The sequence below is a fragment of the Saccopteryx leptura genome, chromosome 6, assembly GCF_036850995.1.
Source record: "Saccopteryx leptura isolate mSacLep1 chromosome 6, mSacLep1_pri_phased_curated, whole genome shotgun sequence".
In the NCBI taxonomy this organism is placed as follows: Eukaryota; Metazoa; Chordata; class Mammalia; order Chiroptera; family Emballonuridae; genus Saccopteryx; species Saccopteryx leptura.
The window spans coordinates 3481621-3735711 of NC_089508.1; the positions used below are offsets into that span (position 1 = coordinate 3481621).

Here is a 254091-nt window from a genome sequence, read left to right on the forward strand (position 1 = left end):
GTAAAAAAAAAAAATCCAGGGCTTACCTGGTGAAGGCACATATGGGAGTTGATGCTTCCTGCTCCCCCTTCTCTCTCTTTTCTCTCTAAAATAAATGAATAAAATCTTTTTTAAAAACCCAATCAACCAATGAATGCATAAATAAATGTAACAAATCAATCTCTCTCTCTCTCTCTCTCTCAAAATCAATCAATAAATAATAAAGCACTCCCCATAGTCATGTCCTAGTAGTGTGATCCCCCTTACGTGTGGGGGTTACACTTAAGTGTGGGTTGAAGGCGATTGCTTGTGAACAGAAAAGAGCAGAAGTGATGGGATTGTCACTTCTGGGTCAGGTGATAAAAAAGATTGACTTCTGCTTGGGCGCTAACTCTCCCTGTGGCTCCCAGCTGCCATGTCCCCATCGCTCCTCTGCGGCTCTGTGGGGAGTCTCATGCGGCCAGAACCTGAGGTCCCAGGGGCCAGATGGGTGAGCTTGGAAGCAGATCTGTGCTCAGGATCCTTCTGGGATTTTATATTTGCCTCCTAATCTTTACGACTGATTCATTTATATCTAATTCAATAGCAAATTTTAAAAATATTTTATTTATTGATTTTAGAGAGATGAGAGAGACAAGGGGAGGGAAGGAGCAGGAAGCATCATCTCATAGTTGCTTCTCATATGTGCCTTGACTGGGTCAGCCCGGGGATTTGAACCAGCGACCTCAGTAGTGTTCCAGGCTAATGCTCTGTCCACTGCGCCACCAAAGGCCAGGCTTAATTGCTTTCAACAAGTCTTTCCAGAATATCAGCTACACTGGTCTTTCAGCAGTCCGTGCCCTATTCCATCAATGAACCGATATTAATATGTTTGCCACGTGTAAAGAGGTTGGGGAACAGGGCACAGGGCTCTCAGTGGGCAGAAGCTTGGGGGAGAAGTCGAGCAGTCCCTGTCCAGGGGGCCCTAGCCTGGGGCGGTGTGGGAAGGCGGGCTTCACGGTTCCAGGAGTTCCTTCAAAGTGCACCACTGCCCACAACGCTGCGGTCAAGGGTTTGCAAACCCCGGGCTGGCCCGGGCACGGCACCTATGGGAAGCATTGACGAGTTGATGCTTCCTACTCCTCCCTCACCTTTCTCTCTCTCCTCCCTCTAAAATCAATAAATAAAATATTCAAAAGAAAAAAAGAAGGTGAAGAAGAAAGGAAGAAAGAAAGTGTACCACTTTATTGGCTTGGAAGGTGTGTATGGGCTTTGGGGGCAGTCAGTGGCCCCCTGGGCTACGTGCCTGTGTGCCTTATGGGGCGTGTGGATGGCTCAGTGCACTGAGCCGGTAAGCGCAGCTGGGATAGGAAACCTGCTGAGTCATTCTTTAACTATCTAGAGGCGCTGTGGTCTTTCCAGCTTAAGTGTAGGGAACATCTCTGTTTAACATCAAAAAGAAAAACAGAACTGTTAGGGTGAAGAGAATGTTTTAATATATATGACTGATATAGGCCCTGGCCAGTTGGCTCAGCGGTAGAGCATCGGCCCGGCGTGCGGGGGACCCGGGTTCGATTCCCGGCCAGGGCACACAGGAGAAGCGCCCATTTGCTTCTCCACCCCCCGGTGGGCAGAGCATCGCCCCTGGTGGGCGTGCCAGGTGGATCCCGTTCGGGCGCATGCGGGAGTCTGTCTGACTGTCTCTCCCCGTTTCCAGCTTCAGAAAAATACAAAAAAATAAAAATAAAATAAAATAGTTATATATGACTGATATATTCCTCTTTATTTGTTTATTAATCTAAGAGTGGGAGAAAGAGGCATCAATTCGCCATTCCACTTGAGTTGTGCACCAATTGATTGCTTCTTCCACACGCTCTGACTGGGGCTCGAACTGGCAACCCCAGGGTCGAGCCGGCGCTCTCAGGATTGGGCTGGCGACCCCGAGATCAAACCGCTGGACCTCAGTGCTCCTGGACAAGTTTCTAGCCACTGTGCCACCGGCCAGGGCAATATATTCTTCTTTAAACCAATGCAGTCATAAATGGAACTGTCGTCATTTTCATGGAGGAAGGAGCCAGGCAGGCAAGGAGCCTCTGGTGTATGAAGGTCAAATGGGCCCTGGGGAGGATTTCACACGGTGAGCCTCAGTTTCGTTGCCTTTGGAATGGGAGTACAGCCCACACCCACCCACCCCACACTCATAGGCCTCTATGCAGTCATCACTCAACACACTCAACCCACTCAACCACATGCACTGTATATTCAGTGTGCGGTCACACACACACACACACACACACACACACACACACACACACACGACCCCTGGGCAAGGCCATAGCACGTGGAAGAAAATGCCCAACCCTCTCATTTTTGGCCTCCTTCATTCTGCATTCAGACACCACAGCTGACACCCTGGGACAAGGTTCCGGGGCCAGTTCTCACCCTTCCTAAGAGGCCCAGCCCTGCGCCCTGCGACCCTCCTCTGTGCAGCCTGCAAGTGTGAGGCGGACAGATGTCCGTGGACCCCCAGGCCCTGCCGAGCCTGTGGGAGAACCACAGTACGGATTGGGGTGCTGAGGAGCAAGCAGCCCTGGTGGCTCCCAGCCCAGCCTCCTGCTGGGGCCCCTGCCAACTCCCTTCCACCTCCCGTGCTGACCCAGGCCTGGCAGCCTCCCTTCTCCACTCACAGCTGAAGTGAAGGTGGAGACTCCACGGCCGCACACCAACAAAGCGTGTCTGGGAACTCCTGTGAGCCCTTCGGGGCTGGGGGCCCTGAGTCTCCCTGAGCCTGTTTCCCCCAGGAGGGGCCTAACACCTTTAGGATGGGGGTGGGGTTGCATATGCACTCCCCCACCTAGCCTGGCAGGCCGTGGGCGTTCTGGGCAGGAGCCAGCCAGTCCTGGTTCTGCGGGAGGCAGGAGGTGGCCAGCTCCATGGAACAGCCTGTGCTTCGTAGGAATGGCCGCCACCCTCCCCCGGAGAGGACAACCCCTCAGGGCCACCAGGGGCTGCCCACCAAAGCCAGGCTCCTCCAGGCTTTCACTGATGGGGGGTGGTGGTCTTGGGTCTTGGGTGGACTCCGCAGGCTGCCCCCTCCACCCAGCTACTTTCACCTCCTTCCCAGGTCTCTAGAGGGGCTATGGACCCCAGGTACCAGGACTCAGGACCTCAAAACCAGTTCCTGGGATCCCAGACTCCAGATGCCCAGAACAGGGACCGTGGACCAAGAACGTCCCTTGAGCAGGGATGCTGGCAGTCCTGTGAAATTGCTCACTGTTCTTCCACGGCTTAGCCACTCTCCCTTCAATGTCCCAGGCCCTCGGCCCCATGCCAGGGCCACCCCAGGCGAGGGCAGGGACTGCACCCCAACCAACGTCTCTGGAGGCTTTGGGAGGAGCTTCCCTGATGAGCATCAGGTGATGTCCTGATTGGATCCTGGACCCCCGCAGAGCCCCAAATGGAGCAGAAGCCAGGCCCGGGGGAGGGGGCCTGTCTGTCTGTACTTCCAGGGCTCTGGGGAAAGCCAAGCCTTGGCATCACACTCCCTGTCCCAGGGCCTCAGTCTCCAGTCTGTGAAATGGGAACGGTCCCACCTGACTGTGGTGGGACCCACATGGCCCCGGGGAAGTGCCGGCCTGGTGTGTGTGGCCTGCCCAGGCCCAGTCCACCTGCCTCTCTCCCCTATGCGGCTGGTGGCCTCGGGAACGTGGCACCCAGAACTTCCAAGAGGCCAGGCCGGAGGCTGGCGTTCACTTATCTGGAACCTTCTACAAAACCCAGGTGCACTGCAGGGTGGGGTCTGGGACCCAGTCCTGGAAAGCTCAGCGCAGGCCCCTGGTGGGCAGTGGCCGGAGTCGGGTGCAGATTCAGTCGAGGCCTCTTACTCCCCGAGCCCCTCATCCCCAACCTCCAGTAAATCCGGGCACTCCTGGGCCCACAGAGGCCTGGAGAAACACAGGGACATCTGCTCGGATTGCAGGGGCGATCCCCAGAGGTGGGGGCCATGGGGACAGGAAGGGAGGAGGAGGGGACTCTCCAAGTGCCCGGCTTCCCGGGTTACGCTCCGCTCCGTGGTTACACACACGTTGCTGCTCACCAGCCCTGCAGGCCTGGGTCATGGCCAGCCGCCCCACAGTTCCCCAGGGCCCTCGCCCCTCCCTACTGCCCACCCCAGTCTGGCTCCCCAAGCGGAGTCCCCCAGAGCCCCCCAGAGCCGTAGCTGTGCTGGAGCCGCACTCCGTGGGACGGAAGGACGCCTGGCTCCCAAGTCCCGAGGCCGGATGACACTTCGTTGCTTGGGCTTCTTTGGAACTATCTGATATTTGTTCTCACAGTAACTGCACGGGAGGAGGTTAGGAAAAGAAAACTCCCCACACACACAAAAACTTAAACATATATAAATAAAGAACAAAACAAAAAACAAAAATCAAACAAGCAGCCGCCATCTATTTCCTCCCCGCCCTGTTCCTGAGAGCCGTCTCAGCTCCTGGCGGTGAACGCCCTCCTGCCCACTGTCCCCTTCCCCAGGGCCCATCCCAGTTTCGTCCCTCTCTCCCTGCCATTTCTGTGACCCTAATAGAGGTGTCTGTCCCTCAGCTCCCTCCTGGCTCAGAACCCAGGCCTTGCCCCGCCCCTCCCACCTCTCCTCCCTCACCACCCCCTGTCTGTCCTCAGGATTGCCCCTCTTCCGTGTGGGTTGCGGTCAAGGCACAGTCCCGGCTGGCCTTGTGGTTACACACCGGTCACTCACCAGTCCAGCAGGCCTGGGTCATGGCCAGTCTCCCTACAGTCTTCCAGACTGTGTTGATCAGTTTAAGGTGAAAAACCAAAGATCAATTTTGACCTCTTGTGGATCGGTAAACCAGAAACTTCTATTTTTCTTTTTAAAAAAGTTTTATCGGCCTTGGCAGGTTTGCTCAGTGGTAGAGAGTCAGCCCAGCGTGTGGAAGTCCCGGGTTCGATTCCTGGTCAGTGCACACAGGAGAAGCGACCATCTGCTTCTCCACCCTTCCCCCTTCTCACTTTCTCTATCTCCCCCTCCTGTAGCCATGGCTCGAATAAAGCGAGTTGGCCCCCAGCACTGAGGATGGCTCCATGGCCTTGCCTCGGGTGTTAGCTCAGTTGCCAAGCAACAGAGCAGCAGCCCCAGTTGGGCAGAGCATTGCCTTGTAGGGGGCTTATCGGGTGGATCCCGGTTATGGTGCATGCAGGAGTCTGTCTCTGCCTCCCTGCCTTGCACTTAAGAAAAAATAAAATTAAAAAAGTTTTGCCTGACCAGGCAGTGGCGCAGTGGATAGAGCGTCGGACTGGGCTGCAGAAGACCCAGGTTTGAGACCCCGAGGTCGTCAGCTTGAGCACAGGCTCATCTGGCTTGAGCAAAAAGCTCACCAGTTGGCCCTGGCCGGTTGGCTCAGCGGTAGAGCGTCGGCCTGGCGTGCGGGGGACTCAGGTTCGATTCCCGGCCAGGGCACATAGGAGAAGCGCCCATTTGCTTCTCCACCCCCACCCCTTCCTTCCTCTCTGTCTCTCTCTTCCCCTCCCGCAGCCGAGGCTCCATTGGAGCAAAGATGGCCTGGGCGCTGGGGATGGCTCCTTGGCCTCTGCCCCAGGCGCTAGAGTGGCTCTGGTCGCAGCAAAGCGACCCCCCCCCCCAGGGGCAGAGCATCGCCCCCTGGTGGGCAGAGCGTCGCCCCTGGTGGGCGTGCCGGGTGGATCCCGGTCGGGCGCATGCGGGAGTCTGTCTGACTGTCTCTCCCCGTTTCCAGCTTCAGAAAAAAAAAAAAAAAAAGAAAAAAAAAAAGCTCACCAGCTTGGACCCAAGGTTGCTGGCTCAAGCAAGGGGTTACTCAGTCTGCTGTAGCCCCACGGTCAGGGCACGTATGAGAAAGCAATGAATGAACAACTAAGATGTTGCAAGGAAAAACTGATGATTGATGCTTCTCGTCTCTCTCTGTTCCTGTCTGTCTCTGTCTATCTCTCTCTCTCTCTTTTTTTTTTTTGTATTTTTTTTATTCATTTTTAGAGAGGAGAGGGAGAGACAGAGAGGAGAGACAGAGAGAGAGAAATGGGGGAGGAGCTGGAAGCATCAACTCCCATATGTGCCTTGACCAGGCAAGCCCAGGGTTTCGAACCAGCGACCTCAGCATTTCCAGGTCTACGCTTTATCCACTGCACCACCACAGGTCAGGCCTATCTCTCTCTCTTACTCTCTCTCTGTCCCTGTAAATAAATAAATAAATAAATAAAGTTTTATTTACTGATTTCAGCGAGAGAGGAAGGGGGAGAGAGAGAGAGAGACAGGAGCATTAAGCTGTTTCTGTATGTGCCCTCACTGGGGGGCGGGGGATTGAACCGGCCACCTCTACACTTTGGGGCAATGCTCTAACCAACTGAGCTGTCCAGCCAGGGGTTATTTTATTTTATTTTTAAATTGATTTTAGAGAGACAGGGAGAGAGAGAAACATCAGTTTGTTGTTCCACGTATTTATGCATTCATTGGTTGATTCCTGTATGTTCCCTGACCTGGGATCGAACCTACAACTTTGGTGTATTGAGATGGGCCAATGCTTTAACCCAGTGGTCCCCAACCTTTTCTGGGCCACAGACCGGTTTAATGTCAGAAAAATATTTTCATGGACCGGCCTTTAGGGTGGGACGGATAAATATATCACATAACCGAGACAAGCATTAAGAGTGAGTCTTAGACGGATGTAACAGAGGTAATCTGGTAATTTTTAAAAAATAAAACATTGTTGCCCTGGCTGGTTGGCTCAGTGGTAGAGCGTCGGCCTGGCGTGTGGGAGTCCTGGGTTTGATTCCCGGCCAGGGCACACAGGAGAAGCGCCCATCTGCTTCTCCACCCCTCCCCCTCTCCTTCCTCTCTGTCTCTCTCTTCCCCTCCCGCAGCAGAGGTTCCAGTGGAGCAAAGTTGGCCCAGGCGCTGAGGATGGCTCCGTGGCCTCTGCCTCAGACACTAGAATGGCTCTGGTCGCAACAGAGCGGCACCCCAGATGGGCAGAGCATTGCCCCCTGGTGGGCATGCCGGGTGGATCCCAGTCGGGCGCATGCGGGAGTCTGTCTGACTGCCTCTCCATTTCCAACTTCAGAAAAATAAAAAAAATAAAAAAAATCAGTGCTCAGGTTGGCGACCTCAGGGTCTCGAACCTGGGTCCTCCGCATTCCAGTCCGACGCTCTATCCACTGTGCCACCACCCGGTCAGGCTGTAGCCTTGCTCTTGGCTTCCCTCGGCTCCCTTCTGCAGGGTCACAAGATGTCAGGGCAGGGGAGGGCCTTGGAGACACTCTTCCTCCACCTCCATTTCATAGAGACAGGCAGGAGCTCAGAGAAGAGCGGGCTTGTCCAGGGGGACACAGCTCCTCTGTGGTGGTAGCAGAGACCTCTCAGCATCCTCTAGGTTCCTGTCCCCTGCTGCCTACCCCCCACCCCGCCCCAGGGGTCCAAGGGAATAGAACGCCCTGTGTAATTAAGATACTTCCCAGCCTCCCTTACACTTAGGTGTGGCCACGTGACTAAGTTTTGACCTGAATGTAAACAGAGAGTTTGATATCAGCGATGGTCCTTAAAGAGCAAGACACACCCTACACCCCCTTCCTGTTCCTGCTGCCAGTAATGCAGATGCAATGGCAGGAGCTTCAGCATCCATCTTGAACCACAAGGTGATCTTGGAAATAAATCCATGCATGACAAGGCAGGCCACAGGACAGAAAGAAGGCTCCCTGACACCATGACACTTCCTGCCATACTTCCTGCCCGGGGCCACCTCCAAACATCCTGAGTACGAGAGAAAACTAAACTTCCATCTTGTCCAAGCCGTTATCATGTGGGGTTTTCTGAGGCGTCTGTCTGACTCAGTCCAGTGCGTCTCTCACTCTGCCCAGGGTGTCTTCCGTAAGGAGGCGAAAGAGGACAGGGCGGTCCTGGTGCAGAGCAGGCCCGGGGGTCAAAGCTCAACAACTGCGAGTCCTCTCTTCACAGGGCGGAGTTCCTGTGAAAGGAATGGGTGGGACCCCATCTGCTCTGCCTCCCTTCGTGGGTCCCAAAGCCCCTGGGCGCACAGAACGTCTGCCAGGGCAGCGTCTCTGTCACCCCAGGCATCCCAGGCTCCAGAGACGCAGGACCCAGCTGCATCCCTCCTCAAGCCCTCCTCACTCTGTGGGGACAGGTGAGAGAAGCCGCAGCTGCCCCTACTCGCCAAGAGGCTGCCTGGCAAGGGCTGGGCAGCTGGAATCAGGATCAAACCCAGAGGAGCCCGGGGTTGGGGCCACAGGCCCCGCCAGGCCCCTCCCCGCCTCTCCACCTTTCCTCCCATGCTGCCTGGGCCGGGCCTCTCTGGGCTCTGGGGCTGCTTCTGTCGAGTGGCCGCGGGCACCTGGCGCTGGGCCCGCCTCCCTCCCTCCCACGCTCCTCTGTGACTCAGAGTTAACAGACAGACGGCAGGGATTCCCGGGCGAGGGGCTGGCACTCACCCTGGCAACCTGGTGGGGTGAGGGGTGAGGGGCTGGGAAGCAGCCAAAAAAACACACACTCTCGCAGACCTGTTCCAGGGGACCCGACCCATCCTTCATTCTGCGGGACATCTGCAGGCATGTCACAAATTATGGCAGTGCTTTGTCCCCAAAGCGGCAGATGGAACACAACCTTCTTGAACTCTTCCACCACCATTTCCTCAATTGTGGAAGCCAGTGAGCTGGGATGAGGGAACCGCTGCTAGCACAAAGTCCCCTGGTGCGTAGAAACCCTGCCTGACCTGTGGTGGGACAGTGGATAGAGCCTCGCCCCGGAACGCCGAGGTAGCCGGTTCGAAACCCTGGGCTTGCCTGGTCAAGGCACATAAGGGAGTTGATGTTTCCTGCTCCCCCCACCCCCCAATGAATAAAATCTTTAAAATAAATTGACATGGGCCTGACCAGGCAGTGGCACAGTGGATAGAGTGTCGGACTGGGATGTGGAGGACCCAGGTTCAAGACCCCATGGTCACCAGCTTGAGTGCGCTTGAGCGTGGGCTCATCTGGTTTGAGCAAGGCTCACCAGCTTGAGCCCAAGGTCGCTGGCTCGAGCAAGGGGTCACTCGGTCTGCTGTAGCCCCAGTCAAGGCGCATATAAGAAATCAATCAATGAACAACTAAGGGGCCACAATGAAGAATTGATGTTTCTCATCTCCCTTCCTGTCTGTCTGTCCCTATCTGTCTCTTTCTCTGACTCTCTCTCTGTCTCTGCCACACACACACACACACACACACACACACACACACACACACAAATTAAGTAATTAACATGGGAATGCTTGAGCCCACCAGTTAGGTTTGTAGGTGTCAGAGCTAGCCTCTGGCAGCTGACCCATGTCTGCCCCAGTGGCCCCCTCCAGCCCTGCGCCCTCCCACCCACCGGCCCCACACCCTGCAGCCAAGGAGCCAGAAGCCGAGTTAGTGGCGCCCCTCCTCCACTCACAGCTTCTAGAAGAGGAGCCTCAGAGAGGCCACTGGGAGGGTTTCCTCTCTTGCTGGAAGGCTTGTCTGGGGCTGGGGGGGGGGGGCACGTGGAGCCCCTGTTGCCCTGACATCAGGCGCCTAAGGCCCTCCGCTGAGGACTGCTGGGCCCCGTTCCAAGATTGCCCGGCCGCTTGGGTCCTGAGTTCTTCCCACTGGCAACTGTGGTGTCCCCTTCCAGGTGAGTGGAGTGCCCAGATGTCACTCGTAAGCCTCAAGGCCTGGCTGGGTGAGGTCATTCTGGCGTGGTGCCTCGGCCCTGGCTGGGTCTGGTTGCATGGCGCAGAGAGGCCCTCCAGGTTGGCTCGGTGCCTGGATACTGGAGCAAAATGAACCCTTGGGAAGATGGAGGAATTTCATTTTTTAAAATGGTGGTAAAGCCTGACCTGTGGTGGCGCAGTGAATAAAGCGTTGACCTGGAACACTGAGGTCGCCGGTTTAAAACCCTGGGCTTCCCCGGTCAAGGCACATAAGGGAGTTGATACTTCTCGCTCCCGCCCCCACTTCTCTCTCTCCTCCCTCTGTAAAATCAATAAATAAAATCTTTTTTAAAATGGTGGTAAGCCATGTGGTGGCACAGTGGATAGAACACTGGACTGGGATGCCGAGGAGCCAGGTTCGAGAACCCGAGGTCACCAGCTTGAATGCGGGCTCATCTGGTTTGAGCAAGGCTCACCAGCTTGAACCCAAGGTCGCTGGCTCGAGCAAGGGGTCACTTGGTCTGCTGTAGCCCCCCAGTCAAGGCACATATGATGAAAGCAATCAATGAACAACTAAGGAACCACAACAAAAAAATTGACGTTTCTCATCTTTCTCCCTTCCTGTCTATCTGTTCCTCTCTTTGACTCTCCCTGTCTCTTCCAAAAAAAAAAAAAAAGTAAAAAATTAGCCTGACCAGGTGGTGGCGCAGTGGATAGAGTGTTGGACTGGGATGTGGAAGGACCCAGGTTCAAGACCCTGAGGTTGCCAGCTTAAGTGTGGGCTCATCTAGCTTGAGCAAAAGGCTCACCAGCTTGGACCCAACGTCGCTGGGTTGAGCAAGGGGTTACTCGGTCTGCTGAAGGCCCACGGTCAAGGCACATATGAGAAAGCAATCAGCCTGACCTGTGGTGGCGCAGTGGATAAAGCATCGACCTGGAACGCTGAGGTTGCTGATTCAAAACCCTGGGCTTGCCTGGTCAAGGCACATATGGGAGTTGATGCTTCCTGCTCCTCCCTTCTCTCTCTCTATTTCTCTCTCTCTCTCTCCTCTTTAAAATGAATAAATAAATAAAGTCTTTAAAAAAAATCAGAAAAAAAAGAGCAATCAATGAGCAACTAAGGTGTCGCAACTAAAAACTGATGATTGATGCTTCTCATCTCTCTCCATTCCTGTCTGTCTGTCCCTATCTATTCTTCTCTCTGACTATCTCTCTGTTTCTGTAAAAAAAAAAAAAGTGGTAAAATAGACATAACATAAAATCTACCACCTTAACCATCTTTTTTTTTTTCACAGAGACAGAGAGAGTCAGAGGGATAGACAGACAGGGATGGAGACAGATGAGAAGCATCAATCATTAGTTTTTCGTTGTGCGTTGCGACTTCTTAGTTGTTCATTGACTGCCCTCTCATATGTGCCTTGACCGCGGGCCTTCAGCAGACTAAGTAACCCCTTGCTGGAGCCAGGGGCCCTGGGTTAAGCTGGTCAGCTTTTGCTCAAGCCAGATGAGCCCACGCTCAAGCTGGCGACCTCGGGGTCTCGAACCTGGGTCCTTCCACATCCCAGTCCGACGCTCTATCCACTGTGCCACTGCCTGGTCAGGCTTAACCATCTTTAAGTGCAGAGTTCAGTGGTATTAAATACGTTCACATTTTTGTGCAACCATCACCACCATCCATCTCCAAAGCTCTTTTCATCTTGTAAAACTGAAACTCTGTCTCCCTTAAACAACTCCCTACCCCTCTCCTTCCTGCCTGATAGCCACCATTCCATTGTCTGTCTCTGAGTTTGACTACTGCATGTGCCTGTTCAGTGGAATCATACAGAATTTGTATTGTTGTAACTAGTTTTTTCACTTAGCACAATGTCCTCAAGGCCCACCCATGTTGTACCATGTGCCAAAATTCTCTTCCTTTTTCAAGGCTGAGTAATATTCCACTGTCTGAAGAACCCATCTGTGGATGGACATGGGTTTCCCCCCACCTTCTGGCTGTTGTGGATAATGCCGCTATGGAAGTGGGTGTGTCGATGAGGAACATTATTTTGATGGCAGCGAGTCACTTTACCACATTCATTTAGAGCAAACGAGTAACACACCACAGCTCACAGAGACAGATGGCTGAACTGACATGGAGCACTGAACCACAACATCGAGGCTGAAGGTGGAGGTGTGTGCCAATGGGGTGAAAGGCACCGCTTGCCGCTGGGAAGGCTGGGTCTGAGAAAGTCCAAGCTGGTTCCAGGGGACACGGCCCAGGCCTCTCGCCCACCCTCCCTCTCCAGGGCTCTCAGCCTCAGCTGACGGCGACCCAGGGCCCGGCCTCGTGCATCCCTCTGGGTCTGGTTTGGGTCCGGATCCCTGCTCTCACTGGCCACTCCTGATAAAGTCACCGGTCAGTTCTGGACGGGCTCTTCTCCTTCTTCTTCTTCTTTTTTTTTTTTTCCAGAGAGAGAGAGGGATAGACAGGGACAGACAGACAGGAACGGAGAGAGATGAGAAGCATCAATCATTAGTTTTTCATTGCGCGGTGCAACACCTTAGTAGTTCATTGATTGCTTTCTCATATGTGCCTTGACCGCGGGCCTTCAGCAGACCGAGTAACCCCTTGCTGGAGCCAGCAACTTTGGGTTCAAGCTGGTGGGCTTTTTGCTCAAACCAGATGAGCCCACGCTCAATCTGGCGACCTCGGGGTCTCGAACCTGGGTCCTCCGCATCCCAGTCCAATGCTCTATCCACTGTGCCACTGTCTGGTCAGGCTCCTCCTTCTTCTTAAATATTTTATTGTATTTACTTTTTATTTATTTATTTATTTTTGTATTTTTTCTGAAGCTGGAAATGGGGAGAGACAGTCAGACAGACTCCCGCATGCACCCGGACCGGGATCCACCTGGCACGCCCACCAGGGGCTGACGCTCTGCCCACCAGGGGGCAATGCTCTGCCCCTCCGGGGCGTCGCTCTGCTGCGACCAGAGCCACTCTAGCGCCTGGGGCAGAGGCCAAGGAGCCATCCCCAGCGCCTGGGCCATCTTTGCTCCAATGGAGCCTCCGCTGCGGGAGGGGAAGAGAGAGACAGAGAGGAAGGGGGGGTGGTGGAGAAGCAAATGGGCGCTTCTCCTATGTGCCCTGGCCGGGAATCGAACCCGGGTCACCCGCACGCCAGGCCGACGCTCTACCGCTGAGCCAACCGGCCAGGGCCTGTATTTACTTTTTATTGATAGACTTCTGAGAGAGAGAGACACACATCGATATGTTGTTTCACTTATTTATTATGCAGTCACCAGTTGATTCTTGGCTGTGCCTGACACAGGGAGGGAACCTGCAACCTTAGCGAATCCAGTCAACCCTCTAGTTGAGCTACCGGCCAGGGCTGCGTGGGCTGTCCTTGGTCACCTGTCCACGCCTGGTCCCATCAGTGGTGGGGAAAACTCACGCGGGGCCTCAGGAAGGGGGCACTGCTCTCCTGTGGCCTGTCCGGGGTGGGGCCTGGGCGTCTGCAGGTTTAACAATGGTCTGATTGGGCTGCTGGGAGGGGCCGGAGGATCCTAGGCAGGCCTGAGGGTGAAAGGTCATGGTCTGAGCTGACTGTCCTCTGAACCCCAGGCTTGACAATAACAGGGGTGAGAGGTGTGTTGGGGAAACAGTCCTTCAACCCAAACACCCTCCCCCACTGAGACGCACGGCACCCCTTCTCCTAACGAGGCGCCTGGGTCTTGGTGCTTGGGGAGTTGGTTGTTGTGGGGGAGTGGGTTGGGGGGGGACCCGGGAGTTCCCAGGAGGCTGCTCCTCTCTTCCGAGCAGCCTGTGCCCTCCTGCCCCCACCCCCTCATCGCGCAGGGACCCCAAAGAGGAGGACTTCAGCTCCTGGGCTTTTTCTGACCTTGCCCCCTGCTTGGAGTTAGGGACCCTCTGCACCAGCTCTGGAGTGCATCTCTGAGCACAGGGCTCTGTGGGTACCTCCGCCCTTAGGTTCCAGGCTCGTCAGTGCAGCCCTGTCCCCGTCGGGCATGGGAGGGGCTGGGTGAGCAGGGGTGTGGTGTGTGTGCTGCTCCAACCACCAGGCACCCGCTCCACTTCTCCCAGGGGACTGGAGGGGTGGGGCCGGCTCCCTGCCCCAACGGAGGCCCCTAATTGCCCTGTGCTAATTGCCTACTTCTCCCGGGCAGCTGGGCCGGGCCTCCGCTGGGCCAGGAGCTTGTTACTGGAAGGACTGATTTCCCCAGTTTGGGAGAATTCAGACTTGGGGACTGAACTTGTGTCGTTTGAGCATTTATCATTCAAAACCCACCTCCCTCCCTCACAGAAGAGTCCTGTAAACAAGTCACAAGGCACCCCACATCTCCGGGCCCCAACCCAACTGGGGCTCCTGGCCTGAGGGATACCCCAACATGACAGAGGCCCCAAGGGTTTGGGCCTGATTGCTGGAAGGCTCAGGGCTGCCCCAGCGCTGGCTGGCTTTTCTCCTGTCCCTTTTTAATTTTTTTTTTTTTTATTCATTTTGGAAAGGAGAGAGAGAGAGAAGGGGGGAGGAGCAGGAAGCATCACCTGTCCCTTTTTAAAGGGTTTTGTTGATGTAGAATTTATTATACTGTGAACTTCCCAATTGGAAGGACGCAACTCCATGCCTTTTAGTATCTTTGGAGTGTTGTCTGACCATTCTCGCCCTCACACTACTCATCTGTTCTTCGTGGATTTGTTTTTTTCTGTACACTTCCTGTACACGGAATCAGGCAGTATGTCGCCTTTTCTGTTTGGTTTCTTTCTCTTTTAAAACATTTTGTTGTGATAAGAATACATCATGAGCTCTACTCTCTTAGCATAATTTCAAGTGTACAATACATTCCTGAGACGACAGGCTTGTCTGGCTTCTCTGACTAACCATCATGCTTTTGAGGTTTACCCAACTGTTGGCATGTATCCGTAGTTCACTCCTGGGTTTTTTTTGTGTGTGTGACAGAGACAGAGAGACAGAGACAGAGACAGAGGGAGGGACAGATAGGTACAGGCAGGAAGGGAGAGAGATGAGAAGCATCAATTCTTAATTTATTATTTTTTTAATTTTATTTATTTATTTTTAGAGAGGAGAGAGAGACAGAGAGGGAGAGAGAGGAGAGACAGAGAGAGAGAAGGGGGGAGGAGCAGGAAGCATCAACTCCCATATGTGCCTTGACCAGGCAAGCCCAGGGTTTCGAACTGGCGACCTCAGCATTTCCAGGTCGAAGCTTTATCCACTGCGCCACCACAGGTCAGGCGAGAAGCATCAATTCTTCATTGTGACACCTTAGTTGTTCATTGACTGCTTTGTCATATGTGCCTTGATGGGGGGGGGGGGGGGCTACAGCTGAACCAGCAACCCTGGGCTTCAAGCCAGCGGCCTTTGAGCTCAAGCTGGTGAGCCCGTGCTCAAGCCGGCGACCTCAGAGTTTCGAACCTGGGTCCTCTGCGCCCCAGCCCTACACTCTATCCACTGCGCCACTCAATATATTTAATAAAAAGTAAATACAGTGAAAAAGGAAAAAGCCTTATCTGTGGTGGCGCAGTGGATGCAGCTTAACCAGTTTGTGATCCCAGGCTTGCCTGGTCAAGGAACATAAGAGAAGTGACTATGAATTGATGCTTCCTGCTCCCCCCCACCTCTTTCTCTTTTTTCTCTAAAATCAATAAATAAAAATCTAAAAAGTATAATGTAAAATATTTTTAAGAAAGAAAGAAGGAAAGCAGGAAGGAAGGGAGGGAGGGAAGAAGAAAGAAACTACAGCCATGGCTGGGCAGCTCAGTTGGTTAGATTGTCGTCTGATTTACCAAGGTTGTGGGTTCGATCCCAGGTCAGGGCACATACAAGAATCAACCACTGAATGCATAAATAAGTATAACAACAAGTTGATATTTCTCTCTTTAAAAATAATAATTTTTATTGATTGATTTGAGAGAGGAGAGAGAAGGGGGGAAGGAGGGAGAAACAGCAACTCATAGCAGTTGCTTCTCATATGTGCCTTCAGCGAGCCAGCCCTGGGTCAGGAACTGGCGACCTCAGAATTCCAGGGTGATGTTTCATCCACTTTGCCACCACGGGTCAAGGAAATAAATAAAAATAAACAAATAGCCTGACCAGGAGGTAGCACAGTGGATAGAGTGTCGGCTTGAGATGCTGAAGACCCAGGTTCGAAACCCCGAGGTTGCTGGCTTGAGTGTAGGGTCATAGATGTGATCTCATGGTCTCTAGCTTGAGCCCAAGGTTGCTGGCTTGAACAAGGGGTCATTGGCTCAGCTAGAGCCCCATGGTCAAGGCACATATGAGAAGCAATCAATGAACAACTAAGGTGCCGCAACTATGAGTTGATGTTTCTCATCTCTGTCCGTCTGTCCCTGTCTATCCCTCTCTCTCTCTCTCAATAAAAATAAATAAATAAATAAATACAGCAGCTGCCCCAACCTCACATCCTGTCACACTGTCATGTCACCCTGTTGTCATGGTCCACAGAGCACTCATCTCCAATAGGACATTTCCGCAGTTGATATCTTTGTCAGTGGTTGGTTACCCTGCAGGCTCCGTGGCCCCCACAATGTGAATCAGGAGGAGAACAGCGTTCCCAGCCCCTCTGTGGCCAAGTCCTTCCTCCTTCAGAAAACTTCCTTGGTTAGTACGGCCCCTGAGGTCTCCTGTCCCGTCTCCGTTCCTTTCCCACCGTGCTAAGCTGGAACTTCAGTGGTCCCCAAGGAACTGCGCTGCTTGGTGGTCATGAGCTTGTGAGGTCTCATTCCACATTGAGTCTGGGCCTGGCCATATCACTTGTTCTGGCCAATGAAAGTTTAGCAAGTGTGATCGGAGTCGATGGAGGCTGGATACCCTCGTGAATATCGGGCCTTGTTCTCCACGGAACCTGGCTGCCATGCTGGGAGGAAGCTCCTCAGCCACGTGGAGCGGCTGCCACCTGGGATGACAGCCCACACTGTGGAGGTCTCATTTGCCTCTCAGGGTTCATTGGTATAAAACTGCTACCCTACCCCCCCTCCCCCTTCCTGTCCATCACTTTGAAGGTGGGCAGTGTGCCCAGTTCTCCTCCTCCTCAGGGCCACCAAGCCCGTCCCAGGCCCGTCTGTCTCACTAGTCCAATGCTCCCTCCAGTGGGCATGAGGGGAGCTTAGGACTTGAGTGATGCCTGGCGGGGTCCTCCGGGCACTGCCGGGGCCTCAGCTCCCGGTTGGACAAGGGTGGCAGAGTAAGGGAAGGCTCCCCAGGTAGCCTTGGCCCCCCCTGCACCCCCACCATGGAGACAGCATTGAATCCTCAGTAGGATCCACAAGGCACGGCCCGGGGATGGAGGTATCCCCGTGAGGGAGCAGAGGACAGGCTTGGGATACAGTGACACTAGGGGGCGGTGCAGCAGCGGGTCACGACGCAAGGCTAGGTTCCTGTCTGGCCGGTTCCCAGACCAGCGTCTGTGGCCAGCTCCTCAGAAGCCTTTGGTCTCAGTGTCTGTATCTGTAAAATGGGCCAGTAGGTCACACCCTGGGCCTGGCCAGCACCCAGAAGCGTCATAAATGTGCACCTGGGGAGCGGGAGGGAAGAGGCAGGTGTCAGGGAAACCCCTGGGGAGGTGCACTTAGGCGGTTTGCAAAAGCAGGCTGGTCTGGGTGGATGGCATTCCAGGAGGAGAGAACAGCCAGTGCGGCAGGTCTGCCCCCTGGGGGGAGGTAGGGCCGTGCAGAGAACTGGGGTGGGTGGGGGGAGGCAGAGAAGTGTCAGTGGGGTTGGAGACCTTGCGGCTGTCTCCTGATGGGGGCAGGACGACAGTGACCGTCCCCCACCCGAACCCCGGGAAACAAGCTCCTCTCGGCCTCTTCCGCTGCAGAAGAGCCGCCCTCCCCACTCTGCGCCCTGCTCGGATCCAAGGACTTCCGGGAAGGGTCACCCAGGGAAGGGGAGGCCTGGGAAAGGGCAACCCTCAGGCTTCTCGCGCCTTCCTGTGGCCCGGGACTTCTGATTGGCCGATAGGGCCCTGGTCCCGCCCACGAGGAAAGGTAGTCAGCTGAGGGGCGGGGGGGAGGGGAGGGAGGAGGGGGAGGGGGAGGGGAGGCAGGAGGGGGAGGGGAGGCAGGAGGGGGAGGGGAGCGGGGCGGCGGGCGGGCAGCCCCGGGGGCGGCCGGGGAGCCGCAGGTCTGGGTGGGCCAGACTGTGGCTATTTCACTAGGAAGAGAGGTGAGAGGCGCCCAGAGTGGGAACGGGCCTGCGGAGGCGACCTGCGGGGTGGCGAGCGGGGTGGGGTGTTCCCGGGTGGAGACCCGAACCCGCGGCCCCCCGGCGCCGGGGTAAGGGTGCTCAGACGTCCTCTGACCCGGGCCAACCCGGGGCAACACACTCGCCCGGCCGCGTGATGGACGGCGGGCTGCGAGGACGCGCGCGGCCACCAGGGGGCGGTGTTGGCCCGCGCTGGGCTGCGGGACCCAGTTGGGACCGGGCTGGACCTCTGCGCCAATAGGGAAACTGAGGCCGGATTCACGCTGGCTCTGGCCAGGGCCTCTCTCCCTCCTCCCCGGGTCTCCAGGTGAGGTCCGGTAAAGGAAATCCGCCCCCTCCAAGCCCTGGCCCCGACGGGCCCCGTAAACCCAGTCGACGTCTCCACCCGTTCCCACATCTGCTCTGGCCCCTTGCCGAGAATTCCGCCCCCCTGAACCTGTTTCCTCTGGTTTCAGCCGAGAGAAAGTGGTTGGGAGGACGCAGGGATCCAGGCCCCGATGGCTCGTGGACCTGCGGGACTGCCAACTTCCTACCAGCAAGGCCCCCGGGCAGCCAGAGCTGGCTTCCACTGGAGCTGGCAGGTCTGAGTCCGGCAGGCTCCTGAGCTGGGGGGTCAGGTCCTGGGCTGGGCCCCCGTGGAGTTCTCCCTGCCGCCAACTTGTGTCCAGCACGCCCAGTGGCCGGATTGGATACAGTCGGATGAACCATGCGCTTCCTGCTTACCTGCCCTCCCAGCGCCGCTGGCTTCAGGACCTGCCCAGATTCCCCAGGCTGACCAGGGGCCTACCCCTGCCCGCTCTCCCTACACCCCCCCCCCCCCCGCGCAAGCCCTGACCCCCCCCCCCCAACCTGATTCAGTCCTCCACTTGGTCATCAGCTTTTACAGGGCACTTATTCCGGCTGCCTGGACTTGCGAGATGTGTAGGGGGTGGAGCAGTGAGGACGGGAAGGTCAGAGCATCTGGACGCAGACCTTTCGGGACTTGACTGAGGATTTGGCGGTGCGGGTGACTCCTCACCTCCGGAGGCCTCTCCTGTCCACCCACTCACCTCGGGCCCTCAGAAGAGGCTCCAGGGCCCTGTGTGTTGCACAGATTGACAAGAGCTGGCCCACCGCCTGACTCCTCTGCCCGGGGTGCAGGAACCCGCCATCCCAACCTGCAACTGAGCCCCCATCTTATGAGTGGCCAGAGACTTAGGGGAAGAAACACAGTTTTCTTTTTTTTTTTTTTTTTTTTTATTCATTTTTTTAGAGAGGAGAGAGAGACAGAGAGAGATAAGGGGGGAGGAGCTGGAAGCATCAACTCCCATATGTGCCTTGACCAGGCAAGCCCAGGGCTTTGAACCGGCAACCTCAGCGTTTCCAGGTTGACGCTTTACCCACTGCGCCACCACAGGTCAGGCAGAAACACAGTTTTCGTTGGCCTACACAAAGGGGTCTGAAACCTCCCAGGAGTTAGAGACTCACGAAACCAAAGCCTTCCCTTAGGATGGGGTGATGCTTAGAGGTTCTGCCTCTGTGGGCAAAACCATCTGTTCTCTGAGCCTCAGTTTCCCTACCTGTAAAGTGAGCTGACAACCCATCTACCACACTACGTCATTATGAGTCAGTGAAGTAACAGCTGTGAGACAGCATTTGCCAACGAGACCTGCCTCTTTAAAAACGTACCTTAATTAAACAAATAATATTTGAATATGTGTCCCTTGTGAAAGATTCAAACCATGAGAGGGTGAAGAATAAAAACTCAAAGGGTCTCTCCTCCTCTTGCTGACTCTCTCTCTCCAGGCGGTACTGCCATCAACCGGTAAGGGCACGGCTTCCCGTATTTTTTAAACAAGAGGTATGTTTTTTCATGTTGCAATATTTACAAAGTAACCCTAGCAGCTCAGGCATTGAGGCTAGCTAGCTTGGTACTCTCTGGGCAGGTGCCATTCGTACCTGCGATTGACAGATGAGGAAGCTCCGGCTCTCTGTCCTTGACCCTGGTTGCATAGTACCTGGTATGTGCATGTCACGCGGTAGCCACGGGATTTACCTTGTCAACCAGGACCTGTTGAGCGTGAAGAGGATACCATTATATTATAATTTGGCTGGAATGACAGGGACTGTCCTAGGTAGATACCCTCATGAGTCAGGACTTTTTCTTTCTTTCTTTTAAATATTTTATTGATTGATTTTAGAGAGAGAGGAGAGAGAGAAAGGCAGTGGGGAGGGAGTGAGTTTGTGCCTTGACCGGGCAAGCCCAGGGTTTCAAACCAGTGACCTCAGTGTTCCAGGTCCAGGCTTCATCCGCTGCGCCACCACAGGTTGGGCAGAATTTACCATCTTTTTTTTTTTTTTTTTTTTTGTATTTCTCTGAAGTTGGAAACGGGGAGGCAGTCAGACAGACTCCCATATGCGCCCGACCGGGATCCACCCGGCACACCCACCAGGGGGGCGATGCTCTGCCCATCTGGGGCGTTGCTCTGTTGCAACCAGAGCCATTCTAGCGCCTGAGGCAGAGGCCACAGAGCCATCCTCAGCGCCCGGGCCAACTTTGCTCCAATGGAGCCTCGGCTGCGGGAGGGGAAGAGAGACAGAGAGGAAGGAGAGGGGGAGGGGTGGAGAAGCAGATGGGCGCTTCTGTGTGCCGTGGCTGGGAATCGAACCCGGGACTTCCGCATGCCAGGCCGATGCTCTACCACTGAGCAAACCGGCCAGGGTCAGAATTTACCATCTTTAATAAGCTGGTTCGAGTCCGCAAGCACAGCTGGGTCCGTGGATCCCACGAGGACCCAGAGGTGCCTTGGAGACTGTCTCTGGTGGGGCGGGAGGGGGTGTGCAGTGTAGGACTGGCGAGGGAGGTCCCTGGGCTCCAGGCTCACACACAGTCTTCCCCGCAAGCCCAGCAGAAGAACAGAGGCCAGCTGCCGGGCGACAAGAACCCCAGCAGGCAAGGACGCGTCACGGTGATCTCTGGTGTTCTCCTTTGGATGGTCACCTAGGTGGTTTCCAGTTTTCATTAGTAAAAAACACAGCAAAGCCTTACCACCTTCTTGGTAGTCACCTGCATTCTCTTCTAAGGTTTAACTAGGAAGTCACCATCATATATAAAATTAAGGCTGAATTCTTTTTATAAAACTTAAAAATTACTGGCCCTGGCCAGTTGGCTCAGTGGTAGAGCGTCGGCCTGGTGTACAGAAGTCCCGGGTTCGATTCCCAGCCAGGGCACACAGGAGAAGCGCCCATCTGCTTCTCCACCCCTCCCCCTCTCCTTCCTCTCTGTCTCTCTCTTCCCCTCCTGCAGCCAAAGCTCCATTGGAGCGAAGATGGCCTGGGCGCTGGGGATAGCTCCTTGGCCTCTGCCCCAGGCGCTAGAGTGGAGTGGCTCTGGTTGCGACAGAGCAACGCCCCGAGGTGCAGAGCATCGCCCCCTGGTGGGCGTGCCGGGTGGATCCTGGTCGTGCGCATGCGGGAGTTTGTCTGACTGTCTCTTCCTGTTTCCAGCTTCAGAAAAATCCAAAAAAAAAAGAAAAAGAAAAAAAAAGAAAAAAAGGAAAAAAACCTTAAAAATTGGGCAAATGAATAACCACAGCCATGAATATCATGGGCCAATACTTATCTAGGACAAGATGCCCACAAAAGAAACCGCTGGACCCAAGAGCACAAGCAGTGTCCCTGCCTGGGGAGGGGGCTTCCAGGTGCCCCCCCCCTCCAGCAGGAGAGGGCCTGGCTCCTCCCTCACTGGCACAGGTGGTGCCCACACCTCTGCTCTGGCCAGTAAGAGGCAGAACAAAAGGTTATACACTTGCTGATTCCTTACAAAGCCGGGTGTCTTCCTGTGTTGACTGGCCAGCATGTCAATTGCCTGTTGGTACCCCCCCCCCCCATCCTCTATCCACTTAATCTTTCTAACTGGGTGGCAGGAACTATACATTCTGAATGTCACTCCTTCGCTGTGTATGTGAGGGCTCTTTGGCTCCCAGGAGCTCATGATGCTCCCCTAAGTTTATTTATTTTTAGCGACGGAGACAGACAGGGACAGGAAGGGAGAGAGATGAGAAGCATCAACTCATAGTTGTGGCACTTTAGTTGTTCACGGATTGCTTCTCATGTGTGCCTTGACCTGGTTGGGGGCTCCCAGCTGAGCCAGGACCCTGCGCTGAAGCTGTGAGCCTGCACTCAAGCTGGGGACCTCAGGGTTTTGTTCGAACCTGGGACCTCAGTGTCCCAGGTTGACTCTATTCACTGCTCCACCACTGTGTCAGGCAGTGTTCCCCTAGTTTTATTGTCTTTGGTCAGTGCTGGCATCTCCAGCTGAGCCTGAAAAGACCAGTTAGATGGGATGGGGACTGGTGAGAGTGGGGACTGGTGAGAGACCTGGGGCCCAAGGGCAGGTGAGGATAAGCCCTGCCCTCCAGCAGGGAAGCCGCAGGGGGAAGAAGCAGGCCCTCGGAGGTCAGGTGCGCTGTGGCCTGGTCTAACTAGGTGGTGGAAGGGCAGGCCCCTGGTGATGTGCTGGCAGGTGGTAGGCTGTTCCCACCCTCTCCTTTGGCCCCGCCTACTCCCCCATACAGGCCTGGCCCAGGCCTGTCCCCACCACTCAAATGCCCACATGTGTGTTAGTTCCAAACCTGCATTCTGTACCCCCTTGCCCTGAGCTCCTACTTTCCGCTGTGTCCCTCACAGCCTTCTCCAGCCCTACCCCCAGCCCTATCCAGAGAGGCTTCTGCTGCTCCCATAACTCTCTGTGAAGGGCCCCACAACCTACAAATAGCCAGATCCTCTTGACCCACTAGTGGCTCTTGTCCCAGCTGACCACTCCTTCCTCCGTAGCACACCTTCTGGGAACGCTGTGCCTTTTGACTTCCCGGCCCTCTCCCAGTACCTCGCTCCGTCCCCTCTTCCTGACCCCAGTGCTAGAGGGCCCAGCTTCGGCCTTCAAGCCTCTGCTTCTCTGTCTGCTGGTGTCCTGCTTCCAGTGCCCACTTCCTATGGGACATCCGGGTGTTTATCGCCAGCCGAGGCCTCGCCCTCACCGTGGCCCAGAGGCAGCTCCACCAACGCCCCGCCTCCCGCCCCTCCCCCTCCTCCAGGTGCTCAGCCTACCCTGTAAGGCAACCTGGGCTGTCTCTCCCTGTGACACCCGTGCCAGTGGTCAGAATCCACACAGAACTCACCCACTTCTCTCCAGAGACCTCCAGACCACGCCAGGGACAACCTAAGACAGCCTCGGTCGCTCCTCGGCTTCCCGGAACCTCACACCGCCCTGCAGGACCCTCCTGTGTTTGTCCGCCCACCGGCTCGCCCTCCATCTCTCTGACCTCCCTGACCACAGCTCCCCCCCTGGGCACACACAGATGCTGGAACTGGTGGGACAGGCTCTCTCAAGGGAGAGCGGAGTGTGTCTCGGTTGGGGTCCCAGAAGAAGCGTATCAGGGTTAATGGCCAAACCCATATCAAGAAGGCCACACTAGTAAGCACCCTCTGCCCGCGTGGGCTTCAGGGCCTGGGCAGGGCAGTCCTCCCATCCCCCCCCCCCCCAGTGCCTCCTTAGTCTCCGGGGAATTGAGGCCTCCTCCCCATGCTCTGCCCACACCGCCTACCCCAGCAGCTCTTCACCTCCCTGAGGGAACCCTCTCTTCCTGCCCTGAGGCAACCAATGAAGCTACTGTGGAGAGGCGTAAGCTAAGCTACCCTGCACCACCACCCTCTCACCCGGCACAGACCCCATCAAGGAGGTGTGGGCAGGGATGTTCACAGCAGCTTGAGGAGGCCACACACTTGCCAGGCACAGGGGGCAACTTCCACCAGTGGAAGACTCCAGCGGCAACGATGTGTGACCCAGAGCAGCATGTACCCCAGGAGGTGGGCTGAAAAGTAACCTTGGGAGAAAAAGGCAAGCAGCTGAGACTGAGAGCAGACTGGTGCAATGAGGGAGAGTGTGACAATGTCAGCCACCATCATGGGAAAGACCCAGGGCAGGACAGGCACAGGGACCTTCAGATTTCTCCATGTGTTATTTATTTATTTATTTGGTATTTTTCCGAAGTGAGAAGCGGGGAGGCAGAGAGACAGACTCCAGCATGTGCCTGACCGGGATCCACCCTGCACGCCCACTAGGGGGCGATGCTCTGCCCATCTGGGGCATTGTTCTACTGCAACGCAACTGGAGCCATTCTAGCACCTGAGGCGGAGGCTATGGAGCCATCCTCAGTGCCGGGACCAATTTTGCTCCAATGGAGCCTTGGCTGCAGGAGGGGAAGAGAGAGACAGAGAGGAAGGAGAGGATGGAGAAGCAGATGGGCCCTTCTCCTGTGTGCCCTGGCCGGGAATCAAACCCAGGACTTCCATACACCAGGCCAATGCTCTACTGCTGAGCTAGCTGGCCAGGGATCCATGTGTTATTATAATTTTTAAAATTTTTATTTATTTATTTATTTATTTATTTATTCATTTTAGAGAGGAGAGGGAGACAGAGGGAGAGAGAGAGAGGAGAGACAGAGAGAGAGAGAGAAGGGGGACAGGAGCTGGAAGCATCAACTCCCATATGTGCCTTGACTAGGCAAGCCCAGGGTTTCGAACCGGTGACCTCAGCATTTCCAGGTCGATGCTTTATCCACTGCGCCACCACAGGTCAGGCCCATGTGTTATTTTTTTTTAAACTGGATTATTTCTTTGTGCCTGAAATAATTCACTGACTGACTTCCGACTCCCTCTGCCTCCATGTTCTCAGGACAAGCCCAAGCTCCTTGTCCTATGTGATTTGCCCCAACTGACCTCTGCAGCCTCCCTCTGCCACTCCCAGACCTTTGCTCCAGTGGTGTCCTGGCCAAGAATGCCTTTCCTCTCCCCTCATCTTTCTGGCTAAGTCAATGTCCACAGCAAGTTCTTAAGCAGTAAAGAAATGGGGTCCGGTTTGACTTTTAGAAAGAGGCTTTTTGGGAATCCCAGCAAGGAGGGCAAGTGGAAGGGGGGTGGAGGAGGACATCAAGGGGCGGAGAGAGACTTGTCCCAAGGCCAGCACACATGGAACCTACAGCTGATACCCTTTCACCCTCACTGCATGGTAGCCATGGAGACATCTGAGTTCTCCACTCCAGCCTTTGAAGAGTAGCATGGGGCCAAAGGAGCAGGTTGGCTACGGCCTTGAGCCACAGGTCGTTCACCTGAGTCGCCCCCTCCCTTCAGATGTCTCCCAGGCCCTGGGGGTCTCCCAAAGGCCAAAGGTTAACCCCATGAACTCCATTCACTTGGACCCCATCATACTCAAAAGACATTCAGAACAGGAAAGTTGGGAGAAACTGTAGGGAAACTGAATCCTAGAGAGGGGAAGAGACTAAAGCCAGGCAAGGCAGAGGTGGCCCCAGATTGCCAGGAAAGTGCTCCCTGTAGTCCTCCCCCATGGCCTATGACTTGGTTCCTGTGAATCTGGCGGTGGTCAGGGACCCTGGAGGCATGTGGTCTGGACCTGCAAGGCCACACTACACAGAGGTGAGACAGAGCTTTGGGTGGGGGTCTCTGGTTGGGTCTCAGCATGAACTCTGGCGTGCAAAGCGCGGTGCCCCAAACCTTGGAACCCATGGAGCTGGGGCTCCGATGCTCCTACCCTATCAGGGCCAAACGCGGGTCAGGGCCCTTAGGGGTCACAGTTCCTGCCTTTTGATCCCTGTACAGACAGTCTCCCCCAAGGTCACAGAGAGTCAGTACAAAGGGGACCTGGAATATGACTCGTGAGCTGACAAGGCAAGGCCCGCTTGGCGGACCCGGCGCATCCACGCGCGCGCCCATACTCGCACCGAGCGGTGGCACCGCAGGCGGGGACCGGACGCGCCCCCCCACCTCGGCGCCGGGGCACCCGCCGCCCCGGGCCTTCCCTAGACGCCGCGGCTCCGGTTTCAGGAAGCCCCGCCCCCGCCCCGCGTCGTCCCCGCCCCCAGCGCGCCCTCAAGTTTCTCGGAACTTTTCCGCGGGTCCGGCTGGGCGCCCCGCCCTCCGGCCGGTGACGTAACAATGGTGCAGCGCGGCGGCCAATAGTCGGCGGCGGGGGCCAGCAGCGAGGGCCAATGGCGGCGGCGGACGGTCCCGCGGTCCTGCCCGGCCGGGGCCGCACTGCGCCGCCCGCCCGCCGCCGGCGCCCGCAACGCCGCCCTGGGCACGGCCCGCGGTGCCTCAGAGCGCGGCTGCGGCGGGCGCAGGCGGCGGTGGCTCCTTCGCATCCGTCCGTCGGGGGACCTTCGCCTCCGCACCTCTCCGCGGAGGGCCCGCGCGCGTCCCGGCCCGCAGCGGGGGCGGGGACGCCAGGCCTGCGGCCCCACCGCCCCCCACGGTGAGTCCCCCTCCTCCGGCTCGCAGCCCCTGCCCGGGCGCTCTCCCCTGGCCGCCGCCCCCCGCACGGCCCCCGGGCACACGCGCAGGTGCAGCCCTCGCTGCGCCGGCCACTGGCCCGCTGACACCCTGGCCTCGTCCCCCGCCATGCGAGGGTCCACCGTGTCGCCGAGAGGGGACCAGGAGGAGCTGGCGGGCGGCTGGGGAAGCGCCAGCCCAACCCCCCACTCACCGAGCCTTGGCCATGACTCAGTGTCCGGTGACGTGGGGCAGCCAAACTTTACATAACGCGCCCGGCGCCCCGCGGTGTCCACACAGGGTACACCTGGGGCGCAGAGGCCCAGGCGTGGGAGTGGGGGGTTGCTCCGGTCATAGTGCCCCCCAAAAGGGTGCTGTGGCTGCAGCCCACCCCCACCTTGTCCATCTCCATAACTTAGTTACCCGGACTCTGTGACCGAGGGCTTAGCCTTGAGGGAAAGCAGTGGGTACCTTGGGCCGGGGTCCGAGGCCAGGGCTCAGGTTAAGGCTGGGGACTCAGAGGGCAAGGTCACAGCTCAAGTTGGGCTCCCTGTGGGTTGGGACACCCCCACATGTTTAATGAGCCCAAAATGGGAGGCAGGAGATCTGGGTTGTAGGCCTGGCTCTACCATGACTTGCTGACAAGCTTGTCCCCTGCTGGAAAATGGGAGGACAGTACCTAGTAGCTGGGAAGATCGAGAGGTAGCTGACTTGGAGTTTGCAGACTGTAAATTGTGATGCACACCAATCTCTAGGTTGACTTTGCCCTCCGGCTTCCTTCCAGGAGCTTGGGGTGTGGAGATCTTGCAAACATCATGTTTGGGTGGCAGCCTGCATTCTCTCCTACTTCTTTTAACTTTTTATTTTTTTATTTTATTTATTTATTTATTTATTTCAGAGACAAGGAGAGTCAGAGAGAGGGATAGATAGGGACAGACAGACAGGAACGGAAAGAGATGAGAAGCATCAATCATTAGTTTTTCATTGCAACACCTTAGTTGTTCATTGATTGCTTTCTCATGTGCCTTGACCACCGGCCTTCAGCACACTGAGTAGCCCCTTGCTCGTGACCTTGGGTCCAAGCTGGTGAGCTTTTTGCTCACACCAGATGAGCCCGTGTTCAAGCTGGCGATCTCGGGGTCTCGAACCTGGGTCCTTCCGCATCCCAGTCCGACACTATCCACTGCGCCACCACCTGGTCAGGCTTAACTTTTAAAATGTATTGATTTATTTTAGAGAGAGAGAGAGAAAGAGACAGAGAAGCATTCATTTGTTGTTCCACTTGGTTGTGCATTCATTTATCTCTTCCCATGTGTGCCCTGACCGGGGATGGAACCGCAATCTTGGTGTTTTGGGAGGACACTACAACCGAGATAACCGGCCAGGGCCCCTCTCTTCTTACAGATGAAGAAGCTGAGGCAGACCCATGTCTGCAGAACTAGGTGATCTCAGTACAGGAACCAGGTAGGTCTGAGTCTAATCTCTGCCCCTATCCTGCCTTGCTGGGAGGTTCTGGGGAGTCCCCACACATGGTCAAGGGTCAGAGGTCAGGGTCAGGGTTGGGTAGGACTGGGACAGGGATTTGTCCTACAGAAAGGACTTGTCACAGCTTGAGATGAAGGTGCAACTTTCCTACCCCCTACCCGGCCTTTTCTCTGTTTGGGGTTGGATGTTCTGGGCCCAGGTGGGAGCAGAAACTCCCAGGGCCTCCGTTGGCTGGAGGGTGAGGGGTGGTGGTGGTGCCTTTTCAGTGTGGTCTTGACGGTGGGTGGAGCTGTGGGGGCACAGGCTGCAAAGGGCATATCTAGTAGAGATGCTAGAGAAGGAGTGGATTTCAGGAGGGAGGTCAGGTGCAGCTAGATCAAGGATGTGGGGAGTGTGTCAGGGTCTGGGAGAGAAGGGAGCTGCGAGGAATGACAGGACGGGCTGGTCCGAGGCTAGAGATAGGTACAGAGCCCCGTACCACCGGGCCCTCCCTGGGAGAGGTGATCAAGATTCCCCTCTCGGGCCTTCAGGTTTCCCAGGTTGAGCTGGGCAGTGGGGACAGGGGCCCAGATGCCTCACTGTATGGTCCCCTCCGCCCGTAGGTTGTTGGCCGCAGAGCCCATGCAGTGAGGCCAGGAATCGCCCCTTCGCCAGAATGCCTTGGGACGCTCAGCGGCCCGGGGGCGGTGCGGAAGGTAGGCCCGAGGGCGCCAGCGCGGCACGCTCGCAGGCGCAGAAGCAGTGCCGGAAGTCCGCGTTCGCCTTCTACCGAGCGGTGCGCGACCTGCTGCCGGTGTGGCTGCTGGAAGACATGCGCGCCAGCGAGGCCTTCCACTGGGACGAGCGCGGGCGCGCCGCCGCCTACTCACCATCGGAGGCGCTGCTCTACGCGCTCGTGCACGACCACCAGGCCTACGCGCACTACCTGCTGGCCACGTTCCCCAGGCGCGCGCTCGCGCCGCCCAGCGCCGCCTTCCGGTGCTGCGCTGCGCCCGGGCTGCACGTGGCGCTGGCCGTGCGGTACAACCGCGTGGGCGTTTTGCGCCGCATCCTGCGCACCGTAAGGGACTTCCCCTCCGAGGAGCGTGCGCGCTTGCTCGACCGGCGGGGCTGTGGCCGTGCGGAGGGCGGCGGAACGTCCCTTCATGTGGCCTGCGAGCTGTTGCGACCCGAGTGCCTCTTCCTGCTGCTCGGCCACGGCGCCTCCCCTGGCCTGCGTGACGGCAGTGGCTTCACTCCGCTTGAGCTGCTGCTGCGCCAGCTGGGCCTCGACGCCGAGGCCACTCCAGCTGCTGGGGCGCCTGTGGCCCCCGGGGAGCCGCGCCGGCGCTCCCTCCTGCTGCTGGACCTGCTGGTACTGTACACACCCGCGGGTGCTGCTAGTCCTATCCGCTGCCAGCTGCTGCGCGACCGGCCGCGCTGGCAGCGGCTGCTGGGCGAAGACAAGTTCCAGTGGCTGGCGGGCCTGGCCCCGCCCTCGCTCTTCCTGCGCTCCATGCAGGTGCTAGTCACCGCCATCTCGCCCTGCCGCTTCCCCGAAGCCCTGGACGAGCTGCCGCTGCCGCCCTTCCTGCAGCCACTGGACCTCACGGGCAAGGGGTAGCTCACGGGGCACTCTGGGCACTGGATTTTTGGAAAATTCTATTTTTCAGAGCGTTGTATCTGGCACTTTACATATATCGATCTCTGTATATTAGAATCTCTGCCTCATCTGTTGCGTGCATGGTGGGCATGGCCAGGGTGGGCAGGGAGGCTCCAAGCTGCAGGTTTTCTGGGTGTGGCTGGGCTCAGTGCGCCACCTCTCTGCGCAGAGCGGGACTGACGGATCATGGGGCTCCCAAGAGCCAGGCCTTGACCTCACCTCACTTCCCAGCCCGAGGAGGGTGAGGGCCAGCGTTCCATCTTGATCTAGAGCTTTCTGGAAGGTGTCCCAGGGGAAGTGATGATTGAGCTGAGTGGAAGGAGACGAGTATGCGCAGGGGATGCGGGCGGACATGTCCAAGCAGGACTGACAAGCACGTGCAAAGGCACAGAGGCCAGGAGCTCGCTCTGGGTAGGCGCTGGGGCAGTCAGCACACAGGGCCTTGTAACTCTCCTGTGGCTTGGGCACTGGATCCTGAGGGCTGGGACGGGGAGTAAGGCTTCTGTACTGCAGTGGGGAGCATGGTCCAGGCTGGTTCTCTCCCATCCCACCCTGGCACCTGCCTTTCCCTGGTGTCACTGTGCCACCACCAAAGTTGGTCTACCCAGGCCTGGCCTTGTCACCGCTTTCACTTTGCCCTCCCGGAGGATGTGCAGGCACCTAGCCCTGGGGCTTTGGGCCCTAGTTGTACCCCTCCCCGGGTGAGGTTAGATTGTGACTTAGGCCTGCCCTCTGTCCACCAGGGTGTGAGCTTCCCTTTGTCCCCTGGCCCGGCCCCTAGTGGGTTTTAGGTGGTGCCTATGGGTGGTTAGGTGGCTGCATCACCCGGTGGGAAGTCCTTGCTCAGCCTGTAGAGTTGGGTTTTGCAGGAAGGTTCTGAAGATGGAGGCTTGCTAGCAGATACATTACTACCCTTAAGGAAAAAGGTATGCTGGTTGAAAAGTGAGGTCCGTGCCCTGAGGAACCTTGGGACTAGGGAGAGGACACAGGCTGCGCTGCCCAGGAATTCTGCTGGGCTATGAAATTCAACCCGTGACTACATGGGCTGGGAGGCCACAGTGTCCTGCCAGGAGCAGCGGGCTAAAGGTCTGCCTGATGAGTGACCAGCCTGGCTGGGTTACCCACTGACAACCTGCTCCCAGCACCCCCTCCCCCGAGGGGAGCATGTCTGGGGGCCAAAAAGGCATTGGGTGGTGGGCCACAGGAGGGAGGGTATAGAGGGTACAGAAGGGCCCTGGGCACCAGGAAGGTCTTGCTTGGGGACCCTGGTTCTGCCAGGACCTGTCACCTACTCTCAGGGTGACCTGGGACAAACTCCCACCCTGGGCTTTGTGTCCCCATGTTATCAAAGGGCTTTGGACCATCTCCAAGCTGCCTACTTTCCCTGAGGGATGTGGCCCCAGGTCCACAGAAGTGAGGTGGGGGTGTGCACAACCCTGGTGGGAAGGAAGGGAGGAGGACGGGTGCATAGCCAGGTGGCTGATCCCCGATTCCGAGTGAGGACTCCCCTCTTGCTGTGTCCTGGCCAGTTAAATAGCTTCTCTGAACCTTGACATTTGGGGGCAGTGGATACATCTCTCAGCTCAAAACTTGGGCATCAGGAACCCCTGGGTCCTCTTGGAAACCCCAGGTCCTCATTGCAGGGGTGCCATTGTGGGGGTGGGCACATTTCCTTTTGGAGGAGATGGCATGTGGAGCTGAGGGCCCAGAGAAGTGGGTGGCATGGCTCTGAGGGTGGGGCCTGGGGAGGCGTTGGGAAACCCTTGTCCTGATGCCCAGGCACCTGGTGGGTGACCCAGGCCTGCAGACTTTCACATCCCCCAGCCCCAGCTGTTCGTGGGGCTGGCCCAAGGCTCAGGGCTGAGTCCCGTCTTTTCCCCTCTAGACTCCCAGCTGCCCTTTTGGTGACAGCCTCCTATGAGCCCCCTGGGCTGGGGATGGGGTGATGTAGGGGTCAGGAAGCTTTCCTGCCTCGGGGCTGCCCTAGCCCCTGGAAGTGGGCTGTTATAGCCATCATTAAGCAGCAGGAGGTGGTACCTGCGCTGGTCCTGACAGGAAGAACTGCAGGTGCCACAGAAGTGGGGAATTTCAGGGGCCACATGGGGTGATTTGGTTTGGGGTGAGCAGGGGACTGCACCGTTTGCTGGGTGGTGATGGGGCCCATCTGAGGAGCCCTTCGCAGAGTGGGAGGGCAGGAGACAGGCAGCCAGGGCACTGGCCCCTGATGTCCTCCCTCACCGCGGGTGGGTGGGATGGAGTGGGGGACGCTACGGAAGTTGCACTGCTTGGAGCTGCAGAGAAGGCCGAGGGAGCAGAGGCCAGGCTGGCATCACAGCCCTGTGACAGCCAAATGGGGCCAATTCCTGGCACAGCTCCCCTGAGCCCCATGGGCCTGGCACCTGCTCAGTGAGAGCGGAGGATCTAGAGGCATGGTGCAGGCAGATAAGGGGTATCTGGTGGCCACTGCTGGCCTGGGACAGGGGGCGGGCAGGCTCCGGGGTCGGGCTTATCAGTCTCCGGGCCCTCCAGCCCCAGGAAAGGCAGCAAGCTGAGTTCCAACGTCCTGACACCGGTATCACCCTGGCCATTATCACCCTGGCCTTGAGCATGGAGAGTGGGATGCTTGGCCAGACTCTGCCCAGGGGCTCCTTGGCAGGCAGCACAGCTGCTCTCAGCCACTGCCAGGGGACCGTGGTGTTTTCTTCAAGACAACTGCTCCGCCCACAACAGGCCTTTTCTTGGTGGTGAAGCGTGCTGGTTTGCTTATTTCATTCGTTCCTCCAATCTTTCAGAGAAAATACTGGCCACCCTCCATGCCCACCCAGGGGCCCAGGGCCCAGAATCTGTACCTTAGACACCTGTTGGTTTTGTGACCTCAGGCCCAGATCTCAAAAGGGACACCATGGGACATGGTGTGCTGTAGGGGCGGCCTGCGGTGGATGGCCAGGGCCGAGGAGCAAGGCCCCCCCTCGTTGGCCCTGTGCCCAGCCATGCTTCGCCTCCTTTGCCAGCTAACCTCACTACCAGGCTTTCTACCTCGCTTCTCCTACCTTGATTTCCTTCCCTCTCAATTTCTTCAACTTTCCAGGGCGGTGCTGAGAGCAGTTTCCTGTCACCCCAGACTGCTCAGAACAGGGAAGCTTCCCGGGAAGCCAGGTGCAGAAGCAGCACAGCCGGAGGGAGGCCGGAGGGAGGCCGCACAGCATGGGGCCTGTTTGAGGAGCGAGCTGCTGCTGACGGAGCCAGCCCCACCGGGACTGGTTGTGGCTGCATTCGACAACGGAGGCACAAGTGACGTGTAATAAATGCAGACTTTGTGTGTAGTTTAAGGGCTTATGACAAATGTCGACACATGTGACACCACCATCCCGAGACAGAGGTGAAGATAGAGATTTCTACCTTTGGTGGTTTTAAAAAGAATTTCAGCTTATGGCATTCATGCTCACGGTAGAACCCTTGGACTGTGCAGAGAAGTGTGGGTCTGGGTGCGGCCCTGACCCTGGAACCAGGTGGTCCTGCTTGTTGTGTCCGTCCGCCCCCCCGCCGTGCAGCTCCAAAGAAAGCAGCTGACGGCCTGTCATAACCCCACCCTACACACACTGCTAGATTCTGGTCTATTTTCTTCTCCTTGTCCCATATGCAGATATACATACTTTTTCTGTGCAATTTTTTTTACATATAGGATATTAAATCACTCACACAAGTTAGTCTTTTCAAACTTACTGTAGCAGAAGCATCTCCCTACATTGTAAAATGCTTTGTGAACATGGTCTGTAAGAAGTCTCTGGTGGTTATTTTGTGATATTTGACTCAGCTAGTGTTGATACTACGGAGTTAGAACTGAGTTTTTAAAATGTTTTATTTTTGGAATAAATAATACATTTACATGGCTCAAAATTCAAAAGATAGAAAAAGGTATGTAGTGCAGGCAACCACTGTGACCAGCTGTTAGTGTTCCTTTCTGCGCAGCTCGTGTCCCCTGGAGTTAAGAACGTTTCAGACCCGCCGGAGTAAGAGTACATCGGTGTCCCCCTCCTCTTTCCATTTCCATGACATTGCTACACCTGAGAAGTTCGACATCCGCTAGAGCTCGGAGGCAGACAGCCACGGCCTCTTGTCCAGGAGCAGCGTGCTTGTTTATGGCTGTGTTACTCCACAAGGGCTGTGCCATCGGTGTTAGTGTTTTCCAGTCAGGACCACGGCTGTGCTCAACGCTTCCCCGATTCAGGGTCTGTTCTTGAGCCCAGGTGTCTGGGGTGGGGGAGCTGTGGGTTTTCAGATCTCAAGGCTGCTGCTGGATGGCCAGGGGCTGGCCCAGGACATTTTGAATTTACGGCATTTTTACATTTTGAAGAAATCAAATCTATTTCTCTGTGGCTTTCCCCACCCCTTTGACTTTAAAAAGCCCTTGCCATCCAGAAATTAGATACCATTCCCCCACCCCTGGTTTTAAGGTTCCTTCGTCTAATGTTTATTTTGTGCAAATAACTGAGCAGTGGCACAGAGGGGCTGTGAAGTCGCACTCCTGTCCCTCATCTCTGATGCCACCTCCACAGGGGCCTTGCTGGGCTGCTTGATGCCACCGGCCCCTCAGCCCACACTGGCCTCTGTTGTTACTCCCCTTCCCAGGACAGTGAGGGCATCCATCAGCATGGGTCAAGCTCTGGAGCGGGGCTCCAGTCCCAGTGCTTCCTGTGTCACCTTGAGCAAGTTCCTTGACCTCTCGGAGTCTGGGACAAACAGTATTACCCTGTGGGGCCCTCAGAAGGACGAGGTGCTCTGCATGGGAGAGCCCAGGAACACCTCATCTGGCCTTGTCAAGGTGGCGTTTGTGGGAGGAACGTTATTTTGTAAACTCCTCCATGCCTCCCCAACACATACACAAAAAGTCCCCCGTGGGATTCTGACCAATTGAGTTAGACCCATACATTCCGTCAGAAAGGACTGGTGTCTTTCCACAGTGTGTTTACTCTCCCATCAGGAACATCAAACATCCTTTCTTGATTCACGTTTTCTTGGATGTCTTCTGGAAGGGTTAGCCACTTCTTGACATGAGCGTGAGGTCCTGGGTATGGGATTCCTGCTGCTATCATGTGATCTTTCTGCATGTTGGGTTCCACAGGGCACTTTGATGTTTGGTTTTGTTTCTTGGAGAGTTAGACCCGGGGATTTGAAACCCCCGAAGCCTGTCTGCAGTAGCCTGGCCTCTGTGAGCCTCCATGAGGAGATGGCCTTGGGCTCTACCTCGGGCAACAAAGGTGACATCTACCTCTGGGTGACCACTCCTGCAGGACCGCCACCCTGGGTAGCCCAGTGCATATGTAAACGGGGCAGGTCACAAAATCACGTCCACTGTGCTCTCCGGGCAGTGGGGCTGGTTGGCAAGCTCTTCCCAGCGCAGGTGGGGATGCCAGCCTCCTCCACGTGTGCCCACTGAGGCACCTTGTCACAGCCCGAACATCAGACTTGAGCTGGCTTGGAAAAAGTCTAGTTTATTGCGCTGTCTCAAAGCACAACTAAAAATGAGAACCAGCAGGGAAACTGTACAAGGCTGAAGTGTTTGAACCTCTCAGGCTGGCCTTGGGTGTTTGGGTTTCATTGCACTGAAGGCCTGCGGGTCCCGAGAGCACTGCCTGCCGTCCAAGGCACAACATCGCAGCAGAGGGGCCACCCCCCCCGGTCGGCTCTGCTGCCACCAAACTCTAGGAGAGGGTTCTGTAAAAATGTAGTGTGGAGCAGGAAGCGGGGTCAGCATCTTGCCCTCGTTCAGACCTGGAAGACCCGTTTCACCACTGGCTGGTCCCGGCAGAGGGCACATCTCATCACTCTTCAGCAGGGGCCCGAGGACTGGACACGCTTGCCTAGTGTGAGACGGGCCTGGAAGGCCCAGAGTCCCGCTGTGCCTCTGCGTCCAGGAGGAAGGAGGGTGTGCCCAGGGCGGATGCAGGCCAGGCCGCCGAGTCCCACAGCTCAGACGCCAGAGAGGTGACGGCACTGCGGGCTGACTTCAGGGACTGACGTCTGACGTGGTCACAGTAGGCCCCAGCGCCAGCCTTCTGGGGAGCAGCCCAAACGCCCGCCAACAGTGCCGGGCTGCCCCCTGGAGCCAGCGGCTGGCCCCAGGACTGTGCCATACGCCGAGGACGCACGGGTGCCCACCCTCTTGGAGGCTGCAGCCGAGGGCAGTGCAGGCTCGGGACCGTGGGAGGAACGAAAGCCCTTCCACTGGTTTCAGAAAGCACATTTCTAAATTTGTAACATTTGATTTCAAATGAGGTATCTTATCCAAGTTTGTAACACAACAAACAGAAAAGGCAATGGTTAGCAGACTCGCCCCGACGCGGGTGAGACGCCACTCTGAAGACATTTAAGTCATGCCCCCTGCCAGCAGGGACGCGTGTGCGGTCAGCTGTCTCACCCACCAGCCTTGAGTGTTGGGCTGCAGGGTGTTCTGAAGGCGGCGAGCGTGCCCTGGCCGGGATGTGCTGTGTTGTGTGCGGGCGTGTTCTCCATCCTGGCACAGCCAGCACCCGCCTCTCACACACGGCCCTGGGCTGCCGTCGGGGTGTGTGGCGCGGAATGTGTGCGGGCTCGTGCCTCTCAGAATAGGGGTGGGACCCTGGGATGGAGAAAAGCCACTGTGGGAACGCATTCAGTGGCTGGAGAACACTGACCTTTAGCTACTAACGTGGCAGCCTGTCGTGTCTCACAGGTGTGTCCCCTGACCTGCTCTGACTCTCCTGTCCATGGGGGGCTCCCCGCGTCACCCCCACAGTGGGACCTGGAGTAGTCAGTGATGAGGACATAACCACGGCACACGGGTGACTAGTGCGTGCAGTGTGGCAGCCTGTCCTCACTGGGAGACAACCATGGGGTTCAGAGCCACTGCTGTTGCAGCAACAGCTCCGACCACTTGGCTGGGGCTGTGGGTTCTGGAATGAGACAGAAACAAGCACGGATGAGAGCAAGGGCGGGGCATCCAACATGGCCAAGCGTGTCTGGACGGGAGCTGATGAGGCATGTCCAGGAGTAAGCCATCCAGAACCGACTGTCTCCTCACATCCTGGCTTCCTCCCTCCTGAGTGAAGGCCACAGAGCTCCTTCAGATGACCTCCCACTCGTCCTCCAGGTCCTCAGGATGGGCGCTGGTGGCCTGGCTGCTCTGGGCACCGTGCGAGTGGCTGAAAGTCCTTGTTAGCCGCTGGAGGAGGTAGCCGGGGGGCCCCACTGCCCACAGCTCATCCGATGAACTCACTGCAGGGACAAAAGCCAGCCACACATTTGTTAATCACCCAGCCTGGGGCGGGGGGCCCAGATGGAGTCAGGGGCTGGTCTACATCCAGACATGGCACTTTCTAGCTGTGGGACCCGGACACACCACCTTGGTCTGTGCCTCAGTTTCCTCAGCTTTAAACTGGACAGCCCAGTGCCCTGCTCCCTTCCTGGGAGCCTGACAGAGCCCGAGTGCCAGGTTCCCTCCATCGGGCGTGACCTGGGGATAGGCCCCTGCAGGACAGTGAGTCCTGTGGGAGAGGCCGCTGTGACGGCCCCGCTGACATGATCCTGGCAGCCTAAGAGCTCATGGGGACCCGTGCAGCCCGCAGAGCCCAGCACCTGCCTGTGAGACACGTCACGTGCCCAGGGATTTTCTTCCAGTAGTCTCCGGCAGGGTTTTTGTCGGTGATGCCGTAGCGTCGGGCGAGGTCGCCGTTGGGGCAGCGGGCCCACACGGTCCTGGTGCTGAGCGCCAGCTGGCAGGCCTGCAACCCTGTAGCAGACACGGCATCTGTCCTCAGGCCTGATGGACCACCCCTGCCCCAGAGCCTGCTCTCTCCCAACACTGTTCCTGTTAACCAGAGTGTCCCCATGGTGACAGTGCCCTGCACTGGCTGGGCTTGGAGGGCAGCTGAGGAAAGTCTGCCCTGTTGGCAGGGCTGGCAAAGCCACTGAGAGCTCCAGACCAGTGGACAGAGGGCCCAGGCAGTGCGCGGATGGCCACAACACGCTGCCTCTGAGCCCCACTGGGCCTGTGCGTGGTGCCGGGGTGCAGGCTACAGCACCAGGGCATGTGCTTGCCCAGAACTGGGGTCGACTGCAGCTAGCTGGCAGCCCTTTAACCACAGTGACACAGTGGTGCTGTGTGTGTGAGGGGGATGATCACGCCATAGAATTCCTGGATGTGGACTGCGTTCCTCACACAGGAATACTTGGTCCCGTGCCTGTCACCTGCCCCAGCAGAGTGCAGGACCAGACACTGAGTATGAAGGCTGTGGCTATGTGGTGTGGCAGACAAGCCCTGTGACTGTGCCTGCCCTCTGCCCATTTCCACAGTGTACAGGTCTGCCCCCTCCACCTGGCCTGCCCCCTGCTGTGTGGACAGTGCACAGATCCGCCCCTCTCCACCTGGCCTGCCCCCTGCCGTGTGGACAGTGCACAGATCCGCCCCTCTCCACCTGGCCCCGCCCCCTGCCTGTGTGGACAGTGCACAGGCCTGTCCCTCTCCACTTGGCCCCGCCCCCTGCCTGTGTGGACAGTGCACAGATCCGCCCCTCTCCACCTGCCCCCTACCGTGTAGACAGTGCACAGGCCCGCCCCTCTCCACCTGGCCCCGCCCCCTACCTGTGTGGACAGTGCACAGGCCCGCCCCTCTCCACCTGGCCCCGCCCCCTGCCTGTGTGGACAGTGCACAGGCCTGTCCCTCTCCACTTGGCCCCGCCCCCTGCCTGTGTGGACAGTGCACAGATCCACCCCTCTCCACCTGGCACATGCTCCCAGTCAGTTCCCACTGGCATCTCCTCGGTGACTCCAATGCGGACGTGCACATTGCACCTGCTGTCGAGGGCCCACAGCATCTGGTCGTTGGGGCTGGAATGGATGCTGACCAAGGTAATCCCGGCAGGCTGGAAGTGGGAAGGGAAGGAGCGGGGAGACATGTTATTTTTGGACAGAGCAAGGTTGAGAGGTATGGAGAATGGAGGTCAGCGATGTCAGACAGGAGGTTCCAGAATCAGGTTTCACTGATTGGTGCTTGCTAGCCTGCCAGCCACTCAGCCACCCATCATCTACCCACCCTGTGACCCAGCGCACCCCACCCCCGCCATCTAACAGATAGTTACTTGAGCATCTACCAGTTGCCAGGCACTGTGCCAGGAGCTACCAATCAATTTTCTTGGCTCCTGGACTTTAAAGTCTGGTTAGAGACAGGTCTTTCGTCCAGTAGTCACACAAGAAATATGAGACTGCCCCAGGCGAGAGCTACAGAGTGAACGAGGCGCGAGAGCACATAACTGGGGGATCAGACCCGGGGTCAGGTCAGGGAAGCTGCCTTAGGTCTGATGGCTACCCCGAGGCCGCGGATGAAGAGGAATGACCAGGAGAGGAAGCAGGGGAAGAGATCGGCACAGGAGGGAGCACGTGGCATGAGGGGCGCCTGGGTGGGCAGGACGGGTGGCACAGTACGAGAGCATTCCCTTGGGAAGCTGTGGAGGGCCTGCCAGGTGCTGGGACCCAGGCCGCTGACACTGTCCAGAGAGAGAGGCCTGCAGTGTGCTGGAGGGCCGATGTAGGAAACGACGCAGTATGCAACGGGCTTCCCAGCCAAAAGGAGGCCTCGGTGGAGGTCAGACGGGCACACAGCGCTGGGTCAGGCAGAAAAGGGGTTCAGCTGGAGGCAATGTGGAAAAGACCTAGGGTGACAAGGCAGCAGAGGGTTTCACAAATGTCACCCACCCTCAGAGCTCCCGAACATGGCCCAAGAAACGTAACTTCACAAATGCCACTGGAACAAGTCCCAGTGACCTTACTGCTGTGACCAAGCAGGGCCACACGGGGCTGAAGTTCAGTCTGTGAGGCTGCCTCCCACGAGCCACGAGCACAGACCATGTTTGCACCAGGAGACTCGGCGCTCCAGCGGTCGGGCCCAGGCCGTCTGGCTTCCTTTTGAGATCCTGTGCTCTACACCAGTGGTCCCCAACCTTTTTTGGGCCATGGACCGGTTTAATGTCAGAAAATATTTTCATGGACTGGCCTTTAGGGTGGGACGGATAAATGTATCACGTGACCGAGACAAGCGTCAAGAGTGAGTCTTAGACGGATGTAACAGAGGGAATCTGGTCATTTTTAAAAAATAAAACATCGTTCAGACTTAAATATAAATAAAACGGAAATAATGTAAGTTATTTATTCTTTCTCTGCAGACCGGTACCAAATGGCCCGGGGGCTGGGGACCACTGCTCTACACTGTCAGGCAGCTGGCAAGGCAGAACGACACAAAGCGGTCTACGGATGTCAGCGTGATCTCTGTAAAATCCCAGCTGCTGGTGTCTTTGCAGAAATGGAAAAGCCGATCCTAGAATTCACGGGGAATTGCGCAGAATCCTGAGTGCCAAAACAATTTTGAAAAAGAACAGATTTGGAATCCCATCCTGAGTTCAAAACTATTTTGAAGCTACAGTAATCAAATAGTGTGGCCCCGGCCGAAGGACAGACATGTAAGTCCATGGACTGAGAGTCCATAAATAAGCCCAGACAGCCAAGTGATTTTTGATAAGATTGCCAAGTTCGTTCAATGAGAAAAGAACAGTCTTTTCAACAATGGTGCTGGGACAACAGGATATCCACATACAGAACAAGGAGGCTGGATCTTTACCTCATGCCATATACAAAATTAACTCGAAATGAATAAAAAAAATGTGAGAGCTCAGCCTGGCAGTGGTTTTACAGACATGATACCAACAGCACAGGCAACAAAAAGATGAATTAGATCTCACAAAAATTCCTAACTTTTGTACCTTAAAGGACACCATACAGAAAGTGAAGAAACAACCCACAGAATGTGAGAAAATATTTCCAAATCATGTATCTAATAAGGGTCTAGTAGCCTAAATAAATAAATCACTTTAAAATCCAACAACAGCCCTGGACAGATAGCTCGGTTGGTTAGAGCATCGTCCCAAAGCGCAGAGGTTGCCGGTTTGATCCCTGGTCAGGGCACATACAAGAACAGATTGATGTTCCTCTCTCTCACTCTATCTCACTAAAATCAATAAATAAAAATTAAGAGTCCAACAACACAAAGGACAACCAAATTTTTAAAAGGACATGGGACTTGAAAAGGTAGTCAACATCACCAACTGGCCTTTGAGGAAAGACCAATCAGAACCACAGTGCAATACCTCTTCACACCCACGAGGATGGCTGGAAAAGAAAACGGAAAATAGGTCTGGCCTTTGGTGGGGCAGTGGATAAAGCGTCAGCCTGGACACTGAGGTCATCTGTCCAAGACCTCGGGCTTTCTCGGTCAAGGCACATATGAGGAGCAACTACTATGAGTCGATGCTTCCCATTCCACTCCCCACCTGTGGCCTTTCTCTCTCCCTCTCTCTAAAAAAATCAATAAATAAAATATTTTTTTATTTTATTTATTTATTTATTTATTTTTTTTTTTCCAGGTTCATAATTTATTGTACAAATTGAGTATCACATGATGAGTTGACATTAGCTTCTCCAGGCATGGGAAATTAACAGATGAAGTACAGTTAGAATCTTTTTTATGTCGCTTTCACAGCTGGGGTTTTTTTAGACCTTAACTTGAAGTATAAAACCAGCAAAGCAATGCCTCCATATGTGGCCAGTACACAATTCATTCTACCTGTGAGAGTGTAAGAGTTGAAATATTTTTTGATACCAGTGAATTGGAATTGAGCATCAGCTTCTGGACCTGCCATGGCTTCAATCTTGCAAAATGCACGAATTCCACCAGCTGTGCCCTTCAGCGCACGGAGATACCCTTCTGCCCGCCGGAAGAAGCCGCCACCCCCGCACGCGATCAATCGGTCAATAAATAAAATCTTAAATAAGCCTGACCAGGCGGTGGCGCAGTGGATAGAGCGTCGAACTGGGATGCAGAGGACCCAGGTTCGAGACCCCGAGGTCGCCAGCTTGAGTGTGGGCTCATCTGGCTTGAGTAAAAGCTCACCAGCTTGGACCCAGGGTTGCTGGCTTGAGCAAGGGGTTACTCGGTCTGCTGAAGGCCCACAGTCAAGGCACAAATGAGAAAGCAATCAATGAACAACTAAGGAGTCGCAATGAAAAACTAATGATTGATGCTTCTTATCTCTCTCTGTTCCTGTCTGTCTGTCCCTATCTATCCCTCTCTCTGACTCTCTGTTTCTGTAAAAAAAAAAGACAAAAACAAAAACAAAAAAACTTAAATAAAAAGAATGGAAAAGAGCCTGACCAGGTGGTGGCGCAGTGGATAGAGCGTCAGACTGGGATGCAGAGGACCCAGGTTCGAGACCCCGAGGTCGCCAGCTTGAGAGCGGGCTCATTTGGCTTGAGCAAAAAAAAGCTCACCAGCTTCGCTGGCTCAAGCAAGGGGTTACTCAGTCTGCTGGAGGCCCGCGGTCAAGGCACATATGAGAAATCAATCAATGAACAACTATGGTGTCACAATGAAAAACTGATGATTGATGCCTCTCATCTCTCTCCCTTCCTGTCAGTCTGTCCCTATCTGTCCCTCTCTCTGACTCTCTCTGCCACATAAAAGAATGGAAAAGAACAAGTTACTGAGAAGCTGTGGAGACACAGGGCCCCCATACACTGCTGATAGGAAGGTGAAATAGTACAGCCCCTGGAAAACAGTCTGCAGGTCCCCAAAAGGTTACCAGGGGACCTCACAACCCCACTCCCAGATATAGACCAAAAGAATTGGAACAGATGTTCAAACAAAAACTATACGAGTGTTCACGGCAGCAACATTCCTCACCACAGCCAAAAGGGTCCACAACCCAACGCCCGTCAGCTGACGCCCGGGTACACAAGATGTGGCGTATCAGCATACTGGCACACCTCGGAAACGGCAGGTCCGCGGTCCACACCACAGCCGCAAAGCCAATATGGCAGTAGAGAGCCACGTGAATTGTTTGGTTTCCCAGTGCATAGAAAAGCTATGTTTATACTTCACTGTGGTCTGTTTAGTGTGCAATAGCCTTGTGTCCAAAAAATGTTAATACCTTAATTAAAAAATACTTTATTGCTAAAACATGCTAACCATCATCTGAGCCTTCAGCGAGCCACCATCAATTTGCATTGGGCGGTCCTGCCTCCCTGTGCATGGACACGCAGCATCTGTGAGATGCAATTAAACAATTGTCCGCCTGCAGCGGACTCTCACTTGCTTGAGCGCAAGGTCACTGGCACCAGCTTGAGCGCAGGCTCATCTGGTTTGAGCAAAAGCTCACCAGCTTGAACCCAAGGTCACTGGCTCCAGCAAGGGGTTACTTGGTCTGCTGAAGGCCCGTGGTCAAGACACATATGAGAAAGCAATCTATGAACAACAAGGTGTTGCAACATGCAATGAAAACTAATGATTGATGCTTCTCATCTCTCTCCGTTCCTGTCTGTCTGTCCCTGTCTATCCCTCTCTCTGACTCACTCTCTCTGTAAAAAAAAAAAATTAAAAAGAATGAAGGATGCAACTTATAAAGTAAATAAGGAATTTAAGATTTAAAAATTATTTGGCAATGGTAAAAAAATTATGCTCTTGGTATGCTGCCAAAGATTGTGTGTGTATATATGTGCCTATAAGAGTGTCAGTGTGTGTGTGAGGCCCTGCCTGCGTAGCTCAGTGAAGCATTGTCCTGAGACATCAAGGTTGTGGATTCGATCCCTGGTCAGGGCATGTATAAGAATCAACCGCCTGGCCTATGGTGGTGGTGCAGTGGATAGTGCCAACTGGAACGCTAAGGTCACCAGTTCAAAACCCTGGGCTTGCTGGGTCAAGGCACTTATGACAAGCAAGCAATGAACAGCTAAAGTGAAGCAACTATGAGTTGATACTCCTTGCTCCCCTGGCCCTCTGTAAAATCAATACATAATAAAATCTTAAAAAAGGGTCAACCAATGAATGCATGATGATGCAAAGTGATGTTTCTCTCTCCTTTCCTCCCTCTCAAATCAATTTTTAAAAAGTGTGAGTGTAAGAGTGTGTGTGTAAGCGTGTGTGTAGCAGCTCTTGCTTATTAAATGCCCTTTAAAGATGAGTTACAGGCCCTGGCTGGTTGGCTCAGTGGTAGAGCGTCGGCCTGGCGTGCAGGAGTCCCGGGTTCGATTCCTGGCCAGGGCACACAGGAGAAGCGCCCATCTGCTTCTCTACCCCTCCCCCTCTCCTTCCTCTCTGTCTCTCTCTTCCCTTCCCGCAGCTAAGGCTCCATTGGAGCAAAGATGGCCCGGGAGCTAAGGATGGCTCTGTGGCCTCTGCCTCAGGCACTAGAATGGCTCTGGATGCAACAGAGCGACGCCCCAGAGGGGCAGAGCATCGCCCCCTGGTGGGTGTGCCGGTGGATCCTGGTTGGGCGCATGCGGGAGTCTGTCTGACTGCCTCCTCATTCCCAGCTTCGGAAAAATGCAAAAAAAAAAAAAAAAAAAAAAAAAAAGATGAGTTACAACCTGACCAGGTGGTGGTACAGTGTCAACCAGGGACAATGAGGACCCCGGTTCGAAACCCTGAGGTTGCCAGATTGAGCACAGGCTCATCCGGCTTGACAGTGTGGCATCACCAGCTTGAGTGTGGGTTCATAGACATGACCCCATGATTGCTGGCTTGAGCCAGGAGTCACCAGCTCAGCTGGAGCCCCCCAGTCAAGCTACGTACAAGAAGCAATCAATGAACAACTGAAGGACTACAACTGAGTTGATGCTTCTCATCTCTCTCCCTTCCTGTCTGTCCCTGTCTCTCTATTTTTTACGGAGACAGAGAGAGGGACAGATAGAGACAGACAGACAGGAACAGAGAGATGAGAAGCATCAATCATCAGTTTTTCGTTGCGACACCTTGGTTGTTCGTTGATTGCTTTCTCACGTGCCCTGACCGTAGGGCTACAGCAAACCGAGTGATCCCTTGCTCAAGCCAGCGACCTTAGGTCCAAGCTGGTGAGCTTTGCTCAAACCAGATGAGCCCGCACTTAAGCCGGCGACCTCGGGGTCTCAAACCTGGGCCCCCCACATCCCAGTCTGATGCTCTATCCACTGCGCCACCACTTGGTCAGTCCTCTCTCTCTCAAAAATAAAAGGATAAATTACAGAGCAGGTGCAGGTGATAGGGATGGAGCCACATCCAGTTCCTGGAAGTACCCATAGGTTTAATTATAGCCATCAACCTCCTTTGATATTTACAAACCAAAGGACTGCTCTCAGCTGTAAAGTTCCCCTCACGGAAGAGGGGAGGAAACCAAGCCACCATCTCATATTCTCAAAGACAAACGCTCATTACTAATTACTAGGAACAAGTAAGACCACATTTTATTTATTCCAGGCTACCAGTATTTTTTTTTTCAGAGAGACAGAGGGATAGACAGGGACAGACAGATAGGAACAGAGAGATGAGAAGCATCAATCACTAGTTTTTCATTGCGCGTTGCAACACCTTGATTCATTGATTGCTTTCTCATATGTGCCTTGACCATGGGACTTCAGCAGACCGAGTAACCCCTTGCTAGAGCCAGCAACCTTGGGTTCAAGCTGGTGGGCTTTTTGCTCAAACCAGATGAGCCTGCGCTCAAGCTGGTGACCTCGGGGTCTCGAACCTGGATCCTCTGCATCCCAGTCCAATGCTCTATCCACTGCGCCACTGCCTGGTCAGGCACAGGCCACCACTATTTCAGGATAAATCATTCCTCTCCCATTAATCAAGAGCCTCTCCAGGCAGAATTTATTTTATACACTGACACCTTGACTAGACATAAAGTTCGATTAAGGAACGCAGTTTTCACATGATGTGCCACGTCTACACTGCTGTTCCCAAGGCCCTGCTGCTGTGTACACTGGCTGCCGCCTGTCCCCAGGGCCCACAGCATTATCCTCGGGCTAAGGGACTCATCTTAGTTGTCAAGTGCAGTGAAAACACTGCTCAGCTTAGATAACGGGAGCTGGAAACATGACACGTCTGTGTTTCCTGGATAAGACAAGCTTGTTTTTGAGTTTCTGACCCCAATTTTATCATGTCGTGTACTCCCCCGAGGTTCTGACTCCGGCCTCACTCCTCCGAGCTGTGGTTCTGGTGACTGCAGCAGGTGTTTCTGGTGACGGGTTACTACTGCGCCTCTGCTGGTGGAAGCTGCAGACGGGGAAAAGCCTCCGCCCTTCACCAGGGATTTCAGCAGGGCTGTTTTGATCTGACTGGATGAGACAGCAAGTCCCACGAGGAGAGGACCGTGCTTTGGAGGGTGCACTGGCACATTGGCGTGTGAAGGCATGCATGTCTGGACTCAAGCCCCTTCCTGTGAGCTGCTGAGACCACTTCAGTGGCCTCCTAACTGGTGTCCCCACACCACACCATCCTGCCTGGGCTGCTGAACGATCTGCGCCCAGCAAGTGACTTTGGCCACAGCCCCCGTGGCTGCAGGGTAACCCTGGCCCTGTGGTACTCCACCCTCCACGGTGGGTGCCACCCTCTTTCTGGCCTCACGGTTTGCCAGGTCCCCCAACACTGGCTCTCAGCAAGCGGGGCTTCTCACTCCCCTTGCTGGGGTCCTGCTCGTGAGTCTGCTCTGCACAGCCCAGCTCCCACACTGCCCACTCCCTCGGCCTGCACACTCACACACACACACTCACACACACACACACACACTCACACACAGACCGACACACACACTCACACACACACACAGACCGACACACACACACTCACACACACTCACACACAGACCGACACACACACTCAGACCGACACACACACTCACACACACACACTCACACACTCACACATACACACTCACACACACACACAGACCGACACACACACTCACACACACACACAGACCGACACACACCCAGGCCAAAACAAAACAGAAAACAAAACAAAAGCAAACAGATGAAGATGTCACAGACAAAGGACATTTCTCTAGGCAGACGGTTTTGGTATGGACCTTATGGGAACGTGGATAGAATTCAGCAGGAACGTTTGAGGAACACCAGGTGGATTAGTTGACAGCCTGCAAGCAGCAGCACAAATCACACAGGTCAACTCCTTAGAAACAAAGGGTGACGGGCACGGAGGTATCACAGGGCCAGTTCTGCCTCCAGGCAGCCTCTCCTCCCTGTTTTCATTAACCTTTAGTCCACCTCATATTCGGGAAAGGTGGTGAACTTGACTTTCCCTCGAAGGTCTCGGGTCTACACTGTGCAGCCCGATGCTGAGGTGGGGGTTTGTTCAGTCCTTTGTTACTTGGCCCCCACAGCGGCTGTACTTTCTGACTTCTGTTTGGTCTTCTTAGTTCTTCTGGGTTTCCTCCTGGGGCAGATTCTCTTCCCACTTCTGGTCTATTCAAACTTCAGATAAGCTTGAAAACCGGATTCCATTGTTAACAGGCCTGTGCTTAGAGTGCCAGCAGATTCTCAGGGCGAGGGGCAGAGAAGTCAGGAGGCCTGGACACCGTCTCCCACTCAGCCGGGCCCTGAGGCAGCTCCCCTCCCCTGGGCCCGACCAGGCCTGTCCAGGCCACTTTGGCTGGGTCTCCCCCACTCTGACTCCGGGGTGTGGGCTCTGGCTGCCTGCCTCCGGCCAACCCCTCCCAGCCATGCAGGCCCTCTGGGGCAGTGAGCCCCGGCTGTGCGTGCTTCCCGGAGCCCTGCGGAAGGTACCGGGCCATCTCCTGGGAGCAGCTCTGCTGTCATTTGTGGAACAATCTGGCTCAGATACATTATTTGGAGAATGAGTTCTGCTAAAAATGTTTGAAAACGGCCGACCGAGCTGAGTGAGGCCCCAGCTGCCGGGCCCCGCACAGAAGAGAAGTTCTGTTTCTTTCCTCTCCTAGTTGGCCAACTAAAAAGCCAGAGGTCCCCTCCCCTGGTGACTCCGGTCCTGGCCCTGCATCTGATCTGAGCCGTGACTTAAGAGACTCAGCATCTGCTGACTGCTAAAGAAAAATGCTCAGAAACAGGTTTCCTGGGGAGTGGTCACATCCTGTTCCTCCTGCGCGGAGCCTGGTGACGCAGTGACCGCCATTTCTGTCCAGCACTGGGGACCCTGTCACTGATACCAGCACAGAGGACCGTGCCTGCAGTCGGGATCAGGGGATCAGGGCCCCAGCGCTGCTGTGAGTCTGCAGAAACCTTACCCCTGCTGCACTGGCCCCTGGCTGTCTCCGGCAGCTTCTCACGTGGTCGCTGCTCAAGCGAATGCCCTGGCGCTGAGCCTTGCTGGCCGCGGCTGTATATCAGGTCTGGGACTGCCCTCCAGGCTGGGGGGCTCCCTGGAGGCGACCTTTGGCTAGCTCCTCCGGGACCACCTGCAGCCCTTCCTGGGACTGGCAGTGTTGGGGGCACTGGGTCTTTGTTTTCAGCATGAGTCATCCAATGCCAACGAGCCAACACGGGGCCCAGGCGGCCACGTGCGTTGGGACGGTCTTTAGTGCAGCCCGCAGACCAGGGGGAAGGCAGGGGCACCCCCAGGGAAGGGTAACAGTTCTCAGACACCGTGTTGGAGGCCTCCTCTCTTCCCCTGCAGGCAGCAGCTCACATGCCCAGGAGCCCCGTCGACAACCGGCACACCCAGAGCCATCTGAAGACAAGAGGAAGGGGGACAGAGGAAGTGGATGCCCTCTGAGGGTCAATAACCAGAAGTGTGGGGGCGGGGAGACGACCTACACCACGGCTCTCAGCACCCGGTGTGCCCCGGCGTGCGGGCTGCGAGACACCCAGAGCTGCCTAGGAAACAGTCACAGAGGCCTCCCCCCCCCACTGCCCTCACTGCCTTCTGAAACACCTCTAGCCAGAGAGGAAGAGATGAAACAGAAAGAGGGTAAAATCTCACAAAGACAGAAGCAGAGGAAAGAGCCCCAGGACTTTGGAAGCTGGAGGGCGGTAGGTGAGGAAAGGCCGGAGCAATGACCACAGGCACCCATGCCCCAGCAGAGCAGCCCACAGTGGGTGAGCAGAGGCCGGAGCAGGGCCCGGGGCACGGAGCAATGACCACAGGCACCCATGCCCCAGCAGAGCAGCCCACAGTGGGTGAGCAGAGACCGGAGCAGGGCCCGGGGCCCGGAGCAATGACCACAGGCACCCATGCCCCAGCAGAGCAGCCCACAGTGGGTGAGCAGAGGCCGGAGCAATGACCACAGGCACCCATGCCCCAGCAAAGCAGCCCACAGCCAGCCCTGAACCGGAGAAGGGGTCCACGAGCCCCGCCAGGCCCTCCGCGGAGAAGGGGTCCACGAGCCCCGCCAGGCCCTCCGCGGAGAAGGGGTCCACGAGCTCTGCCAGGCCCTCCGCGGAGAAGGGGTCCACGAGCTCTGCCAGGCCCTCCGCGGAGAAGGGGTCCACGAGCTCTGCCAGGCCCTCCGCGGAGAAGGGGTCCACGAGCTCTGCCAGGCCCTCCGCGGAGAAGGGGTCCACGAGCTCTGCCAGGCCCTCCGCGGAGAAGGGGTCCACGAGCCCCGCCAGGCCCTCCGCGGAGAAGGGGTCCACGAGCTCTGCCAGGCCCTCCGCGGAGAAGGGGTCCACGAGCCCCGCCAGGCCCTCCGCGGAGAAGGGGTCCACGAGCTCTGCCAGGCCCTCCGGGCTTCCCACAGCTTCGTGCCGATGACCACTCTGATGCCCAAGACTGCCACCATCTAAGGAAAGCCTCTGCCACAAACACAAAAAAGAGAGAGAGGACAGGCGACGTGGAGGACAAGGGACCACACGGGAGAAGAAAGCTGAACAACTAAGAGCAGCACAGGAGCTCCCAGAAATTAAGCCGTGATCATGACATAACCCAGTAAAATTGAGAACATTTTCTAGAAAGTAGGATAAAAGCATAAAGAGATAAAAAAGACAGGACAGAAAAGGTAAGAAGAGTGGAAGCTACTTTGGGAAGTCCATGGGGCAGGAACATGACCTCCAGAAAGCAGAGACATAGGAGGGCAGAGGCAGGAAGGAGGTTGCCGCAGGGTAACGGACACATCGCAGAACAAAGGCCACAGGCAACGGCGCCCAGGAGGCGACGGGCCTTCCCCAGGCACATCCCTCTGTCCTCAGAACACTGGGGACAAAGAGGCTTTACAAACTTCCAGAGAAAAAGCAGGTCAAATAGCAGGATCAGCTATCTGAAGGGCTTCAGACTTCTCAAAGGCACGCGGGATGCCAGAAGGTGATAAAGAAGATCTTCACTTTCCAACCTAGACTGCTGCGCCCGCCAAGATCAAGGGAGAACAGGAGCGAAGACTTCAGACAGGCGGTATCTCCAGAAGTTACCTGCCTCACGGGAACCCTCCTCGGGGACGGACTGAAGGACAAACTCCACCAGCCCAGAGAAAGAGGGAGACACGGGCTCTGGGCGCAGGGAGGGGAAGGGCGACCCCGGTGGACAGGGCGACCACAGCCGCCAAAGCCCCAGCAGGGATCCCTCCAAGGTGACCTGATGTGTCCAAGGACAGAGAGGAAACGGAGATAACGGGCAGAGAGTTGGGGCTGACTGTGTGAAACCAAACAGACAACTAGATGGAAAGATGAGAGGTCAGTTCCAGGGGAAACAGTCTGGCCGGTTGGATCAGTGGTAGAGCGTCGGCCTGGCCCAGCGTATGGAAGTTGCGGGTTCGATTCCCAGCCAGGGCACACAGGAGAAGCGCCCATCTGCTTCTCCACCCCTCCCCCTCTCCTTCCCCTCTGTCTCTCTCTTCCCCTCCCGCAGCCAAAGCTCCACTGGAGCAAAGATGGCCCGGGCGCTGAGGATGGCTCCATGGCCTCTGCCTCAGGCGCTAGAATGGCTCTGGTTGCAGTGGAGCAACAGCCCAGATGGGCAGAGCATTGCCCCCTGGTGGGCGTGCCAGGTGGATCCCGTTCGGGCGCATGCCAGAGTCTGTCTGCCTCCCCACTTCTAACTATGGAAAAAAAATAAAAAAAATTAAAAAGTCCAGGGGAAATAGTCACCGAGACAAGCAAAGGTCGTGAGCTCACTCCCTGGATCAGCTGTGGAGGGAGCATGTGCCGTCATGGCCCTGCGAGTGCCTCTGGGAGGACAGAGGCAGGCAGGCCGGTGAGCGGCCACGCAGGAGCTCAGCACCCTCCTCTTCCAGGGGGGGTCACTGAACACACCTGGAGCTAGAACCCGGGTACGGCCCCGAGCTGACATTCAGGAACATGAAGCTAAAAAGGGAACATGGCGGGGAGGGGCTGGCAAACCTTGTAGAACTACCTGACGGTAACCTACCTACTCACAGGTGTGACTGATGAAAACAAAATGGATTCTTTTTGGGTCTCGCAACTTCACATAACATAATCATTTCCTCAAACCTGGAAAACTGGCAGCCATATTTCTTCAAACCTTTTCCACGTCCCCCTTCCTCTTGCTCTTCCTTCAGGACATGGGTTGTGTTCGTATTGGGCCACCCATCTGTCCACCTGACTTTCGGAGGCAGACATCAGTACAGAGTTCTGGGGGCGCTCAGAGGAGGTGCCCTGGAACAGAAGGGCTGCACCTGACCCACAAGGTTTGGATTCTTTGTAAAATGTACCTGTTCTTCTGATCATAAAAAACAATCTTGCCCATTATAGGCAAATAGGGAAGACAGAAATGAGGTTTTCTTTTTGTTTTTTCTGAGAGAGAGAGAGAGCAAGACAGACAGACAGGAAGGGAGTAAGATGAGAAGCATCAACTCATAGGTATGGCACTTTAGTTGTTCATTGGTTGCTTCTCATACATGTCTTGACCGGAGGGCTCTGGCCGAGCCATTGACCCTATGGCTCAAGTTGGTGAGCCAGCGCTCAAGGCGCAAGAGCCCGACTCAAGCCGGTGTCCCTAGGGTTTCAAACCTGGGACCTACCATCCCAGGTCAATGCTCTATCTACTGCGTCAAAGACGTTGTCTTTTTTTAAGATTTTTATTTATTGATTTTATGGGGGGGGGGGTTGGAGCGAGAATTATCAACTCATAGTTGCTTCACTTTAGCAGTTCATTGATTTGTTAGTCATGCGTGCCTTGACTGGGCAAGACCAGGGTTTCGAACCGGCAACCTCAGCATTTTAGGTCGAGACTATCCATGGCACCACCACGGGCCAGGCAGAAATGAATATTATAATCATTCAAAATCCTTTGACCAAAAATAGTAACTTTGTTGTAGATTCTTCTAGGTATTTAGTGGGATGTTCTCATTTTTGGTTTCTGTGTTTTACAAAACTGAAAGCAAACCCCACACGGTTCTTCCGAATACACGGTGAGCACAGTAAAAACAGACGCTTTACCAGGTGTGTGCGTGTCACCTCCCTCCTGGCGACGGAGCATGCTGGGTGTGGCCTGCACAGGAGGCCCGAAACGTTTCTAGTGAGTAGCAAAGGCCAGCTCCAAAGCCACTAAAGCTCCTGCACCACCCAGAACAATCCTCCTTATCAACACCTGTCCTAACATGATTTTAAATGGTGTTCTAAAGTACATCCTTAATTATTTATAATAACTTGTGAAAACTTGCTAAGTGGTCCCCTCACCACCAGTGTGGGGGCCACAGCTGCACTTAGCATACAGTCTCACTGGGCTCTTTTTCTAAAAAAATTCTTTAATTGATTTTACAGAGAGATGGGGGGGGGGGAGAGGAAAAGGGAGACAGGAACATTGATCTGTTCTTGTATGTGCCCTGATGGGAGACTCAACTACAACCTCTGCTCTTCGGGACAATGCTCTAACCAGCTGAGCTTGTAACTACTTTTTCCATACCAATATGTTAACTGCAAGATATTCAGAGAAGAGAGGTAAACTAAAGGAAGGAAAAACCAGCCACAATAGCACCGCCCTGATGGAGCTACTATTAGCACTTTGCTGTAGTAGAGACAGAGAGAGAGTCAGAGAGAGGGACAGACAGGCAGAACGGAGAGAGATGAGAAGCATCAATCACCAGTTTTTTGTTGCGACAGCATAGTTGTTCATTGATTGCGTTCGCATATGTGCCTTGACCATGGGCCTTCAGCAGACCGAGTAACCCCTTGCTTAAGCCAGCAACCTTGGGTCCCAGCTGGTGAGCTTTTTGCTCAAACCAGATGAGCCCGTGCTCAAACTGGCGACCTCGGGGTCTCGAACCTGGGTCCTCCGCATCCCAGTTCAACACTCTATCCACTGCGCCACTGCACGGTCAGGCTTTGCTGTGAATCTTTACAGACTTTTTCAGTGGATACTTTTTTTTTTACACAAAAATAGAACCATCAAACACATTTTGTAACTGATAATGTTATTCAACAACTACTGTGAGCATTTCCCCACGGGATACAAATACTTCCATGAAGCCACACGTCAGAGCCCTGTGACGTTGGGTTTCACTGTGGACACATCACTCCCTCAGCAAGGCTGTGAACACACCCACTTAAGGAGCAGAGGCCTCCAGGCACTAACCCTGTAACCAGCACAGTTTTTTCTCTTTCATAGTAAAAACCAGGGGCTCCCAGGGTGATACTGTCTACCGCTCTGGCCCCGAAGCTCTCTGGTCTCTGTCCAGAATGCGGTCACTCCCATGCTGCGGGGAGGCTGTGCGGTGTCGGGGAAGGTCCCGTCCAGGGAGCAGGCTGACTTGCTGCTCAGCGCTGTTCATGAGGACATGAGAGGGACTGAATCCACAGCATCCCAAAGAGGTCAGAGAGCTGGTCTCATCACCCCCAAGGCTAATGCTTTAATTCCAGGAGCGAATACCCCCAAACTCTTAGAAGCAGGGGCTCAGTTGTACCCACCGAGCTTGGCTTTGGGGTGTGGGTCCCCCTCCCCTTCCACTGTCTCTGTGCCCGGGTGTGGGGGCCTCTAACAGCTCAGCGGGTACCACCAGAGGATGGAAGGAGTAACAGTGACATTGAGGGTTATGTAGCACCGCCTTAGATCAGGAGCCAAGAGAAAAACTCCTTTAACTGCGCTCTGTCCTGCTGCCCTGAGATGAGGCTTTCCTCTGATGGATCAATGGAAGGTGCAGCTTGGGAAGGGGTTCCTCTCCAACACTGCTGCTTCTCTAATGAAAGCCCTCCTGTTGTCAGGATGAACTTCTCTAAAGATCTTGGTATGTGAAGTTACATCAAGTTCCAGCCCGTCTCCACTGCAGCATCTGTGAGCATGACATTCTCACCGGGGTTCCCTATATGATGTTTGTATCTTTATTTTATTTGTTGTTCATATAGCTAAGCATAACTAAATAAGCTGAATTTAAAATATTTTTTTTGGCCCTGGCCGGTTGGCTCAGCGGTAGAGTGTCGGCCTGGCGTGCGGGGGACCCGGGTTCGATTCCCGGCCAGGGCACATAGGAGAAGTGCCCATTTGCTTCTCCACCCCCCCCTCCTTCCTCTCTGTCTCTCTCTTCCCCTCCCGCAGCCAAGGCTCCATTGGAGCAAAGATGGCCCGGGCACTGGGGATGGCTCCTTGGCCTCTGCCCCAGGTGCTGGAGTGGCTCTGGTCGCAGCAGAGCGACGCCTCGGAGGGGCAGTGCATCGCCCCCTGGTGGGCAGAGCGTGGCCCCTGGTGGGCGTGCTGGGTGGATCCCAGTCGGGCGCATGCGGGAGTCTGTCTGTCTCTCCCCGTTTCCAGCTTCGGAAAAATACAAAAAAAAAATAAATAAATAAAATAAATATTTTTAAATATTTTTTTTTGCAGAGAGAGAGGAAAGGAGAGAGATGAGAAGCATCAAGTCGAAGTTGTGTCACTTTAGTTGTTCACTGATTGCTTCTCCTAAGTGCCTTGACTGGGCAGGGGGCGCTCAAGCCAGCAACCTAAGGCTTCAAGACAGCGACCTTTGGGCTCAAGCCAGTGACCTTGGGATCGTGTTGATCCCGCGCTCAAGCTAGCAAACTTGGGGTTTCGAATCTGGGATCTCAGTGTCCCAGGTTAACGCTCTATCCACTGTGCCACCACCAATCAGGCTAAAATAAATTTTAATATGTTAGCTTGGCCACCTGTAGTCATATTTGTCTTGGTTTTCCAAGTGTGTCTTTTCCAGGCAGAGTAAAGGGCCCTAGAGAAACCGATGGAGCCTCCCAGTGTGTGGAACATGGGCACCAGGGCTCAGCTCTGCTCAGGAGACAGAGGGGAGCACCAGGCACAAAGCAGATCTGTCTGAGAGAAGAGGCAGGGCCTGGCTGGGGCGCAGGAGCCAGACCACCACCAGGACCACCTTCCTTCATCTGCACACACAGTGCCAGCAGCACCGGAAATCACAGCAGCTGTGCTACTAGCTTCAGAGATCATTTTCATGGGAACAAAAATTCTCCAGCTGACGCAGTGAACTCCAAAAAAAGACGCTAAATACAACTATAAATATTTTCTCCAAATCCAGCTAAATGTTAGCAAGTCTGAAAACTGAGTCATTTGTTTTCAGTGCTTTGTTAAAACTTCACCCCAAAACTACTACACAAGGGAGGTTTTACCAGAGACGAGAACAGGAAACAGAAATAGAGAAATTGCAACTAATTGCAAAAGACTCCTGTGGCTCATGCTGTGCCCTTCAGCATCCATCACCTCGTCCATTTGTTCCAAATGCAAATGCGTCCTGCACGCAGACCAGGAAGCTCAGGTGAAGAATAAATAAAATGAAGTAGAAAGAAGTGGGTCATGATTAAAATACATAAAGCACTGCCCTGGCCAGTTGGCTCAGTGGTAGAGCGTCGGCCTGGCGTGCAGGAGTCCCAGGTTCGATTCCCGGCCAGGGCACACAGGAGAAGCACCCATCTGCTTCTCCACCCCTCCCCCTCTCCTTCCTCTCTGTCTCTCTCTTCCCCTCCTGAAGCTGGGGCTCCACTGGAGCAAAGATGGCCTGGGTGCTGAGGATGGCTCCACAGCCTCTGCCTCAGGCGCTAGAATGGCTCTGATTGCGGCAGAGTGACGCCCCAGATGGGCAGAGCATTGCCCCCTGGTGGGCATGCCGGGTGGATCCCAGTCAGGTGCATGCAGGAGTCTGTCTGACTGCCTCCCCGTTTCCAGCTTCAGAGAAATACAAACAAACAAACAACAACAACAAAAGCCCATAAAGCACTGACATTCAAACACCTGGATTTAACCTGGTGTCCTGACTTTCTAAACCCTTTCTGTGAAGCCCCCCCACCCCCATGCTGGACTCATCTTCCCAAGACTCTGCAATTCCTGGATTTGGGCAGCTTTGTCCTAAAACACCATGTGTGAGGGCACGCTGCAGGGATGCAGTCAATGCTCTGGCCCATGCTTGGTCCTCAGCACCCAGCTGGGGTGGCACACACATAGAGTCCAGCATGCCACCTTAGCCATGAAGCCTTGGGCAACTTTCTGATCCTCTCTGAGTGGGGTTTTCTCCAGAATAACCACTTACGGGGAGGCTGTGAGGACTATATGGGAAGGTGTGCTTAAAGCACTTAGCCTGACACAAGGTGAGTGTCCCCCAGCAGCAGTACCTGTGGTCACTTGGATCTCAGCAACTAAGTGGTCAGTTCCAGTGCAGACCCCACCCAGACCATGCCAGGATGGCGGGGCTGGGTCCCAGACTAGGCTGGTCACTCACTAGGGTTGTGATGCTGGACAGTTGCTCAGTGGTCCCAAGTAGCATGCTTCTCTGTCAAGTGGGGAGAACCACCCCTGACTTCTACCCTCTGGAGTGAAAACAGGGTTGGGGACAGAGCAGTGCTGGGCAAAGTGCTGTACAAAGACCTGTGCAAATGTGAGCCTGATTTCCCCCCCACAGGAACCCATGTGAAAAGCGTTTTGAACCTACAAATTCCAGGGCAGAGCGAGTTTCTTCTGCAGCACACTAAAAGCTCACTGAGTGAGGAAACGGGGCTCTATTCAGCAGGCTACTTGAAATGGTCACTGTTTAACAGTACATTAAGCAATCGCTGCTTTATTCAGAGCACAGCTCAGAGGCCCTTTCATGTGAATTTGTTCTACTTTGGCCACTTTACAGGGCAAAGCTGTTGATCACTGCAGTCAAGAGAGCACTCCAAGTAAGCCTTTCTTCTCCCAATTTTAGCTCTGCTTCCGAGAGGTTATTCTAGAATCTAAATGGAGCAAGAGTTTGTGGTTTCATGGTCTCTGGCACAGCCCTATGGCTGAGCCGTGGGCAGGAGGGGACGGAGCAGCTGCAGAGAGCAGCACAGTGGAGGCAGGCAGGCTGGGACCCCACTGCCTGCGCCCACTGGTCAGCCACTCCACTGCATCCTGGATGGTGACCCGACAGGCAAAGGCCTAGAGAGGGCACCTATGTGCTCACCCCATTCACCAGCATCCTGTACCGCCACCGCCCCGCAGCCCGCGCTCGCCCATCCAGCCGCCCTCCCTGACCCTGGCGTGGCTCCCTGCTGGGGCCCTGCACGCTCTGCAGTCCGAGCTCCTCCCAGTCTTCTACCGGGTGGAGTATATGGGACCGGTACTGCCAGGAGCTGTCAGAAACACTAGCAGGCAAAGCACTGTGCACAAAACAGTGTGGAAGAAAGACTGAAGTGGAAAGAGATGAACTAGAGAGTAGAGAGAGAAAAATCTACAAAACTCATACGTTTTTGAAAAGATAAAAAAATGACAAATTTTAGCTAGATTAAGAAAAAAAGAGACAAATTTCTATAGTAAGAAAGATAGAAGAGAAGGGACACAATTACCAACCTTACAGAAATAAAAAGGATTACAAGGGAATTAATGAACAACAGAATGCCAATAAATAAGGAAACAGATGAAATGAAAAAACTCCTAGGAAAACAAACTGTTCATATTAAATCAAGAAAAAACAAAATTTTGAATAGACCTACAACAACAGACTGAATCTGTAATAAAAAACCATCCCACAAAGAAAAACCCAGGCCTTGACCTGCGGTGGCACAATGGATAAAGTGCTGACCTGGACTACTGAGGACGCCGGTTTAAAACCCCGGGCTTCCCTGGTCAAGGCACATATGGAAGCTGATGCTTCCTGCTCCTCCCCCCTTCTCTCTCTCTTCTCTCTAAAATGAATAAATAAAGCCTTAAAAACAAAACAGGCTTACACTGATAAATTCTACAAATGCTTAAAGAATGATTAACACCAATCCTTAAGAAACTCTTCTACAAAACATGAAAAAAAAAATACTTCTCCAACTCATCTCAAAGGCTGGCACAGTCCTGATATCAAAACCAAACAAACACATGACAAAAAAAAGAAAACCAGACCAATTATTGTATCACAGATATGGATACAAAAATCTTCAACAAACGCTAGCAAACCAAATCCAGCAATATACACAAAGGACTGTATACCTCGACCAAGTAGAATTTATCCCAGAAATAAAAGGTGGTCCAACATGCAAAACCCATCAATTTCCTACATCACATTAATAAAGGAAAACCCCACGTAATCATAATAGAGGTAGAAAAAGCACTTAACAAAATCCAACCCTCCTGCCTGACCAGATGGTGACACAGCGGAGAGAGCACTGAAGTAGGACACTGCGGACCCGGGTTCGAAATCACAAGGTTGCCGGCTTGAGTGTGGGATCACAGACACGACCCCACGGTCACTGATTTGAGCCCAAAGGTCACTGGTTTGAGCCCAAGGTTGCTGGCTTGAGAAGGGATCATTGGCTCGGTTGGAGCCCTCGGGTCAAGGCACGTAAGAGAAGCAATCAATGAACAACTCAAGTGCCACAACTACGGGTTGATGCTTCTCTTCTCTCTCCCTTCCTGCCTTTCTCTTGCAAAACAAACAAACAAACAAACAAACAAACAAAGCCACATCCAGATAGGGAAAGAAAAAAATAAATTTATCTCTATTTGAAGATGACATGACTTTATATATAGGAAATATATAGAAATCCTAAAGAATCTACAAAAAGTTATTAGAACTAATAGATCTACCAAGGCTTCTAGATACAAGATCAATATACCAAAACTTATACTAGCAATAAACAATCTGAAAATGAAATTAAAATAATTCCATGTATAACACCATCGCCCCCCCAAAATTAAATAAAGTAAACAGGAATAAATTAACAACAGTAGTATAAAATGGATGCTCTGGAAACTACAAACCTTTTGAAAGAGATGAGAGAATATCTAACTAAATATTCACGGACTGGAAGATTTAATACTGTTAAGATGGCAGCACTTCCTCAGATGATCTACAGCAGGGGTCGTCAAACTTTTTATAAAAACCGCCCACTTTTGCAGTGCTGGTCAACCTGGTCCCTACCGCCCACTAGTGGGCGTTTCAGCTTTCAGATTCAACACAGTTCCTATCAAAGCCCAACTGGCCCTGGCAGGATAGCTCAGTGGGTCCTGAAGTACAGAGGTTGTGGGTTCAATCCCAAGTCAGGACACCTAGGAGAACAGATCGATGTTCCTGTCTCTCTCTCTCGTTCTCTCTCTTCTTCTCCCTAAAATCAACAAAATAAACAACAACAACAAAAAAGTCCAATTGACATTTTGCAGAAATCGACAAACTGATCCTAAAATTCACACAGATATAAGAAGGACACAGGTAGGCAAAATAATGTTTATAAAGAAAAATCACTTCCTGATTTCAAAATTTATGGCAAAGCTCATATTCAGAACAGTGTGCTACTGGCATAATGACAGACATACCTACCAATCACTGGAATAGAACGAAGAGTCCAGTAATAAATCCTCATATTTATGATCAGTTGATTTTGACAAGGTTGTTGAGACAACTGCATAGGAAAAATCAGTCATTTCCATAAATGGTGCTGGTGTAACTGTATAGCTACATGTAACGGAATGAATGTGGACACCTTCTTCACACCACATACAAAAATTAACTAAAAAAAAATTAACTCAAGACGAATCAAAGAGTTAAAACTACAAAACTTCTAAAAAAAAGTATAAATCTTCTTTGCCAATGGTTCTCAGTATACCAAAAGGATTACAACGAAACTAAAACAGATAAATTAGACTGCATCACAATAAAAATCTTCTGTGGGCCCTGGCCGGTTGGCTCAGCGGTGGAGCGTCGGTCTGGCGTGCAGGAGTCCCGGGTTCGATTCCCAGCCAGGGCACACAGGAGAGGGGCCCATTTGCCTCTCCACCCCTCCCCCTTTCCTCCTTCCTCTCTGTCTCTCTCTTCCCCACCTGCAGCGAGGCTCCATTGGAGCAAAGATGGCCCGGGCGCTGGGGATGGCTCTGTGGCCTCTGCCTCAGGTGCTAGAATGGCTCTGGACGCAACAGAGCGACGCCCCAGAGGGGCAAAGCATCGCCCCCTGGTGGGCATGCTGGGTGGATCCCGGTCGGGCGCATGCAGGAGTCTGTCTGACTGCCTCCCGGTTTCCAGCTTCGGAAAAATGAAAAAAACAAAACAAAACAAAACAAAACAAAACTTCTGTGCAGCCTGACCAGGCGGTGGTGCAGTGGATAGAGCATCAAACTGGGATGCAGAGGACCCAGGTTCGAGACCCCGAGGTCGCCAGCTTGAGCGTGGGCTCATCTGGTTTGAGCAAAGCTCACCAGCTTGGACCCAAGGTCGCTGGCTCGAGCAAGGGGTCATTCAGTCTGCTGTAGCCCCACGGTCAAGGCACATATGAGAAAGCAATCAATGAACATCTAAGGTGTCGCAACCAAAAACTGATGATTGATGCTTCTCATCTCATCTCCGTTCCTGTCTGTCTGTCCCTATCTATCCCTCTCTCTGACTCTGTCTCTGTAAAAAAAAAAGCGAAAAAAAAACAAACAAAAAAAACCCTCCCAAAAAACAAAAAAACCTTCCGTGCAAAGGACATCAGAAAGAAAGTGAAAAGACCTGACCTGTGGTGGCGCAATGGATAGAGCGTTGACCTGGAACGCTGAGGTTGCCGGTTCGATACCTTGGGCTTGCCCGGTCAGGGTGCATACAAGAAGCAACTACTATGAGTTGATACTTCCTGTTCCTGCCCCACTTTACACCTACTAGAACTACTACCAGAATAAAATAAATTGGCAAGAAACACTTTTTTTTTTTAAACTGGTATTTTTATTTATTCATTTTTTTTTTTTTTAGAGAGAGGAGACACAGAGAGAGAAAGAGACAGAGAGAGGAAAGAGATAGAACAGAGGGAGGAGCAGGAAGCATCAACTCTCATATGTGCCTTGACCAGGCAAGCCTGGGGTTTCGAACCAGCGACCTCAGTGTTCCAGGTCGACGCTTTTACCCACTGCGCCACCACAGGTCAGGCAAGAAACACTTTTTTTTTTATTTTATTGTTTTTATTTTATTTATTTATTTATTTATTTATTTTTCTGAAGCTGGAAACGGGGAGAGATGTCAGACAGACTCCCGCATGCGCCTGACCGGGATCCACCCAGCACGCCCACCAGGGGCGACGCCCCGCGGGGACCAGAGCCACTCCAGCGCCCGGGGCAGAGGCCAAGGAGCCATCCCCAGTTCCCGGGCCATCCCCGCTCCAATGGAGCCTCGGCTGCGGGAGGGGAAGAGAGAGACAGAGAGGAAGGAGGGGGTGGGGGCGGAGAAGCAAACGAGCGCCTCTCCTATGTGCCCCGGCCGGGAATTGAACCCGGGTCCCCCGCACGCCAGGCCGACGTTCCACCGCTGAGCCAACCGGCCAGGGCCAAGAAACACTTTTTGATGAAGAATTGGAACCCTCATCCATTGCTGGTAGAAGGTAAACAGTGCAGCTGCTGTGGCGACAGTCTGGTGTTCCGTAGAGAATTAAACAGATTATGACCACACGACCCCGAGATTCCACTTCAGGTTCTACCCAACAGAGCTAAAAACACGCGCCCGCACAAACGTTCACATATAAGTATTCACAGCAGCGTTATTCATAGCAAAAAGTAGGACCATCTCCATGTCGTGAGCTGACGAACGGATCAACATGTGACACACCATAGGACGGAGTGTCCTGCAGTCACGGAAGGAATGAGGTGCTGTCACACGCTAGCCCAGTAACTGCAAACTGAGAAGACGGTGCTCAGTGAAAGCGGGCAGACACAGAGGGCCACAGAGGGTACGGCTCTGTTCATAGGGAACAGACAAATGCAGAGATCTAGGAAGACTAGTAGCTGCCAGACGCTGAGGGCGTGGGGGTTCCTGGAGAAAAGGAAATGACTACTAATGGGTACAGGGTTTCTTTCTGGGGTGATAAAAGTTCTGGAATGGAATCGTAGTGATTGCTGCATGCCTCTGTCAATATACTGAAAACCACTGAGTTGTGTGCTATAAAAGGGTGAATTATAACTCTAAAGAATGTACAGCCTGGCCTATGGGGGCGCAGTGGATAGAGCGTCGACCTGGAAGGCTGAGGTCAACGGTTCAAATCCCTGGGTTTGCCCGGTCAAGGCAAAAATGAGAAGCAAGCAAACATTTAGTTGAGAATGAACAACTAAAGTGAAGCAGCTATGCATTGATACTTTTGGTCCTCCCCCACCTTCTCTCTCTGTAAAATCAGTAAATAAAATCTTAAAAAAAAAAAAGAAATAATATACAAGTGTCAGAAGGAACAAAAGGAAGGTGTTGACAGAGACATACTGAGGGGTGAGGAAACAAGACGGTGCCTTGTCTACAGAGAACTCAAAAGCCGTGAGGACGCTGGGCTCAGCCAGCTTGCCTTTCATGATCCCGCACACCTGCTGTCTCAAGGTGCCAGACAACAGCCCTGCGCCCGGCGCTGGGCACCCTGAGCACAGAGGAAGCGCACGCGCACGTCTGTGCCCTCTGTCAGCTCACGTCTGCACAGCGCTTTCTAAAGCACTCAGCGCCATCACACACAGCACTGCGCGCACTCTCCCGGGAACCCTGTGAGGGAGGCAGTCACATGGAGCCCTCCTGGGGCCGTGACCACTCACCAGTAGCCCAAGAGAACTCCAGACGCACTCGGTTCCGTTGTCAGGCTGCCCACCACACTGGGTCCGAGGGACAGGACTGCCGGTCCTCATGCCTGGTCCTACACCTGGCCCCCGACCTCTGCTGCCCCATCCCTGAGGGTTATGATGCCCAAGATGTACACAGTCGTGAACACAGGACTTTGCCAAACCCTTGGTTTCCTTCCTGTCCCACTCAAGTGGTTTTTGCTCAAAAACAAACCACTCCCGCCCTGCTGCCACCTCTGCAGAGGGCAACTTCATGTTTTCTCCAACAGTCACCCCGTGGGGACTAGCAGCCTCCTGTTACAAATTTCAACAGAAACAAACTTAGTGAAGCAACCAAGCCCATTCGGTTGCTAAGGGTAACTGTGCACTGAGTCAGACCTCTGCTTCTGACTCTCTGGTGGAACAGTCCAGGGCGACAGGAAAACACTTAGAGTACATGGGAAATGAAACACAGGGCACGGGCAGTGGGAAATAGAAGTTCTTGAATAAACCAGGAAAGGCACTCACAAAATGCTGATATTAACAGATGATCTCCACAAGATTTTAAGTGACTTTTACTTTCTTCTCTACATTTTTGGATACTGGTTAAAAAAATGCTCATTTTGTAAAAAGTTAGAAACAACGTATTTTAAATTTGGGGAAGAAAAAAATTTGGTGTTGGCTAAGATAATTTTAATAATCTAATCAGCTCTAAACTCTACAAACATCAGATTCCAAGTGTGGGAGGCCAGTGAATGGGGACCGCCTGGTCCCCAGACCCACGCCTCTGTCCCTTTTGCTGGGAGGCTTGCCCAGGCCGTCCCCAACAACAGCACCCTGGCATCTTCTGTCTCACGAAGGGGCAGCTGGCATCAGTTAACTCGAGCTTACCTGGACAGGTGGTTCAATCGTTATCCAGGCCGGAAGCATCAGACTGGGGTTCAGAGGCTGGGTTCCCACACGGAAGTACACACCTCCCCTGGAATCGCACGCCCATACATGCTGATTTCCACAAGCCAAGCTCGTCAGTTTTATAGCTCCTATAGTCAAATAAAGGAAACACGTGAACACAAACTACTTTTGCAAAATGACTCATCTTTCACTGAGTCCATCCGTTGTGACTGTATATCGCAAAGGAACAGAAGAGGAGAGCGACCAAGGCCTCTGGTTGCCCTCTGCCTGCCAGGTGCCACACAGCAGCCCTTCTGTGCCACAGTGGGGCAGTCCAGATGCCATCAGCACGGTGCCCTGAGCCACCAAGCACACGGGTCCATCATCAGCTCCATCAGATATGTGACCATTACCAGCAGATTCTGGATCGGGGAGAGGAAACTCATCTTTACAGGTAACCCTGACCCTAACTGGAATGAAGGTGAACTAGCAAAGCCGCCTGGAATCTTCCCTTTCCGTTCGTGTTTCTCCTGTTGATTAAGCTGATGGAAAGAGGACGGGGGCAGGAGCCTCTGAGAAGAGCCAGCTGCTGGAGGACTGGCTCACAGCCATCCTCACGGCCTCGCTGACCCTCGCCACTGCATTCCAGCCTCCCAGCCCCCACGAGGCCATCGGTACTCAGACATGAAGACGCTTGCCCAAGGTCCCACTGCAAGAACATGGCTGAGCCCGGAGGCCGAGGGTGAATGAGGGTTGAAGCCGGGCCAGCCTGACTTCAGCTCAGCTGCCTTGGGCTCTGGGACATCACATCCAGGGAGCGCAGACCTCACGGTTCAGTACAATCAAGCTTTGACAACAGACATATCTAAGTATCCTACATCCTATCAAGGTATGGAACATTCTGTCACCCCAGAGAGTTCCCTCAGGCATCTTCTGGCCACTCCCCTCTGCCCCAAGCAAACAGCTCCTCTGAATACTATCACCACAAGTGAGTCTTGTCTGGTGTGGACGGCCACAGAAACAGTCACTGGTGCGCTCTCTGGCTCAGTGAAATGCACGTGAGAGTCACCGTGGAGTCACTTCTGTCACGGCGGAGGGCTATTCCACTGCACTGAACACCGCGCTAGCTCGCCTGTTCACCTGCAGGTGCATACTTGGGCCAATCCTGTTTTCCACCATTAGGAGTAAAGCTGCTATAACCATTCTTGCAGAAGACTTTTTGGGACTGCTAGTTTTCTTAAACAACACCTAGGAGCAGAACTGCTGGGCCACAGGGCAGATGTTCTACTTTTAAAGAACTTGCTGTGTCCCCAGCTGACCATGACATGCCCACCAGCATCCCGCTGTGGTACCTTTTTCGTCAGCCCTTCTAGAATGTGTGAAGTGGCAGGTATCCCGTCAGTTTTAACTTGTATTTCCCTGAAAACTAATGATGTTGAGAACCTTTTAATGTGCATATGGGGCACTTGTATATCTTCTTATGAAGCATCCGTGCAAGTCTCTTGCCCATTTTTCAAGTTGAAGGATTTGTCTTCTGATGACCAAGTCAGAGGATGGGCCAGCTTGACTTGAACAGTAGGGAAAAGGTGGTGCGGGTGGCGGCATTTGCTGGTGGGTGCTGCTCTCGGCCACCTCCCATGGTTGTCCCTGGCACCAGATGACAGCCCGTGTTGGCACCAATAGGCATGGATCCAGCTATGTGGCAATCTTGTCACGTCTCTTTAGTATAAGACAAACTTAAAAGTATTAACCCATACTATGTAAAAAGTTAGTATTCCTTTGTGCACTTCCTAAAGATGATGATTTCTCTTACACTGAAATTACTGTATTTTTTCCTTCCTTAATCTTTTACAGAATGTCTTACCAGGGAGTTCAAACAGACTCCTTAGGGCTCTCACATTACATATTAACAGATGTGTACCAACCAGAATAAAGTAGCTTCAGCAATAAATAAACCCCAGAAGAGCTGAGAAACAAATGCTCATTGAAAAGCGATTCTGGCCTGACCAGGTGGTGGCGCAGTGGATAGAGCGTCGGACTGGGATGCAGAAGAACCCAGGTTCGAGACCCTGAGGTCGCCAGCTTGAGCGCGGGCTCATCTGGCTTGAGCAAAGAGCTCACCAGCTTGGACCCAAGGTCGGTGGCTCCAGCAGGGGGTTACTCGGTCTGCTGAAGGCCCGCGGTCAAGGCACATGTGAGAAAGCAATCAATGAACAACTAAGAAGTCGCAACGCGCAACGAGAAACTTATGATTGATGCTTCTCATCTCTTTCCGTTCCTGTCTGTCCCTGTCTATCTCTGCCTCTGTTAAAAAAAACAATAAATAACCCTTATTTAAAAAAAAAAAAAAGAAAAGAAAAAAAAGAAAAGAAAAGAAAAGCGATTCTGTGTTTGAGTCTTCAAGGCAGCAGCAGCTCCTGTGAAGAGTCCCACGGAATGAACACATGGCCGGCCAGCCCCTCAGAGTGAGCGGGGCGCAGCGCCAACAGGACATAAAGAGTGCGTGACTCAAGGAAAACATTCTTTGAGAATACAAAAGTCTGCTAGAAAATAAACTGCAGTGTACAGAACGGCTTACTCTGGGTTGGAGAGACAGGTCCGAGACGAAAAGGCCCAATGAGGGCTTCCCGGAGCTCCCCCTCACCGCAGGTCACCTGGGCTGGCTATCGCTCCACAGAAAAGGCAGCCAGGACAGGTGCTGACACTGCTGCCCCCTTCCCCACCACTCTGGGAGTTAAGTGGAGCCCCATCTGGCCCACAAGCTATAAGCAGAAGTGATCTGTCACTTCTGAACCGAAGCATAAGAGTGGGCACAGGGCTTTCAGCTGTCCCCTGCTGCAGTGACCAAGACATTGGTGCCACTGATCCCACAGTGGGACCAGTAAGCTGCCACCCAGGGGACAATGACCCTAAAAGACTGACAGGTTGAGAGCTGTCATGGGAGAGGAAGGCAGCATTCACTGTTCAGGCACTGGTGCTGGTGCTGGTAACTATGTAGCCCAACTAACAGACACATGGCAGTTTTCCTGTCTGCTTTGTTTTCCCCTCCCATTAAAAAGGAGTTTTAATTAATTAATTCAACAGGTCAGACATCTTCCCTTAACCAAAAGTGGCATCTATTTGGTGTTTCACTATTTACTTATTTCCTAGAGTTCAGTTTTTTAATGAATGTTACAAGAGGAGTTTCTTCCTTCTTTGTTTCCACAGTCTTCTCCTCAGCTAGGGCAGCAGCGGTGGGAGGGGCTGACCTCCTGCTGGGGGCAGGGCCACCAGCCCCTCTATGGCACATGAGGCTCCCCATGTTGACACTGGCCAGAGCCTTTGCAAACAAGCCTGCCGGAAAGGTCCAGCATTTACCCCCGCTGCTCTGATGAGGGCGCTGGTCTTATCCTCTGTCTCCACCGCCTGGTCCTGTCGTGCAGGGCGAGGGCCGAGAAGCCACAGGTGAGCACCAGGATGAAGGCCATGGGTGCTGGCCGAGTGCCGCCAGAGTGGGCTCTTCTCCAGGTGAAGTGAGGACCTCACCTTACGTGGCCTTAGTGTCTTCGGAGGGACCCAGCACCTTAGGGGCAGCTGGGGAAAGGGGGTGCTTTACTACTTATTAAACACTCTTCTGCATAAATTACTGCGTTAAGTATGGTCCTGCTGACCTGAAAGCTGACCCTACACCGAGTGCTCGCTTATCCAGTGCTGGGACCAGGTGAGTGATAACTACAAACTGCCTGGCTGTGCTAACCCTCCCGGAGCCTGACATGATGCACACAGGTGCACCAGGGCATCTTAAGTAGCCACTAAATCATGCAAATTTACTTCCAAAAACCAGAACTGTAATAAGTCAAAAATTCCGTATTGGCTTCAACAGCTACACATTTAAGAGTTCATTTCACCCCAAAGCAGCAACTGAACTGGTAGTTGGAATAGAAGCAGAGAAGAAGGATGCTGCGTTTTCAAGAAATTAAAGGCAGAAATTGTTCTCATGACTTGACACTTTGCTAAAGTCATACTTGAAATTGCAACTTGTTTTCAGTGAGAAGAGCAGTGAGTGACATTCTAGACTTTACAATGACCTGGCATTGCCCAGAGTCAATACCAGAACCAGGTGGTCCAGCACACTGTCAGCACCGGAAGGCAGGCTTCCATTTTAATGTTTTGTTTTGTGTGTGTGTTTTTTTAATTTATTCATTTTAGAGAGGAGAGGGAGAGACAGAAGGAGAGAGAGAGAGAGAGGAGAGACAGAGAGAGAGAAGGGGGGTAGGAGCTGGAAGCATCAACTCCCATATGTGCCTTGACCAGGCAAGCCCAGGGTTTCGAACCGGCGACCTCAGCATTTCCAGGTCGACGCTTTATCCACTGTGCCACCACAGGTCAGGCCTGTTTTGTGTCTTTTTTACAGGGACAGAGAGAAAGAGAGAGGGATAGGTAGGGACAGACAGGAACGAAGAGAGATGAGAAGCATCAATCATCAGTTTTTTGTTGCGACACCTTAGTAGTTCATTGATTGCTTTCTCATATGTGCCTTGACCGCGGGCCTTCAGCAGACCGAGTAATCCCTTGCTCGAGCCAGTGACATTGGGTTCAAGCTGGTGAACTTTTTGCTCAAGCCAGATGAGCCCGCGCTCAAGCTGGCGACCTCGAGGTCTCGAACCTGGGTCCTTCTGCATCCCAGTCCAATGTTTGATCCACTGCACCACCACCTGGTGAGGCCATTTTAATGTTTTCAAGGTCAGAACACTTGTACAGAGAGGACTGAGAGGTGAAGGGGGCTAAACACATCTCAGAATCCTCTGCTGAGCCCAGTGTTGCCTATCTCATGCCCTGGGCAGGCTGGTGGCAACTAGTGAATCGGTGTGACGGCACCTTGTACCTGCATGTTGTGCAGCAGTTTTATTTATGGTCATCAGTAAGAAGGAATAAAATTCACATCCCAGAATTACTTAGAAATGGAGTCACACATAAAGACAACTTTCCCTGTGTTTAGTTTCCTCATGGGCTGGATGTGGCCAAGGATGTGGTTCCTGCCTGCAGGGACCCCACCCTCCATGTGTAGAAACCTCATGACTCACGCTGAAATGATCAGAGACAGAGCAGGGCCACAATGCTCAGGGGACACACTGGGCAAGGTGTCCTGACAAAGATACTGTCTGCAGAGAGCTGAGGGGAGGGACAGTCTTGGCTGAGGTCTGCAGGAAGAAGAGCCGAAGACAGGAAAGGGCAGGGAGGACGTCGCAGGCCCCAGGAGGAAGGGGAAAGCAGTGCCCAGGAGAGGTGGGCTGGGCCAAGCTCTGAGGGCCCTGGGTACCACCTGGAGACTGGAATCTGCTTCGTGGGGAACATGGAGCCACTGAACGCTGAGGGTACACCACTGGAGCTGGGCTTTAGGGAGGCTGGCACAGCTGGTGCCCGGGGTTACTGTGGCAGGGCAGGTATGGAGTGAGGGCTCCGCTGCCGGAAGGGGGAAGGGAAGCCAGGAGGAGAGCCCCGGAGACCTCCCAGGGAGGTGGAAGAGAAGCCCTGACTGCATGGGGGGGGGGGGGGGAGAAGCCTGCCCCAGAGTGGAGTCAGCCTGCTCCCGCAGCGTTTAGTGGGAGCAGGGGAGTGAAGTCAGGAGAAGTACGACCGGGAAAGAGAAGTCTGATGCTGAACAAAATCCTCACTGCAGTCGGCCCCTGAACAGGCTGTGCTCTCTTCCACGGCTGTGACCACCTGCCACGGCCAACTTTCCAACGAGCAACGAAGCAGGCCAGTCAAGCCCAGCAATGTGACGCAGCCCTGTGAGCGTTACTGCACTCTGCTGGCTACTGCTGGTGCGTGCTGCCTGATGCCAGCCTGCCATGGCACGGACAGTGGGGTTCTGGGCAGGGAGTGCCACCTGAACTCAAAGTCTGCACCCTCCCCCAGTTTAAATAATAATTTAAAAATCTGGCTCACCTCTTGGTCCTACAGGCTATACAGACCGTACCTAGAAAGAAGCCACTAACAGAACACTAGTGGCCCTGCCTGCCTGTCACCGCCCCCACCGGGCACAGAGAAAGGCCAGCACCCCTCCCACTGCACCTTGCCCACCACCTCCCGGCCCTAACACAGAACCTGTAACTTTGGACTTGTTGCATTCCCCCAGAAAGTTCAGAAAACGGGGAAATGCATTTATCCACCATTTCAGCATCAGCTAGTCACCCAGATAGATCAACAGAACCTTGAGCTCAGGGCAGGATAAAGACGAAGACAGACTGCTTCCTGTAACTGCCACCCCATCCCGCACACCAGAGAACCCACAGGGCACCCCCCCAGCCAGAGGCATTGTGCAGCTAATGACAGTTTGTGAGTGACCCCACGAGGGCGTGTCACATCTGCACAAGACAGCTCACATTTACATAGGATGCTTACTCACACCATTTCTCTGGGGTGGGTACTGATGTTCCCACTGGAAAGGAGAGGAATTACGGCCCTGGCCAGATGGCTCAGTGGATAGAGCGTCTTCCTGGTACACTGAAGTCTCTGGTTTGATCCCCGGTCAGGAGAAGCAATCAATGAGAGCATAACTAAGTGGAATAATGAGTCGTGGTTCTATCTCCCTTCACTTGTCTATCTCTCTCAAATCAATGGGAAAAAAAAAAGGTGAGGAATCGAGGTTTGAAGGGAAGCCCGCAGCTAGCCCGGGCCGGGCTCTGGGCAAAGCCAGCACTGCCTCTGCATTAAGCCCTGCTCTTTGCCCTGGCCACCTGCTGCTACCTGTTGTCTGCGTGACCCATTTGAGGATTGGCCAGATCCTGGCCTGATTTGCTAATAATGATTTTGCAGGAACGGGGCCGGGTGGGCCTTGGTTCCTCCATTCCTGCAGCGTGCCCACAGCAGGTGCCTACGGCATGTGCTTTTAAACGGCTAAGCACATCCTGGACTCGGGGGCCTTGTTCCAGCTTCCTCCCACTCTCACACGGAGACTCCACCCCCTAAAGCTGAGTTTCTCCCCAGAAAAAATGGCCACCATGGCAGTGAAGCCCACAAGCACCTCTAAGACATGCCCTGCTCCAGCCTGCCAGCTGGAGCCAAGGATCAGGCTGAACGGGAAGGGAGGCAGGGCCGTGGGCCAGTGGTTCCAGCGGGTGGAGCCAGCACAGCACCCACACACTGGGCACCCACTGCAGACGGCCTCTGCTGAGAGCCCTGGAAGGGCAGGGGCGGGTGACAGCTCTGCTTCTGACCCAGACTGTGCCACCGCACGTGCACCCCCAAACTCTCGGGAGTGGGGAAGACACAAACCATGCCCTGGCTTCTGGATCTCCCAAGATGGTCTGGCTGGGGCTGCAGGAGACAGGTTGGGCCAGCAGGCCTGGAACCAGGGCAGGCAGCAGGCCCACGGCCAGCGCAGCCTCGTCTGCTCACCCGGTCAGTGACGACAGCTTGCAATGCTCTCAGAAGCTGAAAGGCGACCGGCCCTGGTACTGGGATTAGGTTCAAAAGAGTGTCTGAAGCCAAAAGCACAAACAATCAAAACGACCAGGAAAGCGCCCAGCTCTGCACAGAGCCTGCCTGTCTAGCTGGGAACCAACCTGGTTTTTCTAGTTAAGCTACATGATGTTCAGTTAAGCTAAGGGTCACGCGTGTCACTGACGAGAGCACCAGGCAGGGGCCGTGCTGACAACACAGTGAAGATTTCTCTGCACAGCTCCTGGTAGGAGCCACAGGGGCTGAGACCAACTTAATGGCAGCGGGAGGGAGGCAGACAGTACAGTCTCTTTGCTCCCTTCTTGTTTCTCTCCCCCCACCTTTTAGTGTGTATGAATACATGTGGTTGAATTCTCAGACATCAAACACTTGTACAAACAGAAGAAATACTCTTAGTTTACCAATACGAGAAACCATTTAACACAGTGCTTCTAAGGCTCACGTGGATGCTTTGGAGCCTTAGATGTGCCACACCTTCAGAGCACACCTTAGATGAGCCACACCTAAGCTGCCCTTCAAGCAAAACTTTGCCCAGAGAATAACCTAATGTTGTGGGCTTGTTCTATCATCTGATCTCTTGGACCATGAATGGACTGTTTATAGATGGCACCTTGCTCCTTGGCCTGCCCTGTGACCAAGGGGGAGATTTGGAGAAGAGCAGTTAGGAAATACACAGCACCTCCCCAGTCCAACTGACAATGGACCCTTGCTGGCTGAGCAGCTGTTCTGTGCTGAGCACTTAGCTGCAGAGAGCAGGGGAACGGGTCGCCGATCCTGGCGCAGGGCATGCCCCTTCTTCCAGAGGTAAAGGGCAGGAAGCAGCGGCCACATGCAGACAGACTGGCAGAGGCAGCAGCACATGGGATTACTCAAGTCTGTGCCCTAGACAGGTTCTGAGAACCCTGCAAACCAAGGTGGGGAAGTCAAGTTCCTACAAAATTAGGAAGCCCATTCAATTTGCAAGAGTGGCTCACTGGCCTCCTGAAAGCCAGCCACTTACAAGATGCCGTACAAGAACTTAGGCGAGCTAACCCGGGGCCCTGAGAACTTGTCAGTGGTCATATTTGAATGGGGCTTGACGGCAGCCACACGCACAGACGGCCTACCTAGCTGGGAGAGGTCCAGCCGTGTCCAGTGCATGCCAGTGGGGCAACTCTTGGACAGCGTCCTGATGAACACCTGGCCCAGGCTGTCCAGCGCCCACAGGGCATCTTGGCAGGCGGCGTAGGCCCTCATCTCGGCGTCGGGAGGCAACTGCACCGTGGACGGCCGGGACTGAGCATGCTGGGCGCTGACAGTGCACAGGTCCTTGCTGCCCTGGCACAGCCACAGGGAGCTTCCTGCAGAAAAGGGTCACACGTGTTACTGACGAAAGCACCAGGCAGCCTGTGCCTTTGTGCAGCTGACACTCCCACACTCACCACTGTGAGACAGAAGTTCTATAGAGTCAGAGGACGAGCCCGCCACTTAGTAAGAAACAAGCCCGAGATGGTTTAAAGAAGTGAAGGAAAGCAGGGCTGATGAGGTCTTATGAAGGCTCCCGTGTTGGCCTACGGCTTTGACCTGGGACGTGGACGACGGGCCGGGGGTCTCTCACTTGGTGTCTCACCAGCGCTCTGGGGGTGGGGTGGGGTCGGCAGGAGCTCAGAACCAGAGGCACGGCACTTGCCTGCTCTGTTGCAGTGGGCTGGGGACGGGCCTGTGCGGCGGGGCGGGGCGGCTGCTGGAGGAGGCTCAGAAGCCCGGAAAGCCTCTCTTCCCATCTCCCACCAGGTTTAGAGTACTCAGGTTTTATACATTCAGCTTAAAATGCCAATAACCCTCAGAGAAGTTAACACCTTGGTCACAATAAACTATCTAAAATATTATCTAAAACTTACATACAGGTATGCTTTGAGCTCAAGGTTTCTTTGGATTTTGAAAACTGGTGGCAATGGGTATGGCCCAGGTTCAAGTCCCAGCTGCAGGGAGCCAGGCAGACCCCATGACGCATGCACACACTGCCGCAGCCGAGCGTGTGCCGTCGCAGGCAGCGGCAGTCAGCAGCCCTCGGCAGCTCAGGTCAGGTTCTGCTGCCAGAGAGCCCGTGCCAAACTCAGGAACTCGCGGTGTTCACAGCTTACTGATCTCAGAACTGTGACCTGGTGAGACAGCAGCTTACTGCTCTGACCATGCTACCCACTTCCTGGTGGTACTAATGCGTGAACTGACCGTGTCCCGAGCCACAGACTGCATGGCATTCAGCTCCTTCCTGGTGGGGCGATCGGACTGCTCAGCCCGAGCCCACGGGGGCCGCCAGCCACTCCTGGCTCCAGGCCGCATGTTCTGGAAGGGCTGAGTTCTCCCCGGAGGGAGGAGGCCTGCCCTTGCAGGGAAGGTCCGCGCTGACAGGGCATGTCTATGGGACTGAGGTCAGCCAGCGAGTGTAAACCAGGCGCAAAGAGGCTGCTGGGAGGGGACAGGATTCACAAGAGGAAACAGGAAAACACCCAAGGAAGCTGGGTGCCCCTGGCGGCTGTGCGTTGGCACCGGGACACATTGCTGGAAGTCACCTGCTGCCGGACCTAGTGGCTACCCTGTCTGTCGCCCTCCTTCAGGACGCCCTGACTATAGACTCACCAGCTTCCCTGCTCTGTGTCCATCTCTCCTGGTTGGTCTGTCTAGCTTCAGGGGCCCTCAGCTCAGCCAACAAGGGCTACTTGCCTGTGACCCCCCACCTATGTCTCTGAGGTCCACAGTCCCACCCTCGCCCCAACTAGGCCACAGGCAGAGCACAGTTTTAACCGTGCCACTGCCGAGCCATGCACCGTGTTTCCCCACCAACCTTCTTTGGTGGGAGCAGCGGAGGCCAACACGAAGGCCCATTTTGTTGCAGAAGCTGTCCCCCGGGGAACAACGTTGTTCCAGTAAGTGCCTAGGAAGAAGAAATAGAAGGCGTGTTAAAGAAAGAAGAAACAAACCCCACACGTCAGAGCATTAGTTCTAGACTGCAACAGGTGCTGAGAACTTGGCAGCTAGCTCTAGAGTGTCCTGAAGTTGGGAGGCCCAAGTCAGCACTGTGATCTGGCCCCTTGTTGCTCTGTGGTCACCAACAAACAGAGCCAGTCTTGCCCATGACTGGGGAAGGCCACCAAGGGGAAGGAGGGATGGAGAATCCACAGAGCAGGGCTCATCACAGCAGGGAGGCCCAACTGGTGCATGTGGACTTGCCCTGCATTCACAAATCTGTCGGGGGCCTTGCATTGTCAACAGCATGGCAATCTTCCCTCTAGAAAATGGGCTATTACTCTCTCTTCCTGGGCTCTTCAGGTTTGGGTGGATTTCTTTCATTTCAATGTGAATTTATTAACATAAAACTGAGTTCCATTTGCTTTATATCATAATAGGTTCCCAGTGGAAACTGATCACACACCACCCAGGCACTGGCTCCAATTTGCAGCAACGGCAGACTAAGACAGAATGGACACAAAGCCCAGGGACTGCTCCATTACAAACACTCCTTCCACCGGCACTAAGCTGTCTTCTCAGGTGACAGCTTGCAGCTGTCCTTCAAATGCTGGCTGGAAAAGTGGAGCTGCCCATTAAGCCAGGGTGAAACTCAAAGTCATTCACCCACCGATGAGACTTCCTTTGGCGACGTGGAATTCATTCTTGCCTGAAGAGATCCAGACGCCGCTGCTGTTGACCCCTAGAAGGCTTGGCTGGCACTGAAGCTGCTGTGACCAAAACGCCATGCGCAGCCTATCCGCCACCTTTTCCACGGGCACTTGGGCCGCTGTAGCCACCGACTGCGTGGCGTGCATAATGGTCTGGAATAAGCTGCACTGGTCGAACACCACGTAGTCTGTGATGCTCACCTGGAGGGGACACGGGCAGACAGCAGCTGTCAGGTCGGTTACAGCGCCTCTGTGTGCCCCCTGCCTGAGAGCAAGGTTCTGGTCCATGTCCACCGAACACCCAAACACACGTGGATGTGCATGTTACTGTGAGGCCCGAGAAATGTCTAGCAGGATACCACCAAACTGCTAAGTGTAATCACCACTGAAGCCTGGATTTAAAGAGATGGAAGAAAATGTTCACCTTTTTTTGATACTTTTATATTACATGGATCTGTTATAAACAAGCATGTGATTGAACATCATCACCCCCTTATACCCCTGAGTTGTTGGTTCTAGGCAGAGAGAATTATTTTGTCTTTTTTTTTTTTTTATCTTTTTTTTTTTTTGTATATTTTTCTGAAGCTGGAAACGGGGAGAGACAGTCAGACAGACTCCCGCATGCGACCGACCGACCGGGATCCACCCGGCACGCCCACCAGGGGCACGCCCACCAGGGGCACACCCACCAGGGGCGATGCTCTGCTCACCAGGGGGCGATGCTCTGCCCCTCCGGGGCGTGGCTCTGCCACAACCAGAGCCACTCTAGCGCCCGGGGCAGAGGCCAAGGAGCCATCCCCAGCGCCGGGGCCATCTTTGCTCCAATGGAGCCTTGGCTGCGGGAGGGGAAGAGAGAGACAGAGAAGAAGGGGGGGGGTGGAGAAGCAAATGGGCGCTTCTCCTATGTGCCCTGGCCGGGAATCGAACCTGGGTCCTCCGCACGCTAGGCCGACGGTCTACCGCTGAGCCAACCGGCCAGGGCCGCCTTTTTTTTTTTTAACAGGAACAGAGAGAGAGTCAAAGAGAGGGATAGATAGGGACAGACAGGAACGAAGAGAGATGAGAAGCATCAATCATCAGTTTTTTGTTGCGACACCTTAGTTGTTCATTGATTGCTTTCTCATATATGCCTTGGCCGCAGGCCTTCAGCAGACCAAGTAACCCCTTGCTCGAGCCAGTGACCTTGGGTCCAAGCTGGTAAGCTTATTTTTGCTCAAACCAGATGAGCCTGCGCTCAAGCTGGCAACCTCAGAGACTCTAACCTGGGTCCTCCGCATCCCAGTCCAACGCTCTATCCATTGCGCCATCGCCTGGTCAGGTTTATTTTGCTTTTTTTATTTATTTTTTTAAAGTCCATGGGAAAGTCGTGTGTTTTTATTTATTTATTTATTTTTTACAGAGACAGAGAATGAGTCAGAGAGAGGGATAGACAGGGACATACAGACAGGAATGGAGAGAGATGAGAAGCATCAATCACCAGTTTTTCATTGCGCGTTGCAACACCTTAGTTGCTCACTGATTGCTTTCTCATATGTGCCTTGACTGCAGGCCTTCAGCAGACCGAGCAACCCCTTGCTGGAGCCAGCGACCTTGGGTTCAAGCTGGTGGGCTTTTGCTCAAACCAGATGAGCTCAAGCTGGTGACCTCGGGGTCTGAACCTGGGTCCTCTGCATCCCAGTCTGACGCTCTATCCACTGCGCCACCGCCTGGTCAGGCAGGCTTATTTTGCTTTTAAATTTAGGTATTTCCTGTCTGACCAGGCAGTGGTGCACTGGATAAGCATTGGACTGGGACGCAGAGGACTCAGGTCCGAAACCTCGAGGTCGCTGGCTTGAGCACAGGCTCACCAGCTTGAGCGTGGGGTCACTGGCTTGAGCTTGGGATCATAGACATGAACTCATGGTCACTGGCTTGAGCCCAAAGGTCACTGGTTTGAAGCCCAAGGTCGTTGCCTTGAGCAAGGGTCACTCACTCTGCTGTAGCCCCCCACGTCAAGGTACATATGAGAAATCAATCAATGAACAACTAAGATGCCACAATGAAGAATTGATGCTTCTCATCTCTCTCCATACCTGTCTGTCTGTCCCTTTTTCTCACTCTGTCACAAAAAAGAAATTTAAAAAATTTAAAAAAATAAAAATTAGGTATTTCCTACAGACAACAGTGTTCAATACTTAGAATCATAATATGGATTTAAAAGGCATTAGAAGCGCCTAACCGGTGGTGGCACAGTGGATAGAGCATTGACCTGAAATGCTGAGGTCCCAGGTTCGAAACCCCAAGGTCACCAGCTTGAGTGGGGGGGTTGCTGGCTCAGCTTGAGCCTTTACTCAAGGCACATATGAGAATCAATCAATGAACAACTTCCTGTCTCTCTCTCTGTCGGAAAAAAAAAGATAAAAAAGGTACTAGAAGTCATTTATGCTCTAACCCAGGAATGTTAATAGCTATGCCAGGCCACCACCTTAAATCAGGACCATCCTGGACCGTAGCGGGCACCCCGGCTCAGCTGCCGAGTTCCTCGCTTCTCTAACGGGCCTGGCTGATACTTCTCCAGGGCACCACCTCTGAGGAGACCCTTCCCAGTTCTTTCTAAAGGGCAGGCCAAACTCTGGTCCCTCTGACTTTCACACATACTTCTGCCCTGCTGGGTATGATCATAGCGGATGTCACTGCCTATTCCTAGGACAGCCTTGTGCTGGCCACATGCCCAGGTCATCATGCACAATGAAGTGTTAAGTAAAAGAGACGTCCTTTATTATAGGGACCTCAGTTTACAAAACACAAAAACAAAAGGGAAATTCACGGAAAATCAGTACTGTGTGCAAACACCGCTCTCTTCTTTGTGAGCTGCTGCTACAACTGAATTTTAAGCAGAGGTTTCACCATGTCGGGACCCCAAAGCCCCACTGCAGAGCCCGGAACCCGTTTGTCACTCTGGACCCCGCAGGATGCCGGGCTCAACACATGCCAGCTGCTCTCACTGCTCAGGGAGCTCGTCCTCTGCCGATGTGCGTGTATTGCCAAAGCCACACCGAAGTCTGTGACAGACTCAGTCTCAGTGTCCAAAATTTGCAGATAAGCAGGATGCAAATTTATATAAAGAAATGTTTAGCCTGACCAGGCGGTGGCACAGTGGTAGAGCGTCGGACTGGGATGCGGAGGACCCAGGTTCAAGACCCAGAGGTCGCTGGCTTGAGCAAGGGGTTACTTGGTCTGCTGTAGCCCCACGGTCAAGGCACATATGAGAAAGCAATCAATGAACAACTAAGGTCACAACGAAAAACTGATGATTGATGCTTCTCATCTCTCTCTGTTCCTGTCTGTCCCTATCTATCCCTCTCTCTGTCTTTGTAAAAAAAAAAAAAAAAGAAAAAAAGAAAAAAGAAACGTTTAATAGCCAAACATAAGGCTGGCTCTTGTGCTACAATGAATAAATCTTATAGTAATTAAAATAATTTCTTTTAAATACCTCAAAGATGATTCTGTCGATTACATTTCTCTAAAGATAATGTTCTGAATATTATGACAAATGCTATCCAGTTTTCTTTAGGCTAGTTAAAAACAGAACTGAGGACACATACACACAGCAGCAGGTGTGTGTATAAAACCATAGAGTACGGTAACAAGCACAGAGAAGATATTCTGAAGTCATTTGCATAAGTTTTTTGAGTAGTACCTGGCATATTAGAGACATATGTACAAATACACATATTCATCAAAAAGCTAACACACTGCTTGACCAGGCGGTGGCGCAGTGGATAGAGTGTTCGACTGGGATGCAGAGGCCCCAGGTTCAAGATCCTGAGGTCACCAGCTTGAGTGCTGGCTCATCTGGTTTGAGCAAAGCTCACCAGCTTGGACCCAAGGTTGCTGGCTCAAGCAAGGAGTTACCTAGCCTGCTGAAGGCCCAGGGTCAAGGCACATATGAGAAAGCAATCAATGAACAACTAAGGTGTCACAACAAAAAACTGATGATTGATGCTTCTCATCTCTCTCCGTTCCTGTCTGTCTGTCCTTATCTATCCCTCTCTCTCTGTAAAAAAACAAACAAAAAAACAACAACCCCCCTCCCCAAAACTAACACACTTTCTTTTTCCAGTCTCTCCTAAGAGACCTACAAGCAACAAGGCCAGTCTGAGGTGACAGTGAAACCTGAAGCAACAGAGAGATAACACTGAGGAGACACCGCAGAGTTCACAGCTGCCGAGTGCCATCTTCCCCGCCACCGTGGGGACTGGGGAGCTCCTGTGGCATGGGCACCACAGAGGGACAAGGGGGCACTCCTTTGACAACACGTTCTAGCCACTCTGGCTTATACCAAGTCATGAAAAGGTGGCTTGATTATACCCTTCTATTTCCCAAAGCCCTTCCTTTCCGGGGATCATACAGAAAAATTCTCCTTTCTTTGTTGAAATACCACTTACTTTGGAGGCCTTTTGAACAGCAGAGATAGATGAATTTTAATTCTGGGTTTTTTCCCCCAAACATATTGTCTAGTCCTTTTTCTTAGCACATTTGTTCAGAATTAGGTCTTTGAATGGAAGCCATGAGTTTATTTAACAAAAAATAGATTTCTAAAGAACATCTAAATAAGTAAACAAAGCTTGTATATTTAAGCAAAGAAAGCTTTATGAGTTAATTCCTAAGATGAGAAGTTCTTGAAGTTTCTAATATGCTGGAATACAGCAAAGTCTAACTCATCAAACACTAAAAGTGAATACTGTTGGCCCTGGCTGGTTGGCTCAGTGGTAGAGCATCAGCCAACGTGTGAATGCATAGGTTCAATTCCCAGTCAGGACACATAGGAGAAGTGACCATTGCTCTTCCACCCTTCCTCCTTCTAGCTCCGTCTCTCTTTTCCTCCCATAGCCATGGCTTGATTGGTTCAAGCACATCAGCCCCAGATGGGCAAAGCATCAGCCCCAGATGAGGGCTGCCAGATGTATCCCCAGCCGGGCACATGCGGGAGTCTGTCTCTCTAGCTCCCCTCCTCTCACTTGGAAAAGGAGAAAAAAGAAAAGAAAAATGAATACTGTTAGTTTAATCCCACCTCCCCCATCTCTCTAATTTTTCCATTGGTTTGAGCAAGAGAGACATAGAGAAACATCAACTCATTCCATTTAGTTGTGCACTCACTGGTTGTTTCTCATATGTGCCCTGACCAGGGATCGAACCCTTGACCTCGGTGCATCAGCAATGCTCTATCCCTTCAGCCACCCAGCCAGGGCCTCCCCATCTCTTTAAGGAAAAGAGAAGCAGTATAAAAGGGGAGAACTCCCAACCCCAGGAGACCCCTCGCACGCTGCCTGGAGCGGCACACCTACTTGCCACCAGTGGTCATCATCTCCTTGGGGCTTCTTGGAAACGATGCCAGTTCGGAACCACAGGTTTCCGTGGATGTCCAGGGCCCACAAGGTCTGCTGGTCCCCGAGAGTTATACAGACAGGTTCTAGAGCTTGCCTTTCACTGAAAACAGGAGGACACGAGTCAGCACCCAAGGTTGAGGCCCCCGTGGGTCTAGGACTGCTGGCAGCAGGAACGTGCTGGGGGTGGGGGAGCTCTGCATGGGGGAAGATACACCCCATCCACAAGGTCCAGGAAAGGAAGCCTGAGTTTTAAGTTAAATTACTACGAAACATAAATTGCTCAATGTATCGCAGCTTCTGAGAGACATAGTGAAGACCCAGAACGAGAGGGAAGCCTCTTAGGAGAAAGAGCCTAAGAAAAGGTGAGCAGGCACAGAAGGAGTACAGGCCCGGGGCGTCACCTCACCGCGCCCTTCTCCCAGTGTGCTAGGCTGTGCTGGGCAGCTGCACTGGGCAGACGCTGCTCTCTCGCTGGGCAATGCTCTCCCCCACTGGGGCCGCCCCCCCCAGCTGCCACGCTCAGTTGCGGGTCCACTCTGCAAAGCGCTTGCCCGCATTTGCAGTGGAGCCACGGCGCCCTCAGCGCTGCAAGCTCATGCCCGGGCCCGGACCGTCTACACTAAGCGCCCCGATCAGTTTACGTGGCTCCTCAGACTGGGGCTCCGTGAGGGCAGGCCGTGGCTCCGTCACCTCTGCACACCCAACCAGCAAATCTGGCTCACGAAAGGGTCTTGCCCAAGTTTCCTGGGTGACTAAACGCAAACTAACAGCCGAATGTAATTTTTCTAAAGACTATTAATAATTTCACATTAGCAAAATGATTTTACAGTAATCCTGCATTAAAGTTTTGAACGGTATAATGTGCCCAAACACAGTACAATTCAGAGATCAATGGCGACTGCTAGGATGACAATAAAGAGAACTCTTTGTCCCTAACCACCTGAGGAACTACCCGACACTGGGCAGTTAGTTCTGAGCAGACTGTCACAAGAGACCTGCGACTGCGTCATGCTCGAGGTTACAAAGGAGGTCAGCTGCATTTAGAAAAGCTAAGCTCTGGCCCAATGTCCAGCCTGCTGGTCAGAGGCAGACAGAGAGCATCCCCAAGGTCAGACTGCCCAAACTGGCTCCAGCAACTGCAGAGAACAGCATTACCACAAAAACCTTCAGGGAACCAGTTCTGCCACGGGAAGGTGCCCCCGGGTCCTTAAGGGGAGTCCAGCTGACGAAGAACAGGGTGGGACAAAGAAGAGGCTGAGGGTGTCCCCGCTCCACCCCATTACCTGACAATGTCACACTTCCACTGCTCCCCTTCGGGACAGAAGCTGCTCACGCCCTCCCGGTACAGGAGGGCTCTCTGCTCCGTCAGCACCCACACCACGCTGTGTCTGGTGGTCACCTGGGACAGGGGGTATGGACAGTCGACCCTGATGGCTCTGGCACAGGGGCGATCCACACTGAGACCTGCCAGGGAGGTGGACAGGAAGCCCCCAAAGACACAAAGTCAGGATTTCACATCTCATTTTTATTCTGTTTACTTATTTTTCTCTTTGGTATTTTACTATATTCTTCTGTAATAGTGCTTTTTAAAAAGGTCTAGTCGACTATCAGAAGGAAAGGTGGTGGGTGGACTGAAGAGGGAGGGGATGGGGGGATAAATGCTGATAAAAGGAGACGTGACCCACAGTACAAGATGATGTATTACAGAATTGTACACCTGAAACCTGTGTAATTTTATTAGCCAATGTCACCCCAATCACTTCAATAAAAAAGGAAAAATAAGCTAGCCAACATACACTAGTCAACCACTGCCCCGGTGATTCTTAAGGCACTGCCAGTTAGGAGGGCACCCGGCCCTTACCCTAAGCCAGAAGCACCCTGTTTTCCCACCAGAAACAAAACCCAAATCCCCCAGAGCTATTTCCACTTGAAGGGAGACATAAGAGTTGATCTGGAGAGACCAGGGCCAGCCTGCAGCCCCGGGGGTGGCGAGGCCTGAGCCCTGGGGGGTGGCGAGGCTGCCCCACCAGGGCTCAGGCCGGAGCTTCTGGGGTGCCCCAGCCCTCCCACAGCTGAGGGCGAGGCAGACGGGCGAGGGCCTTGAACCTCAGGGAATCAGCCCTGACATTCATAATAGAGATTAAAGCATTCCCTCAGCATCAGCAATATTAAATGGTTAGAAGATTGATCTCTACGTAAATCCAATGGGCCCACAATCCTTTGCAGACCCTGATGAATAGCATTGCTTTGGGAAGCTCATATCCCATTTTGCTGACAGCACAGAAACACTGACTCTCACTAGTTTATTTTTAATAAACAGTCCCACTGTGTCTGTTCCCGCAGTTAAAGGTTCCCTCAGGGAAGTTTCCTAGGACAAGTTGAACAGCAATTCAGAGCAAATGATTTCTCATTGGTTTTCTTCCTGACCCACATGTAAATACGTTAGAGAGGCAGGACTATGACCTGGCTGAGAAACTGAGAAATCCAGCCAGGACTGCAGGGGAAAGGGTTGTAGTGTCATCTATTACTCTTTCCTCTCAGCTCTGACACTGCAGGAAAAGTGATACAGTGGTTACCATATGGAGAGTAAGACTGTTTCTGTACTTCATTAAATACTCCTGTTCATTCTTGCCCTAAATCTGTCCTGGGTTGAATCTGAATCCGTAGTAGAAAACTGCTAATACATTCTAAAGGAAGATACTGTCTTTCTAGAAGTGTATTAATTTAAATTGTTTTTTAGCCTCTTAGTCATTGTGACTGTTCTAACAAAGCAAGGTGCAGTGAGAAGCAATCAGACCCGACCCACCGGCACCTGCGTGCCGCCCACTGTTACCTGTCTGCAGGTACAGGTCTCCGTTCGTCCTGATGACCCAGGCAGTGTCATCGCTCAGCGCCACAAAGACGGCCTGGGGCAGCGCCTCGTACCAGTGCCGCTTGCCCTTGATGGTCACTTTGCCACAAGCAAAAGCTCGGTTAGACTTCTGTTCAATCTTCCAGAGAAGGGCTCCTGTGCAAATAACTCTGGTCAGAATTATGTGGACAAAAACTCCATTCTGGGTGCTGCAGGGAGGGAGATTTCTAAAACACCCCGCTCTGCTCCAGTTCTCACGGGGAGAGAGCCCGCAGTACCCAGGTTTGAACCTTTGGCCACCACCTGCCAGCTGTGTGGCTTCTGGTATCATGTCCCTCAATGTCTCCAAGCCTCATTTCATCATCAGTGAAATGGTAAGAATGTATCAATGACACAGCACAGAGCTGGGCACCTCACCGGCACTCGTCACTCTAACAGAGACAGGGCCTGCCCTTAGATTTACTGAGATGAGTCCCAAGTTAAATGAATATCATGGGGCACAATTAGTGACCTGAGATGGGCGGACAGTTCTACAGGGATTCCAATGGAGGGGAAGCTTCCAGACCAAGGAAAAGGACAAGATGCTAAAAAGGAAGCCCTGGAGCTGCACTGTGCCTTCTCCACTCAGAACGGTTCCGATAAACAGCGCAGACAGGGAGGGAGGGAGGGGAGACAGGAGGGCACTCTGTAGATGGAGGGTGTGGCACAGGCAAGGCGCCAAAGGGTCAGAAGCTCCCGGGGAATGAGGCGAGCCAGGGCCGGAGCAGAGGGCCACAGTGAGGAGAGGCAGTGAGACAGACGACCACAGCCTCAGCACTCCCTGAATGCCGACGGTCCCGGGCTCGCGCGCTCACTGAAGACGTGGCCCTGAGCCGTCTCAGCCAAGAAGACTAACCTGGTGGAGACAGAGTTCTCAACAGACCACTGAGGGACTACACGGTCTGGAAACACAAGGTAGTTAATACAATCAGGCAAGAACCAAAGTTTCTAAACGACTGGGGAGATGAACCCAAAGGTAAATGACAGAGAAAGAATTAAAACACATAACTATACCATGCCAGCTAACAGAGTTGGTTATTTAAAAAAAATTTTTTTAAATACTTTATTGATTTTACAGACAGGAGAGAAACGGGAGCATACAATGGGAAGTAACAACTCATAGTTGCTTCATGTTAGTCGTTCATTGCTTGCTTGCTGTATGTGCCTCGACCAGGGAAGCCCAGGGTTTCAAACCAGCAACCTTGGCATTCCAGGCCAAAGGTTTATCCACTGCGTCACCACAGGCAAGGCTATTTTAATTTTTTGTTGTTGTTTTTTTTTTGTATTTTTTTTCCCCTGAAATTGGAAATGGGGAGGCAGTCAGACAGACTCCCGCATGTGCCCGACAAGGATCCACCCGGCACGCCCACCAAGGGGCGATGTCTGCCCATCTGGGGCATTGCTTCATTGCAACCAGAGCCATTCTAGCGCCTGAGGCAAAGGCCACAGAGCCATCCTCAGCGCCCGGGCCAACTTTGCTCTAATGGAGCCTTGGCTGCGGGAGGGGAAGAGAGAGACAGAGAGGAAGGAGAGGGGGAGGGGTGGAGAAGCAGATGGGCGCTTCTCCTGTGTGCCCTGGCCGGGAATTGAACCCGAACTCCCGCACGCCAGGCCGATGCTCTACCAATGAGCCAAATGACCAGGGCCCAGTGTTGGTTATTATCTCGGTCATTCTCTAAGGAAAAATATTTTTCAAACAACCAAAGAGATAAAACCAAGCAACCCTGACAAACTAGTATTTTTATTTATTTATTTATTTATTTTTTTGTATTTTTCTGAAGCTGGAAACGGGGAGAGACAGTCAGACAGACTCCCTCATGCGCCCGACCGGGATCCACCCGGCACGCCCACCCGGGGGCGATGCTCTGCCCCTCCGGGGCATCGTTCTGTCGAGACCAGAGCCACTCTAGCGCCTGGGGCAGAGGCCAAGGAGCCATCCCCAGAGCCCGGGCCATCTTTGCTCCAATGGAGCCTCGGCTGCGGGAGGGGAAGAGAGAGACAGAGAGGAAGGAGAGGGGGAGGGGTGGAGAAGCAGATGGGCGCTTCTCCTGTGTGCCCTGGCTGGGAATCAAACCCGGGACCTCTACACGCTAGACCGACGCTCTACCACTGAGCCAACTGGCCAGGGCCCAAACTAGTATTTTAAATAATGACAAAGATTAGGGAGAATTAAAGGAAGTCCATCGTAAAGTCACAGAAGACCAGTCTAAGGTCACAGGAGTAGTTCTGAGTTCCCTTCCAACGTCCTAATGACAAACCAGGCATCCAAGACAGGTATACACCTCTGCTCTACCTGCTCACCCCAGCAGATGCCCTGGGCAAACATCATGACAGGACAGATGGGCAGGTCTTCTGCCCAGCGGCGCTGCATTCGAGAAACGTCTCCCAGCTCAGTAAAAAGGCCTGATCATGGCATCAGAGAATGAAGGCTTTTTCTTTTTATAGTCAGGGAGTGGACCATTCACCAAAAGAGCACATATATAGCTTATTTAAAAACAATTTCTAAAAAGGAAATAAAATAATCTGAACATATCTAACATGCACAGGGCCATCTTCCTTAGTTCAGTTACTTTAAAGCAATACTAAGAAAAAGAACCACATTTTATTTTAAAACGGGTATGTTAATATCTCTCAAAAAATCCTCAATATTCAAGCTATCTGTACAGCCTACCAAAAATATTTTGACGTTACTATTGCAATTAATAAAAAAACCAAAAACACAAACTTAACATCCATTTCCACTATTAAACTGACATCAAATAAAGCAATTCACATGGTTTGGAGAAAAGCTCTCCACCCAGGAAAAGGCAAGTTTTTGAATGGGCTGCATGCAGAGACCCTGAGCTGCGGGGCTGTAACCCGGGGCAGGAAGCAGGGCGCAGGCGAACCTGAGGGTGAGACTGCCACCTGCTGGACGGCATCTTCAAATTTCTGCCAGCGCAGCCCCGCGCCTGGCAACGCACTGCAGAACAGGCCACCTTTGTAGTCCAAGCACCAAACATACTTCTCGGAGACCACCAGGCTGAGGATGCCATAGCCAGGGCCAGAGTAGCCCATCCAGCTTTCTGCAAACTAAGGACAGAGGGTGGTGAGTTCTGTGGCAAACAACACAGCTGCGTCTGCCGCACTGCTTCAACGAGAAAAGTGTGCTGGATTATCATTCCAGTCAGAGCTGCAGGGACCACTGAGCGCCGGGCAGAGGCCCGCCGCACTATCTCCAGAGCGTGGCTGCTGGACGCATTCTGACTCGTGAGCTGCTGTCCTCTTAAAGGCCCCACTGCATCCCTGGGTAACACAGTCATCTCATGGCGTCCTTCCTAACATAAAGCTTACATTAAAAGGACCTTTGCTCCACAAGTATCGCTCACCTTACACAAAGATGTCATCTGTACACCAAAGCATTACAGATGCATTAGAAACAGCTCTACCAGCTGCTTCTATACGTGTATGTATGTATATATTTTAATTTTAATTAATTTATTTTTTACAGAGACAGAGAGTGAGTCAGAGAGAGGGATAGACAGGGACAGACAGACAGGAATGGAGAGAGATGAGAACCATCAATCATTAGTTTTTCATTGCGCGTTGCAACACCTTAGTTGTTCATTGATTGCTTTCTCATATGTGCCTTGACCGCGGGCCTTCAGCAGACTGAGTAACCCCTTGCTTGAGCCAGCGACCTTGGGTCCAAGCTGGTGAGCTTTGCTCAAACCAGATGAGTCTGCACTCAAGCTGGTGACCTCGGGGTCTCGAACCTGGGTCCTTCCGCATCCCAGTCCGAAGCTCTATCCACTGCGCCACCTCCTGGTCAGGCTATGTATATATTTTAAACCACATTTTCAAATACTGTTCCAATTGTAGTGCGCAGGCCTAGCATGTGGCTCATAGAAATCTGGCGAGGACGCTGCCACGCTGAATTTTATAGATGAAGGTTTACTTGCTAGAATTCCTTTAAAAATCAAAGCTAAATAAAGTCTTTGTTCTCTGCAAAAGAAATCAACGTATTTGCACAATCACCCATATGTGAAGGTAATTGTTTCAAAGAGAATGCAGCCCCTACCCTTCTCAATCTGGCCCTGCTCACCATGGTGAGCCTTACCCACCGCCCAAAGACCCCACAAGATTTCTTTCTGGCTACCTAGAAGGGCACGGAGGGGAGGGGACGAAGGCAGGGTCGAGGTCCTCAAAGCACCGGACTCCCTCTTCCCCGGAAAAGGGCTTTTCTAAAGGTTTAGCCTGGAATCCCCAGAGACCACCCCACTGACCTTGTCTGCCTGGTAATGCTGTCACTGGTGGGTGCCCCGCTGTGGCTCCCACATCCTGTGCTGTGCTCACCACCATCACCCGAGTCCCACTCGACCACGCTGACCTGATGCTGACATCCACGCCCAGCCGTCACGTGCCCTGTGCGTCCCGGCACCACAAAGCCTGGCGGCCGAGGCACTCGGGAGAGGACAGCACACGGAAGACTGATGAAGGTCAGGCTCTTGGGACTTCGTCTCAAAACGAGTTAAGCTGCACGTTTCACTTTTGAGACCAGACAGCCCAGAGGCTGAGAGGAGACCTGGGCAGCCTGCTCCTCACTTGCTATACACAAGCCACTCGACGTCCTGCCTGTGTCCTTCTCTGTAGAGCAAGACAACAGCATCTGCTTCCTGGCTTGTTTTGTTTTTAGAGAATCAAATGAGTTACGCTTGTGAGGTGCTGGCCTGGTGCCTGGCACATGGTGAGAGCTGCCCAAATGCCACCCATTATCAGCACCGAGCGCTCAGTGAGACATCTGGGGAGAACACAGGTGACCAGAAGCTCATACTCCTCGCCAACCTCACATCTACTCAGAAGAAAAAGTTGCAACACATGGTTCATTTTGAAACCAAATACTTCTGATAGCAATCACCTGCTAAGGAATGTAAACAATGATTTAAAAATCATGTTTTTATATAAAATAACCAAAGATAGTTGATAATCGTCTCTTAGCTGCATGGGCTGGGAGGACCCGCAGGCTGAGAGGACCGGCGGGCTAGGAGGACTGGCAGGCTAGGAGGACCCGTGGGCTGGGAGGATGCACGGGCTAAGAGGACCCGCAGGCTGAGAGGACCCGTGGGCTGGGAGGATGCACGGGCTAAGAGGACCCGCAGGCTAAGAGGACCCGCAGGCTGGGAGGACCAGTGGGCTGGGAGGACCTGCGGGCTGGGAGGACCTGCGGGCTGGGAGGACCGGCGGGCTAGGAGGACCCGCAGGCTGAGAGGACCGGCGGGCTAGGAGGACCCGCAGGCTGAGAGGACCGGCGGGCTGGGAGGACTGGCGGGCTAGGAGGACCCGTGGGCTGGGAGGACTGGCGGGCTGGGAAGACGCACGGGCTGGGAGGATACAGGGGCTGAGAGGACCTGCGGGCTGGGAGGACCCGCAGGCTGAGAGGACCTGCGGGCTGGGAGGACCCGCAGGCTGAGAGGACCGGCGGGCTGGGAGGACCCGCAGGCTGAGAGGACCTGCGGGCTGGGAGGACCCGCGGGCTGGGAGGATGCACGGGCTGAGAGGACCTGCGGGCTGGGAGGACGCACGGGCTGCTGGACCCCAGGCTTGGTCTCTGCACCACCTATGGGGTCCTGGCACCAATGCTGCAGGCTGAGGAGATAGCTGTCGGGAAAGGGACTGGGTTCTTGCTGTGGGTTCCGGGAACACTGTCTGAAGAGGGGTGGGGACAGTCCCTACCTGCCACCTGCTCAGAGCCTTCTCTGCCACGAGTGCCCAGTCCTCTGCCCACTGGCTTTCTGGAATGGCCCCTAGGCAATTCCGCCCTTCCGGGGCAGCTAACACTGAGTGCCTGTGCTGGGCGGGGTGCTGCTTTTGCTGGAGAAGTGGATGACTAAGCAGGGGTGACAGGTCAGCCTAAGCCCAGGCCATTCAGTCCCTGCACCAAAATCCCCCCACCCAGATTTTGCCTGCATGTTTTGCAATAGAAATATTTCTCTCCTTAACAAGGAAAATAACCAGGTCACCAATGACGTCCCTAAAGAAAGCAGCCCACATACTTGATCTGACTTCAGCAGCCCAGGGTCGTCAGTGACCGGCTGGCTCAGGTCCTGCAGGGAGCGACTGCCTCCGAGCTCCCTCACACTTGTCTCTGAGGATGAAGAGGGCAGCCCGTGGGCGTAGATGTCCTCCTCATCGCTGGATGTCAGCGCCTGGTCCTGGGAAGGGGGCTCAAGGCAAGGCCGGTAGGCACTGGCCACCAAGGTGGAGGCTGGAGGAGTCCGTCGTCCACCCAGACTCCCCAAATCACATTCTGAAGTAACCCCTGCCGTCTGGCCTGTGTCATCATCAGTGACAGCGTGCCAGGGACCCGAGCTGCGGGGGCCAGGAGCCTCCAGGCGGGTTAGGGGGCCCTGCTCCCCACTGCTCTCCACAGCGCCACCTGCATCAGCTCTGGTTCCCAGCAGCCATCTCTCAGCACTGGGGGCCTGGCCGGGGCTGGAAGGCACGGGGGGCAAGGCCAGGAGCGGGACTTCAGACAGTGCGCTGTGCGAGTCCTCAGACTCCTCGTGCCCCGGGCCCTGGGCCCCAGCAGAGCTGTCCTGTTCTTGGCAAGGTGGCTGTCTGCTACTGGGTCCATCATCGGCAGAGCGAGTCTCCTCCTTGAGGTCTGGGCCCTCACCGCCTTCCTCGTCTTCCCACGGAGGCAACGGTGAACTCAACAGCCCGCTGCGCAGCTCTAGCTCGCCTGTCTGGTTCCATCGTGGGATTTCCGTTCTCATGTCATCTTCCCTGAGGTCAGGGGCGGGCTCAGGCACCTCCAGGACACTAAATGCGTCAGGGTCATTGTTTTCCTGCAGGACACCATTCACCTCACCACTGAGGCCGCTCTCCCAGTCGGGGGACTCCGTGCTCAACTGATCCACGATGCTGCCCAAACTGGAGGTCACGGACAGCAGGTCTGTGCTCAAGGACTGGGGACTGTCACCAGGAAACTCACAGCAGGGAGTCGACTCGAGGGAACTGTGCCAGGCGTTCCTGCTTCCGCCCTCTAATTTAAAATAAGAACACGCTTAAGAAAAAATAAATTTTAAATGAAGAAAAAAATATTTTAAATAAATAAATGCATTTTAAACTGGCGAAAAATAGATGTCTTAAGTACAAATTATGCCAATGCAGAGATGTTTCAAATGGATGCAAATAATCCTATACAAAATGGGCTCTAAGGCCTAAGTCACAAAATGGTTTTTTTTTCCTTCTTTTCCAAGTGAGAAGAGGGGAGATAGAGAGACAGATTCCCGCATGCATCCCAACCAGGATCCACCCGGCAACCTCTGCCTGGGGTGATGCTCTGTCCATCTGGAGCCATGCTCGTAACTGAGCTAAATATATACTGCTCACAAAATACACTGCTCACAAAACTCAGGGGATCAGGGAAGGTGCAGATACTCCAGTACTTTCAGCAGCTTTTGTATAGTACACTTTCACCAATGAAATAAGTTGGTTTTGCATCTCATTTGCATAATTGAACAACTTTCTTTGACTTGTCGTTTGCTTTTCTGATCTTATTTAATTAAAAAAAATCAAATGCTTCTTTTTTTATCACTTCATATTCATTTTGAAATATCCCCTAATTTTTGTGAGCAGTCTATTTTTAGTACTTGAGGTGGAGGCTCCATGGAGCCATCCTTAGCGTTTGGGGCCAATTTGCTTGAACCAATATAGCCATGGTTGTAGGAAGAGAAGAAAGAGAGAGAAGGGGGAGGGGTAGATAAGCAGATGGTCGCTTCTCCTGTGTGCCCTGACTGGTAATTGAACCCGGATATCCACATGCCGGACCAATGCTCTACCGCTGAGCCAACCAGCCCGGGCTAACTCACAAAATGTTAACTAAGAAAAATAAAAGAACAAATGAATCATAGACCAACTTTTAAAAAATTATTAAAATGCTTAGGAATCTAATAAAATGTTCCTTCAATACTGCAGTGATCTTTAGCTAAGAGACTCAACAGGCAGCATGGAGTAAGAAGTTAAAGACACTCAATGTTAAGTCCTATATCTGGCAACAAACACATCCAACAGCAAACATAAGATGGTCCATCCAGACCAGGGGTCCCCAAGCTTTTTACACAGGGGGCCAGTTCACTGTCCCTCAGACCGTTGGAGGGCCGGACTATAAAAAAAACTATGAACAGCCCTGGCCGGTTGGCTCAGCGGTAGAGCGTCGGCCTGGCGTGCGGGGGACCCGGGTTCGATTCCCGGCCAGGGCACACAGGAGAAGCGCCCATTTGCTTCTCCACCCCCCACCCCCCCTCCTTCCTCTCTGTCTCTCTCTTCCCCTCCCGCAGCCAAGACTCTATTGAGCAAAGTTGGCCTGGGCGCTGGGGATGGCTCCTTGGCTTCTGCCCCAGGCGCTGGAGTGGCTCTGGTCACGGCAGAGCGACGCCCCGGAGGGGCAGAGCATCGCCCCCTGGTGGGCAGAGCTTCGCCCCTGGTGGGCGTGCCGGGTGGATCCCGGTCGGGCGCATGCGGGAGTCTGTCTGACTGTCTCTCCCCGTTTCCAGCTTCAGAAAAATACAAAAAAAACCAACAAACAAACCTATGAACAAATTCCTATGCACACTGCACATATCTTATTTTAAAGTAAAAAAACAAAACGGGAACAAATACAATATTTAAAATAAAGAACAAGTAAATTTAAATCAACAAACTGACCAGTATTTCAATGGGAACTATGCTCCTCTCACTGACCACCAATGAAAGAGGTACCCTTCCAGAAGTGCGGCGGGGGCCGGATAAATGGCCTCAGGGGGCCGCATGTGACCCGCGGGCCGTAGTTTGGGGACCCCTGATCCAGACATTGGTATGAATCTTGTTTCAATGATCTGCATTTAGGTTCACAGTATCTCTGGTCTAACAAATGATATACATGAATAAATCAAAACTTTTACTTAAATATTGGAAAGTATAAAGTTCAGACCTGTTAGGCAGGTGCTAAGCACGCCAGTGTGTGTTACTGAAACCTTGCAGAGATGCTTTACCTGTGAATGCATGTACAGGGTATCTCACGGAACCACCCCGTGAGGAAGGAACACTCTTTCCTGAAGACCCTCTGCTGCTCCGTGAGGCACGCGCCCCTTCAGCGAGCAGCCGTGCTCCCAAGCCCCCAGAGCACACGTACCTGCCCTCTTCTTCCTCTTCTTCTTCTTCACTTTGAGAGGCTTTACAACGAGCTCCTGGTCAAAGTCTTCTGAGCTGATGACACTGAACCTCTGCAGGGTGGGCTGGCCACTCCTGCCCAACTCCGGGGCAGCCTGGGGCCCGGAGCTGCTGTCGGTGGAGTTGAGCGAGCTGCTCCTGCTCCGCGGCTCGCTGGCCACGGACGCGCCCCTGAGCCTCGTCTCAGAGGCCGTGGGCTCTGCCGGCCTCTCTGCGGGCTGCACATGGACCTGCTCCGTGCATCCTGGCGTCTCCAGACTGTCTCGCACTGGGAAAGGAGAGTTTGGTTTTACTACTGCTTATCCGAGAGAAAGCTGATGTGCTCTTACGTTGCCCTGCCCTATACACCAGCCTGCTGAATTACAGACACTAGCAAAACTCAAAGAATCGCACAGAAGATTTCAAGCAACGGCTTTTGTTCTCCATGGAGTTCACGTACCAAACTCACTGCACTACCTCCCCATAGCCATCCTGTAAATAACTCAGTGGGAAGGCAGCACCCGGAGCGGAGAGCATCTCTCACTCTGACTCACCCACAGCTTGTAAAGGAGGAGGCCTGTCTGAAAGAGGGCTTAGTGCAATCTCATACTCATCCTGTGCTTTGAATATACTTCAATATTACTTAAAAGACATTTTAAAAATACAGTGTGTCCGTAAAGTCATGGTGCACTTTTGACTGGTCACAGGAAAGCAAAAAAAGACAATAGAAATGTGAAATCTGCACCAAATAAAAGGAAAACTCTCCCAGTTTCATACCTATTCAGTGCAGTTTGATGTGGGCTCACGCGCAGATTTTTTAGGGCTCCTTAGGTAGCTATCCCGTATAGCCTCTACAGACTCGTCACTGACTGATGGCCTACCAGAACGGGGTTTCTCCACCAAACTGCCGGTTCCCTTCAACTGCTTATCCCACCGAGTAATGTTATTCCTATGTGGTGGCACTTCGTTATAAACGTGCCGATATTCACGTTGCACTTTGGTCACGGATTTGAATTTAGTGAGCCACAGAACACACTGAACTTTCCTCTGTACTGTCCACATCTCCACTGGCATGGCCATGGGCTGCTCCGCTGTATACATGGTGTTACGTCATCATCTGCGCATGTGCACATACTGCCACATCATCCTACAGAAACTGGGAGGGTTTTCCTTTTATTTGGTGCAGATTTCACATTTCTATCCTCTTTTGTTGCTTTCCTGTGACTGGTCAAAAGTGCACCATGACTTTACGGTAACACTGTACATGTATCCCTATAATTAAATTTCTCAAAATTCAAGGGGAAAAAGGTCATTTTCCACTAGAACGCACTCAAGACAGATACTGATTATAGCAGTCAGTCCCGATCCGAGAAGAACGCAGCGAGAGGAGCGGGCATGGACTGTCACGTGCCGAGCTCTGTCCCCGTGACTAAGAGCCAGCAGGGTTCCCACCTCCCCGGACTCATTCTTCTCTCAACAGGACACTAGAAGTTCACCAGGGTCAGAATAGCTCCAGACATAGTCCAACTCATCACAGGACTGTGGACCACTCTGATCTACTGGGTGCCAGACACCACTCTAGGTGCTGAGACAAGACACGCCACCAACCAGGCAGAGGACCGCTTGCTCTCCCGGGGTCCTCAGGAGCGCAGTGGGCCCAGAAGAGCAGGACTCTGCTGAGTGGAGCCCAGGACAGGGCACTGACCTGCAGGAGGTCACCAAGCTCATGGCAGATCTTGGTCTAGAGCTGTGTTGTCCAGTATAGAAGCCATTAGCTATGCCGCTATTTAAACTCAGATTAATTAAAATGAAACAAAATTCACAATTTAGTTCCTCAGTTGCACCTGCCAGATTTCAAGAAGCTAGCAGCCACGTGTGGGCAGTGGCCACCTACGGCCAGTGCAGATACAGAATAAGGAAGGGACAAGGCTACTCCCACCTCAGAGAGGGAGGAGGAGAGGCAGTGGGTGGCAGGGACATGGGTCTCGCGCTTCCCACTGGTCTGTTAGCAGAGTCAAACGGAATGAATACCTGTGGAAGTGCTCTGTGAACCTCAGAGGCCCCACGAATGTGGGGGCTCTGGGGCCAGACAGATGGCCCCGGTGTACTGCTCACACACTGCAGCGCTGGTGCCTTTGGGACCCTCACGGCACCTTGCTAAGCCTCAGCCTCCTCAGCTAGAGACTTGGAACCTTCTGTACAGGGCTGTTCGGAGGATTTTATAAAATCACAAATGTTCAGTACTTGGCAAAAGCTCTGGAACAGAGTGAGCACAAGTGAGTGAGAGTGAGGGGGCCGCGGGGGGCTGCGAGCTGCTCTGGTCCCTCTCACACACATTAATTACCACGATGTGTGCACGGGAGTACGTAGAGCGATTCTTTGCTCATTAGAATTTAGGTTTATTTGAATTACAAAAAAAGTCAAATGCACAGAGGATAATAATCAATCCTACAAGGAAGAACTGCATTAAGGGTGAAAGATACATCCCAGATGACAGATTTAAATGTAAAATCTTATGCAAATCTAAGTTTTTGGGGGGTATTCATCCCACATGCTGTCCAGAGCATCAGAGATCAGCCAAGTGGGCACTGGGTGCTGCTCCCACGTACCCAACCTCCCCACCTTCCAGACTCACGCAGGGAACTCTACCAAGTGTGAGACCCCGTCTGACGTAGGCCGTGACGTATGCACGTCATCTGCAAGGAAAGCTCTGTAAACAGTATTTTAGGAATCATGAGAAACCAAACAGATGCCTCTTTGTTTAGATAAAGCTGCAATCACTTAACTAGTAAAACAGTAGGTTTTATAAATGAAAACTACAACTGCACACACAGCACCTTTCTTACAAATACAAACCTATTGATGCTAGTCCTTCCGGCCGGCTCGAAATCCTTATAATGTTCCTATCTCCCTTTAAGAGAAAGATTTCATTTTCTGTGCAGGAAACAGACACAATATCACCCGATCCTTCCAAACCGGCAATGGTGGCCTGTCGAAAAACAAAAACGCAGAAATCACAGACTGCACAACAGTAATTCATCAGCGCCCACGAGCCTGGGAGAAACCCCAGTAACTCAGATGGCAAGCCTGTGCAACAGCAGCTTCCTGACCTTCTTAGGGCCACGCAGCACACAGTGCGGCCACACCTGACACAGGTGTCACCTGGGGTCGTGCCCCCGCCAGGGAAAGCACGTGGCTGAAGAAGTCTCTCCCCAGCCCTGGCCACTCGCTGCACCAGGGCCCCCCCTGCTCCTCACCCCCTAGGACAAGGAGCTCCGCCTCCCTGGGGGACCTGCCTTGCGGCCTCACACAGCTCTGTCCTGAAGACAAAGAGAAGCAAAGATGAAGGGTTTTCCTTTTTAAGTTCCTACAGCCGACTGTAATGGCAATAATCTACTATTACCCTGACTTAACCAGAAATTGCTTCCTACCATGATTTAATGACACTGGAAAGTTGCCCAGTGAGGCAAAATAACGTGTCCCCATTTGAGGAGAGGGAGCAAGGGTGAGACTAGGGTGGAAAGAAAGCTGGAGAGAGACCCCTGTGTGGCTCAGCGGCACTCTGGGGAGTGCGCCTTGGAAGCGATTCTGTTACTGTTTCCATCAAGGTTGTGTCTTCATTTAACACGCTCAGTCATTTGGTAGTCAGAAAAAATATGTGACCCAAATAGAGTATGAAGAACAAGTTTAATTTTGAGCCTAAATGTAAAAAACCCCCCCACAATTTCTTGGCAGGAGGCAAGGCTATGAATAGCAAACCAAATACTTTTGAAAGCTATAAAAATAACCAAACCTTCATCTATTTCCTTGAATGACCCAGAGGAAAAGCAAGGCGCGAGAACCCATACTGTTCTGTTCTGAGAGGAGCCCCAGATAAGCCCTTAGGTACCAAGAGGTGGTGTGATCACATCACTTACCTGGTTGATGGTGTCTAGAAGGTAGATACTGTACTCATTCCAAGTCAACACCCAGCCTTCTCGGAAGAAACACGAGACCAGCCCCAGGTGTTTCTCAGGTAAGCTGCCACTCCCCCTGTTGAAGGATGATTCCAGGCGCGGGTACAGTTCGAAAGGCCTGACTCCTCCAGCAAAGACATCTTTTAAGATAAATGTGGCTTGAACAGTCCCATGGACGTCAGCCTTCCACAGCCGGAGCCCTGGCCGCGACGCGTACAAGGTCAGATCACTCTGCTTACAAAGTCCTGGTATGAAACAAGCACCAAATTTCCCAGTGCTGGAATTAAAAAGAAAGAAAAGCAGATAGATAAGAGTGTAGTGGTTACAGGGGGTGGGGTGGGGGGGAGTGGGGGAGGGGTGTTACGGAGTGGGGGGAAGGGTATAAAGAGGGACAAATATAAGGTGACAGAGGATTTGACTTTGGGTGATGAGTATACAACATAACTGACTGTCCACATGATGTGGAGATGTTTACCTGAAATCTGTGTACTCTTGTTGATCAATGTCACCCTGTTAAATTTAATTTTCTAAATAAAAATAAACAGGCCCTGGCCGGTTGGCTCAGCGGTAGAGCGTCGGCCTGGCGTGCGGGGGACCCGGGTTCGATTCCCGGCCAGGGCACATAGGAGAAGCGCCCATCTGCTTCTCCACCCCTCCCCCTCTCCTTCCTCTCTGTCTCTCTCTTCCCCTCCCGCAGCCGAGGCTCCATTGGAGCAAAGATGGCCCGGGCTCTGGGGATGGCTCCTTGGCCTCTGCCCCAGGCGCTAGAGTGGCTCTGGTCGCGACAGAACAATGCCCCGGAGGGGCAGAGCATCGCCCCCTGGTGGGCGTGCCAGGTGGATCCCGGTCGGGCGCATGCGGGAGTCTGTCTGACTGTCTCTCCCCATTTCCAGCTTCAGATATTAGAAGAAAAAAAATAATAAAAATAAAAATAAATAAATAAATAAAAATAAACAAATAAGAAAGAAAAACAGATACAGACTGATTTAAAGTGATTGCTGTTAACTATAACAAGAATTTTTTGACTACGCCTAAACAAGACTGACTTTTTTTAGAAACCTTCTCTGGTTCTCTTGTTGATTGAACCACAGTGTCACCCCTGTGCGGAAAGGACGAGGTCTCTGTCCTATTTGCCTTACAACGCCCTGAGGAGGCTGTACCGACAAGCACACACCCTACCCTGGTTTCAGGTCACCACTCCCTGCGGGTTGCACCCACCCAGGGCTTCCTCTGCATCTCCTGGTTAATCCTCATGACCCTGTGCGGCAATACTACGATTCCCACTCTAGAGAAGGAACGACTGAAGCAGGAGGAGACAGAAGAAGGTCTTGCCTATCTCCCCTGCTCCGAAATTCTGCTCCTTCTGACCACCAGGCTCACTCCCACGTCTGCATGAAAGAGCTTGATGTCTGGGGTCTGGGCTGCCCTTTCAGAATTCCTCTATACCAGCAGAGAAACCAAATCTCCCTTCTGGTCCCCAGGCTTACTATTTTTAAAATTATGAAAAATATAACACAATCAAAAGAATATTCATAACACACACATACACCCACACATATAAATGAAGCCTGGTAATGAAATGCACACCCGGGAACCCCTCCTTCAACTTCAGAAGTAAGCCACCAGCGACATCGCTGATGCTCTCATGCCCCTGAAAGTTCCCTCCTGCTCCGTTCCCAGGTGTCAGCACTAGACTGAGTTCTGTACTTACTGTTCCCTTGCTTTCACTGACAGCTCAGCCACATATCCATGCCTCCCTAATTCTGAACTGTTTGTCTGCATTTGTATTAAAAAAAATATGGTGCTCTTTGTATACTTTTGAAACTTGCTTTTAACTTCACATTATATTTCTTTTTTTTTTTTTTTTTTTGTATTTTTCTGAAGCTGGAAACGGGGAGAGACAGTCAGACAGACTCCCGCATGCGCCCGACCGGGATCCACCCGGCACGCCCACCAGGGGCAACGCTCTGCCCACCAGGGGGCGATGCTCTGCCCCTCCAGGGTGTCGCTCTGCCGAGACCAGAGCCACTCTACTTTTTTTTTTTTTTTTTTTTATTTTTTCCATTTTTCTGAAGCTGGAAACGGGGAGAGACAGTCAGACAGACTCCCGCATGCGCCCGACCGGGATCCACCCGGCACGCCCACCATGGGGCGACGCTCTGCCCACCAGGGGGCGATGCTCTGCCCATCCTGGGCGTCGCCATATTGCGACCAGAGCCACTCTAGCGCCTGGGGCAGAGGCCACAGAGCCATCCCCAGCGCCCGGGCCATCTTTGCTCCAATGGAGCCTTGGCTGCGGGAGGGGAAGAGAGAGACAGAGAGGAAAGTGCGGCGGAGGGGTGGAGAAGCAAATGGGCGCTTCTCCTGTGTGCCCTGGCCGGGAATCGAACCCGGGTCCTCCGCACGCTAGGCCGACGCTCTACCGCTGAGCCAACCGGCCAGGGCCCAGAGCCACTCTAGAGCCTGGGGCAGAGGCCAAGGAGCCATCCCCAGCGCCCGGGCCATCTTTGCTCCAATGGAGCCTTGGCTGCGGGAGGGGAAGAGAGAGACAGAGAGGAAGGAGGGGGGGAGTGGAGAAGCAAATGGGCGCTTCTCCTATGTGCCCTGGCCGGGAATCGAGCCCGGGTCCCCTACACGCCAGGCCGACGCTCTACCGCTGAGCCAACCAGCCAGGGCCTAACTTCACATTATATTTCTAAGACCTGTCCTTGTTGATGACAAAGCTGTGGCTCACTCACTGTCATTGTACAGGACCTCACGGTCACCTCCTCGCTTTCTTGTCGATGGGTATTTGAACTCTTTCTCTTTTTTAAGATTTTATTTATTGATTTTTAGAAAGAGAAGAGGGGGGGCAGGAGGGAGAGAGAGAAGGGGGTGGGGAGGAGCAGTTGCTTCCTCTATGTGCCCTGACCAGGCAAGCCCAGGGTCTCAAACCTGTGACCTCAGCGTTCCAGGTTGAATCCTTTACCCACTGTGCCACCACAGGTCAGGCTTGGGTTATTTTTCATTTTGAACAATAGTGCTATGAGCCTTTTTACACATAACCTCCTAGTATACAGGTATAAGATCTTGTCAAGATCTTAGAAGTGTAATTGTTGGGTTGCTGAGTAAGATCAAGTTCCAGTGGGAGGCCATGTTAAACTCTTCTCAACGTGACCATCTAGCGATATTCCCGCCAGCGTCTCTGCATGCTCATGACTCCACATCTTTGCAGGTCTCAGACGACTTCCATTGAGCTCACATGCTAAGAAGTTCAGTTCAACCCCAAGTCCTGCTCATCTCTCTCCACAACATGTCTCTGACTTTGAACAGAAGACACCCGGGCTCAAGTTCCAGCTCTGACATTCAATAGCTACGTGGTGTGTATCCTTTTTAGACATAGTTTTCTAATCTGTAAACCAGAGATAATAATTCCCAAGGTTGAAGTGAGGATTAAATGACATAATCTATGAAGGCACAAAGAGCAATGTGTGTGACAGTGCAAGTCCCCACAATGAGTGTCTCGCTCCTTACGGTCACTGCACATGGCAGCACGCCCAGCCTTCTGAGAGTCAGTCCCCAGAGACCACCCACACAGTCACCCAAATCAAGTTACCCGGACGTTTCTCTGCACCTCAGTGTCTCACTAGAACCCTCTGGCACCTCAGTGACTAACCCCTGTGGACAGGGACCAAGGAGGATATCGAATATCAAATTCACTTTGAAAGGAAGACTGTCAGACTAACCAAAATGTTCACAGACAACTCTTCAGGGAGCGTCATGTTCCCTCACGGCCTCTGTCGGCCCTGCTTCGGGGAGGCTCTCTAACAGAGAGACCCAAAGGAATTCTAGCCGGGCAGCCACGACCTCTTCCTCTTGCCTCTCCTGTCAGACCAACTTCTATCTGGTGACCCAACATGTCCATCTGTTTCCTTCTATCTACAGATCCCCTTACAGATCTCCTGTCATTTCCATTTCATTTGTTCACCTTAGGTGACTAACGCAATCACTTTAACAAACATTTAGTGAGGTCCTGCATTATGTAAGACACTGTTCGGTACTGCGGGCCACACAAAAGATCAGTCAGACGAGATCCTGGCCCTCTCTCACCTCATACAGCAGCGGCCATGTGCGCGGACAATTACGACAACATCTTGGAGGGCCACCTCTGAGGTGAAAGAGCCGCCCAAAGAGTACAGCAAAGGGGACACGTGACCACAACATAACAAGGCTGGACCCTGGGACCCAAGGCTGGACTGAGTGGACAATCACCAGGCAGAGAAGAGGGAGACAGGCATGCTGGGGAAAGGGACACACTAAACAGGGTGCTGGCAGGCTGGCTGGTGGAAAGAAGGCAGAGAAGTTGAGGGTGGCTGGCTAGAGCCAGGTGCAAATACCCTAAAGCAGGGGTCTGGCCCGCAGACTAATCCACGAAGTTTGATTAGTCTGCGGGCCGCACAAAATTGGTGGGCGGGCCGCATGCGGCCTGTGGGCCGCGAGTTTGAGACCCCTGCAAAGCCTGACTCGCCACCATCCATCCACCTGCCGTTACCCTGCAGCACTTGCTGGTGTCATTCTGAACTGGACACAGGAATACTAGCTTTAAGGTCTGAGCACTGCAGGATTCTAACATCATAAATAAATTAACCTAGCTTCTTAATTTTGGTGGAGATGATTTTCAGAAAAATCATTGATGACTTGCAAAAAATACTTTAGTTCCCTTCATGAGACACATTAATACGAAAGGAGTGCTTTGTGGTTAACAAATTCTAGCCATGAAACAAACAGTGCTCTCTAATTTTATAAATAAATTACAGTGCCAAAGACCTGAAATGCCAAGCATGAACAGGGAGCCCAAGACGAGGATGCAAGTGTGCGACGGGTGCAGGGAGTGAGCCAAAGCCGATAACCCAGCCCCCACAGGCCACCTATCGGGCACGACAGGACGCCACCCCAGAGCCTGATGCTGGTTCTGACTGAGGCAGGCTCCACACCACATCAGCACCTACTGCTGCAGGCAGGCGCTGCTGCCGCAGGCTGTCCCTGGCATGTGGACTGCGGGAGACACAGCAGTGGGTACGGAGGCGTCCTGACATAATGCCACAGAAACAGAGGACAAAGAAACGACGTTTGGGGATGGCTGGGCCCGAGACTTTCTGGGAGGAACACATACTGTCTTGTCCAACCTGAGGTGGCCCGCCTCATCTGTCACCACCAGGTCCCCCACCAACCCCCGCCTGCCCCTACCCACTTCTCCACAGTCACGGGCTCCCTTCTGAATCCACGAACCCTGCAAGCCCTGACCTGATCCCAGGGCTTGGCCTTGGATGCTCCCTGGGACCAGAATGCTCTGCCCACACTCCAGGCTGCAGCTCCAAGATCATTTCCTGACTGTGCCAGGAGAAGGCCCCTGCCCACCCAACCCCCATGCTTCGCCCAATCGTCTCCTCCACAGCATTACTGCAGCCCACACGTTCATCCTGCTTGAGGGCAGAGACCTGTCTCCGCCCAAGCGTTCAGTGCAGCACCCCGTCCAGGGACGGTGGCCGATACCCTCCCTAAACACAACCCCAGGTAGCACGCAAGAGAAAGAGCCTTAAGACACGTATTCAGGGTCATCCTCCTGTCTCGAGGGCTCGGTAAAACCCATGTCCCTGTGAGGAAGGGGACACACTGGTTGGTTTCTGCTCCCGGAACGAAGCCTGGCACACAGCATGCCTTTAATCAACGTGCCGGACGTGACTACGGACACACCAAGCAAGGCTGAGTTGTTCAGGTTTCACAAAAGAGCCTAGAATGCAAGGTGTGAAGAGAAAGAGGGTACGTGGCGCAGGTAAAAGGTAACTGCTTGGTAAATCTTCACATTCCACCTTCCCTGCAAAACGTCACCATGCAGTAAGACACCGACAGACAGACCCAGACAGAACACCAGGCAGAGGTGTGGGACACTGGCCAAGGGAAATCAGGACCGATGCCGAGGACACTAAGCCCAAGCTACACATCTCACTGCATTTTCAGGGGCTGACAGGAGACTACTGCTGTAAGGAGGCTAAACTGCTGGTGGAATTAAGGAGTATTCAGCAGGGCAGACAGAAGCTGAAGGCAGGCACTGCAGTGCCTTTTCATAGCTAGGGGCTGCCACACAGAACAGAGAATAAACTTTCACTGTGCTGCCGGGAGGGACAGGACACAGAACAATGCTGGCTCCACCGGTCTGACCTCAGCTGTCTCTCTCCCGACGGCACTGCCAGCCGCAGGGTGCCAGCTTCAGCGGGCCCTCACCAGCACCTGCCAGTCCTGCCGCATTTCCCATTCAGCCTGCCGCCCACTCTCCCGGACCCTGACCCTCTCCTCCTTCCTCCAGCCCAGCCGGGGCACTCCTTCAGCCCCTGGCCACACTCTCCCACACCCCGCTATCCACCCCTCCACTCACTCTTCCTTACTGCCCCCACGCACACACTGCACAGAATCCTACCAGGGTGCTTCTGAGCAGAGCCATGAACTGGAGGCCACCACATGCAGCGGCCACCTTTTCCCACACGGCTGGCAGGCAGGCAGACGTGGCCTAACCCTACTTGTCACTTTTTCTTCCAGGCATCAGGTCAAAGGAGGGATAGCTCTCAGCCCAGAATCCTGTCACCCCTTGCCGACCCTCCCTGTCCTATAGACCCTGCACTCATGGCAGAGACGGCACCACAGAGGGACAAATTCCTCCTCTGACGCTGGGACGAGGCGTCCTGGGCAGGCTGGGGACGCACCAGGATCCCCGGGCTTACAGCTGCCGTCGGCTTGCATGTGGCAAACAACCAGAAACTTAAAAAGTTCCTTCCGTAACCACCAGCTGGATACTTGAGAACCTACCTTTTCCTTGGTTGTGTTCCAATTTGCTTGACGGCCTGCTCTTCGGTGTAAAAGAGCAGGCTCCTTTGTGAAGTGGACACGAGCAGCACTTTATGGCTGTAGTCCAGCTGCACAATCGACGATGGCTCCTCTAACACCAGGTGGGAGTCACAGATGCCCTGGGAGAGAGGCGGTCCTGTTAAACTGGAGCAAGGTGGAGTGACAGCAACCCGACCTCCTGTGACCAGGAAATACCCTCGCTCTTATTTTTACTTAGGTCAAGTTACACTTTAAAATGCATGCTTTCTGCCTGACCTGTGGTGGCGCAGTGGATAAAGCATCGACCTGGAAATGCTGAGGTCGCCGGTTCGAAACCCTGGGCTTGCCTGGTCAAGGCACATATGGGAGTTGATGCTTCCAGTTCCTCCCCCCCTTCTCTCTCTCTGTCTCTCCTCTCTCTCTCTCTCTCTGTCTCTCCCTCTCCTCTCTAAAATAAATAAATAAATAAATAAAACTTTAAAAAAAAAAGCATGCTTTAACTCTCATCAGATTCGGTGTCAACCCACTGCAATGAAATTATCTAGAAAAGTCCTTAATAATGAGAAAATAGTCAATGTTAACATCTACCTCAGGCTACCTCAAGTTTGACAAGAGACATTAAAAATTCTGTATAGCCCTGGCCGGTTGGCTCAGCGGTAGAGCGTTGGCCTAGCGTGTGGAGGACCCGGGTTTGATTCCCGGCCAGGGCACACAGGAGAAGCGCCCATTTGCTTCTCCACCCCTCCGCCGCGCTTTCCTCTCTGTCTCTCTCTTCCCGTCCCGCAGCTAAGGCTCCATTGGAGCAAAGATGGCCCGGGCGCTGGGGATGGCTCTGTGGCCTCTGCCTCAGGCGCTAGAGTGGCTCTGGTCGCAACAGAGTGACGCCCCGGAGGGGCAGAGCATCGCCCCCTGGTGGGCAGAGCGTCGCCCCATGGTGGGCGTGCCGGGTGGATCCCGGTCGGGCGCATGCGGGAGTCTGTCTGTCTCTCCCTGTTTCCAGCTTCAGAAAAATGAAAAAAAAAAAAAAAAAATTCTGTATAATTTCTTTTAAGATGTTCTCAATGGAGAGTTCAAGAAGAATTCATAAAGATCTAAGCAGAAACATGTTGTGCCATGCATATTACTTATTCTATTATAACAATGCCTGACCAGGCAGTGGCACAGTAGATACAGCGTCGGGCTGGGATGCAGAAGACCCAGGTTCAAAACCCCAAGGTCGCCGGCTTGAGCGTGGGCACATCTGGCGTGAATGCAGGCTCACCAGCTTAAGTATGGGGCTGCTGCCTTGAGCATAGGATAATGGACTTGACGCCATAGTCTCTGGCTTGAACAAGGGGTCACTCGCTCTGCTGTAGCCCCCGAGCCAAGGCACATATGAGAAATAATCAATGAACAATTAAGAAGCTGCAACGAAGAATTGGTCATTCTCATCTCTCTCCCTTCATGTCTGTCCTTATCTATCTATCCCTCTCTCTGACCCTGTCACAAAAATAAATAAATTATAATAAATAAATTATTTATATATTTTTCTATATACTTATTATGACACGGGACTTTCTATAAAATTATGACAATGACAAGCGGAGTTCATATTTCCCTTTCCCCCCACAAAGAATTCAAAGTAATTTGGGGGACATTTTATCCTTGCCAACTGAAAGGGCCAAGAGGTTAGAAATAAATTTAAATGGTATTAAATATATTAAAAAACAAAAGTAGAATCCTAGAAGGCATTTTATTGCTAACACAAACTCTATTTCTTGGTGTCAGAGATCTGCCTGTATAAGCCACTCTTCTCCTGAACCAGTTTCTTCAGTTAAAATATACCGATGTGGTCGGATCGTTACAACAACATGGATGGACCTTGATAACATTATACTGAACGAAATCAGTAAATTAGAAAAAACTAAGAACTATATAATTCCATACATAGGTGAGGCACAAAAATGAGACTCAGAGACATGGACAAGAGTGTGGGGGTTACGGGGTTGGGGGGAGGAGAGGGAGGGGGTTGGAGGAGGGGAGGGGCACAAAGAAAACCAGTTAAAAGGTGACAGAAGACAACTGGACTTTGGGTGATGGGAATGCAGCATAATCAAATGTGAAAATAACCTAGAGATGTTTTCTCTGAACATATGTACCCTGATTTATCAATGTCACCCCATTAAAAAAAAAACAAAAATCTGGTAGAGCATCGGCCTGGTGTGCGGGAGTCCCGGGTTCGATTCCTGGCCAGGGCACACAGGAAAAGCGTCCATCTGTTTCTCCACCCTTCCCCCTCTCCTTCCTCTCTGTCTCTCTCTTCCCCTCCTGCAGCCAAGGCTCCATTAGAGCAAAGTTGGCCTGGGCGCTGAGGATGGCTCTGTGGCCTCTGCCTCAGGCACTAGAATGGCTCTGGTTGCAACAGAGCAACGCCTCAGATGGGCAGAGCATCGCCCCCTGGTGGGCATGTCGGGTGGATCCCGGTTGGGCACATGCGGGAGTCTGTCTGACTGCCTCCCCGTTTCCAGCTTCAGAAAAACACACACACACACACACACACACACACACACACACACACACACACACACAAAAGGCCCTGGCTGGTTGGCTCAGCGGTAGAGCGTCGGCCTGGCGTGCGGGGGACCCGGGTTCGATTCCAGGCCAGGGCACATAGGAGAAGCGCCCATTTGCTTCTCCACTCCCCCCCACCTCCTTCCTCTCTGTCTCTCTCTTCCCCTCCCGCAGCCAAGGCTCCATTGGAGCAAAGATGGCCCGGGCGCTGGGGATGGCTCCTTGGCCTCTGCCCCAGGAGCTGGAGTGGCTCTGGTCGCGGTAGAGCGACGCCCCGGAGGGGCAGAGCATCGCCCCCTGGTGGGCGTGCCGGGTGGATCCCGGTCGGGCGCATGCGGGAGTCTGTCTGTCTCTCCCCGTTTCCAGCTTCAGAAAAATACAAAAACAAACAAACAAAAAAAAAAAACCGATGTGGGCTCTGGTCGGTTTGCTCAGTGGTAGAGCGTCCACCAGGCATGTGGAAGTCCCAGGTTCGATTCCCAGCCAGGGCACACAGGAGAAGCACCCATCTGCTTCTCCACCTTTTCCCCCTCCTTCCTCTCTATCTCTCTCTTCCCCTCCCGCAGCCAAGGCTCCACTGGAGCAAAGCCCCAGATGGGCAGAGCATCACCTCCTACTGGGCTTGCTGGGTGGATCCCGGTCAGGAACATGCGGGAGTCTAACTGCCTCCCCGCTTCCAACTTCAAAAAAATACAAAAAAAATATATATATACCAATGTGCTGTCATAAATCTATTTTAGGGAAAAGAGAAAAGCGGCAATCAGACTAACTGGTAAAATCTACATAGAGTACAATTCACGCTTTTAGATACATAGTTCTATGAATTTTGACAAGCACACACAGCTATGTAACCACCACCACATTTAAGATACAGAAATCCACATTCCTCTCAAACACCAACGATTTTTTTAAGGAGATTTCCTGCCCACATTTGCAATTATGCAAATGGTAGCTTTTTAGTTTTTTACTTACCTTGGAATGCTATGAAATTTACTGTATTGAATTTTGCAAAAAACATACACCCTCTCATGTCTTCTTTTTGCAAATCTCACAGAATGCTTGTGTCTTTAAAAAGAAATAATCAGACGCTCAATAAAGCGGAGGGAAAATATGACTGCTAAGTACAGTGCTTCCTGCAGAGCGGTGCTCTCCGAGAGCCGCCGCAGGCAGGTCAGGCTGGGGAGCGGCAGCGGGGAAGCACACACACAGGGCCCTCAGCACCATCGCGGACACCTTCCTGCCGAGTGGCGGCTCTCAAAGTGTGAAAGGGCGGCCTGCGGTCCCAGAGGGTCCCCAGGACCCTTTCCAAGGGGTCTGCGAAGTCAAGATAATTCTCTTTGCTTTCTTTCTTTTTCTGTATGTGCCATGACCAGGGATCAAACCAGCACTTTGGAATGATGCTCTAACCAACTGAGCTATCCGGCCAGGGCAAAACCATTTTCATAATAATGCTAGGTTGCAGCAACCTTGTGCAGAGGGACACGTGTACTGATGGCACAAGAGTCAAGCTGGGGGAGCTGGGGGAGTCTCAGGGTGGCCACACTGAGCAGGACACCTGGCCCCACCCGTCCATGTGCCCTCACTCACCACCATGTGCTCGCAATAAAACACGCATTGCACTTACAAACATTTTTGATGCAGAGAAATGACAATTTCACTAACCCTTGGGCCTTGGGCACACGTGTCTGCATTTTGTCCACTGCGTACTAGTCCTCTGTTCTCTCTGGGGCAACTGCTTCCTCTCTGACACCGGGTTTACTTGAAATACTATAATTGTTCCAACTGCAGTATCTACCCAGAAAGAACAAAGCGAGCTTGTTCTTCAAGCACAAGTGACAGTATTTGTTGCTAATGATAAAATTCAAGTTCTCAAATGAAGATTAGAATTTGAAACCGTGGATCCGCCTTTGTGAACCTGAGAGATTCCCAACAGCTAAGAATTTTCCCCATCAGAATGATGGCAAGTCTTACAAAGCTGCTTTCTTCAATCTTATATAAATGTGTTAGCATTTGGCACTAAATGTATCAATATATTTTAAGTAACCAACGCATACGGTTACAAAATCATGCATGGCTCACAGAGCCATTCTGAGCACAGGACGGACAGGTAGATCTTACTGTTAACAGAGCAGAAAAAATTCACCCATACGGTTTCAATTCCACACTGTAACTAACCTTTAAAGAAACTACCATTGCTCAATTTGGGGACAGGACTAAAGAAGAATATCCACAGATCTCTGAAAGGCTATTAAAATACTCCTCCCATTTCTAACTACATGTCCTCTCAAGGCCCGAGTTTCTTTATATCCTCCAACCAAAACACTGTATTTGCAACAGACTGAATGCAGAGTCAGCTGTCTTCCGCTCAGCCGGATATGAAAGAGATTTGCAAAAATGTAAAGCTCCTCTTTTCACTTGCTTTGAAAATACAGGCAGTCCCAGAGTTATGTACGGGATAGGGTCTGCAGTTTCATTCTTGAGTTGAATTTGTATGCAAGTTGCAACACGTACTTTAACTTATTAAATGCAACTTAGACAGATGTTAATCTTAATACAGTATTTATTTTTACCTTTCTGTGCATATAAATACTTAACCATTTCAAACCTACAGAACCTACCTGGTTTGTAACCTGGGGAACTGCCTATAGTTATTTTCACAAGAATCTTATTTATGTTAATATAATATATTTATATAATAGGTTTATTATTATTTCCAAATAAAACCAATATTTTTAAATTTCGTAGTTTTGATTTCTAACACGGTACACTCACTAGCTACAACTCATATAAAAAACAGTGCGTTAGGGCCCTCTTTTTTAGAAGTGTAAATGGGTCCAGATACTAAACAGTGTGAACTACATACTACATAGAGAGTATCTGTTAATAGGTCAGTCTTGGGTGAGAGGGACAAAAGCCACTCAGCTGGTAGCTGCTGCATTCCTACCATGTGCTAGGAATGAAGGCTACATGGAAAAAGGCAAGGCTCGCGCCACCAGGGAGCTCCGTCTAGCTGGGCACAGGCAGGCATGAGGCACATGTGCCGGGGGAAAGGCTCGTGCTCTGGAGCAGAAGCTCAGCCTGCAGCCGAGCTCTGCCAGGCACTATTAGCTTGTGATCCTGGCCCAGTGACTGCGTCTCTTGGAGCAGTTTCCTCCGTTGACCAGTGTGAGAACACACAGCGTAGGGCACTATGAGAGGGTTAAATAAAGCAACAGACATGAGGGTAGGGCTGGACCAGTGTGCTGCCACCAAACCTCCCCATCTGCCACCCTCTCCCATACGAGGTCATGTCAGACAGGCTGGGCTTGGCTAGGGGCGAGCTGTCCACCCACTGAAAGCACTGACCTCTGTCCACAGTTATGATTAGAAAGAGTGTCACCTTGCTCCTCTAAACCCTTCAAGAAATTGGGAATGACAGTGACTACTTTTCTAACGAGTAGAAGAGACAATAGGAGAACGAAAAAAAAAAAAAAAAAAGAACCATCCAGTAGAAACAAAGGCCAACTCTTTAATCATAGAAGTAGAGGCTTATGAAACATAACAGCCCTGGTCGTATAGCTTAGTTGGTTGGAGCATCATCTCAAAGTGCAGAGGTTGCTAGTTTGATCTCTGGTCAGGGCACTTACAGAAACAGACTTGATGTTCCTGTTTCTCTCTCTCTCTCTTTCCCTTCTATTCTCACTAAAATCAATAAATAAAATAAAAAAATTAGAAAAGTCCCTGAAAGAAAGTTACAAATAACAAGATTATCACGGGACAATGATGAAGAATAAAAGCTGACTGACTAAAAATGCAATTATGAATATCATTTCTCCAAATGTAAGGTCAACAATATCTCTGACAATAATTTTACCTGGTCTAGATCCAGAGAAGAATAGACGATTTTTCCTTTGTCATCTCCAGAGAATAATTTCATCCCATTGGGGCTCCAAGCCAGGGCTGTGATGCTATTTTTGTGAATACCAGTGACATCAAATCTCCGAAGCTATGAATGCACAGAGATAAAAGGACAAGCACTGTGAGATGGAGCTATGGGCGCATGGTGGAGTGGAACCCTCCTATTTTTGGAGGAGCTGGGTTCCATCTGCCTATTTACCTTCAAAACCCAGAGAACAGCCAGAGAATACGAAGAAAAATTTAAATTATCATATATGCTTTTTGCCAAGTGTCCTACCGGAAACAAAAATGTTACCTGATTATAAAGAACACAGTGTTAAGCTTTTCTGAACGTGTATTTTCTAAGCAGATGAGGATTTCTCATTTTAAACTGCACGAGGGGCCCTGGCGGTTGGCTCAGTGGTAGAGCGTTGGCCTGGCGTGCAGGAGTCTCGGGTTCAATTCCCGGCCAGGGCACACAGGAGAAGTGCCCATCTGCTTCTCCACCCCTCCCCCTCTCCTTCCTCTCTGTCTCTCTCTTCCCCTCCCGCAGCCAAGGCTCCATTGGAGCAAAGTTGGCCCAGGTGCTGAGGATGGCTCTGTGGCCTCTGCCTCAGGCACTAGAATGGCTCTGGTCACAACAAAGCAATGCCCCAGATGGGCAGAGCATCGCCCCCTGGTGGGCATGCCAGGTGGATCCCGGTCGGGCGCATGCGAGAGTCTGTCTGACTGCCTCTCCGTTTCCAACTTCAGAAAAATACAAAAAATAAAAATAAAAATAAATAAAACATACGAGGAATTTGCTAAGAAGTTCAGAAACACTAGAATGACCAGTGCTGACCTGCTTGTTCCTCCCGGGCAACGAAGACACAAGCTGGAAAACCGCGACCCTCCCGGAGGCTGTGCCAGCAGCCACCAGGTCATCAAAGCAGCTCAGCAACTTCACCGTGGTGATGGCTTCTGTCTTTCCCTAGCGAGAAAACATCTGGTAACAACTCCTGTAAGCAGACTGGCTCTCAAAATGAACCACATTACCAGTAGAGGGGAACCTTCATCGGCTGCTGTACATATGCATTCCTGAGAGAACAGGCGTACAATTTAGAAAGATAATTAAACTTGTTAAAACCCTTTTATCTTTTCAGGGTTTTAATCTTTGAAATGACATTAAACACTACATTTCTGACAAAGGAAACGCTGGCCAATTAGGTGTGCACAGGCTGAGCGCCTACCAAGAGGGACTACGGAGGCCGGACAGGAGGTCTGTCCCCCAGGCAGGAGTGTGGGGCGAGGAGGGCCACCCCAGACCCCGCACTGCTTTCTCCCCTCAGCGGGGACCAGTCCCTCAACCATGGCGGTCCATGGCCATGCACACAGGCCCATGCAGGGTCAGTGAGACAGGGTATCAGGAAGTGCTTTAAAAATGAATCCTGGTGTATTTTGGTCCTTAGATCAATAAGTAACATGAACTCAAGCTGAACAGACTGGTTTATTAAGCATGTGTACAGGCACTGCACCAGTGCAGGCTTCCAAGTCCATTTAAGTGACCATTTCTTTATTTTGAAACCATTCATTCAGAAAAGTGACATAACTGTTTGACCTTGCTGACATATGGCAAGACCTCCAATAAGCCACTGGGATCCCTGCTGTGGTCACTTAGGTGGTAGTCAGTCTGCCAGAGGCAAGCACACCCTCCACGCAGGGTACTGAGTCAGCTGCCATGGTAACATAAACTAAACTGGGCTGCAGTCACCCCTTAAAGCCTGGCTGTGGCAACAGGAGAAACCGCCCCAGGCAGTGGGGATGCTAATGACTAAGCTCACTGTCATCCGGTACTTCAGAGCTTGAGGGGTCCTCAGGGGCTATAAACACCTCTGGAGCCAGACTGTGACCCAGGGTGAGGACTGTACATGAAGCTGCAGGAAGGAACAGAGGAGCCCTCAAAGAGGCCCTATTTTGCTGCTGTGTCAATGAGAGGCGTCCGGGGAAGGTGCAGAGACGGGGAGGGGCCTGGCAGGAAGACCAGCCAGAACCTTCGCAGTCATCAGGCTGGAGGTACTATGTGCTCACCCTGAGAAGTAGCAAAGTGAACAGATGGAGGCAGCAGACTCTGACGAAGACAGGAGACCCTCAAGACCCGGTTAGTGGTGAGAAGCAAACAGCCCCTCATGTGTGCTGAGCATGTGCTGGTGCCGGCCAGCTAGTTAGCTACACACGGTACAGGTGTTGTCTCAGGAGTTCTCAGACAACCACATGCAGAGGCACCATGGTCGTCCTCACTGTACAAAGGGCAAGGTCTCAGGCCCCAGTGTGCCTCTCCAGAGGCCTTGCCCAGACTCACTGCCCTGTGCTCCCTGTGAGTGGATCCACAGGCCTGGAGGGGAGGACGGAAGGCTAGGGAGGCTTGCGGAGAGGAAGGACAGGGAAAGACTTCATCACCTGGGATGCAGGTAACATGAGTTGGTAGTGTTCCGTTAGTAGGACCTAACTGTTTGAGGGGTGAAGTGCTTTAGACATTATACAGATGTTTTAGACATTATAGTCTTTTTTTTTTTTAATGAGAGAGAGAGAGAGAGAGAGAGAGAGAGAGAGAGAGAGAGAGACAGGGAGACAGGAACAGATAGGAAGAGTTGAGAAGCATCAATTCTTTGTTGTGGCTCCTTAGTTGTTCATTGATTGCTTTCTCATATGTGTCTTGACCGGGGAGCTACAGCAGAAAGAATGACCCCTTGCTCAAGCCAGCGACCTTGGGCTTCAAGCCAGTGACTGTTGGGCTCAAGCCAGTGACCATGGGGTCACGTCCATGATCCCATGCTCATGTCAGCAACCCTGCGCTCAAGATGGTGAGCCCACGCTCAAGCCAGCGACCTCAGGATTTTGAACCTGGGTCCTCTGTATCCCAGTCCGACGCTCTATCTACTAACTCCAATGCTCTGTCCACTGACCCCTTGCTCAAGCCAGCGACCTTGGGCTCAAGCCATGGGGTCATGTCTATGATCCCTTGTTCAAGATGATGAGCCTGCACTCAAGCTGGATTGAACCCACAGTCAAGCCAGCGACCTCGGGGTTTTGAACCCAAGTCTTCAGTGTCCCAGGCTGACGCTCTATCCATTGCACCACCACCTGGTCAGGCTAGACATTATATCTTGATGTGGTAGCAGGATGCTGTGAAGAGAATATTTTCCCTGGGAATTTGTAATTATGAAAACCACCATCACATCATCAGTCATAATCATTTATTGGAAATTTTGTCCTGTCATAGTACAAATTTACAACAATTTGTAATTTTTCTCAATGAATGGTTTCAAAATAAAACTCATCCCACTCAGATGGGCTGGAAGCCCGAGTATCTGTGTGCAGTGCTTACACACGTCATGCTATTCAATAAACAAATGTTCTAAGCCTAAGTCAATGTTATTTAATATGATCTTTAATAAATGTTACCGTTCTGCACGTAAGAATCAAAGCATCCTGGCTCTGGCCGGGTGGCTCAGTGGAAAAAGCGTGCTTCCAGCATGCCAGAGGTTGTGGGTTTGACCCCTATCAGGGCATGTATGAGAAGCAAGCAATGACAATACAACTAAATGGAACAACTAAGTGAAATGAGTTGATGCTTCTCCTTCCTCTCTCCCTTCCTCTCTCTCTCTCCCCTCTTTCTCAAATCAATGGGAAACCCCCCCACAAAATATCCTAAAAATCACATTTAACTACACTTCATAGAAACAAAATATGAGGCTTCAACTTTGGACAGTATCAGTCTAGCTATTCGGAAAAACATTTCTCTCCAAACACCTAGAAATGCTAAGTAAGATACATAAAACATACTTCTAAACGCACAAGTGATCTCTAGAAAATAAAATACATCTACAGGAGCCAAAAACAAAGAGGACACTACCAAACCAGAACAGAAGCCACCCCTGAAGCTGCAGGCTTCCCTGGAACTGCCTGGCCAGCACCTGGGCCTCGGTGTTCCGAGCTGGGCAGAGAAGGAGGGCAAGGCTTCAGGCCAGATGAGGTGGAGAGCTGGAACCGATATCCCCTGCAAAAACCTGAACCCCTGGGGACCCAACCCTCAGAAGAACTAGGGGGAAGTGGATTTGCTGGCCGATGGAGCTGACAAGGAACTCTGTCTTATCTCAGGCACTGATAGGAGTAAATAAAAAAGAATCTTTCAGGCTCTGGCTGGTTGGCTCAGTGGTAGAGCGTCAGCCTGGCGTGCAGGAGTCCTGGGTTCGATTCCTGGCCAGGGCACACAGGAGAAGCGTCCATCTGCTTCTCCACCCCTACCCCTCTCCTTTCTCTCTGTCTCTCTCTTCCCCTCCCGCAGCCAAGGCTCCATTGGAGCAAAATTGGCCCCGGGCGCTGAGGATGGCTCCATGGCCTCTGCCTTAGGCGCTAGAATGACTCTGGTCGTAACAGAACAACGCCCCAGATGGGCAGAGCATCGTCCCCTGGTGGATATGCCAGGTGGATCCCGGTCGGGCACATGCGGGAGTCTGACTGCCTCCCCGTTTCCAACTTCAGAAAAATACAAAAAAAAAAAAAAGAATCTTTCCTAAGAATCTATAGTTCCAAGCCTGCCACACTAAGCATCAGTGTTTGAATTTTTCTTCTCCACTCAAAAGAAGCTTCGTGCCAGGCAATTTAACTGAAGAGCTTCTATGTGAGTAGCACCCCACAGGGCCCACCCAGCAGAGTGAACAGAAACCCCATCTGTGGGGCACAGTCTCGACCCAGGCCCTTTAGCATCTGCACATGTTAGGATCAGCCACATAGCTTATAGTTGGCAATGACCATATGGAAACAGGCCCTATGGAGAAGAGTCAACTAGAAAAGTCAATAATAGAATTGGATGATCCCTCACCCAAGTATTTCATTTAGATTGGAGAGATCCAGCTCATTAAAAAAAATGTTTAAAATTTTAAAAGAAATAGGCCCTGGCAGGTTGTCTCAGTGGATAGAGCGTCGGCCCGGCATGTGGACATCCTGGGTTCAATCCCCATTCAGGACACACAGGAAAAGTGATCCTCTGCTTCTGTCCTCCTTCTCTTTCTCTTCCCGCCTGCAGCTGGTGGCTCGACTAGCTCTAGAGTTGGCCCAGGGTGCTGAGAATAGCTCTTTGGGCCGAGCATCAGCCTTAGGAGTTAAGGATAGCTTGGTTGATTTGAGCATCAGCCCCTGATGGGGGTTGCCGGGTAGATCCTAGTCAGAGCGCATGCAGGAAGGAGTCTGTCTCTATCTCCTCTCCCTTCACTTAAAAAAAAATTTATCTTACCATACATGACAGTGCAAAATGGTACAAGCTGGTCTCCAAACTCCACATGTATGATGCATTGAATACTACTTAGGTTTACCGAAATTCTTTTTGTCTATTGCACATGACATGTAAATGCTTTGCACAGTGCAAAAGGTTGTCCAAATGAGCCTACAAGTTTCAAAGCTATCTAAGACAACCTCAATAGTATTTTCATCAGTGATACAGGTTGATAAGAGGCAATCACCCTGAAATTAAGCAAATCAACTAAGATCACTGAGTCTATAATCTTCATACAACACAAGAGTGGTTAACTCTTTCATGGACTGGCACAGAATTTCTGACACCTGGCAGCTGGAAAACACTGGGTTAGGGCATCATCCCAAAACACCAAGGTCATGTGTTCAATTGCCAATCAGGGCACATACAACAAAGTGGAATAACAAATACTTTTCTCTCTCTTTCTCCCCCCTTCCTTCCCTCTCTAAAATCAATCAATTAAAAAGATTCATGAGAAAAACACACACACATATACCCTACAATGAGACAGTAAAACCTCAAAGGCAATGACAAGAGAATATGTCAGAAAAAAGGCAAATAAGAAAATATAAATTATTTTAAAAAAACAGACTGGAACAATGTAGTCCAGAAGACAGTGGAATATCATCTTCTAACTACTAAGAGAAGAAACTGTTAGCCTATAGGTATACCCGTCTAAACAATTCAAAGACAATCACAGAGACATTCAGACAAACAAAAATATCACAAGTACTTAGCACCAAAAGACCAAAGCACGAGCACTACTAAAGGATGCATTCCAGAAAGAAGGAAAATGCTTGCAAAGGGAGAACTGAGATGTGACAAGGAATGATGAGTGAAGAAGTTGGCAAAAACACGAGGGAATCTAAATGACTATAACATGCAATAATAATGTCCAATTTGAGTAATTAAAAATAGAATAAAAACACTAGACAGTTGAATGTATGATGAGAAAGGCCAGACAGACACCATAAGAAAACACCATAAGAAAAACAGTTGACTCTTGTACAATATGGGGTGGGGGGGGGGGGGGGGACAGGGACATGCAGTTGAAAATCCACGTATAACTTTTTTTTTTTTTTACAGAGAGAGAGTCAGAGAGAGGGATAGAGAGATAGGGACAGACAGGAACAGAGAGAGATGAGAAGCATCAATCATCAGTTTTTCGTTGTGACACCTTAGTTGTTCATTGATTGCTTATTTCTTTTATTTTTTTTTATTTTTATTTTTCTGAAGCTGGAAACGAGGAGGCAGTCAGACAGACTCCCGCAGGCGCCCGACCGGGATCCAACCGGCACGCCCACCAGGGGGCGATGCTCTGCCCATCCGGGGCGTTGCTCTGTTGCGACCAGAGCCACTGTTGCGCCTGAGGCAGAGGCCACAGAGCCATCCCCAGCGCCCGGGCCATCTCTGCTCCAATGGAGCCTTGGCTGCGGGAGGGGAAGAGAGAGACAGAGAGGAAGGAGAGGGGGAGGGGTGGAGAAGCAGATGAGCGCTTCTCCTGTGTGTCCTGGCCGGGAATCGAACCCGGGACTTCCGTACGCCAGGCCGACGCTCTACCACTGAGCCAACCGGCCAGGGCCATGATTGCTTTCTTATATGTGCCTTGTCTGTGGGCCTTCAGCAGACGAGTAACCCCTGTTCAAGCCAGCTTGTTGGGCTCAAGCTGGTGAGCCTTGATCAAACCAGATGAGCCCACACTCAAGCTGGCGACCTCGGGGTTTCAAACTTGGGTCCTCCGCATCCCAGTCTGACGCTCTATCCACTGCGCCACTGCCTAGTCAGGCAGGATATAATGAAATATACAAAAATCAGTTGTCTATATAGGAGCAACAAAAAGCCTGGAGCTGAAATAAAGCTGTTATACAGTCCTTATATTATCTGTGAAGTGATGTAATACTTGACAGCAGACTGAAATAGAAAAAAAAACCTCCGCTTTCTGACTCTGAGTCTTTCTTCTTCCACAGTACACTTCATTTAAGACACTATGGTCACCAAATATGGGAGGGGTTTCCCCATGACAACAAGCAAGTCTCTGACACCAACTGGATGCCCTACATGTTAACTCAATTTTGATACATCTATCTGGAGATGGCATCTGATCCCACAGGCTGAGGGCTCAGCCCACAGGCCTGCACGCCCCTTGAGACCAGTGCTTTTAGACTGAGGGTGTAGATTAAGGGTTCCAATGACTCACTTCTCGGGTTCGATTAATTCGCCAGAGTGGCTCACAGACCTCAGGGGAACACTTCCAAGCTTTTAATCATGGCGTGGTGTTCCTGCTGACCAGCCCTCACCAGGAACCCAATCAGACTCACCTCCGTAGAACAGAAGACGGTCCCATTGCTCTTATCATTTAGGAACTTACAAGAGTTTGAGGAGCCCTGTGTCAGGAATGGGTCAAAGACCAGACACTAGAAAAAGAGATGCTCCTAGTGCTTTTATCACTTAGAAATGGATGAGGGTTTTAGGAGCTCTGTGCCAAAACCAGCAACAGAGACCAATATATATGGTTTTTTTCTTAGTATTTCACAACTGAGATAAACTAAAGGACACATATTGCAAGCCCTAGAAAAACTGCTATAAATATAAAACAGCTAGGGCCTGGCCTGTGGTGGCGCAGTGGACGGAGCATTGACCTGGGACGTTGAAGTCGCCAATTCAAACCCCAGGCTTGATTGGTCAAGACACAAAATGAGAAGCAGCTACTATGAGTTATGCTTTCCCTTCCCTTCCTTTCATTCTCTCCTATCTCTAAAATCAATTTAAAAAATAAAAACAAATAAAACAGGTAGAGCCTAATAAAACATAGTGAACATAAAATAGAAATATGAAAAAAAATGCAAAAGGCAGCAAGAGAAGAAAAAAAAATAATAAGTGGAACAAACAGAAAACAATCATCAAGATGGTAGACTTAACCAATTATTCTCAACTGGGGGCATTTTCACCTCCCCCCCCATGAGGACATTTGGCAACATCTGGACTTTGCTACAACTTGGGAGGTAGGTACTACTACTGTCACTAGCAGGTAGAAGCCAGGGATGTGCTAAACATTCTACAAAACAGGACAACACCCCCACCACCACCAAAATGTCAACAGTATCAAGGTCAAGAAACCCTGACTTAAACCCAACCACGTCGCCTGACCAGGCGGTGGCGCAGGGGATAGAGCGTTGGACTGGGATGTGGAAGACCAATGCGGAAGACCCAGGGTCGAGACCCTGAGGTCGCCAGCTTGAGCACAGGCTCATCTGGTTTGAGCAAGACTCACCAGCTTGAGCCCAAAGGTCGCTGGCTCAAGCAAGGAGTCACTCGCTCTGCTGTAGCCCCCGGTCAAGGCACATATGAGAAAGCAATCAATGAACAACTAAGGTGCTGCAATGAAGAATTGATGCTTCTCATCTCTCTCCCTTCCTGTCTGTCTGTCCCTATCTGTCCCTCTGTCTGACTCTGTCTGCCACAAAAATAAACAAACAAACAAATAAATAAATAAACCCAATCACGTCAATAAATATAAATGGTCTGAATATGCCATTGTCATAGTGGATAAAGTATGATCCAACTTCAGGCTATATACTTTAGATATAGAGTAATGCACTTTATCTATAAAGGCACAGATAAACTAATAAGAACGGAGACTATAGCCTGACTAGGCAGTGGTACAGTGGATAGAGTGTCAGACTGGGATGCAGAGGACCCAGGTTTGAAATCCTGAGGTGGCCGGCTTGAGCGTGGGCTCACCAGCTTGAACACAGGGTTGCTGGCTTGAGCCCAAAAGTCATTGGCTTGAAGCTTAAGGTTGCTGGCTTGAGCAGGGGTCACTCACTCTGATATAGCCCCCTGGTCAAGGCACATATGAGAAAGCAATCAATGAACAACTAAGGTGCCACCACAAAGAATTGATGCTTCTCATCTCTCTCCCTTCCTTCCTGTCTGTCCCCCTTTCTCTGTCAATAAATAAATAAATAAATAAATGAGACTATATACCATGTAAACTCTAATTATAAGAAAGCAGAGGCCCTGGCTGGTTGGCTCAGCGGTAGAGCGTCAGCCTGGCGTGCGGGGGACCTGGGTTCGATTCCCGGCCAGGGCACATAGGAGAAGCGCCCATTTGCTTCTCCACCCCCCCTTCCTTCCTCTCTGTCTCTCTCTTCCCCTCCCGCAGCCAAGGCTCCATTGGAGCATAGATGGCCCGGGCGCTGGGGATGGCTCCTTGGCCTCTGCCCCAGGCGCTAGAGTGGCTCTGGTCACGGCAGAGCGATGCCCCGGAGGGGCAGAGCATCGCCCCCTGGTGGGCAGAGCATAGCCCCTGGTGGGCGTGCCGGGTGGATCCCGGTCGGGCACATGCAGGAGTCTGTCTGACTGTCTCTCCCCGTTTCCAGCTTCAGAAAAATACAAAAAAAAAAAAAAAAAAAGAAAGCAGAAGTAGGTTCTGGCCGGTTGGCTCAGTGGTAGAGTGTCGGCCTGGCGTGCAGGAGTCCCGGGTTTGATTCCCAGCCAGGGCACACAGGAGAAGCGCCCATCTGCTTCTCCACCCCTCCCCTTCTCCTTCCTCTCTGTCTCTCTCTTCCCCTCCTGCAGCCAAGGCTCCACTGGAGCAAAGTTGGCCCGGGCGCTGAGGATGGCTATGTGGCCTGTGGCCTCTGTCTGCCTCAGGTGCTAGAATGGCTCTGGTTGCAACAGAGTGACGCCCCAGATGGGCAGAGCATTGCCCCCTGGTGGGCATGCCGGGTGGATCCTGGTCAGGCGCATGCGAGAGTCTGTCTGACTGCCTCCCCATTTCTTACTTCAGAAAAATACAAAAAAGAAAGCAGAAGTAGCTACTTTAATACCAAAGGAATATTACCAGAGATAAAAAGAGACATTTTATAGTAATAAAAGGATCAATTCAACAAGACATAACATTTTATTAACCAATGGTCACCCCAATAAAGTAATTTTTAAAAGAACATAAGACGACATAACAACCCTAACTGTATAGGTACCTAATGACAGAGCTTTAAAATGCATGAAGCAACACAAAGTGTGCATGTACTTAATGCTACTGAACACTTAAAAATGGTTAAAATGGTAAATTTTATGTTATATACATTTCACCACAATAAAAAGTACCTAAAGCAGAAACTGACCGAACTAAAATGAGAAAAATAAAACACACAATTTTGGCTGGAGATGTCAGCGCTCCTCTCACAGCGGTTGACAGAACAAGTAGACAAAACCAAACAAACAAAAAAACCAGTAAGGCCACAGAAGTCTTGAAAGACTGAACCGCACTATTACACTAATTTGTGTCTTCCAAAAAGCAGGCCCTGAGGCTGGCATTACACTCGTAAGGCATCTACTCGGAGGCACAGAGCACAGTGCAGGGTCCGCAGCTGGAAGGGAGGCGGTAGGAAGGAGGGCTGGAACAGTCACCTCAGACTGCGCTGCGGCTCACAAAAGTTTCGGCCAAGCCAATAGCGACACCCAAGCCGCAGTCACCTGTCGGAGGACTGACCTGTTTCACAGGCTCGACTCTGTCTGCCTAGGTTCCCAGCAGCGCGCAGGCACTGGCTGGGAGCAAGTGGTCTCGGAACAAGCACGGTGGTGGACTGAGTGACCTTCAACTATGGTCCCAGCATAGGAGTCACTGAGATTAGGTCATTACCAAGCAACACATGGAGTAAACACACAGACAAACATTCTATGTTATTTAAAGAGATCAAATATTTGAGGGTTACTTTTTATAACTGAATCAGGATGCACAAAATCTTTTTTAGGCTATCCAAACACTCAACACTAAAATCCACTATTAGTATTTCCATTTCATAAAACCAATCCTTCATTCAACACATTATTTAAAAATAGGCATTTTACTGCACTAACCCTATTAAAACAGTAATCTAATACTGTTTTTCACACAAGTCTACAAATAGAGATGGACCTCACTAACCTTCAATAGTTGCTAGTTTCGAATGAGATGAGCAGTGAAGCTGGGTTAAGCAGTTAAGTGTTTATGGATGGCTTTGCTGTGCTGAGTGTGGGGGACACAAACCATTAGGCTGCTTTCAGGGGGTTCACAGCCCGGGAGAGGGAGCAAGACCCATCAACAGGAACCAAGCACCGTCAGCACTGACGCACACATGCAAGGAGTCACGGAAGGAGGTGGTCCGCTCCAACAGATGCAGAAGAGGGGAGGGCAGGCGAGGGTGCTGCCTTCGGGATGCCTCACGCATGGTCCTGTCCTTGTTTTCATTTTAAAATGATGATATATGATCACACACATGACACAATGCACAACACAACTAGACACAACAGCTTGAAGAGTTATGAAACGAGCACCTGCGAGTCTCCGTCTGGCTTGGGAAAGGGAACGTCAGGCACAACTCCGAAACCCTCTGTGCCCTCCTCCCTGACTCACACCCAGACACCAACATCACCGCCCTGCAACTGGGACTAGTCACGGCCTTGCCCTGCTCAGAGCTTCCCCACAGGTGCACGTGTTAGTACACATGAAGTGTGCAGGTCTGCCACAGACAGGGCCGCACTGGGGAGTGAGCACGTGGAGGTGTGGCTCCCAGCCTTCCTGTCCCTGGTGCTCAATCTCGTTGGTGTCCTGTTGTTGATCAGCCCAGGGAGGCTGTCTCATGATCAACTAATGCACAAGAAGTGGAAGTTTAAGCCAAAAATCCAACTTATTTATTATTTTACAGTCGAACAAATCTGAATTAACTATAAGTATGAATTATACATTCCTCCCACATGGCTGATGTAAATGGGTAGCAAGTTTTAGACCAAAAAGTTTCTTGACAAGCTATACAGAACAATTCCTTTTTAAAAAAAAATTATTTCCGGCCCTGGCCGATTGGCTCAGAGGTAGAGCATCGGCCTGGCGTGCGGAAGTCTCGGGTTTGATTCCCGGCCAGGGCACATAGGAAGAGCTGAACACAGAATGGATGAGCTCTGAGATGGACAGTGCCCTGGCAGAGACAGAGGAGCAGATCTCAGGCCAGAGTCAGACTGAACTGTTCCTGAAGGAAGTGGGTAGTCTGCTGTAGAACGGGCCAGATTCCCTGTACAGCTGGGTGTGGGGGTCCCTTTGCGAGCCATGACCCCCTTGGCGTGCTGGCTCTAACGCTTCAGTGGTTTCATTAGAAATGGCTCCGTGGCCCTGGCCAGGTGGGTCAGTGGACAGAGCCTCATCCCGGTGCACTGAGGTTGCGGGTTTGATCCACAGTCAGGGCACAGATGAGAGGCACCCAGTGAGTGCATAACTACAGGGAACTAAGTGGACCATGAGTTAATGCTTCTCTCTCTATCTCTCCCTCCGTCCCTCCCCCCTCTGCCCCTCCCTCCCCCCTTCTCCCCCTTTCTCCCTCCATTCCCCCTCAAATCAATGGAAATATTTTTTTTTTTAATCTTTCTGAAGCTGGAAACGGGGAGGCAGTCAGACTCCCGCATGCGCTCAACCGGGATCCACCCAGCACGCCCACCAGGGGGCGATGCTCTGCCCATCTGGGGCATCACTCTGTCGTGACCAGAGCCACTCTAGCACCTGGGGCAGAGGCCAAGGAGCCATCCCCAGCGCCCGGGCCATCTTTTGCTCCAATGGAGCCTCGGCTGAGGGAGGGGAAGAGAGAGACAGAGAGGAAGGAGAGGGGGAGGGGTGGAGAAGCAGATGGGCGCCTCCCCTGTGTGCCCTGGCCGGGAATTGAACCCGGGACTTCTGCATGCCAGGCCGACGCTCTACCACTGAGCCAACCAGCTAGGGCCTCGGGGGTACTTCTTGTTGCCTCATATGACAATGTAACTTCCTCAAACAGAAATCCAATAATCAAAAAACTTAAAGAGAAAAAGTTTGATTGGAAAGAAGCCGAGAATGTTTCCTGCACAAACCCGTCACCATCAGGACAGCAAGCAGCCTGCTTTCTTAGGCCCCTGGCGGGCAGCTTTCCTTTAATGCACAAAAGTGTTCCATGGGACAAAAGTGCACCAGGGAACAAAAACAAGCTCCCTGTGCACAGGCTCGCGGGGACGGGAGGTCTGACGAGCTCTCTTCATGGGCCTCTCGGGCGCAGCGAGGTCAGCCTTCAGGAGAGACTGCTGGCACACAAATAACCAACAGATCTGAATATTTTCAAATATTTAAAAAGACAAATAAGATACAAATTCATTAAACTTTTAAGAATTGTTTCACTTTTCCTTCTTTTACTAACAAAGAACTATAGTTTCAAGTTTGAATATTTATACACATTAGTAATCTAAAAGTTAAAGGCATCTGCTTTTCTAGAATAATTTCCTTAACTTCCTAGTAAAAACTGGAGTAGGGACTGTCCAGTGGACTTGAAGGAAGTCCCTGGGGTGGGGGACTCTTGCCCTAGCGAACAAGACATAAGGCCAATTACCCATAAAGAAAAACAACTGGACAGCCAGCAGATCTCAGCAGTCAAGAGACAATGCAATAATACCTTTAAAGCGCTGAGGAAAGATAACCACTGTCCCATATCACCTTTGGACCCACACCTATACGTCACTCAAATGATCATATATATGTGGATTTTCTGAATTCCCTATTGTTTCAATGACCTATTTATCTAGTCTTGTGCTAATACCACATTGCTGCCAGACCTGTGCTGGCACAGTGGATAGAGCATCAATCTGGAATGCTGAGGCTGCCAGTTTGAAACCCGGGGCTTGCTTGGTCAAGGCACCTACGAGAAGCAACCGTTTCTCACTCCCCCTATGCCTCTCTCTATCCTCTCTTTAAAATCAATAAATAAAACTGCACATCCCCTTAATTACTGAGGCTTTATAAGTGTTATTACTCAGGAGAGCAACTTCTCCCCTCTTGTTCTTTTTTCCCATTTGAGAGAGAAGGGGGGAAACGGAGAGAGAAGCACCACTCGTTATCACTTAGTTGTGCACCCACATCAGTATGCTTCTCATACGTGCCCTGACCAGGCCTCAAACTGGTGATCTCGGTGTCAAGCAGCAACCCAAGGATCAAACTGGCGACCTTGGAGCTCCAGGAAGATGTTCTATCCATTGTGTCACCAGCCAGGGCACCATCTTGTTCTTTTTTCACTAGTATCTTGCTTCTTTTGGGCTCCTTACAGTTTCATATACATGATTTTTAATTGATTGGTTTTGGAGAGGCAGAGAAAGGAAGGGAGAGAGAGAGAGAGAGAGAGAGAGAGAGAGAGACACAGAAGCATTCATTTGTTGCTCCACTTAGTTGTGTATTCATGGGTCACTTCCACATGTGGCCTGACTGGGGATCGAACCCACAACCTTGGTGTTCCAGGACAATGTTCTAACTGACTGAGCTAACCAGCCAGGGCCCACATACATTTTAAATCATCCTGCCAATTGCCATTAAGAAAAACTTACTGGAATTAAATTGAACTTAGAACAAATTAGGGAGCATGGACATCTAATAAAATATGACTTTTGTGGTGAATCGCTGTAAAGACATCAGAAAGCTGAATCCCAGCAACAAATGACCTAGCGATGGCGGTCTGAAGGAAACAGAAGCTGGGAGACGCCACTGGAACCCTCCCTGGAGGGCAATGCCACCGACACTCCAGATTTAGATCTTGGGATGTTTATCGGCGGGCCTCGGGGTGTCTTCCACAGGGAAAGACGAGGGAAGCACAGGAAATGCATCTTTGGCTGATGTGGTGAGACAAAAGCTCCCATTTCTGTGTCACCTTAAAAAACACAGTAGATACATCAGGGAAACATTTACAGCATTTTAAAGCATGAGCTTTCTAACAGCTCCATCGTCACGGAGTGCTGCTTACTCTCTCCAGGTCTTTGTTCGGCTCTGTTCTTGGTCAGCCCTCCCCCTGAAGCTCACTTAAAGAGGGCCCACCCCTGCTGGCACCCCTCCGTCTCTGGTTCGCCTTCCCCTCAGCATGTCACCACCTGTCTGTGCACATGCTGACGTTTCTGGCTCTCCCTACTGGAGTCCCAGCTCCGCGTGGGCAGGAACTCTGCATGTGGGGCACGACTGCATCTCCAGGGCCTCCCTGCATCTCCAGGGGCCCGGCCCATGGTGAGCACTGGACCAATACAAACTGGGTGAGCACACCGGGACAGCCAGTGTGGCAAAGTGGCTGAAATGAGGACCAGAATGGCTGTGGTTGGGGCAGAGTTCCAAGGGCAAAGCCAGGAAACTGCAACAGCCTGCTGAGTGCTGACAGGAGAGATCATACGTTTCATTTCAAAACAGAAAATCAGAAACTCAGGGCAAGTCATCCTTCTGACCTATCCCTACCCACATCACACCAGCAATGTAACAAGTCTGTAGCATTTCCGTACTTATTATTATCATCTCCTCGCTGCATCTCCGCTTGCCTTTGGCACTCACTACCCAGACTTCTTGTGTCTGCATCTGCTCTCTCCTACTGACTTGCAGAGAAAAAGACAAGGTTTCCAAAAGCATTATTCTTGAAAACATATGCCAGGCTCTATTGGTCACATAAAAGGTCTGCTTTCTTCTTCAGGAACATAATCCATTTAAAAACATGCTCTTTCAATGCCATACATGGTATCTTAGAGGGCAAACTAACTTTTATTTTTATTTATCTTCCCATTAAATCTTAGATTTTCCCTAAATTAAACCAGTTAGCGCATCTCTCGGTGTTCCCTTAGAAATCCCAGAGACCCTGAATCTGGTTTCCACTGTCTTTCGCATCCAGACTTTTGTGAAGGCTGGCCCTCTTTCACAGGAAGTGAGCACAATGGTCAGGCTGCCGTGTGGCTTGGAGCAAGCGCTTTACTGTTTACCTGCAGAACATGGGGATTGTACCAAACGATTCTAAGACCCAACCAGCTCTGAAGACGAAACTGACAACAATAACAACATAAACACTTAATTCATCTCTAGGATCATACGCTAATGACTGAACCAAAGCTCAAACAAGTTTTTGTATCACTGTATTCATACAAGTAATATATAAATGTTATTACAAAAAAATTCTAATAATTCCACAGTATTAAAGTAAAAAAAATACTTCCCCTTCATACCCACCCCCACCTTACTGCATTCTCAGCCCCCACCAGAGTTAGGTAATCACGAGCCACAGTGTGGGGGGTTTCCTATGTGCTTTACACGCAGACATGTAGCTTTACTTTCAAACCCTAACATTCTAACTCCAAATTCTGTGCTCTTCCCAAAACAGAATTTTAATTTCCTACATTTTCTGTTATTTTCCACAATTATAAGTTTGTATTCTTTATACAATGGATGGTCAAAAATTGCATTTTAATAACTCAGGGCTGCCAAGTTTGGATTTGGGCACCAGTAAAGCACATTTTTTATTGTCCCTCAATAGGGAAAACCAGCTGAAAACAAATGCGTGGGTTTTCCTGGAGTCCTCTCCTTGTCTGCTAGGTGCCACCCAACCCTGTGGTCCCTGCGAAGCCTGGCCTAACATATCAGAGCCCAAAGGGCACATCACACGGTAAACAGGAAACTAATTCTCAGTAAAACTATAAAACTGCCAGCCAGGTGTCATTTGTAGCTCCATTCTGGGGAGTACTAAATTCTTTTTTTCCTTAAATGTATCTTAGTTTGATGGCTGAAAATGTAAAGTTATATATTTACATGAAAAAGAACAATAAAATGGTCATCAGCGAGACACGTGTTTTCTAAAAGAAAACTGGGCTGTAGATCCCATGAGTGCACACTGATACATGCTTGGCCCCAGCCCCTCCCCCACATGGCCCCAGGTTCCAGCCCTTCCTTCCTGTGGGCGGCCTGCCTGCTTTCTGGCCCTATCCCATACCGCTCCAGGTCTTGCTCTGTATTCCAGCTCCATGCGAACACATCTTCTGGAACAATCACTAGCAAGAAAACCCTAAGACAGTAAACTTCAATGACAAAGAACACTCATACTGAATTAAACCCAAGGGGCTAGCACAAGTACTCGACAGTGTTAGCAGTCAGAAGAGTAAGTACTTTGGGAGAAGTACAAATTGGGAGATGGCACCAGGAAATCTACTGAGCTGCTGAAAATGTTCTACATCTTTTTCTTTATGATTTTACTCATTGCCTGACCAGGCGGTGGATAGAGCATCAGACTGGGAAGCAGAGGACCCAGGTTCAAGACCCCGAGGTCACCAGCTTAAGCACGGGCTTATCTGGCTTAAGCAAAAAGCTCACCAACTTGGAGCCAAGGTCGCTGGCTCAAGCAAGGGGTTACTCGGTCTGCTGAAGGCCCACAGACAAGACACATATGAGAAAGCAATCAATGAACAACTAAGGTGTTGCAACGAAAAACTGATGATTGATGCTTCTCATCTCTCTCTGTTCCTGTCTATCCCTCTCTCTGTCCCTGTAAAAAAAAAAAAAAGATTTTACCCATTGACTTTACAAAGAGAGGGGAGAGAGAGAAGGGGAGAGAGAAGTATCAACTCATAGTTGCTTCATTTTAGTTGTTCATTGATTGCTTCTCGTATGTGCCTTGACTGGGGGGCTATAGCAGAGTGAGTGACCCCTTGCTCAAGCCACCAACCTTGGGCTTCAAGCCAGTAACCTTTGGGCTCAAGCCAGTGACCGTGGGGTCATGTCTATGATTCCACACTCAAGCCAGTGACCCCGCACTCGAGCTGGTGAGCCCATGCTCAAGCCAGCGACCTCGGGGTTTTGAAACTGGGTCCTCTGCATCCCAGTCTGATGCTCTGTCCACTGCGCCACCACCTGTAGGGAAAGGGATTGGGTATCCTGTCAATTTCTCATCTGAAACCATGGAGGCTGGAAGACGGCAACAAATATTTTTAATCCATCTTTTTTCCTGACATACTTTCATTGGGCACAGAATTCCTCGCTGAGTTTTCTTTCAGTACTTTAGAATGCTGTGCTGCCGTCTTCCAGCCTCCATGGTTTCAGATGAGAAATGGTAGTCATCCCAATCCCTTTCCCTACAGGTAATGTGTCAAATTTCCCTGGCTACATTTTTTTTTAAAGATTTTATTCATTCATTTTAGAGAGAGGAGAAAGAGGGAGGGTGAGGGAGCAGGAAGCATGCACTTCCTGTATGTGCCTTGACCAGGCAAGCCCAGGGTTACGAACTGGCGACCTCAGTGTTCCAGGTGGATGCTTATCCACTGTGCCACCACAGGTCAGGCTTCCATAGCTACTTTTATGATTTTCTTTTATCTTTATTTTTCAACTGTTTGATCATGATGTGTCTGGGCACAGATTTCATTGGTTTATCCAGTTAGGGGTTTGCCGTTGAATTCATGTCTTCCTTGTTAAGTGCTTGAAGTATTTGAGATTTCAGAGAAATTAATTTATAACTACAGTTGTAAAGATTAACTATATAATGGTCTTAAATGTTTGGGGAATTTGCTCAGTCAACTCCATAAGCTATTAATCAAAGAAAAGAAATAACAGTAGTTTTAATTTTTATACAAAAATATTAACATAAACTCTAGAGTCAATCTGTCCAAGTTCAGATGTCCATCCACTAACTCCTGACAGAGGTAGGTCCCTTAACCTCTCCGTGTCTCAGCTGTCTCCCTGGTAGGATGGGGATAATAACAATACCACCTCACAGAGTTTTGTGAGGAAGAAATGAGTTGATATATGTGTAAGGGTTAAATAACACGTCATATAATAAGTGCTACATGACTTCTAACCCTTTGTGTTATTTTAAATTGAGTACAGAGACTTCAGAAACACTGACTTTTCAAAAAAGGCTAGTAAGTTGAATATTGATTTAAATACAGATATTTGGAAACTTTTCCCTTAAACACAAAAGCCTATCTTAGTCCATAAAAGCCCACTAACAGCACAGAGTCTAAAATGATGCTAGATTTTTAGAGGCAGGATAAAAAAACAGTTAAAAACACCATTTTTAGTTATATTCCACCTCAATTACACATGATTTTAAAGTACTGCTTGGGTGAGGATTGAAGGCCATATTCTGGCAAATCGGTAGTCAACCTCCCACACTGGAACACACAAGGACATTAAACGTCGGCCAGGACACAGGCAGGCCCACGTGCAGAGGACGGCAGGACTCACCTCAAAGTTGTACTTCTTCATCCGGTTGAGGTGCCGGCAGTATAGGTAGAGCATGCCGGTGCTGCTGCCCACGGCAATGTAGTCCCCGGTGGTGTCCAGGGCCGTCAGGTAGACTGCCACAGAGCGGAAGCCCTTCTGGATCTTGGTGGGAATCGCGTTGAGGAGATAGTATAAAGGGCAGAACTCCCTGAACGTGACGGGTTCTGGTGTGGATGCCATGGCCAAGGTTTCCACAGATGATCTTCAGAAAGGAAAAGGAATGTTGATGTGGCATCTAGGGAAACCTGTGGGCTACAGAACAAGGCACTGTACTTCTCTGTCTCACCAGGCCAAACAGAAGTCACGCTTAATGGTGACAACAGGAAGCTTTCAGGGGGGTAAACATTATAGCAGGAGCTTAATTAAACCAAGGAAGTAAACCAGTAGTCATTCAGATCACTTTTGGTTTTTTTAACATTTCAATTCAAAATGTACTTAATTATGGACCAGCCCTATTAATTTATATTGTGATAAATAATATGGAGAGATGGAAAGAATATTAAAACAGTTCTGATTCTCCAGTAGCTTATGATCTAGCCAGGAGGCAAAAGAAACTGAAAATATTCAAAACCACATGGGATTAGATCCGGCTGTTGATGAGAAGAGGGAGAGAGCAGTGTGGATTCGAGTGTGGGAACGGTTTCTCTGGAAACAGCCTGAATTGTGAAGCCCGCCAGGAAGGACGGCTCAGGGAAGAGAAACAGGAAGGACTCTCTGTAACAGGAGAACAGTGAGCCAGTCCCAGAGGCAGCCACACGTGCTGCTGAGACGTCCCCAGCCAGAAGCCCATGCCTGCTCAGCGCCCAGAGCCTCAGCTACATACGCCTCTCATCTGCTCCTGAGACCATACCTCTTGGCACTTCAGACTCAAAGCGTCCCTCAACAGACACACGATTCTCACATGGCACATTATAGTTTACAAAGTGCTCACTCCTTTAACCCTTACCCTTACTCTACTGGATAGGTGGTGGCATTGTCCCCAACTTCTAGATTGGGGTAGTCAACCTTTTTATACCTACCGCCCACTTTTGTATCTCTGTTAGTAGTAAAATTTTCTAACTGCCCACCGGTTCCACAGTAATGGTGATTTATAAAGTAGGGAAGTAACTTTACTTTATAAAATTTAAAAAGCAGAGTTATAGCAAGTTTAAGCATGTAATCATAATTACTTACCAAGTACTTTATGTCGGATTTTCGCTGTTTGGCAGAATAAATCTTTATAAAACAACTTACTATAGTTAAATCTATCTTTTTATTTATACTTTGGTTGCTCTGCTACCGCCCACCATGAAAGCTGGAACGCCCCCTAGTGGGCGGTAGGGACCAGGTTGACTACCACTGTTTTAGGTGAAGGTATCGAAGGCCAGAGGCTCACAAGACTTGCCCAAGACCACGAGGCTGAGATTTGAATCTAGGTCTGTCTCTCTGAGTCCTGGGCCCTTTCCAAGGTTACAGCCACAGCTCTGACAGACAAGGAACAGCTTCAGGCAGATGCCATGACTGACTAGATCTGGAGGGACACTGGAGCCCTCTAGGTCCATGTAGGTCCAGGGAGATTTTCAAGCCCCTCTCATAGAAACTTCTTGGGATGCTGGGTTTGCAGTCTGATTGAACTGTGGGTTTTCTGTCTCTACAGAGTTGACTGACTTTCAAGCCCTCTTCTAGTGAAACTCATCCCGAAGTCCTTGTGCCGGCTGCTCTTTCTCCCAGTGTCACTCTGTTTTCCTTCTTCTCAACATGCAGTCTCTGCTAGAATGTCCCTCCTCCATGAGGCCTTGGCTGACCACTCTGAAGTGGCTCCCTGCCCCCACTAAGGGCTCTCTATCTTATCCCCTCCCCTGCTGCACTCCCTCCATACCCCCTCCTCCTTTGCCGGCCCTTTCTGGCCCCCCCAAGCCCCACAGGAACAGAGCCCACTGCCCCCCACCCCCGCTCACCCTTCCACCCCTCCCCACCCCCAAGGTGCTCAGGCACAGCAGAGGTGCTCAGTAACTATTTACTGACGACATGAATGAGTTACAAAATAATAATAATAATAAGTTGACAAGAAGGAAAGAGCAGCAAAATATCATCCTTTCTCCAGAAAGGTCCCATCAATGCTGGAATCAATTCAGAGATCTATACAGCATATCCAGTTTCCCAAGCATTTTCAGATGCCTACGTTGCTTGATCATCACAATAGCCAATACAGGTAAGCAGAGTTAACTTCAGAGAACTCTCCTAAAGTTAAGAATAATAATCTGATCACCCTCTTTTAGCAGAAATTGAGGCGCTGGGAGGCTCCAAAATCTGCCCAAGGTCACACAGTTTTTTTGGGTTTTTTTTTTTTGTTGTTTTGTTTTTTTTTTCCTTTAGTTGGAAACGGGGAGGCAGTCAGACAGACTCCCGCACGCACCCGACTGGGATCCACCCAGCATGCCCACCAGGGGGCGATGCTCTGCCCATCTGGGGCGTTGTTCTGTCACGACCAGAGTCATTCTAGCGCCTGAGGCAGAGGCCACGGAGCTATCCTCAGCGCCCAGGGAAATTTTGCTCCAATGGAGCCTCAGCTATGGGAGGGGAAGAGAGAGACAGAGAGGAAGGAGAGGGGGAGGGGTGGAGAAGCAGATGGGCGCTTCTCCTGTGTGCCCTGGCCGGGAATCGAACCCGGGACTCCTGCACGCCAGGCCGACGCTCTACCTCTGAGTCAACCGGCCAGGGCAAGGCCACACAGTTTTAAGTGCCTAATGTGACAGAAATCAGGAAGGTGAATGGTGATCCTCCTGTCCACAGAGCAGCATAGCACAAGTGTATAACTTTTTTTTTTTTTTTTTTTTTTACAGAGACAGAGAGTCAGAGAGGGACAGATAGGGACAGACAGACAGGAAGGGAGAGAGATGAGAAGCATCAATCATTAGTTTTTCATTGCGCGTTGTAACACCTTAGTTGTTCATTGATTGCTTTCTCATATGCGCCTTGACCGCGGGCCTTCAGCAGACCGAGTAACCCCTTGCTCTAGCCAGTGACCTTGGGTCCAAGCTGGTGAGCTTTCCTCAAACCAGATGAGCCCGTGCTCAAGCTGGTGCCCTCTGGGTCTCGAACCTGGGTCCTCCACAACCCAGTCAGATGCTCTATCCACTGCGCCACGGCCTGGTGAGGCACAAGTGTTTAACTTTTTAAAGGCAAGACTAAGCCTTGGTTTGTGCAAGTACTCCAGAAAGGTGGGTAAGAGCCCCATGACCCAGAAATCAAATGAGAGCCAATTCCATTGAGAAGGGCTCTGGCAGACATCTTGGGAAAGCATGTAGATCATTCATAGACACAGGTTCACACTAGAACCAAAATAACAGCAATTAACAATAATAGCAATAGCAGTACCAGCTCCCGCTATTATTTAAGAGGAGCTGTCTCAGCACATCAGTAAATTCTCACAAAACATCTGTGAGATAGGTGCCACCGTGACCTCCACTTTACAGATGAGAAAACTGTTTCCATTACAACAATCAATCCAACCTTTACAATCAATACTGCTTCTTTGGTCACAAATATTTCCATTAAAAATACAAACCCCGTCCACAACATTCCTCCTCTGGTCAGGATGCTCCCCTCTCTCATTCATTCCATCAACCCCATACTCTGGAAGATGGCCGCTGACCTTCCTGCTGACGGACGGCACCCTAATGCCACTTTGCTGAGCAGCTTTTCAAAATGCAGCCAGGACTAATATCTAATCCAAATCACTCCCTTAGCTAAACAGTGACCATATGTTGCCAGAGCACTCTAACAATTTGAATGCTTTAAGGATTCCCTCCAAAATCTCTAAGAAGCTACAATTAGTGTTCCTATTATACAATCTATTTTTAAAGTCTGGCTACAACATCTACACTGCTCACAAAAATGAGAGGATCAAGGAAGGTGCAGATACTCCAGTACTTTCAGCCTTTTGTATAACACAATTTCACCAATGAAGTAAGTTGGTTTTATACCTCATTTGCATAATTGAACAACTTTCTTTGACTTGTTTGCTTTTCTGCTGTTGTTTAATTTAAAAAATCACCTGACCAGGCGGTGGCGCAATGGGTAGAGCGTCGGACTGGGATGCAGAGGACCCAGGTTTGAGACCCCGAGGTTGCCAGTTTGAGCGCAGGCTCATCTAGTTTGAGCAAAAGCCCACCAGCTTGAACCCAAGGTCGCTGGCTCCAGCAAGGGGTTACTCGGTCTGCTGAAGGCCCGCGGTCAAGGCACATATGAGAAAGCAATCAATGAACAACTAAGGTGTTGCAACGCGCAACGAAAAACTAATGATTGATGCTTCTCATCTCTCTCCGTTCCTGTCTGTCTGTCTCTATCCCTCTCTCTGACTCACTCTCTGTCTCTGTAAAAAATAAATAAAATTTTTAAAAAATCAAAAAATCAAATGCTTTATTACTTCATATTCATTTTGAAACATCCCCTAATTTTTGTGAGCAGTATATTATATTTTTAAGTGTTAAAAAACTTTTTTTTATATTTTATTTATTGATTTTTATAGAGAAAGGAGGGGCGAGGGGGAGGGAGCCAAAACTATCAACTCATAGTTGCTTCTCTTTAGTTGTTCATTGACTGCTTTTCATACGTGCCTGGACCCGGCAAGCCAAGGGTTTCCACCCAGTGACCTCAGCATTCCAGGTCGATGCTCCAGCCACTGTGCCACCACAGGCCAGGCTACGTGTTCAAATCTTACGGCTGAACATAATGAGACTGAGGCGGTCACCTGTCTTCCAGAAGAGACTATGGTCCCATGCCTGCTGGGTAGCCAGTGCTCTGTACTGCGCTCAACCTCAGGCCATTCCTGTGCCGGCACACTCTCCTCGGCAGACGCAGTTTTCCCCCCAGTCCCTGAGCACACAGGACCTGCCCATCCTCCACACGCCTTGTGAGGAGTTCTCCACCAGGAAGCCCTCACAGACTCCCTCTCACATGGAGCTGGTCTTTGCTTCCACAGAACGCTCAGAGGGCAGCTATAGCACCATCATCATCATCACTCGTTTCTATCTCCTTCAATGGATTCTTTCTAAGTTTCTGTCCACATCCTTCTAGTCTGTATACTCTGTGGGGCTTCAGAAGACCAAGAGACAGTGCGGTACAATCAATGCTCAACACATTTTTGTTGAATTGTCTCTCTCTCAAAACACTGCCAGAATTCCCCTAGTATGAAGCCCAAGATAGAAGCCCCCTCTCCCTCAGATACAGCCATCATTATGCAAACAGTCACTGGCCTCATGTCCAGGTCCAAAGCCTGCGTCACTCACAGGCGAACACACCTGTGAACACAGCTCATTCGACCTCAGCAGTTCGCCCTCAGCTATTCTCCCGCCTCCATCGAGCTCCTCGTGCTCCGCTGCACCCACACCGCCCAGGCCTGACGCCTAAGCTTGTTTTCCTCACATGTGGCTGTTTCCTGATCTGCTCTTCACCTTTCCCAATGCATTTCCTTTATCCCATGAAGTTCCAGCCACGGGTCTGTCCAACAAGCCTGGAGCTATGGTGAGAGGCACCTTCCTCAAATCCGAAGAGTTAACCTCTTTGAGAAGACTGCAAATTCAACAAGAGTCAATTTTTTATTGAAAGGCAATGTGGCTACAAAACAACTTAAACCTAACAAAAGCTACTTCCTAGTCACTCCTTCAGAGAAGGACTGTCCTGCCTTGGCTGGTAACACAGTGGATAGAGCATCGTCTGGAGCGCTGAGGTCGCTGGTACAATCACAAGGGCTCCAGCTCAACCCCAAAGCTGAGGGTTTGAGCCCAATCAGGGCACGTATGAGAAGCGATGATTAGGAGCACAACTAAGTGGAACGAGTTGATGCTTCTCTCCATTACCCCCATCTCTCTCTCTCTCCCTTCTGCTAAGAAAAAAAAAAAGAAAAGAAAAGGCCCATCTGGCCCTGGCCGGTTGGCTCAGTGGTAGTGTTGGCCTGGCGTGTGGAAGTCCCGGGTTCGATTCCCGGTCAGGGCACACAGGAGAAGCACCCATCTGCTTCTCCACCCCTCCCCCTCCTTCCTCTCTGTCTCTCTCTTCCCCTCCCGCAGACAAGGCTCCACAGGAACAAAGTTGGCCTGGGTGCTGAGGATGGCTCCAATTGCCAGTGGAGCAACGTGCCAGATGGGCAGAGCATCGCCCCCTAGTGGGCATACTGGGTGGATCTCAGTGGGGCACATGCAGGAGTCTGTCTGACTGCCTCCTCGCTTCTAACTTCGGAAAAATAAAAATAAAAAATTTAAAAAGCAAAAAAAAAAAAGAAGAGGGCTGCCATTTCATCTCCCCACAACCCTTCTCCAAGCCAAAGAATTTAAGGAGGGCATCCCCTATGGTTCCACCAGCTTGTTCTATGGGTAGGAAGCTCCAGGGAGCAGGGACTGAGTCTGTCTGGTCCACCACAGCATCCCTAGAGACTGGGACAGTGGCTGGCATATAACAGACCTCAAATAACTATCTACTGAATGAACGAACATGGGATGTAAGATGGGTTACCAAAACCCAGCAAAGTCGGAAGCTTATCAAGATGCACTGTAGCCTGACCAGTGGCGGCACAGTGGATAGAGCATCACCTCAGTGTCCCAGGTTCAAAACCAAGGTTTTCAGCTTGAGTGTAAGCTCATCGGTTTGAGTATGGGGCCCTGGCTTGAGCAGGGGATCACCAGCTCAGCTGGAGCACACAATCAAGGTACATATGAGAAGTAATCAGTTAACAACTGAAGTGACACAACTATGAGTTGATACTTATCTCTCTCCCTTCCTCTCTCAAAAAATAAATAAATAAAAGTAAGCCCTGGCCAGTTGGCTCAGCAGTAGAATGTTGGCCCAGTGTGTGGAAGTCCCGGGTTCGATTCCCAGCCAGGGCACACAGGATAAGCGCCCATCTGCTTCTCAACCCCTTCCCCTCTCCTTCCTCTCTGTCTCTCTCTTCCCTTCACGCAGCCAAGGCTCCATTGGAGCAAAGTTGGCCCAGGCACTGAGGGTGGCTTCATGGCCTCTGCCTCAGGTGCTAGAATGGCTCAGGTTGCAACAAAGCAACAGCCCCAGATGGGCAGAGCATCGCCCCCTGGTGGGCATGCCCAGTTGTCCTGGTCAGGCGCATGCAGGAGTCTGTCACCCGGCTTCTAGCTTCGGAAAGGTACAAGGAAAAAAAAAGGAAATAAAAGATGCACTGTAGCTGGGTGTGTGAAAATATGAAGAGCCCTGCAGCTCAGAGGACCAGGAGTCACTGGAGACAAGACGCTAAGTGAAGGGGTTTCCCAGAACTCCTTTCCTTAGAGTTTACAAGACCTTTGCTACAAATAAGTCAACCCCACGTGCTGATGGCTCCAACAGATAAGGCAAGTGTGCACCCAGCCTGGTTCCACACGTTCCATCAACAGGAGCAACAGAACAGGTAAGTCCCAGCATCTCAGCGAGAAAGAGAGGAAGAACAAAGAGCAGGGAAGAGACAGAGGTAGAGCTACCCTTCGTGGAAATGCCCCACTTGCCAGGCGCTGAACCCCTTAATCTTCCCACCAAGACAAGAGGCAGAAACTGGGGTCGCCTCCAGCCGACTGGTGATGACACTGACGCTCGGTGCGCTGATGCCACCTGCCCCGCGCCCAGAGGAAGGAAGGGGCCGCGCCGCGACCTGAACCCCACTCTTGAACTTGCACGACCTATTCTGTCTCCCGGGCCGTAAAACGGGGCTGAAAGGAGTCGTCCGTGTGCCCAAGTAACCACCACTTACTGAGCACCCCCTCTGCCCCAGGTTCGTGCCGAGGCCCGGGGGGCGGACGGAGGCACCGGGGCCGAAAGGATCCACCAGGCGGCCGGGGTGCGGGTGCGCGCAGCCCCGGCGCCGAAGGGAGGGATGCGCGGGCGTGGCACAGGGGGTGGGGACCGGCGGGGCGGGGCGCGCCAGGCCGGGGGCCCGAGGACCCCGCTGGAACCCGCGCGGCCCGCGGGAGGGCCGCCGGCTGCAGCCAGGCCCGCGCTTCGTGTGAGGACGTTCAGCCTCGGGCGCCCGGCCCGGGCCAGACGAGAACGGGAAGGGAGCGGGACGGGCGGGGGTGGTCCTGAGCGGCGACGGGAGGCCGAGGAACGGATGCAGGACCGAGCGGCGCGGGCGGCGCAGCCGGACTCACCTCCCGCGGCAGCCCCTCGGGACTCGTCGGCCCCGCCGGGCCGGAGGAGGCGGGGATGGACTCTGAGCCGCGGGGGCTGCCGGGAGCCGGGTGCTTGGGCCGCGGGGACGGCCCCGCCGAGCGACGGCCGGCTCCTCAGGGAGCGAGAGTGGCGGAGCCACAAGTGGCGGCGGGAGGGGCGGGGCGGAAGTGACGCACACTCTCGTCGCCGTGGGCGGGGCCTCGGGTCTCCTTCCGGGGATATCAGCGGACCGCATGGAAGGTGCGTGAGACTGGCCAGTTTCCCGGGCTGGTTGGATGGCTGGATGGCTGGATGGGTGGCTGAATGGGTGTGAATGTTGCGGGCTCCGCCGGGAGAGTTCCGGGTTGAATGAGGTCCCTGCGTTGCCCCAGTCCGCCCGGTTGTCCCCGCGCGGGCTTTACAGTCATCCCGGGAGCCAATCAGCATGGCCGAGCCTCAGTGATTCCCTGTGTGGAAGGAGATGGTGAACGCAAAAAAGTGTCAGCAGGTCCAGACACTCCAGTTGCAGTTGTCATAATAAGTTAGCATTGGGGGAGCACCTTCTCTGAACGCCCCTCGATCCGAATTACCCGGCACAGCCCTTTCCTCCTGTACGAAAAAGCTGTCATTCAGCGAGGGCTTGTTCTGTGCCGGGTCGTGTGTCACTACCTTACGTGGATCAGCTTTGTTGAGCCTCACAACGATCTCATGAGGCCATGTCAACAGATGAGGAGACTCAGGGGATAAGGAACGTAGCCACTCACCATCCTTGACCTCACTCTGCCCTATCCCCTGACTCTGTTATTGGTCTGCCTTTCCTACTTGCCTGTGATTTTTTTTTTATAAGTCTGAGCTGGTTTTGGTTCCTAAGTGTGTGCTGAGGGTGAGGCAGACATGGTAAGTCGGATGTGGTCTTCACCCTTAAGGAGCCCCTACAGCAGGAGAGAACCCTTTAAGAGATTACATAGTACAGGCAATAAGAGCTATTTCTCCATCTAACACACTTTATCTTTTAATTGAACTTATTGAGGTGGCAGTGGTTAACATACAGGTTTCAGGTACCCTGTTCTACAGCACACTCCATATTGTTCACCTCCCCCAATCAAGTCTTCCTCCATCACCACTTACCCCCCCATACCTCCTCCACCTCCCCCACCACCTCCACAATCACACTGTTGTCTACCCATGAAGCTTATTTTGGACCTTTATTGCTCAATCCCTCCACCACCACTCCCCACTCAGTCACCCCCTCAACAGCTGTCAGCCTGCTCTCTATCTATAAAGCTGTCTCTCTTTTGCTTGTTCATTAGAGTCCACAAATGAGTGAAATTATATGGTACTTGTCTTTCTCTGACTGGCTTATTTCACTTAGCGTGATGCTCTCCAGGTCCATCCATGCTGTTGCAAACCATAAGATTTCCCCTTTTTATGGCCATGTTGTATTCCATTGTCTAAAGGTACCACAGCATTTTTATCCACTCATGTACTGATGGGCACTTAGGCTGTTTTCAGACCTTGGCTATTGTAAATAATGTTGCAATGAACATAGGGGTGCATATATTCCTTCAAATCTTTCAGGATTCTTGGGATATATTCCCAGAAGTAGGATCTCTCAGTCAAAAGGCAGTTCCATTTTAATTTTCATTTAACACATTCAACACCTACTATGTGCTGAAGTGCTGAGAAGGAACAAGACAAACATCATCCCCACTCTGCTGAAATTTATAGTCTAATGAGGCACATAGACATTAAACAAGCAAATTCACTACACTGGTGTCATAATTCTGCTGTACAGGATGTTCCAGATATCTAGTGCAGTGAGTCCTAACCTAACTTGGGATGCAGAACTTCTTTGTGGAAGTAACTTTCTAAATAAGATTATGTCCAGTGGTAGAGCGTCGGCCTGGCGTGCAGGAGTCCCAAGTTCGATTCCCGGCCAGGGCACACAGGAGAAGCGCCCATCTGCTTCTCCACCCCTCCCCCTCTCCTTCCTCTCTGTCTCTCTCTTCCCCTCCCGCAGCCGAGGCTCCATTGGAGCAGAGTTGGCCTGGGTGCTGAGGATGGCTCTATGGCCTCTGCCTCGGGCGCTAGAATGGCTGTTACAAGAGTGACGCCCCAGATGGGCAGAGTATCGCCCCCTGGTGGGCATGCCAGGTGGATCCCGGTCGGGCGCATGTGGGAGTCTGTCTGACTGCCTCCTTGTTTCCAACTTCAGAAAAATACAAAAAAAAAAAAAAAGATTATGTCACTTTCCTACCCAAAGTTTAATACTTACTTACCGTTGACTTGGAATAAATCCAGACTTCTTATCTTGGTCTATAGCAGGGGTCCCCAAACTACGGCCCATGGGCCACATGCGGCCCCCTTAGGCCATTTATCCGGCCCCCGCCGCACTTCTGGAAGGGTACCTCTTTCATTGGTGGTCAGTGAGAGGAGCATAGTTCCCATTGAAATATTGGTCAGTTTGTTGATTTAAATTTACTTGTTCTTTATTTTAAATATTGTATTTGTTCCTGTTTTGTTTTTTTACTTTAAAATAAGATATGTGCAGTGTGCATAGGAATTTGTTCATAGTTTTTTTTATAGTCCGGCCCTCCAATGTTCTGAGGGACAGTGAACTGGCCCCCTGTGTAAAAAGTTTGGGGACCCCTGGTCTATAGTGTGCTAGTTACCTGTCTCTCTCATCTTCTATTCCTCTGTCTCTGTTTCAGTCTAGCTACTGTTGGTCATTTCTTTTTTTTCAAACTCACCAGGCTTATTCCCACATTAGGGCCCGTGCTATTGACTTCTCATTCTGGTCTCGGCCTAAATGACACCTTCCATAGGGGTTCTCTAACACATGGGATTTCCTAAATGATGACAGCGGTCTAGGTGGGTTTTTTTTTAATGTTAATGTGGTGGCTTTTGGAATGGCCCTAGGTCACCTAAGGATGGTGGCTGGTTGTCAGGGAACCAGCCTTGTGATTAGATGGTGGGAGGTCATCACTTTACCTCTGGGGCCCAGCCTTGTCACTGTCTTGGGAACCAGAAAGCACTTGTGAAGCACAAAGCTCTGAAGAACTGAGGCATCAGAGTGCCTGAGAATAGTGATGAGAGTGCTGTACTCAGGCCGAGAGCATGGGAGGGTTTTAGCAGAAAATCACAACTTTACCTTCTTTCCAACCTTTGAAAGTGGTCAAAGTGCTTAAGGCAAAACTTGATGGAACCATTAAGCTGGAAAAAGATCCAGCCATCTCTGGTGAGTCTTAAAATGTAAAAACAGGCCCTGGCCAGTTGGCTCAGTGGTAGAGCTTCGGCCTGGCGTGTGGAAGTCCCGGGTTCGATTTCCGGCCAGGGCACACAGGAGAAGCGCCCACCTGCTTCTCCACCCCTCCCCCTCTCCTTCCTCTCTGTCTCTCTCTTCCCCTCCTGCAGCCAAGGCTCCATTGGAGCAAAGATGGCCCGGGCGCTGGGGATGGCTCCTTGGCCTCTGCCCCAGGCGCTAGAGTGGCTCTGGTCACGGCAGAGCGACGCCCTGGAGGGGCAGAGCATCACCCCCTGGTGGGCAGAGCGTCGCCCCCTGGTGGGCATGCCGGGTGGACCCCGGTCGGGTGCATGCGGGAGTCTGTCTGACTGTCTCTCCCGGTTTCTAGCTTCAGAAAAATACAAAAAATAAAAAAATTAAAATTAAAATGTAAAAACAATTGTTTTCTCTTGTTCTGGGAGCTTTCCCAGTCATCCAGATATCATAGTTTCCACATCATTTATTTGTGCAGTGGATATAGCATTTCAGATCGTTTTACTGTTGAGAGTTACAAGGACGTTTGCCCTCCAATTATGACCATGTATTTCTTAGTAATTATGTTTCTTTTAATTATGTTTCTTTTATTGCCTATCAGCAAAGACTCTTGGAAGTGCAACACCCAGAAAACCTGTCTTGTCCGTCAGCGCGAGAAAAATTAAAGACAATGCAGCCGATTGGCATAATTTAATCCTGAAATGGGAAACCCTCAATGACGCAGGCTTTGCTACTGCAAATAATATTGCTAACACGAAAATCAGTTTATTGTAAGTATGGCTAGAGCTCCTCCGAGCTTTTCACCCTGAATGATTGGGCACAAGTTCTCTGGAAGTCTCCGGGTGAGAAGGGCGGTCTCTATTGACATGGATAAATTAAATTATATTAAACAAACAAACAAAAAAAGCAAACAAGTGGTAAAATTATATATGCAAGTAAGAACTCTATGTGTACATTTAAATATAAAATTATTCTACATCCTGTTCATGGTTACATCTGGATATAAAATTACAAAAAAGGATTGTAAGGGCCCAGGCTCAGTTCATGATACTGGGCTCTTCTAGGAAGAATGAGTTTTGGGGTGATAGGGAAACAGGACTTTATCTTTATGATGTTGCATTTTACTCTGTGATACTGTTATTTATATAAGAAATACCCACTTGGTCGTCCTCCCTGTTCCTGACACCAAGCTCCCAAAACCCTTACTAACTGATAAGAGCAGTGGGAGAATCTTCTGTCCTCAAACAAGTTCCAGTTCCTGAAATAGCTCCAGAGTGAAAGAGATGAAAAGAGCGTCTTCTTATTCTTAACAAGCTCCTTTCAACCACGCCCGAGTTTATATTAATAAGGCCACTTTTGTAAAGCCCCCTAAGGATGGGGGCTGGTTGCCAGGGGAACCAACCAAGGCACTGGGGTTGAAACTTGAACCACACCTTCAGCCTCACCTCTGAGGGAGGTGGGAGGGGCTGGTGGTTGAATTAATCACCTTAGCCAGTGGTTCCATCCCTCATGCCCTGCATACTGAAGCTTCTGTAAACACCCAAAAGGATGGGGTTTGGAAAGCTTCCGAGTTAGTAGACAAGAACACCTTGATGTGCTGGAAAGGTGCCCCCAAACTCCACAGGGACAGAAGATCCTCTTTGGGACCCTTCTGGACCTTGTCCCATGTACCTCTTCATTTTCATATTCTTTTAATATCTTTTTTTTTTTTTTTCTTTTCATTTTTCTGAAGCTGGAAATGGGGAGAGACAGTCAGACAGACTCCCGCATGCGCCCAACCGGGATCCACCCGGCACGCCCACCATGGGGCGACGCTCTGCCCACCAGGGGGCGATGCTCTGCCCATCCTGGGCGTCGCCATATTGCGACCAGAGCCACTCTAGCGCCTGGGAGAGAGGCCACAGAGCCATCCCCAGCGCCCGGGCCATCTTTGCTCCAGTGGAGCCTTGGCTGCGGGAAGGGAAGAGAGAGACAGAGAGGAAAGTGCGGCGGAGGGGTGGAGAAGCAAATGGGCGCTTCTCCCGTGTGCCCTGGCCGGGAATCGAACCCGGGTCCTCCGCACGCTAGGAATATCTTTTGTCATAAATCAGTAATCTAATGAGTAAACGGTTTCCCTGAGTTCTATGAGACAGTCTAGCAAATTAATTGAATTCAAGGGGATTGTGGGGTCCTCTGATGTATAGCCCCTCAGTCAGAAGTACAGTAACAACTTGGACCAGAGCAGGGTCACTCTTGGGGTCTGAACCCTTCATCTCTGAGATCTGATGCTGTCTCCAGGTTAGATCTATATGTGTGTGTGTATATATATATATATTTATATATATATATATTTTAATTTCTCAAAGTTATGATTATATACATGTATCTTCCAGCTTACTGTGTCTACAGGCCAGAGTCTAGACACTTTCGTTCCTGGCCTCTGCTGCTGGCCCGTGCCATTTTCTTCAAACACCTCACGCACTTGGGGCCTCCACTGCCTTTTTTCCTGGTGGAGCCCTGCTCAACCAGTCCCATGAGATGCTCTGACATTTTCTATTCTATATTAATGTTGACGTTTTTCTTTAAGTGTTGATTGTGACTCCACTAGACTAATTTCTTGCCCCATGGGTCAGAGCCTTCGATTTACAAAATGCATTCCTAGCTTGTGAACTCCGGAGAACGGCCCATGTCTTAGTCATCTTCGTCACCTAGCACTACACCCTCCACTGAGGATGCTACGGGGCTGAGTATAATTGACTTATTCCAGCGCAAAATTGAGTAGCTGATGGATGCATTCATTGTATATGTAAATAAGTCAGCACACCTTTAATGACACGAAGCAACACCTTTGCAAAATGTCTGACATTGTTACACAGACTTTGAGTTTTCTCGGGTTTATCGTAACCAGCCGAGGAAACTTACAGAATGTATTTTATTCCCACCCTTCTGTTTTGTCCAGGAGTCAAGACAGCATGGAGTTAGAGAGCGGCAGCCCAGCCTGCGAGGGAAATGCAGAGCAGAGGCCTCCAGGATACAGCAAGGAGCTCGAGGTGCTGTGCGAGGAGCTGCAGGCCACCTTAGACGGCTTGGTAAGGTCCAAAGACCCAGCCACCTGTGCTCACTGTCCCTGACTCCCAGGGGCGCACTTGGGGTTTGCCTGGCTCTCAGCAGCGTTCCATGCTGGGGACAGTCTTTCCTGCTCAGCCATTGGTCCCCCCCTCCCCCGCAGCCTTCTCTGCAGGTCTCTGCCTTTACCTGTCCCGTAAGTATTGACGTCCCCAAGATGCTGTCCAAGACCTTTTTTCTTTTGATCCTCTGTGTTGTCTGGGGCAATTTTACCCCTTGAAGGGCTCCACAGTAAATATTTTAAGACCTTGTGGGCCCCCTAGCCTTTCTTGTCACCACTCAGTTCTGCGAGGTGTTGCCACAGCAGCCAGAGACAGTACGGAGGCGAGTGGCTGTGGCTGTGTTCCAGCAAAACTACATTTGTGGACACTGAAATTTGAATTTCATATAATTTTCATGTGTCACAAAATCTTTTGATTTTTTTTTTTTTTTAACCATTGAAAAATGTAAAACCTTCCTAGTCAGGGAACACAGGAGAAGCGACCATCTGCTTCTCTCCCCTTCCCTCTCCCCCTTCTCTCCCACTTCCCCTCCCACAGCCAGTGGCTCGATTGCTTCTGGCTGCTTTGCAACACCTCAGTCCTGGGCGCTGAGGATAGCTCCATTGGAGCACATCGCCTCAGGTACTAAAAATAGCTCTGTACTTGAGCATCAGCCTATGATGGGATTGCCAGGTGGATCCCAGTTGGGGCGCATGCAGGAGTTTGCTTCACTATCTCCCCTCCTCTCACCTAAAAAAAAAAAAGTAAAATCAATTCTTAGCTTGCGGGTTGTACCAAAACAGGCTGTGGGCTGTTTGGCCTCTGGGCCTCTGGTCTCGCACATAAGCGCCACTCGTAAATGGTTGTTGAATGAACTGATGACTGAATTTCAGTGTCCATCATGCTGGCCACCAAATATGGACAAGACATGTCACCTGTTTGCCGGGCACAGGAATAAGTGTTTATACATGGTCGAATTTGGATAGCTATAGCTCACCTGTGAACATAAAATCTTTCTGTTAACCTTTTCTGATAGAAATGTTTCTAATGCTTTACAAGCTTCCTTGCCTTTTAAAACAGCGTATGTCAAATGTAATCTATTTCTTCAGGATACCACTTATTCAGATTTAGGATTCCACCTGCTGCTATAAGGCAGACTGGACAGGCTTACCTAGGTTTAAGTCTTTCAGAATACAGCGCTAGCCCTTTTAAATATCACACCACTTGTAAGATGTAGATGCTTCAGAAACACTGAAATGAGAAAATAAATGGTACATTGAGGACATCCCAGTAAGTCAGCCCTGTCTCTTAGATTGAAATGTGATACTGACTACAGGATATATATTTTTTTAATGTTTATGTTGTTGATTTTAGAGAGAGGAAGGGAGGGAGCAAGAGAGAGAGAGAGGCAGGAACATGGATCTACTCCTGTATGTGCCCCGACCAGGGATGGAGCCCACAACCTCTGTGCTTCCGGACGATGCTCTAACCCAGTGGTCAGCAAACCGTGGCTTGCAAGCCATGTGCGGCTCTTTGGCCTCTTGAGTGTGGCTCTTCCACAAAATACCACGTGTGGGCGCTACCTCGATAAGGAATGTACCTACCTATATAGTTTAAGTTTAAAAAATTAGGCTCTCAAAAGAAATTTCAATCGTTGTACTGTTGGTATTTGGCTTTGTTGACTAATGAGTTTGCCGACCACTGTCCTAACCAACTGAGCTATCCAGTCAGGGCTGTCTGTGAGGTGTGTGTTTTTTTTTTATGCTTGATCCTTTCACCTTTTTCACGCAGCCCTCCAAACCCCTTCCCCTCTGACAGCTGTCAGTCTGCTCTCTGTATCTACGAGTCTGTTTCTACTTTGTGAATTTATTTTGTTCGTGTAAGTGAGATCATATGGCACTTGTCTTCCTCTGCCTGGCTTATTTCACTTAACGTGATACTCTCCAGGTCCATCCACTGATGCTGGAAAGGGTGAGGTGTCCTTCTTTTGTACAACCGAGCACCCATTTGTATAATTTAACAAACCTTTATATAGCTCTAGCTTGGTGCTTCACAGTGGACTTAGTCCTCCTCACCCCCTGAGAGAGCAGGCACTTTGTCAGACCCCCTGCGCTGGCCCATCATCTACAGCAGGGATGGTGTCCACGTCTGCCACAGATGTTACCCGTCTCTGCACGGAGCGTGGCTACACCGGGACACCATCAGTCAGGTTCTCATCGGTTCCTTCCTGAGTCAAGTGTGTGGAGCTGCCTTTCGTGATTATCATTTTATAAACAAGGAAACAACCTCAGAGAGGTTTCAGTAATGATTCTCTTGTGTCTCCTTCCACAAAAGCAGAAGCCTGTCTCATAGTTGTTCCCTCCCTGTCCTCGGTGCTAAAAATAAATTAGTACCCTTGGGAAATCTCAGTGGCACACAGCAAGCTCTCTCCAGGACTGGAAATCTGGGTTTATTACTGAAGTAATCCAGATTAATGAAATCACAGCAACCGTCTGTCTGTCTGTCTGGAAATCTGCTGTACATGGCATTAATGGTGTTGAATTACTGTATTGGACTTTCGGTCTCAACAGAACTTAACATGTCTTAGCCTTGAAATTTTAGACTTACTGAATCCACGACTAGAGTCGATTTCACATCTTGTTCTCATATTCCAAATTAATATATTTTTCAGAGCAAAATACAGGTGAAAATGGAAAAGCTGTCTTCAACTACTAAGGGGGTTTGTGAACTGGAAAATTACCATTATGGGGAAGACAGCCAGCGGCCCCCCCTGTTTCACACGTGGCCCACGGTCCATTTTTGTAAGTACTTTGTGCATTGATTTTCAAGGCTGGGTTAGGAGAGTCTTGGGTGTCGTTTAGGTCTGGTACGCGAAAGAGCCGACAGACAGGCTTTGAAATTTAATTCCGGGGATCCGTTCCCGGGGAAGGAGATGGGAGCATCGTCAACAGAGCATTTACTCTTGGCTTCCATCACCTAGTTATCAAAGAATATTGAAAATGCAATTAGACCCGCCCTTGCCGGTTAACTCTGTGAAGAGTGTCCGTGCATCAAAGTTGCCTTTTCGATCACCAATCAGGGCACACACAGGAACAGTTCATTGTTCCTGACTCTCTCTCTCTCTCTCTCTCTCTCTCTTTTCTCTATTCCCCTTCCTCCTCTCTCTCACTAAAATCAATAAATCTGATGTGAATGAGTTAACATTAAAAAAAAAAAAAAAGAAAATGCAATTAGAGACCCACAGAACAAATGACCAATTTGAGCCTTTTTAAATCAGTGGGTAGAATGAGGTGCATCTCTTCTGCAAAGGCAGAAGTCTATTTTTTTTTTTTTGCTTTTTGTTTTATTTTAACAAAAAAATAATAATAAAACTTCATTGCCCCTCATGGAAGAAGACTGCTTGGAAAATGGAATCCATTACTTTAATAAGCTCTATGAGGTAAGGTCATTTTTAGCTTTATTCGTTGAAAAGAAGGGCTAAGCTATTTGATACGAATCTGAGCTCTCACCGTTTGATCTCAGTGAAGGAGAAAAGGGTAGAACCAGCTAACGTGGCGTGTGCTGAACCACTGTCTGTGTGAGGTCTACTGTCTGTTTGTAACCCCCGCAGGCTCTTAGTAGTGAGGAGGTCAGAGTTGCTTTTCCTGCCTTGCCGGTCATCTCCGGCCAGGGCACCAGCCAGGGTGGGCGCGCACGCACCATCCCTCATCTCGGTGCTGTTGCCAGTTCTGGTGGTGACCAAGGAGCTTTCGGGAGCAGCGAGCCTCGCAGTCAGGGCCGCCTCCGTGCGTTGCCGTGGTTGGAGGGGGACGCTCATTTCTTCCAGGCGAGGCTTCCCGCCGGCTCGCAGACATGTACCGGGAGGAGCTCGTGCTGAAGCGCACAGTTGTCGCCGAGCTCGCGCACAGTGCTGACCGTGACCTCACCCTGACCTACTTGTCCCTGTGGCTGCACCAGCCCTACGTGCGCAGTGACAGCAAACTGCTTCTGGAGAGCATGCTGCTCGAAACGGGGCACCGAGCCCTGTGAGCTCCCTGCCACCGCCTCACGCGAGATCTCCGGGCCCCGCCACTCCCTCGGCAGAACCGAGCCCTGTGAGCTCCCTGCCACCGCCTCACGCGAGATCTCCGGGCCCCGCCACTCCCTCGGCGGAACCGAGCCCTGTGAGCTCCCTGCCACCGGCTCACGCGAGATCTGGCCCGCCACTCCCTCGGTGGACAGTCTTGCGTGTGGGACCCAGGCCTGAACCCCAGTGGCATGCCCCGGCCTCTGGCATGGCCACCCGCTGACCTTCTGAGGGTCTTCCAGACGGGACCATTTCACCAGCTCCCTGTGGCCTCTCCAGACACATGCTGCTGCTGTGTGCCACCTGCCATTCAGCATCATCTGCACCCGCTGTGACACTGTCCCCCATGAGGTCCTCAGCATGAAATAAATGAGTTCCTTAACAGAATGATGGCGTGATCCTACTCTTGTGAATCAAGTGTATTTTACACAGATGACATTTGTGTAGAAATTCCTGGTTTAGCCCTGGCCGGTTGGCTCAGTGGTAGAGCGTCGGCCTGGCGTGCGGAAGTCCCGGGTTCGATTCTTGGCCAGGGCACACAGGAGAGGCGTCCATCTGCTTCTCCACCTCTCCCCCTCTCCTTCCTCTCTGTCTCTCTCTTCCCCTCCCGCAGCCGAGGCTCCATTGGAGCAAAAGATGGCCCGGGCGCTGGGGAAGGCTCCTTGGCCTCTGCCCCAGGCGCTAGAGTGGCTCTTGTCGCGACAGAGCGATGCCCCGGATGGGCAGAGCATCGCCCCCTGGTGGGCATGCCGGGTGGATCCTGGTCGGGCGCATGCGGGAGTCTGTCTGACTGCCTCCTTGTTTCCAGCTTCAGAAAAATACAAAAAAAAAAAATCCTGGTTTAGTATTTTTACTTTACCTGTATTGTTTGAAAATTTTAGACTATAGTAGTTTTGTAATTGTGGCTAATGTTTAAAATACCCTCTTAGAGGCACCTGGGCAAAGATGGCATCATGGAAATAGAAACGCCCTACATTCAGTCACCTGATTGCATGCTGAGGATGCAACAGGCCAGTGAAGTGTCTCTGTGTTGTTCTAGCATGAGGCCTACAGCTCGGCAATACTGACAACCAAATGGGGTCCATTCTGCCATGCTCCCCAGAAACAGGCTTAAGAAACTACGTGCTAGGAGATATTGGGAGTAACCCCATGGAACTGGTGTTCTAGCATCCCAGGAACAAGTGCTCCCCAGGGGCGTAAAGGAAATATGCCAGAAATAAAAGGCTTCCCAAGGTCGCTGGCTTGAGCAAGGGGTCACTGGCTCGGCTGTTGCACCCCCTACCCCCGGTCAAGGTACATATGAGAAGCAATCAAGGAACAACTGAAGTGCCACAACTACGACTACGAGGTGATGCTTCTCATCTCTCTCCTTTCCTGTCTCTCTGTCTCCCTCTCTGTCTCTCACTCACTCACAGAAAAGTAAATAAAAGGATTCAAACATGACAGAGCATATTTTGAGAAAAGGTTAGGCTCTCTCACTGTGCAGGTTGACCTATCAAAAGCATGTAAAGGCATCCACTTTTAGAATGTCTCTTGCCTCTGCCTTCACAATATTTCCTAAAAATCGAACCGTATAAAGGTAACCCATTGGATGTCTTGCAGGCTGGACATTGCGTGGTTGGCATCCAGCAGGAAGGATGTCCCGCCACGCCCTGCCCTCCTGGCTCAGGAAGCAGGTCACTGTCACGGGCCCAGGGCAGATGTGCAGGGCCCCGGGAGGCATAGGCTCAAACGCAGTCAGTTTTATGTTTGGGGGGAGGTACACTCAGAGAATAAATGTTCTTCAGAGGAGACACCAGAACCATTTCTAGGCCTTTCTAGAATATTTTGTGTTTCTCGATGCCTCATCCCCCAGACACCCAAATTGCTCAGGAGAATGAATGGGAAGGATTGATACTGCAAAGGACAAACAAGTCAAAGAGCTAAGCGAGGGACAAATTATCAGGTGGCATTCACCCAGACAGCTGTTCCAAAACAGAAGAGGTATCAAATTAATAGATGAGTTCTCCAGTGGTTGAATTTGTTGAGTTCCAAAGTCACTGCACAATAGTAGAAATAACCTGCAGAACAATTTTTATCTGAAAGAAACAAGTCATGAGAGAACCGATACCAGACTTCTAACCATAGTGGCTTCGTCACAGTTCTGTCCTCTGCCACCAGAAATCTTGCCCAAGAGACAGCAAAGGAACATAAAAGTACCAACAAAACAGAGGAAAGGATTGGGGACAGGTTTGGGGACGAATTCACAGTAAGTACCTTTAATTGAAACTAAACACACACAACTCCAGGAAACACAAAAGCAAGAAAGTAATCACAAATGTACCATATAGAGACAATATGTAGACTATTTGCATATCATAAATAATAAAGGAGGGCTGCTTTGTTTTTTAAAAAATAAGTCTTAGAAAATTGATACTTTAAACTGTACACATACATGATTTTGTTCAGTAGACAGAGTGCCACCCCCGTGTACAGAGGTTACTAGTTCGATCCCCGGCAAGGCACGTACCAGAAGCAGTTGAGTGCACAACTAAATGGAACAAGTAGATGCTTCTCTCTCTCTTTTCTCTCTCTCTCTCTCTCTCAAGTCAATGGAAAAACTAAAAGCACAACAACAACAACTAAGGAAATTATCTCCAGGATAAACAAAAGCTCACCAGAAAATGCCATCCTAGTGCACAGGCTCACAGTGAACAAATTTACATTTCAGTGTATAAAGCAAATACAACACAGACCTGTGAGACAGGGACAACAAGAGTGTAGAGGGGAGGGTGCGTGCGCCCTGCCCCATGTCTCAGTGGTTCCTCTGTGGATACCCTCTAACACAAACGAGTCAGGGGAGCCCCGAGACAGCCGTGGTCCGGACGCGCAGCAGGAGGGGAAGGCAGTCGCTTTGGCCGAAGGCTGAGGAGAGGGCACACACTGCTCATTGCGGCCCTTTGGTAGCGCTTGACATTTTGAACTATGGGCATGTTATTCCCTGGATGAAAATAAAAATTTATATTAAAAACAGGGACTACAGCCTGACCTGTGGAGGCGCAGTGGATAAAGTGTCAACCTGGAATGCTGAGGTTGCCGGTTCGAAACCCTGGGCTTGCCTGGTCAAGGCATATATGGAAGTTGATGCTTCCTGCTCCTCTCCTCCTCCTCCTTCTCTCTCTCTCTCTCTCTTCCTCTCTCTCTCTCTCTCTCTCTCTCTTTCCCCTAAAAATGAATAAATAAAATCTTTTTAAAAACCCAAAAAACAGGGATCACAGAGCGCATTATAGACCAACTGTCCCATGGTCCCCTTCTTCCCTTTCAGCTGTCGCCATCCCTATGACCTGGTAGGCACGGAAACGTGGATGTGGGGAGGGAGACGTGGGTGGACCTGGAGCCACGGCGCTGGCGAGGGCCAGCTGCTGGATGTGGACAGGGCACCGTGACAACTGCTAAAATGCCGGTCCTCACCAAGGGCCCGGACCACCACCCGATGGAGCCCCTCTGGCAGTGTGTGTCTGCGCGCTGAGGCCTTTCACTCCCACCCCTAATTCCAGAATCTCAGAGGGTAAGTACCATGTATACAAGAGAAAGTGCTCGATCAGAAAGGGCGACTTCCCCTTGCTTTCTCCGTAACCGGACCCTGTCGGTGAGTGTGGTGCTGTGGTGACCAGCCATGCTGTGCGAACCTGTCCCGGGACGCAGGGGCCTGGGAACCTGCCCCAGCAGACACAGCACGGCACCCCACGCGCAGGCCCCAGTAGATCCTGCCTGGCGCCCCGCGGGCCATGAGCCATACTGAGGTCATCTGTGGCTGCTGCCGCCACAGCCTCCTGCGCTTTCAACCGCGTACAGTGTGGCAAGGATGTGCTTCATTCCATCGGTCAACTCCCCACACATCTACGTAGCGCGCACACAGTGGCGAAATTACGGCACATCAGGGTAGTCAAATAGAGCGATGTCCTACAGATAGAAAATAAGTCCATACTTAAGAGGCCCCAGCCTGGACCTCGGTCAGATGGGGTCCAGCTTATTGCGTTCATCACCCTGCAGGGGTCATTGAAGGACTAGGAGCTCGGTCTTTTCTGCCTCCCTCTCCTTGTTCATACAGTGCAAAGTAGAGACAACTTTTGTTCCTACTTTCCAATCAAAGGCTGCCCAGAATGGCTAGCTTATTTATTTACTTATTATTTTCTTTAACTGAACCTAGCAGAAGCTTCTAGTTTATGAACCAAGCCTGGTGAAAGAGCAGCATGTCACAGAGGAGAAAGGGGCCAGTCCTTGGGGAGCAGGCAGGCAGTCGGGTACTGTGAGCGGATCTGCCGCCGTCCTCGGCAGCTCTGAGAGGGGACGCACGGGGGGAACGCAACACAAGGTGACCCGCAGCCACCGGGGAACGCACCACGAGGTGACCCGCAGCCACCGGGGAACGCACCACGAGGTGACCCGCAGCCACGGGGGGAACGCACCACGAGGTGACCCGCAGCCACCGGGGAACGCACCACGAGGTGACCCGCGGCCACGGGGGGAACGCACCACGAGGTGACCCGCGGCCACCGGGGGAAGGCACCACGAGGTGACCCGCGGCCACCGGGGGAACGCACCACGAGGTAACCCGCGGCCACCGGGGAAAGCACCACGAGGTGACCCGCAGCCACCAGGACAATGAGACGACAGGGAAAAAGGGAGACCGTGGGGTAGAAAGACGTTCTTTATAAATAAAACATTCCTATGTGTCAGCATTCACATTAGAAAAATAGACATTGCTTGAAACAGACCTTTTTTGGGTAAAATAAATCCAATTCTAGGACTGTGGTTATGACCTGACCTGACCCTGAGGTGAGGGCTCTGCCCAGGGTTTCTAGAGGGACCCCTGCAGGGCAGGCCCCTCTGCTTCAGTCAGTACGACAATGTCCTCCTCCCTAGACACGATGGAACCTGGATGGGACAAGATAATCCCCTCAGAAGCCTGAATACATATCTGCTCCTGTTCCTGGGACAGCTCAGGGCACCCACTGGTGATTTCAAAAGCCACAGCTTCACCCACAGCAACGATGCTCTCCAGCTCTCTCTGGTCATTGTGTGTCCTGGTCCAGCAGGGAAACTGGTCCAAGTCCCCCACATGGCTTCCGAGACCCCCTTCAGTAGACAGTGACCCGTCCTGGCTGAGCTGCGGCCCTGGCTTGGAAACAGTGCTGCCGCAGGGCATGGCCGTGACGTGCAAGGACACGCCTTTCTCCGGCGGGAGGGCCGCAGCCCCAGGGGGCGGGGCCTCGCCAGGTCTGGGCTGCGGAGCGCGCACGTGGGAGCCAGGCACCTGGCGGAGCTCTCCCGCCTCTGTGGTGGTGTTTCCAGACCCGCCAGGCAGCTGGGATGCCACTCCTCCCTCGGACACCAAGCTGATGCAGGGTCCCGGGCTCCCCAGGCTGTCCCCAGCGTTTGGGTCTGGAGAGTGTCCCTGCGCATTCTCTGTGGGCAGTGCCGCCGCCTTTTCCCGGGTCAGCGTCCCAAGCTGTCCCAGCTGAGAACACGGACCGGGCCCACTGACATCCCGAGACAAAGGGGAAGCAAGGTCTGCAGACCGGGTCCTGGCTGCTAAGTCAGCACGTTCTCTTGGCTGCAGGCCCGCCTGTGACATGCCTGTGTCGCTATGGGAAACCGGCATAACGCCGCCTTCTTCAGGGCAGTGAGGGGCGTTCCCAGTTACTCCAGAGGCAAAACCTACACGGTGTGGGAAACAGGGGGTCATACATGTGCTGTGTTATGGCCTGTCCACTGCACTTACTACCCCAAACAAGCTGGTCCAAACTCATTTTCTTAAAAAAAAAGAAAAAGGGAAAACATAAACCCTCCTTTTGCTCCTTGGGTTGGCACTTTGTAGCACAGATGGAGCCACAAGAGGAAAATCCAGACCTGTGAGGCACGGGGACCCGGGTCCGCACAGCTGCCAGAGTTCTCATCCATAAATCTGCCCTCCCTACGACAGATTTAAGTAATACACTTGAAAATGGAGGATGCCTCTTTAAGGCAGAGAGACCTTTGCACCACGGAGGGTGTCAGGCGGCAGTGATAAGCTTTTAGAGAGTTTATCATGATTCTCAATAAGCCATATGTTCAAAGTGTCTGATGGATAGGTTCTGGCCAGGGCAGGAATAAAAGCCAGGATATGTCTTGTTTTCAAATGTTAACTCTTAGCGGGCACTTAGAGCCGAGTCTCACAAAAGCCAAGCCACAGACTGGGTGTAACCCCCTCACCCCCTGCCAGTATACCACCCACCACCACACGGCAACTCTTCATTTCAGCGCAGGACCCAAGAAGACCTCAAGGTCCCCAGGGATGGATGTGGAATGACTGAACATGGGGAAGCTGGGATAAAACTCATGAGAAGCCAGAGGGCTCTCTTACAAGTGGGCGCAGGGCACCCACCCCGAGAAGCAGGCCACAGGGCACAACCAGGACGAGCACTTTACCCTCACTGGCCGCCGGGGCACGCTGGGCCGGCTCCTGCTTTCCTCCGCTTGGGGCAGAAGGCTCAGGGGCCTCCTCAGGCAGGGTCGCCCTCCTGGTCCTTTTCGCTGAGGCCAGCCCCTCCTCTGCGGTCTAGGAGGAGAAGAGCCAATCACTGAGGTGAGGGAGAAGCAGGGGACCAGACCGGCACCCCTTTGTCCTGGGAAGTGCCCAGAGCTGAAGGGGTTGCACCACAACCGTCCCCACAGAACAGACCGTGACCTGGTCCTGTGAACACCACGCCCACCTCGTTCTCCCTCTTTCCTGGGCCGGCTGCCTCCAGCTCCTCCCCAGCTATCGCCTGGCCGGGGCCTGTGTGCGGCGTGCCATCTGCAGGTGCTTCCCTCTTCCTCAGGAATTCTGTGATTCCTAATGACTCGGCAACCTAAGGAGAAAGATGGGCAAGGAGTAAAGGCCTAGGCGCTGGCCGGTTGGCTCAGCGGTAGATTGTTGGCCTGGTGTGTGAAAGTCCTGGGTTCAATTCCCAGTCAGGGCACACAGGAGAAGCACCCATCTGCTTCTTCACCCTTCTCCCTCTCTCTCTTCTCTGTCTCTCTCTCTTTCCTCCCACAGCCATGGCTCTGGAGCAAATTGGCCCTGGGCACTGAGGATGGCTCCATGGTCTCCACCTCAGGTGCTAAGAAGAGGTCAGTTGCTGAGCAATGGAGCAGCACCAGATGGGCAGAGCATAGCCTTCTAGTGGGCTTGCCGGGTGGATCCCTGTCAGGGCACATGTGGGAATCTGTCTCTGCCTCCCTTCCTCTCACTGAATAAAAAATAAATAAAAAAGAAAAAGAAAGAAAAAGAAAAACCTGTTAACCATGGCATTAATGCTGATCATCAGTGAGGGGAGTATGGTGCTGTAAATTTCCTTTTAGCTTATCTGCGTTTCTGAGTTTTCTGAAAAAAGCATTTCTCACCCTTATATGAAGAGAAAAGTCTGCACTTGACAGGAAAAAGAGCTGAGAAGCAGGTGACAGTGAAGACGTCACCACAGAAACGCTCTCATTTCTAGCAGACGCCCTGCCCCAGGCTGGCTCAGTGAGCAAAACTTCTCCCCCGCAAGGCCGCTACCTCGTTGTTGCTGATTTCCAGGGGCTCCCGAGAGCACAGGCCAGAGCTGTGGAGGTGATCGTGACACATTTTCTTAACCATTTTATGCAGCTCTTCAAATTCCTTGTACACAGCTGGGAAAAAAGGCTTTGCTGGATGAACTCTCTCAACCTTAGTGAAGATGGAGATGACAAAAATGTTTCATCATGAGGCACTGATAGGGGAAATACAGAAAGACATCTCCAGGACGGAAGGGCAACATTCCGCAGCCCTCGGCCCAGGCCTGCCCATGGCGGCGTCTCCTTCACTCCCCAGGGAGAGCCTCCTGTGTGCCCAGACTGTGCTCGGCAGGCAGTGACACTGGAATGGTCCTGGGGAGCAGAGGGGACGGCAGGGAGGCCCGAGGACAGGTATGTTCCTGGGGCCCACTGGGGGGGGGGGGGCAGGCCTTCTCTCCCCGGGAAGCAGTGCTGGCACCTCCGGGAAGTGGGAAGTGCAGGAGGCCTGGACTGCATCACCAGAGTGGTCTCCCCAGGGAGTAGAGCCTGGTGAGGAAGAGCTGGCGTGGGCGAGGCCAGCAAGGCTGTGGGTGGGTGGGTGGGTGCTGGGGCCCTCGGCTGGGCAAGGTTTGCTACTGCCCTTTTGTGTCTCCCACACCAAGTTACAGCAGTCAAGGAGTCCGGGAGGGAGGGGCCTGTGGGAGGCCTGGCACAGACAATGGCCCCACCCGGGCATCTGCCATGACCAGCAGCCTTCCTTCAGCTCTGCCCCAAGGGGGTGGGGGTGATTCCAAAAAGCCGGGCTCGCCTGACCGGGCAGTGGCGCAGTAGATAGAGCACTGGACTGGGATGCGGAGGACCCAGGTTCGAGATCCCGAGGTCCCCAGCTTGAGTGCGGACTTATCTGGTTTGAGCAAAGCTCATCAGCTTGGACCCAAGGTCACTGGCTCGAGCAAGGGGTTACTCAGTCTGCTGAAGGCCCATGGTCAAGGCACATATAAGAAAGCAATCAATGAACAACTAAGGTGTTGCAATGTGCAATGAAAAACTAATGATTGATGCTTCTCATCTCTCCATTCCTGTCTGTCTGTCCCTATCCCTCACTCTGACTCTGTTTCTATAAAAAAATAATAATAATAATAAAAAGAAAAAGAAAGCAATCAATGAACAACTAAGGTGTCGCAACGAAAAACTAATGATTGATGCTTCTCATCTCTCCATTCCTGTCTGTCTGTCCCTATCTATCCCTCTCTCTGACTCTCTCTTTGTCTCTGTAAAAAAAAAAAAAAAAAGCCGGACTCTTTCTAAGGTAAATATGAAGGCCTTTCTAAATATCTTCTAATCATCCCTGAGGTCATTTAAAAACACAAAGACTTGCCTGACCTGTGGTGGCGCAGTGGATAGAGCGTCAACCTGGAAATGCTGAGGTCGCTGGTTCGAAACCCTGGGCTTGCCTGGTCAAGGCACATATGGGAGTTGATGCTTCCAGCTCCTCCCCCCTTCTCTCTCTCTGTCTCTCCTCTCTCTCTCTCCCTCTCCTCTCTAAAATGAATAAATAAATAAATAAATAAATAAAAACACAAAGACTCACCTTCATCAGAAGAAAGTCGTACAGGGTCACCACCTGAGCCAGCTGAGGCAGGGCCAGTTCTACCAGATCCTCCCGGTCACACTGGTGGAGAAACTACCAGAAGAAAGTGTTTGATGTCTTTGAAAACCCACAAGACTCTCCCATCGGCCAACAAGTTTGGAGCAACAGAGAACATAAAAGTCCCCACGTCTCTGTGATGAAACAACCCTAAAACAATGAATGTTTTGCTTTATTAAATATCTCCCTCGTCCAACCGTTAGCAAAGTCCTGTGATCAATTCTGGACTCGGCGTTTGGCTCCCCCACCACAGCCCTGAGTGCGCAGTGGGTACCAGGTTCCAGATGAGGGCTCAGGGATGGGGAAACGGTTCTCTTCTCTCCAGGGCTCGCCAGCCAGTGCCGGAGACGGAAATGCAAACAAGTCCAAGGCAGCCAGTCAGGACACCAGCCCAGAGTGCAGGTGGGAGAGGAGGAGGACCCAGGCGACAGGTGACAGAAGGGCTAGGTCGGTGTCAGGGAGAGATGCAGGAGGGCACAGTCCTCAGGGCTCAGTGACCACTGGAGGGGCTGGTGGAGGGGTAAGGGGGGCCAGGGATGCCCCTGGGTTCCCAGCTGAGCACCGGGAAGACCCTCAGCAAGGTAGGGTGGGACAGGAAGCCAGAGTGGAGCTGTTTGAAGTGGGAGCTCATGCTCCTGAGAGGTGGGCGTCAGCAGAGGGAAGGGGGGTTGAGAACGAGGAGGCAGCCAGAGGTGAGGCGACCTGGGAGCCCTTGAGACAGAGTCTCAGGAGGTCAGGGAGGATGTGGGGGCTCAGGGAGGTCGGAGGAGTGATCAGTGAGGAACTGCGAAGTTTGGAAGGGGGTTCAGGGAGCAGCAGATCGTCAGAAAACAGAAAAGCCAAAGGAAGACCTTTCATTTGCAAGACAAGGTGTTTATGACTTGGAAAAGCCCTTAGAGAAAAATGACCAGCTGGTTTGCAACACTTTAGGAGGTGTGGGAGGTGGGGGAGGCCGGAGTGTGGGTGGCACCTGGCCACACCCTGCCCTACAGCAGTCCTCTGCTTCACACTCATGCCCGCTGACAACTGTCACTGATTTGTGTGGCTGTCCTCTTTCCCCCAGAGTGGGGACTGTGTCTATCTTGCACCTGATAACCTATTGGGCAGTTAGTGTGTACACGAATGCCATTTCTGAAGGGTTCTCCGCTACGAGTCACAGCGGGCCTGTTCAGAGCAGTCCTCCGCCCTGGGCATGCCGGATGCGGCACTGTGAATCAGGTGGCCGGCATTGCGAGCAGACGGCCTCACCGGCATCAGATGCCCGCCCACATGTAGACACCAAACACCCTGCATTCAGGGTCTGGGTCTGTCCCCCGCAGGGTGACCTTGTGCCAGTTACCTAGCGTCTCTGGGTTTCAGGTTTCTCATCTATTAAGTCAGGATACTATCATGGAACCAGTGAAACTAGTCAAGGACTACCTCCTACTCCTAAAGACTAGTCCTCCCAGATTAGTTAACAAGTCCTCACCGCAAAAAAACAAAACAAAAAACTAACCCAGCAGGGTTTACATTTCTCGCTAGAACCCATAATCTCATGGAGCTTTCCAGGAAACCCACTTCCTCTGACAGCCCGCCTTCCGCTGGCGTGCGGGACCTGGACCCCCGACTGCTGGCTGCGACACGGGCTCGTTGTCTCGGGAATCACTAACTTATCTCACACTGTCTTGCTATCTTCTACTTCTCTTGTTTCCGATATCCCGGCGGGGTGGGGGGAAGGTGGCGGAGGGTGTGGGGGCGGATAGTGGAAATGGAAGGAGACTAGACTTAGGGTGGTGAACACACGGTACAATATACACATGGCATGTTACAGAACTGGGCACCTGCAACCTGTGTAGTTTTGTTAACCAGCATTGCCCCAAAACATTCATTTGGAGAAAAAAAAAAAAAAAGGATATCCAACTAGACATTACCAGGTAAATAAATACATTCTGGTTAAAGGCAACTAGAATAAGTTGAGTGTCCCACTTTTCCAAGTCAAGCCCACTAAATTCAGTCCGCTCATTTTCAAGGGGCTGGGATGGAGGTGCCAGGGCTCAAAACCCGAAACACACTTTTATACCTTAAAACTTCTTAAAAAAGGAAGAAAGAGAGAGAGAGAAAGAAAACAAAGTCTATTGTTTTCTAAATGGCTTCCATGAAAACACAGGTTATAATTTTCCCAACACTTATAAAAGGTAAGCAGCTCTTGCTCCCGGTGAGGCACTCTGGTCATTTCAAGCAGGTAGACCTGAATTATTTCAGGCAATACTGTCCTCGAATTTATGGCATGCTTCGTCCCAGTACCTCCAGGTGACCTGCAGAGCTCTCCGGGTATTTGACTTTTAAATTCAGAAGCCTAAAAGCGAATTGCCACACACCATGCCAGACAGGTTTCAAGAACAGGGTCTAAGAGCAACGTACCTCCTGGAGGCTGGCTCTGCTCCTGGTTGCTCTGCTCCGCTCCGGAACGGCTGTGCTGGGCCCTGCAGGAGCCGTGGAGCAGTCCCGTTTGGGTCCCGGGTGTCTCTCTGCTCTCAAAAGAGCTGAATCACTTCCATCTGCTGGTTCAGACACCAGTGCTTCTTCAACTGCTACAGACTGCCCGTTCTAGACCGTGTCAGGAGGGGCAAAACAAGGAGAGAAGGCGCCAGGTGTGTCACGGCTGATGCCCCGGGAAGCAGCCCTGTGGATGGCTGTCCCCAGTCCCGACCTTTCTCAGGACCCGCTGTCATGTCAGCCGGGAGCGTGCTGTGAGCAGTCTTACCGAGCAGATCTGAAGAGCGGGCCCGGCGTCCCCAGCAAACGCACCCCTGAAGCCACGCGGTATACACGAGACAGAAGACACACCTCACTTACCCAGCAGCAGGGCTGCCAGGGCGGGGTCTCAGATCCCCCACACAATGACTGGGGTTCCACGTGAGCCTTCGCCTAAACCCCCCTCAGACACCGTAAAGGTTCATTTAAGGATGACGGGCAGCAAGAAGGACCCTGCCACCCGATACAAACGTTACCTGCATGCCACCGTGTGCAGACCGGGCCCCTTCCTCACTTAGAAGAGCTGATGTGGACAGTCCCGGGGACGTCGGGCCAGCGGCCCTGCCCTCCGCGCGGCCCCAGACCACGCTCGCACAGGCTTTCTCAGACAGCACCGGCTCCGGTTCCGGCTCCGGCTCTGGCTCTGGCTCCGGCTCCGGCCGGCCATGGCCCGGATGGAGTTTGAAGTGCCGGGCCAGCCCCCCCTTTCCGATGTAGGACTTTTCACAGGCCTGACACTGAAAGGTCTTGGGCCTCAGGGAGCAGCTCGGTGGGTCAAAGAGCGCCTGTTTTCCCCTCTGCTCCTCCTCTTCTTCCACACTCAGTTCCGAGTAGTCGTCGGAACCAGACAGGTGGCTGTCGGCCAGATCCTCCATTTTGATGAACTTATAATCTTTGGCTTTATACTTGGGAGGTCGGGATATGCGTCCAGAGCGTGTTTTCACTTTCAAAGACCGTTTTAGTTTCTCAGTGTGTTTTGTACGCAAGGTGGAAACAAGGAAGTTTGCTGAACTGGATGAAACAGATATTGCTGCGGGTGGGTCGGAAGTGGACTGAGGGGCCAGCGTGGTGCTTGGTCCATTCCGAGCCTGGGGGGCCACGACCCTCTTCGCGGGCACTGATCGGCGAGTGGGCAGCGGCCTCTGCACAAAAACCTGCACGGGAGGCTGCAGCGAACTACTCAGGAACCGCAGCTGCGGCCGGGCGCTCAGGAGGGGCTGGGCCCCAAGCAGCTGCGGGCTGGGGACACTGAGCCCCGACACGCTGCAGGGCCTCCCGGCCGGCGGGCTCGGCCTGGCTGTCCTGGGTTGGATGGTGGCTAGTGGGGTCACGGGCCTTTCCCGACCTTTCTTTTCTCTGGACGTTACCTTGACACAGATGGCTTCCAGTTGCTTAAAGAGAAAAGAGAAAGAATTTCGCTTATCAATGTTTCTACAACTTTGCTCTTATCTTAAATCTACCGCTGACATTTTTTCTATATTACAAAATGCATCTCATGTATATAAAAGTCTATATGATGTATCTGTACTATTTATAGTGCTGTTTCTTTTTTCCTTTTTTTTTTTTTTTATGCTTACAGTATAGTGATGTTTCTTAACCTTTCTGACCGGACCACAGTGATATATTTTACATCATATCCATAGGTTAGTGTGTAAACATTTGCATACATAAATAATATTAAAAGTTCATGAAACTTTTCACTTCCTACATAAATGCCTTCTGATAGTATCTATTCTGCATCACTTTTTAGAAAACACTAATCATAATCCACTGAACTGATCTCTTGGCCATTAAGAAATATCCCTCCAGCCCCGCCTTCGATGGCGCAGTGGATAAAGCATCAACCTGTAACGCTGAGGTTGCTGGTTCGAAACCCTGGGCTGGCCCTGTCAAGGCACATGCGAGAAGCAACTGCAAGTTGATGCTTCCGGCTCCTCCCCCTGCCTTTCTCCATCCTCTCTCTAAAATCAATAATTAAAATCTTTTAAAATAAAGGAAGAAAGAAAGAAATATCCTTTCTTATAATTTTATCACACGTGTATTTATTGGAATTCTCTGCTCAAAACTGGACTCAATTCAATACGTAGGCTCATTTTTAAAAGTTGTTAATAAAATTCTAGAAACCGAAAAAGCCATAAAAAACAATGCACCCAGGTCCGCCCCATCCACCTTGAGACATGCAGTCAGCACAGCCTAACCCTGTCCTACCCTCCCACGCCACACGCCTTTTCTCCACCCTACCTCCACATGCTGTTGACCATCCTTCTCACACATCTTCCTATATTACATGTGTAGATATCCCTACAAATATGTAGTTCCGCCCTGGCCGGTTGGCTCAGCGGTAGAGCGTCGGCCTAGCGTGCGGAGGACCCGGGTTCGATTCCCGGCCAGGGCACACAGGAGAAGCGCCCATTTGCTTCTCCACCCCTCCGCCACGCTTTCCTCTCTGTCTCTCTCTTCCCCTCCTGCAGCCAAGGCTCCATTGGAGCAAAGATGGCCCGGGCGCTGGGGATGGCTCTGTGGCCTCTGCCTCAGGCGCTAGAGTGGCTCTGGTCGCAACACAGCGACACCCAGGATGGGCAGAGCATCGCCCCCTGGTGGGCAGAGCACCGCCCCTGGTGGGCATGCCGGGTGGATCCCGGTCGGGCGCATGCGGGAGTCTGTCTGACTGTCTCTCCCTGTTTCCAGCTTCAGAAAAATGAAAAAAAAAAAAAAAAAATATGTAGTTCCGTTTGCACAGGTTTTTAAATTTTAAAACCTATAAAATTGGTAAGTGCGTTATCACCATCTCCTGCAACTTGCTGGGGCTTTTCCAGGTATATTTACTCGCTCTGTTGCTTGTGAAATGCCTTGACATCAAGGCACATAACTCTCAGGTGTCCATCAACATTCTCCTGACGGATGGTGGGTCTCCAACCCAGTGCTCTCTGGTCTGCCCTGAACCCTCACCGGTGTGTGTGTACACCCGTGGATGTTTCTCCAGGGTACATACCTAGAAGTGGGGCTGTATATCTTCAACAAGCTTTTTCTTTTTAACAACTAGCAAAAATTTTAAACGCCCGTGCTTCTTGAATCCTACAAGAAACACTGGCATCGGCACAGAGCTCTATGTCTAGGAGATTAAAGGCGGCACCGTCTGTACCAGCAAAGCACCCACCAAGGGCGGGAGCTGCAATCAACCATGTTCTACAAATAGTTACGGAGCAGTGACCCCGTGCCACAGACGATGTTATAAATGTTAGGGACACAGCTGCCACAGGCTCAAGGAAGGGGCAGCAAAACAAAGTCCTTGCCCTCAGAGGGCAGAAATAACGAGCGTGCATCTTTCTCCAAGGAGAGAAGAGAGACAACCCTCAACAACCGGAGCGGCTTTCTCAAGCCCAGCACTGACATTTCGGACCAGAGATTCTTTGTTGTGGGGGCTGTCCTATGTACTGCAGGATGTGGAGTAGCATCCCTTCCTCTCTCCACGAGATGCCAGCAGCACCCCCCAACGTTGCGACAGTCAAAAGTGTCTGCAGACCCTGCCAAATGTCCCCGCAGGGCAAAATCGTCTCCAGTGGAGAACCGCTGATATGGGGCCACCAACAGGCCCTCTTTAGACTTGGCCTTTGACCAAATGGAGGGTCAGTAAAAATGACAGCCTGACCAGGCGGTGGCGCAGTGGCTACAGCATTGACCCAGGACGTGAGGTCCCAGGTTTGAAACCCCGAGGTCGCAGGCTCATCTGGCTTGAATGTGGGCTCACCAGCTTGGCGGGGGTCACTGGCTTGAGTGTGAGATCATCAACATGATCCCTTGGTCACTGGCTTGAGCTCAAGGTCGCTGGCTCAGCTGGAGCCCCCGGTCAAGGCACGTATGAGAAGCAATCAATGAACAATTAAGAAGCCACAGGAAGAATTGATGCTTCTCATCTCTCTCCCTTCCTATCTCTCTCTCTCAAAAAAAAAAAAGGAAAAAGGACAATTAGATTTATACTTCAAGAATCACATTTGTTTCCATTTACTTATTTACTTATGTTTCTCTAGCTCCTGGGATACTATCTGATAACACCTTTAAATCTGGGTGCATGTGCCAAACCCTATTGTTTTAAGATTACCGCAGTGGCGAAAATGGCCTCAATTTTTAATCTGCTATGCACACTAGTTTTTGTGTGGGTATTATACTTGATACTTTGCTATATATTCATTTCATACAGTAGACTCTTACTAAGTGTCTCTGGCTGCCAATCTACAAACATAAGCAGAGTCCTCCTTCACCCTTGAGGAGGTGGGTAGATCCCCCTCCTCCCCCCGCCCTGCCTCTGTCACCTGCAGATCTGCTGAATCAGGGTCTCCCGCCCCAAAGCCTGTCCTTTCAAAAGCTCTGCTGCTGATTCGGCAGGCAGATGCGGTTCCCTGCGGAAGGCAGACAGGAAAACAATGCCACCAGGGGGCAACAGGTGCAGTGAGAGGCAGGCGGCAGGGACAGCCCAGGAGTGGTAAGCTTCTCAGAAGTGGTGACCTCTGCAGGAGGTCTGGAGGCTAAGTAGAATTTTTGCCAGATGGAAAAGGTATTCTAGATGTAAAGCAAAACACCAGGGCGCAGCGCGTTAGAGGAAACTAGAAATGTTTCTGTGGGACAGGAACAGGGAGGATGGGGAAGGATGGGAACCAAAGTCTGAACCACGGGGGTACATATCCACGTGGCCTGTGCATTCTGACCCACCCCACCCCTAACACTGCCTCTCCTCTTACTCAATTTCAACTGGCACTCACCCTTCCCAATCTAGTTCAGACACCACCTTGTCTGCAAAGTTGCTTCTGATCCCCTCAGCCAGAAATAACCTCTCCCTTTCTCTAAATGCACTTAGTTCTCCACCTGTGTCTCTAGCTTTCTCACTGTGATCAGAAGTCATCTGAGTTCTGTTTTACTTCCCTGGTTAGATTACAACCTCCTTGGGGGCGAGGTACACAACACAGATGGATTGCCGAGCCACGGCGCAGCTGGGACCCAGAGTATTAGCTGAATAGGCCACAACTACATTATTGGGAATTCAGGTAGAATTTATATCAACCTGTCGCGACCCACAGGTTGAGAACCGCTGATTTATATCATTCCAATTAGGTTAGCGACAGAATATAATCATGCCGCCAAACTTGACGTTTGCTTTCATTTAATGAAAAATGTCATTTTTGGATTTTTTCCTAAGTTGCCACGCCAAACCCAAAAAGCTGTGGCATTCAACAGTCCCAGAAGTGCAGCCACACATGGGGGTGGGGACCCTGGGCAAAGTCACTCAATCTCTCTGAGCTTGTTTCTCATCTGTAAAATGCTGATAGGAACACCTTTGTGTGGCTGCTGAGAACCACGCAGCCCAGCGCAGCCCCAGGCGCCAGGCTGGGTCTCCGCAAACAGCAGCCACTGTCACCCTCTGACTCCACAGACTTGCTGAGTCCGGCTTGGAGGGGGGGGGGGGGCATTTGTTTCCTCAGCAGAGTAAGAGCCAGAAAACTCATCTAATGAGCCTGCAAACAAGGAAAGCAAAGCCCCAAGAAGTTGAGTCACCCAAGGTCACACCCTTAGGCAGTAGCAGTACGGGCAGAATCACAGTTGTCTTCTCAAACTGTAGCAAGACACCTCTCCAGTCTGGATCACTGACTGGTACAATTCCAAGCAGCCGAAATCACTCAGGGTGTGCGTGTGTGGTGTGTGGGGGGGAACAAGGAGGATTGTTGATTCTATTCTCTGCCTAATTCTCCCAGCGTCGGAAGTGTCCCCACAAGGAGAGGCGCTATGTCATTTACAACCCCCGTGCTGAAAGGAGACCTGGGCTTTGGATGCTAGCGTGCATCCTCTGGCCTTGGGAGACCCTGCTCCAGCCCCAACTGCCCTAAGTCGCCAAGAGCTGTGTGACCGTGGAAATCATGCCACTGAGACATGAGGCGCCGTCGTTTACAGAGTGCTTTTCACACGTTTCATTCATTAAATGTACAATCGCTGGCGGGTACGCAGTCAGCGCCCAGTGAGCGCGGGACGAACGACAAGGGCCCCGCAAGAGGCGCAGGGCGCACGGGCGCGCCGGGCAGAGGGCCCGGCCGAGGCCCGGCTCCTGGGGCGAGGAGGGCTGGCGGAGCCGCGAACGCCGGGCGGCGACAGCTGGGGCGGGGAGCGCCGTCCCCGGGGGGCCGAGCGCAGGGACAGCCTGAGCGTGGCCGCGGCCCGGCAGCTCCGCGCACGTGTCCGCCCGGCCTCTGCTTCCCCACGTCCCTCCCGACGCCTCACCTGCGGCGGCGGCGGAGCGCCGGGGCCCCGCGGCGGGGCAGCCTGCTGGGCCGCGTCCCGCAGCCGCCGCACCGCATCCTGCAGCGCGACGGGCGGCGGCGCCTTCGTCACCTGCTCCAGGACCTGCCGCAGCTGCTCGGGGCCCAGCGGGGCGACCCGCGCGGCGCTGCCGCTCCGGCTTGGGCGAGCCCGGCCGCCGCCGCCGTCCTCGGGCTCCAGCTCCGCACCTGCCATGGCAGCCGAGGCCGGGACTCGAACCAATGCAACCGAGCGACGGCGGCTCCAATGTGCGTCACCCGGAAAAGGGCCAGCTACGAGCGCCCGGCAGGGCAAAATACCCGGGAAGCGACCGCAGATTGATTTGCACGAGGCCTACAGGTCTCTAAAAGCATATTTAAAATTCTCTCCCTCTGGTACGAGGCTTACAGTTCTCTAAAGGCGTATTTTTAATAGTTGTAAAACACTTAGTGGTGGGACTCTTTAAAAGGGTAACGCTGGCCCGTACGGGGATCGAACCCGCGACCTTGGCGTTATTAGCACCACGCTCTAACCAACTGAGCTAACCGGCCGCACGTCACAGAGAGGCCGCTAGTTCCTCTATGAGGACGCTGTGCCCGCGCCCCGCCACAAGCGGGCCGAGTCTCCGGACCGACTGTGACGTCTGTCGTCATTCCCTTCGGCCGTTGAAAACCCTGAGCACCCGGGGCTTTCACGGAGAAGGGAGGCGGCTTCTCAGAGCGAACGGCGGGCTTCCGCACGGAAAATGAAAATTGTACTTTGGAGCCTTCGCTCGGGGGAAAGGTTTTCAAATATTGCAACTCGACGCTACTTCCATTGATCTTCGAAAACCCTCACAGCTTGGAAACTTCGTGTATCCAGACGTTTTGGTATGGTTAAATAAAGCTTAGAAAATAGAAAACCCGAGGAAGTACAAAAAGAACCACCGAATTCCCCCCTCGACCCCCATAACAACCGCCGCTGGAGTCTTCCTACCATTTCCCCACCCCCCCCACTGTACGTACGGGGGTGGGGGTGGTGTGGTGTGGTGTGTGTGTGTGTGTGTGTGTGTGTGTGTGTGTGTGTGTGTGTGTGTGTGTGTGTGTGTTTGAATTCAGTGTAACCTTCCTTTAAAAGAATATAATTTTTAATCATGCTTTTTGTACTTAATATTCTATCATAAGCCTTTCCCTAAATAATTGCACATGTCATTTTGAATGGTTCCTGCGTGTCTCCTCCTCTTTTTTAATGTCTGGAAAATGTCTTCTTTTTTGCCCTCTAGTTAATTAGCACCTGAATAAATCAAGAACAAGCTGCTGGGTGGGCAACCGACAGAATTCACTCCAAAGGGATAGGGTCCGTATGGAAAAATAAATAAATAATAAATAAATAAATAAATAGGAGAAAAAAATGTTGGGAAGACATGTCTGTACCCCAACCTGTATGTCCCAGGGGCTGTGGTCTCTAAGAAGCCCTGATCACCTGTCCTGCTGTGGCAGGTGCTCCAGGAGAGAAGAATGCCCACTTTTCACACTGTCCACTCCTTCAAACAAACAAACCCCATACCAGTGTATCATCAGGGTTCCCTGTTGCCAGCAGAAAAAGCCAAGTCTAGCTAGTGGTAGCAGAACAGATTTAGCTGAAAGGATGTTAGGTGACGCACCCCACTACCAGGAAGGCTTAGATGAACGGCCAGGTTTAGATGAACAGTCACTTAGTCAGAAATAGCCCTAAGCCTGACGGTGTTCTGACCCCAAGGAAGCAGCTGTGAGTAAAACAGACCTGATCCTGTGGGGAGTGGGAGGGCTTACAGTTTAGCAAAGACAGGTGTCAGAGTGACTGGCTCCTGAGACTGGGACATTGGACAGTGTTCTGAAGGACAAGGATGGATAAGTGTACACCAAAGAGGGTAGAGCCCTGTTGGGCAGATGAAATATGTTATGCTCACTCTGTTAAAGATGGCGCTGCCCACGTGGAAGCCCATCACCCAGGTGATGATATTAGTTGTCCTTTTTGCTTGGGATGGGTGTGATTATATTAATGTGTGTTGAGGGCGGGCTGTGGGCAGGCAGGATCCTTGTAGCCTGGGGCTTGGTTTTAGGACTAAGCCTTTCCCACCCTTTTTGATGTGGGGTGGTGTACTCATGAGGAATCCCATTATGCCTCGGATAAGTGACTATGTATCAGAGACTTCCTTGTTTCTTTTTGGATTAAAGGTTTGGATTTCTACACTATAAAGTGGGGCAGATGGGGAATGTGGTCTCTCTTGGTTCCTGAGATTAGCATTAGAGAGAACAGAGAAGGGCCACGTGGAGGAGGCAGGAGAAGCAGCCAAGATGGTGGAGTGCTGAGGGAAAAGCCAGTTAGTCAGAGTTTGTGCAGAGAGAAGGAGATGGGGGACAGAGGTGAATAAGGCTGGTGAGCTAGAAGCCTTTGATTCTAGGAAACTCGGATAAGGCAGTGGCTTTGTGAGCACTGAATGAGTGGGTTTTGGAGCCCAGTGTGTTTTTACTTGCCCACTGGGTGCAAGCTAGGATTAAAGCTAATGGCCGACCAGTTATTGGCTCCGTTGTTTCATTACCGTCTGTCGGAATCCAATGCGAACCTGCATGGGCCAGGTAGTTGTGATGGTGGCCGTGCCTACTGGCTTCACAAGCCCTCTGGGCAGAGGGAACTGCCAGTGATGGCAGGCATCCCGCTGGTTTGCTTACCTCTGAATGCCCACAGCCTAGCACACTGTCTGGAACAGTAGGTGTTTAATAATAAGTGTCAGAGGGATAAAAGAGCGAATACCAAAGTTATCTTACATTTTATTTTATTTTTATTTTTTTAACAGAGACAGAGAAAGGGTCAGAGAGATAGATAGACAGGGACAGACAGAGATGAATGGAGAGAGATGAGAAGCATCAATCATCAGTTTTTCATTGTAACACCTCAGTTCATTGATTACTTTCTCGTATGTGCCCTGACCTCGGGCCTTCAGCAGACCAAGTAACTCCTTGCTCGAACCAGCGACCTTGGGTCCAAGCTGGTGAGCTTTTGCTCAAACCAGATACGCCTGTGCTCAAGCTGGCGACCTCGGGGTCTCGAACCTGGGTCCTTCCACATCCCAGTCCAACGCTCTATCCACTATTGTAGACCGTAAATGGTAAAAAGCCATTCTAGATTCGAGGCTTAGCAGAAGGCTAAGTTCACCCCCCTTCACCTCCATATTGGCTATGATGCTGAGTATTTGCACCCACTTCACTTGCTTCCTTAAGTTACTGAAAACAATTTACATGCCCTTCCTCTTACTCTTTGTTCAGATGTTGGTTGATTTCACTTATGCATGGTGAAATCATTCCTGCTTTAGCCTCAGATGTGTAACTTTGTGTCAAGGACAAAGTTGATACATATGATTTGCATTTGGCTATATAATAAAGCAAACTGGGGCTGTGGGGCACTCGGATATTGCCATCAGCATTTGGAGAGTCCTGCCGGTCCCATTTTTTGTTAATAAGTGTGTTTCCCTAATTCCACACCGTTACTAGGAGCTGCGCTGGTCCGTGGCAAGTGGCGCTCGAACAGAAGACTTGAGTAAAAGGAAACTAAAACTGAAGGAAGGTGACGGAACTCCCCAAGTGAAGTGCACACAGTGAGTAAAGAAAGTTTTGGGGGAAAGTGTAGTCGAGAGTAAAAGATTATGGGACAGATAGGGTAAAAAATAAGAGACCTTTTTGTAGAAATGTTTCTGTATGAGGACAAATCGTTGTCTGAAGAGTATCAGGGTGAGCTGGAAACAGAGAGATGTGAATATGAGGATAACTTGGAATCTGAGGATGACTCGGGGGGTGAAAAATCCACGGCTATGGCTGCCTTAGCCGCAGGGCCTCCACTGCCCTCAGCTCCTTCCTACCTTCAACCCTCTGCTCCTCCGTTCCCTTATTGGGCTGATTCTGGAGTGTATAGCTCAAAGTCTGGGAAATCCCCTCTCCAACAATCTATAGACCAGGCTCGAAATGTAGGGGAAACAATAAATGGCTTTACCCATTTTCCTGTTGTAGAAATACAGGATGATATAGGGAGACTAGTGCGAGAACATGAACCTGTGCCTTTTAGAACTCTGAAAGAGCTTAAACCTACTTGTATCAGTATGGGCCTACTGCCCCTTTTTCACTTGGTTTATTAGATACTATTAGTGCAAAGGCTCTTCCCCCAAATGACTGGAAGGTGATTGTTTGTGCTTGTCTCTCCAGGGGTGATTATTTGCTGTGGAAGTTGGACTTTCTTGAGAATGGATAGGAGACTCAGGTATTAGGAAAATTACAGCTTTTCCTGTCATGGTCTGATTTTCTTTAATGTTCTAACTACAATCTTCTGAACTATCATTTTGTTTCTTTCTTATTCTTTGCCTGGAAATTGAGGCAGGGGACCTGTGTTGGATCTGACTATAGAAAATATCCCAGCAGCTGCCGAGAGCAGATTTTCTCGGGGAGATTTTGTTTAGTCCCATCCTTCAGTCCCTCTGTCTGAAAATGCCCTGACTAATATCAGGCAGGCATCTTTCTAATCTGGATGTGCTCTGAAATCCCAGGTTTCTCTCTGGTTTGTCTAGTTTGTCTAATTCTTGTTTCTTTTTAGTCTTTATTTAATGTTGTCTAAACTGTGTCTGTTTTTAAGGCCTGAATTAAGTTCTTTTTTTCTTTTTTTTTTTTTGCATGCAAAAAATCGGAAATGCCGGCTCTAATATTTAGAAAAAATAAAATGTTTTTAGAACTTGTTAGGAGCACTCATTTAAATTTAAATAGAATAGAATGTAGATCCTTAAGACTTAATGATTTGGTTAGTGCATTGTGAGGTGTGTTCAGAGTTAGGAGCCAAATAGCAATTTAAGTATTAGGATTAATCAAAGTTATATGTTATACTTGTGTTTTTTGTGCGTAAATTGTCTTGTTTATGTGTAAGGTTATATACCCAGTTAGGCAAAACAAAGAAATTGAGCAAAATGAAGCAGGGCTCTAATAAGTCATTTCAAGAATTTGTCTCACGGCTAATTCAAACAGTCAAAAGAATAGTAGAGGATAAAAATGTGGGAAAGATTTTAATAAAACAATTAGTCTATGAAAATGCTAAATCTGCTTGTCAGGCTGCACTTCGGCCTCACCGCAAGAAGGGAGATATAGAGGACGATATCAGAATATGCACCTTCATACATGCAAGGTCTTGCTTTTGCCACAGACATTAAGGCAAGATTTCCAAGACGATACTTTGATAAAGGGCAGAACAAACGAAAGAAGGAAGGTCAGGGAAGTACTTCTGCCCGTGGATACTATTTCCAATGCAGGGATTCGGGGCATTTTGCTAGAAACTGCCCTGCTCCCCCCGGATATCGGTCTCGGCCTCTCCCTCAAGGAGAGCCAGCCCTTAAGGCTCTGGACCTCTTGCCCACGTTGTAGAAGAGGGAAACATTGGGCAAATAAGTGTAGGACTAAATATACTACCGGAGGGCAGGGAAACGGACAATGGGGCCCTCCCCGGCCCCATCAAACAATAGGGGTGATGTCAGTGTTTCCTCAGCAAACTCTAATTCCAGCAAGCCAAACATTGCCCAACTATCCCGGGCAACAGCAGGCAGCGCAGGACTGGACCTCAGTCCCACCTCCCAATTCGTATTCACTCCAGAGATGGGACCTCGAGCTATACCCACTGGAATTTTGGGGCCACTTCCCAGTAACACAGTAGGACTCTTGTTAGGCAGAAGTAGTTTAACTATGAGAGAATTCTTTGTTCTTCCTGGAGTAATAGACTCAGATTATACAGGGGAAATTAAAGTAATGGCTCACACTCTAAGGAATATAGTCACTATCTCCCCTGACATGAAAATTGCTCAATTAATCCTCTTAACCTCCTTTAAGACAAGGCCAAAGCCTGCAAAAAGGACCCCAAGAGAATCAAGGATTTGGTTCCACTGATGCTGCCTATTGGATTCAAAAAATAGGTCAGGAATGCCCTGAAATGGAACTAAAAATACAAGGGCATAAATTTAAAGGACTTTTAGATATTGGAGCTGATGTATCTGTTGTTGCTAAGCTACATTGGCCTCCTTCCTGGCCCACTCATGCAGCAGCCACAGAACTACAAGGTATAGGGCAGAGCAAATTCCCTCAACAAAGTACTAGTTTTTTTACAATGGGAAGATAAAGGTCATTCTGGATTTTTTCAGCCTTATGAGCTCCCTGGATTGCCAGTTAATTTGTGAGGTAGAGATGTTTTGAAAAATATGGTAGCATTGATTGTCAGTCCTAATGGTTTAGTAAGCACTCAGGGATGCTTGATCAGGGATTTTTGCCCCCTAAGGGACTAGGAAAAGAACAGTGGAGAATTCCCACCCCCATAGAAGGGGCACCCAATACCAGAAGGCGTGGATTAGGATATCAAAATTTAGCATAGGGGCCTTGGTAGCTCCTGCTACCCCAATAATGCATGGCGCAGACCCAATTACATAGAAATCAGATAATCCTGTATGGGTAGACCATTGGCCCCTTTCTCAGGAGAAACTTAAGGCAGCTGCTCGATTGGTACAAGAGCAGTTACAGCTTGGGCACATTGAACCATCTAATGGTTCAATGAATATGCCTATATTTGTCATTAAAAAGAAATCAGGAGGCCCTGGCCGGTTGGCTCAGTGGTAGAGCATCGGCCTGGCGTGCAGAAGTCCCGGGTTCGATTCCCGGCCAGGGCACACAGGAGAAGCGCCCATCTGCTTCTCCACCCCCCCCCTCCTTCCTCTCTGTCTCTCTCTTCCCCTCCCGCAGCCGAGGCTCCATTGGAGCAAAGATGGCCTGGGCGCTGGGGATGGCTCCTTGGCCTCTGCCCCAGGTGCTAGAGTGGCTCTGGTCGTGGCAGAGCGATGCCCCGGAGGGACAGAGCATCACCCCCTGGTGGGTAGAGAGCATCCCCCCTGGTGGGCGTGCCAGGTGGATCCCGGTCGGGGGCATGCGGGAGTCTGTCTGACTGTCTCTCCCTGTTTCTAGCTTCAGAAAAATACAAAAAAAATAAATAAATAAATAAAAATAAAAAAAAAAGAAATCGGGAAACTGGAGGCTATTACAAGATTTGAGAGCAATAAATAAGACTATGGAAATTATGGGTCCTCTCCAGTTAGGACTCCCTTCTCCTACTGCCATTCCATGGAATTATCACCTTATAATTATTGACCTGAAGGATTGCTTTTTTACTATTCCTTTAAGCCAGGGGTCTCAAACTCGCGGCCCGCGGGCCGCATGCGGCCAGCCAAATAATTTTGTGCGGCCTGCAGACTAATCCATGAAGTTCAAAATATTTTGGATAAAATTAAGTAAGCCTAGGGGCCTACTTGTATTTTTCATTTCTCTAGCATCCTAGCTAGATATTAGCTTAGTTAACAGCAGTTGTGATGCGAACTACAGTTTCTGGTCGTTTTGTGACACTGAGTAAACTGTATGTACGATTGTGCTTGTTGTACTGATTTTTTTTGTTTTCAACTGCAGTGAGAAAAGTGTTGCGTAACAGTTGCCTTTTGTAGACCTAGTGCGGCCTGCCTAACGGCTGTGATCTTGCTCTGCGGCCCACATGCTGAGTTGAGTTTGAGACCCCTGCTTTAAGCCCTCATGATGGCAAGCATTTTGCATTCAGTGTTGCTTCACTTAATTTCCAGGCTCCCATGGAGCTATACCAGTGGAGAGTTTTGCCTCAAGGTATGGCTAACAGTCCTACCTTGTGCCAAAAATATGTTGCTCAAGCTATCTCTCCAATACGAAGGCAGAACCCTAAGGTTTACATAATTCATTATATGGATGATATTCTTATTGCTCATCCAGATAAAGAAATTGTGTTGACCATTTTGCAACAACTAGAATATTCTCTGAAAGAATCAGGACTTTTTATATAGCTCCTAAAAAAGTACAGCAATCTTTACCTTTTTCTTATTTATGACAAATTATTGAGGGAAAACAAATTCGTCCACAAAAATTAGAAATCAGGACAGATCATTTGCAAACTTTAAACAATTTCCAGAAATTATTAGGAGACATTAATTGGCTTAGACATTCCTTGAAATTAACTACCACGGAACTGCAACCACTTTTTGATATTCTTAGAGGCTCAGCTGAACCAGCTTCTCCTTGGCTACTTACAGCTGCAGGACAGCAAGCTTTATAGCTTGTAGAAAAAGCCTTGCAACAAGCACAACTAAAACGCATAAATCCTGAAGAATCAATTGCCTTACTAATTTGTCCCTCGAGTTACACTCCAACGGGACTATTGTGGCAAGCTTCAGGTCCTATTGAATGGATTCATTTAGCTGTTACTCCTAAGAAAGTTTTATCTCCATATTTTGATCTTGTCTCCTCCATGATTATCAAGGGATGGAGGCGACTCTTACAGTTTATAGGTTTTAAGCCTCAAATTATTGTTCCCTTTTTCAAAGGATCAACAACAATGGCTCTGGGAAACTTCCACTAAATGGCAAATTGCTTTTGCAAATTTTACAGGCCAAATTGATTCTCACTACCCAGCTTAGTGTATCCCAAGGTTCTCTTCACCACACCACGGTTGCAGAGCTCCAGGGAAAAGCACCCTGGTCTTATCTCTCCAGGCTGAGGAGAACAGAAGCTCTATCTCTACACATTCTGCAGATGGCTTTTCCAGTCTACCTGAATCATTACCAGCTAGAAGCAGCAGTCACTGGGACTTGGATGCAAGCTGCAAAGTATAAAAATATGACAATTCCAGTGCCATGCGGACTTTTCCTGGACTCCTGCTCCTTGTGACAGCTTCTAATGGACTGAACTGGGGTTGAGTTGCACTTGCAGGGATTTGGAATGGTGTTGGTGCCAACTTGGACTTGGTAAACATGTTAAGGACATTTAAAACAGCAAAGACTCTATTATAGATCCTGTTATATTGGCTAAGAATTTGCTTAAAGGCTTTAATCACTGTAATGTATTAGAATACTTGTTTGGGTATCTGTTAGCATTGGCTATACTAATTTTGTGTTTGTTCTGTATTTTCTCAGTCTGCCTCCAAATTAGAATCTGGGAAACTGGGAAATCAGATGAGTGCAAATCTCAGCACACAAATTAAAAATAAAAAAGAAAAGGGGGATATGTTGTGGACAGTAAATGGCAAAAAGCCATTGTAGATCGAGGCTTAGCAAAAGGCTAAGTTCTCCCCCCACCCCCTCCACCTCCATATTGGCTATGATGCTGAGTATTTGCACCCACTCCACTTGCTTCCTTAAGTTACTGAAAACAATTTACATGCCCTCCCTCTTACTCTTTGTTTGTTCAGATGTTGGTTGATTTCACTTATGCATGGTGGGGGGGATTCCTGTTTTTGCCTTGGGAGAGTTTCTACTTTATCCTCAGATGTGTAACTTTGTAACAAGGGCTTCCTTGATTTGCATATGGCTATGTAATAAAGCAAACTGGGGCTATGGGGCACTGGGATATTGCCATCAGCATTGAAGAGTCCTCCCGGTTCCATTTTTTTCTGAATAAGTGTGTTTCCTTAATTCTGCACCGTTATTAGGAGCTGCGATGGTCCGTGGCAATCCGCTGCGCCACCGCCTGGTCAGGCTTATCTTACATTTTAAAACAAAGTCATTTCTCTGTTCAAACTCTCCTCTTTTGAAAATAAGAAAAACAAAACAAACAAACAAACAAAAACATCTCTCCCCTTTGGGCTGGGCCTGATAGGACGGCTAGATTTAGCAAAGAATTCTGTTTAAGTATGTCTTGTGCAATATTTGGGACATGTACTAAACTGGTATTACTTGTTCCTCTGAAATTCGAGTTTAGCTGGGAATCCTGTACTGTATCTCCCAGCTGTACACCCGCACTAGCAGCTGTTCCGAAGACCCTTCTGCACTGGTTTCCTGTTCACCCTCCTTCCTAGTCCTGGCTCACCAGACCGTGCTGCTGCCCTGGGCTTCTCTCTTCCTGCTTTCTGGCCCCTCTTTCACCAGACGCTGCCAAGGCCGCCTGTCGGGGACTGAAAAGCCAACAGGGTATTTTGCTGTTTGGACTTTGAGGACAGAGGTGTGGGAAACTGGCTGCTGCCCAGCCCCCCGCCTCATTAAGTTGCAAAAGGCTGTGCTTCAATACTAGTCCTGCCCCCCCCCCCCATGTTCCCCGGAAGGACTGGAAGGAAGTTACTTCTTTGTGTAAGGGTGCGATGTTTGACTATGGTGGGGGTTTTCTACACTTGGTGGAGTTCTTGGGTTGCCTTGGAAACCCAATTGATTTGCTAATGGCCCACTTTGCCCTGTAAATAAAGAAGGATGCCGTTTCTGGGGTCAGCCATGTTTTGCAGCTGCTAGGGTGGTAATTTTCTGCTAGCAGGAACTGTGAAGCCCTCCCAGACCCATCTTTTATATTCTTTAATTCTTTGTGTCTATTTTCTTCAATTTGATAGATACATGAATTTACCAGGCACTCCAATGGCCCTTTTGATGTTCCGCTTATCTGTCAGACCTCACCCTTACTCACTGAACTATCTATCACCCCTGAGACAGGAATTCCAAGAAGCTGGCAAGCCGCACCAAGGAGGAGCATTCTGGACATACCAGGACTTTTGATTCAACACCCACTTGCTCGAGATTCTCCCTGACCCTATAAAATTCGTCCCTCTAGCTTGTACTGGTGCCTTTCTCCCCCGGAGAAGTGCCCGGCAGGGTTCCTTTCTTCCTTTCAATAAAGCCTGTTACTCTGATCTTTTCGGATTCCCATGGATTCCAACATTTGGTGTTGAAACCCGGGACAGGGTACTAACTACCTGGATGATCCCTCTTTGCCATCCAAACTTTCAACCAGGGAAGCAATGGGCAGCGGCATCTCGTCCCGGGCGTACTCCCTGATTCTGTTTGGACGTGTATTTGTAGGTTGATTGGCTGGCAGTCTGTCCTTGTCCTGAACCCCTGCTGGATCAGAAAGGTAAAGAGTTTCTTCCTTCCCTCTCTCGGTTGGCTTTAATTCGACCCCTAAGTCCCTAATCCATCGTCAAGACAGCTTTCTCTGGTCAGCCTCACATTTTGAGGGGTATGCCTTTTTTTTTTTTTTTTTTTTTTTGTATTTTTCTGAAGCTAGAAATGGGGAGAGACAGTCAGACTCCCGCATGCGCCCGACCAGGATCCACCCGGCACGCCCACCAGGGGGTGACCTCTGCCCACCAGGGGGCGATGCTCTGCCCCTCCGGGGCGTCGCTCTGTTGCGACCAGAGCCACTCTAGTGCCTGGGGCAGAGGCCAAGGAGCCATCCCCAGCACCCGGGCCATCTTTGCTCCAGTGGAGCCCCAGCTGCGGGAGGGGAAGAGAGAGACAGAGAGGAAGGAGAGGGGGAGGGGTGGAGAAGCAGATGGGCACTTCTCCTGTGTGCCCTGGCTGGGAATCGAACCCGGGACTTCTGCACGCCAGGCTGACGCTCTACCACTGAGCCAACCGGCCAGGGCCAAGTTTGCCATTTTTCTGTCCCAGGGACAGCACATTCCAAAAGTCTAAAAGCATAGCCAAATCCCTCCACATTCTCTTTGAGCTCCTTCTTGGGTGGTGACGACCCCTAAGTAGGACGACTCCACATTCCCAGGAGAGCTTTCTCCTTTGAGATTGTGATTGGAGGTGGGGACGCCCTCTCTAGATCACTAGTCTCCACAATGGGCTCTTCGGAGTCAAAGCCGTCTGACCAAACCCCGTTGGGCTGTCTTCTACTCATTTTCTCTTGCAATACTGCCTGGACACAATATAAACTAGACAATGACTCCCACGGGCCTGAAAACAGGACCTTTGATTACAACATCCCGAGAGACCTTGACAACTTTTGCCACCGGATGGGGAGGGCATCAGAGATTCCTTACATGCAGCTTCCTTCTATATACTTTCGCTCCTGACCTTAATTTCTGTGCCATTTGTTCTACACACAGGCCGTTTTTGGCCAAAGAAGCCTCACCTAAAACCTCCGCTCCTAATCTTTCCTTCTCCGCAAACTCCCAACTCTCTCTCCCTCCTGCCTGACCCCTGAGGGCACCCCTCTCTTGGGACCCCTCTCTGGTCCCTCTGCAAATCTTTCACTTGAGTCTCTACCCTCCAGAAAGCCCCCTCCCCTCTCTTTGCTGAATCCTATTTTTCATTCACCTGCAAATACCATTCTCTCTTTCTCTTCCCCTGCTGGCCAGGGGCCCCTCCCTTCTCCACTATGTTCTTAAACCACTCCTCCCTCCTTCCAGATGGGCGGCTCTGTCTCTTTTTCTTCTTCGACCCATCCTTCCCTCTCCTCAGAGACTGACTGTGCCTTCCACTACCCCTCGTCCTCTCCCCTCTCCTCTGAGCTCTAAATCTTTTTAACTCCTCTGACCAAGTGGTGCCACCACCAGCAATTTAATCTTCTCCCCCTCCTCCTGCAGATTCTGACCCTCCTTCTTTCCATCCAGCTGCTCACACTGTCCATCCGTCTGCTTTCTCTCTTCCTCCCCTCTATGCTGACAACTCCCTGCCATCTCAAAAAGCTTAAAAAAGCAGAATTGTCTATTGAGCTGTGTGAGTGAGTAATCTGTTTTGTCTCTTTGTCAGAAAATATCTCTATAATTTGAATTGAAACAAGTAAAGTGTGCTCATTTAAATTCCTTAATTCATAATTTATATGTGAAGTCTTTGTTTAATGTGTAACTGTGTCTGTTTCTAAGGCCTTAAATCAATAATTACCCACCTCTTAAATCAAGGCTTACTCATCCCCACGGACTCTCCCTGCAATACCCCCATCCTTCCTGTTCAAAAACCTTCAAGGGCTTATCACCTCTTACAAGACTTACACCTAATCAATGAGGCAGTAGTTCCCCTCCATCCAGTAGTCCCTAATCTCTACAAGTTACTGTCACACATTCCCTCAAACACCGCTCACTTCACGGTCCTAGAGCTCAAGAATGCCTTCTTTACCATTCCTCTACACCCTGACTCTTACTTTCTGTTTGCATTCACCTGGACTGACCCGGACACTAATGCAGCCCAGCAACTTACGTGGACTGTCTTACCCCAGGGGTTCAGAAACAGCCCACACCTGTTTGGGCAGGCACTAGCTCAGGATTTAGCAGCATGCAATCTCAAAACTAGTACTCTCTTACAATATGTAGATAACCTACTCCTCTGCAGCCCCTCCCTGCCTGCCTCAAGGAGACACACCACCACCCTTTTTAACTTCCTCACTGTGAAGTGATATCGTGTCTTCCCTGCTAAGGCTCAACTTCACTCTCAGTCTGTAGCCTATTTGGGCATCACCTTAACCCCCACCACCTGAGGTCTCACCCTAAATCAAACTCAGACCCTCCACAGTCTCCAACCACCTACCACCACAGATCAAATCCTTTCTTTCCTTGGTCTAATAGGCTTCTTTAGACACTGGATTCCCAATTTTGCTCTCTTAGTCAAGCCCCTCAGTGAGATCTTCTGAACATGGCTTTTAAGGTATATAATGACCAAGGGAGTAACAGGAAAGGCAAATAAGGCCCTAAAGAAGTCAGGAAATACCAGCTTTTGGCATATGCTCTTAAAGGCTCCAGCACCATAAAGGGCTTCATAGGATTCCATCAGGGCCCTGCTCCAGAGTGGAAAGAAAGGTCATTGAACTGAAGCCTGCCAGGCTTCCTGGCCCCATCAAGGGACACATCATTGCTGTGGGAAGAGGGACACGAGAAAGTAAGCTGCCCCCTTGCTCCATGGAGGGAGGGTTCAGTCTCTTCTAGCCCTGCTCCAGCTACCTGTGACCTGACCTTGCCCAGCATGCTGGGAATTGCCACTGAAGGCCAAGGATATTGTTCTCGAGCCTAAGGTTTTTCTTCCAAGTAGCAGATAAGCTAATCTCACTTCTTGTAAACACAAGGGCCATCTACTATGCATTGTCTGAATATTTGAGTTTTATTTATCCCTCAAGGATCTCTACTGTGGGTATTGACAGTCTGATTTTTTTACTTTATTAATGTATAGTATCTCCTTTATTTGTCTTGTCTCAATGCCCCATGCCTATTGTAGGCTGGGACATGCTGCTAATTCCAGCTAGAAGCAGTGGTCACTAGGAGTTAAATTCTAACTGCAAAGTGTAGAAATGTAACCACCCTTTCCCTAAGCACTTGCAGGATTTACAGGTTACTCAGCAAACTGTTCAAAGACTGTCCAAGAGGTGCTTCCAGCATTACATCACCCAAGGACTGACTTTAATGTGGACAGGTCCACATACCATGATCCTGACAACTCCCACTGCTGCTAAGGGTGGCTCTTTCCTCCACCCTGACCATCTGGAGCTCAGAAACAGAGAAACAAAACTGACCCCTTGTCCTTCTATTCTCTATTCACCTCTCAACCTGCCTCAACCAATCAGGTGCTTTCTACTCATGTGGGACCAACACCTATATGTGTCTCCCTACTAATTGGACAAAAAAACTGTACTTAATCTATCTCACCCCAAATATCAACCTAATCCCACCCCATGAGCCTCTTCCAGTTCCTAGTACACTATCCGTCAATCTAAGGACCAAATGAGCTGTACAGATAATCCCTCTTCTTGTTGCTTTAGAAATCTCTACAAAAGTAGGTCTAGGGGCAGGGGGACTGGCCACTTCCCTGTCTTATTCCCTCTCTCTCTCTCTCTCTCTCTCTCTCTCTCTGAAGCCCAGCAAATTTATAAACATGGAATCAGTGGTTTCACAAAAACTGGGTGTCTTGACTATTGCCTTTCATTAGTCCACACACTCTCCTATTTATTTTTCTAACTTTTGAACCCTCCCTCTTACGTTTGTTCACCAGTTTTTTACAAAACTGTATGCAGACCTTCGCCAATCAAAAAATTGGAAAAATCTACCTAACCCTACACACCAACCCTGAAACCTGCCCTCGCAAAACAGAAAAATCTGGAACCCTATAAATACACCCCTACTCCGAACAATGGTGGAAAAACCCCTTGTTCTCGATGCTAACATCAATTATAGGACCAATCCTAATTTTGTGCCTAATATTAATGCTTACCCCATTCTTTATCAAGATCCTGCAGGCTCGAATGAGAGAAATCTCCAAGATTACCTACAATCAAATGCTTTTCCAACCCCTACTTCAACTACCCTGGGGGGGGGTTCACGAAGGAGGCCCCCAAAAGGGATAACAGCAGGAAGTAGCTCCAGAAGATGGCCGGTCCAAGACAAACCTTCCTGAACCCCATGCCCTTTCCTTCCCCCCCACCTCTTTCCGTTTTTATCATACCACAGAGCTGAGAAGTGACAGATATGTGACTTTACCAGGGATTCCAACTGCCCTTTTGATGTTCCGCTTATCTGTCAGACCTCGCCCTTACTCACTGGACCATCACCCCTGAGACAGAGGAATTCCAAGAAGCGGCAAGCCGCCCCAAGAGGAGCATTCCGGACATACCAGGACTTTTGATTCAACACCCACTTGCTCGAGACTCTCCCTGGCCCTATAAAATTCGTCCCCCTCGCTTGTACTGGTGCCCTTCTCCCTGTAGAAGTGCCCGGCAGGTTTCTTTTCTTCCTTTCAATAAAAACCTATTTCTCTGGTCTCTTCAGACTCCCATGGATTCCAACACCATTCTGTACCGTTTCCACTCGGGACCTGAATATACTCATTGTGGCTGGCCCGTGGCAGCCGCCTCTCTCCTCTCCTCTCAACCTTGGCTTAAGTGTCACACGTTCACGCATTATAAGGTGTTGTAAGGTACCAAAAAGCTGAAAATTGATACTGATATTCTGGGAGGAAAGGTCAGGCTTTCCTGTCCTGTCCCTCCTTTAGGGAGGGGAGGGAGAAGAATGTAGAAGTTTCTGGCTTGCAAGAACAATGGGTCATTTAGATTTAAATCTAAAATAAAGGTTAACTGAGAAACTTCTTCCCTTTTAATAGGAGGCAGAACTATTTTGGGGGCTGCACAATTTGGGCCTGCAGATGCCTTGTGTCAGCCATATGCTGCTGGCATATTTAAAATTTCCTCCTTTGATAAAATTCTTCAAAATTTATCCTGGCTGGGTGTCTCTACGTAAACTCAATGAAGTGAGGTACTGTGCCTTTCAGAATCTGGGGTGCAGTACTTTATAACATTTGGGGGCCCATCCGGGATCTGGTGTTTCACATCACTGGATCGAGACACCCCGAATCGGATGGACTCTCCGCTGAGCTGCCTGGCCCCCCTTGAATCTCGAGGAGAGGTGCCACCTGAGACTTTTCAGGGCTCCCGGTCTTCCTGTGGGTTCCAGACAGTTCTCTGGTAGACACCCCCAGTTCCCAAATTCAACAGTTTGGACTATTCGGCAGAGAACTCGAGGAGGTAGGTAAGGCAACTCTTTTTGCTTTACTGAATTTTCTGGCTTTCCTCTGAACTCTTGCTTTCACTTCTTTATGTTTTGTGGGTACAGCAAAATAGATCAGACGTGGTCGGTATGTCGCAGTATGCTCTCCAAGACCGAGACATCGGTGGAGAGTTTCTAGGTCCTGCCTCAGGGGATATCTGCTCATACTTTGAAGAGACATTAGTGAGAACTGAGTGGACCAGGTCCACCAGTTCTGCCTCGGGCCTTCAGAAACATCAGGTTCTCTAGAGGAATATTAGTGGGGATTTCGTTTATGCTCTAGGAAGGCCTAGTGGAGATCGAGTCCGTCTAGAATTAGGCAGTCTCACATCGCACTGAATCAGTGGAGGCTGAGCTACCTTGGATTGATTAATCTCACCTTGGACTTCTAGAGTCTTCTCTGTGTTTGTCAAGATCTCATTCTTTGTTTTTAAAGCGTCTGTTTAGAAAACCCTGGTTTAAAGGAATCTCTAGTACCACCTGTGTGCACCTGAGAGGCCACGAGGGGGAGCCCTTTCCTCGTCAGTGAGGCACAGTACTTTTCAGCATCCGGAGTGTGGTGCTCTCCACTGAGGGAACTCCTCCTTTGTCTAGTGACCTTTGTCTTTGTTTGCCAGAAAAATTAGGATAAGTAAAGCACGCTCATTTAAACTTCTTGATTTGTGTATATAATCCTTTGTTTAATGTCAAAATGTGTCTGTTTTAAAGCCTGGCTTAGGTCTTTTGTATCAAAATTGGAAGCTTCTGACTAAAAGCAATCTTAAGTGGCAAACTATTATTCTCTTTGCTCTCAAATACTAGCTCCAGGGTGCCCTGTTAGGTTTCTCCTCTGAAAGAAATTGTTCTTTTCTGTTGGCTTCTTCCCCTTGTCTTGTGTAATAATTAATACCTCTGTAGTCAAACACCCTCTTATTCTGAGTGCTAGTTAATTATCTATCTTATCTTTCTTGTTAGCGCACTAATTCTTAGATTCTTCTAAAATAAGTTTCAGTTTTGTAATAAGTAGTATCAACCGGGACTTCTAATCCCCGGATAATAAGGACAGTCTAGAATATAGTAATTGGGAACCCAGGTTGTTCCAATCAGTCTATACCTTGATCAATGGCTAAATTTAACAATTAATCCACCACAGTGGCTTAAAACATGCTCGATACAGAGCGGGTGCCATGTCTTCTTAGTCATGTAAAATTTGAGTCAAAAACAGAAAGAAAAAGAATAACTAAAGCAATAGTAGCAGCGCTCTAAGAGACAAACTCTTCTAAGGATAAGGGACCCCTGGAGGAGGAAGGAGAGTTCTCTGAGGCATGTGAGGACATGGCTGCCCTTGAGAAGGATTATAAGGAGGTTGGTGTGGATTCTGTTGAAAGAAAAAAAGGGAAAAATTCGAGAAAGAATAGGACTTGTCTAGGAAAGAATCAATGCACTTATTGTAAGGAAGAGGGCCATTAGAAAAATAAATGTCCCACGTTACAAGCAGCAAAAAAGGAGTAAAAAGCTAAGCGGGGACGCGCAGTGTGCGGAGCGAGGGGTTGGGGCCGCGTCTGAGGAGAGGCAAAGCAAACGTAAGCATGCCCCCTCCCCTCCCCAACGTTCTCTGGTCTCTGCTGTCCTCGTGCTGCACCTGTGCGGAAGGTAAACAGTAAACAGCAAACCAAGCACTAAGAGACAAGCCCGCTGCCTCCAGGCGCACAACTAGGCTAGGATTCAGCCTGCTGTGTGCAGGGTGACTGGGAAAGGCAATAAAGTAAAGGTGAGGTAACTAAAAAAATTATAGAATGGAAATTAGTTTCAAATGTCCGCCTACTGACCAAAAAAAAAGGTTTTTCCCATTTGGAAAATACAGGGTAGGAATAGTATTAAAAATTAGAACTTTGGCCTGACCAGGCAGTGGCGCAGTGGATAGAGTGTCGGACTGGGATGTGGAGGACCCAGGTTCGAGACCCCAAGGTTGCCAGCTTGAGCGCAGGCTCATCTAGTTTGAGCAAAAGCTCACCAGCTTGGACTCAAGCTCGCTGGTTCAAGCAAGGGGTTACTTGGTCTGCTGAAGGCCCGCGGTCAAGGCACATATGAGAAAGCAATCAATGAACAACTAAGGTGTTGCAATGCGCAACGAAAAACTAATGATTGATGCTTCTCATCTCTCCGTTCCTGTCTGTCTCTGTCTATCCCTCTCTCTGACTCTCTCTGTCAAAAAAAAAAAAAAAAAAATTAAAACTTTATTTTAGAAAAATCTTAAAGAAAAAAGGATTTAGAAATTAACAAACTGTAGGTGTAGACCAGGGGTCCCCAAACTTTTTACACAGGGGGACAGTTCACCGTCCCTCAGACCGTTGGAGGGCCGGACTACAAAAAAAACTATGAACAAATCCCTATGCACACTGCACATATCTTATTTTAAAGTAAAAAAACAAAATGGGAAGAAATACAATATTTAAAATAACAAACAAGTAAATTTAAATCAACAAACTGACCAGTATTTCAATGGGAACTATGCTCCTCCACTGACCACCTATGAAAGAGGTGCCCCTTCCAGAAGTGCGGCGGGGGCCAGATAAATGGCCTCAGGGGGCCGCATGTGGCCCGTGGGCCGTAGTTTGGGGACCCCTGGTGTAGACCTTGCTAGTTAATTGGAAGTTTCTTAAATGAAATTGCAGCCTGACCTGTGATGGTGCAGTGGATAAAGCATCGACCTGGAAATGCTGAGGTCGCCGGTTCGAAACCCTGGGCTTGCCTGGTCAAGGCACATATGGGAGTTGATGCTTCCAGCTCCTCCCCCACTTCTCTCTCTCTGTCTCTCCCTCTCCTCTCTAAAATGAATAAATAAATAAAAATAAATAAAAATAAATGAAATGAAATTGCAACTCCAGAAGGAGTGATAAAGCATGAGTAATAGGATTATAGGGAATAGAATTAAAAATAAGCTCTCCATGAGTTGGGGATAGTGGCTTGTTGCCCTCCACTGGTGTAAAAATGAGGAAAAAGGTTCCAACACTCTCCCGCGGGCTGAGAGGGTGTTGGGTCCTCTCTAAGCCTCTCAGTTACATAGAAGGCATAGAGTTCATAAGGGAGACCCACTACATTAGCCATAATGGTAAAAATTGTAAGAAGAATTTTCAGGGAATTGTGGAAAAAAAATTGGAAACCTCATATAGGCTAAAGCAACTCACTATTGGAAAAGTAATTTAAAATTGTATTTAGCTGCTCAAAGCAAGGCAGTTAGTTTACAGGTGGCGAATTGATTCAAGTCCTGCTTGGGAGAAACCCCATTATCTTGCTAAGAGGCTTGACTACAAACTGCAGAAAAAAAAAGAGATAAAAACAACAGACTCTGCTTTCAGTTCTTAGAGTCTGCTTCCCCCTCAGGCATCCATCCCGCCCCTCATTTTGAGGTAATAGTGTAAATTACTGTGGGTTATATTGTTGTGAGTCGGTGGTGTAGAGAGAGATCAGCAGATTAAATGTCAGTGAACCAGCAAAGGACCACTCAGGCAAATGGCGCCAAATTCGTGCTGTGTCCTATTTTTATTCACAAGATTTCAAAAAGCTTGTTTACTTAGAAATTGGCATAGCATCAAGCATAACCATTACTTAAAGATACATGGAATACATCTGCATGATAGCTTGATAACAGTACAATATCAAAAGGCATTAACTGCTATTGCTTCTATGGTTCCCACAACGTTCCTTTTTTTATCTCAAGGAACAGCCTTGAAGGGAACAGTAAAATCTTATGAGACTATTTACTGAGAAGAGAGTCTAGCAACCACCTTCGGTCACATAGACTTGTCACAGTACTAGCCTTCGAATCACAAAACAATTCTCTTAGCAAAACATTCTTTTCTTGTTAGCTATGTTCCCATACAGGGTCATGCAATGGATTATTCCACTACAGGATAAAAAAAAAAGTTAATATCTCTTTGCCAGCTGGGTAGTTTGTACCAAGAATCTCTTATTGTGTAAAAAGTATTTTCCATGTTAAAATGTATATATATTATTTTAAAGGCCTTTTGTTAATTCTGTTATTTACTGTTTTATAGCCCTGTAGTATTGGAATCTTAGTTTAAATATTAGGAGTTGTTAATAATGTCTTTTTGGCCCTGGCCAGTTGGCTCAGTGGTAGAGCGTTGGCCTGGCATGCAGAAGTCCCGGGTTCAATTCCCGGCCAGGGCACACAGGAGAAGCGCCCATCTGCTTCTCCACCCCTCCCCCTCTCCTTCCTCTCTGTCTCTCTCTTCCCCTCCCACAGCCAAGGCTCCATTGGAGCAAAGTTGGCCCAGGCACTGAGGATGGCTCTGTGGCCTCTGCCTCAGGCACTAGAGTGGCTCTGGTCACAACAGAGCGACGCCCCGGATGGGCAGAGCATCGCCTCCTGGTGGGCATGCCGAGTGGATCCTGGTCGGGCGCATGCAGAAGTCTGTCTGACTGCCTCCCCGTTTCTGGCTTCGGAAAAATACAAAAAAAAAAGTCTTTTTATGTAATGTTTAGTTTATTATCATTATGAAACAATATTGTTGAATGCTAAGTAATATAGGAAAAGGAGTCATATCGTAGAACTCCTGCAAATCTATCTTATCATGCTTTTGTTAAAATTTCTTTTGAATACTAATGTACTGAATTATTCAGCAGCAAAGGGACTCTGGAATTCTAAAGGAGACACCAAAACCTGTTTTTCTTAATTTAATCCAGCCAATAATGCTATCTTTTGTCTTTATATAAACAAATAAGGACCCTCAAGCCCCTCAGCAAGATCTTCTGAGCATGGCTTTTAAGGTCTATAATGACCAAGATAGAAACAGAAAAGGCAAATAGGCCCAAAAGAGATCAGGAAAAAATCATAAAAAAGTTCTTGGCATATACCCTTTAGGCTCCAACACCCCAAAGGGGCTTCATAGGATTCCATCAGGGCCCTGCTTCAAGAGTGGAAGGAAGGTCATTGAGCTGAGGCCTGTCAGGCTTCTCGACCCCACCGGGGGACATGCCTTTGCTGTGAAAAAAGAGACACGAAAAGGTAAACTGCTCCATGGAGGGAGGGTTCAGTCTCTTCCAGCCCTTTCCAGCTACCTGTGACCTGACCTTGCCCAGCCTGCTGGGACTTGCTACCGAAGGATTACAGGTTGGCTCCTATCTCATTACACCATTTACGAGCCTAAGGTATTTCTTTCAAGCAGCAGGAAAAACTGATCTCATTTCTTCTAAACACGAGGGTCATTCACTATGCCTTGCCTAAATATTTGAGTTTATTTATCCCTCGAAGATCTTTACTGGGGGTAATGACAGTCTGATTTTTGTTGCTTTATTTAATGTATAGTGTCTCCTTTATTCCTCTTGTCTCAATGCCCCATGCCTATTGTAGGCTGGGACCAGATCCTAATTCTAACTAAAAGCAATGATCATTAGGACTTAAACTCTAGCTTCAAAGTGTAGAAATGTGACCACGGTGCCAATGCCTTGTAGACTTTTTCTGAATATGTATGACTCGTGCTCTTTAAGACATTTCTTAGACTGAAATAGAAATTAGGTTACATTTGTGAATAATATAAAGCAGCAATAGTGTCAACATAGATTTAATGAAATTACGTTAACATGTTAAGAACATTTGTGACTGTAAGAATTTTATTTTGGATCCTGTTATATTAGTTAGAATTTTATTTTTGCTTAATAATCTAGTAGGCTTTAGTCACTTTATTGTATTAAGACACTTGTTAAAGTATTTGTTAACATTAGCTATTTGAATTTTATTGCTAATTGTATGTTTTTCCAGTCTGCCTCAAAATTGGAACATAGTAATTCAAATGAATAGATGCCACCTAGAACCAGTGGGGTTTTGAACCCTTAATGCCAAAGGTTTATTCGAAACCAATTAGAAAAGATTTAAAAACAGGGAAGAAAGGAATTTTCTCAGGTAAACATTTAGGAATATTTAGAAATAAACTTTAATAAAATAATTGACAATTGTTAGGAAATTGCTATATATGGTTCTTTCCAGGTTTAGCTTGCCTATTCTAGTATTGGACCTACATTTGTGTCTGCTGTCTCAAAGCTAGTAGGAAAGGAACCCAATATTAATCAGAAACTAATTTAAAGTTGCATTGTACCCACAGGTACCCAAAGGTTCAGGGCAAGTAAATTATATGAATCAAATAGTAAAAGGAACGTAACCACCCCTTCCTTAAGCACTTGCAGGATTTACAGGTTACTCAGCAAACTGTTCAAAGACTGTCCAAGAGGCGCTTCCAGCATTACCAGGAGATCAAGTACATCACCCAAGGACTGACTCTCACGAGGACGGGTCCACACACCGTAATCCTGACAACTCCCACTCCTGTTAAGGTAGAAAAAATGGTGTGCTCTACTCCAACCACAAACCAAAAGCTGGTTGGTCTATGTACAGCAAATGTATAAAAAAACTCATTAAGGACTTCTTTTTAATCAGACTTTGGAAAAAGGGAAACTATGGTAAAAAGAAACCCAGCTTGTCACTAAGGGTTAAAAGTTTTAATTTTAAGAGTTCTGACAAAAGTAAATTGTTATAAAAGCCAGTTATTTTTTTAAATTTATTTATTTATTTATTTTTTAATGGGGTGACATCAGTAAATCAGGATACATATATTCAAAGATAACATGTCCAGTTTATCTTGTCGTTCAATTATGTTGCATACCCATCACCCAAAGTCAGATTGTCCTCTGTCACCTTCTATCTAGTTCTCTTTGTGCCCCTCCCCCTCCCCCCTCCCCTCTCCCTCTCCCCTCTCCCCCGTAACCACCACACTCTTATCAATGTCTCTTTGTCTCACTTTTATGTCCCATCTACGTATGGAATAATGCAGTTCCTGGTTTTTTCTGATTTACTTATTTCACTTCGTATAATGTTATCAAGATCCCACCATTTTGCTGTAAATGATCCGATCTCATCATTTCTTATGGCTGAGTAGTATTCCATAGTGTATATATGCCACATCTTCTTTATCCAGTCATCTATTGATGGGCTTTTTGGTTGTTTCCATGTCCTGGCCACTGTGAACAATGCTGCAATGAACATGGGGCTGCATGTGTCTTTACGTATCAATGTTTCTGAGTTTTGGGGGTATATACCCAGTAGAGGGATTGCTGGGTCATAAGGTAGTTCTATTTGCAGTTTTTTTGAGGAACCACCATACTTTCTTCCATAATGGTTGTATTACTTTACATTCCCACCAACAGTGGATGAGGGTTCCTTTTTCTCCACAACCTCTCCAAAATTTGCTATTACCTGTCTTGTTAATAATAGCTAATCTAACAGGTGTGAGGTGGAATCTCATTGCAGTTTTTAAAGTTTTTTTTTTAATTCATTTTTAGAGAGGAGAGGGAGAGACAGAGAGAGAGAGACAGAGAGAGAGAGAGAGAGGAGAGACAGAGAGAGAGAAGGGGGAGAGGAGCTGGAAGCATCAACTCCCATATGTGCCTTGACCAGGCAAGCCCAGGGTTTCAAACCGGTGACCTCAGCATTTCCAGGTTGACGCTTTATCCACTGCGCCACCACAGGTCAGGCTCTCATTGCAGTTTTGATTTGCATTTCTCTAATAACTAAAGAAGATGAGCATCTTTTCATATATCTGTTGGCCATTTGTATTTCTTCCTGGGAGAAGTGTCTGTTCATATCCTCTTCCCATTTTTTTATTGGATTGTTTGTTTGTTTGTTGTTGAGTTTTAGGAGTTCTTTGTATATTTTGGATATTAGGCCCTTATCTGAGCAGGTGCTTAAAAATATCATTTCCCATTTAGTTGGCTGTCTGTTTATCTTGTTATCAGTTTCTCTTGCTGAGCAAAAACTTCTTAGTCTGATGTAGTCCCATTCATTAATTTTTGCCTTCACTTCTCTTGCCTTTGGAGTCAAATTCATAAAATGCTCTTTAAAGCCCAGGTCCATGAGTTTAGTACCTATGTCTTCTTCTATGTACTTTATTGTTTCATTTCTTATGTTTAGATCTTTGATCCATTTTGAGTTAATTTTAGTACAGGGAGACAAATTGTAGTCCATTCCATTCTTTTGCATGTGGAAAAGCCAGTTAATTTTATGTAAGTTGCAAAAGGTTTGTGCAGTTTACAAGAAATCAATCAGTAATATTTGTTTCTTTTTTTTTTTTTTTTTTACAGAGACAGAGAGAGAGAGTCAGATAGAGGGATAGATAAGGACAGACAGAGAGGAATGGAGGGAGATGAGAAGCATCAATCATCAGTTTTTCATTACGACACCTTAGTTGTTCATTGATTACTTTCTCATATGTGCCTTGACCGTGGGGCTACAGCAGACCGAGTAACCCCTTGCTCGAGCCAGCGACCTTACGTCCAAGCTGGTGAGCTTTTGTTCAAACCAGATGAGCTCGTGCTCAAGCTGGCGACCTTGGGGTCTCGGACCTGGGTCCCAGGCATCCTAGTCCGACGCTCTATCCACTGTGCCACCACCTGGTCAGGCAACATTTGTTTCTTTAGTGAACTATTAATTCTGTCTGTTAAATATCTGTTACATGTTATAAGTTAATATTCCTAGAAAACAGCCTTATGCTCATCAGTAAATTAAGTCCAGGATTTGACTTAGGAAATAGAACCAGTGGGGATTGTTGTAAGATACCAAATAGCTGAGAATTGATATTGATATTCTGGGAGGAAAAGTCAGGCTTTCTTGTCAGGCTTTCCTGTCCCATCCCTCCTTTAGAGAGGGGAGGGAGAAGAATGTAGAAGTTTCTGGTTTGCAAGAACAGTGGGTCATTTAGTTTTAAATCAAAAGTAAAGGTTAACTGAGAAACTTCTTCCCTTTCAATAGGAGGCAGAATTTACATACCACCTTGCATTGATTGTAGTTTCTCCCTTTCCTGGAATCTTGAGAATAAAATACCTCTAGGCTAATGAGGGAATAGGAACGCTGAAAGATTTGTAAATATGTTTGATTGTATTACCTTGAAAGTCTTAATGTTTCTGTGTATCCCCTAGACAAATGTTATAATCTTGTTAATGATTGTGCCATAATGTCATACTCTCCCCCACCTATGTGTGATCAAGAGTATATAAGCAGCCTGACCAGGCAGTGGCGCAGTGGATAGAGCATCGGACTGGGATGCCGGGGACCCAGGTACGAGACCCCAAGGTCTCCAGCTTGAGTGCGGGCTCATCTGGTTTGAGCAAAAGCTCATCAACTTGGACCTAAGGTCGCTGGCTCGAGCAAGGGGTTACTTAGTCTGCTGTAGCCCCCTGGTCAAGGCACACATGAGAAAGCAATCAATGAACAACTAAGGTGTTGCAATGCGCAATGAGAAACTAATGATTGATGCTTCTCATCTCTCCCTTTCTGTCTGTCTGTCCCTGTCTATCCCTCTCTCTGACTCTCTGTCTCTGTAAAAAAAAAAAAAGTATATAAGCAGCCCCTGAACTATTTTGGGGGCTGCACGATTTGGGCCTGCAGATGCCCCGTGTCAGCCATATGCGGCCGGCATATTTAAAATTTCCTCCTTTGATAAAACTCTTCAAAATTTATCTGGACTGGGTGTCTCTACGTGGACTTGATGAAGTGAGGTATGGTGACTTTCAGAATCTGGGGTGCAGTACTTTATAACAAAGATGACCAATTGTCCTTCAGGGAGGACAGTTCTTCTTTTGTAAGTTCCTTCCTCCCTAGAAAAGTGTCCTCTTACATGTCCTCCTTTTTGATATTGGAATATTTAATATGTAAATGTCTGCATTCGATCGATGCAGAGTCGATCCATTGCGTGTGATGTGACGTATTTGTATCTAAATGAGTACTTTTTCCTTACAATTATTATTAAGAATTAATAGGCATGTAAGCATAATTACAATATAAAATTGTAAGAAGGAGACGGCACTCGATCACCAGGTGTGCAGGCTTTGTTAGAGGAGAAAGACTTGCCGGGGCACTCTTCCGGGAGAAGGGCACCAGTACAAGCTATGGGGTCAAGAAGAATTTCGAGCATGTGGGTGTTGAATCAAAAGTCCTGGTATGTCCGGAGCCTCTCCTTGGGGTGGCTTGTCAGCTTTTTGGAATTCCTCTGTCTCAGGGGCTATAGTCCAGTAAGGGTAAGGTCCGACAGATAAGCGGAACATCAAGAGGGCAGTTTGGAATACACATATCTATCAAAAACATTACAAATGTTTTAATTATGCATATATTATATTATAGTGTATTGTTGCAATTAATAAAATGTTTCTTTTATTTACGATGTGGTTTTCTTAAATTTATTTTTGTCCTCATTTTTATTGTTAAAAAAGTAAGTCACGCCTGACCAGGTGGTGGCGCAGTGGATAGAGCGTCAGACTGGGATGTGGAAGGACCCAGGTTCGAGACCCCGAGGTCGCCAGCTTGAGCGCGGGCTCATCTGGCTTGAGCAAAGAGCTCACCAGCTTAGACCTAAGGTCGCTGGCTCCAGCAGGGGGTTACTCGGTCTGCTGAAGGCCCGCGGTCAAGGCACATGTGAGAAAGCAATCAATGAACAACTAAAAAGTCACAACGTGCAACGAGAAACTGATGATTGATGCTTCTCATCTCTCTCCATTCCTGTCTGTCCGTCCCTGTCTATCTCTGCCTCTGTAAAAAAAAAAAAAAAAAAAAAAGTAAGTTACCTTAGCATTCAGCGAAGTTTCCCTGGCCCCTGTATTTACCATCGCACTCCGCACCCAGAATTCCTGGCTTTCTGGCTTTATTTCCTCCAAGACTCATTCCGTGAACTGCAGGGGGCACTAATCTCTATTTTGTATCACCAGCCCCTAAAGCAGTGACTGGCACCTAGTAGGTGGCGAACACGACCTGTCAGCCCTGACACACACCAGGCAGAGTTCCAGCCACGTGTTCTGAATGGGCGGGCGCACCAGGCCAAGGCTGCCGGCAGGCGGGGACCCCGGGTCAGGGAGATGCAATGACTGAAGATAGACGGCAGGGGGCACTCGAGACCGACTTAGTTTGCTCCGCACCTGGGCGCGCGAGCTCCGCCCCAGACCTCATGGATGGGGCACCCGGGCCCGCATAGCACATTGGTGCTCTCCCAACTTCTCTGACTTCTCCCTCCAGTTCTAACCCCCTCTTACACCTCTTCCCAAACAAACAAGTCCTACTTTTCATTCCTTTTTATAAAAATTTATGTAGAAAATTAAATTTAAGAGGGTGACATTGATCAATAAAAGTAGGTAGGTTTCAGGTAAACGTTTCTATAGCATTAGAACTGTTGATTATGTCGTATGCCCATCACCCAACAGGAAGTCAAATCACTTTCTGTCACCGTGTATTTGTCCTTCTTTGCACCCTTCCCCCTCTCCCTCTCCCTGCTTTTCATTCTTTGAGCTAGGAAAATGCAACAGTCCATGAGCAGAGTGAAATGGTACAGAGTTATTGTTTGGTTTTCAAATGTCCGAGAGGGGAGCTTTTGTGCATGAAGGTACCCTGGATTGTAAATGGTCCATCTGCTTTAAAATCAACTCATAAAATTTGTCATCTTGCTTATAGATTGAAGCCTCTGTATGAAAATACATTGTAGGTGGCAATCAAGGTTGGTCAAATGATGTCTAAGTTGACAGATCATCCTTTAGAGAAGGAAACAGATTGCCTGCTACACATAGCCTAATGGCTGAGTCTCTTGACGTTGGGAAATAGAGAAAAGCTGATGCTAGGCTAGGGGTGAACTGTTTGAGGAAAAGTTTTAGAATGAGATGAAAAGCTCACGTGGCTATAATTAGGTGGTGTTTCTGTAGAGTTTATTAAAAGCTGAGCTCTAAGACGCACAGTAGTTCCATTTTTAAATTTTTTATTTTTTATTTTTGAGAGAGAAATAGAGAAAGACAGAGAGAGAAACATCAATTTGTTGTTCTAGCTATTCATGCTGTCATTAGTTGATTCTTGTATGTGCCCTGACGGTATCAACCTTGTCATGTTGGGAAGGATGCTCTGACCAGCTGAGCTCCCCGCCCAGGGCCAAGGTGGTTCCATTTCACAAGCATCTCTTGAGTGTGGAATATGCACGTGGCTGCTGGTATTGTTTGAGGAGGAAAAGGATAACCTTCTAAACCAAGATCAATTTGGCTACCAAGGTGTGAAAGGATGGGAAGGCAAGAAGAAGGGGTGGGTCAAGGGTTAAGGCCTGAAGATTTCAGGTGGAGGGAGATAGTATTTGGAGCGAGGACACCCTCCCCCCATATACTTTTGAGTCACATGTGTGCTCAGAGATCGGCACACAGATATTTTCAAAAGTATTGTTTCTAATAGCAAAAATAGGAAACATTAATAAGGAAGTGGCTAAACATTAAGAGTGTGTATATATATATATATATATCTCCACACTATGGAATACTATGCAGCAGTTACAAAGCATAGGGTAGCACCATATGTATTCATATTACAGTTGACTAGGATTTATTAAGTAAAAGAAGCAAATTAGATAAGAGTATATAATTTTCAATGGTGGGGAAAATCCGTCCAAACTCATACACAGAAGTTCTGAAAAGACGCCACCCGTCTGTTGCCAGTGGGGAACTTGGAGGAAGATGGGGGTGAGGATGGAAGCGCTTTGAAGGGATTATTTCAAATTTGCCTTTACATACTTCTGCACTTTGATTTTTGTACAACAGAAACATTTAACTTCTTTAATTTAAAAAATTAATAGGAAAAATCAGGGATATCTGATCTTACAGAGTAGTAAGGATGAAATAAGCAAATAAACAAGGAACTTCATAAAACGTTGAAACGATACACAGATGGTCGTTATTATTGCGTTGTCAGTTCCTCAGGGTCTCATCCACTATCCGCTCAGTAATCCTATTTGCGCATAATTCATTCATGTATTATATTAATTTCTTCAACTTTACAGCAGAGAACGTAAGTTTCAAGAAGCCCCGGACTTTGTCCACACTGCTCTTCTTTATATCCCCAATGCCTGCAGCAGTGCCTGGAGCTCAATATTGAATTAAAAAGAAAAATTGACAAACGGACTGCTCTGTACCAGACTAGTTACTAGTAGATGCTCAAATGTAGGACGCGACTGCAACGGAGAATGATTCAGTGCGTCCCCAGCCCAGTTTCAAGCTCAAGGCTGTCGTCCGTCAAAACATTAGGTCCCAAATCGGTAAATTCTTAGGAGGGCTCTGTGAATGAATAGTTAGTGATCCTGGTGAACGTCGCCTACACTCGGAAGCTTTCAAGCGGCCAAGGAGGTTGCTTAGCAACGATACCGACAAGGCAGGTATCGCAAGGCTCACGCGCACGTGAGGACCGCGGTCGCGAGCGGGCCGTTTTGCGCACGCGCGGGAAGCTGCCTCGGGGGCGTTCAAGGTTTGACGGTTGCTAGGGTGACAGGGAATACAACATGGCGGCCAGGTCCTAACGCCCTTCGCCGGGGGACCACGGGCCGAGGTCCTAGGTCGGGACCCTGCCTCAGAGGAGTGGAAGCCAGGGGCCACCCTTCCTGCCCCTTTTTTCTCTGTCCAGTGTCGGCAAGGGGTTGTCGCCGGCTTCCGCATCAAGGATGAAGAGTGAGTGAGGCCCGGGAGGGGCAGGGAGGGACGCGAGGGGCAGTGGCGGGAGCTGGACCGGCCGGCGCGGGCGGCGGGGATGGCTGGGAGGACTCCGATCCTCCCTGGGCTGTGAGAGCCGGTGAACCTGAAGTCCAAAAAAAAAAAGATTAAATTCTATTAGTGTACAATCGTTGTAATGTTAAGTTTGCATCGCGTCCTAATTGTCAGTTGGTGATGAATGATATATGGTGTAAATTGTGCAACCAAGATATTTAAAATGATGTGTCTTGTTCACCTTGCACAAGCATTCTTATTTTCTCTTGTTGGATATTGTTTACGTGTTTATCTTTTAAAAAAAAATTTTTTTTTATTCACGCACCCATAGCTGTGGTTAGAATCCAAGGTCTACAAAAGGCTTTGTTTGCGCATTTGCTTTATATTGCGAACTTACATACGCGCAGTTTTCTTCACCCTATTCCTTTTTTCCCCTTTCCAACTATTCTGAAAATTTTCGAATCTACAGAAAAGTTGCAAGAAGAGTCCCTGGAATGTTTATAAACCCTTCATCTAGATGTCCTACTATGCTATGACATTTTCTCTCTCTCTAATGATAGGTTTATTCTTACTGAACCTTTTGAGGGTTAATTGTAGAAATCATGAAATTTCACCACTAGCAACTCAGCAAGTATCCGGTAAGAACAAGGACGTTCTCCTACATAGTCACCGCACAACTAACGTGCTGATACTGTACTGTCATTGAGTATTCAGTCTGTATTTCAGATGTCCCCGGTTACACCAATAATGTTTGTTACAAGCGTTTTTATTGTTCCAGGAATCCAATCAGGAATCACAAATTGCATTTTGTGGTTCTGTCTCTGTGGTCTCCTTTAATCTGGCACAGTGTCTTGTCTTTTGGATCTTTCATGACAACATTTTTCAAGAACCCAGGCCATGTGTTTTGCTCAGCGTCCCTCACTTTCGTTTTGTCTGATTCTTTCCTTGTGTTTGGCTTTAGCTCACATGTTTTTTTGTCAGGAATATGTCAGAGGTGATGTGTCCCTGTCGGTGTGTCTCAGTGTTGGTGAGGTTAGGTTTGATCATCAGATCAATCTGTTTATTCACCTTTGCCTTTTGGGCCCTTCATGCCCTCTCTTAGAAGCGAATACTCTTACCAGTGTCCTGTGCGTCTATATACGTGTGTACAGGGTGGGACAAAAGTAGGTTTGCAGTTGTGAGTATGTGAAACAGTTTATTCTTGGATTATTATTTGCTACTAATAATTATTTGTTATTTGATATGTTCTTTTAGATGGCCATTATGGTAGCATTACCCAGTCTAGTGCTACACCTTTATTCTGTCTTTCTTCTACCTTAAAATCCAGCGTAAGAACTAGTATAACCTATTATCCCCCAGGCTTAAGTCCTGATCATAGTGGAGAGAATATCCCAGAATAGGAAGTTATGGAGGCAGGGTCTTGGGAGTAGAAGGAACAGGAAGAGTGAGGAATGGTATCATAGCTTGAGGTCAGTGAATGGGGCAGGGCATGCTAGATTGTCGTGTTGGTCTTTACTTTAGTGTTTTCCAGTTGTATTTTCCTGTTTGTTTTCTAGGCAGTGCCCACATGTTTAAGGATGTAGTGATGATCCTGTGATTATTCTTAGCTGTCTCTGTTTTGTTTTGCATCATTTGCAGTAGTAGGGAGCAAGGAATAACACAGTGAGGTTGTCAAGAGTGTGGGCTTTGGAGTCATGGCAGCCTCTGGCAAATTACTGACTTTTCATTTCTTTTTTTTTTTTTAATTCAGTGAGAGGAGGGGAGGCAGAAAGACTCCCGCATGCGCTCCAACCGGGATCCAACAGGCAAGACCGCTAGGGGGCGATGCTCTGCTCATCTAGGGCATTGCTCCGTTGCTTAGCAACCGAGCTCTTAGCGTCTGAGGCCAGACCATGGAGCCATCCTAGGCTCCTGGGGCCAATCACTCCAATGAAGCCATAGCTGCAGGAGGGGAAGAGAGAGAGAGAGAGAGAGAGAAAGAAGCAAGAGGGGGAGGGATGGAGAAGCAGATGGGCGCTTCTCCTGTGTGCCCTGACTGGGAATCGAACCCGGGACATTCACACGCTGGGCGGATGCTCTACCACTGAGCCAAACAGCCAGGGCGACCTTTCTTTTCTAACACTGTTTTTCTTCCTTGCTCCAGTTATTGATTGCTGTGTAACAATTCACCCCAACCTAGTTGCTTGAAATAAAACAATCATGATTCTCTCTCATGGTTCTGTGGTTGCTTAGACACAATGAGGCAGGTCTCACTTGGAGTCTCTCATGCAGTTACAGTGAGAGTGTGGTTGGAGCTGGCTTCACCTCCAAAGTTTACGTACATGTCTGGGGTTGATGCTGGCTGCCCAGTGAACATGAACAGTCTCCATGTGGCCTGGGCTTCCTCACAACAGGACAGTTCGAGGAGGAAGCAGCATTACCGGGTCTGACCAAGCCTCCGAACTGGCAGAATGTCACTTCCACATCCCCCAGACCTGAGGAGGGAGAACACAAAGTCCCGTCTCTGATGGAGGAGTGGCAAAGACACAGAGGAAGATGAGCACGTGGAATGGGTTGTCTAGAGGCTGCCATCTTAGTAAAATAAAATCTTCCATACTCATCTTTACTTCTTTTTTGACAGAGACAGAGAGAGGGACAGATAGGGACAGACAGACAGGAAGGGAGAGTTGAGAAGGATCAATTCTTTTTTTTTTTTTTTTAATTAAATTTTTATTAATGGTAATGGGATGACATTAATAAATCAGGGTACATATATTCAAAGAAAACATGTCTAGGTTATTTTGTCATTAAATTATGTTGCATACCCCTCGCCCAAAGTCAGATTGTCCTTCGCCACCCTCTATCTAGTTCTCTGTGCCCCTCCCCCTCCCCCTAACTCTCCCCCTGTCCTCCCTCCCCCCGAGAAGGATCAATTCTTAATTGCGGCTCCTTAGTCTCCTTAGTTCAGGGGTCGGGAATCTATGGCTTGTGAGCCAGATGTGGCTCTTTTGATGGCTGCATCTGGCTCGCAGACAAATCTTTAATAAAAAAAATAATATTAAAAATATAAAACATTCTCATGTATTACAATCCATTCATTTCCTACCGCTCGTGTTCATGGTTGCAGGAGGCCGGAGCCAATCACAACTGTCCTCCGGGACAACACCAAATTTTTATTGGATAATGCGTAAGGTACACAGGTCGTTGTATGGCTCTCATGGAATTACATTTTTAAATATGTGGTGTTCATGGCTCTCTCAGCCAAAAAGGTTCCCGACCCCTGCCTAAGTTGTTCATTGATTGCTTTCTCATATGTGCCTTGACCAGGGGGCTACAGCAGAACTAGTGACCCCTTGCTCAAGCCAGCGACTTTGGGCTCAAGCCAGAGACCTTGGGCTCAAGCCAGCAACCATATGGTCATATCTATGATCCCACACTCAAGCCAGTGACCTCGGGCTTTCACACCTGGGTCCTCTGCATCCCAATCCAACACTCTGTCCACTGTGCCATTGCCTGGTCAAGCTTCCACACACATGTTTAAACAGGCATAATTAAAAAAAAGAAAAAGAAAAAAACCCAGGCATAATAATATTTATTTTATAGAATTGTTTAAAAGATTAAATGAGATAATCCATGTAAAGTTTGTAGTGGTCAGCACAAGGTAAATTACGAATGAGTTATTTCATGATATTCCAGTGGATGGAAGACAAGGATATAAAAACATCAGTCAGATCCTTATTTTGAAAAATTGTACCCTTATTGATTTCCTGTCTGAACTCTTTTCTTTTTCAAGAGAGACAGAGACAGGAAGGGAGAGAGACGAGAAACATCAATTTGTAATTGCATCACTATTTTTTTTTAGTTGTTTGTTGATTGCTTCTGCTACATGCCTTCACTAGGGGGCCCAAACTGAGCCAGTGACCTTGGGCTCAAGCTGTCGACCTTAGACTCAAGCCAGCAACCTTGAGCTCAAGCCAGCCACCTTGGGATAGTTTTAATGATCCCATGATCAAGCCAGTGATCCTGAGCTCCAGCTGGAGACCTCAGTGTCCCAGGTTGATGCTCTATCCACTGTGCCATCACCAGTCAGGCCCTGTCTGAACTTTTAAGTGAATTATTCAAAACATACCTATTAAAGAGAAAAAAAAGCCCTACTTCCTTTTTTTTTTTCTTTCTTTTGTATTTTCTGAAGTTGGAAATGGGGAGGCCGTCAGACAGACACCCACATGTGCCTGACCGGGATCCACCCAGCATGCCCAGCAGGGGACGATGCTCTGCCCATCCGGGGCATCGCTCTGTTGCAACCAGAGCCATTCTAGCGCCTGAGGCAGAGGCCATGGAGCCATTCTCAGTGCCCGGGCCATCTTTGCTCCAATGGAGCCTTGGCTGTGGGAGGGGAAGAGAGAGACAGAGAGGAAGGAGAGGGGGAGGGGTGGAGAAGCAGATGGGTGCTTCTCCTGTGTGCCCTGGCCGGGAATCAAACCCAAGACTCCCGCATGCCAGGCCGACGCTCTACCACTGAGCCAACCAGCCAGTGCCTCTTTTTTTTTTTTTTTTTTTAAGTGAGAATGAAGGAGACAGACAGGAAGGGAGAGAGATGAGAAGCATCAACTCATAGTTGTGGCACCTTAGTTATTCATTGATTGTTTTCTCATATGTGTCTTGACAGGGGGGGAGGGGGTGGCTTCAGCCAAGCCAGGGACCCCTTGCTCAAGCCAGTGACCTTGGGCTCAAGCCAGCGACCATGGGATCATGTCTATGATGCCCTGCTCAAGCTGGTGACCCCACGCTGAAGCTGTTGAGCCTTCACTAAAGCCGAATGAGCCTGTGCTTAAGCCAGTGACCCTGGGGTTTCACACCTGGGCCCTCAGCATCTCAGGTCAACACTCTGTCCACTGCACCACCATCAGCCAGGCCCTTCTGTGTTTTCATGGTGTTTGGTAATGCAGGTCACAGCTTTCCTCATTACACCATGTAATTAATTGGGTGCAGATCTCATCATTGGAAGTTCCTGACCTTGTTTTAATAATTTGGTTTGAATTACTTAATCTCTTGAAGAGAGTGAAAATTAGAAGCTGAATCCTCTTCCTGACAACTGTGGTCCAGACCTGTGCTCTGTACACTGTAATTAACCTCCCCCGATTCTTTTCATTCTTGAGCTGGCTGAGCCCCAGGCTCTGATGCATATCACCTTCCTTGATTAAGGTCTTTAGAAGCAGTGCTTGAATACAAATGTTTGTACTTGGGAGTGACAGGTTTTTCTTTTCACAAAAAGTGAGCTTTACCTCCACTTTTATGGTTAAATAAGGCTTAGATTACACTTAAACATGAGACATGGCCTAATAAAAGTGAATAGCATCTTAGTGAATACAGATGGTCTCCTTTATCTTCCTTTTTCCACCTTTTTTTTTTTTTTTTTTTTTTTTTTTTTACAGAGACAGAGAGAGAGTCAGAGTGGGGGATAGACAGGGACAGACAGACATAACAGAGAGATAAGAAGCATCAATTATTAGTTTTTCGTTGCGCATTGTGACACCTTAGTTGTTCATTGATTGCTTTCTCATATGTGCCTTGACCGTGGGCCTTCAGCAGACCGAGTAACCCCTTGCTCGAGCCAGCGACCTTGGGTCCAAGCTGGCGAGCTTTTTGCTCAAGCCAGATGAGCCCGCGCTCAAACTGGCAACCTTGGGGTCTCGAACCTGGGTCCTCTGCATCCCAGTCTGATGCTCTATCCACTGCACCACTGCCTGGTCAGGCCTTTTCCACCTTTTTCATTTAGTTACATTAAGTCCTCATTGTCCTTGAGTGTACGTGGGTGGTTTGTGTTTTTTTTTTTTCTTTTCAGTGACTGTTTATTACTTCTATTTCCATTCATGTGGGGCAGGATTTCTTTTTTCACCAGCACGACTCTGTCCCCTTCGTGGCTTTGTGAGTATCCCCAGGTTTCTGGTCTGCCTTTTGGAGCCTGTGCAGATGTGCCGATCCTGCCAGAGAAGAACAGGAAGGTGCTTTCCTAGCTGTTTGTCACAGGACACGGCTCTTTTTCCCTCTCCTGTCTCTCATTCTTTTTTTTTTTTTTTTTTTTTTTTCACAGAGACAGAGTCAGAGAGAGGGATAGACAGGAACGGAGAGATGAGAAGCATCAATCATTAGTTTTTCATTACGCGTTGCGACTTCTTAGTTGTTCATCGATTGCTTTCTCATATGTGCCTTGACTGCGGGCCTTCAGCAGACTGGGTAACCCCTTGCTGGAGCCAGCGACCCTGGGTCCAAGCTGGTGAGCTTTTTGCTCAAGCCAGATGAGCCCACGCTCAAGTTGGCGACCTCAGGGTCTCGAACCTGGGTCCTTCCACATCCCAGTCCAACGCTCTATCCACTGCGCCACCACCTGGTCAGGCCTGTCTCTCGTTCTTGTTTCATACCCTGACCTTCTGTCTTTTGGAAGAGCCTTGGGGGGAACGGTGACCCTTTTTCTACCACTCACTGCCACCTTCAGGGCCACCGCTCCATTTGTTGCTGGTTGGTCGTGGTGGTCTGGAGGCACCTGCGATGTTGGCACACACTCAGAGTTTGTACTTCACCTGGATTAAAGTGCACGGTTGAGCCTGGCCTGTGGTGGCGCAGTGAACAGAGAGGGTCGACCTGGAATGCTGAGGTCGCTAGTTCGAAACCCGTTGCCCGGTCAGGTCAGGGTACATACAGGAAGCAACTGCCGGGTGATGTTTCTGTTCCTCTTTCCCCCACCCCCACCTCTCTTTCTCTCTCTCCTCCTTCTAAAAATCAATAAATAAAATCTTTAAAAATTAAAAAAAAATGTACACAGTTGAATTTTTAAAGAATGTGTCTGTGATGGAGCACGAGTTGGAATCTGGTGTAAAATTCCCTCTTCCTCTTTCCTCAGGTCTGAGCTCCTCGGGCCACAGCCTGAATTTCAGTAACTGGCCTCATCCCTCTGGGGAGCTATGCTTGTCTCCCTTTAAACCACTGTCAGAGTGTTAAGACAGTTCATTTTAAGCTCATTTTTCTATTGCCAGTTAGCCAAGTGGGTTTGCTGATATCTTAATTGATTTGAGAGAAAGAGGAGGAAAAGAGAGAGAGAAACATCAGTGTGTTGTTCCAGTTATTATGCAGTCATTGGTTGACTCTTGTATGTGCCCTGCCCAGGGATGGAACCTGCAACCTTGGCGTATTGGGGTGATGCTCTAACCAACTGAGCTACCTGGCCAGGGCCCTTCCTTGATTTTCAGCTTTAAAAAGCCATCCCCATTTGATGGGCTGCTAACTATGCCAATGCATTTTCTTTTAGTTTGATTTTACATTCAACCTTTTATCACTATTTACCAGTATTTAAGTGTACTGTAGAGTAAGGATCTAACTTGAATTTTTTAATGGGAAATTTTAGCTTTGTTGGAAGTAAAATTTATGCACAGTGAAATTCCCCTGTTACGTGTGCGGTTTGATGAGCTTGGCAGATGTAGGCAGTCACGACTCCACCGCCACAATCAAGACGTAGAACCCTCCTATCACCCAAAAGTTCCCCTGTCTCCGTTTTCAATCAGTCCCCTACGCCTGACTCCAGGGGTATTGATATGCTTTCTCTTGCTAAAAGGTTGCCTTTTCTATGATGTCATATAAATGAAGATTAGCAAATGTATATATATAATGGGTGTGGTCTTTTGAATCTGGCTGCTGTCACCTAGCGTGATGTTTTAGAGGTTCATGCATGTGGTGACATGTGTCAGTAGCTTGGTCCTTTTTATTGCTGAGTGGTATTCCATTGTATGAATAGATCACAATTTCTTTTCTTTTTTTGACAGAGACAGAAAGTCAGAGAGAGGGACAGATAGGGACAGACAGACAAGAAGGGAGAGAGATGAGAAGCATCAATTCTTTGTTGCAGCTCCTTAGTTGTTCACTGATTGCTTTCTCATATGTGCCTTGACCAGGGGGCTACAGCAGAGTGAGTGACCCCTTGCTCAAGCCAGTGATCCCTTGCTTAAGCTGGTGAGCCCACACTGAAGCCAGTGACCGGAGGTTTTGAACCTGGGTCCTCTGCGCCTCAGTCCGACACCCTATCTACTGTGCCACGGCCTGGTCAGGCTAGATCACAATTTCTTTATCCATTCACCAATTAGTGAATATTTGTTATACCTGGCCCTCCAATTCAGAACTGCTGACATACAGCAAAAAATATAGTAAGTCTAGATTATTATTAACTTCTATGAAAATTATTAAATGACAGAAGAAGAAAGGAAGAGAACACTTTAGAACAGGGGTCCCCAAACTACGGCCCACAGGCTGCATGCGGCCCCCTGAGGCCATTTATCCGCCCCGCCGCACTTCCGGAAGGGATACCACCACTTTCATTGGTGGTCAGTGAGAGGAGCGTAGTTCCCATTGAAATACTGGTCAGTTTGTTGATTTAAATTTACTTGTTCTTTTTCTTCTTCTTCTTTTTTTTTTTTTTTTGTATTTTTCTGAAGCTGGAAACGGGGAGGCAGTCAGACAGACTCCTGCATGTGCCCGACCGGGATCCACCCGGCACTCCCACCAGGGGGCGATGCTCTGCCCATCCGGGGCGTCGCTCTGTTGCGACCAGAGCCACTCTAGCGCTTGGGGCAGAGGCCAAGGAGCCATTCCCAGCGCCTGGGCCATCTTTGCTCCAATGGAGCCTCAGTTGCGGGAGGGGAAGAGAGAGACAGAGAGGAAGGAGAGGGGGAGGGGTGGAGAAGCAGATGGGCGCTTCTCCTGTGTGCCCTGGCCGGGAATCAAACCTGGGACTTCTGCATGCCAGGCCGACGCTCTACCACTGAGCTAACCGGCCAGGGCCTACTTGTTCTTTATTTTAAATATTGTATTTGTTTCTGTTTTGGTTTTTTTTTACTTTAAAATAAGATATGTGCAGTGTGCATAGGGATTTGTTCATAGTTTTTTTTATAGTCCAGCCCTCCAACAGTCTGAGGGACAGTGAACTGGCCCCCTGTGTAAAAAGTTTGGGGAACCCCTGCTTTAGAACAATGAAATTGAAGAGTACTTTAATGGTAGTATACATTCAGAGCTTCTTATCAATGAAAACCAAGTAGGAAATTGATTGGAATGTGGAATGTGAACTTTAAAAAATTACATATTGTTTCTAAAAAAACTTTATTACTTCTAAAAAGAAATAGCACCCTTTCCCAGCTAGTTTGCTCCGATCCAAATTCACACGTGGCATCGAGTGTGCCATGTCCAAGAGGGTGTGGGCGAGGCTGCCCCCTCTGTGCTGGGCTCTGCGCTGATGCCAGCTTGGGACCCGAAGGCGACAGGCCTTTTTGGTCCAGGTTTGTCTAATAGGTTCCTGTTCTCTTTGTTTCTGGTGAGTTCTGCAAGGTTCTCTTGTAGACCTGCTTCTCAGGGCTGCCTTAGTTCTCTCTAGCTTTGTTCATGCTTCTGTAGCTCAGTCCTCCAGAGGCTCCGTGAGTCCCCGAAACAACACCCTCGCTGTGACTCGCACCCCCATGTCCCTTGGCCAGCAGGCCCAGTAGGCTCTTGGTCCGGGGAAGGCACTGCAGCCACACCCCACCTTAAGATATTCATGTCTATATCTGTCAGGGTTTGGTTTGTAAAACAGAAACTAGCTATTTCAAGCCAGAAGGGATTTGCCGTAGGGAAGTGTGGAGGCTTCTGAAACCATTATCTGTGGTGGCGGCAGGGCTGGGGCTGCTGCTGTCAATTTCAGGAAACCAGGAATTGCAAGAATTGCAGGAAGCTGTCAGGTCTGCTGGGCCCATCAGCTAGGCCTCCGTGAGACCAGAGAGGGTGACCTTTAGGAGAATGCTTCCAGGCTGTGGGTGCAATGTCCTCTCTGCCACATGCCCAGGCGTACGCCCGTGCGCTCCTGCCAGCACCACCCCAGCCCGCCACCCTGTCCTGCTTTCCAGATCTTGTGGGGTCTGAACCTCTCCCCTGCCAGGATGCCGGCCACATGGTTCCCTGCTGTGGGGGGAGCAGGGGAAACGGGGCTCTTGCCAGCACACGTAATGAGGGCACACTGAACCTTAGAAAACAGGAGAAACAATCATTAATATGTGCGGCGGGATTATCGTACAGGTTAAAAGTTCGCTGTCTAGAAATGAGTACACAATAGATGGATAAGATAAAACTGTATTATTTTTTTTTAGTTTTAGCCAGAGAGAGAGAGAGAGAGAGGAGAGAGAGAGAGAGAGACAGGGACAGAGAAGAGAGAGACAGAAACAGGAAGGGAGAGAGATGAGAAGCATCAACTTTTAGTTGCATCACTTTAGTTGTTCACTGATTGCTTTCTCATTGTGCCTTGACCAGTGGGCTGAAGCCCAGCCAGTGACCCCTTGCTCAAGCCAAAAACCTTGGGCTCAAGCCAGCGACCTCTGGGCTCAAGCCAGCGACGTTGGGATCACATCTGTGATCCCATGCGCAAACTGACAGCTCCGCACTGAAGTGGACGAGCCTGTGCTCAGGCCAGTGACCGCCGGGTTTCAAACCTGGGACTTCAGCATCCCAGGTCAATGCTCTACCCACTGTGCTACCACCAGTCAGGCTAACACCTTATTTTTATAATTGTTTTTATTTTTAGACTATAAAGCAATTGGCAAAATAGGCGAAGGAACGTTTTCTAAAGTTATGAAGATGCAGAGCCTGAGCGATGGAAGCTACTATGCATGTAAACAGATGAAACAGCACTTTGAAAGGTAGGCGGAGACACGTGGAACGCCAGATGCAGGTTTAAATCAACAGGGTAACTTAATTCGTGGGAAGATTGTATTCATGAGTAATATGTAAAATATGGTCAAATTTCTTTAGGCAGTGAGGATGATGGGCTAATTTTATGTTAATTATACTGGATTTTATTTCTGTCCCAGTTTAATGAACTAGCAATGATTAATAAGCACAAAAAATCCAAACTGTACAAGGATGCCACACTTTAAACCAGGGGTCTCAAACTCAACTCAGCATGTGGGCCGCAGAGGAAGATCACAGCCGTTCGGCGGGCCGCACTAGGTCTACAAAAGGCAACTGTTACGCAACACTTTTCAGTGTCACAAAACGACCAGAAACTGTAGTTCGTGGATTAGTCTGCGGGCCGCACAAAATTGTTCGGTGGGCCGCGAGTTTGAGACCCCTGCTTTAAACAGTCTGTATGTTCTTCAAAGTTGTGTATGTTGGACTTTTATAAACGAAGCCTTAGTCTAAGTGTACTAGAAGCTCTTGTGATGTAATTAATTGTGAATCAATTAATGTCTTGAAAAATAATTTCCAAATAGGGCTGGAGAAATGGGTCCTGGGGTGACAGTTTGTGGAGGGGGTAGTCTCTCTGGTTCGGGGAGTCTCTTTTTTTTTTCTTTTTTTCATTTTTCTGAAGCTGGAAACGGGGAGAGACAGTCAGACAGACTCCCGCATGCGCCCGACCGGGATCCACCCGGCACGCCCACCAGGGGCAACGCTCTGCCCACCAGGGGGCGATGCTCTGCCCATCCTGGGCGTCGCCATGTTGCGACCAGAGCCACTCTAGCGCCTGAGGCAGAGGCCACAGAGCCATCCCCAGCGCCCGGGCCATCTTTGCTCCAGTGGAGCCTTGGCTGTGGGAGGGGAAGAGAGAGACAGAGAGGAAAGCGCGGCGGAGGGGTGGAGAAGCAAATGGGCGCTTCTCCTGTGTGCCCTGGCCGGGAATCGAACCCGGGTCCTCCACACGCTAGGCCGACGCTCTACCGCTGAGCCAACCAGCCAGGGCTCGGCTAGTCTCTTAGAGCAGTGGTCCCCACCCCCGGGCCGCGGACCGGGACTGGTCTGTGGGCCATTGGTCCCAGTCTGCAGAGAAAGAATAAATAACTTACATTATTTCCATTTTATTTATATTTAAGTCTGAACAATGTTTTATTTTTAAAAAATGATCAGATTCCCTCCGTTCCGTCCATCTAAGACTCACTCTTGACGCTTGTCTCGGTCACGTGATACATTTATCCGTCCCACCCTAAAGGCTGGTCTGTGAAAATATTTTCTGACATTAAACCGGTCCGTGGCCCAAAAAAGGTTGGGGACCACTGTCTTAGAGGATGGCCGTGGCTCTGTCTCTCAGAGCAGCCTCCTAATGTCAAGTTTGCTGCCTAACCTGTGTCACATTGAACAGTCGTCATCACACACCAGCTGGCTTTGCTGCCGCTGCTCAACTCTTCAGTAAAGAGGTTTGAAACTCAGCCTTTTGGTTTCATATTTATTTTTTAATGTTTTTATTGATTTAAGAGAGAGAGAGAGAGAGAGAGAGAGATTGATTTGTTATTTGACTTATTTGTGCATTTGTTGATTGATTCTTTATGTGCCCTGACTGGGTATTGAACCGGCAACCTTGGTGTATGGGGACGATGCTCTAGAGTCTAACCAGTTGAGCTACCTGGCCAGAGCAAAACTCAGCTTTTCCTTTTTAACGTCAAAGGAGTTGAAGTCTCTAACTATCTAAAGCACATTTTAAAATAATCACAGTCATTCCCCCACTTTGATGCAGAGGCTTCTGACGTGTTTTGGGGTATAAACCTTGATTCCAAGCTCTTCGTGTGAAAAATTGTTTCTCAGGTCAGAAAGGAGACAGGACAGTTAATGGTGTCCAAGAGCATGGAGGACATTAGTTTTACCCTCGTGGCGTCCCCACAGGGTCAGCGTCACCCTCTGTCTTTGTGCAGGGGGCTGGGTGCTTAGAGCTGCCCAGTGGCTTGACAGCTGTCCTTCTAGGTCCCTGGGTGGGCAGACCAGATTTGAGTCTAGATTCCTTGTTCTTCACTGTGCAAAAAGCACAGGGCCGTTTGCCTGTGCCGCCACGCCTGCAGTCACCGGGTCCCCTGCTGCTCTCTGTTGTCACTTCTTCCTCTGCTCTGCATCTTGACCTTGAAATCACCTGTGACGGAGAACCCAACACGCAGCGGGCCTATTTCCCGCCTGAGAGCAGACCTCCCTGAGCGGCCGCCTGGGAAACGCACCCCAGACCCAGAGCAGCGGAGGAAGGACTTCTGGCAGCAGGGCAGGAGGCATGGCACCTCGGGAGAGGACCTGTCCAGCTCTCAGGCCCCTCGGTGATGTGTTACAGACACTGGGACTCACCAGCTGCTGTTCTGGGGAAGAGATGCAAATAAGATGCGGACTGGACACTGAGCCTCCAGACTCAGGCCCCTGTGAGATGCCTGCTGGGTCAGAATCGACCACAGCACGCACACCGCTGTCAGCCATCCGGGAGATCCTGCCCCGGCACAGACGTCCCCTCGGGAAGGTGGAGCTCTCTCTGCAACACAGTTCAGAAGTGTTTCCATCAGAGACTGTTAGAATGCTTAAGGGGCACTTCTTTGAGGGGTGGGGCCACTCCCGTTTATCTGGAGAAGCACCTCTGTGTCCTTCGTGACCTCAGGCTCGTGGGAGAGTGTAGCATTACCTCAGGAAGTGGTTTCCTGGTGGTGACACACATCCTGGATGCCCCATCTACCAGGGCCCCTGCACACTGAAAGCATACCCGTTGTGTTAGACAGGACAGGGTGTCAGGGTCTGGGCCATTCTCACTAAACGCTATTCTTGCTAAATGTTCAAATACCGCATAGTATTTCGCAAACCAGCTGGAAGCAGGATGAGCTTGACAGGAAGCCGACAGGGATAAGTGTAGTGGACCGTAGAGAATACATGGATGTGTGATTGAGCAGACTGTCTGTGTGAGCAGTGGACCGTAGAGAATACATGGATGTGTGATTGAGCAGACTGTCTGTGTGAGCAGTGGACTGTAGAGAATACATGGATGTTGATTGAGCAGACTGTCTGTGTGAGCAGTGGACATAGAGAATACATGGATGTTGATTGAGCAGACTGTCTGTGTGAGCAGTGGACCGTAGAGAATACATGGATGTGTGATTGAGCAGACTGTCTGTGTGAGCAGTGGACTGTAGAGAATACATGGATGTGTGATTGAGCAGACTGTCTGTGTGAGCAGTGGACATAGAGAATACATGGATGTGTGATTGAGCAGACTGTCTGTGTGAGCAGTGGACTGTAGAGAATACATGGATGTTGATTGAGCAGACTGTCTGTGTGAGCAGTGGACATAGAGAATACATGGATGTTGATTGAGCAGACTGTCTGTGTGAGCAGTGGGCCGTAGAGAATACATGGATGTGTGATTGAGCAGACTGTCTGTGTGAGCAGTGGACATAGAGAATACATGGATGTGTGATTGAGCAGACTGTCTGTGTGAGCAGTGGACTGTAGAGAATACATGGATGTGTGATTGAGCAGACTGTCTGTGTGAGCAGTGGACATAGAGAATACATGGATGTGTGATTGAGCAGACTGTCTGTGTGAGCAGTGGACATAGAGAATACATGGATGTTGATTGAGCAGACTGTCTGTGTGAGCAGTGGACCGTAGAGAATACATGGATGTGTGATTGAGCAGACTGTCTGTGTGAGCAGTGGCTGAGCCTCCCTTTGGGGACATGGAGCTTTGGGTATGAGTCCCTGTCTCTTTTACTTGTTGTAAGTAAATAAAACTACCTCACAACAACCATACGTTGTTCTTGAATAGAACACCCCAACAACGACCCCCTGAGTTCAGTAACACTTGTGCATGCGAGCCTTGGCTTCCCTGTTGTGAGGTGCTGGAGGCGCAAATGAGGGAAGGACTAGAAGGTGGCTAGCAAGGTAGGGCGTGTGCTTCATGTTCAACAGACAGCAGCCTCGTTGCTGTGTGTGTCATTGTCTGATGTAGTTCAGAACTGTTCACACCCTTTGCCTTAACTTCAAAAGTGGTTAAGCATACCGAGTCAGAGAGAGGGATAGATAGAAACAGACAGATAGGAACGGAGAGATGAGAATCATCAATCATCAGTTTTTTGTTGTGACACCTTAGTTCAGGGGTCCCCAAACTTTTTACACAGGGGGCCAGTTCACTCTCCCTCAGACTGTTAGAGGGCCAGACTATAAAAAAAACTATGAACAAATCCCTATGCACACTGCACATATCTTATTTTAAAGTAAAAAAACAAAACGGGAACAAATACAATATTTAAAATAAAGAACAAGTAAATTTAAATCAACAAATTGACCAGTATTTCAATGGGAACTATGCTCCTCTCACTGACCACCAATGAAAGAGGTGCCCCTTCCGGAAGTGCTGAGGGCTGGATAAATGGCCTCAGGGGCCGCATGCAGCCCGTGGGCCGTAGTTTGGGGACCCCTGCCTTAGTTGTTCATTGATTGATTTCTCATATGTGCCTTGACCGCGGGCTTTCAGCAGACCGAGCCAGCGACCTTGGGTCCAAGCTGGTGAACTTTGCTCAAACCAGATGAGCCTGCACTCAAGCTGGTGACCTCGGGGTCTCGAACCTGGGTCCTCCACATCCCAGTTGGACGCTCTGTCCACTGCACCACCGCCTGGTCAGGCTGAAAGGTATATAATTTTATTAACCAATGGCACACCAGTAAATTCAATTAAAAATAAATAAATAAAAGCATTTGATTAGAACATTTTTTGGGGGGGTTATTTTTATTGGTTTTAGAGAGAGAGGAACAGGGAGAGGGGGAGAGAGAAGGACAGGAACATCCCTCTGCTCTCGTATGTGCCCCAACCAGGGATCGAACCAGCAACCTCTGTGCTCTGGGCCGATGCTCCAACCAACAGAGCTGCCCGGCCATGGGGCCACATTGATTTTAAAACAATAATATACTACTGGATAAATAATAAAACGAAACGCGGAGCTTGACTCTGTAGGTTAAAGGTTAGTAGAATGGAATTTCAGCAGTTCAGAGAAAGGAGATTATTCCCACAATCACTTCCTTTCAGAACCTCTGAAATGAACATCTCTGAGGGACAAGTCATCTGATTGGATGTGCCCACACGGCACCCCTTGGGAATGGGAGGACAGTCTCTGGGAAGGCTCTGTCTGAGGCGGTGACAGCCTCAAGCCCTTGGCCGGGGCTCCACTTGGGCTGATGTGGTTTTGGATGTGAACATGGCGTCAGGCACAGGAGTCTTATTAAAGAAAAGCCTGCAGTAAGACACTGGCTGAGAGGATGCCTGTCACCTGAGAAGAAGTGGAAAAAATAAATGTGCAGCCTTCCATAACAGTAAGAAGGAAGGCGGGTCTGTGAGAGGGGATTTCAAATGCTGATTTGCACATGGTATTTACAATGCTCGGTTGGTTAGTTACCATAAACTGATTAGTAGGAAATTTTAATATCTGTGCCTATGTTTATTAATAGTAAAAGAAACTATCAAGGTATTCTTTCAGGAGCTCAGATGGGAAAAATTTGAATATATGTCCAAAGCTATAAGAACCTTGATTTTTTTATAAGCTAATGCAGAAACGTGATATGCTTAACTTCAACAGCTAATGGGAGGAATAAAACCTAATTAACTTGCCTGAAGTGTTTGTGAGTTTCAGTTCTGATCATGGATAATAAATATTGACTTAGTAACCCAAATTGTCAAGTTGGCCTGCCCTAAATAAACGATAAATTCGCTGTTTATTTTTACCTACACACTAGTATGGAGCAGGTGAACAGTCTTCGAGAGGTGCAAGCCCTGCGGCGCCTGAACCCACACCCAAACATCGTTACGCTGCATCAAGTGGTCTTGTAAGTATACTGGGGCCTTTACAATTTACCCCAATTTCATGATAATGGTTAATTTTTATTTATTTATTTATTTATTTATTTATTCATTTTAGAGAGGAGAGAGGGGGGAGAGGGAGAGAGAGAGAGAAAGAGAGAGAAAGAGAGAGAAGGGGGAGGAGCAGGAAGCATCAACTCCCATATGTGCCTTGACCAGGCAAGCCAGGATTTTGAACTGGCAATCTCAGTGTTTCCAGGTTGACGCTTTATCCACTGCGCCACCACAGGTCAGGCATGATTAAATTTTTTAAGAAAGAAAATCGTGGTAGGCATTTTAGATACTGGCTTTGCAGCTCAGAGTAATGATTTTTATCTTAAAGTCACATATTTATTTGGTCAGCTGTGTGCCTGATTCCTGATGTGGCAGTGCCTTCGCTTGGGTGACTCACATCATAGAAGCACACAGACGTCACGCGGTTCCTGGTGGGTGGCTCAGTTAGGCCTCTGCGGGGACGGTGGAGGCTCCGGTGCCTGGGCCGGGAGTGTGGGCGACGACCCCGGGAAAGCACCGCTGTCTTATCCCGGCTCGGTCTTCCTTTCTGCGCCGCGGGCATCCATCTCTGTGGCCTTTCTTACTGTCACTGATACGGTTCAGGGCATCTGTCATTTCCAGCCTAACTGTAGAGCAGTGTCCATAGGCTTAGCTACGGTCAGGAAGCCAGGCTCGGTCAGGGGTCCAGGCCCTGCCCTTCCCCGGGCCAGCGTGGAGCTGATCCCCGAGAAGGCGGCCAGGCCGATCGTTAAAACCCACCGAGAAACCACAGCCTCCACAGCTAACACGCGCAGGTGCTCGTCAGAGGACCGGACGGTTTAGAGGCAGTGGGAACCGTCCTGCGGCAGCTGCGTGGCCTCCTGGCCCGCGGTGTTCTGAGCCGTCAGTCTGGGCCGGGTCTAGAGATGGCCGTCTGCAGGTGACCGCCACAACTCTGACCGCGCAGAAGCTGCTCTGCATGTGCTTCAGAAGTGCTTCTGCCCAGAATTGCCTGTGGGGCCACCTCACAGCACTGAGGGACAGTGAGGGCCCTCCCAGCCCCACCGAGGCACCCTGAGCCAGCTGAGGTGCGTGGACTGCCCTGCCCTGCCCTGCCCTGCCCGGGGCCTCTCAGAGCTGTCTGAACTCAGAAGCAGCTGGCAGCTCAGCCAGAGGCCTCTGTCCCCTCTCGCTGGGCCAGGCCTGGCATTGCTCGGGGTGGTGTCCTCGTCTTTCTCCCCCCCCCCCCCGGTTCTCTCCCCCCCCATCATTATGTATCCCCATCACATGGAAGCAGCTCAGGTAAATTAAACTAAGACTGCAGTCACAGGCGGGAACAAGAGCCTTCTCTCTCTGGTCGTGCTGCTTGGCCAAGCCCCCAAACTCCTTCTTTCTCTCTGCTGAAAGTCACTTTTGTAATGTCAAGATATATGTATTTAAAAAATGGGGGGGGGGCTTTTAGAGTTTTTCCTTAAAGTAGAATTTTACTACTATTTATTTTAAATTAATTTCACCAGAAATATTTATTTAAAATCAAAACTTCTGCTGTCCCAGTCATTATACCTCAGTCCCTGTCTGATGTGGGAGTGTTTTATTTTTTTTTTACCAGAAATGTTTAGAAATGAATTAAATGTTTGGTTGTATTTTCTGACTGAGACATACAAAAAAATTTTTAAAAACCTGCTTTCTTCTTCAGTGACAGAAAATCTGGTTCTCTTGCGCTAATATGTGAACTTATGGACATGAATATTTATGAATTAATTCAAGGTACGTAGAAGAATTTGAAAGCTAATCTAAGAACTTATTTTAAAGCTTGTAGTTCACACATACTTTGTTTTGTTCTCACACTTGTTAGTCACTGCGGCGCCATAGTTATGTATGCACATATGGGACTAGGGACTCTACCTAGTGGCAGGGGTGGGGTGGGGTGGGGTGGGTCTGTCAACCCCGGCTACTCAGAACAGGGCTGCAGGTGGGAAGCAAGGCCACCGTCACACTGGCCCAGCAGAGTGCATGAGGATGGCGCAGGGGACAGTTGGGGTCAGCTGGGGCCTTCCTCACTGTGCATCCCTATGGAGGGGAGGTGGCTTTGCACCCAGACCTGTCCCACTCTGAGCGTCACTCTTCTCAGGTTCTGCTGCTGATTGGTGTTCTGTTCTGTGCTCCAGAACAGAGAGGGCTTCCCCTTGCCAAAGAGTCCCTCAGGTGAGAGGGAACCTTCTTCTATTTGGATCCTTCCAAAGTCTCCCGAAGGACAGATAGGGTGCTTATTCGTTTACTTCCTTTTGAACAACGGAGCCCTGTTTCGGAAGGTGCGGTGGCCCGGGCCGACCACAGTCCGGGCTGGCCTTGGCAGCTTACAGAGGGCACCTGAGCAGATCTGAGAAGAGGAGGCAGATGTTCGGCCCACATTTAGCAAGTGTCCCTGGGGGGTGACCTCACAGCTGTTAGACGTCAGGACAAATGAACCCTATAGATATCACTGAGACAGCGCACAGGAAGCGTTATATTTCACAGCTCACGTTGTTTGTTTGACAGATGAAAAAATAATCTCCTCATGTTATGTGAGCAACTGCTTATGGCTTGGAATATAATTTTAGTGACAGCATCACAGAGGATTAAAAAACTGCTGTATTAGCTCAAACGATGTAGGCTGAGTGGAAGTGGACGTGCCGCAGGAAGGTGTCCAGCCGGCCCGCCTGACACAGTGTGGACCCCACCGAGGAGCACATGGGGGAGGGGTGCAGGGAGGCTGCCTGAGGACCTGGGAGAGCTGGAAAGCCTTGTAGCCGATTACACGTTTACATGGGATTTAAAATAGGTGTGCTTTAGCCTGACCAAGTGGTGGCGCAGTGGATAGAGCGTCGGACTGGGATGCGGAAGGACCCAGATTCGAGACCCCGAGGTCGCCAGCTTGAACGCGGGCTCATCTGGCTTGAGCAAAGAGCTCACCAGCTTGGACCCAAGGTCGTTGGCTCCAGTAGGGGGTTACTCGGTCTGCTGAAGGCCCGTGGTCAAGGCACATGTGAGAAAGCAATCAATGAACAACTAAGAAGTCACAACGCGCAACGAGAAACTGATGATTGATGCTTCTCATCTCTCTCTGTTCCTGTCTGTCTGTCCCTGTCTCTCTCTGCCTCTGTAAAAAAAAAAAAAAAAAAAAAAAAAAAATAGGTGTGCTTTAGTAAATCCAATAGAATAAGTGGACTCATTTTTCTATATCCATAAAAGTTGATGTAAAATGTATGGATCCAAAAACTTTCCGGTCCTTTTGGTAAAACGGGAGACTTACTTCTGGAACTATATGGTATGTCTTATAATAGCAAACCTTGTGTAGTTTATTCATGGGTAACCCCTCAGATGTAACCTTGTTTTAAGTGCAGTTCTAACAAACTTAGTTATCTGGTTTCCTGGTCTAAAACCTGTTAAAAGTAGAGCTCTTAGAAGGAACTTCTAGACCGTGGCACTGCAGCAGTAGCAGAACGTGGCAAGTGACAGTCCTGTCACGGCCAAAAATACAGAACTTGCACGTGAGTCTGAAAACAACCACAAATACCACAGCCGTCTGTGCCGATGGCTGCGAGTCTCCTGGTTCCGCAAGACGGGTTAGAGAAAAGCACAGCCACGCCATGGGTGGTGGTGGCCACGCCACCTCCGTTAGCGCCGATGGAAAGGGCAGGAGAGTGAGTCAAATGTGTTGATTTCGGTAGAGAAGCATTTACCTTCAGGGAGTAAGCTCGTTAACCTGGGACTCTCGCTGGGCCACGTGAGCCGGCAAACGAGGTGTCACCATGTGATGGGACTGCTGTCCCTCTCTGTGTACATGCCCTGGACAGAGTTGCAGCCTGGGAGTGAAGACAGCCCAGAGAAAGGGTGCTTGGCCTTACCGGTTCATTTACAATAATCTTTGCCCCAGTCAGCCAAGATTTTACTCTTTAGTGAAGCTACATAATCACTTCCTTGCTTTAGTAGCAATTCTCTTGGTGTGAGATGAGTCCAATATTAGAATTCTGATTGTTGCTTCCTCAAGTGTGATATTTCAGAATTCAGGGGAAAGGGGACAATTTCCGGCACATTTTTATGTGTGTAGGCATTTGAGAAAGCTTTGTCTAGAAATTAATATTTAATTCTCAGTAGTAGGGGAATTGTGTAATTGGAGAAATTGCACCCATTTCTTTCAGTATCTGTCTACAGAGAGGGACTGTGGAAAACGGGCCATGATGTTATGTTATAGATGAGTGGGCGTGGACTCGTGACGGAAACCCGAGTGTCGTCCCATAGGCCAGGTGCAGTGCTCAGGGCGCCGGATCTAAGCTGCTGTCTGTGGGTGGTCAGGGCGTCCTCGTTTCAGAGATGTGAAGGCAGAGGGAAGACAGCTGACTCTGATTGTCAGACACGAAATACTGGGATGTGCAGCATGATTTCAGTGTTGTTAAACTGAACAAAACAGGTCTACCTTAGACTTGATGAACTACAGTCATGATGGTAGCAGCTAATAGCTCATGAAGGTGAGCCACACGCCAGGCTCTGTTCTTAGCACTTTATAGGAATTAACTCATTTTACCCTCACAACAGCCTGATCAAGCACATACTGTCCTTATCCTCATTTTAAAGATGAAGAAACTGAGACACGAAGAGATAGGTGACTTGTCCAGGGTTCTCCATCTAGGAAGCAGTCAAACTGGGGTCTGAGCTTAGGCAGGCTGGTTCCCAAGTGTGTGCTCTTAATTCCACACACACTAGCTCTTGACAGCCCTCTTGTGGTTGGCACTATCATCGTCGTCCCCATTTTACAGGTGAGGAAATTGAGGCTTGAAGGATTAAGTAATAACCCAAAGCTAACTTGTTAATAAATAGCAGAGCCAGAACTTAAACTCAGGTCTGACTCAGGAACCTTCACCATTGAGCTCTGTGGCCATGGGGGCCTCTCTCTTCTCCTGGCCCTCGCTCAGTGCCTCTTCTGAATAGATACTTACTCGTTGTTTGCTTGTGATACTGACTGCCTACTGAAAATCAGGTCACTCACTAAAGCTTTTTCTTCTAGAATAAGAATTCATTTCACTTAAATTACTGCTCTCCTGGAGAGAGACACATGGGCCACAGACACAGCTCCCACCCACATGGAGCTCACACTCTGGTGGGGAGGGAATCAGAAAAACAAGTAAAGAAGTGATTGAATTGTTATAAAGTACAGCACCCCAGATTCTGAAAGGCACTGTACCTCATTTCATCAAGTTCACGTAGAGACACCCAGTCCAGATGAATTTTTTTAATTTTTATTTTATTTATTCATTTTAGAGAGGAGAGAGAGAGACAGAGACAGAGAAGAGAGAGAGACCGGGGGAGGAGTTGGAAGCATCAACTCCCATATGTGCCTTGACCAGGCAAGCCCAGGGTTTTGAACCGGCAACCTCAGCATTTCCAGGTTGACGCTTTATCCACTGCGCCACTACAGGTCAGGCCAGTCCAGATGAATTTTGAAGAGTATTATTAGAGGAGGAGATTTATTGATATTAAATATGCCGGCCGCATATGGCTGACACGGGGCATCTGCAGGCCCAAATCGTGCAGTCCCAAAAATAGTTCGGGGCTACTTATATACCCTTGCTCACACACAGGCGGGGGAGAGCATGACGTCACAGTACAAGCTGGCAACATTTGTTTAGGGGATACACAGAAACATTAAGACTTTCAAGGTAACACAATCAAAGATGTTTACAGATCTTTTAGGGTTCAACTTCCCTCTAGTCTAGAGGTATTTTACCCTCAAGATTCCAGGGAGGGGAAGGAACTACAATCAATGCAAGGTGGTCTGTAAATTCTGCCTCCTATTGAAAGAGAAGAAGTTTCTAGGTTAACCTTTATTTTAGATTTAAAACTAAATGACCCATTGTACTTACAAGCCAGAAACTTCTACATTCTTCTCCCTCCCCTCCCTAAAGGAGGGACAGGACAAGAAAGCCTGACAGGAAAGCCTGACCATTCCTCCCAGAATATCAATATTAATTTTCAGCTTTTTGGTACCTTACAACATTCCCCACTGGTTCTATTTCCTAAGTCAAATCCTTGACTTAATTTACTGACGAGTGTGAGGCTGTTGTCTAGGGATATTAACTTATAACACGTAGCAGATATTTAACAGACAGAATTAATAGCATTACAGTTCACTAAAAAAAAATTACTGATTAATTTACTATAGACTGTACAATTTTTCCTTTTGCAATTTATATAAAACTAATTGGCCTTTGTAACAATTTACCTTTTCTTTTTTTTTTTTTTAAATTTATTTATTGATTTTAGTCAGAGAGGGAGGGAGGGAGAGAAAAAGAGAGAGAGACAGAAACATCAATTTGTTCCTGTATGTGTCCTGACCGGGGATCAAACCAGCAACCTCTGTGCTTCAGTCCGATGCTCTAACCAATCGAGCTATCTGGCCAGGGCAATTTACCTTTTCTTGAACAAACCTTGCTATAAAATTGATTAAACATAGTACAAGACAATATTAAAGTAAGAGGACTAATCGCCGTAGACAATAGGATTGTTAGCTATTGTCAATGCTGTACTTTATAACAATTCAATATTGTTAGGGTGACTAATTAAACATTCTTCGAAAACCAGTTTTCTGACTGTTCAAATTCTTTTTTCTCTGTACAAACCTTCTACAACCTGCACAAACCTTCTGCAACTTACATAAACCTTCAACTTTCATGAACTTTCTTATCCAGAAATAACTGGCTTTCATAACAACCTACTTTTTCCTTTTTCTTTCAAAAGTATTTCCATACCTTATACCTTCCGTTATCAAAACCATACAATTCCTTTCTAGTCAGAACTCTTGATTTTAAAAATCTTAACCTTTAGTGACAATTAAATTGGCTTTCATTTTACCCTAGTTTCCCTTTTCCCAAAGTCTGATTAAAAGAGTCCTTGGTGAGTTTTTTATTCATTCGCCGTACGTAGACCAAGCAGCTTCAGGTTTGTGGTTGGAGTAAGGCACGCCATTTTTCTACCTTAGCAGCAGTGGGAGTTGTCAGGATCATGGTGTGTGGACCTGTCCACGTGAAAGTCAGCCCTTGGGTGATGTACTGAATCTGCTGGAAGCGCCTCTTGGACAGTCTTTGAACAGTTTGCTGAGTAACCTGTAAATTCTTCAGTTACTTAGGGAAAGGGTGGTTACATTTCTTTTACTATTTGATTCATGCAATTTATTCACCTTGAACCTTTTGGTACCCATGGGTACCAAAATTCAAACTAGTTTCTAATTATTATTGGGTTCCTTGCTTACTGGCTTTGAGACTGTGGACACAAATGCAGGTCCAATACTATTCTCAATAGAATGGGCAAGCTAAACCTGGAAAGAATTCTATATAGCAATTTCCTAACAATTGTCAATTATTTATTAGAGTCTATTTAAATGTTTACTTAGGAAAATTTATTTTTTTCCTGTTTTTTTCTATAATTTCCTTATTTTGCTTAGTATTCACTTGGGCATAAACTAAACATTCAGATATTATGCCTTCTGTAATAGATTCTAAGTTTGGCTTTTTTAATTATTCCTTTCCTGTTGGCCAAATCTTTTTCTAATTGGTTTTGAATATACCTTTGGCAATAAGGGTTCCAAGACCCCACTGGTTCTGGGTGGCATCTATTCATTTGAATTACTATGTTCTGACTTTGAGGCAGACTGGAAAAATTTACAATTAACAATAAAATTCAATAGCTAATGTTTAATAAAAATTTATTTATTAAAAAAAATAGCTTAGAGCAGGGGTCTCAAACTCGGGCCGCGGGCCGCGGCCCGCCCACCAATTTTGTGCGGCCCGCAGACTGGCCTGCAGACTAATCCACGAAGTTTGATTAGTCTGCGGGCCGCACAAAATTGGTGAGCGGGCAGCATGCGGCCCGCAGGCTGCGAGTTTGAGACCCCTGGCTTAGAGCATCAGCCTGGCGTGCAGGAGACCCGGGTTCGATTCCCGGCCAGAGCACACAGGAGAAGCGCCCATCTGCTTCTCCACCCCTCCCCCTCTTCTTCCTCTCTGTCTCTCTCTTCCCCTCCTGCAGCCGAGGCTCCATTGGAGCAAAGATGGCCTGGGCGCTGGGGATGGCTCTGTGGCCTCTGCCTCAGGCGCTAGAATGGCTCTGGATGCAACAGAGCGACGCCCCAGAGGGGCAGAGCATCGCCCCCTGGTGGGCATGCCGGGTGGATCCCGGTTGGGCGCATGCAGGAGTCTGTCTGACTGCCTCCCCGTTTCCAGCTTCAGAAAAATTAAAAAAAAAAATTAGCTAATGTTAACAAATACTATAACAAGCACCTTTTTTTTTTTTTTTTTTGTATTTTTCCGAAGCTGGAAATGGGGAGGCAGCCAAACAGACTCCCGCATGCGCCCGACCAGGATCCATCTGGCATGCCCATTAGGGGGCGACGCTCTGCCCATCTTGGGGCGTCGCTCTGCCACAATCAGAGCCATTCTAGTGCCTGAGGCAGAGGCCACAGAGCCATCCTCAGCGCCCGGGCAAACTTGGCTCCAGTGGAGCCCTGGCTGCATGAGGGGAAGAGAGAGACAGAGAGGAAGGAGAAGGGGAGGGGTGGAGAAGCAGATGGGCGCTTCTTCTGTGTGCCCTGCCGGGAATCGAACCCGGGGCTCCTGCACGCCAGGCCGATGCTCTTACCACTGAGCCAACCGGCCAGGACCTATAACAAGCATCTTAATACAATAAAGTGACTAGAGCCTACTAGATTATTAAACAAAAATAAAATTCTAACTAATATAACAGGATTCAAAATAAAATTCTTACAGTCACAAATGTTCTTAACATGTTAACATAATTTCACTAAGTCTATGTTGACATTCTCATTGCTTTATATTATCTGCCAATGTAACTTAATTTCACTTTAGTCTGAGAAATGGCCTAAAGAACAGGAGTTACATACATTCAGGAAAAGTCTACAAGGCATTGGAGTTGTGGTCACATTCTACACTTTGCAGCTAGAGTGTAAGTTTTAGTGACCACTGCTTCTAGTTGGAATTAGGAGCAGGTCCCAGCCTATAATAGGCATGGGGCATTGAGATGAGGAATAAAGGAGATACTATACATTAAATAAAGCAATAAAATCAGACTGTCAATAGCCACAGTAGAGATCTTTGAGGGATAAATAAAACTCAAATATTCAGGCAAAGAATAGTAAATGGCCCTTGTGTTCACAAGAAATGAGATCAGTTTATCTGCTACTTGGAAGAAATACCTTAGGCTCATGAATGATGTGAGATGGGGCCAATGGCCGGCCTTGGTCACCTTTTAGCCTTCAGTGGCAAATCCCAACATGCTGCTGGGCAAGGTCAGGTACAGGTAACTGGAGCAGGGTGAGAAGAGACTGAACCCTCCCTCCGTGGAGCAAGGGGCAGCTTACCTTCTTGTGTCTCTTTTTCAACAGCAAAGACATGTCCCCTGGTGGGGCCGAGAAGCCTGGCAGGCTTCAGTTCAATGACCTTTCTTTCCACTCTTGAAGCAGGCCCTGATGGAATCCTATGAAACCCCTTCTGGGCACTGGAGCCTTTAAGAGCGTATGTGAAGAGCTGGTACTTCCTGACCTCTTTTGGGCCTTATTTGACTTTTCTCTTACTTCCTTGGTCATTATAGACCTTAAAAACCATGCTCAGAAGATCTCACTGAGGGGCTTGAGGGTCCTTATTTGTTTATATAAACTTTTAGAAAAAGACAAGAGCAACGTTATTAGCTGGATCCATTCAAGAAAAATAGGTTTGGGTGTCTCCTTTAGAATTCCAGAGTCTTTTCGCTGCTAAATAATTCAGTACATTAGCATTCAAAATAAAATTTTTAAAAAAATTTTTTATTTATTCATTTTTAGAGAGAGAGGAGAGAGAGAAGGGGAAAGGAGCAGGAAGCATCAACTTCCATATGTGCCCTGACTGGGCAAGCCCAGGGTTTTGAACCAGCGACCTCAGCGTTCTAGGTCCACACTTTATCCACTGCGCCACCGCAGGTCAGGCAGCATTCAAAATAAATTTTAACAAAAGCCTGATAAAATAGATTTGCAGGAGTTCCAAGATATGATTTAGTATTGAACAATATTGTTTCAAAATAATAATAAACTAAACATTACATAGAAGACATTATTAACAATTCCTAATATTTAAACTAAGATTCCAATATTATAGGGCTATAAAACAGCAAATAAAAGAATTAACAAAAGGCCTTTAAAATAATATATACATTTTAACATGGAAAATACTTTTATACAATAAGGAATTCTTGGTACAAACTACCCAGCTGGCAACGAGACATTACTTTCTTTTGACTTACAGTAATTTCAGTCCTGAGGGGCGGGGTGGATGCCTGAGGGGGAAGCGGACTCCAAGGACTGAGAGCTTGCTGCTTTTACCTTATTTTTTCTGCAGTTTGTAGCCAAGCCTCTTAGCAAGATAATGGGGCTTCTCCCTAGCAGGACTCGAATCAATCTGCCACCTGTAAACTAACTGCCTTGCTTTGAGCAGCTAAATACAATTTTCACAAAATTACTTTCCCAATAGTGAGTTGCTTTAGCCTATATGAGGTTTCCAATTTTTCCTGCAATTCCCTGAAAATTCTTTTCACAGTTTTTACCATTTGGGGCTAATGCAGTGGGTCTTCCTTATGAGCTCCATGTCTTCTCTGTAACTGAGAGACTTGGAGAGACTCCAGCACCCTCTCCGCCTGCGGGAGTGTTGGAACCTTTCCTCATTTTTACACCAGTGGGGGCAACAAGCCATTATCCCTAACCCACGGGGAGCTTATTTTTCATTTTATTCCCTATAATCCTATTACTTATGATTTATCACTCCTATGGTCCATACCTACGGTTTGTTAATTTTTAAATTCTTTTTCTCTTCTTTAAGATTTTTTTAAAGCAAAGTCCTAATTTTTTTAAGCTTTTTTTTTTTAGTTTGATATAGTCCCATTTATCTTTTTTTTTTTTTGCCTTTACTTCCTTTGCCTTTGGGGTCAAATCCATAAATCGTTCTCTACGGCCAAGTTCCATGAATTTAGTACCTATGTTTTCTTCTATGTATCAATAATTTATTGTTTCAGATTTTTTTTTTTTTTTACAGAGACAGAGAGAGAGTCAGAGAGAGGGATAGACAGGGACAGACAGACAGGAACGGAGAGATAAGAAGCATCAATCATTAGTGTTTTGTTGCATATTGCGACACATTAGTTGTTCATTGATTGCTTTCTCATATGTGCCTTGACCGTGGGCCTTCAGCAGACCGAGTAACCCCTTGCTCAAGCCAGCAACCTTGGGTCCAAGCTGGTGAGCTTTGCTCAAACCAGATGAGCCCGTGCTCAAGCTGGCGACCTCGGGGTCTCGAACCTGGGTCCTCGGCATCTCAGTCCGACACTCTTATTCACTGTGCCACCACCTGGTCAGGCTAACCTTTATTTTAGATTTAAAACTAAATGACCCATTGTTCTTGCAAGCCAGAATCATCTACATTCTTCTCCCTCCCCTCCCTAAAGGAGGGACAGGAAGCCTGACCTTTCCTCCTAGAATATCAATATCAATTTTTAGCTTTTTGGTAACTTACAACAGAATAAAGCAGGTCACTCTGTTCAATAGTGATGGAAACATAGTGTTCCAGACAGAAGGACAGTCATGGCAAAAGCCCTGAGGCCACCGTGAGGTAAGAGGCCACTGTGGCTGCAGCCAAGGACAAGGACAAAGGACAGGACTGTAGGAAGTGAGGTAGGCGGGGCCAGCGGGCTGCCAGGGCCGGACTAGAGTTCAGGTCATTCAGGCTCACTAGAACGTCGTTAGTGGGGCTTAAAGCATGGGAGAGGTGTCTTTGATTAGGGTTTGGATAAGTTATCACTAAAACTAGAGAAGACCAGGTGTGGTTTTTTTTCCTAATCTGTTGTGGGTCAAACATTTGTAAAAATGCAATAAAAAGTAATTACCAGAAAAATGACCATGTGTTTGGAAGTCACAGCAATGTCAAATTGCTGTCAAAGCTTCCAAGCAGTTACTATTCATTTCTGTCACCTCCTCCTAGAGCAGGGGTCGGGAACCTATGGCTCATGAGCCAGATGTGGCTCTTTTGATGGCTGCATCTGGCTCACAGACAAATCTTTAATAAAAAAAAAATGTTAAAAATATAAAACATTTTCATGTATTACAATCCATTCATTTCCTTCTGCTCATGTTCATGGTTGCGGGTGGCTGGAGCCAATCACAACTGTCCTCCGGGACAACACCAAATTTTTATTGGATAATGCTTAACGTACACGGGTCATTGTATAGCTCTCACAGAATTACATTTTAAAATATGTGGCGTTCATGGCTCTCTCAGCCAAAAAGTTTCCCGACCCCTGCCCTAGACCGTGAGGGTCCCTGGACTGGCATCCATTTGCGGGCTGTGCTCTGAAGAGCGCCTTGTAAGGACTGGTCTGGTTACAGTTTAAAGAAGAAGGGAGCCTTTCATGATGTATGGTCGCTCCTTTTGTGTGTGTGTGTGTGTGGCAGAAACAGAGAGAGAGGAACAGACAGGAAGGAAGGGAGAGAGATGAGAAACATTAGTTCTTCATAGCGGTTCCTTAGTTGTCCATTGATTAATTTCTCATATGTGCCTTGACCGGGGGCTACAGCAGACTGAGTGTTGGGCAGATAAAATATACAGTGTGTCCGTAAAGTCATGGTACACTTTTGACCGGTCACAGGAAAGCAACAAAAGACGATAGAAATGTGAAATCTGCACCAAATAAAAGGAAAACTCTCCCAGTTTCATACCTATTCAGTGCAGTTCGATGTGGGCTCATGCACAGATTTTTTAGGGCTCCTTAGGTAGCTATCCCGTAGCCTCTACAGACTCCTCACTGACTGATGGCCTACCAGAACGGGGTTTCTCCACCAAACTGCCGGTTTCCTTCAACTGCTTATCCCACCCAGTAATGTTATTCCTATGTGATGGTGCTTCATTATAAATGCGCCGATCTTCATGTTGCACTTTGGTAACAGATTTGAATTTAACGAGCCACAGAACACACTGAACTAGCCCTGGCCGGTTGGCTCAGCGGTAGAGCGTCGGCCTAGCGTGCAGAGGACCCGGGTTCGATTCCCGGCCAGGGCACACAGGAGAAGCGCCCATTTGCTTCTCCACCCCTCCGCCGCGCTTTCCCTCTCTGTCTCTCTCTTCCCCTCCCGCAGCCAAGGCTCCATTGGAGCAAAGATGGCCCGGGCGCTGGGGATGGCTCTGTGGCCTCTGCCTCAGGTGCTAGAGTGGCTCTGGTCGCAACATGGCGACGCCCAGGATGGGCAGAGCATCGCCCCCTGGTGGGCAGAGCGTCGCCCCATGGTGGGCAGAGCGTCGCCCCCTGGTGGGCAGAGCATCGCCCCCTGGTGGGCAGAGCGTCGCCCCATGGTGGGCGTGCCGGGTGGATCCCGGTCGGGCGCATGCGGGAGTCTGTCTGACTGTCTCTCCCTGTTTCCAGCTTCAGAAAAATTAAAAAATAAATAAAAAAAAAAAAAAAAAAAAAAAAAAAAAGAACACACTGAACTTTCCTCTGTACCATCCACATCTCGACTGGCATGGCCATGGGCTGCTCCACTGAATACACGGTGTTATGTAATGATCTGCGCATGCGCACATGCTGCCACATCATCCTACAGAAACTGGGAAGGTTTTCCTTTTATTTGGTGCAGATTTCACATTTCTATCATCTTTTGTTGCTTTCCTGTGACCGGTCAAAAGTGTACCATGGGCCCTGGCTGGTTGGCTCAGTGGTAGAGCGTTGGCTTGGCCTACAGGAGTCCCAGGTTTGATTCCCGGCCAGGGCACACAGGAGAAGCGCCCATCTGCTTCTTCATCCCTCCCTCTCTTCTTCCTCTCTGTCTCTCTCTTCCCCTCCCGCAACCAAGGCTCCATTGGAGTACACTCCATTGGAGCACACTCCATTGGAGTTTGCCTGGGCACTGAGGATGGCTCTGTGGCCTCTGCCTCAGGCACTAGAATGGCTGTGATTGCAGTAGAGCGACACCCCAAGATGGGCAGAGCACCGCCTCCTAGTGGGCATGCCGGGTGGATCCTGGTTGGGCGCATGTGGGAGTCTGTCTGACTGCCTCCCTGTTTCTGGCTTCGGGAAAATACAAAAGAAAAAAAAAAGAAGAAAAAAAAAGTGTACCATGACTTTATGGACACACTGTATTATGCTCACTTTGTTAAAGATGGCGCTACCCACATGGAAGCCCATCGCCCAGGTGATATTAATGTGTGTTGGGAGCGGGCTGTGGGCAGGCAGGATCCTGATAGCCTGGGGCTTGATTTTAGGACTAAGCCTTTCCCACCCTTTTTAATGTGGGGTAGTGCAATTCCATCATGCCTCAGATAAGTGACTTTGTATTAGAAACTTCCCTATTTTGTATATTGGATTAAAGGTTTTGATTTCTGCACTATAAAGTGGGGCAGACTGGGAGCTTGCTCTCTCAGTTCCTGAGATTAGCATTAGAGAGGAGAGCAGAGAAAGGCCACGTGGAGGAGAGGAGAAGCAGCCAAGATGGTAGAGTGCTGAGTGAGAAGCAAGTTTGTGCAGTTTGTGCAGGGATAAGGAAGGAGATGGGGAACAGAGGTAAATAAGACTGGTGAGCTAGAAACCTTTGATCCTAGGAAAACTCGGATAAGTCAGTAGCTTTGTGAGTGCTGAATGAGTGGGTTTTGGAGCCCAGTGTGTGTTTTTACTTGCCTGCCGGGTGCAAGCTAGGATTAAAGATGATGGCCCATTGGCTTTTGGCTCCGTTGTTTCATTACCGTCTGTCTGAATCTAATGAGAACCTGCATGGGCCAGGTTGCTGTGGTGGTGGCCGTGGATACTGGCTTTACACTGAGTAACCCTTTGCTTGAGCCAGCAACCTTGGGTCCAAGCTGGTGAGCCTTGCTCAAACCAGATGAGCCCGCGCTCAAGCTGGGGACCTCAGGGTCTTGAACCCAGGTCCTCCACGTCCCAGTCCGACGCTCTATCCACTGTGCCACCACCTGGTCAGGCTGGGTTACTCCTTTTAGTTGTGGACAACAACGTCTGTGCCCCCTCGTTTAACCAAAAGGGTTTTACTGCATGGGACAGAGAGCTGACAGGATCGTGGAGAGGGCTGAGGAAGCAGACGCCAGGGGTTAGCCTCTGGGAAGCAGCTTCGGGATGTGGGGGAGGCTGCAGCCACAGGCCCTGGGACCACGCCTTTACCAACGGGGTTGGGGCTGCCTCTGCGGTGGCCTGCGCCCTGTGAAACACGCCTGCCCTCCTGTCCGCAGCCCCTTGACTTGGGCCTGAAGGTCTCTCCTGAGGGCCACCATGTAGCACAATCCAGACCACATCTGGAACCCCTAACCAAAGAATGACATTCTGGCTTTCTAGCCTGACAAGTTAGACAGTGGGTGGGTGGGTCTCAGGGTGTGCCGTGGGAAGACAGCTGAACTGATGGCACATCGCCGGCTACTCACTTTGGAAGAATTTTGGGGGTGCTTCACATCGGAGTCGCTGATGGGGTGAAGGGAGCTTGGCTTACAGTCCACAGCCCTGGCCTGGTCCTTCCAGGGCCTTGCGCTCGGGGCTCGGGGTCCCTCCTTCCGCAGCAGGAAAGTCTGTTCCGGAACAGCTGGGGCGAGGGAGATGCAGTCTGACCTGATCACACAGGGCTGCTCTCTGACACATTGTGTCTCATACTGCTCCGCGTTTAACTGTTTCAAGTGGATGTGCATCTTGAACGACTGACTAATTGCTCCCTCTGCCCAGAGGTGGCTCCTTTGCCCCCACTTTGGGGCTGGGCTCTGGGCATCCTTGTCTTGTTTCTTTTTCTCACGCATTCTGCACGACACAGATGGGCTTCTGTGCTGTTTGATGTCTGCACTAGAGTGTTAGCTCTCTGGCAGTGGGGTCCTGGCAGCTCCGTCATTGGTGTCCTCCTGGTGCCCAGCACTGGCCTCTCTGTGGGACAGATGTCTGTCACCAGCCTGGACGGTGCTTTTGGACATGAAGCCTCATAACTGGATGGACTGTTTTCACAGCAAGAAGTCATGCCGCTCAGCTGGTTCGCAGGTGGAGGAAGGAGTTCGCTGTAAAACCGGAGGTCTCTTGCGGAAAGCGGTCAGGCCTCCAGAGAAGCAGGACCAGGAGAGCTCTGATTGCTGAGGCCATCACTGACCGCCTCTGGCCACTGACCGCCTCTGGCCACACAGTCCCCTCCTCCTCTCTTGGCAGAGTGGCCAGCCAGACTGGCAGCCCCCCACTGGCAGCAGACAGGCCCCAGAAATCCCAGTCACCTGCCACCTTCCGGAGTGTGGGCTCTTCCAAGTCCCATGGGCTGGCCCTGTCACCTTAGGGTTTTGTCTTGTGGAGACTGTGGGGAGCAGACACACTGAAATAAATCCATGATACTAGGGAAGGTACCAAGTAGGGAAAAGTAAAACCGCAGCGTTACAGCTGATTTCCGTGGGTGAATCAGGCCCTGTGCTGGGTTACCTGACATGCTGACTGTTCTTGCCTGGGTTACTGTGTCAGACAAATGCAGCTGTATCTATTTCATCAAGTCTGACTCACGATTGTACTGCACCAGTAAAGAAAGAAGAAAACATTGCTCATTCAGCTCTTGCACACAGCTTTCTTATCACTTAGCAGTTGGAGTTACAACCTTATTAAAAGAGTCTTTTTGATCTATTTAGACAGTTACCTCCTGCCATGTTTGTGCATATATAGAAAGGAAAGTTGAAGTGAAATAAATCTGTTATAGCTTTCCTCACACTGCTTGACACACGTTGACACAAAGTGATTGATGTCTTTGCTTTCCTTAAAAGGTCAGTCTGAATGATGTAACATTTTTGTCCCTGGAAGTCTCTTCTAAGCCAGTGACACTGTCCTGGAGATTTTAATGCTGGTGCTTCAGGGAGGTGCCACCTGGTTTGGCTCTGTCAACAGCATGAATCTCCCACAGGGCGGAAAAACGTACCGGTCAGAGCATGTACAACACGTGTCTAATGACAGGAGATACTGGCCAGGCTCTATAAAAGTGGGGTGATCAGAGCACCTAACTCTTAGGATTGTGGTCAGAGCTAAATAAAATAATATGTGTGCCTTACTGGTGGTGGCATAGTGGATAGAGTGTTGACCTGGGACACTGAGGTCCCAGGTTCGGAACCACAAGGTCTTTGGCTTGAGTGTGGGCTCATCTGGGTTGAGCACAGAGTTGCTGGCTTGAGCATGGGGTCGCTCGCTTGAGTCCAGTGTTGTTGGCTTGAGCAAGGGGTCAGTGGATCTGCTGAAACTCCCTGGTCAAGGCATGTATGAGTAAGCAATCAATGAATTAAAGTGATGCAAATACGAGTTGATGCTTCTCATCTCTCTCCCTTCCTGTTTCTCTCTCTCTCTCTCTCAAACTACCACCACTACTACTATGTCTGAAGTGCTCAGAGCAGTGCCTGACTCGCAGTCTCAGTGAACATGTACTGCTGTCATTACTGTTACTATTATTATTATTTTACAGTTCATAGTGAAGTGCTCAGAGCAGTGCCTGACTCGCAGTCTCAGTGAACATGTACTGCTGTTGTTACTGTTACTATTATTATTATTTTACAGTTCATAGTGGAGTGCTCAGAGCAGTGCCTGACTCGCAGTCTCAGTGAACATGTACTGCTGTTGTTACTGTTACTATTATTATTTTACAGTTCATAGTGAAGTGCTCAGAGCAGTGCCTGACTCGCAGTCTCAGTGAACATGTACTGCTATTGTTACTGTTACTATTATTATTTTACAGTTCATAGTGAAGTGCTCAGAGCAGTGCCTGACTCGCAGTCTCAGTGAACATGTACTGCTGTTGTTATGTTACTATTATTACTATTTTACAGTTCATAGTGGAGTGCTCAGAGCAGTGCCTGACTCGCAGTCTTCAGTGAACATGTACTGCTGTTGTTACTATTACTATTATTATTATTTTACAGTTCATAGTGGAGCTCAACTCCATTTTAGAGGTGAGGAAATTGAATTGCTAAGAAGTTATAGCACTTGCCTAAGATGAGCCGGCCTCAAAGAGCAGCCCTAGGAGGACCCAGTTCCTGAGTGTGGCCGTGGTTGATGGGGGGTTGCCGGTCACGGCCCAGGCTCCACACTGAGTCTGACTTCCCACCTGCTACCCTCTGCTGGTCAAGAGCTCTAACCTCTCAGAACAGCATGTGCACACACGGTGCTTCTGGGTCCTTGGGCTGTGCTGCAGTGCCCGGCATGCACCTCCACACATACTGAGCGGAGGAGCCCAGTGCAGGCCCGGAGGGGGGTGTCTGCAGAGGGTTGTGTGCTGCAGTGCCCGGCATGCACCTCCACACTGAGCGGAGGAGCCGGTGCAGGCCCGGAGGTGGGTGTCTGCAGAGAGGGGTGTGCTGCAGTGCCCGGCATGCACCTCCACACTGAGCGGAGGAGCCCGGCGCAGGCCCGGAGGGGGGTGTCTGCAGAGAGGGGGGTGTGCTGCAGTGCCCGGCATGCACCTCCACACTGAGCGGAGGAGCCCGGCGCAGGCCCGGAGGTGGGTGTCTGCAGAGAGGGGTGTGCTGCAGTGCCCGGCATGCACCTCCACACTGAGCGGAGGAGCCCGGCGCAGGCCCGGAGGGGGGTGTCTGCAGAGAGGGGGGTGTGCTGCAGTGCCCGGCATGCACCTCCACACTGAGCGGAGGAGCCCGGCGCAGGCCCGGAGGTGGGTGTGTGCAGAGAGGGGGGTGTGCTGCAGTGCCCGGCATGCACCTCCACACTGAGCGGAGGAGCCCAGTGCAGGCCCGGAGGGGGGTGTCTGCTGAGAGGGGTGTGCTGCAGTGCCCGGCATGCACCTCCACACTGAGCGGAGGAGCCCAGTGCAGGCCCGGAGGGGGGTGTCTGCAGAGAGGGGTGTGTGCTGCAGTGGCCGGCATGCACCTCCACACACACTGAGCGGAGGAGCCCAGTGCAGGCCCGGAGGGGGGTGTCTGCAGAGAGGGGGGTGTGCTGCAGTGCCCGGCATGCACCTCCACACACACTGAGCGGAGGAGCCGGCGCAGGCCCGGAGGGGGGTGTCTGCAGAGAGGGGGGTGTGCTGCTTGTGCTGTTCCATGAGGGACAGTTGTCTCCCCTTCCTGAGGGCCGACAACAAAGGCCACAGCTTATCTTTGTGCTCACTTAAAATTCATCACATTGCTACTATTATATGTGACATTCTTTAGAATCTTCTTAATGAGACGATTTGGTAAAGATTAACTTGGAAAAATTACCTTGATCAGGACAGCTAAAGCTGACAAGGAGGCCTGTCTCCATCCATAGCTTCACCCCTCAGATGGGGATTCTCCCGGGGGGCGGGGCAGGCGCCGGGTCCTTCCCCCAGCACTGCGATGGGTGGGGGTACCCAGGACGAAGGGAAGGGGGTCCCCGAAAGAGGGCTCCTCCGTGGGGGGACTGAAGGTGGCGGAGAAACACAGGGCCTAAAGCTCACAGGATTTATGCTCGTGGAGGCGGTAACGGCTTTCTGAATTGGCAAGTGAGAACGGTCAGTTTACAGACTTTGAACATAACGGCTTGATGGGGGGGTGAACACAGTGCAGTGTGCTGATGGTACACTATAGAATCGTACACCTAACGCCTGTAATTTTACTAACCAATGCCACCCCAGTAAATCCACCTTTAAAAACGTATAGCTTAAGAAACATACCATTGAAATTAAAATCAAGTGAACTGTGACGTCTGGTGGAACAAGGATAGGGATGGTGCTCGTGCAATGAGAGTTCAGAACACCATGCAGACCTGCAGGCAGGACGGCCAGGGAGCAGGGACGTGGACGTGGAGGGCGCCGTGAACTCCCCGTGAGCCCGAGTCGCTGAGCGGGTGCCCGCGAGTGCTGCCGCTGTGGGCTTGTGGGCTGGGGACGGCAAAGCATCCATTGGTCTTCTCGGACTAAAACAGCCCACGTCTGTCAGACTGGGATCTACCCACTTTAAAATGGAAACCTCCATGCGGACAGGAGCCTAGGAGCACTCTGGGTTTACAGTGCTCCTGGTGTCCCACCATCAGCCGTCGGAAGGAGGAGGTCCTGGAGGAAGCCTCCCACCCCAGGCATGAGTTAGGCTGTCGACCAGCCACCCCTGTGGTTCTTACCTGACCTGTCTTCACAGCGGTCAGAATGCAGGCCCCGAGATTCCAGGTGAAATCGTGCCAGTGGGTAGAATCTCCGGTGGTTTACTTTGTAGGTACACTTCATATTTCCTGTAAAAGTACTTAAGATCCTTCCTCACAGAGGAAGTTGGATTTGCACACATTATTAAGTAGGAATGGATTCTATTGATTTCAAAAAAGGGCGTAAGTACAATTGGTAACCACATTCGGCGATTTCCTTGATTGCACAGGGAGAAGACACCCACTATCAGAAAAAAAGATTATGCACTATATGTACCAGTTATGCAGGTCCCTTGATCACATACACAGGTACGCTTTTGGGGACATGGGCAGCTCTCAAATTAATAAAACATATTAACAGTCATTAAAAATGCAATGTAAAAGAACTTGAATGAATGAAGTACAATTAATTATCCTTCCTTTTGTATCGAATGCAGAAATGGAATATTTCACAGAGATGTAAAACCAGAAAATATATTAATAAAGGTAAGGGCTTTTATATGAAAAACGGATATCAGATAAAGATAGAATGTTAAAACCTTTCGCTGGGTGTGCTTTCAATCCCAGGTAACTGGGTTCCAGGTTTGCTACAGTTTTGGGGGTTTTTTCCTCCCAGTTTGGAAAAAAATGGTTTATTTCATAAATGTCATCAATATAGCTGTCCAACTGGAAGAAAATAATCTTAGGTACCCTTCTTAGACTATATACAAAAAAAGAAACTCAATTCAGATTATCCTAAACACTCAGTGTAGGGCTGGAAGGGCCTGTCTCCCTGCAAAGCCGCTGCAGCTCCACATATTTAACGCCTGCAACTTGGGATGTTTTGCGTTTGGATTCTTCACCCATGAAACCGGTGAATGAACAAACCCATCCCCCTCGGAAGTGTCTTCCTGCCCCTTGGTAACCCCTCCTTCCCCATCTCTTGTCCTCAGGCAAAGTGTGACTGACTTTCTGTTATTATGTGATCAGTTTGAGTTTTCTAGAATGTTCTCTAAATGGAATTAGATAAGTGAGTACTGTTTTTTGGTCTGGCTCCTTCCTCTTGGCATCATTATTTATTTTGGGATTGGTCCGTGTTGGGCAAACAGGTTTGTAACAAGTGTTTTTAGGTTTGCTGGCCTGTATTGGGGCAGCGCCCTGTGCGTGTGTCAGTGGAAGGCAGCAGGTGCGTGCCCTCAGGGCGGCAGATGGCGGACTGCGGGTTGCCTTCCTGCTTGGGAGGGGCGACTGTTTGCTATTGTGTGCTGGAGAAGGTCCCCCTCCCCGCCTGTTTTGCTGGAGAATCCAGGGGGGGTGCGGAGAGGCTGGGGGGCCCTGTTTTGATGGTGGAGGCCTCTGAGTCCGGTGAGTCTGGAGAGAGAGAGGGGCACGGTCTGCCCTGTCTGCTCATCCGCCCTTACGGGACTTTAATAAACGGAATGGCCCACCACCCTCTGGCTCCACAGTTCCTTTACCGTCTGCTCGAATCTCACGTGAACCTGCTTGGCCACGTGGCAGCATCTGGCTTTACAGTCTGCGTCGTCTTATTTGGAAATCGTCCCACAGCTCTTGAATGCTCTTATTCTGCTTCCTTGCTGCATTTCGGTCTGGGGAGTTCCCACGGCCCATCTTTTAGCTCTCTCATTCTTTCTTTGGCTGTGTTTGGTCTATTGAGCCCAGCAAAATAATATTTTGTTAACTTAAAAAAATTTTGCCTGACCTGTGGTGGCGCAGTGGATAAAGCGTCGACCTGGAAATGCTGAGGTCGCCAGTTCAAAACCCTGGGCTTGCCTGGTCAAGGCGCATATGGGAGTTGATGCTTCCAGCTCCTCCCCCCTGTCTCTCTCTCTCTCTCTCTCTCTCTCTTTCTCTCTCTCCCCCCTCTCTCTCTCCTCTCTAAAATGAATAAATAAAAAATAAAAATTAAAAAAAAATTTTTTTCGGTCCTGGCCGGTTGGCTTAGTGGTAGAGCGTCAGCCTGGCGTGCAGGAGTCCCGGGTTCAATTCCCGGCCAGGGCACACAGGAGAAGCGCCCATCTGCTTCTCCACCCCTCCCCCTCTCCTTCCTCTCTGTCTCTCTCTTCCCCTCCTGCAGCCAAGGCTCCATTGGAGCAAAGTTGGCCCGGGCGCTGGGGATGGCTCCATGGCCTCTGCCTCAGGTGCTAGAGTGGCTCTGGTTGCAAAAGAGCAACGCCCCGGATGGGCAGAGCATCGCCCCTGGTGGGCGTGCCGGGTGGATCCCAGTCGTACGCATGCGGGAGTCTGTCTGACTGCCTCCCGTTTCCAACTTCAGAAAAATACAAAAGAAAAATATATTTTTTTCCTAGCCTTTCCTTTTGGTTCTTTCTTAGTTTCATCTCTCTGCTGACATGTCCCATCTGAACTTGCTGGTTGTCTCCTTTGTCCATGAGAGCCCTTGAAAAATGTATCAGTTATTTTATTTTATTTTTTTTTCTGAAGCTGGAAACGGGGAGAGACAGTCAGACAGACTCCCGCATGCGCCCGACCGGGATCCACCCGGCACGCCCACCAGGGGGTGATGCTCTGCCCCTCTGGGGCGTCGCTCTGCCATGACCAGAGCCACTCTAACGCCTGGGGCAGAGGCCAAGGAGCCATCCCCAGCGCCCGGGCCATCTTTGCTCCAATGGAGCCTTGGCTGCGGGAGGGGAAGAGAGAGACAGAGAGGAAGGAGGGGGGGGGGTGGAGAAGCAGATGGGCGCTTCTCCTGTGTGCCCTGGCCGGGAATCGAACCCGGGTCCCCCACACGCCTGGCCGACGCTCTACCGCTGAGCCAACCGGCCAGGGCCCGAATCAGTTATTTTACACTCCCTGCCTGATCCTTCTAAAGCCTGTGCCCCCTCTAAACCCAGTCCTGACACTTGCTTTGTCTCTCCAGGCCTGTTCTTCTTGCCATGTAACATGCCTGTACCTGTTGTAAGGCTGACGTGCCCGGAACGGGGACAAAGGCCGAGGGGGGGGGGGGGAGCGGACGTTCCCGGCCCTCTGGCTGGGGACTGGGGACTCGCTGCGGCTGATGTGCCAGGGGCTCCCAGTCATCGATATCCTGTATTTTATTACCCGAGCGGGAGGAGTGAAGGACGTGGAAGGAATAGTCTGAAACCCACCTCCCTGCTCTGTCTGACGTGCTCCAGAGGGCCCCAGGGTGTGAGCTGGCCCTCAGAGGCCCCGCCCCCCCACGGTGATTGGGCGCCTGACCACGGTGTGTCATTCACTCGTGGACTCACACAGTGACGTCACCTTTCCCAGTATCTGCGGACATTTGGAAATCTCTGTAAAACACAGCTAGAACATTTGTAACCATGTTCCACTGAGCAGAGGCACTGCTGCTCTACACGGTAGGGGCGCCTCCGCGTGCCTATCAGTGTAAAGCCGGTGCTCTGTATCTTACAAGCCAGGTTAGATGCTAGTCACTTTCTCGTTCGTGCAGAAATATTTGAGATGGCTGCCATTACAACAGCTCCTCGATGAGATGCCATTTGTCCCTGCTTTTCTCCCCCCTTGCAGCAGGATGTCCTGAAATTAGGGGACTTTGGGTCGTGCCGGAGCGTCTACTCCAAGCAGCCGTACACGGAATACATCTCGACCCGCTGGTACCGGGCTCCCGAGTGCCTCCTCACGGACGGGCTCTACAGCTACAAGATGGACCTGTGGAGTGCGGGCTGCGTCTTCTACGAGATCGCCAGGTACCGCTGGCACCTCTGTGATAGTGTGGGGATGCGGCACATGGTAGGCCACACGCCAGGCTCTTCCTTTACCGCGCAGATTGCAGTCATCCTGGTGCTGCGGCCGCGGTAACGTAACAGGAAATGTACTTTCTGTCAACGCTGATTCTTGCTTGTGGGTGACAGAGAACAGAACACCACCGGTCACCTCTTTCCTCTGCCTCCCCCCCCCCCCAGCCTCTGCCTTCCAGGTCATCAGTGAGATGACTGATTACCAAGACCCAGGGGCTGCCAGGGGAAGGGGTGTGAGCAGTGGCCCGCTGCCCTAGGATGCACAGGTTTATCGAGTAGGATTCTCTGGCCACCTGGCCCAGCCCCTGGCCACACTGTCCTCCTGGCCCCACACCTCAGCCTTCGGGCTTCACCACTGGACGGGGCTGTGGCCTGGGAAGAAGGGAGGAGCTGATTAGAGAGCGTAGGGTTGAAGCAGCCCACACAGCAGGTGGGGAATCACCCTCCTGCTCACAGTGGGTCATTAGGGACGGGGTGAATTTAATGTCTGGGTGATGCGCTTCAGAACCAGAGAGCCCAGCATGGGCAGGGACCCAGGTCCGCTCTCACATGCCCAACTGACGGCTTCATAAACCCGGAGGTGTGAGCACTTTGACTCCATATCATTCGTGTCGATGGTGGACTGTTTTTGGAAAGCGGAGATGCACATCCACTGAAGCTGACAGTGCCAACAGGCCATCCTTCCTCCTGTGACTTGATTTGAAGGGTGTTTGAGGACGTGGGTGCTCAGACCTGGCCAGGTGAGGGGCTCCTAATCACAGCTCTATCCCATTCTTCCAGTCTGCAGCCCCTCTTCCCGGGAGCCAATGAGCTGGACCAGATCTCAAAAATCCATGATGTCATGGGCACACCTGCTGCAAAGACCCTCACCAAGTTCAAACAGTGAGTGTCCTGTGCTCCCAAGGGTCCCGTGTGGGCTCCCCCCCTGTCAGGGCTGACGGCAGAGGGGACCAGGGCAGCCGCTCAGCCCACCTGGGTCCCTGCTGCCACAGTGAAAATCACCTGGATGTCCACCCAGCACTTAGAGGCCGCTGGGTGAACGGGTTCCCCGGGCACTGGCTCTGGGCAGGGAGTACTGGTGCTTGGCCCCGGCACTGCTGCTCACACAGCGCCCAGCCAGGACTCGTTAGGATTCTGGGTGGGGGGAAGATGAAGCTGAGGGGGGAGTGGGGGCCTCCAGGGGAGGCCCTGTGGGCTGACGGGTGGGCAGCACCAGCAGCTCCGACACCCAAGGAGGCAAGGAGGTGACAGGTGTTTTGGATTCTTTATTTTTTCAACTTTATTCCACTCTTCTCAGGTGGAAATGTGATACTAACCTTTCCGAGGAGGAATGATTTTCTTTCATTTGTAGCGTGACAGATTTCACCACCACTACTCCCTTTTCTTAAAAATAAGACTTGAGTTTTTAGAGCAGTTTAAGGCCCCTGCAAAGCCGGGGGAAAGTGCAGAGACTCCTGGTGCCCCGCCCTGTGTGCACAGCCCCGCCCTCGGCACCCGAGTGGTGCATCTCTCAGAACGGTGAACCTGTACTGCCCCAGCTTGTCCCTGACGTCCACAGTTTTCATGAGGAAACCGTGTGGCACATTCTGTGGGTTTAGACGCTATCCAGTCGGGCCCCTTAGGTCGCAGACCGTTGCCCTCAGGACAGGTCCCCGTTGTCCTGACGATGCACCGGCCAGGGCTCTAGGCAATGGCATGATCATTTATTATTATTGGGCTTTTAATACAGGTCGAGAGCTATGAGTTTTGATTTTCCTTTTAAAAAGGGATCAGGAATACCTCCACTGACAGCTACTTTGTCCCCGCAATGCGTCTCCCTCCTGCACGCAATGGTGGCCTATGACCCCGACGAGAGAATCACTGCCCACCAGGCCCTGCAGCACCCCTACTTCCAAGAGCAGAGGTGGGTGCTCTGGAGGACTGCAGGTGGTGGGTGCTGGCTGCTGAGATGGGGGGCAGGAGTGGGTGAGTTGGTGGGGGTCCGCGTACAACGCTCTCTGTCTTGAATCGCCCTTTTCTGGAATATCTCCTGAAAGGGAGCTGTGGGCGGCACTGTGGCCCGGCATAGGGAGGGTTCGTTTCTCAGATGTGGTGGGGAGCCCGCACACACCCGTATAAACGGGGGAGCTCACTGTGAGGTCTGAGAGCATGCTGGGTATTCTTGGCAAGTAGATGCCCTGAGGCGTCTGATTCCACACCTCTGTCCACTCCTGCGTGTGACCGTGCAGGTGACATCTGACCCAAATCTCAGGTCCCAGGCAGCAATGCGGGCCTGGGGCATGGCTGCGCCCACAGTTCATGGGGCCCCCTCTGCTCCTCAGCCAGAGACTGTCGGGCTGAGACAGAAAAGGAAAGATCGTTTGTGTGGAAAGTAGGGGCAGTGACGTCGCCCGTGACAGACAGAGACGCTGTTGCAGGGGTGAGTGCTCAGTGCGCGTCCGCTCTCACTCCTCCCCAGGGCAGCGGACAAGCAGACCCAGGCTCAGGGCAGCCACAGGAACACTGCCTTCCCGGAGCGCCCTGAGGCACTGGAACGGCTCAGGAAAAGGTGGCAGATTTCCAAGGAGAACAGGAAGCAGGTACTAAGGGAGTTGGTGAGCCAGCAGTAGGCCATGTAGCGGGACTGGGCACCCTCAGGTGGCCTGTGCCTCTGAGTGGGACACTCCTCATGAGAGCCCTGTCAGCAGGGCCTGATACAATGCCAGGCTCCGACCCCATGGATTGGGGATCTCCATGGATTAGGATGCTGGCAGCCGGGCTCCCCCACCCTGTCTGCCCCGCTGGCTAAGGGTCAAGGACCACATCTGTGTGAGCAGGCCAGATGGGGGTGGGTGTTCCTGTGCCCAAGCGCCCTCCACGTCACTCCTTGAGCCCTCAGACCGACCCTCGCGGGGGCACAGAGAAATCAAACACTGGCCCAGGTGACCCAGCCAGCCAGCCTCTGCTCCTGGTGGTGGCTGAGCCCGGCAGGCCCCGGACAAGCAGTCGTCAGTCACAGAGCTGGTTTCACACACACCGGCTGAGACGATGGTGTCACTTTGCAGTGTTTCCACCCGGTCACACGCTGCGAGCTCGGGGCCCCCAGGTTTATGAATCTGGGTGGGTACCAGGGCCTGTGCTGACTGCCCTTCCGGCATTCGTGGTCAGTCACCGAACTTTGAGAATCACTGCGAGCTAGGAGCCTAGGACGCAGGTGCTGAGGCTGCTCTCCAGGCTCCGCCCGCCTGACCGCTCCCTGAGCCCGTCCTGTCTGTCCCCGACTCCGCCCTCTGACCCCTCCCTTCGCCCATAACCTGTCTGTTCCCGACTCCGCCCTCTGACCGCCTCCTGCGCCCATAACCTGTCTGTCCCCGACTCCGCCCCCTGACCGCCTCCTGCGCCCATAACCTGTCTGTCCCCGACTCCGCCCCCTGACCGCCTCCTGCGCCCATAACCTGTCTGTCCCCGACTCCGCCCTCTGACCCCTCCTTTCGCCCATAACCTGTCTGTCCCCCCACTCTGCCCCCTGACCGCCCCCTGCGCCCATCCCGTCTGTTCCCGACTCCGCCCCCTGCGCCCATCGCCGGGTCTGTCCCGCAGACTCGCTCTTCGCCCCATGCTTTCCTTCCAGGGCAGCGGTGGCTCCCGTTCAACTACCCCAGCCCCAGAACTGTGGACGCCCCTCCCGCATGTGCCCCCAACTATTGTCCAACTCTGCTGCCCTCCCAGCTGCTCAGACTGGACCTTGTCACCCCTGCTGGTCCCCAAAGGGCCTCAGCTGTAGTCAGAACCCACCCACACGTGTCTGAAGGCCGCAGCGTAAGCATGTTAGGCTTTGCAACCATAAGGTCCCTGTCACAACTGCCGCCACGGACGATACATAAACGAAGGTGGGATGTGTTCCCATAAAACTATGGACGCTGAAATTTGAATTTCATACCATTTTCACATGCTATGAACACATTTTCAACTGCGAGAAAAGGTAAAAGCCATTCTTAGTTCACCAGCCGCACAAAAGCGGGTGCAAGGCAGATTTGGCTGACTGGGCAGTTAGGGGTCCTCGGCCTTGGCCACGGCGCAGCCCCCTCTAACCTCACCCCTCCCCCTTCAGCAGCCAGCCCTGGGGCTGCCCCGAGGGCCTGAAGGCAGAGCCCTGGCCTCCCGCGTGGACTCAGTGCGCGGCCACCTCACTTGCGGGGGAGGAGTGCGGGACCCATGTGTTGTCTGGTAACACCTCACGATCAGGACGTTGGGCAGACGGGCACAAAAGAGCCTCTTGTTTCTCCTAATTCGGTGGAGCAGACACCGTGGTGCGCTCAGCTGACCTGTGTTTTGTTTCAAGAAACAGCTCCTGAAGCCGGAGGAGGAGCGTCCTGGGAGACAGGGGCCGGCCTGCCTGGTGGGGCTGCCCAGACTGAAGCTGTCGGGAGTGACCAAGGTGTCATACTCCAGCCCAGCGCTGCAGTCGGTGCTCGGACCCGGAGGGAGCAGGAAGGCCCCGGTGCTGCGACCCCTTAAGTATGAGGGCGAAAACGAGAAGGTAGTGCCTCCCTCGCGGCCCCCAGCGCCCTCCCCGCCCCGCCCCATCCGGCCCCATCCCGCCTCCGCTGAGCGCCTGTCGTCTCCTTTCCCAGACAGAGACGCAGAAGCACAGCAAGCCTGCCCTGAAACAGTACCACCTGCCCACGATAGAAAGGAAAGGGGGGAGATACTGAGCAGCGTGGCGGCGCAGCTGGGAGTGTTCATGCTGGGGACAAGGCCAGTGCTGTCCTCCGGAGACCCGGGTCCCCAGGGAGCGCAGCCCACGCAGCCCAGCGCCCGCCACCCGCCGCTGCCTCCGACCTGGATGGAGCCACCAGCCCCGCCGCACTCACCTCCGGAAGCAGCCGAACTGCACGTCCACGCGAATACATTTGTAAAACCACCTCATTCGAGGTCTCATTTCACTTCCTTAACCTTAGAATTTGAGGCAAGAAATATTTTGTAATTTTTTATACGGATCCAAAGAAATTAGAATTTATATTATATGTTAGGCCTGGTTTCACCGCAGGTTCGCTGTGCTTTGAGCACGTGACTGCACATGGATGTGCTGACCTTTATTAAATAGTCATCATCACAGCGTTTCAACTCCTTTTGAGCTAACCATGTCGACTCTCTGTTCCTTTATTTATTTTTAAATGTTTATTTATTGATTTTAGAGAGGAAGGTGGTGGGGGAGGGAACATGGATTTGTTGTTCCACTTATTTATTTATTTATTTATTTATTTTCTTTTCATTTTTCTGAAGCTGGAAACAGGGAGAGACAGTCAGACAGACTCCCGCATGCGCCCGACCGGGATCCACCAGGCACGCCCACCAGGGGCGACGCTCTGCCCACCAGGGGGCGATGCTCTGCCCCTCCGGGGCGTCGCCATGTTGCGACCAGAGCCACTCTAGCGCCTGAGGCAGAGGCCACAGAGCCATCCCCAGCACCCAGGCCATCTTTGCTCCAATGGAGCCTTGGCTGCGGGAGGGGAAGAGAGAGACAGAGAGGAAAGCGCGGTGGAGGGGTGGAGAAGCAAATGGGCGCTTCTCCTGTGTGCCCTGGCCGGGAATCGAACCCGGGTCCTCCGCACGCTTGGCCGACGCTCTACCGCTGAGCCAACCGGCCAGGGCCTGTTGTTCCACTTATTTAGTGTGTGCCGGGACCCAGGATCAAATCTGCAGCCCTGGTGCATCCCGGACGACAGTCGACAGTCTACCAACTGAGCTTCCCCGCCAGGGCTCCATTCCTTTATTTTAGCTTTTGTGAGCAGATCAAGGGGACTGACCTTGTTGGGAAGACGGTGTGGCTTGGTTGTTTTGCTGGAGAAGCCACGAGGAGCAACCTAGGTGGGTGCTCAGTGCCCGCGGTGCAACCCAGGGAGCCACAGCGGGCGCACCGGGCTGGGCATGTGGGCAGGCGGAGCGCCGGGCTTCGTGGTGGCCCTGTCGTCTGAGCTCCTAAGGCTCAGCTGGCTCCTGTTGGGAGAGAACACCGCTTCCCGATGGGTGGCGGGTGCACTGAGCTTTGAGTTGGGCACAGAGAGAAATGGGTTCCCAGGGGCAGGAGGGGGGCACCACCCAAAAGCAGTCGTGCTCGGAAGTGCAGGCGTTGGTCGGGCCACTGGGCAGAGGAAAGACCCTACGAAGCCCCTTTTGGTCAGCTGTCTTGACCGGGCATGTCCGGAGTTTTGAACCGGTGACCTCAGCGTTTCAGGTCAACACTCTGTCTACTGCGCCATCACAGGCCAGGCACATGCTCCAGGTTTAATGGGATCCCTTAGGGAAGGGTGTTTCCGACACTTCATGGTTTAGTCTCTCACTAAATAATGCCTTCCAAGAGTCCAACTGCACATGATTTTGTGTGTGTGTGTGTGTGTGTGTGTGTGTGTGTGTGTGTGTGTGTGTATTTTTCTGAAGTTGGAAACGGGGAGGCAGTCAGACTCCCGCATGTGCCCGACTGGGATCCACCCGGCATGCCCACCAGGGGGCGATGCTCTGCCCATCTGGGGCGTTGCTCTGTGCAACCAGAGCCATTCTAGTGCCTGAGGCAGAGGCCACAGAGCCATCCTCAGCGCCCAGGCAAACTTTGCTCCAGTGGAGCCTTGGCTGTGGGAGGGGAAGAGAGAGACAGAGAGGAAGGAGAAGGGGAGGGGTGGAGAAGCAGATGGGCGCTTCTCCTGTGTGCCCTGGCCAGGAATCGAACCTGGGACTTCCGCACGCCAGGCTGACGCTCCACCACTGAGCCAACCGACCAGGGCCAACTGCACATGATCTTTAAAAACTGGTTGGCGGGGTTCTGGCCACCTGCAGAGTCTGCGGCAGGTGGGGCGTGACCTTGCTTGGACTGCACAGGCTGGTTCCAACCAGATCAAGTGCTGTGTGAGGCCCCTGGCCATTTCTTTTTTATTTTTTATTTTTTTTTAATTTTTAATTTTTATTTATTCATTTTTAGAGAGGAGAGAGAGAGGGAGAGAGAGAAACAGAGAGAGAGAAGGGGGGAGGAGCTGGAAGCATCAACTCCCATATGTGCCTTGACCAGGCAAGCCCAGGGTTTTGAACCGGTGACCTCAGCATTTCCAGGTCGACGCTTTATCCACTGCCACTACAGGTCAGGCCCTGGCCATTTCTTTTCTCCATGCCAACAAAGCATGAGCACGCTCACGGTAGGGACGAGTTAGGTGTGGTCCTGGCTCTCACAACAGAGGACGCACTCCTGGCCCGAAGCGGCAGGGAGAAGAGGGCGGACCAGTGGGCTCAGCCTCAGAGCACGTGTGAAAAGGACCGAGGAACTGCTAACCAAACATTTGACTGCAACAACACAGTCCTGAGCACGTGAGCCAGCGTAACAGAAGGTGAACAAAGGAGACAGTCAAGACAGTTTTAACAAACAGTTTTCGTAAGTTAGAAATATCACTCCTAAATGATGGAAATTACTAGTGAAGTCACACATTTACCCCTCCAACAGCGGAATTACATTATTTATCCAGACGACACAGAGTTGGTTGCACTGGAAACAATTATCAAAATAAATGTTAAGAGATGAAAAGGGGCATCTTCACACTGTGGGGGGCCATGACACCCATATTCAAAGTAATTTCATTTTAAGAACATTAAAGTGCAATTTAAAAAGTATCTATGACCGCAGCATCCGTCTTCCTGAATCACTTCAGTCAGAAAGTGACAGCTTGGTGAGCGCGTTCAGGGCGCCTCCTGACCACGTGTGGCACAAGAGCCAGTGCGAAGGCAGGAAGCTGCTACTCACCACGGTTCGGCTTTTTACACAATGTGTACATGTCCAGATTTCATGTATCTATATATGAGATTTTAATCACATCGAGTTTTAGAGTAAAAAGCAAAACAAAAAAAACAAAAAACTTCTTTTTACAGCAGCCCCAGACAAATGGTTTAAAATAGCAACAACTTCTTTGGGTGAGGAGCGGACATCCTGCCGAGAGCCCGGCTCAGAGTGACTCCGGCAACACCTGCCTCCACTCGTGGCTCCGGCGTCGTGGGCACTGTCTCAGGACTGGGTTCAGGGTGAGGATTTTTGAGCTGTAGTGAGGTCACTACACTACAGTCTTACCTGGAGAACTGGCCTGGTTTTGGGGTGACAGTAAACCCTGCACACAAAGCAGTTTACATTAATCCAGCAAAACCGTGGCCATGGAGGGGTCCTGGCTGCTCCCCGGCTGCAGCAGTCTCAGGTGATCGGCACCGACTTCTGCTGGACGGGGACCGGTGTTGAGACAAATCCTCCAAGTTCACCTACTGAATTCCTGTCCGGCTCCTTCCTGACATCCCTGCCTACTCAGAACCGGCTCCTTCCTGACATCCCTGCCTACTCAGAACCGGCCCTGGCCTGAGTCTTGGGCGGGCTGCTGGGGGACAACGCCCTTTCTCATTGGCCCAAAGGCCACCTTGCCCAGCAGCCGCAGGAGAGGTCCCCAGGGCGTGGCTGCCCCACCCAGAGGGCTGCCCCCCCCCCCCCACGGACTGCTGACTGGCACTTTTAAAAAGGCTCTGGTTCCTGGGAGTCTCACTTTCTCCGTAGGGGTGTGTGTGAACTGGCGCCCCCCTGGCTCTCTGGCTCTAGCACTGTGAAAACGAAGGACCTGGGGGAGGGGGTCGCACAGTAAGAGGGAGTGTCTGTCTCTTTCAGGGAGCTCCTTCTGAGAGGTGGGGGGCACTCACTGAGCCCAGCTCAGCCCGGGGGTCAACCTCACACAGCCAAGAGCACTTGCTCTTCCTTGTGCTCAGTGCTGGGACACAGGGACCTGCATCTGTAAGTGATTTAAAGTCCCCGTGCTGCCGCACCGGCAGCACCGTCCGGCTGTGGACAAGCGAGCCGCCCAGGACCACGCAGCAGCTGTTAGTACCCTGCACACAGGACGAGCCTCGAACTCAGCAAAGTGACTGAGCTTCGTGCACCAGCGTGTGTGGGGACACGCGAGGGGTGACACCCTTAGCCTTGTCGGAAGGAGGCAGGGAAGGCACTGTCACGGCAATGTGTCCGTGTAGACGCGCTCAGGGAGTGGGGAGCCAGTGGAAGGTCCGGGTCCCACGGCCCAGAGCACAGCCTGTCTGACTCACACCCGCCAGACAAACACAGCCGGGCCAGAGCTCCGCCTGGGGAGGGCCAGGGGAGGGGGCGTTCCCGCTGCGCCTCCGCAGGGAAGACCTCAGCGTGAGCAGCTCCGCCTGGGGAGGGCCAGGGGAGGGGGCGTTCCCGCTGCGCCTCCGCAGGGAAGACCTCAGCGTGAGCAGCTCCGCCTGCAGCTCCGATCCTCCTCCAGGGCTCCCGGGATTCAGATGAAAGAAGGGGGTGGCCACGAGCTGTGGGATGTCAGACCTACCGACAAAGCCCCCCTTTTCCCAAACCAGAGGACATTACTCGGTTCTCTGCAGGTGGAGGGCTGTGACCCCGCCTGGGGACAGACCCAGAGGCCACCCTGTCTCTTCTCTCTGAGCCACAGGGTCGGCGGCCCCTCCAGCCCTGACGGCGTGACTTGGTTACACACCCGCAGAGGATGCTCTCAGAAAGGCGCTCCCCCCTCCCCGTCAGGGAGGGGCGTCCAGACCAGCCCCCGTCCAGTACACAACAATGCAAGCCACATGTGAAAGTTAAATTTCTAGGCCCTGGCCGGTTGGCTCAGCGGTGGAGCGTCGGCCTGGCGTGCAGGGGACCCGGGTTCGATTTCCGGCCAGGGCACGTAGGAGAGGCGCCCATTTGCTTCTCCACCCCCCCTTCCTCTCTATCTCTCTCTTTCCCTCCCGCAGCCGGGGCTCCATTGGAGCAAGGATGGCCCGGGCGCTGGGGATGGCTCCTTGGCCTCTGCCCCAGGCGCTAGAGTGGCTCTGGTCGCGGCAGAGCGACGCCCCGGAGGGGCAGCATCGCCCCTGGTGGGCATGCCGGGTGGATCCCGGTCGGGCACATGCGGGAGTGTGTCTGACTGTCTCTCCCTGTTTCCAGCTTCGGAAAAGTACAAAAATATAAAATAAAATAAAAAAGAAATTTCAAAAAAAAAAAAAAAAGTTAAATTTCTAGTAGCACATTTCACAATTTAAAAAACAGTGAAAATTGTTTTTATATTTTATTTAACCCAATAGCCCATATTTTCATTTCACTATGTAGCCAATGTAAAAATTATTGGCCCTGGCCGTGTAGCTCAGTTGGTTAGAGCATTGTCCCAACACACCAAGGTTGTGGGTTTGATCCCCGGTCAGGACTCACACAAGAAACAAACAATGAATGCTCCAATAAGTGGAATACAAACTGATGTGTGTGTGTAGCTCTCTCTCCCTTCCTTGCCCTACCTCTTAAAAGAAATTATTGAGAGACTTTACAACCCTGTTTTCTATGAAGCCTTTGAAGTGTGGTGTGTAGCACCGCTCATTTGGGCCAGCCCCACTTACTTCCAGTGCTCAGTGGCCACAGGTGGCTCATGGCAGCCCCACCCAGACCCTCCCCTGCCTCAGACTCCGTCCAGTTCTGAGGGGACGGCCCCAGAGGACCCCGCCCCTTTCCTTGCAGTCCCAAGGGAGAGCAGGTGCTAAGGCACAGAGGTGACATGGGCACTGGCTTCCTGGGTCCTGACATCAGTGGGGACAACTGTCCCTACCAGCTGACCATCCCCCCAGCCCTGAAGAGCCACCCAATCCTCAGGGGCTGCTGGACCCCACTCTCTATAGAAAATAAACACGCTTATTCTCCATTTTGTTGGCTAACACCCTAACCCCAGTTGTGACAGCAGCAGGGAGCCAACTAGAACCACCGCTGCCAGCGTCCTACTGGCCCAGGGCTTCTGGGAACAGGGTTAGCCTTTCACGCCAACCCAGGGGAACAGCTAACTTTTTATTGACTTTAGAGTAACAGACGACGAGGGAGAGCCACTGGTCTGTTCGTTGTCCCACTTATTTATGCATTCATTGGTTGATTCCTGTATGTGCCCTGACCAGGGATTGAGCCTGCAACCCTGGCTTGTCAGGACAGTGCTCTAACCAAGTAGGGCTACAGGGCTGGCCGAACACATAAGCATGGACCCTGCAGCAATACGCCCCCAGGACCAACCCCTGGGGCCCTGATGTGGAAGCAGCCCAGGAAGTTGGCCGTGGGTGAGAAGACCAAGAGGACCCTGTGGCACTCAGTCAGGGGGCCCCCACCAGAGTGGACAGAGTGGACAAAACAGGGGCAACAAGCAATAGCCCACTGGATCTGCAGCCTCTGGTACTGACTGAGCACATCCTGCCAAGAGGGCCATGGGCACCGTTCCGGAGCCAGGTGTGTCCCGGCCCATGCACATGGGGGTCTGTGGGTTTAGGACATCTGGGGCGGGGGGAAGGCCGAGTCTGAAATAAGCGGCCCCCATGGGGGCTTGCAGGTCCTCAGCGGGTGAGGAAAGGGTGAGCCAGGACTGACCGTCCCAGTCAGCAGGGGAGCTGGGACCGGCACCGGCACCAGCACGCGGGCCAGGCCCCAGTCTGCAGGGGAGCCAGGGACCGGCACCAGCACGCGGGCCAGGCCCCCGTCGGCAGGGGAGCCGGGGACCAGCACCGGCACCGGCACGTGGGCCAGACCCCCGTCGGCAGGGGAGCCGGGGACCGGCACCGGCACCGGCACCAGCACGCGGGCCAGGCCCCAGTCTGCAGGGGAGCCAGGGACCGGCACCGGCACCAGCACGCGGGCCAGGCCCCCGTCAGCAGGGGAGCCAGGGACCGGCACCGGCACCAGCACACGGGCCAGGCCCCAGTCTGCAGGGGAGCCAGGGACCGGCACCGGCACCAGCACGCGGGCCAGACCCCCGTTGGCAGGGGAGCCGGGGACCAGCACCGGCACCAGCACACGGGCCAGGCCCCTGTTGGCAGGGGAGCCGGGGACCAGCACCGGCACCAGCATGCGGGCCAGGCCCCTGTTGGCAGGGGAGCCGGGGACCAGCACCGGCACCAGCATGCGGGCCAGGCCCCTGTTGGCAGGGGAGCCGGGGACCAGCACCGGCACCAGCATGCGGGCCAGACCCCCGTTGGCAGGGGAGCCGGGGACCAGCACCGGCACCAGCACGCGGGCCAGGCCCCTGTTGGCAGGGGAGCCGGGGACCAGCACCGGCACCAGCATGCGGGCCAGGCCCCTGTTGGCAGGGGAGCCGGGGACCAGCACCGGCACCGGCATGTGGGCCAGACCCCCGTCGGCAGGGGAGCCGGGGACCAGCACCGGCACCAGCACGCGGGCCAGGCCCCCGTTGGCAGGGGAGCCGGGGACCAGCACCGGCACCAGCATGCGGGCCAGGCCCCTGTTGGCAGGGGAGCCGGGGACCAGCACCGGCACCAGCATGCGGGCCAGGCCCCTGTTGGCAGGGGAGCCGGGGACCAGCACCGGCACCAGCATGCGGGCCAGGCCCCTGTTGGCAGGGGAGCCGGGGACCAGCACCGGCACCGGCACATGGGCCAGACCCCCGTTGGCAGGGGAGCCGGGGACCGGCATCAGCACCAGCACGCGGGCCAGACCCCCGTTGGCAGGGGAGCCGGGGACCAGCACCGGCACCAGCACATGGGCCAGGCCCCCGTCGGCCCCGTTACGAGTGGGGGGCCAGGCCGACGCCTGACCTGATACCTGTTCTTCCTGGAGACAGAGCAGCTCTGCTGTGAGGAACGGCGCAGGCACTGGGGGGACACTGCGACTCAGAAGACAAAGGTAAGACAGTCGCCTCGCTTCTACACACCTGTGCTTTCGAGTGTCTTGGGTGGGTGAGGAGTGGGAAGACCGGGGCACGCGGGCTTCCACCAGAGGAGCCCGATCCCTGAGGGTGAGCCCCCTGGACATGGCAGCGTGAGAAGTGTGGGGCCTACCTTCCAGCGCGGAGGCTGTGCTGCCCACCTGCGACCCTGCTCACTGTCCACAGACAGACGGCAGGGGGGCCTGGCCACGGAGAACACTCGATGAGATGGCCTTGCTGTTCCCAGCTGTCCTCAGCAGCGTGCTCACTGCTGGTCTGTCCACCAGACACCAGAGCAGCTGGCGGTTAAGAGCTTTACAAACATCAACTGAGTAAAAGACTTCTCCAACCGAAAGCCTGCGCCATGCCCTCCCAGCCTCGGGGGAGGAAGCCTATTACAAGAACAGTAACACATCTTTGAACCTAATAGTCAGTCAGCTGCCCTGTTCACTCCAAGCACCATTTCAATCCTGCAGAGATTTCAGCTGAAAACTAAGCGATACAAAAAACAAACAAACAAAAATACCAGCTCTTACCCAGTTTGGGTTTGATTATAATTTATAACAACACTTAAGCTAATGCAATTAAGCCTTGTTTCATAGAAACAAGATCTTTTGTAAGAAAAACATTTAGGTTAGAAAACCAGTAACAACAAAAGGGCGTGTCTGTGGGTGGACACTGCTGAGACCGCAGACCCTGACAGCCAGAAAGGGCCATGGCCCGCACGCCTCCCTCCTGGGCCCGAACCCCTCTGATCTGGAGGGGTCATGTGGCCGAGGCCAGCAAGCCTGGGCCACATACGAGCTCGCCAAGGACACCGAGCTTCGCTCCCCGCCACCTGCCCCACCTGGACACAAGCAACAGCACAGCAGCCCTGGGACAGGGTTTATTGCACCCAGACTGCCTAACGCTCCTCCTGAGACCCGAGACCCTGGACAAGTGCCATGAGAGGCGCTGTCCGCTAGGGCTGAGGTGCTGTAGTGGCCACCTGGCCAGTCGCACCTGGAGGCTGGCCACACCTGGAGGCCGGCCCCAGCCCCCAGCCCCTTGAAGGCGGCTCTAGGCTCCACGCCAGGTGCTCCCCAGCATGACCTCACCTCTTTGGAAGGCTGAGGTAAGTATTCATAAAGTCATTGATGCCTCTTCAGAGAAGGTGCAAAAAAACGGGGAGAAATGTCACCAGGCTGACTTCCTCCAGGGTCGTTTCCAGCTGTGGATACATCTCTTCACCCAGCCTTAACAAGAATCCATTCGTCACACTACACAGACCCTGCAGATGAGTATCGAATACAACCCGGATGGTCACTCAGGTACAAGAGGCCAGCCAGTTCTCTGATGAAACGGCTGGGCGCCTGAGGCAGAGGAGCACAGAGGAGAGGGTGCCCCCTGCACTGGTTTTCTCTGGGCCCCTCCCTGAACCCAACCCACTGTTCGCCGTGGGCTGGGACCTCGGTTCCCCCTGGGGGCTGTATCCCTTTGCCAGCTCTGACCTGCCCAGGAACAGGTCACACTGGAGAAGTGGCCCATTTCCCCAAACAGGCCACCTGACCTGACACCCAAAGAGCAAAGTCACCCAGAGAAAACGACCGTGCTCCTTGCAGACTTCTGGGCAAGACTTCTCAGGCACAGCCAGCTAAGGGCTCCTCTGAGCACTGTCACCTTCAGGCTCAGCCTGCGACCGACTGTGGCACTGAAACCTCTCTGCTTGGGGGGCAGGGGGTCAACTTTGATTACATCCTCAGGAAGCCTTCCAGGAGGACGTGCTGGCCTCCAGAAAGTGTCCAGAGGCTGGCTCCAAGGCCCCCATGGGAGGGGGTGCAGAATGCCTCAGCATGGCTGTCCCTTTCCTGAAATCCACTGGTCCAGAACCAACCGTTTCTCCATACAGGCAGCCACACATGGAAGAATGAACGTATATTTTTTAAGATGCAAACAATTTTGCAAAGATCAGAAGTGTGTCTGCGTGTGGGAGAGACTTTCTGGACTTGCTGGCCTGGCAGTGCCGAGGGCCTGCCGTGCACTCAGCGCTGAGGAAAAGCATGTGCTCCCGGGGTCGGAGGGCCGATGTCTTTAGTCGGGGGGCTGGGGGCTGAGGACAGTGGGCAGGAAGACTCCGGAGTCCCCAGAAGAGGCCGCCTGCCTGGAGAGGCAGACCCGAGAGAGCTTCCGGAAGCCCCACATCCGTGCTCCGGGCCGAGACGGCTCCTGGCATAGCAGGGCCTGGGCCCAGCCACAGGGGACCAGGGCCTGTCTCCCCTGTGCCTCCCTCCGGCACTGCTGCCTTGCAGCCTAGGCCTGGCCTTCCTGCCCTAAAGCACTCAGGGACGGAGGTACCAGGTGCTGCTCAGACCCCTTCACTGGAGGAACATCACAGCGGGCAGTGCGCACCGGTCCTCCGTCTCCCTGCGGGGCATCTCCGCGGGCTTGCTTGTGAAGGTCCTTCCGCACAGGGCCCGCAGGCAGGACAGGCTCCACATGGTTCCAAAGCCTTAGGCAGACTGCAGTCTCCCAGGAAGAGCACACGGACAGCAGCCAGCCAGCTTCTCTCCACACCGCTGCCGGGCGGGCCCAAATACACCACCAGTGCCCTGCATCCGGGACCCCAGGTCCTGCTCGGCACAGCCGGGCCCGAATACAACACCCGGGACCCCGGGCCCTGCTCAGCACAGCCGGGCGGGGCCCGAATACACCACCAGTGCCCAGCATCCGGGACCCCGGGTCCTGCTCGGCACAGCCGGGCCCGAATACAACACCCGGGACCCTGGGCCCTGCTCAGCACAGCCGGGCGGGGCCCGAATACAACACCGGTGCCCTGCATCCGGGACCCCGGGTCCTGCTCGGCACAGCCGGGCCCGAATACAACACCCGGGACCCCGGGCCCTGCTCAGCACAGCCGGGCGGGGCCCGAATACACCACCAGTGCCCAGCATCCGGGACCCCCGGTCCTGCTCGGCACAGCCGGGCGGGGCCCGAATACAACACCCAGGACCCCGGGTCCTGCTCAGCACAGCCGGGCGGGGCCCGAATACACCACCAGTGCCCAGCATCCGGGACCCCTGGTCCTGCTCGGCACAGCCGGGCGGGGCCCGAATACAACACCCAGGACCCCGGGTCCTGCTCAGCACAGCCGGGCGGGGCCCGAATACAACACCGGTGCCCTGCATCCGGGACCCCGGGTCCTGCTCAGCACAGCCGGGCGGGGCCCGAATACAACACCGGTGCCCAGCATCCGGGACCCCGGGTCCTGCTCAGCACAGCCGGGCGGGGCCCAAATACACCACCAGTGCCCAGCATCCGGGACCCCGGGTCCTGCTCAGCACAGCTGGGCCCGAATACAACACCGGTGCCCAGCATGGGACCCCGGGTCCTGCTCGGCACAGCTGGCTGGCAGCCCGGGACGACCTCAGGGTTCCATGAAACCGGTCCGTCCCACAGCTCGGCTGAAGTCAGTCCACTGTCCTTCCCAGACTGGATGCGGCAGAGACGAGGGTCACATCAAACAGTGAATACCTCTGATACTCAGAACAACCATTTCACTTACTACGTTTCTGAGTATGAGAGCTCAGCATCAGTAACAAGAGGAAGAAATTCCTGTGTCCATTTGTTCCACAAACATTAACAAGGCCCTTAATTTTATAGCATGTAAAAGCTCTTTCTTTTTAGCTGAGATTTTATAAGACTCAAATGTAAAAGTGACTATAGAAAATTATTTACATGTATAATTCATTCACATGTGTTTATTTAATGTCAGTATACAGAGGCCAACCCCAAAGTACTTCAGGAGATTGTGTGTACAGTAAGTCTCTGTGAGGGTGACACAGAGACAGCTAAAATTCAAGTCAGGGAAACAGAGGCATGATTTTCTTCAAATTATAAAGTAACAATATTGATATTAAAGCTTCATTACTTATTGCAACAGTTAATTTATCAACATTTCATGTTAGGAAGGCTCTTTATAAATTTATTCAAGTTGTCAAGAAATTAGATTTTAATTTTAATTTTCAATTGAGAGCAATATGACACAATGTTCTCCTAACAGGTGCAGCGACGGATCAAGTCGATACCGGGGCGGCTGTCCTCTGGGAACCTGGGACTCCATGCCGTTCCCTGGGTGTGTCACTCGTCCCAGGGTTTCTCAGAGCAACCGAGGCTCCCGGCTGAAGGACACCCCCACTGTGGACACACCAGGCACAGGGGACAGTCACAGCCAGAGGCCCACGGCTTCCCCCTGCCCCCCTACACCTGTTCCCTACAGAACCCGTAAACTCTGCTTCCGGGTCTTCCTCTCAGGTCCACAAACGGGGGAGGGGGTTCCGGGCTCCCAACCTTCCTTCCCCAGCCCGCCAGGGCCCTGTGGCCTCCCCCTCGTGCTCGGAGCTTCCTCAACAAGATCACACATCTCCCTCCCGGGCAGGAGGTGCTGCCACCTGAGAGAAGGGCCTGACCGACTCCAGGGCCGCTTCAGTATGTGACAGTTTCCGACAAACTCCACGCACCCCTGGAAGTGGAGGGACACGGAGACGGCTGCCTGGATCTCTGCCTGCCCGGACTTGGCTGCTACGGGAGTGAGTACATGTCTGCAGACGCTGCAGTGTCACGGCACGGGCCCCTCCTGGTCTGAGTGCTGAGGTCACCGTGGTGGCTGCCTCGTTGCCCCCTCGGCCCTTCTACCCCGAGGCGTCGACCCTTAGTCCCAAGCAACTGCTCACAGAACACTCCAGAAATGCCAGCAGGATCAGTCAGCACAAAAGACAAAATTAAGATTCTTAACCACTATGTGTGTAAGTAAATTTAGAACCGAAAGTTACTGGTTATTTTTAAAGTGGCTGCCGACTCCCGCTTACACGCTGATTTTACAAGACAAGGCTTTTGCCCTGCCCTGCGCTGCGCTGCCCAGCGCCCTGGAGGGCCAGGCCACTGGGTGCCGGACTTCCGTCTGTGCTTCCCATCGTTGTCACAGCGCAGGGCAGAGGAGCTGCGTCCACCGAGCAGGGATGGTCTCCTCTTGCCCACAGCTTTTACTCCAGAGGGTAGGTTAGAAAAGACATTTCTGCTCAAGATAACGAGCAAACTGAAAACTGAGAAACTTCGATGAGGAAGCTCAAAGCTGGGAGAGAAAAGTAAGAACAGGCCCACAGACTTCTCTTGTCACCCCCCCACCAGCTCAGGACCCGCCTGCTCCCGGCCCTCTGGGCCGACCGACCGGCAGGAGCCAGTGCTCTGGAGCAAACAAGGGCTAGGAGTGGGGGCCGCCCGGCCCACGCAGCACCCTCTTCTCCCCAGCTGCTGCAGCTCCCGTCCTGGTCTGGGACAGCACCCTGCGCTCGGTCCTCCTGACTGCAGGAAGCACTCTGCTGGCTGTCAAAGAAAGGGGCAGGCATCAGGGGGACCGAGGGGAGCCTGCCTGGGCCCCCCAGCACCAGACACCCAGAGGGGCCCCAGGCCACAGCCCAGACAGACAGAAAGACAGGATGTGTACACCAGAAACTGGAAGAATGCAACTGTGACCAGGTCCCCCGCCCCAAACTGACAGGGCCCTGGGGGGCTGGGGTGAGGGTGGGGGGGGGGGAGGCAGACATGGCAGGCTGCTGTGGACACATTTTGGGACTTGTCGTGTAAGGAACAGTAACATCCTCCCCTGGCCCACCCCACTGCCTCTCAGGTGTTACCTGCCAGTGCACGGGGCAACCCTCCTTCACCACAGCCGGTGCAGCGGAGGCGCTGACGGGCGGGCGGACGGAGGAGCCAAGGCGCCCAGGGTCAAGTGCGGGTCACGCAGTGAGCGGCACGCTAGAGCCGCGAGGGCCCGTAACCGTCCCCATAAAGGCCACTTACCTGGGCGCGGCCATTCTCCACTTAGGCCCAAGTCCTCAGTGTTGAACCTACACACTCAATGTCTCAGAAGCATTTGAAAATGAATTTCTAAGACTAGGTAGGTTCGCAAAATTGCACATGCAGTGTTGGTTCCTAATCTCTCCATCTGACAGTCCAAGTCAGCCTCCGAAGTTGAAACAGTCCACAGGCCTCTTTGCTACGATACTGAAGAGCAGTTAACAGGTAGGAACAAAGGCCCATATCATAACAGGTGGAATGACGCTGACCTTCCCACGGGCTGTAATGCATCAAACCAGGTGAGAAGCACTTGGAAGGCCACGCTGGTCCCGACGTGGTAGAAGGCGGCCCTCGTGACCGCAGGTTTACACACCACAGGTGTGTAACGTGATGGGCGCGGTGGGAGCGGCCCGGAGCGGCCCGGCCGCCCAGAGAGGGCCGCAGCAGAGAGCTGAATATCTAGGTCTTCCCGCTGCTGAACCACATTCACTACTCAAACCAGCAAACAGTATCAGTATCTCTATATTTAATTACAAAAGTGTGCAAAACAGAACAAACCTAAATGATCAAA

General features: G+C 50.9%; 6 protein-coding genes, 1 long non-coding RNA gene and 2 other non-coding genes across 11 annotated transcripts; 4 read left to right on the forward strand and 5 right to left on the reverse strand.

Moving 5' to 3' along the window:
* Window positions 1-12020: 12020 nt before the first annotated feature.
* Window positions 12021-19649, reverse strand: LOC136376127 (uncharacterized). 2 transcript variants are annotated; one of them, XR_010746145.1, is made up of 3 exons: window positions 19296-19649; window positions 18412-19094; window positions 12021-12087 (listed from the first exon to the last, which is right to left on the reverse strand). It is a non-coding gene; the product is annotated as an uncharacterized lncRNA (long non-coding RNA). The 2 variants fall into 2 exon arrangements; XR_010746144.1 differs by having other exon boundaries at window positions 12021-12090.
* A 6304-nt stretch (window positions 19650-25953) lies between these two features.
* Window positions 25954-29402, forward strand: ANKRD9 (ankyrin repeat domain 9). Its single transcript, XM_066343416.1, has 3 exons — window positions 25954-26209; window positions 27631-27690; window positions 28314-29402. Exon 3 carries the CDS (start codon window positions 28367-28369, stop codon window positions 29312-29314), a length of 948 nt encoding a protein of 315 aa, XP_066199513.1. The 5' UTR covers window positions 25954-26209; window positions 27631-27690; window positions 28314-28366; the 3' UTR covers window positions 29315-29402.
* A 3540-nt stretch (window positions 29403-32942) lies between these two features.
* On the reverse strand, window positions 32943-136366 carry TECPR2 (tectonin beta-propeller repeat containing 2). The gene is made up of 20 exons (XM_066343940.1): window positions 136199-136366; window positions 128034-128324; window positions 109571-109699; window positions 108707-108838; window positions 102286-102443; window positions 95407-95722; window positions 94346-94478; window positions 91473-91778; window positions 88351-89342; window positions 85207-85390; window positions 82262-82435; window positions 80712-80892; window positions 79387-79528; window positions 74020-74260; window positions 73228-73317; window positions 71510-71743; window positions 62961-63109; window positions 38112-38253; window positions 36968-37121; window positions 32943-36603 (listed from the first exon to the last, which is right to left on the reverse strand). The coding sequence occupies exons 2-20, from the start codon at window positions 128250-128252 to the stop codon at window positions 36456-36458; spliced, it is 4224 nt and encodes a 1407-aa protein (XP_066200037.1). The 5' UTR covers window positions 128253-128324; window positions 136199-136366; the 3' UTR covers window positions 32943-36455.
* LOC136377975 (small nucleolar RNA SNORA76) lies at window positions 37356-37484 on the forward strand. The gene has a single exon (XR_010746569.1). It is a non-coding gene; the product is annotated as a small nucleolar RNA SNORA76 (small nucleolar RNA).
* LOC136376118 (ATP synthase membrane subunit K, mitochondrial) lies at window positions 40783-41190 on the reverse strand. Its single transcript, XM_066341908.1, has one exon. It carries the CDS (start codon window positions 41077-41079, stop codon window positions 40903-40905), a length of 177 nt encoding a protein of 58 aa, XP_066198005.1. The 5' UTR covers window positions 41080-41190; the 3' UTR covers window positions 40783-40902.
* A 32-nt stretch (window positions 136367-136398) lies between the features above and the next one.
* CINP (cyclin dependent kinase 2 interacting protein) lies at window positions 136399-147015 on the forward strand. The gene is made up of 5 exons (XM_066343952.1): window positions 136399-136460; window positions 140078-140246; window positions 142415-142544; window positions 145234-145363; window positions 146389-147015. Exons 1-5 carry the CDS (start codon window positions 136454-136456, stop codon window positions 146589-146591), a joined length of 639 nt encoding a protein of 212 aa, XP_066200049.1. The 5' UTR covers window positions 136399-136453; the 3' UTR covers window positions 146592-147015.
* A 4282-nt stretch (window positions 147016-151297) lies between these two features.
* On the reverse strand, window positions 151298-164839 carry ZNF839 (zinc finger protein 839). Its single transcript, XM_066342820.1, has 8 exons — window positions 164594-164839; window positions 158806-159720; window positions 158216-158401; window positions 155759-155851; window positions 154190-154339; window positions 153363-153500; window positions 153079-153208; window positions 151298-152328 (listed from the first exon to the last, which is right to left on the reverse strand). The coding sequence occupies exons 1-8, from the start codon at window positions 164825-164827 to the stop codon at window positions 151469-151471; spliced, it is 2706 nt and encodes a 901-aa protein (XP_066198917.1). The 5' UTR covers window positions 164828-164839; the 3' UTR covers window positions 151298-151468.
* A 249-nt stretch (window positions 164840-165088) lies between these two features.
* On the reverse strand, window positions 165089-165162 carry TRNAI-AAU (transfer RNA isoleucine (anticodon AAU)). The gene has a single exon. It is a non-coding gene; the product is annotated as a tRNA-Ile (tRNA).
* A 29143-nt stretch (window positions 165163-194305) lies between these two features.
* Window positions 194306-239943, forward strand: MOK (MOK protein kinase). 2 transcript variants are annotated; one of them, XM_066343950.1, is made up of 12 exons: window positions 194306-194443; window positions 205050-205164; window positions 210985-211074; window positions 212778-212848; window positions 231475-231553; window positions 231682-231730; window positions 234749-234927; window positions 235759-235860; window positions 236708-236881; window positions 237437-237557; window positions 239300-239497; window positions 239592-239943. In XM_066343950.1, the coding sequence occupies exons 1-12, from the start codon at window positions 194437-194439 to the stop codon at window positions 239670-239672; spliced, it is 1266 nt and encodes a 421-aa protein (XP_066200047.1). In that variant the 5' UTR covers window positions 194306-194436; the 3' UTR covers window positions 239673-239943. The 2 variants fall into 2 exon arrangements, with proteins under 2 accessions (XP_066200047.1, XP_066200048.1); XM_066343951.1 differs by lacking the exon at window positions 205050-205164.
* Window positions 239944-254091: the final 14148 nt, after the last annotated feature.

Coding starts and splice junctions, on each gene's coding strand:
- ANKRD9 (XM_066343416.1), top strand. CDS start 28,367: ATGCCTTGGGACGCTCAGCGGCCCGGGGGCGGTGCGGAAGGTAGGCCC.
- LOC136376118 (XM_066341908.1), bottom strand. CDS start 41,079: ATGGCAGGTCCAGAAGCTGATGCTCAATTCCAATTCACTGGTATCAAA.
- TECPR2 (XM_066343940.1), bottom strand. CDS start 128,252: ATGGCATCCACACCAGAACCCGTCACGTTCAGGGAGTTCTGCCCTTTA. Junction 79,529..80,711: donor TGGAAGTGTGACATTGTCAG/GTAATGGGGTGG, acceptor TCCTGTTTTCAG/TGAAAGGCAAGCTCTAGAAC. Junction 73,318..74,019: donor CGCCAAAGGAAGTCTCATCG/GTGGGTGAATGA, acceptor TCTTCTTCCTAG/GCACTTACTGGAACAACGTT.
- CINP (XM_066343952.1), top strand. Junction 140,247..142,414: donor AACACGAAAATCAGTTTATT/GTAAGTATGGCT, acceptor TGTTTTGTCCAG/GAGTCAAGACAGCATGGAGT. Junction 142,545..145,233: donor AGGCCACCTTAGACGGCTTG/GTAAGGTCCAAA, acceptor TATATTTTTCAG/AGCAAAATACAGGTGAAAAT.
- ZNF839 (XM_066342820.1), bottom strand. CDS start 164,827: ATGGCAGGTGCGGAGCTGGAGCCCGAGGACGGCGGCGGCGGCCGGGCT. Junction 158,402..158,805: donor CTGCACACGGTGGCATGCAG/GTAACGTTTGTA, acceptor GACACGGTCTAG/AACGGGCAGTCTGTAGCAGT. Junction 153,209..153,362: donor CAGGAAAGAGGGAGAACGAG/GTGGGCGTGGTG, acceptor TTCTCCTCCTAG/ACCGCAGAGGAGGGGCTGGC.
- MOK (XM_066343950.1), top strand. Junction 231,731..234,748: donor CAGAAAATATATTAATAAAG/GTAAGGGCTTTT, acceptor CCCCCCTTGCAG/CAGGATGTCCTGAAATTAGG. Junction 236,882..237,436: donor CCCTACTTCCAAGAGCAGAG/GTGGGTGCTCTG, acceptor ACTCCTCCCCAG/GGCAGCGGACAAGCAGACCC.